At 33.0% G+C, this 234800-nt stretch overlaps 23 protein-coding genes across 28 annotated transcripts in view; 9 read left to right on the plus strand and 14 right to left on the minus strand.

Moving 5' to 3' along the window:
• Positions 1 to 377, minus strand: part of LOC130824777 (leucine-rich repeat receptor protein kinase EMS1-like) — a 1200-nt gene extending 823 nt beyond the window's left edge. The window contains exon 1 of the mRNA XM_057689796.1: positions 1 to 377. This exon is cut by the window's left edge and continues 823 nt beyond it. Coding sequence (XP_057545779.1) covers positions 1 to 377 — 377 coding nt within the window.
• A 1936-nt stretch (positions 378 to 2313) lies between these two features.
• On the minus strand, positions 2314 to 5757 carry LOC130825624 (B-box zinc finger protein 24-like). The gene is made up of 3 exons (XM_057690944.1): positions 5293 to 5757; positions 3610 to 3918; positions 2314 to 2811 (listed from the first exon to the last, which is right to left on the minus strand). Exons 1-3 carry the CDS (start codon positions 5473 to 5475, stop codon positions 2575 to 2577), a joined length of 729 nt encoding a protein of 242 aa, XP_057546927.1. The 5' UTR covers positions 5476 to 5757; the 3' UTR covers positions 2314 to 2574.
• A 4890-nt stretch (positions 5758 to 10647) lies between these two features.
• LOC130825625 (lysine--tRNA ligase-like) lies at positions 10648 to 19551 on the plus strand. The gene is made up of 17 exons (XM_057690945.1): positions 10648 to 10886; positions 10971 to 11049; positions 11633 to 11698; positions 11814 to 11979; positions 12072 to 12165; positions 12370 to 12455; positions 12928 to 13046; positions 13114 to 13176; positions 13949 to 14074; positions 15436 to 15718; positions 15792 to 15888; positions 16810 to 16966; positions 17334 to 17477; positions 17570 to 17638; positions 17723 to 17866; positions 18040 to 18094; positions 19284 to 19551. Exons 1-17 carry the CDS (start codon positions 10786 to 10788, stop codon positions 19292 to 19294), a joined length of 1860 nt encoding a protein of 619 aa, XP_057546928.1. The 5' UTR covers positions 10648 to 10785; the 3' UTR covers positions 19295 to 19551.
• Positions 19552 to 24960: 5409 nt separating this feature from the next.
• LOC130825626 (RHOMBOID-like protein 13) lies at positions 24961 to 26798 on the plus strand. The gene has a single exon (XM_057690946.1). It carries the CDS (start codon positions 25526 to 25528, stop codon positions 26339 to 26341), a length of 816 nt encoding a protein of 271 aa, XP_057546929.1. The 5' UTR covers positions 24961 to 25525; the 3' UTR covers positions 26342 to 26798.
• An 8279-nt stretch (positions 26799 to 35077) lies between these two features.
• On the minus strand, positions 35078 to 38815 carry LOC130825627 (uncharacterized). Its single transcript, XM_057690947.1, has 4 exons — positions 38556 to 38815; positions 38239 to 38475; positions 35478 to 35553; positions 35078 to 35362 (listed from the first exon to the last, which is right to left on the minus strand). The coding sequence occupies exons 1-4, from the start codon at positions 38637 to 38639 to the stop codon at positions 35319 to 35321; spliced, it is 441 nt and encodes a 146-aa protein (XP_057546930.1). The 5' UTR covers positions 38640 to 38815; the 3' UTR covers positions 35078 to 35318.
• A 4039-nt stretch (positions 38816 to 42854) lies between these two features.
• LOC130825628 (NADH dehydrogenase [ubiquinone] iron-sulfur protein 6, mitochondrial-like) lies at positions 42855 to 48464 on the plus strand. The gene is made up of 3 exons (XM_057690948.1): positions 42855 to 43172; positions 47989 to 48073; positions 48184 to 48464. Exons 1-3 carry the CDS (start codon positions 43056 to 43058, stop codon positions 48294 to 48296), a joined length of 315 nt encoding a protein of 104 aa, XP_057546931.1. The 5' UTR covers positions 42855 to 43055; the 3' UTR covers positions 48297 to 48464.
• A 2660-nt stretch (positions 48465 to 51124) lies between these two features.
• LOC130824778 (uncharacterized) lies at positions 51125 to 51913 on the plus strand. The gene has a single exon (XM_057689797.1). The coding sequence runs from the start codon at positions 51125 to 51127 to the stop codon at positions 51911 to 51913; it is 789 nt and encodes a 262-aa protein (XP_057545780.1).
• A 2098-nt stretch (positions 51914 to 54011) lies between these two features.
• On the minus strand, positions 54012 to 55721 carry LOC130825630 (FAS1 domain-containing protein SELMODRAFT_448915). Its single transcript, XM_057690950.1, has one exon. It carries the CDS (start codon positions 55231 to 55233, stop codon positions 54544 to 54546), a length of 690 nt encoding a protein of 229 aa, XP_057546933.1. The 5' UTR covers positions 55234 to 55721; the 3' UTR covers positions 54012 to 54543.
• A 130-nt stretch (positions 55722 to 55851) lies between these two features.
• On the minus strand, positions 55852 to 61623 carry LOC130825629 (cellulose synthase-like protein D3). The gene is made up of 4 exons (XM_057690949.1): positions 61132 to 61623; positions 59458 to 60356; positions 58372 to 59179; positions 55852 to 57790 (listed from the first exon to the last, which is right to left on the minus strand). The coding sequence occupies exons 2-4, from the start codon at positions 60330 to 60332 to the stop codon at positions 56051 to 56053; spliced, it is 3423 nt and encodes a 1140-aa protein (XP_057546932.1). The 5' UTR covers positions 60333 to 60356; positions 61132 to 61623; the 3' UTR covers positions 55852 to 56050.
• A 3963-nt stretch (positions 61624 to 65586) lies between these two features.
• Positions 65587 to 72998, minus strand: LOC130825631 (probable arabinosyltransferase ARAD1). The gene is made up of 9 exons (XM_057690951.1): positions 72339 to 72998; positions 71458 to 71631; positions 69056 to 69213; positions 68832 to 68979; positions 67920 to 68035; positions 67656 to 67794; positions 66177 to 66287; positions 65970 to 66038; positions 65587 to 65861 (listed from the first exon to the last, which is right to left on the minus strand). The coding sequence occupies exons 1-9, from the start codon at positions 72843 to 72845 to the stop codon at positions 65733 to 65735; spliced, it is 1551 nt and encodes a 516-aa protein (XP_057546934.1). The 5' UTR covers positions 72846 to 72998; the 3' UTR covers positions 65587 to 65732.
• A 5776-nt stretch (positions 72999 to 78774) lies between these two features.
• LOC130825635 (TOM1-like protein 1) lies at positions 78775 to 84921 on the minus strand. The gene is made up of 4 exons (XM_057690956.1): positions 84772 to 84921; positions 83604 to 84221; positions 81063 to 81299; positions 78775 to 79507 (listed from the first exon to the last, which is right to left on the minus strand). The coding sequence occupies exons 2-4, from the start codon at positions 84120 to 84122 to the stop codon at positions 79085 to 79087; spliced, it is 1179 nt and encodes a 392-aa protein (XP_057546939.1). The 5' UTR covers positions 84123 to 84221; positions 84772 to 84921; the 3' UTR covers positions 78775 to 79084.
• Positions 84922 to 90887: 5966 nt separating this feature from the next.
• On the plus strand, positions 90888 to 92969 carry LOC130825634 (probable pectate lyase 5). Its single transcript, XM_057690955.1, has 4 exons — positions 90888 to 91030; positions 91135 to 91875; positions 92091 to 92229; positions 92760 to 92969. Exons 1-4 carry the CDS (start codon positions 90927 to 90929, stop codon positions 92967 to 92969), a joined length of 1194 nt encoding a protein of 397 aa, XP_057546938.1. The 5' UTR covers positions 90888 to 90926.
• A 621-nt stretch (positions 92970 to 93590) lies between these two features.
• On the minus strand, positions 93591 to 103923 carry LOC130825632 (D-xylose-proton symporter-like 2). 3 transcript variants are annotated; one of them, XM_057690953.1, is made up of 15 exons: positions 103753 to 103909; positions 103458 to 103551; positions 100783 to 100912; positions 99103 to 99181; positions 98776 to 98835; positions 98625 to 98691; positions 98421 to 98545; positions 98056 to 98157; positions 97541 to 97909; positions 97412 to 97459; positions 97259 to 97321; positions 96854 to 96934; positions 96600 to 96698; positions 94226 to 94363; positions 93591 to 94057 (listed from the first exon to the last, which is right to left on the minus strand). In XM_057690953.1, the coding sequence occupies exons 2-15, from the start codon at positions 103504 to 103506 to the stop codon at positions 93926 to 93928; spliced, it is 1542 nt and encodes a 513-aa protein (XP_057546936.1). In that variant the 5' UTR covers positions 103507 to 103551; positions 103753 to 103909; the 3' UTR covers positions 93591 to 93925. The 3 variants fall into 3 exon arrangements, with proteins under 3 accessions (XP_057546936.1, XP_057546935.1, XP_057546937.1); XM_057690952.1 differs by having other exon boundaries at positions 103458 to 103558; positions 103753 to 103907; XM_057690954.1 differs by lacking the exon at positions 100783 to 100912 and having other exon boundaries at positions 103458 to 103558; positions 103753 to 103923.
• Positions 103924 to 105240: 1317 nt separating this feature from the next.
• On the minus strand, positions 105241 to 113695 carry LOC130825636 (ER lumen protein-retaining receptor B-like). Of its 2 annotated transcripts, none has more exons than XM_057690959.1 (6): positions 109881 to 110020; positions 108830 to 109095; positions 108247 to 108362; positions 106956 to 107029; positions 106800 to 106863; positions 105241 to 105918 (listed from the first exon to the last, which is right to left on the minus strand). In XM_057690959.1, the coding sequence occupies exons 2-6, from the start codon at positions 108998 to 109000 to the stop codon at positions 105882 to 105884; spliced, it is 462 nt and encodes a 153-aa protein (XP_057546942.1). In that variant the 5' UTR covers positions 109001 to 109095; positions 109881 to 110020; the 3' UTR covers positions 105241 to 105881. The 2 variants fall into 2 exon arrangements, with proteins under 2 accessions (XP_057546942.1, XP_057546941.1); XM_057690958.1 differs by lacking the exon at positions 109881 to 110020 and adding an exon at positions 113427 to 113695 and having other exon boundaries at positions 105450 to 105918.
• A 1149-nt stretch (positions 113696 to 114844) lies between these two features.
• On the minus strand, positions 114845 to 128926 carry LOC130825637 (uncharacterized). Of its 2 annotated transcripts, none has more exons than XM_057690961.1 (4): positions 128029 to 128912; positions 121312 to 121469; positions 116425 to 116789; positions 114845 to 115611 (listed from the first exon to the last, which is right to left on the minus strand). In XM_057690961.1, exons 1-3 carry the CDS (start codon positions 128778 to 128780, stop codon positions 116437 to 116439), a joined length of 1263 nt encoding a protein of 420 aa, XP_057546944.1. In that variant the 5' UTR covers positions 128781 to 128912; the 3' UTR covers positions 114845 to 115611; positions 116425 to 116436. The 2 variants fall into 2 exon arrangements, with proteins under 2 accessions (XP_057546944.1, XP_057546943.1); XM_057690960.1 differs by having other exon boundaries at positions 114847 to 115611; positions 121312 to 121619; positions 128029 to 128926.
• Positions 128927 to 129872: 946 nt separating this feature from the next.
• LOC130825638 (altered inheritance rate of mitochondria protein 25) lies at positions 129873 to 141189 on the plus strand. The gene is made up of 12 exons (XM_057690962.1): positions 129873 to 130035; positions 130189 to 130641; positions 134983 to 135069; positions 135415 to 135456; positions 135565 to 135609; positions 137077 to 137142; positions 137237 to 137293; positions 137632 to 137693; positions 137779 to 137899; positions 138937 to 139014; positions 139123 to 139235; positions 140607 to 141189. The coding sequence occupies exons 2-12, from the start codon at positions 130216 to 130218 to the stop codon at positions 140638 to 140640; spliced, it is 1131 nt and encodes a 376-aa protein (XP_057546945.1). The 5' UTR covers positions 129873 to 130035; positions 130189 to 130215; the 3' UTR covers positions 140641 to 141189.
• A 1186-nt stretch (positions 141190 to 142375) lies between these two features.
• LOC130825639 (uncharacterized) lies at positions 142376 to 150004 on the minus strand. Its single transcript, XM_057690963.1, has 3 exons — positions 149197 to 150004; positions 145234 to 146228; positions 142376 to 144009 (listed from the first exon to the last, which is right to left on the minus strand). The coding sequence occupies exons 1-3, from the start codon at positions 149394 to 149396 to the stop codon at positions 142811 to 142813; spliced, it is 2394 nt and encodes a 797-aa protein (XP_057546946.1). The 5' UTR covers positions 149397 to 150004; the 3' UTR covers positions 142376 to 142810.
• A 5888-nt stretch (positions 150005 to 155892) lies between these two features.
• On the plus strand, positions 155893 to 157979 carry LOC130825640 (uncharacterized). The gene is made up of 2 exons (XM_057690964.1): positions 155893 to 155963; positions 156768 to 157979. The coding sequence occupies exon 2, from the start codon at positions 156771 to 156773 to the stop codon at positions 157977 to 157979; it is 1209 nt and encodes a 402-aa protein (XP_057546947.1). The 5' UTR covers positions 155893 to 155963; positions 156768 to 156770.
• Positions 157980 to 164079: 6100 nt separating this feature from the next.
• On the plus strand, positions 164080 to 167905 carry LOC130825643 (transmembrane emp24 domain-containing protein p24delta3-like). The gene is made up of 4 exons (XM_057690967.1): positions 164080 to 164550; positions 165972 to 166175; positions 166274 to 166350; positions 167355 to 167905. The coding sequence occupies exons 1-4, from the start codon at positions 164359 to 164361 to the stop codon at positions 167497 to 167499; spliced, it is 618 nt and encodes a 205-aa protein (XP_057546950.1). The 5' UTR covers positions 164080 to 164358; the 3' UTR covers positions 167500 to 167905.
• A 997-nt stretch (positions 167906 to 168902) lies between these two features.
• LOC130825641 (uncharacterized) lies at positions 168903 to 196629 on the minus strand. Of its 2 annotated transcripts, none has more exons than XM_057690966.1 (20): positions 196077 to 196629; positions 192827 to 192885; positions 192631 to 192762; positions 188531 to 188671; positions 188260 to 188316; positions 187585 to 187679; positions 184544 to 184676; positions 182547 to 182723; positions 181963 to 182153; positions 181750 to 181816; positions 181131 to 181264; positions 180522 to 180588; positions 179075 to 179137; positions 178709 to 178950; positions 178486 to 178615; positions 176269 to 176361; positions 175411 to 175608; positions 172992 to 175195; positions 172829 to 172918; positions 168903 to 169150 (listed from the first exon to the last, which is right to left on the minus strand). In XM_057690966.1, the coding sequence occupies exons 1-18, from the start codon at positions 196405 to 196407 to the stop codon at positions 174908 to 174910; spliced, it is 2598 nt and encodes an 865-aa protein (XP_057546949.1). In that variant the 5' UTR covers positions 196408 to 196629; the 3' UTR covers positions 168903 to 169150; positions 172829 to 172918; positions 172992 to 174907. The 2 variants fall into 2 exon arrangements, with proteins under 2 accessions (XP_057546949.1, XP_057546948.1); XM_057690965.1 differs by lacking the exon at positions 168903 to 169150 and adding an exon at positions 169172 to 170460 and having other exon boundaries at positions 196077 to 196628.
• Positions 196630 to 200509: 3880 nt separating this feature from the next.
• On the minus strand, positions 200510 to 202817 carry LOC130825644 (pentatricopeptide repeat-containing protein At5g66520-like). Its single transcript, XM_057690968.1, has 2 exons — positions 201275 to 202817; positions 200510 to 201050 (listed from the first exon to the last, which is right to left on the minus strand). Exons 1-2 carry the CDS (start codon positions 202761 to 202763, stop codon positions 200917 to 200919), a joined length of 1623 nt encoding a protein of 540 aa, XP_057546951.1. The 5' UTR covers positions 202764 to 202817; the 3' UTR covers positions 200510 to 200916.
• Positions 202818 to 205441: 2624 nt separating this feature from the next.
• LOC130825645 (uncharacterized) lies at positions 205442 to 211250 on the plus strand. The gene is made up of 7 exons (XM_057690969.1): positions 205442 to 205873; positions 209589 to 209666; positions 209796 to 209871; positions 210019 to 210092; positions 210207 to 210277; positions 210837 to 210880; positions 211087 to 211250. The coding sequence occupies exons 1-6, from the start codon at positions 205835 to 205837 to the stop codon at positions 210877 to 210879; spliced, it is 381 nt and encodes a 126-aa protein (XP_057546952.1). The 5' UTR covers positions 205442 to 205834; the 3' UTR covers position 210880; positions 211087 to 211250.
• A 15540-nt stretch (positions 211251 to 226790) lies between these two features.
• On the minus strand, positions 226791 to 227534 carry LOC130825646 (putative gamma-glutamylcyclotransferase At3g02910). Its single transcript, XM_057690970.1, has one exon. The coding sequence runs from the start codon at positions 227497 to 227499 to the stop codon at positions 226846 to 226848; it is 654 nt and encodes a 217-aa protein (XP_057546953.1). The 5' UTR covers positions 227500 to 227534; the 3' UTR covers positions 226791 to 226845.
• Between the last annotated feature and the right edge of the window lie 7266 nt (positions 227535 to 234800).

The raw sequence follows: 234800 nt of genomic DNA on the forward strand, positions 1-234800 counted from the left end.
AGTGTAGTTAATTTGCTAAACTTAGTCATGCTGTCAGGGATTGGGCCTCGGAACTTGTTTTTGCTTAAGTTTAGGAGGGTGAGTTCTGTTAAGTTACCGATGTTACTAGTTAGAAATCCATCGTACCCTGCCCCGTCTAGCTCAAGGGTAGTGATTCGGCTGCTTGAGTTATCCTCGGGGATGGTGCATAAGATTCCCAGAAAATGGGATCCTGTGCTTTCACATGGATCAACCGAAAAATCCCATGTGCTTATGAATGAATTGGAGGGTATCGAGTTTGGATCGATTCCTTCTTTTAAGGCACGAAGGACATCGATTTCTGAGCTTAGTGTAACCGAATGAACCAATGTTTGTCGATAAATGACAAGAATGGCCATTGTTATGAAGTAGAAAGACATTTTTCGGGTGTAGGAATGTTTATGTATATATATAAATATGCTTGTATTAGTTGATAGATATTTAACTGTTAGATGTCAAGTATATATAGACAATGAGGAAGTAGCATGAGAATTTTCATATCAAGAACATGTATATATAATTATCAAGTAATAAAATTAAAGTTGTTTTGTTAATGGATCTTGGTAAGATTGGGAAGATGGTGTATCATTTGTTTTGGGAGACTAACCTAAACTTCTTTCTTAAAGAATTTGTTAAAAATAATTTTTCTTTGCTTAGCAATAATTAGGTCAATAGTTTAGTATGGTGTGCTCTTTGGTCCTTAAAAAACAAATGCATTCATTCACCATTTTATATATGTTTAAAGATTAAACATGCATTATATGTTAAAAGATGGATTTTCCACGTAAATATTTGAACTAACATACTCCATATAAAACAACTTGTACTCTCTTTTTCAATAGGAATATATGATACAATGAGGGGCTATAAAAAAGTGAAAGTCAAATTTAAATTTCTTTAAAAAAAGTGATATACTTTTTCCGTTCTAATTTACTTGCAATATTTGCTTTTTAACGCAGTTCAATGCACTAATTTAATTCTTAATATCTCTAATTATGTATAATAAAAAATTATAAAAATTTAATATTAATAATCTTTGCAATGAAACGAATCAAACAAGATTTCACTCGACTATGTTTTAACTTATAGATTAAAAATTAATCGCAAATTAAGAGTGATGAATAAATACTGTCTTTTTACCTAATGTTGCAACTAATATAAAACGGAGAAAGTATATTTTAACTGAAATAAGATTTAATTATCATAAAGTCCTAATTTTTTATTGGGTTAAACTTAAATGTTTCAACATATGGACAATGAATTCACGTATATGACGTGTGTCATATTGGCGTTACATACATGCTCAAAGAAATGTGAGAAATTTATTTGGTAATTGACTTTTCAGTCAATGTCTAAATTCAGTATAATATTCAACTAAACTACTTATATGCGAAAAAAATACTCAAGTAAACTTTTATTATTGGCTTATTGACCTTTTTTTTCTAACAAAAAGCCAACAATCCATGCTAATTTTACAAAACATCCTCCTGAACATTTGAGTTATCAAGTTAGCTTAAAAATCAACAAAAATAATCATTACTTTTAACTGATTAAACAAGCTAACTAAAAAATCAAAAGTATCTTAAATTCTTTTTGGATTCATTTTAGTATTTATAGAGATAATAGAGGTGTATGCTTTTTTCAACTTAAATTCAAACTAATTCAATATTAATAAGAATAGTTTCGTACTATTTTTTATTTCTTGTTATTACTTTTGCATATTCTACAAGTTATAAAGTTCAGTTCAAGAAAAATAAATTTATTAGCGCTTTAAAAATGCCTTCTATTTTTGTTTTTGAAATTTGATTTTTTTTTTCTTTTTCAATTAATTATGGTGTTTTTATCCATGAAACAAATATACGAGGGTGGTTTTATAGTTTTCTTGTAAATTCCCAAAGCTAACAAAGAAAATGAGCTAAAAGAAAATGTGTTGATTTGATCAGTTTATAACCCAACAAATAGATGTAAAATATAAAGCTTTAACATGTTGGTATTTCGAATTGAACTCGATCAACCATTATGAACATTATTCAAACGAGTGAATCATATTGAATTAAACTGAACTTTTTTTTTTTTTTTAATTACAAGATAGGTTGAGAGAAGTTGAGGCCTACGTGAAATTTGATAAAAAAAAAAAAAGAATATCCTAAATCTAGCCCAGGGCCTATAAGGGGCATGAGGGCATGTACCCATGATCCATCCAAAAAACAAAAAAACCAACACTTTAATATTTAATAGTTAGAATCACATAATAGTACATTTGGTTATTAGAGGTCCATAATCAATATTTCATCCTGAGTCTCTCAGATCTTAGGTGTGGCCCTGATTTTGCATTTGTTGGAACAAGAAGTCTTTCATGCATATTTTAGATATTAGTGTTCAATAGGTCTGTCTAAGAACACAACAGAAATATCATTGAATCAGTACCTATATATCAGTTACTTCTTACACATACTTGTAAACACTTTACAAATCAAACATTCTGATGAGCATTATTCGATTTCGAGCTCGATCCCATTTTCGCAAACATTCAACTTTCATAGAGATGTATAGAGATCAACCTAGATCAGGGACGATTGAGTACTCGTCGTCATCATCAAGGGGAATCTCGACTCGTGGCTTTTTGTTGGGCATACTGGTTTTGGTCGGTCTGTATTGGATCGTATGGTTGCTTGGTAGTGACATCGGAAGTTGAGGAACTTCCGCTGCTGCCAAGGCTTCTTGAGCCATTTGCTCACCGAACAGATTTACATCGGACCACCAGTCGAACTCTCCTAGCTCAAGCTGCCCTTTCTGCACCACATTTAAGAGGAATGTTAGCATATCACACATTAAGTCCAATATGATGACTCGTATCGCATCAAAAACACACGTATAGATGCTATTCAGTGGCGAATCTTGGGTAAAGATTATTATCTAAACTAGAAAAACTAGGGGGTCAAGATTAGAATAAATACAATAAGAATATTCCATTACCCAACGCCATTAAGTGCCTCATGCAGAGTTTGAGGGTTCAAATGTATGGAATCTAACACTTGTTAGTCATAACAAAAAGGTTTGAATTTCCAACTTGGTCATGGTCATGGTCATCAACCCAGCATCTCGCACAAAGTCAAGTTCAGGGGGAGATGTAGAGGACAAATCATACCCATACCCAATCGAGGGAGAGGGCATTCTATTACCCCAATGCCCTTAAGCGCCTTTTGCTTAGGTTTGAGGATTCAAATGTATGCAACCTAATCCTTATTAGTGATAACAAAAAGATTGTTTTCAATCCACTCTTGGTAGCAAATATCATCTGCAACTTTACATCAATAAGAAGTGCACATGACCTAATACACCATCTTAATATAGTCTGTTATAAATTTTAGGAAACCAACCCATATCGGCTGACCTTAAGATCCACCATAGGATACATTCTTGACAATCAACACATATCTAGATGATAAAGTTTTGGGAGCACAAATAATGACAAAAATCTCCGTCAAAGAACCAACTCAACCAAAAACTAAAGCTGATGGTTAAGGACCCAGGACTCTAACAACTCTCAAACAATTGAACTTTCTTATAAGAAATCAAACATATCCCCACCTTATTAGAAGAATCGAATTCGGAGAACTCCAACAAGTCATCAACAGCCCAAGACGTAGGCGAGAAGTTGGGAGGCAGTTGAACGGTTTGTTTTAAGGAAAGTTGATGTGCATTCTGGTTTGATGGCTCTTTACAGATCTTTTCATTGTCGTTTCTGCATCGAGAAAGACAGCCTAAGGCTACACGTATTCCAGTTGCTAGGTACCTCTGATGGTTCGCGGCTAGAGTACTGACTGCGTGAATAGATTCGTCGCAATCCTGACAGAAAAGAGCTCTGTCTTCTACACAGAATATAAAAGCAGTTTTCTCCTGTTAAGGAGGTCTTCATAGTTAGTACATTATCCTTGTTTGTGATAAAAAAACATGGTGAAAAAATATGTAGGAGACATTGTGGATTAGGCTAAGTTAACCAACTATATGCAAAACTATCATGAACAAAAACTGATTTTGGGAATACTTAGCTAAAGACTGTTACTTGGATTCGGATATTGATGTCGGATACTAGTACGTGTCCAAGGGTCGAATATGTCTACATATTCAATTTTAGGCCTAAAATGAAATATCTGAATGTCATACCAATGTCTGAGCATTAAGGATCGGAGAGGATACGTGAAGCAAAATGAAGAGTCTGACTAACATAAGCTAAATCTCACACTAGACGAAGCCACTAATAGTGGTTAGAGTAAGTGACTACAACATTCCATCACTCTAATGTTATGAAGTGCCTCCCACTTAGAGTGGATTTTCGGAGGGTTGAATGTATGCAATATTACCATTATTATTAATAAAACTAGCATAGAAGTTGATAAAACTAGCATAGAAGTTGTTTCTGATTAACTATTGATAGCAAACGTGATGTGGAACTTCACATGAATAAAAGTGCATACAAGGCCGCCTTGAGATTTGAGAAGCCTGAGGCGAAGACTCTAGTTACTAGATATATTATTATAGGCTTCTAAATATTAAATATTAAAGCGTCGTTTTTAAATTTTTTTTGACGGCCCCTATTGCCCCTTATAGGACTTGCCCTAAGTGCTTATAGGACTTGCCCTAAGTGCATATGATTTAATGAATCAATTTAGTATGGTCCATTATAATCCGAAAAAAAATATATATCTTAAGTTTGGAACTCTTGAATATGAAGCTCAGATACTCCTAATAATAGGCATAAACAATGATACACCTAAAACATTTGAAGTCAAACACCAAAATTAAAAATTTATTTGGTACATGGCTTTTAAGCAAAAATTAAATGTTTTTTTCTCCAGTAAACAAATAATTAACAACAATTGATTTTTACCAAATATATATAACTACATAAAAGCCTGCAAATAGGTTATAAATAAAATAGTCTAACAGTCATTTGTCAAATAGACTCGTAATCTTAAACATTTCACTAGATCAAGAAACCCATGCTTAAAGTGATGCAATCTAATATGTTTAATGATACAAATCACATTGAAATGACTAAAACTGCATACATGCACTTGGGTTTTTTGGTTATGGTTTAATTTCGAGTAATGTGTTTTAGGCCGAATTAAAATTGAATTTTGTGTTTACGTTTATTTTTATCATTCTGTAGGATTAAAGTTGACTTTAATTATAAAATCGGCTAAATATCAAATGTTTATTTTTAAATGCAGTTACATAGACATAAAATTTAAAAGAAAAATAGAAAATAACCTGACAAATATCACAAGTAGGGAGTTTGGTAGAAAGACAATTAAGCTGAAGTCTCTGATGTTTGCTAGCTAACTTATTAGCTGCATGAACTTCTGTATCACACTTAGCACAAAGTGCAGCTTCATCTGCACAACATATCACAGTTGCTGGATTTCTCTCACAAACATCACACTGAATTTTCATCCTATTTTACTTTATTTTTTAAAAAATTAAGAGATACCCACTTGAGAATTTATCCAAATGAACAAAACCCAGAAATCCTTTTGTTCAAAAATATGAGAATATGCCTACAATTAAGATAAAAGACAAGTACAATGAAAGAAAATAAATGTTATTGGAGAGGAGAAGTGATATTAATCACCAAAAAGCTAGATATGTTATGAGGGAGAAATAGATGTGTATGGAGGAGGATATAGAGAAGAAAAATCAACAAACACTTTCTGAGTTGGCTTATAGGTATTTATTCGGATCATCGAATCGATTTTGAATTATGTGGTTTGGATCGATTTAAAATTTGATCTTGCGTTTATGTTGATTTTTATTTAATTTTAAATTCATTTTAAAGTCGCGATAAGTCGGTTTCAGTTACAAGATCGGGTAAATATCGAATCGTTGAGTCTGTTTGAACACTCCTATTAGTGTTGCTATAATTTCGACTAAGTTTTCTTTTTAATCCGTCTCTTTTATTTTAATATAATTTCCTTTTATAAAAGTATTTCCTTCACATTCTTTATTCTAATCCAAAATATTATCCCACAATTTATTTTTAATCTTTGTGCGAAAAACTGACAACAGAAGAATTTTCGATATTTGCTATTAGGCTTGTATACAATAAGGTCCAAAATAAGAAGAGAGTTAAATGTATACAAGTTCGATAAGATTTATTCTAAAATCAATTAATAATAGAAAAAGTAATAAAGCTGATATATTAATTAATTATTTTCTATTGAGGTGGTTTCCCATATCATATGTATGATAAGAATAAAGATTTGCACAATCAAATAAAGGGCAGAAAATAGATCAACGTAGCTAAGTAGGGTACTCTCATTGTGTCATGTGTGGTTTTTGAATGAAACGACAAATTTGTGGCCAATATTTGTTTGGAGGAATAAATTATTTGTTGAATGAGTTGTTTGCCTTTTTTTAAGTTGATAACAATGGGATCCCAAAGTGGGACAATTGGGTTTTAGTCATGCCATAAAATGTACAAAAACATAATATTTGATGAACATTTTTGTGTGTTAGTGTTGTTGGTATGGTCAAGATTGGTTACCTTTTAGCTTTTTTTTCAAAAATTAAGCAACTTGTATTTTTGGTTTCTCACCTAGCATTTATATGACATCATTGCTTAGCTCTACAAAAGGAGGGAGCAAATTGTATGTATGGATAAAAAGTTGTAATATCTATTTTTATTTCTATATGCTTCATCACACTCATTTTAGTCACGTTTAGATTGTAAAGTTTATATATTGAAAAAATTGTAATTTGACAAATTGATTAAATCAAAGGAATACTGGTTAGATCTTGTTCTCTTTGTCTGATTTAATTATGGGATGATCTTAATTTTTGTGTTCTGATTACTTATGATCTGATTTTGCCATAATAATGCTATTTGGGTTGACAAACACCCCAATGGCTTTTAGGAGTTTGACAATTTAGGTTTAAGGTGCCTAACTTGATAAATTTATAGTTGTGTTTATCGATAATATCCTACTATGTTCCAAGAGTAAAGAGGAGCACGAAAACCGCTTGTATATTGTATTGTCAATGTCAAGAGAGCATAACTTATACACAAAGTTGTCTAAGTGTAAAGTTTGACTTAAGTATGTGTTCTTCCAGGGGTATTTTGTGTCAAAGAGGGTATCTCCACAAACACTCTAAGATTGAATCTATTCGAGGTTGGTCCGCACCTGAGAATGTAACGGATCTAAGAAGTATCCTGCATTTGGCAAGTTATTATGCATGTTTTATTAAGAATTTTTCACACATAGCTCGACCTATGACCTCTCTGATAAAGAGGGAAAATAAATTTGAGTGGTTAGAGGAGTGTGAACAAACCTTTTGAATATTAAAGGAACATTTATGTATTTAATTACTGCGCATGTTCTTACTCTACCTGATCACACGTCAAATTACTCAATTTACGATGACGCTTTAATCATAGGTCTTGATTGTGTGCTTATGCAAAACTAAAAGGTAATTGCTTATGATTCTCTTTAATTGAAACCTCATGAAGTTAATTACCTCACTTTAGGGTCGGTCCTGAACCTTTCGAGACCCTAGGCAAATTGATAAATTGAGGCCCTTTAAAAACAAAGATACTAGAATATCTCTTGATTAGAATTTTGCTAACATGTATATATTATTTTCTACAAAAATAACTGTCTTAAGTGAGTTTTTTTCAAAAAAAATTATCATATTCCTTTGCAGATGACTACCAACTAACTGATTTATGAATTGACCGTAAGTTTGAAGATATGACCGACATCTAAAAAAAGAAAAGTACAAAAAATCTCGAGCCCTTGTTTGTTGGGGAGGGGAAGGAGGTTAAGAATATTTTTTACTATTCCATTTTTCACACACCAGTTAAACCTTCAAACTTACTTGTCAACTTACTTTTTTTTGTTAACTGTAGTCATGTGCAAAGGAATATGTCAATTACATATTTTTTTTTCTTTCAAAAAATATTTTTAAGGTAATATATTCAAAAATAGTATAAATTTGGTAGTTCTATTATCACTTATATCACAATTAACGACATAAATTGAAATGATTCGATTACATTTGATCCTCATTTACGTAAACTAGAAGTAAGAAAATGGTAACATATTTTAACATCTAACATTAAAAATCCTACTAAAACCATTAAGAAAAAAAATATCCAATAGATCTGACTACATTAAAATATAAGTCTTTTCATTATGTATCAAATAAAAAAAATATCAAAGTATATTCTATTTTAAAAGCTAGAAAGAAATATAGAAATAAAAACCCATAAAAGAATTGAAAAAAAAAAAAATCGAACCACTTAATAAAATATTTGACAAGAATTTATACCAAATATATAGTAGTACAAAAACAAGTAAGTTGGCATTAACAAGAATATTCAAAGTCATTAAATTGGCAAATAATAATAAAGAAACCAAATTATAAAATAAATCGAACAAACAATTATGAAATAGGAGAGGAGATCACTAATCAATATTCAAGATGAATTATGCTGCATTTTTCCTTCCCAATGCTTATTCATCAACGTGTTTTTAATCAAATCTTATGTCAACCTTTAAGATCGGATAGGAGGTCAAATTATTCTTTAGCTTCCTTGGTAACCTTTAAGGAACCAATATGATTGTTTGAGATATTTTTTGGTTCTATATACAAATCATTCAAGGAGACCTCGAGCGTAGATTAAATATTTTATTTATCAAGCTTTTATTTTTTAAAGAAATTTTAAATAGTCAGGCTCAAGACCTTAAGCTATCCAAGCAAAAGTCACATGCTAGTGAGAGTAAGGATGAAGGTTAATTCATAAAGATAGAAGTCTACTTTTTAAGGGGAGATGGTGTATATTTAAGGATGGTTGTCCTTCAAGGAACATATTTTGAATTAGACAAATAATTCCGGTATTTCGTACATCTTGAGAGTGATAAAATGTATCAAGATTTTAAACTCGTGTTTTGGTACGCTGGTGTAAAAAGAGATATATCCAAATATATAAACTGTCAAAAGGTGAAAAGTGAACATAAGCGATGAGCTGGATTGTTACAATTCTATGGAATTTTATGTGTTGAACTGGGATTATATATTAATTGGTTTTATAGTGAGCATGCCTCTAACTAAGGCGAGTAACGATATATACATAGGTTACTGTGGATGACATACACTTTTTGGCAAAGGTGCATTATGTGTGTTATGTTCTCAAATGAAGCGTTCTGGTAAAGGTGTTAGGGTCAAATTCTAATTGAGAGGAGGCTATTTCTATGAGGGAATAATACCCTCAACTTTTCCAGTTTAATAAGTTGTGAGGCCATAATTTCTTTAAGGAATATGATGCGAAAAGAATTTCGCGCATTTTACGTATACTTGTACTTTTGTTTTGTATTTGTCATCTTAATTTGATTATCTTGTTTTGTTGTGTTGAAAGTGTGCCATTGTTATGTTAGTTTTCATAGTTATGGGTAATGTTAGTTATGTTGGTTTATGAAGGGCGCTCTTGTGTGGTTTTTGTACAAGTTATGAAGACGTAACTTCTTTTTAGACAATAGTCTGTAACACTTTGTTTGTTTATGATTCGGGTTTTTACAATTTTAAATATATTATTAAACTATTTTAGACTTGATTAAATAATATTTTTATGTTTAAGTAATATTTTTTGGGTCAAGTTTTATATAATGTATTCCATGCCCTAATCCTAATCTTTGTTCTTTTTAATTATATTAATTTTATTTCTACTGTTTGAAATTACCCGAATTATTATTAAAATCAATCAAAACTAGCCCTTTGTCATTAGAAAAAAATATATATTACTAGACTCTCTATGAATTTGACTCAATTCTTACCACTTTGCTCGTTGTAGTTGTAGGTTTGAGATTTTGTTATTTGACTTACCACCTGAAAATTAAGCAACCTGATAGGGCGACCAACCATAATTTCAATAATGAAACATAAGTGGATCAAGTGGCATTATTGCATTGGGTTTAATAAGCTGTTACTTTGAGCAAAAATTTCATAAGTTATAATAAATATCACAATAATGATAAATCTGTGTTTAGTACATGACTTTTTTAATAGGTTTTTGGCTGAGTTAAGTTTTTTGGTTGATCAAATATCAAAATATGTGTTTAGTTAATAAATTTCAAGTTCATTTATGGTTTTGGGTTTTTTATACTTGTTTTCAAATAAATTATATTTTAAAATTTACCAAGCATTCTTTTTTTTGTTTGATTTTTTTTTTTGAATTTAATAAGCATTTCTATTTGTATGAAAATGAACTTAAATAAACAATTTAGGAGTGCTTGGTTTATGGCTTTTTCTTAGCTCATTGGTTGATTTTTGGCTTGTTGTTAGTCGGACAATAAAAAATAGCATTTGATAAATAATTTTTAAGCCGGGTGAAAAATTATTTTTTAAGTCAAAATAAAAAGCAACTCTTATTAGTTTTTTTGGTTGACTTTTGATTTATTGACACACTTTTTCTCTAATAAACAATCAATAATTAATACCTAAATTAACCAAATATTTCTATAAACAAATTACTTTTTCAATTAATAACCAACAAAAACGGCCAACACTTTCATTTCGTTAAACAAACTAACAACCAATATCCAATTGTCAAAAACCCCTCATTGTTAACTCGTCAAACTAACGTTCGCGAAGAGATACCAAAACCCCAAAACTTCTCCGTTTTATCTCACTCCTCCAATTCTCCCAAACGCCGCCCTCCGTCATCTTCTTCAACCACTCTCTCGACTCTCGTGATCTTCTCCATCAAGAATGGAGAATCCTGCTGATGATGCTGCGAAATCCATCGCTAACATGTCTATGGATTCTTCTAACCTTAGCGTGCTTCCAGAATCTGAAACTCTCAGTAAAAAGTACGCTTTTGATCCCATTTCTTACTTTTTGTTCTGTCATTTTTCAAATGCGTTGTTTCATTGTTTTTGTTTTCTTAAATGTAGTGCGTTAAAGAAGCAGTTGAAGAATAAGCAAAGAGAAGAAGAACGGCGTAAAAAGGAGGAAGAGAAAGCCAAAAAACAGGTATTTTGTTAATTTTTTAGTTGGAAATTTCAAGATTATTACTGGTAATGTTATTATCTTTAACTAATTTAGTATGCAAATTAGGTTTTCTAATGAATTTTGATGTAATATATATGCTTTGGAACTTAGTCGAATAATTCAAAAGCTCAAAAGTTTATCGCAAGTAGCGTCTTTGATGTTATTATGATTGCGTACATGCGACGCAATCCCTAACCTTGCTTAGTGTGAGCAACCTTATGTATGTTTGGATGTAAGAAATAGTAGGAAATGAAGGGGCTGAAAATGAAGGGGTGGCTTCTCTTAATTTGGACACCCAAATGCGTGGGAGGTGAAGTGGAGGAAATAAGATAGGATTGCAGAACACCTTCATATTTTGTATAAAATAAATCCTTCCAACAATTGAAAGATTTGGAAGGAAAATAAGATAATCCTTCCTTCCCTTTTTCTTTCTAAAATGTTGTCCAAGCACAATCTTAGTTTTTTTTTTTTAATTTAAGTGAACTGGTTTATTTAAGTAAACAATTAGCTAGAAGAACAATGCTCAATTGCTCATGGTGTGATTTTTTATGTTGTTTATATGTAGGCTGCAATGCCGAGCTCGCATGGCCAGAAGTCTCAAGCTGCGGATGATGAGGATATGGACCCGACTGTATGTAAATTAAATCATTTCCGCTATTTTTAAAAATTAGGTTATGGTTGAAGATATAAGATTGCTTTATTGCTTTGGTTGAATTATTTTTTTTTCTGTCTGTGTGTGTTTGCAGCAATATTTTGAGAATAGGATGAAATCCCTGGCGGTGCAGAAGGCTGCTGGAATTAATCCTTACCCGCATAAGTTCTTCGTTACATTGAGTATAACAGAGTATATCGAAAAGTATGGTGTTTTAAACAATGGCGATCATCTTGAGGATGTGCAAGTATCGTTAGCTGGTTGGGAAAAAGCTATTTTAAAGGTTTTTAGGGTCCCTTTGAAGGTTTGGTGATAGACATGTTGTTAACGTATGTTCCTTTTGTCTTTTAAGGGAGGGTTATGAGCAAGCGTGCATCATCTTCGAAGCTTTTCTTTTATGATTTGCATGGCGGTGGTGCTAAAGTTCAAGTGATGGCAGATGCTAGGTAATTGATCTTCATTAATATTCGGTAGTTAACTCTTGCGCTCATTTGTAATGAGTCATGGGTCATATTGATTTATGAGGCCTTGTACTGTTTTTTTAATTGTAGTAAATATAAGTGTAACCTTGCTTGATGACAGCCAACCTGTATAAAGACAGAGCATGCTCTTTTTAATTTTGTTTTACAATGGTGATGTTTACTGTGCAGGACTTCTGAGCTAGATGAAGCTGAGTTTTCCAAGTTCCATGATTCTGTTAAACGTGGTGACATTATTGGTGTAACTGGATTCCCAGGTTTGTGTTTTGGGACATTTGATTCTAGTAGAATTTCCCGGACAATTTGAATTTGAAAAGTGTTGTTTCTTAATCAAGTGATTGTGTGAGGGTGGATGACGGTGATGGTGAGGGATATTTGAATATAGCTGGACACTATTGAATACTAGAAATCTGAGCTGGTTTGTCTCTTTTGTATGGCATTGTTTTAAACTTGTTATTGCATTTTTAATGAGTTTCTCAGTAATACGGATTAAGTGTTTAATCTTGAGGTTTTTCGAAACTATTTGGTCAAGGAACTATGTATCTTTAAGTTTCACATTCTCGACTTCTGTAAAGGAAACATTTAAAGTCGACTATGAGTTATCTAGAGATATTGATGTGGTCTGCTGTTCTGCAAAAGTTCACTGTTTATTTAGAGTTGCTGTGTTGCATCGAAGAATCCTCAATCTTGCAAACCGTTCTTCATATATTGATGTTTATTCTTATCTAGGTAAAACTAAGAGAGGGGAACTAAGTATTTTTCCCAAGTTGTTTGTGGTATTATCACATTGCCTCCATATGATGCCAAAACAGAAGGCTGCTCCTGCTTCAGTGAATGCCAATGTGAAGGTGAATGAATTTTCTTTGCAGACCTTTTTCTGGTGTTAAGCTGTATTGATTTGCTATTCTTTGTCAGACCACTGAGGTGTGGGTCCCGGGAAGCACAAGGAATCCTGAGTTGTACATTTTGAAGGATCAGGTATCAGATTATTATGAAATGGAATTCTTGATGTTCTCTATTTTTACTTCATCCTATGATAATAAATTTATCCTCATTATGGGTTCATTTCTCTTTAGTAGCTATCTGCATGTTCCTTGTCTTACATTCCTTTTGCGTGGACAAATTAATTGGCAATTATGATACAAAATCTTGGATGTGGTTTGGAATCATGGTTCCCGTTACGGTAGCAAAATCACTTTTGTGGTAAATGTAAATGATTTTTGCAGTTACTGCGATTTAATATTACAATCATTGTAATCTTAAAAATTTTACGGTACGGCTGCGGTAACTTCAAAAACCTTTACGGTATGGTCACAATTCTGTGATTCGACAGTTTGCACTACGGCGACAACCATTTTACTTTTAGAAAGTCAATATTCATAGCTGGGGTGACCTTCTATGTTAAGTGGGATTCAGGATGTCCTGCTAGTTGTGGGTTGTACCCCATGGGTATTATGATCTGCTCTTCTCATCTCTTTATTTTTTTTATTTTTGATAACCTGGGTATCTGGCCAGCTTTTGCGCACCAACTACTCCTAAGGGATTGTTGCGGGAAAACCTGTGGTATTCCTAAGCGGACTCAAATCTATGACCTCTAGGATATAATCCCATTGCTCTACAAGGTCGGCTACCCCCGGTTATAGTTTCTATCATCATGTTGTTGTCATGTCTGGGCTTACTGTTATGACATTGTTCTATACGTTTTACTTTTTGTTGCTTGAGCCATTGTTGGTTTCCTTTCTTTTTTTAGGAAACCCGCTATCGCCAGCGCTACTTGGATTTGATGTTGAATGGTGAGGTCAGAGAAATATTCAAGACCCGATCAAAAGTTATCTCATATATAAGGAGGTTTCTTGACAATCTGGGTTTCTTAGAGGTATCTTTCCCTTATCAGCTGAAAATTTGTGCTGTTCTTTTGTGTAAGAAGTAGAAACTTCTGTAACTTATGTTATGTTCTGGTCTAGTATGAAATTGGTCAAAATGTCCTCTTCTCCTTGTTCATAGTGAATGAATAATATGATGGGAGTAATGATAGCTTTCAGTTCTTTGACCCTCATTGTGTCACATGTTATAATGAGATCATCGACTACATCTTATATGATATCCCAACTGGTCATTCCCAGTATTTACATTAAAACGCAGGATGCTGGTATTATTACATGCCTGTTGCTTAATTAAAACTGGCATCAAAATATCTATCAACAAGGTTTGGTCACTTTCTCTAAGAAATGTAACAACACTCTCTAGTAATTTGTTATTTTGCTTGTTTGTGCCTGCAATTGTTTTCGTAATAGTGGTCTGGGTAAAATTCAATTACTTGGTTTTGGATTTGTTGTTCACTCTTCACAATAGAGTGAGTGCAAAACTTCCCCTGCTCACAAGCTTTTGTTGTGCCAATGTCCTACTAACTTGATTTTTGGCACTAAAAATGGGGTTGGTGAAAAGGTAATGTAGGAATATTGGATGCCTAAGAACTGGTTAATATTCTAGAGAGAGACTGTATGGAATATGCACACTGCATGGAATGTGTAGCTTTACAGATACCTTTTTTTGTCCTCCTTAATAAGTTTTGGCCTTTCAGGGGTGTAGGATGTTATAGGATCTAGAATGAATATGAGAACAAGGATGGATTATTCTTATCAAAGGCAGGACAACTAGTTCTTTCTATTGTAGACTGGCCAATGGCAGTTAGGAAATGTAGGGAATAGGATGCTGTAAATAATGTGGTAAAGGATGGTAAATAGGTTTTAGTGAAGAAATGGGTTGCCTTTTGCTAAATAGAAAATCATGGTTCTTCCATATAGCCCATTGGCGAGTGAAGTATTAATAAGTCTCTCAAGTGAGTCAAGTTTTTCTTTTTCTTATGACACGGAGTATCTCTATAATCTATCCGTTTGTTTGGAAATCACGTTTTTCATGATTTATAGTAGTGATCCTAACTTAGGTGGATTGATACCTGTTAACTAGTGAATTATGATTACTATTATTACACTTTTAACTCTTCTCTTCCAACACACACACACACAACCACCTTGCCAAAGCTTTAAACCCAACAATGTGGGGTCGGTTAGTCATCCCTAGAAAATTGATTCAAAAATACTAGTGAATCTGAGATTTGATAAAAAAAAATCGTTAGTTTTTTTTCCATAGAAAATTTTGAATCTAGATGATTCGTCCTTTTTTTTGAGGATCCATCTCTCCATGATTTATAATCTATCCTTTTTTATAATTTTCCAGGTTGAGACACCAATGATGAACATGATTCCTGGAGGTGCAGCGGCGCGTCCATTCGTTACCCATCACAATGACCTAAACATGAAGCTGTACATGCGTATTGCACCTGAACTTTATCTGAAGGAGCTAGTTGTTGGTGGATTAGATCGTGTCTATGAAATCGGAAAGCAATTTAGGAATGAGGGTATTGACCTTACACATAACCCTGAGTTCACCACTTGTGAGTTTTATATGGCTTTTGCAGATTACAATGACATAATGGAGCTGACTGAGAAGATGTTAAGTGGTAAGCATCTCTTAGTGAGACTTTCGACTAGAATTGTTTTATTTTATTGTCCTAACAACCTATGTTCCAATAGGGATGGTAAAGGAATTGATTGGTGGCTATGTCATCAAGTATCATGCAAATGGCTTAGATAAGGAGCCAATTGAAATTGATTTTACTCCACCTTTCAGGTTTTTGCTCTGTTTGTGTATTTTTTATTACTTGTACAGTTAGTGTGTTTATGTATTGAGGACCCTTGATATGGCATACTGAAATAATTTGCCAAGATCGATACGATGCTAAGAACTTAGATGAACGATGCAAACAACAAAGAATAAATAAAACGTTTGATAATGTAAACTTGCAAAAAGACACAAAGATTTAAGGAGGTTCACCCAAAGATGATTACGTCCTCCGTCGTGTGTAGTTTCTGTTTATATTATATTAATGGAGTATAAAATACTCTTACAAATGAAGTATTACAATTGTGTAAGAGATAAAAAAGATTATGTGTTTGGCTTAGGGATTGTGTTTTTGTTGTATCTTGATATGTGAATGAGAGCTCTCTATTTATAGGAGAGATTACACTAAGTAACATTAAGTACATTAAAGCTATGAATAAATGATAATGAAACAGCCCCAAGTACTTGAAGAGTCAAAAACAACATCCTAGCAGTATCAGAGACTTCGCTCTACCAAATCAGGGGCTTGCTCGATCGAGCGGTTTGGTCGAGCGGGCTACAGGAAGTTTTTGGTTGCATTCTGTCTGCTCGCTCGACCCATCCTGGAGCTCGCTCGGTCGAGCGGCACTTCAAAGGGCTTCTGACAGTATTGCTCGACTTGCATAGTAGAGCATCTTGAATTAAACCTTTGCACTTCTTCATTAAGTCCCATAAGTCCCATGAATAACTCGCACTTCATTATCTCATTAATCCGTACTTTTAATCACCATCATAAATCATAATCATCAAGACTCAACTTAATACACCCACGTTAACACACTCATGGGATTCCATCCCAAGAGTCACACATGAATGCACACATCAATTGTGCACTCAAGTCACACCATTCATAACACATACAGTGATATTTATTGATTCCTGAAATTGCAGGAGAATTGACATGCTAGAAGAATTAGAGAAAATAGCTAACCTTTCTATACCAAAAGACTTGGCTAGCGAAGAAGCTAACAAGTATTTGATAGATGCTTGTGCTAAATATGATGTGAAATGCCCCGCTCCACAGACAACAACCCGCTTGTTGGACAAAGTGAGTTTCTGTTTTTTTATAATTTTACTTCATAGTAGAGCACTCGCTTTGCATACATCTCACCTCCAAACCCTATCTGCACGAGCCACTTGGCATTGGGGTAGATGCATGTTGTTAGTCCATTATATATGTCTTTGGGTTTTTCATTTTGCGAGAAAATACCTTTCGTCAAGTTGTAATTTCAAAGGTGTATCAATCTACATGTTTTTAGGGATTTCTTCTGTCTTTTCTTTCTTTGATTCTATGTGGGTTAAAGGTGTGAACATTGATTCCCCTTGTGTACCCTCACTCGTCCGCCTCAACTCTCCAGTCTAGCCTGATTTCCTCATACTTGTTAAAACTTGTTCTGCTTTTGAACTGTTTGCAGCTGGTGGGGCACTTTTTGGAGGAAACTTGTGTTAATCCTTGCTTCATTATAAACCATCCAGAAATAATGAGTCCTTTAGCCAAGTGGCACAGATCAAAGCCTGGCTTGACTGAGCGTTTTGAGTTATTTGTGAACAAGCATGAGGTACGCTGCTAATCTAAACTTTTTAAAAGGTTTCTACTGATAGCTATTTTTACTCATCGATTCATCTAAATTTATTGTGATTAACTCATCAGGTATGCAATGCGTACACTGAATTAAATGATCCTGTGGTACAGCGTCAGCGATTTGCGGAACAGCTAAAGGTGCTGATAGCTTGTACTTTCACTGAATGTTTTCAGCATCTGAATTGCTGAGGCTACAGTTTAAAAATATCTTTTATTTTTCAGGATCGACAATCAGGTGATGATGAAGCAATGGCTTTGGATGAGACATTTTGTACTGCTCTTGAGTATGGGCTGCCCCCAACAGGTGGTTGGGGATTAGGTATTGATCGGTTTGCAATGTTGCTAACCGATTCCCAAAATATAAAGGTTCGATTCTTGTTCTTTCTTAGTATGTGCGTATTGATTTTTGCATTTGAGCATGAAAGTGCTGGATTGAAAATTATCATTAATTGTGAACTTTTTATATATCGAGGATGTTGTCGATAGGTTTGGTGGTAATGTTTTGAGGCTTGATTTCATGTGTGCTTATGTTTTAACAGGAAGTCTTACTCTTCCCTGCCATGAAGCCGCAGGATGATACCTCTTCTGCTAAAGGTACTGAATATTCATACCATGAACAATTTGTACCCATTTTTACTATATACTTTGTAGTTTGTGGATTCTAGTCAATCATCATTTCTCTGAGAGATAGTGGGGAAATAATATTTTATACTTTTAGTTTACTAGAGTTTTGACATGAGACCCTTGTCAAATTTTGGTATAGAAATACACAATTTCACCAGTTCATTTTAATTGTCATGCTTGTAATTTGCTGAGGAGTGGTTTTGTGCTTTGTGATTGACATGCATTGTTAAATAAAATAGGGTTTTACTTAGGAATCACCAATCTATAGCTTGATGTAAATTTTTTTACTTGAATTTTCTTGTCCATGTCTCTAATTAGTAGTATGGGTTTTTCCATCGTTTCTACCATTTACAGCTTAAATAGGGTATTTCGTGAAGTAGTAGTCTGTTCTTTGTAGATATGTGCATAGATTTCAAAACTATGTAAGAGGGTATATTATCATAGATTGACTGGATGCTGTTATCTTGTATGTGAACCGGTTAGTCACAATAGCATGTGTAAATTGACTTGAAGATAGAGATTTGTTATTAATAAGTGGAAGTGTGTAGTCAGTCGGGATAGTAATTAGAAAATCTCCGTTCCAAAATTAAGAAAATCACTAGTATTTAGTCTCGTTTGTCGGCATTGATCTCATGTGGGTCTCGAGTCTCGACAATTGAGATAGATATGATTCTGACCTAAAATTGTGTTAAAATCCAGTTTCGTCTCTGTAGTTTTCTAACATTTCTGACATTTGCTCTCTTGATCCCGTAAAGTTTGCTTACCATTCAAAACACAAAAACAGATGAAACATGCCTCTATTCGTATAACCATATACCATGGCATTGTATTTTTCAAACGATGTAACCATATATTATTACTCAATTGTGCAATTACGACTGTTTAGTATTTAGAAACAGCCGAGGGAGTACATAATATTTTAAAATCATGTTCAGGTTTTGGATTGTATTTGTGTTTTGTACCGTTTTACTTATCAGACATTTGCGTGCACAACCTGTGGCGCTCAATCCAAAGTCTCGATAACATAAACAGCTTAATACAATGCTTATCTATGAAAAAGGATCTGATTGTGGCAGTTGAATCTTTTCACTAGCTGACTGCTTCTATTCCAAAAATGAAAACTGCTAATTATTTTTTTCTTGTATCTGGACATTTGCAGCTGCAGCATAAGAATTCTGGTGTCGTACGAGACTACGAGTAAATGGCGAAATGCTTTGTGATTAATTCAGACAGCTTGATTCTTCCCTAAATTATAGTCAATACAAGTCCAATTTTGTTACTTTCTGGAATAGTGAATCAGTTTGTTGTAACAGAATCCACTATGGAGTATTAACTGCATATTTTTTGCGATTTACATAAAATATTATGTTTACCTTTGTCCTGGAAAGTGGAAATGTTAGCAATTTATGCATAGATTCATTAGAACTGCAGGTGCTTCATATTGATTGACGCTGGACCATTTTACAGGGGTCTTGTTTTGTAATTGGCTTTTCCACTAACTTTTTAATTGACTCTTGGATTGTCGTCTTTTGTTTCTAGTTGGTTAATAGCCAAAAAAGTTGTTTGGTTTGGCTTGTTGACCCAAGTAATTCATTTTGAGTATCCGTTTCCCTCCTTTTCCTGCTAGGGTTAGAAATCTTGTATTTTCTATATCCATACGATTGAGTCTTTGGGTTTTTGAAATAGTGCCAAAAGAAGTGTTTTGAATCATTGCTATTTGACTCGGACTTGTACTAATAAAATCTAAGTATTCTGAATTGTTTGTTGACACGAACAAAGTCAAAGGATGGCTACATATCAACAAAATTTTGAAGAAAACTCTAAAGATCCCCTGGATCGAGCTAAAGCGCTCGACCTAGTTGAGGTGCATAAAGTGCCAATTTTGAAGTTTGGTAGCATTTTGCATTTAGAATTTAACTCACTAAATGTGCTAGGTGATTCAACTTGGTTGAGCGAACCACAGTTAGCCAAATTTCCAATTTTTGCAATGCAAGTTGGGGCTCAAAGTGTGTTAGGAAGCTCCATTTGGTAAAGCAACGTGTAGTGAAGTCAAGAGAAAATTTGAAAAGCTTAAGCTAAAAAAAAAAATAATAATTAAAAAATAAATTAAGTTTTTAAAAAATTTCGAAAGTAAGCGTGAAAATCCCAAACCAGTGGTTTGGAGTTGTTCGCAGTTAGTAACTGCGAACAACTATTTTGTCCTGTTTAGTTGTTCGCAGTTACTAACTGCGAACAGACCTGCTGCACAAATACGCAAATCAGTTACTTTTTTTTTATTTTTCCCATTTCTCAAAACCCTACCTTACACACACGACATTTTCTCCCTCTAAAATCATTGATTCAATCCATCAATTCTTGCATTCCCCTTTCAATTTAGCACTTCAAAATTAGTATGGGATACTCTAGCTTGCTCAAAGGTAAACTTGTTTGTGTTTTTTTGTTGTATATGTAGTTTTTTAGGGTTATAATCAAATTTGCTTATTTTTTCAAATGTAGGTTACTAGTTATTAAATCAAGACTATTCTTAATTATCCATAAGTATTGAAGGTAATTTTTAATTGTTTTTATAGCTTTATGTTGTTTTTTGAAGTAATGTTGAATTAGTTAAATTCAATGTTGATAAAATTATTAGAAATGTTGAAGTTGATGTTGGTATTAGAAATATTATTTATGAACTTATGAATTGATTTATTATTTCAATTTTCTATGTATGAACTTAGTTACATTATGGATTTTAATAATTTTTAGACCAAAAAAGATTACAATCAAATGAATATAATGTACTTGGATGGGCATGAAGTTGATGATGATATTGATTTTCTTTGTATTAATGTAGAAAATGACATCATTTCGCATGACTATAGTATGTTTTTGGAATGGTTGCATTCGAGAAAGTAGTGGCAAAGTTCATTATGTTGGGGTAAGATGTAAGTTGTTTGCTTGCAATTCGAACATGGGTTTGAATCACTTTAAACGTTTTATATGTTCTAAGATTGGATTGGACCTACTAGAAGTACTGTAAATATAAGCTTTAAATATACATGAGTGGAGAATTGCTTGCCTTTCTTGTTGAGGATGATGAGGCTATAGATGCTATGTGGGAGCATTCAAAGTTCACCCAAATTCCCTCTTTGGAGTTATACGTAGAAGAAGTACCATTAGGGAATGTAGTTGCTTCTAATCCTACTCCTATGCTATGCCTATATCAGGAAACTCCTAATCCTTTCGTACCTTCCACATCTTGTACTTTTTCACAACCCCCTACGAATCAAGTTCCAATTGATTCAATTGTTAACTTACGAGAAACTGCTGAGATGGGACCTTGGGATGATGGAAATGAGAGTAATGAGCTCATTGACGATCCTTCTGAGGACGACGTGGATGTCGATGAGGATGCGTTAGCAAATGACATGACCCTAGGCAACATTCCTATAATCATTCCTCCAACACTTTATGCCCTCTGTCCACCTTTAGACGAGTATGAAGAGGACAACTCATGGAGTACTTGGGCTTGTGATACCACATACACCGAAGACGGAGAGTTTGAGAAGGGTATGATGTTTGATAGCAAGGAAGCGTTGTTGTAAGCTATCAGAGTGTATCATATTCGCAGAAATGTGGAGTACAGAACGAAGACCTCAAACCAAACTATCCTTACCTTGAAGTGCAAGCGGGGTTGTTCATGGAGACTTAGGGCTACGTTTGATTCTTATTTATCTTCATGGCGTATTGTTACCTATAAGGGTAAGCATGGTTCTTGTGTATTGGGTAGTGACACTATTTCGGTTGGACTCATTCACCTGACATCTTCTGTCATTAACAATGTCATTAGAAATTGTGTTGCTAAAGACTCATCCATTAAGGTATCTGTCGTACGGCAAATGGTTAGAGATCGTTTTGGTGTGGATGTGAATTATAAACGAGCGTGGTGTGCAAAGCAACAAGCCTTGTTGTCCATTTACGGAACCTGGGAAGGTTCTTAGTCACCCCTTCCACGCTTTTTAGAAGCTTTGCAACATTCCAACCCAGGGTTAGTAGAGGATATGTTATATTATACAAAATTACATAATATTAATATTAACTAAAGTTACTGCGAACACAGTAGTAGAGGAGATGTATCCAGCAGCTCCAAGACCCCTAGATTCTAGTGTCTTGACTATGCAGCATGAGCACAGGAGTACTCCTCTTTGGGATGCCCAGATTAGGTTTACGATAGTTGTGATTTGTATTTTACTAATGCTAACATACAAGTTACTTATTTATATGTCAATATTCATAGGTGTCCAATGCAGAAACGCTAGGCATTAGGCATCCAGATTCCGTTCAATGGGTGATCGATGATAGGATCATCCCGTACTTAGAGCAAACAAGGTTATACGACTTTCACCTCGTTGCATACGGCAGAGTTAACTGTGCCATTATCACAGCACTGGTCGAGAGATGGCGTCAGGAGATGCATACATTTTATCTCCCTCTAGGTGAGGCTACCATCACATTGCTTGATGTAGCCTTACTAACGCGACATCCCATTGAGGGACGTTCCGTGTGTACAGCCGGACGTCACCTATCAGGCTGGCGTGACATGGTGCATCGCATATTGGGGGAGCGCCCTCCACAGGAATTGATCAGGGGGAGCGGTTTGCGCTGCACGTGGTTAGTTCAGACCTTCTTGGATCTCCCCGAAGATGCTGATGAAGGCACCATTTCGAGGTACGCCAAGGCGTACCTCTTATACTTGATAGGAGCTGTGTTGTTTGCCGATAAAACAAACAACCAAATACAGCTCCTTTATTTAACTTTACTTGACGACCCGTGGGAGCGCATCGCCGAGTATAGGAAGGGCTTCGTAGCCCTTGGATACCTGTATAGGAGGCTATGTGGTGCTGCCCAAAAGAACGTCAAGGAGATTGTGGGGCCAATAGTCATATTACAGGTAATAAAATTAACATTTAACTCTAATCCAGTGTAGTCAATTACATACTAATTACATTTCTAATGTTCAGCTGTGGGCGTGGGAGCATATTCTTATCGGCCAACCTTACAGAACCGTTGCTCGTGGTGATACTGCTCCTCCAGCACAACCCCCACGAGATGTTGCGTACAGTTCAAGGTGGAATTTTGCACAACGGACGCGCAAGCACACCGGCACCGGTCTCGGATTCTACTGAGATCAGTTAGACCTGCTACGACCCAACCAGGTAAATATTTCAGTACTCATTAACATTAGTACAATTTAATTAACATATCACTTACATTTTCATGACATGTATTTTAGTTTTTGTGAGACCCATACCTTGCGGAAGCCTACGCAGCTGTACCCGAACACTCGGGGATTCATTCAGGTGCGTGGAGGGCTTCAGTGCCACTCATATGCTTTCACATTGTCGAAATACATCTATCAGAGCGTGTACTGCGCCAATATGGGTTGGTACAGGGCATTACACCGCCTTGTGATACCGAACCCCAGCTGCACCAGATTTTGCGCAAAAATCAGGGTGTGGCAAACTGGATGGACATCAACTAGCGTCACATCGCTCGTTGGGATGGTAGACTGGAGCTGCTGGCACAAGGTGCGCCGATCGATGTTCATGGCGCACCTACTACACTAGACTACATGCCGTGGTTCATCTCCATGACGCGCCGATGGATGACACCACGTGCCATCTTCGCAGCAGCACATTACGCACCTGCTGCGCCTACGATGACCCAATTTGTAAGTCTTCATTTGCATTTATATGATTAAGTTATCGATTAAATAATATAATGTTACATTAACTAAATATTAATTGCAGGCACAAGGTGTGGCAGCAGTGATGCGGTACAGCCACGAGGAGCCGATGAGGGAGATTGTGCATGGCATGCTTGTCGGCTCGCAGTTCCAGCACTTCATACCGAAAGTCGCTGCAGAGTCCTTACCGACTACCGCCCATACGCACGTCTCATCTCTTGCTTATGACTGTCATTTGGAGGAGATGAACCATTCATACCCCGTTGACGTTGCGGGGACCTCGCAGGCTGGGCCATCATAGCCATCATAGTACCAGTCCCCTCCACTGCCAAAGCGACACCCGAACGCCTCTTACTATCGTAGGAGGCGTAGGAGACCAACTCAGTTGGATAGGGTAGATGAGGGTCGTGAGCGTTAACGTTTAACTTTTGTGTATTTGGATCGACTATATATATATATATATATATATATATATATATATATATATATATATTTGTTGAGTTGTATATTTCAAACATTTGTATAGATTTTGTTGTATATATATGTTTAATTACTTTATCATAGCCTTCAAGCTTTGACTTACGAATGATCGGAATTCTAGCGATGAATCATGTTGCCTGAAATATACATTGACTTGTAATTACTTATTCTACTGTCTCTAATGCAAATACAAAAAATAACAACTCAAAAATTAAGGAAAAAAAAAAATATATTAAACAGCAGTTAATAACTGCGAACTGCTCCAAACCACAGGTTTGAGATTTTCATGCTTACTTTTGAAATTTTCATGAACCTTAGTTTATTTTGTTATTTTTTTTTCACTTATACTTTTCAAATTTTCAAGTCAAGGCTCCTTTTCAAGTCAAGGCTCCTTTTCTCTAGCTACGCTGGACTTTTAATCTTGAGTCTTAAGAGTTTTAGGAGAGCCGTGAATGCACGAAAAGGTGGTTGATTTAGGTTTATTTTCACCTGAGAATCAATCCTTGTCTTAGTTGAAGCATGTATCGCTCTCTCCATGTAAGGTCTTGGTTTGGATTCCTACTACCCTTGCCAACCTTATATTCAGAAATGAAGAAGCGACAATCAGTGCTTAATTGCTCGTGTTTTTGGTGCCCATATATGAAAAATGCGACACAAACCTCTTTCAAACGCAACACTACATATCCGACTATATCACTAACCGTTTAGACACGAGGGTGCCCACCTCAAACCCCCAAAACAACCTACCCATCTTGGCTAAAGATTAGAAGTGTAGAACATACAAAATAGAATAGTCATCTCATCACTAAATATTCTATAATTGTTAGGTAGGCAAAGGCCACTCTCGACTGCTTACACCACAATCAAACTTCTAGAATAGCGTCGGTTGTGTATTCTCTCTGTTTATCTCAAGAACATAACCATAGGGAGTAAATAATTCTTTGTAACAGCCAATTTAATACAAACCCCAGAATTTTACTCTAAATCTGTGAAAAATTCACCCAGATTTTGGTCGGATTGATCAATTTGTGGATCTTGGAATTTCTACTGTAATTCGTCCATTTAGGTACTTTTCTCTGGTACCCATTTCACTATTCTCGATTGTTATCAATCTTCACTTACAAATTCAATTTCTTGGTAGTTGATTCTTGTATAGTTTTCAATTTAAGATCTTGGATTACCCCTAATTTGAAATGGGTAAACCATTGTTTTATGAAATATTGGAAAAACCTGCTACTAGTTGTATTATAGCAATTTGTAGTGCAATTTGGTTTTATATTCAGAAAAAGAATATTGGGTATTCACAAGTTGGATTAAGCTACGAAACTGCTATTGAAGGGCATCATTGGAGGATAATAACATCAGCTTTTTCACACATTAGTGTGATCCATCTTGTTTTTAATATGAGTGCTCTTTGGAGTCTTGGTATTGTAGAACAATTAGGAGAAACGGGTCTAGGAGTTCAATTTTATCTTCATTATACTCTTGTATTGGTTGTTTTATCTGGAATATTGGTATTAGGGTCTTATCATGTTCTTATTCATAAGCTTAAGTTAGAGCATTTTCAAAGAGTGACGGCTGTTGGATACTCTTGTGTTGTTTTTGGGTGGATGACGATTTTGTCGGTGAAGCAACCGAGCTCGAAGTTGAATCTTTTTGGGTTTCTATCTTTGCCTATTAGTTTTGCGCCTTTCGAATCATTAGTTTTTACGTCGATAATTGTTCCACAAGCTAGTTTTCTTGGGCATTTGTCAGGGATTATTGTTGGGTATGCTATTGGTTGGGGTTTGATTCATGGGATGAACAATTATTGGGCTTTGACATTGTTGGGATGGATTGCTCTTGTTTTCGTTGTGAGTTTGAAGCGATCAGGTGCATATGACTTTGAGTTCCTCGAGATTGAATCTGTTACCGATCCTTCGTTGCCTATGGTTCGGTTTCTTGCACCTGCTAATGGTAGAACATTGCAAATGAGTTCAGTGCCAACAGGAGGCGTTGAATTGGTTTGAATTTTGTGATCGGAAAGAGTGGATTAGCTTTGTTTGGCTGACTCTATATGGACATTAGATGGTTTCATGTTGTGATTATCCAGGAGCCAGGACTTTTGTTCTGTATTTAACGCTTAGGAGTGTACAACGGACTGTACAACATTTCAACTCAGCTTCTATCAGCCCAGAAATGAACCTTTTTGACCTTCTAGTGCAGTATATATATGTTTTGTTGCGTCATTCAAGGTCAGTTTTAAATTGGAATTGCTTTTTCATTGTATATTTATGGCTAAAAGATTGAATTGTTCCGATTATTGGTTTACATCTGACCTTATGCTAGCCAATAGTGGCAGATGAATCTTGTAGATTGTTCCATTTATTGCAAAAAATCTTATAGTATTTTTCCATATGTTCCTTAAATTGCCTATTTTGTTCCATGTACTATTAATATCTTATGATTCTATTTTATCAGCATTTACGTTTATTTGTGCCATTATGCCAACTTTTATGCTGTTTGGATGGGGGCAATTGGGGGAAAGGAAGGGAAGGAAAATGGAGGGGTGGCCTTTATTTGGATAGCATTAGGGGAGGGGAGAGAGTTATGTTAAAGGAAGGGTAATGGAGAGAAGATTTCCTTCCCATTTTCTATTAGTCGGATCCTTTATTGAAGATTTGGAAAGAAAACACAATATTATATCTCCCCCTTTCGTTCCCCTCCCCTTCCCTTCTCCACTCTTCCTTTCCCTCTTAAAACGCTATCAAAATATACTTTGTCTACATGATGTAGAACCACTCAACTTGCTTATGTTATTTATGCATTAATATATTTCACAATAGTTGTGTGTCGTATGTCATGTCATCCATATGAAACTAAATCTAGGCGGGAGTTGGAGTTGGACTTTGTTTTGTGCCTGATTGGGTTTCTATGATCACATCAGTAAACTTTACATTTTGTTTGGATTGATAGAATTGGAGGGAAAGGAAAGAGAGATGTTTGGATAGATATAATTTTCTTTGTATGGATACCAATATTGAAGGGGAGGGATTTAGAACGAAGGGATTTGTATGGATTAAGTCTCTTAATTTTGTCGAATCTTCAAATGTGGAAAGATTTGGAAGGAAAGGGCTATTTTTCTTCCTCTCCTAAACAAATAAGGGAGACATCCCATATTATTTGGCTCCCCTCTCTTTCCCTTCCTTCTCTTTTAATTCCCTTGCTTTCCTTTCCTTACTATTTTGGAATCCAAACAAGGTGTTAATAATTACTAGTTTTACTGTTGCGATAATTTGGTAATGGGGTGATGCATTTGTTTTGCTTCCAAATATCGGCCCAGACCACAGGATATCCTTTGTAATACTCCTTTACGTAACGGGTAGTATTAGTTTCATAGATAAAAAATCTTACAACTCTTTTGATACGATATGTTGCGGCCTAGTTTTGCACTAAGCATTATAGTTGTTGAAAAGATCATTTTGTTTTATCTGATCATTTTTTCTTGTTGGCTCAAGTTGTGATTACATTAAGTACAGTGATACTTCTTATTCTTAAACACTTTTGAGTGTGATAAATAGGAATCACGGTTTACTTTGTTTCCTAAAGAATGATTGTGTGAATGTCACTGTCCTTATTCTATGCAGTTTCTTTCTTCTTATTTGTACATTTTTGGCGGAGTCCCCATAGTGCAAAAATGTTGTAGTAGTCACGATTGTGGTACGTAACAACAGTCTAACAGGAGTGATGGGATTGTCGTACCTTCAAATATCGGCCAAAACCTTGATAGCGTGGGTAATATTGGTTTGGTAAATTTGAAAAAATTTCCAACGCTGCCGATATGATACAACGCGTATCTTAGGATTAACATTGTAAATTTTCCCGGTTGTTGTTCATGGACGCATAGACAATATAACAGTGAACTGATTGTGCTGTGAATTAGGATGTGCTAGGATTACATGGCTTCCTTCATATAGCTCAGCTAGCTGCTTCATTTTGACTATTATTGCCTGCACTATTATCCCTTCCATTGTAGAGATGCTCAATGGGATGGGCCCATTAAACCCCCTTATCCAGCCCGACCTGTGACAGGGCATTGTCCGACCTATTACCATTTTTGTTTGACACGATGTGGCTCGACCTGTTAAGAAATAGAAATCTAAGTTAATCACGGTGAGGCAGGCCATTTTTGTTCGACATGACATGGCCCGACCTTTTAAGAAATAGAAAATCTAAGTTAATCACGGTTATTTGTAAATTATCATAAAAAGACAAAAGAAAACCTAATAAAATAATCAAAATAAAAAAAAACAAAATCATTAAAGTCATAGATGGATAAATACTTGCTACTTACATGTAATTTACCAAATTGATATATTACGATTATTTATCTATTACACCTTGTTAAGAAATTGCTTCAACTCAACCCATGTTATTGCGGTAGGGAGTAATAAACAACATAAAATTATAAAAACAAATATATAAAAAAAAAAAAAAAAAAAAAAAAACACTAAACTCTCTGTATCTTTGGTTAACTACATTTCCTAGAAAATTGTGTTTTAATTGGATTAATTGGGTTTAGTTAAAGTTAAAGGTTATCAAGTAAGTCAAAGGCCTTATAGCATGTTATTTTATTGAAATTAGAAAAGTGGTTTTAATAATGTTGAGTTTGATAAGTTGAAAGTTATTCACAAAAATTATATATATTGAGACTGTAATTTTTAAAACGATTAAATTTAAAAATTGTAGTTTGCATATTATACTTTACAAAATAAAGTATTGGTGAAATATTGGATGATGTATGGCATTATAAAATTACTATTTAGTTTTGATTATTTTACAAAATTTTAAGATTATTTTTGAAAATTTGAATTGAATTTGCCATCAGTGAATTAGAAATAATAGTGATATATTTTTTTACATATATTAGAATTGAAAATAACAAAATATATTACCACTTTTAGGATAAAATAGGATTATAATATTAGAACGGAAAATATATATTTGGAAAAATTACTATGAATAATACAATTTTTTGTTAATTTTTCTACAATAATATCAACTATTGATTAATTATAAATTATACCATTATCAACTTAGGGGGTATTTTCCTATAATGATATCAACTTTAGTTTATTAATTAATTTACAATTTTTTTTGTCTTATAATCACTTATAGTTTGATTTTTAACATGTTAGGGATTTTCTAGGAAAACACTCTTTTTAAGTTGGTATTATTCATGGTTAATCAATAGTTGATATTAAGTAGGAAAATAAACAAAAAATTACATTATTCATGATAATTTTTCTTAGTAGTCACGATTGTGATAATGACACACTAATGTGGTAATAGACTAACAGGAGTGATGTAGTTGTCATACTTTCAAATATCAGTCAAAACCTTGATAGCATGGGTAATATTGATTTGGTAATATATGATACGACGCGGTCTCTTAGGATTAACATTGTAAATCATAACTCTAGTGGATCATTTGTTAATGAACTAGTTTGTGGATCATTTCAAGTTATGTACAAATTCTTAAATGAAATAGTTTTGTGGTAAAATTATCTCTGTTGAACTGGCCCATATGTATTTAGTCTATTGAAGTAATCACTTATAATTTTAAAGAGATCGATTAGAAAAATGAGCTAATTATTTCATGGTGAGACGATCTCATACTAGACAAGCTGATATAACTTGGCAATTATGAGCCGGTGAATACTTGAGAAGAGAAGCCCAAGTACTAGTCATTTAGTTGTATGATCTTTCGTAGGATTATTTTGATCATCATTTGTTTTAAATGAGATTATGTTAATGTTGTGAATGGGCTATGATATTTGGTGAAGAACAATAAACAAATTAATGCAAAGAAAACAACCCAAAACAAAGCAAGCAACAACAATGGCAAAACACAAGAATATATGAGGTATATAATGATACCTCTCCTCAAAATAAGTATCTTATCATTAATATAAACTCATTTACACTAATGACTCACCTTACAAAGCTTTAAGAACAATCTCCCAAAGTAAAGATTGAACCTTTACTTCAATCTCTCACAAATATGCAAATACAAAGAGGGAGAACTCTTATGGTGTGAACCCTAGTTTACTCTCTTGTATATACCTCTCTCTATCCCTAATGATGTTCTAAGACTCCTTATTTAGCCCTAAAACATATTAGAATAACTTAGGACAAAAGGGCTTAAAGCCTACAAAAAACCGGAACAAAACAGAAACTGATGCGCAAAGAGACCTGCTGCTCGCTCAGGTCGAGCTTCCTCGCTCGCTTGGTCGAGCCACTGACCAGTAGCTGCTGTCTGTCTGCTCTTGCTTGGCTCGATCGAGCCACTCATGCTCGATGGGTCGAGCAGCCTTCAAGAGGTCCCAAACCTCGTGCCTTACCTTCACTAAGACACCTCAAATCATCACCATCAATCAATTCATCGAGTGAACCAAACCTTACCACTCCATATCCCATGCCACATCCTACACCACTATCAAGTGTGCAAGACATGGTATGATCTATGAGGTGTTCAATATCGTCATCAATATTGTGGGAATCAGCTCTTAATTCAACAGTTTATCATCTCCTCTCTAGCTCTGTCTTGAAGTGCCGAATGAACGATTCCATTATTATATACTTATAGTCGATGTTATATCATTACTATTCGGAATGCCATTACAACTTTTACTACAATTTCGTTCATCCTTGCCGTTTAACTGCAGTTTTTTCTCTCGGAAATGGATGATTTTCCGGGTTATCGTTTATGGACGCATTGGCAATATAACAGTGAACTGATTATTGCCTGCATTATTATGTACACCATGTATGCCTTCCATTGTAGAGATGCTCAATGGGATGGGCCCATTAAAACCCCGTGATCTAGCCCGACCCGTTACCATTTTTGTTTGACGCGACATGGCCCGACCTGTTCAACTCAACCCATGTGATTGCTGTAGGGACTAGGGAGTAACAAACAAAAAAATAAAGGAAAAAAAAAAAAAAAAAAAAACACTTCCTATCGTTGGTCAACTACATTTCCTAGAAATTTAAGAAATTCCATAAAGGAAATGTAGCTTAACAATTTTTAGAAAATTGTGTTTTAATTAGACTAATTAGGTTTAGTTAAAGTCAAAGGTTATTAACTAAGTTAAGTTAGTGATTGTAAGTTTGTAACACTGTTAGAGTTTGATACATTAAAGGTTGTAGTTAGCAATAATTAAACTTTGTGATTGTTATTTTTAAAATAACTAAACTTAAAAATTATAGTTTGCAAATTATACTACTTAACAAAATAAAATATTGGTGAAATATTGGCTGATGTTTGGAAATATAAAATTACTATTCAGTTTTGATGATTTCAGTAAATTATAAGATTATTCTAAAAAGTTGAATTGAACTTGCATTCAGTGAATCGGAAATCATAGTGATATATTTTTTACATGTATTAGAATTGAAAATAACAAAATATATTACCACTTTTAGGATAATAGGATTATAATATTAGAATGGAAAATATATATTTTTACAATTTTTACTTATTGTTTTATTTTCACACTATTTAGGTGTTTGATTCTTAGCTTTTTACTTGGCTTTTTGGTTAACTTTTGACTTTGGGTTTGTTGGTTAGTCAAATAGCTAATAAAAAGTGTTTGGTAAATGGCTTTAAAGCAGCTGAAAATCTAGCATTTAAGCCAAAATGAAAAAAACTGCTCTAGTAGCTTTTTTGGTTGACTTTTGGCTTGTTCGCCTACTTTTTTCTCATAAATAGCCAACAACTAATACTCAAATTTACCAAATATATCCACAAACACCTAGCTTTTTAGCTATTTAAAAACCAACAAAAATAGCCAACATTTCCAGCTGGTTAAACAAAAAGCCAACATCTAATTGCCAAACACCTTATTATATTTTGAGACTTTTGAGACTTTTTGGTTAGTGGAGAGGATGTAATTTTGAAATACTTGCTTTTCCTTCGTTCCATATTAGTTGTAACATTGAAAATTACGACACTATTTATTCATCGCTCTAAATTTATGATTAATTTTTAATCTATAAGTTAAAACATAGTTAAATAAGATTTTGTTTGATTCGTCTTATTGCAAAGATTATTAATATCAAATTTTTATAATTTTTTCACTATACGTGATTATAGATATTAAGGATTGAATTAGTGTATTACACAGGGTGAAAAAACAAATGTTCTAAGTATTTTGGAACGGAAAAAGTATATTATTATTATTATTTATCGTTCAAACTTATTTAATAGAAATATATTACATAATGTGTAAGAAAAATATAATTAAGTGAAATATTATTTGAATTGTTTGATTGAACGGAAAAATATATATTACAGGCAATAGAAATATATTGCAGTCTTTAGTTACTTTAAGGCAAATTAAAATAAAAATCCGATTCTTAAAGTTCGCCACCTTTTTCATTTTATCGCCACCCCTTCTAATAAAATTACGAATTTGACCCTAAAATTTTAAAAATTACAACTTTGCCACTGAACTTAAATTTTCTTATTTATACTAATAATAATAATAATAATAATAACAATAATAATAATAATAATAATAATAATAATAATAATAACAATAATAATAATAATAATAATAATAATAATAATTAATAAAAATAATTTAAAAAATTAATTAAATATAATAATTAAAACAAAAATAAAAATTTAATAATAATAATAACAATCACAATAATAATAATAATAATAATAATAATAATATAATAATAATAATAATAATATAATAATAATAATAATAATAATAATAATAATAACAAAAATAATAATAATAATAATAATAATAATAACAATAATAATATAAATAAAATTAATAAAAATATTTAAAAAAAAAATAATACCAGTCGCACAAAAAGTGCAACTATACCTACGTTGAGTCGCACTTTTAGTGCGACTGGTATTAATATTTTATTTTTTTTTTAATTTCGAATTATAAAATTTCTTTTGTTTAATTAATTTATTTTTTAAGTTATTGTTATTTAAATAATAATAATAATAATAATAATAATAATAATAATAATAATAATAATAGTTACTCTCTCTCTTCCTTCTCTCTCTAGAAAAATTATCTCCTGGTTTCACAAGAAACCAGCCATGGCAAGAGGTTGCCATCTTCTTGTTCATCGAAAGGCTCAGCATCATCAGTAGAATCCCAAATTGCACCGACAGCTCCAATCAAGCGAGTAAGAACATTGTTATTTAAATAAATGTTGTAATAAATTATTTTATTTTATAATAACAACAACAATAATAATAATAATAATAATAATAATAGAAATAATAATATAAATAAAATTAATTAAAATTTAAAAAAAAATTATCAGTTGCACAAAAAGTGCGACTGTACCTAGGTCGAGTTGCACTTTTTTTTTTTAATTTTTAATTATGAAATTTTTTGGTTTAATTAATTAGTTTTTTAAGTTATTGTTATTTAAATAAATGTTGTAATAAATTATTTTATTTTAATATAATATTATATTATGATAATGTTATTATAATAATTAGTTTTGAATTTAAATAATTTATTTGAATGTTTAATTATTTTTTAATATAATAATAATATAGTAATTAAAATTTAATTGTTAATTAATTTTTAATTTTTTTATTAATAATTTTTTTATTAATTTAGTTGATAATAGTGCTATTAAGTCCAATGACAAATTCGTAATTTTTTAAACTCTAGGGGCAAATTCGTAATTTCATTAGGAGGGGTGACGATAAAATGAAAAGGGTGGCGAACTTTAATAATGCCCAATTTTTTTATAGTAAAATTTGTGCAAAAAAAAATCGTACTATTTCCATGTTATTATGTAGTCCTCATCTTGAAACAAGGGGATTTGAGAATCACGTGTACGTAATCTTATCCTTGTTAACGATAGTATTAATAAAATTTGTTTTCGATTGGTTAGTGATAACAAACATAATGTGCAAGATACACATGATCAAATGAGACATTTTACTATGCGTGAGTTCATTAATTTAATTATTAAAAAAGATACTCATTCCGTCTCAATATTAGTATGTTGCACTTTCATTAAAGTCCTTAAATATGAAATATTGACAAAAGTACAAAATAATAAAAAAGTAAATTCATGTGAGATCTTTATACGTAGATAAAAAAAAATAAAATACAAAATAATCATATTAGGTCATTTTGTATTAATAAAATATTAAGCTTGACAATTATTTAGAGTATGATTAATTGATTATGGGAAATATGGATTTAAATTTGTTTATGTTTACTTATTTCGTACCGATTTGAAATTTATTTATGTGTCGACATCGCAATAAATTACCATGTTCATTTAGCTTCACAATACACCCATGGGGTTATTATTTTATGAATCATAGATGAACATTATGGTTAATATTATTTTAGTAATATCATTTTTTTCATCTATGACTCATTAAATAATATTAACCATGATTTTCAATGAATCTTCTATGGTAATTGTTACATTTCTAATTAAGTATGAAAATTGCTCCATTTTTATGTCAGCTATGACTCATTTTTTTTTTCCTAATTTTCATCCACACCCTTTATTTTTCAATCCATCTACATATTTTTCTTAATTTCTCATAAAATAAACCTTTTTACCCCTTTTCTCGTAAAACACAATTATGTACTTGTAGCTAAACCCATGAGACCGAGGGATTAGTTTTCGTTGAGTTGAACCATTTTCAGTGAAAAGACCTCTACTATTTTTAAAAGGGTAAGCAATGCTTTCATAGCAAACGGCTTCCATTTCGATAACAAGTTACAAGTCTAAAGGAGCATCTATACAGAAGTTGGGGGTTCTAAATATAATATCTTGAGTCAAGCCAATTCGGTTTTTTACACATCCCATTAAGCTTGTTTACATGATCAAGACCGTCATTACGTGTATCGTTGCCCATAATACAAATCTTATTGAACAGCATAGAGGTAGAAGTATAACCGCACATGTACATAGTAAAGGAGTCGTTTACTGAGATGGAGTTCCCCAGCTCCCAACTTCTAAGCCATTGCCTACCAACCACAAAGCGGAACAATTGGCGAAATCAAAGCGAATAATTATTGTAGGTTATATATTAAATCAAAGTTTATTTAAGTTTTGACTAGTTAGCAGCAAAGACATACGTACCATCTGGATCAAAGAAAAATACTTGCTTCGTCTTTCCGTCAGGTTGAGTCTTTTCACATGTCTCAATTCCCTTCTCCTGTATTTCAATAACAGAATACCCGAGCTAAAACCGAAAATGGAAAATGCTAAATTCTCATTTTTAGAAGATGCAAAGTAAAAACTATGTAACCCCCAACTATAATACTACTTTACAAAATGGATCAGAAAAAATATATGTATACTGGATAAAACTAGGAGTACGAAGCATAAACCCGCAAAAAATTGCACTTGTTTTTGAGAACGTGGAAACAAAAACATGGCACATCAAGATCATGTCCAAAATTGAACTACAAATACCCCCCACATACTACATGCGACCTCGTTTCCCACTCTATGCTGATTGACTGTCCACACGAATTAGCATACTAAGATGATAATAAACATAACAGATAGCACTATCTCTACTACTTGAGCCTTCACATGAGTGTGTGCCTTAACATTCTTCCCTTTAAGATAAAGTGTCACTCTTCCTATACACCACCCTTCATGGTGGTTATCTTCTTACTACATCTGTTATTGTCACCTTCCTTGAGGGCTTACTCATCTTCACCTTCCACGCCTTCAAAGATTTCTATACAATGCAACACATACTTGGATTGTTACTCCTGTGCATTCTTATATGAGCATTAAGCTCCTTCTAGTCACTTTCAGACTCCAAGTAACCTCTCCTCTAATCTCCTCAATGAGATCGGATTCACGTCACCCAAACTTCTCACGGTGCTACTAAGCATCTTTGATTTCACCACGACAATCTTTAACCAATGCAAGGTGGAGGTTTCATTCTCCTTTGATCCTTCAGCAATAAATGTAACCTGCTTCATTTCTTCAATTAATGAGTTCTTCTTTACCCACATTTTCTTCTCCTTCTTCATCAATGAGGTTGTCTTACTCACCTCATTTATCCTCCTCAACTTAGTTGTGATTTTCAATTTTCCATTGAGAATCACTAATACTTAAGCGATGGAGTTGGTCGATTTCATCTTCTCCAAAAGGTTATAACAGTAAAGTGCACTTGTTTAGTTTTGTGAAAGATATTACATATAGTCGTTTTTGTAGCAATGGCAACACACATTATCAACATATACAACCCTTGTTATCCTATTAACAAAGCTCGTAGCAGTGCTTACCAATGTGCAGACCCTAATTCTACATGATGATCATGCCTCTTTCAAAGCATTACTAGGGCGAGAGGGGCATGCACCATGAGCCCCAACATAAAACTTAGGAATTTTATTGTTGTAAATTTTGGATCAAGAAATGCTAATAAAATTTATTTTTGTTGAATAGTAAGGCATTTAATATAATTTTAAGTGCTAATTATATGAAATTAGACACATCTAAAACTCATATGTTTGGGGATAATAACAAAGAACGATTTACAAATGTCAAACTTTTGCATACCCTAAAAGGTTCTAATATTTTATTTTATTTATTTGTTATCAAGAGTTCCGCCATAGGTGAAAGCCACTTAACGATATCAAGGTAATAAAATATTACTCCCTCATATTCATTTTACTTTTCCCATTTACTTTTTGTCACTATTCACTAGTTTCTTTAATTTGTATGTTATTCTTAATCTATAAGTTAAAATATGGTCAAGTAGGTTCTCCTTTTGTTCATCTCAATGCAAGGATTACTAATACCAACTTTTCATAATTTTTAATGAAGCATAATTAGATATATTAAGAGTCAAAATGTTACCTTAACAAGTGAGAAAAAGCAAATGGGACAAGTAAAATGAATAGGAGGGAGTATATAATTATTCATGTTTCATATTAAGTTTGCTGTAAGGCCACCAAAATCTCATAATCGAGTTTGCGATTAACACTGGTGTATTTTATGTCTTCTTCAATACGAGATGGCTTTTCTAAATCGTCATTACCACTAATTCGTGTGATGTCTTCTAACCACTCATCCTAAAGAACAAATTTATTGTTGTTCTTTATTGATATGCTTCTTACTTCATGATGCTATTGTCTTCCTTACTCAATCTTAATTTCTTTAACTTGCTCTAGCACGGAAGTCAAAGAAACACACAAACAACATCAAAAGTACACAAAAAATGGGTAACTTTCTTTATCCTCTACATTAGTCCACAACAATCAAAATCTTGTATCAACCATGAAAAAAACAGTTGCAAAGCTCACGAGCTCTCAAGTGTTTGCCTTCATAAGCTCTTGACAATGGTGACTCTCAACTAGCACTAAATGCTCTCATTTCAGGCAAACTGTCTACAATAGAGTTTTCTCCCTCTTAGACTCCTTTTGAAGTCAACTCTACTTTCTTTCTTATAATTGTCCTTAGTATAGGTCTACAAAACATCTCACAAACTCTCTAGTGTAATTGAGCTAAGAAAAAATCCATCACTGGGTTTACAATCATGCTTGTCCTACACTTATCATATTATTTTCTTCACAATATTAATTTCCATCCATTACAATGTGAAAAGATTATAATATATGGTAATGAAAAATTAAGAAGAAAAATACATGTTCGACGATGAGAGCTTAACTACCATGGGAATGCATAGCATATCTCATAAAAATTAGCACTTAAATAGGATTGCGAATACTGATGAAGGTAAATTTTGTAGCCTTGAAAAACTTGAATACAAGAATAGTACAAATGCATCAATAGTAAACTTATTAACATTAAAAATTAACATCAATTTCAGGAATCAAAGGTTTATCGACCTTAAAAGAACCAAGATATGGTGAATTACCTTGAGAAATTGAACAAATTCATCGAAATTAGAGACAGAGAAAGAGACATGGTGGCCTCTAGGAAGGTGACTGGGGTCTTTGATAGGAGAAGCAGCACTAAAAGGACCTTCAGGGAGGTTGGTAGACGGATTCCTCTGAATCAGATGAAGAGAGAAATAAGGAGGAAGACTGCTCCTAAGCCATATTACCTCAAATTGGTCGAATTTAGGACTCTCTATCTGCTCAAACCCTAGTATCTGCCATCGCAACAAAGCTTACATAAACAGTAAACACCATGTATTTCCATTAAAACTAAAGAGAGAGAAAGAGAGAGAACCTCTTGGTAAAAGGACGCCAGGCGTTTGATGTCGGCAGACTCTCTGGCGATATGGTTCAAGCACACTCCTTTGGCGGCAGCCATTTTTTCCGGCTGTTTGAAGCTTTTACAACTGCTGCCGCTTTCTGGGCAGGTATGATGATGGGTTTAGCAATTTCAATTTACAACAAGAGATGACACGTGTAACTTAGAAAGTATGATACTCATGAAGATTCTTATTTTCTTGGCTTTGCTATTTTTTTTTCTATTGAAAATCTCATAAAACTAAATACCCGGTGTTTGTTTGCATTGAAAAATTATCTTACTCCAATTTATTACTCCAACTAGTCTCTTGAGAGACTGTCTTTTTGAAAAATGTATCACAAATTCAGCCCACTAAAGATTAATCTCAACTTATCGTATTTTTAATGTCTACTTACTTTATCCTTAATGCTTACTTTCTGTATCCTTAATGCCTACTTTCAATACCTTAAATGTCTACTTACATATTCTTAATACCTACTTATAATATTTTAAAAATACATAATAGGCCGGCTCAATTGAAAATGGTCTTTCAAAGATACCGTGTCTCACAAAAACTCATGTTTAGAATAGTTACAAATTTTCACTTGTGTTGAGAATCGAGTTTTATGTCAGTTGGAGAGCAAATACTACTTTACAGAAAAACTCATGAGTTTGATTAATAAATCCTAATCAATAATCGTAATTTGTAAATCACCACAAAAGACAAAACAAATAATCATAAAATAAACAAAATCAAAAAAGTGAAATTAAAATCACAAAACTCTTATCCAATCAAATCCCACCACATAAGGGAAATTTGTTAACTTTACAAATTAACGTTATTTACTAAGACTTCTTCGAATTCGATTGTTATATAGCTCTTACTCTACCTTCAACCTACCCTATATGAGTTAATTTCGATTTTATATTAAATATTTTGACAATTTAATTTAATTTTCATGATTTTGAATCATATCACGTTATACTTAGCTTCAATTAATCTCTTTAGATTTCGGACAATTCTAATCTAACTCGTATTTTTTCTAGAATCACAGAATAGGCAGAAAAAAATAATAATAATTAAATAAAATTTAATTCCATACCTTTATTTGAATAATAATATTTATTGTGCGACAGCGGAAGCAAGAATCAATGAACAATAATGAAATAATAAAAAGATTCGAACATTAACAATAAGAAGATGATACAAGAAATTTAACGTGGTTCACTATCAATGTGATAGCTACGTCCACCAGCACCGAGATCAAATAATTTCATTATAATCGTAAAGAATTTACAAGATGAATTACAATCACACTCACAATAATAATAAGGGCTCTCATGTGATCTCTCTCAATTTGTGAATCATCCAACCCTAGCACTAATAGGAGGAGATATATATACTAAAACCTAACTAAAAGATACTTGGTGAAACAATCCAAACCAACGTAAACAGTATAATAATACTGTCCACAACACAGCGAAAGACTCATAATGGTCTGGACTGAATCTGACCTGTGATTCGGTGATCATAGCAACTAATATCAGAGTTATTTAAAACTTTTTACATAAATAAGTAAATATTATTTACAAAATATTATGAAATTATTAAAATTTAATTTACGAATAAATAATTTACAAAATGTATTTCAAAAGAAGTCATCGCCTCGCCCGTAACACATAATACATGTAGACATCCTCTGCACCGCAGAGCTAACCTGAAAATGGATCTATCCCCCATAAGGAATAGGCCCCATCAAAGATTGTCAACAACTAAATTGTTGAGTGATCCGACAAACTATTACATTTATATATAAGTCATTAACAAACACCTCCAATCAAATTCTTTGCTCAATTGATAACTATCTATAAACATTATTTTATCCAAATCCAAACTTTTTTAAAAGACCATTTGGTATCGACATAAATACGGCTAAAAACCTTTAGTTCATAGCGAATCAAAATACGGCTATAAATTTACAAGTTAATAGCTAAATCAAAATACGGCTATTACTTTACAAGTCAATAGCGAAACAATACGGCAAATGAAACATATGATTTCATTGCGAAACAAACCAAACTTTTTATACCAAACGTATTTATTCAAAATTCATATTAAAACAATAATGTACCAACAGTTTAAAACGTGGGAATATATTGGACCGTCAGGAAGTGGGCTTGATCTAAATCCTGAGAACACGGGTGATCGTCATCACCGAAAATACGGTTCTTGCAAGAACGAAACAGGATCGGAGGCTCGAGACCGATCCGAATAACCATTACCTATTATCAAGCTATAGGATTTCAAAATAATTCGGATATAAATATCCGTTGCCAATTCCCAAAAACGGACATTTTTCAATGTCGAATATTTTATAATAAAACAAAACAAGAATTAACTTGATTTTCTTTGAAATCAACAATCATTACTTAAAATATTAATCAATTCATCATCAATCATCAACATATAAAAACTTGAGTTACTATCAATGGAGTTTAACTAATTTTACACCAATCTTAAATTCCAATATCCAACTTATATCCTATCCAAATAATATCAACTAATCAAATACTCAATTGATACTTAAGTTCCCAAATTGATACTTGAACCAACACCCATAATAATCAAATAATAACCATAACTCAACAATACCAATCAATAAAGAAAGAATAATGACCCTAAATTGATGCCAAATATCCAATAAATAACCTTAAACATTTGATTAAAAGAATACCCAATTTATTTCATAGCTTCTAATCCCACTTTATAAATCCTGTATTAGTATCATTTCAGGATACCTCTTAGTATTTTGGTCATAACTTTCTCATACGAACTTGTATAGAGGCGATTCAAGTGGCTACACGACCATGAAGACACTAAAACCCAGAAACAATCATAACTGCCCCAAAAATGGCAAAACAGAAAGCTTATTCTCGATTTTCATGACAGCCTGTTTGTATTTTGGGCATAACTCTCATACGAACTCATTTTTGAGGCGATTCAAGTGCCCACATGATCATAACTTAGAGCTCTACAAATCTCATGAAGGAATCAGAACCCATAAACGACTCTAACTATCTCAAAAACAGCCAAACAGATTCGGATAGAAACTTGCTCTAATATTCAGAACTTTACTCTCAACTTTGAACATGAATCAACAACCATTTAAGAACTTAAAACTACTTTAAAACATTCAATTAATACTTACATATAATAGTTTATGGGGTTACCTTTGATCAAGATTAATTCCACACAAAATTTCAGAAAATCAAAACCAAGATCCACTTTAGCTTGTAAGTTCTTCAATGGTTTGATGAACTTCAAATTAGCGTCCTCTTGATGCTACTTTAATTACCCATAAAAAGCCTAACATAAAACAATCAAATATCAATTTGAGGCCTTATTAGCCATGAAATTAATATACAAGTATGAAATCAAGAACACATAAAGAAATCTTACTTCTAACCTAAAAGAGATGGAGATGGTGATACTAATAGATGTGTTCTCCTTCTTCTACAATAGCTACAATCATCAAAACACTTCAATTAGCTCCCATACTTCATACTAATTTTGTAGAGATCTCAATTGAATTTTTAAGAACCCTCAATTGAAATTAGGGGTTTCTAATATAAACACATACTACCTAAATTATGGGGGGTTTATGAACCTAGGATGGAAAAGTAAACTAAAATTTTTCAGATTGATTTCTTTTTTGCTTTGGAAGAGGATGAGATTTTTTAGAAATTTTACTCTAAGTTGATAATGAAGAAGAAAAGTGAATGGAGTTTATAGGTTTGTACAGGTTTATAAATAAGAAGGAGTTAGCTTTGATGAATCATAAGTTAGGTGGAAAAATTATAGGTGACTCAACTTCATACTCATACTCATTAAAGTATGAGGTGGATAATATGTCTATATTTTTCGTCGTATAATTTATTTTGTTCCCAAAAATAATAAAATTGATATCTAAAATTTAAAAGTAAAATTGTACTTTTAAAATGACAAACTCATATTACTTATTAAAATAGTAATTTTAACAAAGACGTTTTTAAAACTATTTCACTTGGGCTCTAAGAAACTCAAATAACCGTCAAAAAACTCACGAGCAAATAAGCAAAACGCATAACCGTCAAAAGCGACGAGCCGTCTCCAGTGAGCAACGACTCGTTGCAACAAGCGACGAGTCGTATCCAAAATGTCACGACTCGTGGCAAAGTTTCTGACCCGGAAATGCGACTTCAGTGAGAAAGCCACGAATCGTCGCTTTCTCTATTTTAGATGTGACGAATCGTCGCCTAGCTTCTGACCCACATCTTCACTCGTTCTTCTTAACTTCATCTTCAATCACGTTTAAGACTCAGATTCGAGTCACCAATCATCAACAATGTTTATTTCAACTAAAATAAGTCTCAATTTTGCTAACCCATGTTTTTAAAGCATATATTTTGGGAAAATAGTTCAAACTTTCTCTCAATCGTGCAATCGATCAAGTGAAAATGACGATGAGCTTGCTGAGAACGTTGGCAAAATCAACCACTTTGCTTTCGAATGGTAGAAGTTTCTGCGTCGTTAGCACTGAAGTCGTCACCTCCCATACTGATAAATGGATGCAGGTTTATTCCTATGTTTTTTTTTAATTTTAATTTCATTCACTTGATATCCTTCAGATTTTTATTCGCCAATAATCTTTCTACTAAGATCTGAATTTGTTGATATGTATTTAATCTTTTATGTTCCAGCTAATTTTATAGAATGATTACTTTTTTCCTATGAAATTTAGGTTTAGGGTTATAGAATTTGACCTGGTTCATTGGATTAGATCTTCTGTTATTCAATTTTGACTTGATTATTTTATTTTGTTCTTGATTGATGATGTTGGAACTTGGAAGCTTGGTTGCTATGTTAGGTTGGAACTTGGAAAATGTTTGTTTTGGCCACAATTCTATCATATCAGGGATATGGATTATGTTTTTATTTTTTATTTTTTATTTTTTATTTTTTTATTTTTTTATTTTTTTTATTTTTATCAATGGAATTCTTATAAGAATAAAATTCAAGTTTTTTTCTTTGTTTATTATTAAACTCATTGTTGTTGGTATTATTTTGAAAGTTAAATTTTGAGGGGACAAGGGGATGAGCAACAAGGGGAGGGACAATGTTCTAATTTTTCCTATAGTAGCCTAGCACTTGACTTTATCCACATATTTGATCGCACGTGATTGGTCTGTGATTTAGTTGGTGCTCTAAAATGGTGGCGGATATGAAATGGGATAAGCCCTTGTCTAAAATGATTGCTTATTTCCATTTATTGGTGTTAAGATAAAATCCTGTTAGATCATTGGTCTGTGATGTAATTAAGTTGTTGGTGTACATAAATCAAGTGTAAAATTACTATCAACTTCTCCTTGTGTTTGGCAAATAGCTAGGGTAGGGAATTGTGAGACTTAGGGGTGAGGCTAAAGTGGAATTTATTGTGGAAACTTAATATATCTATTCTTATGTGCTTGTTTGGTAATTAATGAGAATAGATTGAGAATTGATAAAATAGTATGATAAATTTATGAGTGAACACTTGCCAAACATATTTCTCTAAACTTTCATCAATGGAAAATTTATCTTTTCATACAAAATCTAAGTCTCACCAAAACCACCTTCTCCCGAGACATTTTTGGTAGGAGTTCCCCATTCCTAGTCTCATTTCCCATTCTTCCCAAAATTCTCAATCCCACTGAACAAACAAATCAATTTTTCAATCCTCATCCAAAAGTCCTATTCTCCACTCAAACTCCCTTCAAGCAAACACCCCTTCTGAGCACAAAGGAAATATGACTTTTTTGCGCTTGATTTCATGTAAAATCACTTAAGAGAACAATGGCCCTTCCTAATTTTTTGGTAAAACTATTGACTATGACAATATGGGAATGACAAGTTTTATGAAGTATTCATATGGTGCTATGAGTTGTATATTACACTTTGGAATTGGAACACTAAGTGATAACCTCATTTAGCTCAACAAAGTCTTGGTAAAGCTTCTAAGTTCTAAATGGTATTTTATAGGTTTCGGGCTAAATAGCTAGCCAATGATCAATTTACCATACAACTCAGAATGGATAATTTGACTATGCGTTTCCCAAAATGCCTCAAATAAGATCTCTTTAGCACAAGCTTCTATTTTAGCAAGAATACTATGTTAGATATTATTTTTATTGGTTTTGCTTGTTCTCTATAGGATTCTCTAAATCTTTTAAACGTGCTTGTTCTAGGGTTGGGGTTTGTGGCTTTTATGCCACCACACAACATTATTAGTAGTATTCCAACAAATAAACGGATTTACGGGAATATTTGATGAGGAAACTCTCCATCACATTAATGGTGTTCGAAAGATCAAAATTCGGCTCTTTGAACATTTAGATTACTTGCGGAGCTCTTTCCTTCATACCTTCTTCAATTCACTTTTGAGCTTCACTTGTTTTCTCACTCACTTAACACACCAAAGGAACAATATTTCTCCAAATTGAATCCTCTATCATCTATCACATTTATTTCTGAAATATTAGGCATTTATACAATGAGACTTCTAGCTTCACCCTAGGTCTAATAAGATAAAATTCCTAGCCTAATAAAACTAGAATTACAACACCTTTTATCGGGTACAATCCTAGTCACGCACATGTTTATGCTTGGGGCGTCCTAGTACATATTTAGAGTATGTCTAATGATAACATATAGCAACTGAAACTATGTGTTTGTGGTACTGTTTGCAAAACTACTTTTGTGGTACTATTTGCAAAACTACTTTTGCAGTACTGGTTAAATAGTTTGTCCTTAATCCTTTGTTATGCACCCACCCATATGAATTCAGACACCCCTTTTCAGATTTAATTCGACCTTGAATTTCTTGAGACACAAGTTACACAACCAAACATCTTCAAGATTGGATCAAATATCTATTGCATGGTTCATCCTTAAAACCTTTGTACGCTGTAGGCTTGCATACATTTCTTAATCACCAGATTTTGAGCTTTTCTTGTCTAGTAGCTTTAGGACTTTAAGGACTCTCGCTCATTAGGTAACCAAGAAAAAACTCTGGTGGATCAAACACTATTGATTATCGAATCACTCCATCGTGTAGACTTCAACTTAATACTTTCTCTGTTCCAATTTACTTGCAACATGACTTTTTATACATTATTTAAGACATAATTTGATACTAAATATCTTTATTTCCGCTCGACAAAAAATTATGAATCTTATTTAAAAACTAGACTTTGAGGCGAATCAAATAAGATCCCACATGACTGTAATATTTCTTATGCATAAATAAATATTACGTAAACAAAAGTGTTGATGAATATTATAACTATGCAAATGTTGCAAGTAATTTGGAACGGAGAACGTATATGTGTCATGATGAGGGCCTTAGGTGACGTATGTAGATGCGTCAACAGTGGAAAAGCATTCATCATGGACATCTTTAACCACAAGCTGAACCATGTCTGAAACTCTGATTAATAACCTCTTCAATGATGCTCTTGAACAAGAGCTTCAAATCTCATCTCGCTCTTCCTCCAAAACAATCACTTGAGGTTTGTAGCACATGTTCTTCAGTAACTACTTAGTCTGCTCAGATGTTGCCTTGAAATCCTTAAGAGGAACTCATTTTCCCTTGTAATTATAAAACAGGCCAATTTTCTCCGTAAGCATCAATTGAGCTTGGACCAAGTCAATATGCGTGCCTTTCCTTCTTGAATTTCTTTTAACCATATCCTCAAATATATTCCTAGCAAAGCCTTAACTATATCATACTGCATTTTTTTTTGTTTTTTTTTTTTTTGCATTGGGATCACTACTAGCACTTCTCAAGCTTTCAAGATCTTTGAAGAAAAGTAGACTTGCTCAGCAAGATTTTACCTTTATCCATTGTTTTGGCTTGAGTTATATTTACCCACCTTGAGGACAAGGTTTTTTTTTTTTTTTGGCAGGTGGTATGTAACAAATAGCTTTTGCAGGGGTATTATAGGAATTACATATCAAATGTAATTAGTTATAGTTTAGGAATAAGTACAGGATAGTAGTATTAATAGAGGTGAAGGGTAAAAGAATCATCATTCAGAAATTTGTATTAGAAAGTGGACGAGTTCTTGACTCATATTTTGGAGCCACAAGCCTCTTGAAAGCTTGTAATATCGAACTAAGTTTACGATACTATCAATATACAAAATCACATTGAGATTTTACTACATTCACATAAGAATTAGGCCTTTTTCTACAATTTGCTAACGGATCTGCCTAATTTGTTCTTTTAACATTCATGGGTATCGAAATTCATCTCAGTACTCCACTCTGTTCATGGAACAAAAGTACTCAATTAGACGTTTTGCCATTCGTAATACCCTTTAGGATCATTTTGGTTGTTCATAAAACTTTCCAACCATATTCACTATATGTTTTTGGTTATAAAAGCTCTGATATTTGATTGTATCCAAACGTCCTTGGCCAATACCAAGCTACAAACAAAACAAAATCAACAAACAGCATGATCTTCGCCGAGTCTAGGCTGACATCGAATTTGTTTTTTAATCTTGAGTCGAGCACACAGCAATCAAGAGTAAAGAACCGGTTTAAAGCTCAAACAGTACAAACCAAAAAACATTTCATGTATCAGCACCAAAGCATAAACGCGATATGCAATGTTGTTTTTAGTATCTAGAAGTTATGAAAAGAAATATACATATCATCTCAGGATTATGATTACGCTATCCTGTCTACATTATTTTAGATGTGATTTTATTCTATTTGCATGCGAGTCAACTTAAACAAATGATTACTACTCACTACTAGAAGCCAAAAGCTGTGTAAAAGAGATTTTAAGCGTCTTGGCTGTTCTTGGTGGAATTATATCTCATTGATCAATCTTTACGTTTTCCATTTCGACTGCATCTTAATATTTTTTCTACTTCTATGAAGTGACATCACAAATAATCTGGGTTAAGTTACAAGGAAATTTGTAGCTGTAAATTTATTACCAATTATAATGAGCTTAATTGATTTATATAATGTATTGTTTTGTTCTTTATTGTTTCTTAAAGAAGCTAGTGTGGATCAGTGCTTTCTGAAGCTGCTTACTTTTCAGTGTTATGGTGATCACCATTAGGTAATGGTACCTGAATTTCCATAAAAATGTAATCCCTGGGAGAATCCCTGTTAATATCTTGAGAATTTAGAACCTCGTGAAATTAAACCCTCTATATTAGGTCTAAATGTTGGGAAGCCTTATTCTGTTTTCTACTTATTGTTGAATGTTTTCCTCGGATTTTATGCTAGTTTTTTTTCTTAGACACTTAAATTTTATTTTGTTGTGCATTTGGGATCTGAGATGTAAAATGTGTAGAACTGGACGTTTACCTTTTTCGTTTGCTATCTCTGTAGAATAAAAACAAGAAGTCTCCAATGGAGTTGATTAATGAAGTACCTCCTATTAAAGTGGAAGGGAGAATTGCTGCTTGTGAAGGAGGTTAGATTGAATTTTCGAAACTCATTTTTTTGATATCTTATCGAGTCAAAACGCTTCTAAGACCCTGAAACCAATTGACCTATTACGTTGTGTATTTCTCCTGGTGGCAGCTAAGAATCCTTTGGGGCATCCAATTGAGTTCATATGTCTCGACCTAGACACCCCGGCAATCTGCAAATATTGTGGCCTGCGCTACGTTCAAGATCATGGTGGTCATCATTAGGAGCCGATTTACCCGTTTTGAAGTTTGCGTTTGTACGGTTGCAACCTTTTTCTCCTGTAAGCATCGTGTTCTCCTTGGTATTGTAAGGCACATCACGCTAACAATCTGATTCAATGAACATAATTGATCTACTGGAAGATAATAAAACACCTATTTCATATGTCTTAACGCTAGATTGGCAAATATGTTTCAACAAACTTGCAATTAGCCTTAAATGTTACGATGTTGGAAATTTAGCCCAAGTATCATAAATCGTGCATGTAAATCCAAAATGTAATTTTTAATCTTTGCTACAAACTTGTTTTCAAAAAGAAATAGCAAAATTATTCTAAAAACTGAAGTTTTTTGGTTGAGGGAAGGGAAAGAGCTTCGTGAGAATTGAACTCAAGAGCATTTCTAGAAAGTGGTACTTGCCCTTTAATCGAGTCAAGATCCGATTCTAAAAAAATCACAAGTTTATGTTGCTGATAAGTAGATGTAGATAAATTCTCTTCATATTTTTTTCTTGTCCACTCTCGGTAGAGCAGTTCATTTGGGTCATTGGGTTGATTTCAGGTCGGTTTAAAATTGAGTCTTGTGTCCACATTGATTATACATATTTTTACATTCATTTTGAAGTCGGGTTCGATTATAAGGTCGGATAAATATCGGATCGTTTGGTCTGTTTTGAACACCTTTAACTCGGTGTATCTACCATGATACACTCCACCTCTATTTGACCTCATGATCTTAATTTTTTTACCACATTGTTTCTCTACTTTCACTTTAAACACCTTAAAAGCTTCAAGTGCATGGCTCTTGTTGTTAAGTAGGTAGAGATACTTAGAGTATATAACATATCTTGGGGCCTCAACCATTAGCTTAAGCTTTTGGTTGAGTTGGTTCCTTGATATGGTATCAGAGCCAACATGACAAGAGGTCACGGGTTCGAATCTCAACCACCCCTCAGTTAAAGTGGAATATTCAGCGCATATGCGCATCCACACTTCTAGTCCATTACCAATGGGCTCTCGTGTAAGGGGCGTGTTAGAGTATATAACATATCTTGGGGCCTCAATCATTAGCTTAAGCTTTTAGTTGAGTTGATTCCTTGACAGATACATGTATAGTGAGCAATTAAAGAGATGGAAGTACTTAATAAGTTATGCATCAATGTTTGCATTATAAATGTCTATATATATGCTATCCAATAATTTTGAGCACCTATTGGCACTTTTTTTGGTGTTGTTAGTCTGCTTACCCGTAATGCAACCGATACAAGTCTCAACGTTAGAAAAATCCAGAGTATCAAGTACCCTGTCACTTGCTAAACTTTTAATTCTCTCGATAGAAATATGTCCCAGTCTTCGATGCCAAAATGTAGAGAACTCTTCATTCACAACACATTCGTTAGTAGTTAGTACCAAAATTTTCATGTATGTGCATAGAAGTATGTTTATTACAGCCTCCTATTCCTCTTAGGAGTCCCATTTAATTTTTCACGAATTTTAAGGAGAGTCAAAATGGGACCCTAAGGGTAGGAAAAAGAATGGTATTATTGATTTTTAATGTAAGAATTAAGGAATTAATGACTCCCACCAATTTCAAGTAATTTGTAGCCCAATTTAAAAGCTGATTTTTTGGCACCAAAAGTCTGAACTTTTTTTTCAGTTCAAGACCAAAATTACATCGATCGTCTATTTAACTCTGAAAGTACATAAATAAGTCCTACAAGTACAATAATTTTTGGAAATTACATAAATTTGTCCCACTACTAAAGAAAATTAAATACATCAGTTACGGTATCTCAGATAGCCTTCTCAATTCGTCGACAGCTTCGGTGTAGTTGCAGTCGTTACTAATCATGTGAGTGCGGATTTTTTTGCGATCATTGACTTCAAATTTTTCAAATTACCAAAAATGACGCATTAATAATTTCATAAATAGCCACTGAATTGTAAACAACTAAATTTTCAATTTAAAAAAATTCATCACATTACCCAAATTCATTTTAAAACCCAAATTACAATGTCTAAAAACAAGGAAATCAGAAATTGCCGCCAATGAAAGAAAACCAAAATCATGTCTGACGCCAATTAAAACCCAAAATTATCAAAACACACATCAACATGAAAATGGGAATGCCTAAAACTTCCATCAATTACAATTAGGCGCCAAAAAATGAATTACATGTAAAACAGAAGCAATAAATACTCCAAATACAATTCATTAATTACACACCCATCTAAAAAAATGGTTCATTTAAAAAATCTAAGTACTTAACAAAGAACCCAAATCATGCAGAAGCTGTTGTTTGCATTAAATAAGAAAGACAAACCAGTGCTAGACACAATCAATGCACTTGCCACTGAGTTTCAAATGTGTAAGAAAATAATCACGTTTGTTGAATGAAGTCGGGAATAATAACACAGTGATTAACCTCAACAGCAAGAGAGTGGGCAGACAAACACCAAACAAAATCCAATTCGATGAAGAAAAGTTTAAGGCCATCAAATATGAACTCAAGTTACTCAACATTAGCAAAGCAAATGGAGGTGTCATAAACAACGGTGTGTAGTTGAAAGAAGAACAAAGTCATAAGAAAGCACACAAACGCAATCAAACCCACTTTGAATGAAAACAACAAGCTACACAGGTTAAGTTTTGCATTATCTAAATGTGAATATGATGAACAAAATGATTCATTCAAGTTTAAGCCATATACTAACGTTGTTCACATAGATGAAAAACATTTCTATCTAACTCAGGAGACACAAACTTATTATCTAGCTCCGGGTGAAGTAGAACCACATAGAGAGTGTCAGTCTAAGAGGTTCATTCCCAAAATCATGTTCATATGTGATCTTGCAAAGTCAATATTTACAACTAATAGTGATGTCTTTTTTTATGGTAAGATAGGAATATGGCCATTTATTACACAGGAACCAGCAAAAAGAAGCTCCAAGAACAGGAAGAGGGGGGAGTTGGAAACAAAGCCAATACAGTCAATTACGAAAGAGCACATTAGAGCAATGCTTATAACTAATGTGTTACCAACCATAAGAGCAAAATGGCATCAAGGTTTGTCAAAGCACATTTATATTCAACAAGATAATGCCAAGCTACATATAGCACATAATGACAGAGAATTTTTCGAGGACGCAATGAAAGATGGGTTTTACATACAATTAGTGCAGCAACCACCAAATTCCCCTGACATGAATGTACTAGATCTAGGTTTTTTTAGATCAATTCAAGCTTTGCAATATCAAAAAGCTGCTTACAATGTAACACAATTAGTTAGGGCTATGAATAATGCATTTCAGAATCTAAGTCCACAATGTTTAAGATTTGTATTCATCACTTTACAAGCATGCATGATAGAGGTCATGAAAAGACAAGGGGGATTTGACTATCACATTCCTCACATGAACAAAACAAAGGTAGCAAGGGAAGACACTTTACCAGATTACCTAAATATTGAAAAACAATTGGTTGTTGATTCACTTCAACATTTATTCACAAAGCTAAGTTCAGAAAAAATGAATCAGTTAGTGGAATTGATTGGTTATGCAGGGGGGATTGAACAAGGGACTATGCAAGTCAATAGCAATGTTGACATGGGAATGTACAATTAACAGAACACAACAACAATCAATTTGAACCACAACATCATTATTTTTGAGAGCATCAAAGCAAAACCAACAACACAAAAACCAACATATGAACAACAAAACAGCAACCAACACAACAGTCCATGAAAAAGTTAAGCAACAACAGCACAAAAACCAGCAGTCCATGAAGAACAGTAATCAACACATCAACATGTTTCAAGTGTAAATACTTTTGATTTTGGACATATTTTTGGGATCTTAAACATGGGATGTTTCAGATGTAAACAACAAATTAAAAAATTTATGTTGTTTTCAATGAAACATTTGTATTCATATATTCATAAATGAAAAAATTGGTTGTTCCAGTACTCTCAGGTACACTTGTTTATTTTTTTTTGAAATCATTGAGTGAAAATCGAACATCTTTGCGCTTAAAACATTGGAAAACAATCAAACCGCGTTTGTTCGATTTATGGTGGTTAAAAATTGCTCTCACTTAAAGATCACAGAGCAATGGAAAAAAATGCATCAAAAAATGTTTAAATAAAAAATCATCAACAGTCAATATCAACATGCACCAACACGAACAGAAACTCACTTAAGAAAAGACCAAGCTTATCTAGCCAATCTTCTTCTTCACAATTAGTATTCGAAAAAACAGCATCAATGGAAGAATATTCACGATCAGGATACATATCAAGCTCAGGTGTGTAAATGGGTTCACCTTCAGAGTCAAGTTCTCTTCCCCACTTAGGATCAGTCTCAATAGAAGTTGAGTCATCATAGTAATCAAAAGACTCTTCCTCAAACGAATTCAGACCAGATCTAGGATTTTCATCATCGAACCCCTTCAACTCAATCTTAGTAGGCGATTTGTAAGAGGATTTGGGGATTCTCAGATAAATAGAAGTAAGCGAGTTAGGGTTTTTCATGGGTGAGTTAAATGGCGAGTTAGGGTTCTTTAGGGGTGAGGTCAAAGGCGACTGAGGGTTCTTCACTGGAAATTTCAAAGGCGAACTGGAATTTTCCATGAGAAGAGATAGAAAAACACGAAAGTACAAAAGAAGAGGAAGAAGACACAACCCAAATCTAGGGTTATTAGAGGATTACAGAGAGGGAGGCAGAGGAAGATGATGAAGAAAGAACCCAGATTTAGGGTTCAAGACAGAACACAAAAACATGGAGTGAGATAAGGATGGGTAGGGTTTAGGGTTAAAAAGAGAGGGAATGATTAATGGGTGGGTAGATTAATTAGGTTTAAGATGTTTTGATTAATGAAAATGGTGATCAATTAGTATGGGTAATGAGGGGTATAATTGAAAATAACATAAACCTACTAAGGGCATAAAGGTTAAAAAAACCATACTAAAAATGAAAATGGGACAATTAACGTGACTTGACCATAAAAGGAAATGAGACACATAAGAGGAATAGGTGGGAGTATTATTATCCAAATTAAGTAGAAAGAGATATACCCAATTAAATCAAATCTAGAGTCTCAGAAGTTAAAGGAATAACCATTTGATACAAGTCTTGAAACTAAAATTAAATTTCTAGAAAGGTAAGGACTTTATATGTTTTAGTAAAATTTAAAATTAAACTGCACGTCTCAATGACCTCCATATGTGAAGGCATCTTGTTTTTTTGAATAGATGCTAAGTTTACTTCCCATTGATTTTCACACGTCTTACAGATCTTGCAATGAATTGATAATATGAATTATTAAACTAAAATTAATCTGCCATGTCCTTTTTTTTTCTTTTTTTTTTTTTAAATAAAGTTTCCCTCTAAATTCTCATCATATTCAAATTTGATCTTTGATAAAAGCTTGTCGTAGTCATACCTCAAACTCTTTCAAGATCAATTTTGCTTATGAATTTCTATTGAATTTAATCTTAACGATTACTTTTCTGTCTTTCAAAAATGACATGTTTCTAATGTTAATTTTAGTAATAAACAGAATGGGGCAAATGAAATAGTATTTTGAATTTGATTTTATTATTTATTGATTTGTTCCTTTATTATTGAACATGTTTTTGTATTATTTTTATCTATTGTATGTAGCATTTAAGTAATAATATAAAATTAATAATTACAAAACAACGCTACTAAGTGAAACTTGTTTTTATCTCTATCCTTCTCTTAAACCTTATTTTTCTTTGTCAATATTAGTTTACCAACTTTTGGCCAAGAATTTGTCCATCAACAATACTCCATAATGTAAGAGATGTACTTGAAAGTTTAAGAGATAAACTAGCTTATTAAAGTTTTGAGAGCCCGCGTTAGCAAGAGGTCTTAAGTTTGAAGTATCACGTTATAACAATATTAATCTAAATGATAGCTACTTCTCCGTTGCCCTTCAAATTCACCCGACTAAATGGGGTTCGAGTTTTTTTATATGGCCCAAGACCCGCCTCTCACGAAACATGTCAATTCCCGTAAACTTAAAAATTGTTATATGAAGAATGCCACTCATTGGTGCATATAGCAATTCATTTGCTTGCTTAATATGATAAATTATGCAAAAAATATAGCACAACTATGAAATCAATGAAAAATCGAAACTCAAATCAACAGTATTAGGGATAAGTGAATCATACTCCGATCCTACGATTCTACATGCTATAACAGCATATGTTTCAACTTTAAAATTACTATAAATAGAACCACACTATTGACAACAAAACCCAGTATAACAAATACCATAATAAACTCTGGCCAAAATCCAAATGAGACGATCCAGCGTTGTGAGGGGGTAAAATCGAGCCATCGGGTTGAGGAGTAGCAGCAGGAGCCAAGTCGAAAGCAGGTAGTGACGCAGGCGCAGATGTCGGAGACAACGGAGTAGTAGGCAGTGAAGGTGTTTTGTTAACATCCTGCAACACCCCATCTATCCCATGACACCTGATTGATGACCCAGCAACACAAATATCAGGGCTAATAACCTTAACACCATTTAGATAAAACCTTTTTCGTCCATTGTTAAGGACCTTAAGCATGAATTCGGGCTTTGATGAAGGAATTATCGAGCCAGATGGGAATCGTTGTAAATAGTCAAACCTTAAAGGAGCCGAAATAGAGTGTCTAAGCAAGAAGTCGATAACTTCATTTTCAGGTATCACAGCTTTTGCTAGTAACCGATTGTTGGGCATCAAGAAGGTGATGTTGCTCGGGATTTTGTCTGTCGGAACCATGTTAAGGAGCATGACAAATGTGAAGTAGTTAGCTCTTTGCATTTCTTCGATAGCAGTAGTAAGGGTTTGATTTGTTATAGGGGTATGGACAGCAATGGCGGAAGGTATCAGCGCCATTGTAAGTAGCGATAGAGCAGTAAAAGCGGCCATGGTTGGCTATGATCAGTGTTTGTTTATCTTAGAACAAGAAGTTTCTTGTGCAGGAGAAGTGTTTAGAATGGAAATCTAGATCTATACTGAAAAAAGAATCAAATGAAATAGTTTAAAGCATGCAATAGGGCTGGTTCAACAACCAAAAGTTCACAATAAACGTATGTCAAGTATTTAGCAACTTAAAATATCTGTGCTACTCTAGTGAAAGACTGCTTCACGATGAGACGACCTTAAAACAACAAGTCCATATCCTAAAAATTGTATTTTCTCCTATTCACTTTAAATGTCCCATTTGGTTTTGACACATTTACCAATGCACGTTTTCAATCTTAAATATCTCTAAATGTACTTGAGTAAAAATTATAAAAAGTTAACATTAATAAACTTTACAATAAGATGAATCAAGATTCCATTTGAGTATGTTTTAACTTATAAATAAAAATAAAACACGTAATAAGAGTGATTGATGATTTGTGTTGGAAAATCAAATGGGACATTTGAAGTGAATAGGAGAGAGTATAAGTTAATCTATTCAACCCACGTATGAAGAACGTCATCTCACGGTGAAACCGTCAAACCGATCGGTAATAGGATGCGCAACAGAAGTAGACCATATTCACGCAGTAGGCAACAAAACCATATTCGAAAAATGTTCTACTAAATGGTACAAAAATGAAAGAATATTGGGAAAATTCCCATTCTAGTTCACAGATAATCTTTGTAACATTGCTCAATACTGATAAATGATTTTTTTCTGGAGCAATTTACAAAATATTTGCAAGAAACAGATTACATCTAACCCAAAATTTACCTTCTAAGGAAAAGTGAACGAGCCTCCGATTTGATCAGTATCTGATGGAGGTTTAATAGCCACCCAGAGTAGAGATATTGTGATTGCGAGAAGTCCCGACCATACGAAAACAATTGTCGGTGTTCTTCCTCTTCTTCCCATCAAACCTTTAGCAAAGGGGTATAAATGGGCTAAGACCCAGAAACTGAAAAATACGCCACCGATCAGCTTACTCCATTGGGGTATAGTACTGTATATTGTGCGGCTAAAACCAACCGCAATTGCTATCAAGTTTACCATCATTATAAGAATAGGCGGAATCATCAACGATGTCCATTTGACGATGTAAAGGTCAGCGAACTCGTCATCATTGTCATCACCGGCAGATTTAGAAGTCAAAGTAAACGAGATTTCGATACCAGCAACGACTTTCAGTAAACCTTGGAGCACTGCAGCAAGGTGTGCACTTGTCCCTCCGATTAGCCAAAACTGTTCGTTCCGCCACCACTCTTCCAATTCGATGCCCGACCATTTAATCTCGAGGACAGCTAGTAAACAAAGTGTCACGGTAATGACCAATAAATAGGTGAGGAAAGTGACGTTGAGTGTTTGTACTATAAACTGGCCCGAGAAAAGAGAGAGTGCAGGTAAGAAGCAGTATACAATTAGAAAGATGGATGTGAAGGGATAAATTCCGACATTAAGGTACGCGATTCTCTGAAGAATCTTCATTTTTGGGCTGGCAAGTAGGGCGTTATTGCGAGAGAAGAAAATCTCGACCGATCCTGTGGCCCAACGAAGAACCTGATGGAGCCGGTCAGTGAGATTGATAGGGGCGGTCCCACGGAAAGCATCACGCTTCGTGACACAGTAAACGGATTTCCAACCTCTGTTGTGCATCCTATAACCAGTGACCACATCCTCTGTCACAGAACCATAAATCCAACCCACACGCTCGCCCCATTCGGTTTTATCCTCGTACCAGCAAGAGATGGCATTGATTGCTTCAGCGACTGTCGATGCATCAAGCAACTCTCGACCAATTGTGAGTGCACCAGGTGGCCTTCCATTCTTGACAGCAGGGTGATCAGCTAATGGACGTCCTTGAAACTCTGCTACCGGGATTGAATCAATGAGGAACCTAGAGTTGCCGAATTTCTTGGGAAATGTAGAAAGAGGCATTTCATCGTCGTCAGAGTCACCCATTCTCAGAGCTCGGTTTTCCTCCGCGAGCCTCTTACGACGAGGGAAGCAGCAGTCCCAGACACTAGGAGCACGGTCTTTTGCACGAGGTGGATCAAAGCCATAAAGTGCCATCCTTCGGAAAAGGCAACCAGTTCCAACATATACTGGGCCCTGAAGCCCATCAAGGGCCCGCATGTTAACATCAAAGAAAACGGTATTATTATTGGCATACCGATCAGAGGGGTCAATACCCTCAAACCTTTGAGGGAACTGAACATAACAAATGCGATCCCCACCACGGTCCATCATGAAACACATGCCTTCTCTCATTGCTTGGGAGTTGTAAATGTAATGGTCACAGTCCAGATTAAGAATGAAGGGACCATTGGACATGATTGCAGATGCTCTCACCAAAGCATTCATGGCTCCAGCCTTCTTATTGTGATCATAGCCAGGGCGCTTCTCACGAGATACATATACCAGCATTGGAAGCCGGATGTCGACTTCTGTAAGGTCAAGAAGCTTGGACTCATCCGGAGCACCAAAAAGTGGTTCTTCACTAGGAGGCTTGAGCATAACCTACATCATTTATTGAAATCAAAAATCAGCGAAACTGATCCTTGGTCAATAGTTAATCACTTCAAGGGGTTAGCAATCAGAACCAGTCAGACCCCCAACTTTACAAAATTCAGTGCTTGGTTTTAGTTGTGGTAGTTTCATAAACTAGCCAATCATGCAGAATAACAAAAAGGATCATAGTCCATCAAACTAGCAACAGTTTAATCCTTATATTTAATATGAAATAATAGAATATTATGCAGAGCCATAAATGATGCTTACCCTCAAAATCCATGTAGCAAATCTCTTACGTAAAGTTTGAAACGTATATGTACATCTTACACGGCGTTTTATTTTGGTATTAAATGGTGATAATGAAAATGAGTTTTAGTTTTAATAATTATAATATGTGTTATGTCATTCACATGGTAATAGAGCTCTCACACTCAAACATGTGTTTTTCTTCAAAATTTTCCACCATCACTAAATACCACATTTTCAAATGGTAATGGATATGTCAGATGAATGGATATTGTGATGAAAATGGCCTAATTAATCACTTGTGGCAAAGGATCTGTCCGTAAAGAAGTTATCAAATTTACCTGTATGATTCCCGCGTGATCTCCCCTAGAGTGTTCGGAAGAAGGATGATTCCACGTACCGGGCCAATGAGTTCCATCAGCCATCCAAGTAGCTTTTGGAATTTTGATAACCTCAAAAGGTTCATCAGTTGGATTTTGTCTCTGAAGTTTTAAGGCCTTAATTTCCTCCCTAGCATGGTACGCATCAGATCGTCGTCGAATTGACTCGGGCAAACCATTAATTCGAACCTTGAATTCATCATATTCTCGCTTTAGTCGCCTGCGGTCCTTCACAAAATCTGGACGTACCTTGTTTTTATATGGATCCTTCTTCAGGTTAAAGTAAGATTCGGGATTCCTTGGCTCGATATTATGTTTACGACAGAAAGGAACCCACATATGGGCAAAGCTAGCAGCTTCAGCCATGGCCTCAAAAGTAAGAAGGGCACCACCATCATCAGAAACATAGCAAGAAAGCTTTTCGACTGGGTAGTCAGCTGCTAGAATCGACAGAATAGTGTTGGCAGTTACGAGAGGGGGCTCTTTCTCTGGATCGGCAGTAGACACAAAAATATCGATTCCAGGAAGATCAGATCTTCCAGTAGGATTGTTGGGACTAGGTGTCTCAAACTTCTCTTTCAGGACATTGAGATCTGTCGCACGATTAATAGGGCAGAGTTTCGGTAGCTGATCAAGAAGCCATGAAAAGGCAAACCAAATCTCACAAACCACAGACATGCCCCACAGCCATATTGCATCTTCGTTTTTATGTTTCACTCTCCAAGCAAGAAATAGGCCCAAAACTGCCATTCGTACGAATATGAGCAACCTGCAATAAGTTAACAGCAAGACAAATAAATACTCCTGAAAGAACTGTCTGAAATACAACAACTCCGCCTGTAAACGATACTACCAGTCCCAAGCCTGGATAAAAGAGGAGGTGAGCGGTAGTTTAGTAATGTCAAGGAACCAACTCAACCAAAAGCTTAAGCTGATGGTTGAAGTCCCATTATATGTTATATACTCTAACAAGTAAGCTTAGTCACATTCAATGATCACGAACCATATATTACAAAAGATAGACGAACAGAAAGATTAGATTTATACCGATAAGGACTGAGAACAGCTGCAGGAATCTTCAGTTTCCGAGTAAGTGGCCTCCATGGTTTGTTCATCAGTTCTTGAGGGTCATGTATATCCCCATCATTGCTATTAACATCATTTGGAGCCCCCTCCTTCGGCCAGATCGCATTTCCGTACCCATAAGTCCCCTTTGTTTCATACAACCAGCGATTATGGTCGAATTCTGCAGTTTGGCTTCTCATTAACACCGACTTTGTCGATTTCATCAATGACAATCTCCTCTCCATTTTCGACATTCCATCTGGAGGAGACGGAAGTGGGAGTGGCCCACCAGTTGCTTCATCCAAGTCGGGACTCTTGTAAGGCTCCTTACAACCAGGGCAAACTGAATCTCCGGATTTGATTGCATCGATATAACAATCTCGACAAATCTTGAAATCGCATTCGCAAGGAAGAATATCCTTACCCCTCCCATCACTCACCACATTCCCATCACATCCATGGACTGCACAAGATGATCCTTTGGCCCCCGCCATCTGAGGATGACTAGCTTCAGAATCAATCACCTTATCCAAGAGATGGGCCCTTGTTACACTATTGAATCCTCCTGTGAAAAGAGAGCTGGAAACATATTGTTCCTCAACCCTCTGCGATATAGTGGGATCGGGCATTGGCTGGTTGTCAGGCGTGGCGGGTATCTGCACAGTATAGTCTGCATATTCGGAGCTTGAAAGTTCACTATCAAGATCATCCCTCGAATAATTCACATAACGACCAGATGAAGTACGACGAGCAAAAGTCACAGTCGGGGGAAGGGGAGGTCTAAGTTGTTGCAGCTCGGATGCATCAGTGCTCGATGATAGATTCGATCGACTTTGCTTGAATGACTTGGATGCCATTTTTTAAGATACCTATCTTTGATCCTATAAAATCAACAAATCAATCAACTTACACTTCTACATTTTTACAATTTGATTAACAAATTTAACAACCCATCATCAAAAATACATTTGAATCACACTAAAAAGGGTTAAAAAAGTACTTGATCTCAACTTCCATAAGGTCACCCCATATTCAAATCAAGTCAAAAAGCATCAACACTTGAAAAAAGAGAAAAGGATCACTAGACTTTATAGCAAGAATCAAGTCTCTCACTAGGTAAAAGTTAACACTATTTGCATAGATAGTGTAACATAATTGAATCGTTAATTTGCTTTTTCTAATTGTGTTCAAAATAATTCAAAAATAGCCTAAAACCGACCCCAATTCGCTATTTTCAATTTCCCATGGATCATGTATGATGTAACATTGCAAAACCAAGAAAAAAAGGGGAATTTCCAGCACTAAAATGTAGCATAAAACCTAGAAAAAGTCAAGTTTAACAAGTACTTTTCCTACTTAGGGAATCAAGTATATGCTTATACTCAGAAACTTTAAAAACAAATCTGAAGTAAACCCACAAACAGTTCCAAACTTTTTTTGAGCAAACTATTAATTCATTCATCAAAACCAAAAAGAATCAAATCAAAGTAACTTTTTTTCAAATCTTAAAACCCAAAATCAAATGAAAAATGAATCTACCCAAAACTTAAAGGTACAAGTAAACAGATTAGAGGAAGCATAAACTATAAATAAAATCAAAACTCAAAACCAGAAGAGCAAAAGAAGCAGGAGAATTAAGAAAATGCAAAAACTTACCAATATAAACAACAAGAACAGATCTCTTGGTGGAATCTTAGTATAAAATCCTGAATCTCAACATACTACTCAAATAATGGATTTTGAAGAAATACAATGATATTGAGATGGGTTTTTAGCATTGGGTAGTAATTTGTGAACAAAAAACTTGAAATCTTATTATATAGAACAAAAATGGAAAATTTAGCAAATTAAAAATTCAATCTTTTACTTTTACTACTACTAACTAATGTTATTAGAAAGAAAAAAGGAAAAAAATGTACAAGTAGAAGTAGAAATTATGGAAAAATATGATTAATTTGAGTTAAAAAAGGATTACACGGAAAGGGAAAATGGTTCAAACAGCACAGCAGAGTGTGAACTGGAAGTATAGAAAAGCCGGTTGAATACACGCATTAGCACGACATCGTTTTATGTAGCGCGTCAATTTTTTGTATGGAAATTTTCAATTGTTTGAATATTAGGTGTGGTGTGGTATACTTTTTGCCTAATTTTAAACAACTATTGTTGTCATGAGAAATCATTGCAGTTATATATATTTTTATTTTTAGTTATTCTTTGTATTTTTTTTTTCTATTTGTAAGTTGTAGGTTTTTTTTTAAAGATTTTTCTTGAGTTGAGGAATTTTTTGACTGTACTATTCTTTATGGGTATAAGCTGTCGTCTTTTTTTCTTCCCCAGATCCTGACTATAATTTTTTATGAACGGGATACACTGAATATGATGATAATCTGTAGTAAAAAAAGACAAACGTCTTTTCTTCTTGAACTTAATTACTCCTAATCAAGACTTGAGTCCTATTAAAGAATACAACGGCTGAGTAAGGTATATTCAATAACATGGTTTTTGATATAGAAATTTGAATTTAATTTAATTTAGATGGCTTTGTTTTTATATTTAATTTAATTTAGTTTAAAATCATATCTTAACGTATAAAGATACTATAAAAAAATAAAAAAATAATAAAAAAAAGCATCACACATAATCAATTTGATTTTGGTAATGACATCTAAGCAATTACCGCCCTATAATTAATATGGTGATGTCACGTTGGAAAACTTTACTCCCTCTGTTTTTACTTATTCTTTTCAAATAAATTTTTTAGTGTCAAATTTTAAATATGAAATCTTATTGATTTATATGAAAAAACATATTCATGTGAGATTCTAATAAATTCGTCTCAATATATATTTTCTAAATATCAAATTTTAAGAAAACATATAATTAAACTTATTTTACTTTTAAGTTTGCATTCCGACGTGCGAGAAAAATGAATGAAAAGAACAAATGGAAACAAAAAAGGTAGATGTTTAATACTTCATGTATAGACTATAGAGTGATAGATATAGACATAAACTTTATTTGTCACTTTCAATTTACATCATGTTTTATTTAGGATTTTTACGTGATTTTTCTCATTTCCTTACATAAAACATATCATGACCTTTTAATTTCAATCACACATTTAAATTATTTTCTCATTCCATTCACATAATTAAAAATTTTTTTATTCAATACGCATTCATTGTACTAAAAAATAAGAACTTCTCAAAGCTATCCTAATGCTAAGTATTTTGCACACCAAGTGATTAAAATTCAAAAAAAGCATGATGATTATTCCAATGTTGAGCAAAAAATACTCATGGAATGATATGTTGGGAAAACTCATCCCATGGGTGAAATTTTCACCCAACCCATTAAAAAGACTTTTCAATGAAATTTATATCTTATTTTTCGATTCATATAAATTAAATAAAAAATAATACCAAAATTCAAATTTTTTTTCTCCTTTACGAATAGACACTCATCTTGCATATATTTATCATGAATGGGATAGGAATGTTTTTCTAACCATAAGATAGTTCAAAAAAATTTATGAGATGAAAATTTTGGTGGGTATTATACCCCCACCATTAGGATCCGACGGGTCTCAAAAATTAAGACCCAAACCCTTATAAAAGGGGCGGGACTGGGGCGGGTCCTACAGGGTCCTGGACCCATGACCATCCCTACCCACCATTAGGGATGCACTCATACCCCTTAAAACTTAATTCCAACCCCAAATGATAGTAGTAATCTTTTTGTTCCATTAAAATTATATCATTTAACTTAGTTATATTAAAGTCTTTAAAATTAAATAATGTTTTTCAATGAAACAAAGAGAGTATTGTTTAACTCAAAACTATCTATTTTTTAAAGTCAAAAAACGCTAATCTACTTATAAACACATGTGCTTCGAGCCGAGCCATGCATGTTGGGCTAGGTCTTATAAATATGCAAGTGTGTAGACTAATAGAAAGAGCAAAGTATTAAAAATCATTCTATACTAGATTGGATTGTGGTTTTCCGAAAAAACTCTCATTCTTCAAAATTTTTTAATCAATTATTATTATATTCTCATATTTAACTAGCAATATTTGATCAATAAACCTCTCACATAATTTAATCAAACGTTGCAAGTTTTGAGAGTAGAACAAAATATATTATAACAAACTATCATACATCACATTGAATTCAATGTTCTTACTTGTAAAGTTGTAATAGATCTAGAGAGTTCATATAAGCAAACAAGTGAACACTTTGTACTTTGAGGATCATAGAAATTATTGAGGAGTAAGTTAGTCAAGTCACTAGATGAAATTTTGTTACAAAAAACCATTAGTTTGAGTGACTTATTATTATTATTATTATTATTATTATTATTATATTTAGTGTATCTTGCTCATAGGATGCGGTCAAAAAGTCTCTCGACTCAAGAAGGATCCTCAGAAAGAAGAAATCCTGCAATTACTCGCAAGCCTGCATCTTACAACACAAGTTTAGCCCTTAACAATAATTAACAAGGTGATTTAACAGTCTAACAAAAGCAGTTTGTTCTAAATGATATATTTTAAAAGTTAAAACAACAAGATATTTTTACTAATTAATTTACTGAACAATAGCATTATATGGTATAACCGCCCAATCATATATTTGTACTTTAATACTAAAATTGCTGAAAAATATTTCACCAAACAACCCTCAAGCTTAAAGAAGAAACTCCATCATATAATATGAAGTGCATTTTAGAGATCTTAGAAAATATAAATAAATTGATTAATTAAAGCAATAAGCAAAGTATAATTAATGAATAATGGGCATGGCCGATCTCAATCACGATCAAGAAGCAAATAATACATACAATGGTCATGCTTACTTTCATGTGCCACCGTCTTATTCCAGCTGCCTGTAATCAACTCATAATAATATTAATATTAATATTAATTAATTATAAGTCCTTTTAAAAACATATTTGCTTTGTTTTGAAATTCTTATTACATTTCACTTATTAATGCTTTATCTTTCAAACTTATTTTATATATTTTACGATTAGTGTAAAAAGAAATATAGTAAAATGAAATTTTATTTAAACTTTAAATCGTATAATCGCATATTTTTATAATATTAAATTTTTTAGAATTTTAAGTTATCTATAACTTAAATAAAAATAATCAAAATTACGCAATAAATTGCATAAAAATAAGATGTAACTAGTATAATAAAATGAGTATTTTTTAGTCAAATTTCAATAATAGAAGGCAAAAAGTTAAAAGGAAGAATAAGGAATAAAAAATGCAAGATCTAAGGCGTGAAGTATGGGAATTATGTCTGCTCGTCTTTGTCAACTTGGGACCATTATATCCTCAACCTTTTTCTTTTTTGATTAGTTATATCCTCAACCTCATTCTTTATCATTGTTTTTTATTTATTGTTTAATATTAGTAATAATTTCTGATTTAAATGCATTGTAACTATTATTTATATCAATAATATTCCTTTTATTTTTTATCAATTCAAAAATATTATTTTTACCTTTTGTGTATAAGAAAAAACATAACAAACTAAAATCTTATTTTACTCATATTGATGCATATTTTAGTAATATTACAATTTATATTTTTTATTTATGTGCAATAAAAAAATATTGAAAGTCAAAATAGTCTAGAATAACACAAAGTATCAAGTACATGGAAAGAGAATATTGTATTTGGCAAAATATTATTAGTTTTATAATCGACATATTTGACCAATCAGCTGTTTAAAAAGATATTCAGTAAAATAAAATACTACTTATCAATAACCCAACAAGCTAATAGCAAGGTAAAATTTACTAGAGCAGCTGTTTCCATTTTTATCTTCAACTTTTCAACTAGCAAAAAAATTCATTCACTAAACATTTTGACCAACCAACACGGCAAAAATCAAAAGCTAAAAAAACACTAATCAAAAAGCCGACACAATAGGCATTTACCAAACACGAATAACCACAAGAACTTTGACCAATTCATATATATTCCTTAATCGACTGCAAAAAACCTTCGGTATAACTTGCAACACATTCTTCATGGACCTTTGTTGGACTGGAACACTTGTGGATTACTGGATTTGGTAGCAACTGCAGAAACTAAGAAAAGATGGAAAAAATGTTCATATATAAAGTGTTTCATAAACTATTCTTTGACAAAAATGACGAATTACAGGCTTAAAACAGAAGTAATAGCGATGAACTAATGAACTAGAAGAAAAAATAACACCGAGGGTTAATAGAAATTGACGTTCTATCATGACAAGGAACCAGGAATGCTCGAATTTGAACGCCTGCACTCACACGTGCATATGCTTCTTGATCCCTCAACTATGCGTTGTGATCTTCGTATATGTAGTTTGATATTTACCAGCTTACCAGCAATCTGTGGCATGTTTCTAAAGTCAGCAGAGTTTCTAATGTCTAATAGACGATTTTGTAAGCGTGCTAGAGTTCAAAGTACAACACAAAGGGAACAGTCAGATTTGCATACCATTCTCCATGTTAAGTCCTCGGGACCCAAAGGCTGAGCTGGACTTGAATAAAGGAAATGCCTCGAGTACTGAAAATTTTGAACAATCACATTCATAAGAAAATCTGTAACACAATTTAGCTTCCAGAATGATAACAAATTGAACCGGAAGATCTTTACATCGAAACATGAAAAGATTTGGAAAACCATAAGAAAAAATTCACAAACCTTGGCCAAGAATTTTTGTTTATCTTTAATTTCTGAAGGACTAAAACCTTTAAGGTGTGATAAAAGCCAACTGGGTCTCGAGGCATCAGTTGATGAGACGAAAACAGCCATCTGCATGAACAGCAACAATGAAAATCTTAACACATTTGACAACTACAAGTGGCAGACTGACATAAACAACTTGGTAAAACATCAACGCCGAAAATCGTAATCCCAACAATACGCGGCCAGTTACATAAGCTAAAACAATAATCAACATAAGAGATCGTTAATAACAAAGATAATATGTGGCCATAGATAATACCAATTTACAAATAAGAAATCATTTAATCTTGCGATCCCTTTTGTTTTGTAGATAAAAACTATGGTGCTTATCTTGTAGTCTTTTAGCAACTTGTTTGTTGTAAAAATCTTGTTAGATAATTTAGTTAACTAATTCAATCCCATATGCCCTAATCATTTCCAAGCCTCAATAGGACTTTTGATTCATTTATTTCAAAGCTTCTTATACCTCAACTTTGTTGACCCGTTTCGGAACTCTTATCTATTAATCCTATATTATTTTCTAGAAAATCTACAACTCATTTCTACAAACTACTTTGCTTTGATCAAAGTAAATCTATCCATAAATAATCCATTTAAAAAAATAAGACTAAAGAAAAGAAACTTCAAAGTTTAGAAACGACAAGTAACTGGACAGCCGAGAAACAAAAGAATTAATGAGTTTTGTGGGTATCTAACCTAGTAAAAACCAACCAGCTCTCAGCTAATTTGGACAACGACTTAACTACACCCCCCCCCCCCCCCAATCCATCAAACTTCAGTCTACTATCGGCTTATTCCAATCATCACCCATTGAGGCTACTTTGATCTTACAGCACGGATTCAAAGGGAAAGAAAGGAAAATAAACAATCTTAGATCTTTCAAATAAACTTTGAATTTGCCACTTCTCTTTTATATCTCCCCCTTATCTCTCGAGGCTTGGTATATGAAAGCCGTACAAAGTTGTATCATTAGGCAGGCTATAGCAATTAAGCTATACAACAAAGCCTTGGATTAAAATAAAGGGTATGTAGGATGTAGCTATAACCGTTCATATTTCAATACAAAAGGAGGAAGACACTAGACACTGAGGTTAGTAGGAATAAAATAGAGATTACGAGGCGGAGGTATGTTGAAAGTTTTTGATAAAGCAGAAATGGTAATTGGCAGTTTAAGATGTTTAAAACCACTTAAGACGTGCTTCGAGAAAAAGAAAACATTAGAAGAGTCAAAGTTGAATATGAGCTCTTCCATTCTATATCTAGAATGCTGCTCTCTGCAAAATGCCTCATGTAATAAAAAACATTTTAACCTAAGCATATACATAAAACATATATCTATATAAAACATTTTAAGCTGAACAACCTGGTGCATATCGCGACATGAAACACTAATATATCTAGAAAATATCTTACAAGGCATCGTCGTGTTCATACCTTCTTGTAGTCAATGATTCCTTCAAATGGAAGCTCCAGTTCATCACTGACTATAACAGGGATGCAGCCACTGACTATAGCATCGAACAATCTAGCAGATGATGGAGTGTCACCAGCAGGGTTAAGGCAAAAGATAGACCTGACAGGGTGAAAAAAGACTATTCAGCTGCATCCAAAATGTTTCAATTGTTCACAGAAACAGAAGACAACAGGAAAATCAACAAAGCTTTGATGAATTATCTAGGTAAAGTTCATGTATCTCACTTGCGCATTCCATTTTGGGCTGCAACCTTGCCAGCCTCTCCCGCTGTTCCTTCCTCAATAGACACGCCTTCAGCACCAGACAACTCAGCAACAAGTTTTGATCGAATCTTTCCTCCCTGAGGAGAAGCGCAGCAGCTTAGCATACTGTGCAAGACATATCCAAGTTCCAGAAAAAAATTTTTTTCCTCGTTTAACTTAATTCCAACTCCCTATTGTTGGGATTAAGTTTTAGGCATTGTTGGATCGTTCTAAAACTTATTTCCAGCAATCCTCGTCAGGATTTTTACGTAATCAGATATTCACAAGAAACTTAAATACCAACTTTTCCATGATCCCAATTAAAATATACAAAAAGGTATTATAACAAAAAATATTGCTGGTATTTACGTATTGTGATTGTATTATAAATGTTTTTGAGCTTACTGTGGTTGACATATAGGCTGAGACAACCATGAAACAATCTGGATTGACCACAAAGGCCATTTTGCAACTGTTACCCTGCCGATCCGAGAATTTGCACTACGCATGATATTGATTAACAATACTAAAGTCTAATCTATGTACTACATCAATGTCATGAAAAATGCATAGTTACAAATTTTACAATATTTAAGTTCGTTTGACATGCATAAAAAATTGAATCTTGCCCAAATATTATAGGGAATATTCAACTTCACAAAGATCCTCTTTGAAAATCAACTAGATATTAAAGCGGGAACCAATGTAAGAAAAAGTATGAAAAATAGGAAATGAAAAAAAGTTCATACAACTTGATAAGAAAGTAAACATTCATTATTAAAACCCCAAAATGGAATAAGGATATGTCCATTTATTTAAACTCCCATAAAACAGCACAGACTAATTTGTTATGATTCCAAATGAAATAATGCTTTACTGTGGAAAGCTTCTTACAGCATTTCTTTTAAGCCTCCCACGAAAAAATAGCAAAGTGCTTCTCATGGACTCGTGTTCCCGTAGACAGTGAGCATCGCAAAAATCCAAATTTGGAACATATGGAAGAATCAGATCTTTCTCAAGATAAACCTGCCCAGGCTTATACCTGAACTCAAAACATAATCCACATCAGCTACAATAACAACTTAAGTGGGACTACAATCACAAGAACGACCACGTACCAGTTTCCTGTGGAGTCCATGTCAGGTAATAGCCAAATTGCAGTTTTTAGAAACCTACGAACTGTTTTAAATGACCAAGGATGGTGAACAGGAAGTATGTGGTCTCTTCCCCCAGAACGCTTCCATGCTGGCTGATCAGTCACCCACTTTAAAACTTCCTGCATCTCAGTACAACACACAATTATTTGACCAGCAGTGCAAGTGCATCAATAAATGTGAAGTTGGTGAGAAATGCAAGTGCATTATGAATCAAAAAAGTCCAAGCAAGATGGATGATCAAATTTAAGGGGGTTTGTTGGAATTGGAGATGATTTTTTAGTTATGGATGGATGAACAAATCACAGAAAGCAATTATTGGTGATCAAAATCATCACCAACGGTGATACTCTAGCTGATCGTCTAGAAAATTAACATGTGTTCCTAACCTTTAGGTACACTATAAAGGACAATTCCAGCACATACATTGGTTAGTCATACTAAGATGGGTGTGTTTGGGGTTTTGCACGTATCTCATATATCTTAAAGGATAAAACCTGGACGGAGGAAAAGGTTGTATTCTAAAAATACATGACAAGAACATCAACATGCCATAATCCAAATGTCAAGAGGCTCCCCCGCCTACAAACTTTGAGGGGTAGGATGTGAGCAACTATACCTATCATTGTTTTTACATAAAATATTTACCACTAACTCTCCTGAGAGACGGCTCGCATGATGCCCAACTCACAAAATTGATTACATAAAAAAAAAAGCTAATTAATTATATTTTAAACATCACTATGGCAGGGATTTAGGGTATACCAAGTAGGGGTTTGATATATATGAAATAGATATTTGGGGTATATTAAGTAGGAATTTTGATGTATACCAATAGGTATTTGGGGTTGTCAAGTAAGGGTTTGAGGTATATCAACTAGGGGTTTGAGGTATACTTAGCAAGGATTTGGGTCTACCAAGTAGGTATTTGGGGTTGTCAAATAGGTGTTTGAGGTATACCAAGTAGGTATTTGGGATATACCAATTAGATATTTAGAGTATACCCGGTAAGTGTTTTAGGTATGTCAAGTAAGGATTTGAGATATACCAAGTAGGTATTTGGGTATACCAAGCAGGTATTTGGAGTTGTCAAGTAGGTGTTTGAGGGTATATTAAGTATGGGTTTGTGTATGTAAAGTAGGTAATGAGGTAAGTCAAGTCGTTATTTGAGTTATGTCAAATAGGTGTTTTGAAGTATACCAAGTAGGTGTTGAGTTTTACAAGAATCATGTGATTAAAAACACCTACTTGATAACTTTAATATGCTAAAGACACCTACTTGACATACTGTGAACCCCTACTTCACGTATCCTAAATGTCGACTTGATGTCTTAAACCCTACCGAGTAAACGTACAATTACACTACATTTTCTGTTTTTTTTAATATAATGGGCTGGCCCAATTATAGACGATTTCTTTGAGACACCGTCTCTCACAACAATTTGTGAATATTTATATATATGTAAAAATAAAATATCGATTTTGAGTCTACAATAAAAAAATGTTGACTCACAATCAAAAATTAAGTAAAACTTAGTGGATCTGTAATAAAAATGATGGCATGGAATAGAAAAGGTCACAAAATTAAGAAAACGTGTCAAAACGATCGGGTTTATAATTCGATCGAGTTTAACCTAATTTTTTCCAATATTTTTAGGTAGTTATTTTCAGGTCACAAATTGAAATTTTCGGATTATGACCAATTGATTTCTAATCGGATTTTAGGTCAAAATTTGACATGTATATGCGCAACCTCAACTAATAATAGAGCTTTTTTACGTAACAAAGATGTTTGAATGACCATTGATAGCAAATATCTACGATTTCATATAAATAAAAATAAATGACAAAATTATGGAATTATGTGTACAAATAATTTCATGCAAGTGAAGCATTAATAAGAACCAAAATTAGACTAAGTGTACACTTTAGGCTTGAAAGTTTAAATTAAAGGCACACTAAAACAAATATAGGAAATCAAGAGCCTAACATCGAATCGTTCACTAAGATCTCAATCACCTCCAGATAAACATGAATTAGAAGTTTATTTGGAGGAGTGAAAACGGCTCCAAATTAAGAACTCGAATCCCATCGATACAATGATTGATTAAAAAACCTTACATACCAAGTGGTTTTCACTTTTCACTCTCTAATCAACTGTACCAGAGATCAGTAATTTGTCCGTAACATGTATTCAACAATTTTAAAGCAGCAAGCAAAGAAAGAAATGCATATATATATACACACACACACAACAAAAAACTACACCTCATAAGCTAGACAACAATATAAGGCTTTAGACTAGCTCAAGCAAAGAAAGAAATGCATAGAACAAGCAGAAATAAGTATCAGAGAAGCACTCACACCCTGTAAAGTGCCTTGCACTGTTGTTTTTCCATCAAGAAGTAGCTGATGGTAGTGAAGAATGGGATATAAAATAAATCAGCCTCGTCTTGCTTGTGAACCCGTATGACATTCTTTAACAGTCTTTCTGATTGTGGAGCAATGAGATCAGCCCAAATCCAATAGTCAATAGAATGCTGCAAAATGTCAGCTAGCTCAGTTATGAAGTCTATGATGGAATATCGTCTACACCACTACTTTCTGTAGCTCCCTACACATTTAAATTTTCAACATAACATTGCATGAAAAAAGATGTAACATCCCATTTGGTTGTTTGTATTAAATGGTGGGAATGGTGATGAAATTTCAGGCTAATTAAGCTAGAAAAAACAACTAGACAAAGGTTGACCATTTTTGTTCTACTCCAATCAAATTATTTTTTTTCCCAAAATTCATTCCCATTCATTACCAATTCACCACTTGAAAAGGTGATATCGGTAATGGGAAAAATAATAAACGAAAACATAAGTCCCGAGATTAAGAGTACCATTACCATGGGAATGACATCACATTTTGTCCAAAACTAAACTAAAATTTATTCCTATCGCCTATCATTCAGTACCAATAACCAAACACCCTGTACAGGTTTAGCGGTTTATAGTTGACTGGTCTTAATATTCATTTGCAAATCAATAAATCTTAACTATTAATCAAAAGTTCCTCAAATCCCTACTCTAATTGCTCAAAATTTCAGACCAACAATTTCCAATGCCAAACACATCAATGCTTAAACATATAGCAACAAGAGCAACCTAAGGAAACAGTAAACTTAAATCAAAAAAGACATTAAATGAAAGCCAAAAAAATATCAGACAATATACACACAAATAAAGCAAGAAATCACCTGTTCAATAAGGCGATGGACAGGGCTACCATTAGAGGTCAAATTAGAGGTATCCTTATAAGTATTACGAAACAACCACAACAAATCAAAAGTGAATTTCGACGGCATTTCATACACATAAACCCTAATCGGCAACGAAACAGCAGGATAAAATGAATCCTCCTCATAAACTCGCTCATCCTCTTTTTCCCAAATTGAATCATCCAGCTTTCTGATTGCTTCACCGTCGGTGCCATACACAGTATCATCTTTGGAATGAATTTTAGGGAGCTTGTTGATGAGGAAATCCTCTAGAGATGCAACAAACGAAAACTCGAAATTAGGGTTAGGATTTGGAATTGATAAGGAAGTATTGGGAGTAAGAAAAGAAGGTAAAGAAGAAGAAGAGAAAAAAAAGATGATGAACAAAAAAGTGATTAGTGAGAGAATGAAGATGATGATAACTGGGGAAGTGTAAAGTGATCTCTCCCGTGAAGATGAAGAAGAGTGCAGGTATTTTCCTGCCATTGTTGAGGTTAGAAGAGAGAAAGTGACCACAGTGAAGAGTGAGACTGGGAGTTCGAGGCTTTGAGATCAAGGAGGGGAATGAACTGCAAAAACTGTAGAAAAAGGAAAGCGGTATCAAGGAGGAAAACAAAAAGAGTTGCACAAAACAAAATGTGTCTCGATGAGACGGTTTCTAATCATACAATTTAATAATAAATTGTAAAATTTCACCCTTATTTTTATAGTGATTTGTCATATACAATAATCTTAATCAAAATTAAATTATCGGTAGTATATTACAATTAGATAAGCTCATTTAAATTTTCTTAAAATATTATATTTTTGAATTTAAAAACTACATAAGATTTCTAATTAAAATTTCTTAGAAAATATATATACATTTTTATGTTGAAGTATTTGCTAATTAATAAAGTATTTTTATTATAATTTTCTAAAATATTTCATCAAGAGATAAAAGATACATGATAATCGAAATTTATTTTGAGAATGACAAAGAATCATTATGATAACGTTGTTGAATAATTATCCATATTTGTTTTAAAAAGTTTGAGAACTTTATATAATACTTATATTAACAACCGAGTTTTTTTCATTAAAAAAACTATATTAACATGTAATTGCATCTTTATTTAACATTTGTATTTATATATACTTTTATTTTAACAACTTTGTGCATTGCACGAACGTCTATACTAGTTCATGAATAAAGCGTGTCTTACTACCATAATCGTCTCTAACTCCCATATAAGAATTTGTGAAACAAGAACTAGTGTTACTCGCTTACTCTATCCCATTCAATTACCATGAAAGAAATAATAGATTGTTTTTTAGAAAAATATAGATATTTGATAATAAATAAAAAGAAAAATAGAGTTATGTGGATAAAATTTAAAATAATTAAAATATATAGATAAGATTTAAAGAAAGTGGTAAGTCATTATTCAAAAATAGTTTTGATGTAAAATAAACCAAAGCAACAAAAGATATTAGAGTATATGATATATGCATAATTGGTCAGGTAACTCGTTGGTTGTAAGTATTGGTTGGTTTAAGCTAAGCAAATTGTTATGGAGATGTTTAGTAACAATTAGATGTAGGTGGTTGGTTAATTAATAAAGAGAGCTTAGGTTAAAAGTCTAACAAAAAATACTCATGGTGGGGTGTATGACAAATACTTATTAATTTTTGACTTTTGACTTGTTTAGTCGGCTGAGGGTTTTGCTTGTTTTCTTTAGCTATTAAGCTAGCTAGATATTCATTGTTGGTTGTTGTAACACTCTCAGAATAGGTTGGACTTTTGAAAACACCTTTAATGAAAAAAATGAGCCAAAACCTAGTCATGGGAGTGTTACCGCCACATCTATTTCTAATAAAATAAATGTAAGGCTTAACGACTAAGAAATAACTGAATAACTTTAAATCCAACAAAGGGTCTTACAACATAAGAAAAGACTGAAACGTAATTTGTGTCCATATAAAATTTAAACAACTAAAGATAAAATTTAAACTGAAATACGACTTCAATAAAAGCTATGTTTCTAGGTGACCCTCACTCCACGATTCCCACGCAACCAATAACCTGCAACATAAGAATGCAAGAAAAACAAGGGAAAAACTTCCAAAATCAGGAAATCAAGTAATTCCAACTCCATCCCGTAAAACGATTAAGTATGAAAATAGTTAAGAAAATAAAACATAATTTGAGTTGAAAATAATTTAAAAAAAATATATACATATAGCTGAGTTTAAAAGAAAAACAATTTGAGAAAACAATATATATAATATCACATAAACCAATATATTAATTTTATATTTAATAATGACAAACACATAATCAATTTTTTATTTGAGGGAACGAGAACGCCAGTAGGCCGAGGATTTACCCCCTATACCTACTTCATCAAGAGGTCGTTACCCCAAATAATTCAAGGCCAGCAGAGTAGTCTCAGGGAACCCTAGTGTGCACACCCCTTCTATTTGGATTACAACAAATAGAAGGAAGACCAAACATCGTATTAAGTATCAGAAATAATAATACCTGTCGGCAACTATACTAACCAAACAGGACAACCTGTTCATCACCCTTATACTTGGATCACAATAAATATAAGAGCTTCATTTCTCTCGTGTTACACTTTACGTGATTTAATATATTTTAATAATTAGTCGCGTGCACGCAAACATATAATCAAACATACATTATACATTTTATTTTATGATCATAGGTTTTCCCAAAAAAATATATCTCAAGAATATTCAATTGCAATATTAATATCATAATATTTTTCTCCCAAATTTAATCGCATTTAAAAACATCATTAAAATAATAATATAACTTTCATCAAAATAATAATATTATAAGTATTTCCCTTTCAAATTAAACCGTATCTAATTTTCTTATCAAAATAATAATATAAATTTTATCAAAATAGTAATTATAAATTCAAGTTTAACAAAAATAATAGTAGATATAATTTCAGAATATATAAAACATAATATCATAAAAAATAATGTCATATAAAATCATGCATTCTATTTAAACACGTTAATTATCACTTAGCACATAATACTAACGAGATAGTCCAAATTAGATGGACATAGAGAATTACCTTGTCACGCGATCCTAGACAACGTACGCTCCTAATAATCTCTGTCTACGAATCCGCTGTCTACACGAGAAAATAATATATCTCAATATAACATCCCGATCAACCCATCGAAAATAAATAAATTCAAAGACTCTTTTTTTTTTAATAAAAATTTATTCAAAAAGGTAGTTTCAAAATTTAGTTATAAATATTAAGAGTATTATAAATGACTTTTAAAAGAAAAGGATAAAAGTTAACATAATAAAATTAAAAGAAAAGAAAATAAATAATATTTTATAATAAGTATAATAAGGTTGAAGGAATAAATAAATAAAAAAGAAATAAAATGGGTAAAAACCCACTGTATCACGCAGAAAAAAAGAAGAGGGAGGGAAGAGGAGAGAGAAGGAGAAAAGGAGAAGGAAGAAGGAGAAGGTGCCGGCCGGCGGTGGCTCCGGTGGCCACCGTTGCACGCCTGTGGTATCCCGGTGACCGCCATATCGCCGGAAAACTAAGATCAGAAATATTTTATTTTATTTTTTATCAAATACAAAATGTGTAATTTGGATTGAAATTGGTAGAACAATATTATAAAGAGATGAGATTACATATCTTTAATATCAAAATCTTGTCTTTTCTTGATTAAATTTTAAGTAATTGGAGGATGGAAGAAGTAGTTTGTAGGAGAAAAAATGTAAGTAATAATGTTAATGAATTAAGGGTAATTGGTTTAATTTATAATAGGTAAATGAGGTTAGTTATAAAATTAAGAGGGAGAAGTGAGAACTTATTTGTTAATGGGGAATTATTTTTTTTTATTATTATTTTTAAATTTCTAAAATTTATTTATTATTATTATTTATTTATTTAAAAAAAAAACGGAAGTTACAGTTGTTTATTAGAAAAAAATGACCTAATAAGCCAAAAGTTATAATAAAAATAAGTAAATTGCCTTATCATTTTAGCTACAAAACAAAATACCAAATACTTTTTTCTAAAAAAATTTTTTGACCAACCTAAAAGCGTAACCAAAAATCGTTAAAGTCAGAAGTCAACCAAAACGTTAACCTGAAGCCATTTAGCAGACACTCCAAATAGCTATTTAATTTTGGCTTAATACACGAATAAAATCTAACATATTTTTGGTATTTAATAAGTCAAAAGTCAACCAAAAGTCACAACAAACTGCTCACATCAACTAATATAAGAACATGTTCTCTTCAACTTATGTTTTGAACTTATTACTTATTCTTATTGAAATCAGATCAGATCAGATCAAATCAAATCAGATTTATTCAGATCAGATCAGACCAGACCAAACCAGACCAGATCAGATTAGATTATTATTATTATTATTATTATTATTATTATTTGAAAAATTCAAATTTCATTTCACAAAAAACAAAGACAATACAATACAAGAAGAGGGGTTACTACTCCCGCCTTGTATATTGCATCAGTATGAAAGGGGCACCTATCTTCTAAAAAGGGTTGCGCCCCTCACTCTTCATATGCAAAGGGGGAGAGAAGCCCTCCAGGAAAGATAAATACAAGATAACTCAAGCTAGTAAATTAAGCTCCTAGCCAACTAAGGGAGGAGACCTCGTGGGGGTAGAGAGTTGAGATCCTCTGCTTGATTTCATGTTTGACTAGGTGTAGTACATGATGAACTGGTCGAACACAGTGATGTCATACTCCTTCATTACGGACTTTCCATATATGATAGCATAGGCTACATATGCATGAGATAAGAGCTTTCCTCTGGAGCCTAGTAGCCTTCCATCTTTTCTTTGCAATATCATTCAAAGATCTTGTCTGGATGTGGGTGCCTAGCCAGGTGTTAAGGCCATCAATACATTTAGAGCTAAATGTACACTTGAAGAATATATGCTCTACCGTTTTCGGTGAGGTCTCCACAAATGGAGCAAAGGTCATCACTTGCGGACCCTATTTGGAGGAGTCTGTGCTTGGTCTTAAGTTTGTCCTATATAGCAAGCTAGAGGACAAATCGGGCTTTGGGTGTAGAAGTCTTGTTCTAGACGAAGGAGCTCAATGGACCCTATTGTTATTATTATTATTATTATTATTATTATTATTATTATTATTATTATTGATGTGTTATAATGATAATAATAATAGTATAGTAATTACTTAATTAACCAAATTATTTAATTAATTATTTAATTAAATAATAATAATAATAATAATAATAATAATAAAAATAATAAAATTATTAATTAGTTTAATTTAATTAATAATTAACTAACATTAATATTAATTAATCACTTAATTACTTAACTAAAAAATAGTTATATATACATAAATAATAATTATAATAATAATAATATTACTTAATTAATTAAATAATAATAAAAAGGAACAAATAAATTATAATTCTAATAATAATAAAAATAATAATACAATTAATTAATTAATTAATTAAAATATAATAATATATAATTAATTAGTTTTTTAATTAAACAACAACAACAATTATTATTATTATTATTATAGTAATAATAATATATAATTAATTCAGATCAAATAAAACCAGACCAGAACAGATCAGACCGGACTAGACCAGTTCAGATCAGATCAGATTAGAAACATTCAGATCATATCTGACTGAATCAGACCAGATCAAACTAGATTAGATCAGACCTTAGTAAATTCAGATCAAAAGAAGAGAACATACAAGTCTAAAATAAACTTAATTTTCACTGCATTCATTTGCACCATTCCTTAATATTTCATTCATAAGTTCACACTTTTTATTACTCTCACTTCCACTCAACTTAAATTTAGGCTTAGTGTTGTATACTAAGTCCATACAAAAACTAACTTCATCATCTATGCTTACAACGATTTTTCTCTTCTATAACAATAACTTTTCTTTTCTTTTTTTTCTATAAATATTCTTTTGTATTCCTGAAATAGCCACTTTATATTCATGTCAAAGTTCCATATTTCTTTGTCATTTGCTAAATTAAATTAAAAAAAATTACCTACAATAATCAACCTTTTCATAATTTTCCTATAATAATATCACATATTGATTAACCATGAATAATCTCAACTTTATGAGATATTTTGCTAGAGTAAACTCGGACAACCGGATAACCTGCTATAATAGGTAATTTACCAAAAAAGTAAACTAAAAATCAATACAAAGTTTGAGAATAATTTTGAAAATTTCCAAAAAAAATTCTACAAATATTTTAACATTTTTTTAAAATTTTTTTAGCAAATGACAAAGAAATATGGTAATCAATAGGTGGAATTATTGTAGAAAAATTATAAAAAGATTGGATTATTCTAGATAATTTTTTCTTAAAAAAATGACAATTAAGATTAAAAGACTGATCAACGCTTCAGATTACATAGTTGTAGTAGCTGGCTCCAAAAGCCAACCACAATAAAACCCCCATCCAAGATTGCTGGAACCCAATCTACTTGCCGAGGAGGAGGAGCGGCCAGAAAAAAAAAAAAAAAAAAAAAAAAAAAAAAAAAAAAAAAACTAAAAAAAAACTTGTCAATTGCCATAGATTATATCATCATATTTATAAACTTGTTCCTATTGTCTCAAACACTGTCCATACATCAATCACCAATAAAGAACACTAGACAACATCAATCACATACATGTAAACCTCAAAGGGAGATGAGGTCGTCTTTTGCGGACTGCGGTTTAGTTGGCTCAATGCCAACCTCCGAAGTGGTGCCGGATTTCTTGCCAAAGATCATCTCGTCAAGATCATCCATCATATTATCGTGTTGTCCTCCATGAGAATTGCCTCGGGATCCTGCTGGTTTCCTTACAAGTGCATCTTCTTTCCCAGCACGTGGTGATTCCTCGGGCTCAACAGCAATGGGAATCATGGCTGGCTCAGGAGCTGGTGGGACAGAAGGGGGCTTCTTCATATCATCATATTTGTCGAGAACTTTCTGTATCTCGTCATTTACATTTAAGGCCTCAAAAAGAAGGGCCTCGTTATCACCAGCAGTCTCAACAATTCTCTGAACAGTGGACTGGGATTGACGACATTGATGTACCAGAGTAGTAGTAAGATCATCCTGCCAAAAGAAAGAAATATATCTGTAATGTAGAAAATCACCATAGAAATGAACTGAAGGACAAATTTGTGAGTTGTCACATAATCACAGAAGCAATAGAAAGAGACGCATAAACTATCTTTGGATTAAACAGGCAGCTCATTATGCTCAACTTTTATGCATATAAAGAAGAATTCCATTCCGAACTCAGATTAATGTAAAGAAATGGAATGCAATCATATGTGTCAGCGTTACGTTAGAAAGTATGAGCAGTTACTGCATCATTTCCTTTCACAAATTTGAAGAGCTTTAGCTAGTCTGAGAGGGGACTATAAATGGGCCATATAGAGCAAACATCTGTTAAAATACTGCTTTTCAATTTAATTAAGCGCATGGAAGTTTGTTACAAATGCATAGCCAGAGAATGGATAAATGGTGATTCAACTCCCAAACCTAAAGCATTGTTACCCATAATGGAATTCAGTTCGGTACTGGGGACATGAATAGAAACGGGAAGCGCAACCTATAGTGCCTAGGCAACAATTTGCTACGGGATACATTAAGTATAGAAAACAATCAAGGAAACATTATTTTGATTGGGTTGTACTTTGGTCACTCCACTGTGCTGAACTTCTTGATTGCAAACGTTAGGTCATACTTTGGGGTCATTGTTTCTATTGGATATGTTTAATTGTGAAGATTACTATGTAGTTAATGTGAACGGTATTTGGATATTATAATGCACTCAGTTATCAGAGTATGAGTATAATCCTCAAATGCTAATCAGGAAGCTCAAACCTGTAGGACAGCACAGTGTTGCTGAATTCTGAGTCTAACAATTCAATCAAGCACTGTTAAATAATCTTGGGGAGCTCGACCAACTACACGTAATTATTAATAGCTACCTAATCTTTACTGCTGAATAATGTGCATGACAATTTGAAAATGGCATAATACCCAGCAAGGATGCAAATAAATTTATTAATTTAATAAACTGAAATGAGTAACAATCATTTAGCATAATGACATGAAGTGGCCTATAACATTATATACACTCTATGCACATAGCATTTGTCAAGCCAACCATGCTTCTAATCCATGAGATAGAGCGACACATGCACCAAGTACTCTTATCCAGATAAACACTGTCTCAAATAAACCTGTAGGACAGAATAGTGTTGCTTAATACTGAGTCTTAACTATTTGAGCAAGTTCTGGTAAATAATCTTGGGGAGCTCCACCAATTACACAAATAGCCACCTATTCTCTACTGCTGAGTAATTTGCATGACATGGAAAAATACCCAGCAAGGTTGCAAGCGAATATGTGAATTTAATAAATTAAAATGAGCAAGTAAACAATCATATAGCATGAGTAAATCACATGAAGTGGCTTACACTATAAACTATACAAATAGCATTTCAAAGCCAGTCATGCTTCTAAAACATGAACCAGAGTCACACATGTACTAAAGTACTCTTAGTTAGAATAAACACCATCTCAAATAAACATCTAATATGCAAAAATCATGACCTTTTCAAGGACAATAACAGCAGAAATAAAAATGTTTTTATACCTGCAGCACATCTTGTTGTGGGGAAGATGACAGAACAGTTGAAAGAAGTTCAATAGTATTGCGTGCCACATTAAATGCTTCTTTAGTACCTTCAGCAGAAAACCTTTGTACAGGAATGTCACGCTGTTCAAGACTCGCATTCAATTCTGCTTCAGATACAGAGCGTGGAGGGGTAAATATGGGTGCCAAACTCTCATCATCACGTCCAGGAAACCTAATGCCTCTTGACCTCAAGCTCTTTTCAAGGAAAGAATGACATGTTAGAAAGCACAAGAGGAAGGAACCAACTAATATTATTTGATCATTTAATTATCTCGTTTTTGGGTATGTTTTAGCTACATTCTGCAGGCAGAATGCAAAAAATATGTGTACTCTCCTTGTCAAGCTAACGGCTGGAATGAGATTCTTTTACTAAAAAAAAAAGAGATCAGGAAAAACAATCATTAACAATGAAATGAAGAACTCTACCAAGGACCAATCAATAAAGTAATAGGATTGTGCAAAAATTTAGAAATACAGAGAGCATAGATTCTAACTGTATGACAGCCAGAACATAGAGCATTGGAAAAAAAATTACAAATTACAAAGATGTAGATGAGTAATTTCCGAAAACGATAAGTTCATAAGTTTAAATTGTAATGTTTGAGTCTGACATACAAGAGAACAGCAAGACATAATAAAGCAAAACATAACTCTTGACTCTTGCGACTCAATTTTCACAGCCCGAAGAAAGGAAATATAAAAGATACAACATCTAATACCAAAAGTTGCCAGCTTTCCATTGATTAATACAAAAAACAAATGGACCTGGTCATAATTAATCTTTTCAATAGTTTATATTTCTGAATTGAACTTTCATTGACTTCATTTTTAAGAATGAAACAAAAAACCTTTCAATAATTAGCTTAAAACTCCATATCTACGAAGAAATTCATTTTCAAAAAAATTATGATTACGGAATATTTGAAACATATGAGTGTATGTGAAAGAAATCAATAAAAGATGTACGTAAGAAAAATTAATATAATAATTGGGACTAAATTGTTGGATCTGATTGTTAGATTGTGGAAGATTGTAGAATCAAGTTATAATTCTACCTCTCAAAATTTTATTCCAATTAAAATCTAAGATTCTACCAACATTATTCTAACAAGTACTACGCTCCGAATCGTTTGCTTTTTTTGAAACGTAGAATCGTGAGATTATGTTAACCCAAATGAAATTTGATGCGATGCGAGAAACGGAACGAAACAAAGAAATATTAATATAGAGATTCTGAAACGTTAGGAAATGTAGGTACAATTTAGAGCTTATATTATATTTTGTTACAACTTAACATAAAAAAATAAAAAAAATATATAAAGAAATTTTTTTAAAAAAAAAAGAAAAGAAAGAAAGACTTTGCTAGTAGAAATGAAAATGGGCTAAAAACAAATTGGCCCATTTAAAATCACCTCTATTAATGATCATAACACGTCTTGTATGAGACTGTCTCATCCATATAATTAATTCATTTTTTTGATTGATCCCTTTAAGATCGTATGTGATCTAAGTGATCACTTTACGACTCTACTAAGGTTGTAAGTCATCACTTTAAGGTTATAAGTGACCGCTTTGAGATTGTAAATGTACATTCAGCACAATAGAGATGGTTTCACCGTGAGCCTATCTCATTTGAGAATTTGTCCTAATAATAAGCCCACTATTGTAAAGTCTATGGATCACTCATAAAAGAAAAAGGAACCAAAAAAGAGAAGGCAACCCTAAAAAATCAGATGAAGGAAGAGAAAAGGAGCAGCAACCCCTAAAAATTCCAATGGAGGAAGAGATGAGCAAAAGCAAGAGAAAAGGAGCGGCAACCCTAAAAAATCTGACATTGAACATTGATACTAACTTCTAAAACGTTGCTGAAAACCAGATCACCCCACCGGCGATTCAAGTCGCATTTCCAAACGGCTCTGGTATGGATTTTTCCAGTATAAGTAGCAATTTTTGGGGCTATTTTGCTACATTAAAAACCTTTGGAGTCAATTTGCACATTGGTATAAACCTTTTGGGGCTAAATTGCTATATTTACCCTAGCCTTCTAATGTAATAAGCCGTTCATCCTGACACTTTACCGCCCAGCCCGACCCTAACCCATTCCAACCCTATTAACATCCGACTACGGGCCAACTTGTTAGTGACATGCAGTGCCATCTGACCAACCCCTCTCCTCCCAGGCCCTAGAACAAGCCTATCAAAAAGGTTGCTACTACATATTTTTTAAGGAAGAATTTTATACTTGATTATGAACAGTAGGTAGCATATTGATGTCAATTACAATCACCTGGGAATTTCTTGAATCCTTTTCCAGTCATGTTTTCGTCTTGGTCAAGAACTCACTAACTAAACACTGGTAAACTGTAAGACATTCAATTTCAGTAATTGTTCACTACAAAGTCTAGAATTATGATCCATACGTTGAAACGACTCTCAATTATCAGAAAGCAGAATACAGACACATAAAATTTCAAAATCTGCATATAAACATTGATATACCTTGTATGTTTCTTCGAAAACAGGCAAGTATCTAAGCTCGTTTGAGGATTCACCCCATGATTCAATCAACATAAGTGCCTTATTCCTGTTCATAACAACAGTTTGCGGGTCATCAATCAACTTGACCATCTCATCGAGAACCCTCTCAGATGCAACGTCAGAAAACGCCTTCTCACAGTTCTTCACAATCGTTTCAAGCAACAGCAAAGCCAAGTACTGCACCCTGGGAATCTTCAACATAATCCGCTTCTTAATCCCCCGAATCAACTCAACACTATTTATCCTCTCATGATTAACCATGTCACATATCTCTAAATTGGTAGCCCAATCCGGTTCATCAAGGGTCTCAGCAGTCGCCTCCTCAACAATTTTATCTGTCTGATTCGGCCCCTGGAAGAACTCCTTCATTTTGAAACTCATCGAACTCACACCCTCGCTCATTTTCTTGCCAACTTCCGACCCACTTATCCTTAATCGCTCACCCAAGGAAGTCACCTTATCCATCAAGTTATCACTCATCTTTAAACCCCTTAATTCAACACCAACTCGCAAAACTAGCCAAAACAATAAACCACCACTTGTTTTCCAAGCAGCAGCTAGCAAAACCGCAAATCACGCCTATATTGCGCAAAACAATTACAAACACATAGAAACTCAGGATGTATTTCAATTGAATTCAACGCAAAACAATTCTGAATCAACAAAAATTCTAAGAGAAATAAATTGAAACTATGAACAAAGATTAATGAACGAGGGTTTTCAATTCCGTCCAAACCAAAACTGTTTTTTTTTTTTTTTTTGAAGTGAACTAAAACTAAATTATTTAAATTACAAAATGCTACCAAATTCTAATATTATACTTTAAATGATACAAAAACCTAACAAAGTTGAAAAAACTAGAAATCAAAAATCAAATATTTAACCAAAAAGCATATGATCGAAATAATGAGATTAGGTACAAACTACAAACAGCCAAAGAAAAAATCAACCAACACGCAAAAGATTAATGGAATAAAAAAGACTAGATGATTAGGTGCTTGAACACCGACAAAAATTAGTAAAATTGAAAAAGATTAAGGAGGTGAAATTGAAGACTAGAAATTGACTAACAGATCAAATTAAGTTTAAGTAAAAATACATCGTTAATTTGCAGAAAATAGTACAGTACCTTGAAATTGATGGTGAAGAGAGAAGAACAGGAGGTCCGCGATTTCGGAGGAGAAAATATTCCGCGAATTTGAAGGAGACGATGACTTGGGATGAAATGGAAGGTTCCTCCGACGACTTACTTTAGATATTAGACTTCGAATTATTTTTCACTCAACCAAAAGAATATTATAATTTATAAGCATGGATCCATGGTGCCAAAAACTTGAATTTTTGGAATAATTATGTGCATTAATTTTTATTATGAGAAATAATATAACTTTTTCTTGTTATTTTATAATAATATCAATTTTTGATTAATCATGAATAATAATTTCTTCGTTCTGAAATATTCGTTACATTACATTTTTTACACTAATTATTGTTCAAATTTATTTTACATATGTCGGCTAATGTGTTCTCCCTTCGTTCCTTTTTATTTGTCCACTTTAAGTTTTTCCACTTTAAGTTTTTCCACTTTACAAGATAGAAAATTAAATATAATTTTTAAAGTATATATTCAAGACAAAATATATTCTGTGAAATCTTGTTAGATTTGTCTTGATGCAAAGAATTTTAAAATATAATTTTTACAATTTTTTATTATACGTACTATGAGATATCGAGGCTTAAAATTTGCGTTGAAATACGTAAAAAAAGTAAAGTGGACAAACAAAAGAAACAGAGGGAATAAAAAAAATATAGTCAATTGGAATCTTGTTGAATCGTCTAATCGCATACTTTAATAATATTAACTTTTTATAATTTTTGAATGAATACAGTTCAATATATAAATGATCAAAATAATACATTAAATTGCGTAAAAAATCAAATATAGCAAGTATAGTGGAACAGAGAAAGTACAAACTAAAAAAGGTGTTTTACTAGAATATCCCTAATATGTTAAAAATCAAACTATAGGAGATTGTATGACAAAAAATTAGTAAATTAGTTAATAAACTAAAGTTTCTATTATTCTAGAAAAAATCTCCTGTTGATGTTATTCATATTTAATTAAAAATTGGTATTATTATAGAAAAATTAACTAAAATTATTATTCAGGAAATGTGTGGGAGTTTGTTTCTAAAACTCACTCACTAAACCTAACACACTGCTCTTGAAGATTGCCTCTAATAAGCCTACAACTATTCCCACACAATAAACATCTAAAGAATTTTGCATCTACCATGATTATAGCCATAAATCTACATAACTATAAAAAAATAAAATAAAAATATTAATTAATTGAACAATAATAAATAACTAAGAGACTATACAAATAAAACATATAATGCCCATAATTAAATATTAAATATTAATTAACTATAACAATAATAATAAACTAATTAATTAAAAAATAAATAACAATGACAAATAATTATTTAACATATGACTTATTACAACATGCGATTAACAATTTTATATAATAGTTAAACAAATAATCAGTTATGATGTTGGATGTTAGTGATTTTTAGATAGAAAAGGAAATTGAGTTATTTGAAGGCGAGAGGGGCAAATCGGAAAGATTTATGTAAAAAAGGTGAGGACAAACAAGAAACAAGAAACAAGAACATTGATTTTAATAAATTTAATTTTTTTATGGAGTATAATGTGTTGGAGTATATAATATATTATAAGTCTCAACTATCAGTTTAAACTTTTTGTTGAGTTGATTCTTTCACATAATAATAATGAAAATATAACTTTTGAAGTATTTACTTTAACTGGATTCAATTTCTAAAGAAATTGTACCCATGTGTCAAATTGGAAAGAAAAACCCTTTGACTTTTGTGGCAAAGGTTGGAGGTTACTTGGGAGAAAATGGTGGTGTTTATTTGAATGATGGGGTCATTTGATTCTAGGAGAGTTGTGTTAATTGTGGTCAAATTCCATGAAAATTTGAAATGAATAAGCAAAACAATATAAAAAAGTCAATATACAAGTAAGTTTTCATTTTATTTTTCAGACTAAGCAGTTTTTTCCCAGAGCAGAGATTTGGCTTGTTCGTTATTACTAACAGTAAACAGAGAAGCTTGATCAAAAAAAAATTAAGGCCTTAGTTCGCTATTACTTACAACGAACAAAGATTTTGACCTTTTTTTTACCTAACATCTTTGTTCGCTGTTAGTAATAGCGAACAACTAATTGAAGCTATTTTTTTTCTTTTTTTTATATTTAAAATTACATATCAATATAATATATACTTATAAGTTATAATACGCATACATACTTATAACACACACACACACATATAACAAATCAATATAATATACATATATACTTATATACATATATAACTATTGTATACAAATTTAAATATATAAATATACCTATATACTTATATACATATATAACAAATGTATACAAATGTAAATAAATAAAACATTAGGTATATAATAAACATAATAAATATTAAATACATATACATATATAACAAAATATGTACAAATGTCAATATTCTTCAAATGTTCAAAATACAATCGTATGTACACCTATACATAAAACTAGTGCTCATCACCCTCGTCCACCCTTTCTAACTGTAAGAGGCGGTTGTATGACGATCAGGGAGAGGAGGTGATTGATATTGAGATGACCCTACTCCTTTATGATGACCCCGCTCCCTCATGGGGGTACGTCACATCAATCTCCTCCAAATGAACGTCAGGATGCCGTGTGAGTACAACTACATCTAAGAGAGTGATAGTAGCCTCACCCAATGAAAGGTGGAAGGTGTGCGTCTCTTGACGCCAGCGCTCGACAAGAGCCGTGATCATCGCACGATCCACTCTCCCATAAGCGACGAGGTGGAAGTCATACAACCTCACTCGCTGTATGTAAGGAATGATCCGTGCGTCAATCTCCCATAGAACAGAGTCAGGATGCCTAGTGTATATAGTGTCTGTGTCGGAGACCTAAGAGCAAAGATAGTATATACTATAATCACCCGAAATCATTACAACTAAGGTAATTCATTCAATAAATATGAGCTAAACCAACCTAGACATCCCATAGTACACTACTCCTGTGACTTGCCTTCATAGTGAGCACATTATGATCGTGAGGGCCTGGAGTTGCTGGATCCATCTCAACTACTGTAGAGGAATATTTGTGATTTAGTTTTATAGTTAAGTAGAGGAAGCTTTATGTTTCTATGAACTGTTAGGGAATCAAAATTTAATGTTTTGAAGGTTCCATCTCTACGTTTGCATTTGTAGGTGTTGATTGTGTTTTTAAGTTAATGGAAAGTATGTTGATCGAAAGTGTGAAAGAGTGAAAGATCATTGTGAAACAAAAGAGGTAGTTTATATTGTTGATCAAGGAGATCAGTGTGTTGATTGTGTTTTTAAGTTAATATTCTCTATGATGTTGGAGTTCTTTGTGATGCTTGAACCTAAATCTACATGTGCAACAACCGTTTAGTTTTGATAGTTTCCATGTTTGTAACTATTTACCATGACTTTGTTCGATGTCTCTAGCTATTCACCATAAATTAAACGTGTATAAACCAAGTATATTTAATTACATTGCAGCTTATAACAACAACATTCATCGACTTATGAAACATGTATATACCAACAACATTCACAGCAATTCAAAATCAATTATGAAATAACTATAAAACAAGTGACTTTAGTTTGCAGCTTAATTAGACAACTATCAACAAAAATTACAAAAATAAATAGTGAAATCAACATTCAAGTACCTTAATTAGCTAAGGATGACCTTAAATTGAAAGAGGATCTGAAGGATTGAAGTGATTTGTAAGTGTGGAACCTACATTTGTAAGAAGATAAGAACATTACAAAAACCCTAAAATTAAAAAAATAACGCATAAATTGAAGAAAAATTTTACCTTAAATCAATCCAAAAACAATGACAGAACACTATAAATGTATTAAGTTGGGAGAGAATTTGAAGAATTGAAAGAATTAAGCTTTTTAATGGTGGAATTTGGAAGGAAAGTGTCGTTTAATTTTTAGGGTTTTGAAAATTAGGGGAAATGAGGGAAAAAAGAATGCAGCAGCTGATTTTAGGGCCGTAAATGTTCGCTATTACTAACAGTGAACAAAGAAGTTTGGTCAAAAACAGTCAAAATCTTTATTCGTTGTTACTTACAGCGAACAAAGACCTTGACTTTTTTTGACCAAGCTTATTTGTTCGCTATTACTAACAGCGAACAAGTCGAATCTCTGCTCTGGACAAAAACTACTTAGTTTGGAAAATAAAGTTGAAAGTTGCTTATTTATTAACTATTTTATACTTTTTTCTTATTCATTTCAAAATTTTAAATTCCATTGATGTAGTAGAGACATGAGTAAGAAAGAATGATTTAAGCCAAGTTGGGCTCAAAGGAATTTTTTTATCATCTTCAAAGGAATGCCATATGAACATGGGTGTGCTAAGAAAATTTGTGAAGCAATTAGAAATGGTCAAAGAGTTTTAGTCAAAAAGTGCTTTGCTTATACTTCTTCTGTTATGAAATATTTGCTATATTATAATTATTGATATTATTTATCATTTAAGTTTATTTTATTTATTTTGGTTAATGTGTAAGAAAAGTCAAGTGAATCTGTTTGAATCATTTAATCAAAAATTTTCATAATATTAACTTTTTTATAAATTTTAAACGTGTGTATTTAAATGCATAAATGATAAAAAAAAATACATTAGATTACGTAAAAAGTCAAATATAGAAAGTATAGTGGAACAGAAGAAGTATAAGGCATAAGAGATCAATACACTTTTTCATTTAGTCTGTCCCTTGAACATTACAATATTTTAATTTAGATTGTGTGCCCACTACTTTTTTAAAGTCTCTTATTCAACTTTTTTTTTTTTAATTTTCTCTTACTTTTAATCATAGTTTGACATTTAATGATTTCTATCAATTTTTAATACTTTTGTCAATTGCAAATGGTGTAATCACTTAGGTAGGGAGGGAGGATAATATATGGATCATCCTCCAACATTCAACTATGTTAAGTGTGAAATGTACTTTGTATGGATCTTTAGTTCTAACTAGAGAATGTATTTTATATGATGTTCACCAACCATGAAGTGTATTTTATATGAAAAAAATTATTAATTAAAATGGGTTATTAGCTGAGCCTTTAGTTTTAGTTTCAGTTTAATTTTCAATATTTCAATTCAACCAATAGCAATAATTAAGATTAAAAGCACAAAAAAAAGCAATAGAACAATTGATTGGCAAAAGAAACCAATTAATGTGAAAAGTAAGAAAGCTATCTGCATATGATTGAAAGATCAACAAAAATAAGCTTATTATCAAAACAAAAATAAGCTTATTATCAAAATCAAAATAACATTCGGAAAATTTTAATTTCTAAAATAAGCATCTTCAGGCCAAAGCTGAGGTCGGGTATGTTCGCTGTTACTAACAGCGAACAAAGAATGTGGTTAAAAAAAGTCAAAATTATTTTTTTCACTGTTACTAACAGAGAACAAAAGGGAAATAATGTCATAACGTTGGAAATGACAAAAGAAATTAAAACAAAGTATGTTCGCTGTTAGTTCTTTGTTCGCTGTTAATAATAATGAATATACCTGACCTTAGGCTCGGATACAAAAACGCTTATTTTGAAAATTAAAATTTCCAAAGGGTATTTTGAAATTTTTTAATTAGCTTATTCTTTTTAATTATTCTATATAATTGTGTTTTTTTGTATGTAAAATAGATTCAGCTGAATTTATTGAACCCATACTAAATTGTCTATGAAATGTAACCACATGAATGTCACATGACTTGTAATGTAATTGACGCAAAATATTTTTTCGACACTTTATAGTATTATTCATTCACACTTTTTACTTAAATTTAATTTTTAATCATAACTTAAAATATAATCAAGTAAGATTTTATTTAATTCATCAAATTTTTATAATTTTTATATATACGCAATTGAATATATGCATTGATAAATGTGCAAAATTAAATAAAACACATAGTCTGAATAAAAGAAAGTATGATCCATCTTTATAAAAATAGTAGTGTTATAGAGTAAATAATATATTTGAGGTAGTATATATAATTTACATTCACCTACTATATAAACCCCTATATAAAGCTCATGAAATTCTTTTATGCCTCCCTAATTAAGTTTTTTTTTAATAATCATTTTGTTATCAGTAGTGGTAAAAAACAACTTAACAAGGGCAATGCATTTCTTGTTTCTTTTGTTGTTGACTGTGCTATCTTTTCCCATGTTTATTCACACATCACTTGTTCTTAATCCTCAATTAGTAGTTCAAGAAGTGCAAGAGTATGATATTAAATATATCCCATCATTTAATTTTTGTGCTTTTGAAATTATAAATTATATTACTAGCAATATTTAGACTAATTGTTTTTTTAATTGATTTTTAGGGCTATTAATGTATCATCTAGGAGGAATTGGGTAGTCCCCTCATGTATGACAGGAAATCCAATCGACGATTGTTGGAGATGTGACGAGAGTTGGGAGAAAAATCGCCAACGATTAGCAGATTGTGCTATCGGCTTTGGTAAAAATGCTATAGGTGGTAAAACGGGTAAAATTTATGTGGTACAAGATTCTAGTGATGATGCTATAAACCCTAAAATAGGTACATTAAGGTATGGGGTCATACAACAAGAACCATTATGGATAGTTTTTTCTAAAGATATGGAAATTAAGCTTAAAAAAGAGTTGATAATCAATTCATTCAAAACCCTAGATGGAAGAGGAGCTAATGTACATATTGCTAATGGGCCATGCATACTCATACATTATGTAAATAACATTATCATACATAACATCCACATACATAATTGTAAGAAAGGAAAAAATGGTTATGTGAGGTACACCCCTACACATTATGGTTGGAGAAACAGATCGGATGGGGATGGAATCTCTATCATCTCGTCTAGCCATATATGGATTGATCATTGCTCGCTATCGAGATGCCATGATGGCTTGATCGATGCCATACGTGGCTCGACTGCCATAACCATATCAAACAACTATATGATGCATCATAACAAGGTCATGCTTTTGGGGCATAATGATAAATATATACAAGACAAGAACATGCAAGTTACCATTGCATTTAATCATTTTGGAGAGGGACTTGTTCAAAGAATGCCAAGGTAAATATCTCATACATTTGTTTGTATAATGATTTTATCGCCTTTTAGCTTATTGCTAGCAAATCAACCAATATTTTTAGCCAATCGAATCAGCCTATAATTTCATCTAACAACCATTTGCAAAATAAACTCATGATTAATTTTAGTTGTTGGAATCTATTTATGATTCTTTTTAAAAATCTATTTACATGTTAAATATAATATTTGATGTGTAGGTGTAGACATGGGTATTTTCATGTGGTAAATAATGACTTCACCCAATGGAAAATGTATGCCATTGGAGGAAGTGCGGGACCAACTATAAACAGCCAAGGCAACAGATTTTTGGCTCCGGATAATCGCTTGACTAAAGAGGTGATCTTCATTCATCCTAAACTTATGCTCTAGTACCCACACAAGAGAAGAATTGACTGTATACATAGATATAGAGGTTTTATCCTAAAACCAATGAGCTACTCTTGTGAGAGACCGTCTCTTGGAGAGACGAGGCCAAAACAAGAAAGCCCATATACTAATAATTTATATTAAGTTAGGCTACTTAACCCGTATATAGCACGTGCCTCAAAATGAAACGGTCTCATGTAAGAATTTGTCAGACTGCCAGTCTCCTGTTGAGAGACGACTCTCAGGCCCAACCCATTAAAGCTTAATTAAATTAAAAAATGATAATAAACTGATCAATTAGAGATGGTCTCTCAAAGAAACCATCTCTCACAGGAATTTGTGTTTGTGAAAACCAATGGGTGATAAAACGAGAATCCCATCAAATTTATATGTTAGTCACTCTCTCTTAACTTCTTCGATGTAGAACCACCTGTAATTTATTTTCCAACAACTAACAGAACAAATGAGAGCAAATGACTTGGAATATGACTTTGTAACAGGTAACTAAAAGGGAGAGTGCACTTGAAACAGAATGGAAGAAATGGAATTGGAGATCACAAGAAGATCTTTTTCTGAATGGGGCACATTTTGTAGAGTCTGGGACCGGAAGTGTCTCCGTCTCACCTTACGCAACCGCGATGAGCTTAGTCGTGCGACCGGCTTCTCTTGTAGCTTCTATCACAAAGAATGCTGGTGTCCTCAAATGCTAGCTAGAGAGCATACAAAACCAATATTTGATCAACTAATTATTTTATCTGAATATTTATTCTCTAGGCATTTGTTTTGAATACCTTAAAACTTAGTGTGCAATTTAGCAAGACAAGATTGATTCATATGATCATATCAAGTCCAAATTAATGCTATTCTGCTATATAATAACATAAGTTCTTGTGAGATATTCTCTTTGAAAGATCATCTCTGATTTCATCTCTAATTGAATCGATCCATGAAGAAAAATATAAAATAAAAATAGACATTAAGCTTTAATGAACTAAACCTGAAAAACATCTCTCAAAAAGATAATCTCTCAGTTCCTCTTATAGAAGCTTACCGAAAGGTCCTACAAGTGGGAAGTTGGGTGTGGCTAAAACATCAACCCTACCATCAAAAATCTTTGCATAACAAAAGTTATGAGAAGCTAGCACACAAATACTCCCCACATCTCGGTCTATGTGTCCCGTTTTCTTGACACTATTCATCAATTATTTTTCATCAATTACTTTTTATTTTTGTTTTTCACTTAATCTATACTTCTCCGTCGCTTTGATTTAGCTTCAAATAGAAAGTGCGAGGTTTTTAAAGATAGATATTTGGTAATATACTAGTATAAATAAAAAAAGAAAATTTTAATTGCTATATATTAGCTGCAGGTTTGTTAATTTTGGGGAAGTATCCAAACAAACAATCTAATGTCATTTTCGATTTTACATTCCCGTTCAGTGCATTGTTTGACGAATTAATCCTCCTCTTACGTTTTACGCGTAAACGAGATCATGCTGTAGAAGGTGAGCGAGGATGGCTTTGGTACTTCTATGTGGGCTTTCCTGAACAAGTTTCAAGAATCTTGAGCTGCCCGATCAAGTTGTGTGAGCTTCATCTCAACTATATTGCTATCCAACACTTATGGACCCTATAAGAATGGTTAAGTTGGTTGTTGAGTGAGAATTTACAGTATCTTGGCCTCAATTTCTTCAAGAGTCAGCCCTTTGGTCTCGGGTACTATAAAGTATATGAATATAAGAGACAGGAAGGTTATTACACCGAACATTAAGAACACATCTCCCGCTCCAAGGAGATCCTGCAATGAATAAACCAGGTGAATAGTAAAATATGATCTAGAATTCGAAAATACGATATTGAAAAATATGATTTAGAATTCGAAGATAGGAACATGAATTGAATACAAGGATTGTTTTCATTTTGCAAATGACCAGAAACTGAAGCAAAGAGTGGATGAGGGAGATACCTGTAATGGAGAAAAAGCAAAAGTAACAAGGGCATTTGCCCCAAAATTCACTAACATAGCTAAACTTGATCCTCTTCCTCTCACTCGCAAAGGGAGAATTTCTGAAATCATCAGCCAACTAATCGGACCAAATGATAACTGCAAAGTACAATAACAGTGTGAGCTAAATTTTAGTTGACGAGAAGTTTACATGAAGATGTTGGATGTGACAGCAATATCTATCAGAAACGCCATGTAACCTAAGGGAGTTCATTGGTGTTCACGAATTCATTCTATCAAATACGCCATGTAACCTAAGGAGTCTTCAAGATTTCTTTTAAGTTAATTGGATAAACAAGAGTCAAGAATATTCTAGTTCGAGACGAAAACATCAAGGATTGATTGAGGATGTATTTTGATGAGCTATTTAATGGAGAACAAGAAAATGTTGTATGGGACACAACAACTCTATTAGATGAAAACAGAGAATTTATGTGAACAACACATAGATTAAAAGTGGATGGAGCTTTGAAGAAAATGAAGCTAAAGAAAGAGGTTGGGTAAGATGATACACGTATTGATGTATGTAGATGCCTAGGGACAATTAAAGTGACTTGGCTAACTGATCTATTCAACAAAATTTGAAGGACGAACAAGATGTCCAATGACTGGGGAAGTACGCTAATGCCTATTTATAAGACAAAAGAAGATGTCTAAGCTTGCTTCAACAATCGAGGAATAAAACTCACGAGCTATACCATGAAGTTATAAAAAAGAATGATAAAAATACGTATGAGGAGAAGTACCACTAAATCAAAGAACTAATTCGGATTTATCCAGGAAGATCTATAATGGTAATTAATCTTATGAAACGAAAAATGAAGTACTATAGGGTTAGAAAAAGAAACTTGCACATGATTTTTATTGTCTTAGAAAAAGCATACGATAGGGTACCAAAAGTACTTTGGTCGCAATGACAAAGAAAGGTAATTCCAAGAAATACATTAACATAGTGCTAGATATGTATGGAAAAGTAAAGACGAATGTTAGGACATGCGGAGGGGCAACATAACATTTTCCAATCACAATTGCCCTTCATCAAGGCTCGACCGTAGGCTTTTTTTTTTTTGCATGGGTTCTAGATGAGATAACTTGAACGATACAAGAAGACGTGCCTTAGTGCATGTTGTTCACTGATGAAATTATTTTGATAGATAATACAAGGGAGGGAAAAATACTAAGTTAGAACGATGGAGACAAGAGTTGGAGTCACAAGGTTTAAAATTAAGTCAGAGTAAGACAAAGTACATGGAGTATAACTTTAGCAAAAACGAGATAATGAGAGACAATATAAAACTAGAAGAGAAAGAGATCGCTCCAATTAGATACTTCAAATACCTTGAATTCATATTTCATAGTTGTGGAGAAATCTGACCAGATGTGAAGCATAAAACTAAGTGTGGGATGTAAGCGACAAAATTGGAGAGCGGCTACTTGAATATTATGTGATTTAGATGTGCCCTTAAAGTTAAAGAACATATTTTATCGAACAGTTATTAGATTAGTGCTACTATATGGATTGAAATGTTGTGTTTTTAAAATAATCATAGTAAAAAGATTGGAGTTGCGGTAATGTGAATGCTTCAATGGATGAGTGGACATACCTTGATGGATAAAATTCAAATGAAGATATAAGATAGGGTTTAGGAGTTGCAAATATTGAGGAAAAGTAGAAAAAGAATCGTTTAGATGGTTTGGACATGTGAAAAGACGAGGTGTTAGTAAATCGGAAAGAAATATAAAAAGTTAGAGCTCTATAAACTTATAAAGAGGGTAAGAAAGACCGAAGATGACTTGGGGGACAGAAAAGGAAAAGGATATGAAAGATCTAAACGTACAAATTGAGATGGTAACAAATCGGAATGAATGGAGAACATGAATTCATGTGGACGACCATCGATCCCAATAGATTGGGATTAACACTCTGACATTGTTGTTAGTGTTGGATGGACAAGAGATAAGGCAACTGACTATACAAATTAAAAGAAACATATGCTTCCTGAACTTTAATGGCTCCAAACAGATTAGAAGGTAGGTATGCTTGAATTCTAATTTTGCTCTTCACAACTCACATATATGAGGGGACTCTAATAGATACGAGATAAAAGGTCTAGAATCTTGGTATTTTCGTGAACCTTGGAAAAGATCATGGCCTCATGAAATTTGGTTCCATCAGATAGGATTAGAGGATTATTACTCTACATAAACTTTACTTCGAACTTCCAAGTAATTTCCTTAAAGATCCTACAACTCTATATAATGACAAATCATGTAAAAGGGATTCTTATTTTTACATATACCATTTTGAACTTCAAATCATGATAACTGGCCTAACCTGATAACAACCAACATACAGGAGTAAACCAACAACAGCTAAAGCCGGTGCATCACCTAGGAAAGTGTAATAAGCTCCAAGAAACGATAAGGACAATACCTGCAATATGGATACTTTATATAGCCTTTGGAAATAATAGCAAAAAACGTTTAGCAATCATATACAATGGTACCATCCAGTAGGTTCATACATGTAATAAGCATACAAGCAACGTATGCATGCAATAACATTAAAAGAAGAGGGGAAAGGATTACCATCCCAGATACACCGCCAAGTAATAAAGGTCTTCTTCCAAGCTGATCAACAATCGAAACAGCAATTCCAGTCATAATCAGCTGCAATTAGAAGATCTCAAACTATCAGCCAAGAGTTTTCACATGAAGTGCACCAAAAAAAAAAACCATTAGAAGTTATGCAAGCCATCTTTCTCATTAAATACAACTCCTGTAACAAGATTAGTTGGTTATAACACTTAATGACATAGAAAAATCGTATTTATGAGCAATAAGACATGCTCGGGAACAGTTCCTAGAGATGAGGCTTAATCTCACAGGAATAACATAAATGTTCATGGAACAAGGAACATTAACATCCATTTGAAGACATAATTTTGAAAGGAAGACAAGCTTCCGTATCAAAACTGACATATATCTATCTACCTTAAAAAAGCCAAGAAGAATTGAGACCCTCGTTGCATCAGATGCTGCAGAAAAACCTGCACTCTGTAGCATAGTTAATTATCAATAAAACAGCTCCCCGAATAGAAAAATAGGTCCTCAAGCTACTGAAAATATACATCTCAAACGGTTTACCTGCAAGATTGAGGCAGCATAATACAACACACTTGGTTGACCTGTAATCTAATTGTTAAGATAAAATATGTCACCACATTTGAAACTACGCTAGCTTCATGTACAACAATCACGAGAAAGGAATCCTACTTGCTGAAATAAAACTAAACCGCAACCGATATACAAAGCTTTCAAGTATTTGCCTCTAAACATTTCAATTGTAGACACATCATTCAATTCACCAGTAAGAGAGAGTTCAGCTATGATCTCATCAACTTGCTGGGCAGCCGTATCACGGAAAGATTGGCCTCTAAGGCGGCACATGCAAAAAATGGAATTCTCCCTTAATTCTTGCTCGTCTCCCTTTTTTTGTATAGCACACAAAAGTAGCCATCTAGGGGAATCTGGAAGCCACCACATCCCAATTGCCATAAGAACTGATATGGGTGAACTCAAGCCATACATATAGCGCCAACCAGCGATAACATCCACTAAGAGGCTTCCAATAGCATAACCAATCTGCAAATAATAAGCAACGTTGCAAGACTAAAGTAGAGACTTTTGTAAGGTTGAGAAAAAATTAGAGATCAAGTGTCTAGATGGAAAATGATGCATGATGTTCTTAAAATGAATCAATTGCAAAAGAATTGAAGCTGAACACTTACAACCATGCCGATAATTATGAAAAACTCTTTCAGAGAGATTAATCGTCCTCTTACATCAGAAGGAGCAGTCTCAGAAATGTACATTGGTGCAGCATGCATCGCCTATGAGAATCACATTAGATTACAGAAGTGAAGACACCTCCATGTATTTCAAAGAAAGAACAATCTAAGCAGCGTACTTATGAAAAGCTAATAATCCTTATTCAGGAAAAAGACCACTCCCCCAAAACAACAAAATAAACTATAAGAGAGCGAGGCTAAGCAGAGAAAGAGACAAGTACTAATTAAATTCATGTGATTGAACATGGAAAACATCACACTCTTGAATGCAAGCTAACACAGAAAATGAGTAATGCGATAAATACCAGTCCAATCCCAATGCCATATATAAAGCGTCCAATCATCATGATCACGAAGTTGGATCCTGTTGCTGTAATTAGAGCCCCGACAAGATAGATTATGCTAGCTGCAATCAACTCTTTCCTCCTCCCTATAAAGTATACTCTAAACATCACATAAATTATAGAAAGAAGACCTAAGCATAACATGGCTTATGCAAAAGTACAAACCAAGGAAATCAGCAACATTAAAGGCCAAGACAGATCCGATTAGAGCTCCATACAATGAGCCACTGCTCTGCAAATGACCAATCATATACAGTTGGTGACTATAAGGCCAACTTAAGAATTATGAATTATGAATTAAGAGTTGAGAACTCACTATAAGGCCAACTTCAACAGGAGTCAAGTCATACCATGTTGTTCCACTAAGAGTTGGTGACTGCACCAGAAAAAAATGAGGTTTAATTGCAGAAAGTAAATTCCTAATTTATCTTCTGCATAGCTTAAAAAGGGAGCAGGAGCAACAGAAATCCAATAGAGAAAGCAAATACATATTTTCAGAGAAAAGCAAAAGGCTGTCTATATAATGCAGAATTACACAATATGCCCAAGGTATATTCCTTGAACTTGAAATCGCTAGCAATCAGTTATGTGCATATGAACAAAACAGATAAAAACCCTTTCATAAAAACCTCACAAGTCATACCTGAAGTGAAACTGAGGCAGATGAAGTAGCGCCAATATCATAACCAAAAAGTAGTCCTCCAAGAGCTGGAAATAAAAAACTGCAAAAAAGAAAAAAAGAAATCCATATTACTACATAAGCATTGTATATGTGAATGAAGTTATTTATGATCATCAGCACACCAAAAATTTTCAATTGTTTAGCATGCTAACTACTCAAAGTAATATATTGACTTAGAAATCCATATATTTAGCTAACAAAGAAACTAAAAAATCTCAAGTTTGGATCACAACACAACCCATGTAGAGTGTAGACATGAAAAGAGGAAACATCATATATTCAATTGTACTGCTCACTAAGACATAACACCTTCTGTATGTATAAAAAATTCAAAGATGAGTCAGCTCAAATAATTTCAAGTACTAAACTAACATTTGTAACAAAATCTTAATTTCCTACAATGAAAGTGTCATAGTTTAGAGGTTGTTCAATATCAAGTCTAGTTATGCATTCATTATTTAAGAGCAATGTATCTGCTGCGGAATAAGTTATCATCCTCTAGATCATACCAAGCTCCTCTATATGCTAAGTAAAATTTGGCATGAAGCGTTTCCAATAATGGTACTATGGAGGCATTCCAATGGGTAATTTGTGTAGCAAGAATCAACCCATCACCTGTTAAGGTTTTCCGGATTGAATAAAAAGTTACATGGGAAGCTAGGTTTTTAATAAAAATATAAACATTTAAATGATATTGCAAAATGATCAAAGGATGAAAGGACTATATGTTCACAACCTAAAAAAATGATGGTGTGCCAATAGCAGTGCACTAGCTTCCCTTTGGAGTATTTAAAGGGCAAGAAATGATGCAGTTTGAAAAATGTAAGTGTGTCCATTTCAAATCCTCTAAAATGCAGATCAGTGTATGTGAAATCATGATAGCCAACTATTAGAGCTGTATTGGACAAGAAGACACTAAAGATGGGCAAATAAACATGTCCCTCCTGATTTTGAGTCATGAATATGGATCACTAACTCAAAAAAACCATAATGATCCTTGTCACATCATTCTCATTAATATAGCAGGCAGCAGCTTTAAATTATTTGACCACATCAAGACTTACCTTGCGATGGAGAAGGGAATTCTATTTCAATGGGCAAGTATACATATATTGCTAAAAGGTTCTTTTATAATTTATACTATTCAATATTGTTGTCTTATTTGATTTTCAATATCATTCATCAATTACTCTTAATATGTATTTGATTTTGTTAGTATATAAAATATGAGCCCATATTTTATATGGTTTAAGTCCACTAAAAAGACCCACTAGGTTAACACAAATTCTTAAATGAGATGATAATGTAGTAAGACCATCTTTATAGGCTGAGTCAATGTACACTTACTATCTTAAAGTGATCACTTTTTATAGTCTTAGAGTCATCAATTATAACCTTAGAGTGATCACTTACAATATCAAAGTAATCAATTAAAAAAATAAGCTAATTATATAATTTTGTTTCATGGTGAGATGATCTCATACAAGACTTACTGATAGGTTAAACCTAAAGTCTCGCTATACATGCACCTTTTTAGGGGTAAGTAAAAGGAGACTAATATTTTTCCTTTCTAAGGCAATATTAAATTTTAAATCTCTAAACTACACTTCTGAACCATATAACTGATATGTGGATACTTACTTCGTCGTCGGAGGCACCGCCGGGGGGCCACCCCGAGGTTCTTGGTGTTTTGCAGAAACTCCATGGTTTACACCAACCATCGTATAACCACCATAACCTCCCCAAAAGGTACCCTTTTCTTTGACTTTTCCTATTTATAAGTTAAAATGTAGAAAGTAGAATCTTATTTGATTTATCTCAATGCAAATTTTATAAACTTTTTATAACTTTTCTATGTACACAATTTAAGATATTTAGGATTAAATATGTGCATTAACAAATATGCAAAAAATAAATAAGACAATAATAGTGAATAGAAGATACTATTCTCTCATGCAAATTTTGGAGGGTTTGATGTCAATTGCTACTCACACACACTTTCAATGGATCATTTCAACATCAAGACCAAACCTTTGAATTGGCACAAATATTGAACATCAACAAGACAACTCAAGGAGAATTAAAATAAAATAAATGAACTTTGTAAAATATATTTTGATTTTTGAGAAGTGCACGACAATAAAATTATTATGAATAAGACATTACAAAAATATACGTTTACAGAAATCCAACATCTTACATAACAGAATTTTGTGTCATATATTCGCATACAATTAAGGTCCAAGGGAACTTTGAACAGTGTGATAAGTCATAGTTATAAGACCACAGAGGTCACACTTTAAAAAGCACCAAATTTTCGTTTTATGTTTTTTCAACCAACTCATAATTAAAAAAAAAAGGAAATTCCACGTGATAACCCTAAGGTATTGTATTTTCCACATGGTAGCCAAAGTTTTTTTAAAATCCACGCGTTAATCCCGAGGTTTATCCAATTAAACCTCCATGACCTTTTTATCGAAAAAACATTTGGAAACTGTCTATCTGTAACAATTGCCATGTTTTTGAGATTCAAACATCGAAAATCATCATCACGTTTTCCCTAATTTCCTAACTCTAATTTCTCAATTCCTCTAATTTCCCAACCCCTAATTCTCCAATTTCTCAATGTGTGACAACAAATTTCCCAAACTCCTCTAAATTAAAGTTACTCACCTTTATTGCTTGCTAAACCAAACGAAATTCTTGGGTAAACCAAACAAAATTGACCAGAAACTTTAAAAATTCATCCACCAAAAATTAAATGCTTGAAATTTGTTGTCAAACTTTGAAAAATTGGGGAAATAGGGGTTTAAAAATTAAAGAAATTGGGGAACTTGGGTTAGAAAATTAGGGGAAATGTGATATTTGGCATGGTTTTCAATGTATGAGTCTCAGAAACATGGTAACCCCTACTAATAGACGGTTTCTAAACGTTTTTGGGTAAAAAAGTCATAGAGATTTAATTCGGTAAACCTTAGGGCTACCGCATGGATTTTAAAAAAACTTTGGTTACCACGTGAAAATCCAATACCTCAAGATTATCACGTGGATTTTTCCAAAAAAATATTAAAATCCCACTCATATAATGGCAATTAGTTGGAGGAATTAGGATTTCCTAGTTTATTTTAGTTAAAAGTATTTGACAAATAAAACGTCTGTCGCTTTTCACTTTCTTTCTTTTAGTGTTTACTACTCTATATCTCACCTCAATTCTTTTTTTAATGAAATAATACATCAATGTAAATGTAGAGGAAAAATATATGAATTTTTATATAACTTTTATGTTTTGTTATATGTTAAAGAAGTCAAATAAGAGGGTGAAGCAAATGTTGCAACATGTTTCAAAAAGTTTTAAACAAGTCCATGATACAATTGACGTGTAAAGCACAAAATTCTAGCCGAGATCCTTAGTTTAATTCGAAGTTTTTAAGTATAAAAGTTAGACCCGGTCTTAGGAAGTTAAAAATCGGAATTTCTTCATTGCATTTTCTTTGTCTTAGAAAATCAATAAGCTTGTATCATAAAAGCCTTTGGGCCTTTGGGCATGTGAAAGAGAATCAGTAGGATCATTCAGAAATCTGAGACAATTTGCATTGCCCCTTGGTCTTGTGTTTCCTCTTTCATGATTGGAAGTGACTTAAAGTTATCCATGGTTAAAACTAAAAATTTATAACCCTAAGCAAAATTTGAAGTGCTCTTGGAAACTTGGATCTTTAATTCCCTCATGAATCATTTTTGCATTGAACTTAAACCCAAGAAGCTAAACTATTATCGTTTATCTTATCTTTTATTTACTTTCTTAAACAATTATGCAAAGACACTACAAAAAGAACCCACCCATATCTATGGCTTACCACCCCTCCACGCCACTTCCAATCCTCTCAAATTCATACTTAAAACTCATTTCACAAAAGAAAACCCTCTCAAAACTGTGCCCTTCTTCCCCTTTCCCACGCCATTTCCATCCTATCAGAATACTTGAACCCCTTACAAACCCTTAAACACATCAAGGTGTGGCCCCATCATAGTTTGTTTACGAAAAAACATTGTATGATTTGATGTCATAGATTTTTCCACTCAGTCACTCGCCATTGAAAATTGGCATATATAATTTTTAAAAACTAAAATTTCATTTTCTGAAACAAAAATACCACCATCAATTAAAAATCAAAAAGAGCATTTGCAGACAAACAAACAAAATTTTATAAATTTTGCACAACACTTTCGAAACTCGACAATTCATCAGTGTTACCTAATTGGCCATAATTCACAATCAATCAAAATGAGTTTACACAAAAAAAAAAATCAATACTCACGGTAAAACGCAAGAAAGAATAGAGTAATTCTCAGTAGGATGAGTTCCATCTAAAAGCGGCTGCTCTGTTGTTGATGTCTCAACATCAAATTCACCTGAAGCCTTGAAAAACAAACAAAAATTCAAAAATCAGAATGAAAAAACACAAAAAAGGAAGAAATCATTAAATTCGGATACACTGCGAAGAAATACTTCATGTTCATAGCTCTGAACAAATTCATTACAGACTTAAGCAGGATGAGAGAAAATTGAAGTAACTGACTACATTATAAGTATGAAAAGAAAGAATTACATACATTTCCGAGAGAAGATAGTATAGGTCGATTGTGATCCATGGTGGAAGACGTCATTGTTGAAGATTAGAAAAGTCGATCGAGAGAGAGAATTTGATGATATTGGAGGGAAATAGAAATGGAAATGATTATTCTAGACTAATAGTATTAGGAGTTTAGGACTTTCTAGAGTCGAGTAGTAAATTCTTCTACGATAGCTTTGGGTTGGGTTTGCGTCCAATTTTAATTTGAAATTACTAATCAATAATCATAGTTTATAAGTCATTATAAAAAGACAAAAAATATATATATATATATATAGAAAATAAAATAAAATTTCAAAATTTCTTCCCTCAAATCATGTATATAAGGGTGATTTATTAGTTACAAATAATCATGATTTAGCTAGACAAATTTATTTCAAATAAATTCAAATTCTTGGTTAATTGAAATAAGATGGTCTCAAGGTATATTTATTTGGTTGTCCAATGTACATTTATTAAATAAAAGTGAATATTATAATTTTAAAATGATCACTTATTATAATCTTAAAATGATTATTTGTAACTTTTAAGTGATCGCTTATAAGTTTACTTTATAGAGGATCATTAACGATCTTTGAGTGATCAATTAGAGAAATTTACTTATTATATGAATTTGTTTCATGATGAGATACTATCATAAAAGACAAGTTGGTCTGATGGATCACGGGTCTCAAATGAGTTTTAATTTAATTATTTATATTTAAACTTTTTTGCATTTTAAATGTTTTATTAGTCCTAAAGCGAGCTATATGTTGTACATAAGTCTAAATTAGTTTAAATAATTATGCAAACAAGTTTAGAACAACTTTAAATTAAATTTGAATTGTGTAATAAGTCATATTTAGAGTAGATTTGGCAAGTCTGACGGGTCAGAATCTAATTGAGTGCGAGTCTTAGTTTGGATATGCGTTTGAGGACCCTTGAAAAGGATTCAATAGCTACTTTGATCGCATATTGGAAAATTTGAAACAAATAAGTAATTTCAACAAAAAAAATAAATAAATAAAAGTTTTGAGTAAACTTAATTCCAAAAATAAGAGTCTTCATGTCCGAGCCTAAAGTCAGGTATGTTCGAAGTTACTAACAGCGAACAAAAAAATTGGTCAAAAAAAGTCAAAGTTGTTTGTTCGCAGTTATTAACTGCGAATAAAAAGGAGACAATGTCATAACGTTAGATGAGACAAAATAAAAGACGTCATGTTTGTTCGGAGTAAGTACTCTGAACAAATATGATTTCCATTTTTTTTGCATCTAACATTATGTCATTATCTCTTTTTAGTTCGCAGTTTATAACTGCAAACAAATAATTTTGACCAATTTTTTTTTCGCCGTTAGTAACTGCGAACATACATGACCTTAAGCTCCAACATAAAAACATTTATTTTTAAAATAAAGTTTATCCGAAACACATTTTTATTATTTTTTTTGTTAAAAATACTTGTTTCAAAATTTCCCCCGACTGTCTATATTTTAAACACTGTTTCCAATTTTGAGCCTATATGAAAAGAACAATACTTCTATTATTATTATATATGAAAATTTGAAAAAATAGTTTTTTTTTTTGATTCCTAAAATAAGTTTTTGAGAAATTTTAATTCTCAAAATAAGTGTCTCTGTTCTCTGAACCTAAGATCAAGACTTGTTCTTTGTTAGTAACAGCAAACAAGAGAAGAACATATTAAAAGTCAAAAACAATTACCGCGAATTTGTTCACTGTAACAGCAAACAAAAGAATAATAGTGTCATAACATTTGAAAGGAAAAAAATAAATTACTTGTTGGTTTGCTGTTGAATTGTTGATAGCAGCGAACTAACAAAGGTTGAAGAGAAAGCCTTCAACCACTAACCTATAATTCTCCAAAAACGTATTTATATATTCTCTTACAAAATCTATGATAAACAACAAATTCAATACAAAAATTAGCTGTATTATGTTTAGAAGAAGCTCAAAAGTATTATGCTCCCCTCTTACAACATTTTGACAAGAAATTATAAGATGTAATTGTTTGGTTAGAAAAAGGGTGTTCAAAATTCTAATGCCTACTGTTAACAGTTTTCTTCACTTTCCAATCGTGTATAAGTCTGACTGGGAATGAACTCACGGATACGTCAAGCAGGAAGTTTGAGCTTTTCATGGTTTTTCCAACTGCGGAAACACAAAGATTGATAGTTAGAACTTAGGAGAAATTATGGGCGAGTCAAACAGCGACCTTCTCAAAGTTGATGCATTTTGCTCCTAAAAACTAATACACTAATTCTTTATTGATTCTGTGTCACCATGAGACGACTTCAATTGATTCAGCCCAAACTTTAAAAAAATTGCTTCTTGTACAAGTGTGAATTCAGATTTCTTTGTTTTTTTTTATGTTTTTATTTTACTAATGGGCCTTTTGAATGGACCTGTCTTTTACGGTGAGACGGTTTGATACAAGAGGGGTTGTAAGTAATTATTAGCCTTGTCTTGCTATTTGTCTTGCCTATGGCATGTACTGGGCCTATTGTTGCAGGTCATTCTCGAGCCGAGAGTCTGCAACGTCTTTATTGTTTTTGATAAGGGTATGGTCTGCTGTCATTTTGTTAATAATAGCTTTTACGAGCGGGGTATTCTAAATATGATGGTGATGAATGATTACAAGTATGACTAAAAAGGATATCTTAAGGACTTCAGAAGGAAAAGCAACTTGGAGATAGGCAAAAAGTCCAAGTAATGGTGCAAATTTCTAGGAAGGCTAACGCAATCATGTCATGAACGATCTAACAATTCCCGTCTTAGTATGAAGATTTCTTTATTTACTCGATTTCCCGTATCTCAAGTTCTACGGGAAGGAAGTAGAAGCAAACGACTACCGGCCAAAATTTGTCTACAAGATAAGAAAAGCGGTGATAAAGGAAGTGGGTGCACTAATCATTGAACCAAAAAAAATCTGGGTTGGCAAAAGATAGGTAGTCGTTATTCGTATGTTAGAAGTAAAATGATCTCGCCAGGTTCGAATTTCAGGAACAAAGAGGATGCAGAGACAAACTTACCTGAGTATGTAGTAATAAAAGAAGTCGGCATAAAGTGCTGTCTGAACCAGACCAGATGTCCAAACTGCAAATGATTACATATAAAGTACAACATGAATAACAACAATTTAAAAAAACAATAAAAAATTAAATGAGTGTGAACTCTACAAAACGTACGGATCCAGCGAGCCCGGTGATCTTGCAAAAAGTATCGATATATCCAGTTCAAGACGTAGAGAGCCCGATATGCGCTGCAACAAAGAGGAAGAAACACATTGATCAAGTAGTGCATTATAATTCATCCATGTATGTTATCTCATTCAATTTTAACCAATAAATAGCATATACGAGATGCACATTCTACACATAAGATAACCTCCAAGTTTGATTAGATAGGGTAATCCCAACTCCCCTAATCCGACATAACAGTGAACCTTACGCACTCAGCCAAACAATGTACAGAGTAATTTACATCGTCACAAACGTTACGAGGGGAGAACATAAAGAGAAAATTTCTAAGCAACACGAGCAGTAGAAGAGCGAAAGCCACGGCGAGAATATGGGCTGGGCTGGTGGGGGATTAAGTGTGGTCTAAATGATTTCATTTTTTGAACCTATCAATAGGTCAATAGGCTGTTTGGCTGAGGACCCAAGAAAAACTGAGGAAAAAAAGAGACCCCTACCAATTTCTCATGTTTGGTACTTTGGTTAGAAAAACGAAATGAAAACCAACTATTTGGTATGAATTTCATTTTGTTCCTATAAAATGAGCATTCATCACTTAACTACACAAAAAAAAAATGAAAAAGAAAAAACACAAGCACTACAAACAATGAAGGCAAAAGCCATTGCGGTCCTTTATCTCTCCTCTTATGACCATCTTATCAATTATAAGTCATCAACATCAAAAAATGCAAAAACATGGAAGAAGAATGGAAATATGAATCATTGCCACAACTGTCCACTCATTAGAGAGGTTCAAAATCGACATCGAATCTCCAGATTGAGTTTTATGATCAATTTTGAACACAAAACTGATTTGGGCTGTCGGGAATAGTCTACTTCATGTCAGGTGTAATAAGAGGAGTGGAGGCAAATTGGATTATCCTTAGGTTTTGAGTCTCTTAATACTCTCTCCATCCCAATGAGAATGCACCCAAAATTTTTTGGGTGAAATTTAGTGGAAAGGGGAATTGAGATGGAGAATAAGACAAAAAACAAGTGGATGATAGAAATGAGTGGTTAAGATGGAGAGAGATAATAAGTTTGTGAATGAGATTGAAAGAAAGAGAGTAGGACCACTACCAAATAAGGAAAGGGTGTAAAATAAGTGAGACAATATATAAAGTGGTGCAAATTGAGAGGGACATAGGGAGTACGCATTATGATAACTGTTATTGACCATGGATGCACGAAGCTTACACCAAAATAGACACATAATATGCATAGAAAAAATAAGGATAAATACCCGAGCAAGAAAACATAGTTCCCAGTCAAGTTATCAATGTTTCTAGATTGCTGCAACAATACCAGTTGTGGCAAGATGGCAACTGCTTCCAGGTACAATGAAAAGGTCCACAAAACCTATCATACACACTCAGGGTTTAACAAAAATGAGCAAAATGTAGCAACAAGTTATAATAGCACTTATTCTAATCAAGTAAACATGGAAATATAAGAAAGCAAAAGTCCATATGAAGATATGGGTAGTTTCAAATACACTACGAGGATAAAATTTCCCATCTTCTTAACTACTTTTAAAAACATGATTCTAGTATCATGGAACCACCTCTACACTCGTGCACTCATATCCAACATGGGTACATGTCGGACTCTGCTAAAATATGAAGAAATATAATATATTCAGTCTAAAATAAAGTCTCCAAGTGTCGTACCCATGTCCGAGTGTTAAGAATCCAACATTGGGTATTAGAGATACCAGCCTTTTTGGGTCAAATTTCAACTAGAATTTATTGTAAATTTTTGCTCTAGGAAGTACAGAGTCACCATAATATCAAAGCAAATGAAAGGATGGAGAAAGTAAGACTTACATCTATCAAAGTGAACTCATAGTGAAATAAAAGGGCCAAAGCAAAGCATGGAAGCATCAAAAAGTAATGTCGAAAAGTATCTTCATTCTTGCTATATGTCTGTTTCACTACTTTATGATACCTCATGTACCAAACAATGGCAAGCGAGGACCCAATAAAGACTATCTTCATTATGGTGTTATACAATGAGATATATCTGGTGAAGAGATCCAAATACCGAGTCAAGAAGATGATAACGTAGAGTTCCTGAGTTTTCAGAGATATCCCTGGATCAAAACATGACAAATTGTTCAACACAAATAATTTATAATAACCATCCAAATAGTAGAGGTAAGATTACTTATAAGAGAAAATAACAACAGGAACCATTTCTACTCTATAATGACCTCAAACTCAAAATCAAAAACAACAATATCCCTATTCCTTTACATAAGCTCGACTGATAAAGTATACTCCCTCCATTTTTTGATTTTGCCCCATATAAGATATACTATTTAAGTCCCCATTAATATTTTTAGGCATAACCCCACCAATAATACCCCCTTAAAACCTAAAATTTATTTCTCTTTCTAACATTAAAATCTATAATTATGCCGCAAAATAACATGACCCCACCATTAATACCCACTTGTCTTGCCATCGCTTGAGGAGCAATCTCAGAGGACTATAGCATATGGGGCTTTAACCATTAATTTAAATTTTTAGTTGAGTGGTTCCTTAACATGTACCAAAAGTGAACGTGCATATTATTTTGATTCAAATCTCATTTAGCCCTCATTTCGAGTAGAATATTTAGCACGAGGTTGAAGATAGTCCGTGTTGCATCCACATTATTAGCACTATGGACTCGTGTGTGGGGGTGATAGAGTATATAATATTAACATGGGGCTCAAACTATTAGCTTTAAGGTTTGATTGAGTTGGTTCCTTACAATCTGATGATGATAGGAACACTGTTTCTAGTTAACTTAATTTCATTATCAGTTTATCAATTTATGCTAACTAAAAGTTCCCAGCTATACTGTCCAGTGAGCAATCTATAGAAATCTTACTATGAAATAATTCAATAACATTTCACCCTTATAGGAAGGCATTTTTCACATCAAATTGGTGTAGTGGCCAGTCTTTGTTTGCCGCAATAGAGAAAAAAAACTCAGATTGTGTCAATCTTTGCCACTGGAGAGAAAGTTTCAGAGTAATCTACCCCATAAGTCTGAGTGTACCCTTGTGCTACCAATTTGGCTTTGTACCGCTCAATAATGCCATCAGCCAAATATTTGATGGTATATACCCATTTGCATCCAACTGTCTTCTTTCCCTTTGGTATCTCACATTTATCCCATGTTTCATTTTTTCAAGAGCTGAGATTTCTTCTTCCATTGCCTTTTTCCAATTTGGATCTTAAAGAGCTTCTTCAACCGTACGAGGCACATCATTGGAATAGAGAAAGGTATTGAAGGCAAAAACTGTTTGTGAAAGATTCTCATTACTCTTTCTATTTACTGGGTATCTCGACCTTTGTGCTTCATATTCCAGATCATATCTCCTTGGAGGAATACCCCTCGTACTCTTTGGGGGTAACTCATATCTGCGAGGTGACTCAACACTAAGAATTTCATTAGCTATATCAATCAAAGGCTCATGAATTACCTCTTGTTCGGATTGCTCCCCAGATGCTTCAAACAGGACAGGAGTAGTCTGAGGAGGAAGATGTACTATATCTTCGGTGATGACAGTTGTGGCATTACCTACTTGCTCTGTAGGGTCATGATCAATTATAGGATCTGGATTGATAGCAATAGGATGTGTTAGCCAGCTTAAGTCGTCACCACTCACAGTCTCCCCCTGAGGACTAAGCTGGGGGTAGTAGTATGAACTCTCAAAGAAGTCACAGTCCATGGTGGTATAGAGTTTGTTGTGGATTAGATCAAAACATCGATAGCCTTTCTGATTCACCATATACCCAATAAAAACACACTTAACAGCACGAGGTTCGAGTTTGTTTCGAGCTTGTTTGGGAAGGTGAACATACACAGCACAACCAAATACTCGAGGGGGTAAGGAATGAGAAGATGGAATAGTAGTATGGGTTTGAAGTGTTTCCAAGGGAGTTTTGAAGAGGAGGGCTTTTGTGGGAAGGCGGTTAGTCAGGTAAGTGGCAATGACAACCGCTTCTGGCCAAAAATGAGCTGGGACATGAGATACAAACATAAGTGCTCGGGTTATCTCAAGGAGTATGCGTTTTGTTTGCTCAGCAACCTAGTTCTATTGTGGAGTGTTTAGGCAAGTTGTCTGATGAATTAAGCCATGAGCTGAGATGAAGTGTTTTATGTCCAAGTTTATGTATTCCCCCCATTGTCTGACCTAAGAATTTGAGGTTGGGCTTGGAATTGAGTTATGAGCATGTTATAGAATTTCACAAAAACATTAAAGACCTTAGGTTTATGTTTCAAGAAGTACACCCAATTCATGCGAGTACAATCATCCACAAACAAAACAAAGTACGAAAGCCCATGTGTATTAGAATCAGGAGCTGGACCCCAAACATCAAAATGAATCAAAGCAAAAGGTTTTATACTGTGGGTCAGACTCGGAAAATAAGTATGCTTATGACTCTTTGCTAGGACACATGCCTCACAATCCAGGGGTGCATTACAATTATTAAGACATAGAAAAAGACGTTTCAAATACCCCAGAGAAGGATGACCTAGACGCCTATACCACATCCACATTTGATAATCAAGTAACCCATGAGCAAATAAAAAGGCTCCTCCGTGAAGAATGCTTTCCTACACTGGAAAATTGAAGAGGAGGTGTACATGAAGGCTCCTTCGGGTTTCTCTGATGACTATAATATAGGAGAAGGCTGCAAGTTGAACAAAGCTCTCTATGGTCTAAAGCAATCTCCAAGAGCCTGGTTTGAGAAATTCACCGCAACAATGACAAATTATGGCTACAAGTAAAGCAACTCTGATCATACTTTATTCCTCAAGAGACAAAATGATCGTATTACTTGTTTGATCATCTACGTGGATGATATAATTATTACAGGGGATGATAAGGAAGAGATCTGTACTCTAAAGGAACAACTGTCTCGTGAATTCGAAATGAAAGACTTGGGACGACTCAAGTATTTCCTTGGAATTGAAGTACTGAAGTCGAAAGGAGGTATTTTCATTAGTCAAAGAAAATACATTTATGATTTGTTAGCAGAAACAAGCATGGTTGATCGTAAACCTACAGAGACACCCATTGTTGTGAACCATGGTCTCCAAATAATCAAAGGAGAAAAACTAGCTGATAGAGGACAATATCAAAGAATGGTTGGCAAACTCATATACCTCTCTCAAACACGCCTAGATATTGCATATGCAATTGGAGTAGTGAGTAGGTTTATGCATCAACCACAAATACATCATATGACAGTTGTCATGAGGATTTTGAGGTATCTGAAAGGTACAAGTAGCAAGGGAATTCTATTCAAGAAAAATGATCACTTAGATCTCCTTGCCTACACATATGCAGATTAGGCAGGAGATAGAGATGACAGGAGGTCCACTTCGGGCTACTTTACACTGGTTGGGGGAAACTTGGTTCCATGGAAAAGTAAGAAGCAGAAAGTTGTGGCCTTATCGAGTGCAGAGGTAGAATTTAGGGGTATTGCCAAAGGAATTACAGAGATTATATGGTAAGAAAGCTCCTGAGCGAATTACACTTCCGCAGAAGAAGACATGCAAGTTGTTCTGTGATAACAAAGCCGCAATCAGCATATCAGAGAACCCAGTTCAACATGATCGAACTAGGCATGCAGAGATCGATAGGCATTTCATAAAGGAGAAACTCGAGAAGCAGATAATAAGTCTTCCCTTTGTGAGATCAAAAGACCAACTAGTAGATATCCTTACAAAGGCAGTTAATTCAGAAGCATTCGAGCAAACTTTATGCAAGTTAGGTATTGGTGACCCGAAGACCTAACTTGAGGGGTGTAGGAAAGTAGAAAACTGTATAGTTATTTTTAGAATGTTTGTTAGTTCCCTTTTACTTGTATAAACTATCCATTTGAAATCTCAATACAAACAGTATTCATAACCTAAATTCCGCATTCTTAATTTCTTCAATCCTAATTCGCATTCACAAATCAATGATAACCCCACTTGTATGAACATGATCAAACAAAATTCAACATAACTTTTGAAATTTGAACTATTCCCAATGTCCCATCAAATTTGCCGAAATTCTATCAATCTTTCTTCAATTCTCCTTCAGCACATTTAATTTAATTTTTCGTATCATCCCCACGTTTTTCCGGCATTCTCATAAAATAACTAGTTTGTTGCTCTTTTTCACCTATTTATACTTGGATAAAAACATTGCATTTATAAATTATATGAAATCCCTGATAAATAAATTCCCAATATTCACATAATACAATAAAAAACTGAAAACCCAACATGCAGAATAATCCTCAATGAAACAAAACCCACAAAACTCACAATATTCTCATCAAACTATAACATCAAAAAGGGAAAAGTAACAACTTTGTAAAGCAGATTAAGAAAACAAAAAGATGTAAAGGAAAAAAATTAATGGGAAAATACCAGAACAAGATTTGGTGGCATGGATCTTTAAAAGGAGAAAAATGATGCTGAGTAGGTGCGTCATATCCCCCGCTAATCTGAAAAGGTTCATATTTTCGAATTGTTCTTACTTTCAAACCACAAATTCACCTGTAAAAATGGAAATGGAAAGTAGTTGTTTGAGAAAGAAATTGGGAAAATGGGTTATTGGAGAACAGAACAAAGGGGGAAGAGCAGGCCGTAGGCGTGGACTTTGTGCGTGAGTCGAAGGGCTCGTTGTAAAAGATTCGCTTTTGTTTTGTTTCGTGCGCATGACTTGCTTAATGTCGTAATCGCAATCTATTATTCCGTACGAGTAAAGATTATTTGCTTGAAAATAATTTGATGGAGGAAACTAAGGACAATAAACGTTTAAAAACATATTAAAAGAAAGTTGGTGAAAAAAAAATTAAATATCATAATTATAATTGTTTTTTATTAGACAATATTATAATGTGACTTTTATTTAAAGTTTTTTTCAATAAATTAAAAATTTCAACTTTTCTAGCACTTTATCATAGTTTCTTATATTACGGTCCACTCCTCAACATAGGATGAGAGAAAACAAACCAAATGGAAGAACTATTGACAACTATTAGTTCTTTTTTAAAATCACCAAAATATTGTCACTGACTCCATGTTTAGAGAATCGTTGACATTGTTTGTGATTTTATGTATTTGTTTTTGTTAGTTCTTGTTCAAATACGGATGCTTTTTTTAATTTGAAATATAAGTTCTATCATAATTTGAAATAAAAGTTTAAATTTCAACAATATCAATTAAGTTTTATTGGAAACTCGCTTAAGAATATTAAAGAGAAATTTCATGCAAACACGATGCTATTTATGGAGATTAAGTTAGTTTATTACTCCTAGTTTATATTCAATCAAGAAAACCAAGCATGAATCGACAAACTCATTGCACTAGTACCTAAAATACAATAAAATTTTGTTGGCTTTATAAAGCAAGAAATAAATGTTACTTTGTCTCTTTCAATTCATTATAGACTTTAATTATAGAATCTCGTACGCTGAATATGATAATGATACACATAAAGGTGATATATAAAATTCACTAAAACTGAATTCATTAACAAGAAATAAAAACTAAATACTCTAATGTTGTTGAATGTAAAGCCTCATACTATCTATATTTAAGATTAGAATCATATATAAAGAGTAAGGATGAATGCTTTATTACAACTAGTATTACAACTTTATGTATATTTGCTTTTGAACATTATTTAGTAAAATATGAAATTCAATCTTTAGTCCAAATCTCTCCATGATCCAACTCATATACTTCTATATTACACTAATGATATTCAAATCCCCCATCAAAACCCAAAAAACCAAAAATATATACAACACGAATAAATTGCACAAATTTTAATGCAATGGTAAAAGTGGATTAATTTTTGTGTCCTATTCTAGTTAATCACATTGGTGAAATTTTTTTTAGTGGAATAAAAAGTGAAAATTAATATCTAAAATTAAAAATATAGCAAAATTAAAGAAACATACAATACTAAAACTATGGCAAATTCAACGTGACGATTATTTATTAGTCATCTTTAGTACTACGGTAACAAATTCAATTCACTTCTTTTCAGCTTCTCCATTGACAAAATAAGATGCAACCATATTCTTCCATTTCACTAAGAAGAATTTACACAAAAATAAAATTAAATAACCAAAAACTATAATACATCCAGATAGAGTGCTTATTCTAGCATCTCTCTTTTGGTCTATAATTTTTGATTTGAGAACCAAAAACTATTATCAAAAATCGAATTCATAACCATCAATTAATAGACACATCAACTCAAGGACGGAGCAAATATTAACAAATTCTTTCAAAATTTTGTGCAATTTTAATAATTATGATATTTTCTAACAACTTTGTACCTTAACACTTAATATATACTACGGAATTAAACAATAAGGCCCTCAATTTTTTGGCCCCTGTACGATTGAACATGCTTGAATCCTCCCCTGCATCAACTCGTATTCTGCTCATATTAGTTACATTACGACTACATTCACTTTCTTGAAAATCGAGTCTTATTTTAGTTGGAGCATATATCACTTTCTTCGTGAGGAACTTGAGTTTGATTCTTGCTACCCTTCTACCCTAAGTCCTCTCCTTCCTTCATCTTATCATGTACCTAGAAAAAAAGGAAAAAAAAAAGACTAAATTCACTTCTTAATATGTAAACCAACAATGAAATACACATCTTAATCAAAAAGAAAAAATAAAGTTGCATAAATCGGTAAATCACACAGCCATAAATATAGCTAACTCACAACAATATGCAAACTAGCTGCTTTTAAAATTTGTAAATCAAAGTGATACTACTTGCATGGTAAAGGTGTACAAAAACCATATTTTAGGCAAGGATTTCGCATGATTTAAATTGATATTAACGACACAAAAACCATATCACCTATTCACGCATCACCGTAACGTTACCGCAATAGCAACCAAAACAAGAAACTAATGTCACTTCATAGACATCATATTTCAGTTCTTAATCTCTTACGATTTATGAACCCATAGAACTAGGCAAAAGCTATTGATTAATAAGCATCATAATTCATAACACTTCCTGGAAACAATAGTTCTTGTAGTAATCATTGCTTCCAACTACACCTCTTAATCCATTAAAAATAAATCGCACATCTCACATACATAATAGCTTGTACAAATAAACACAAAACTCAAAATTCCATAACACCTCAAATCATCTAGTTAACCAAAAATAAATATTCACAAATTACGTGGTATATATTAAACACCTTAGCTAAAGCACCCGAAATCTTGCGCAATAGACTCTCATCGCGTTCTAGCATAAAGCTTTTGATTCCCAAACTTCATCTCATTCTAGCATAAAGCTAAACAATCCCCCGACAACATCCAAGGTAAAAATTAAACAAATTCAACGAATAAAAAAAAGTTAAACAGGAGAGCATAGCATTACCAACAATCACTTTTACACTTGTAATTTTTCACATTTGCTTTCAATAGTAACCTTCTTTCGGGTATCAACATCCACCTCGTCCAGGTCAAAAGCTGTTGCAAGATATCCATAGAGTATTCTCCTCCTTCCCCCTAATTTCTGATCCACCAACACAAGATTCGGATCACTCTCCTCATCCTTGCCAGCAGCTGTAGATTGCACATTGACCCAATCTGTACGGCCATGGCTCTCGTTCTTGAAGTGGTCAGCCAATCGCATGGCATTCTTCAGGCCACGCTGGTCACCAGCAAACATCATAAGTGTAATGCCAAGATGACCATCTTTAGCGTACAATGACTTTGCCTTGGCCCCAGAAAAACCAAGATCTGCAAGGTAAATAAAGAGCATAGGTAGATAATGGTGTCACAACATTAACAAAAACCAAACATAAGACTTTTAAAGATTAATCATATCCTTTTCACGTTCCTTCCCAATTTTGAAGACAAAAACTGTGCAGACTAACACACTTATCATTTAGTATCAAATGGCAAAGTCATTAGCACATCAAATAAATATTGAAAGCTCAAAACCGTAACTGATACAGTGACCATAGTCTCAGCAATATAAACATTCTAAAAGTTGCTAATGTCGAACTAACAGAAACCCTGCAACGCTGAACAGAACAAAATAGTCCAGTAAAATTCAACGTTGCTAAGAAAGCTCTGACGTTTCAACTTTGGCGGATAGGACAAGAAGAAACTAGAACAAACGAAGAATTCTATGAATTGTTTAAGCAGAACCACAAACGAACAATTGATCTACAAGCTCTAATAAAGGAGTCATTCAGTCAAACGAAAGCTGAATTACAAGAATTTAAAATGCAAGTAATAAAAAAGTTTCAAGATTCAAGAACTTGGAAGATTTCTTCCAAGAAGCAGATAGAAAACAAAAGGGCTGCTCAAAATTTTAAAATAGAGTGGCCAGTGGGAAAGAGTAAAATCTCAGGTTGATGCATTTAACATGGAAGGAGAGTCAAAATTTTGTCTCGATGAAAACGACAAAGGTGAAAATTTAGGGTTTCGAGACAAGAGAAAAATTCTGAAAATATTTGGCGGAAGCGAACGAGGATTGACTGAAAAATTCACAAAGGGCAAGTAATTTGGGCTTGAAAAGAAGAAAAAGAAAGATAAGCAAGAAAAAGAGGAAGGGGACAAAAAAAGAAGAGGAGAAGAATAGCACCTGAAAAGTGGTTGATGTTAGCGAAGCGGCAGCAAAGGAATGGTGGCGATACTCCTGTCAGATGCTGCTTCGTAGAGGACAAAGAAGAGGAGACCGTGTTGTGTGTTGTGGATCTGGTGGTGGTCCTGAAAGATATGACAAAATGGGAGGTTGCTGGAGAATGATGCTTTGGCAGCCATGGAGGTCTCTAGTGGGTTGTGAAAGAAGACCACCGGAAAATAGTCTCAAAAAATTGGAAGGTTTGGAAATTTTCTGTAGCTACCCAGAAATGATGAGAATCAAAATGAAGGTGAAGTTGAGCTTAAAGGTTCTTCGATGGCGAAAAATGAGGACAGAGCACTGGAGATTGGAACAGAATAAAATTGGAGGTCAGTGAGCCAAACTTGAGTGGAGTATTGCATTGTACAATGGATCATGGAAAAAAGAAACAAAGGGGCCACACACGCAAGAGTCTGACTTCATTGCCAATATCATTTTTAGGATGATGTAAAATTCTGACATATTTTTTTTACCCACCCAGTATATTTCTTTTCCAAACTAAGTTTAGACATGAACATTACCTATGCTCAATCCAAATTTTTTTAGCCTTAATTCTTCCCAAACCATCTTCTATGGTGAATTTCTTTCCACCTTAATGTTGAACCCCAATTTTTTCACCATTCGGCACAATTTTTTCTAGCTTCTAGCCAATTTCACCATGCAATCTTTCCAACCTATTCTTGACACCCCAAAATTTTCAAGCCTCATTTCAACCATATATATTTTTTCCCTTACTCATTCCATTCCTTATAGCCCAATTTCTTTACAAACCTAAACGTTTTACACAAAACTCATTTTGATTTCGGCCTGAGCCATTTTATATCCACCTTGAGGGGAAGGTAGAACTTTTTACATAGTTGGTAGTGTGATATATTATTAAAGGGGTATATTAGGGATTTTAATATTAGTGTGATATATTAATAAAAAGGGCCCATCGAATTGTGACCCACTATTTGGATCAACAGCCACGATTGAATTTGATGGTCAAGCCTTAGATCCTAGTAACATGGGTCCATAAAAATTTTCTTTAGAATCTCGGTGGATACCTCAGTCGCATAATAATTCTGATAGCAGCTCTCTATTTCAAGCACTTGCACTAAATTTTATCCTTAACACCTTGATCAATATCTTCACACTGCATCTAGTCAAAATTCACTACAATTAAGACATTTGGATGAACAACACAATCTACAAATCTCTAGAAAAGCTTGACATTAAAGATATCAAGATTTATAACCACTTTCATATGGGATTTAAAAATAAGGAGACAACAGACTTACAAAATGGTACAATATAAAACATAACATTCACATGACCATACAAGTACTTCCAATCAAAACCCTGAACAATTTAATAATCCACCAATAAATCGATATGCAATTCATGTTCTCTTGAACTCGCCTACTTGCACAACCCAAATCATGCTAATAAAGAGAAGTCATAACAAATTAAAAGAGAAAACTTGCATAATCCCAAAAGATTGAAGGATAAATACAAAGGGGTAAACAAATAAAACTACGGAGAAAGAAAGAGTCCAATAATTGTAAATGTCCACTCATAAGTAGAACTAGTTGCCTTTTAGCAAGAGATCATAACTTCAAGTTGCTATTTTGAAAAATCTAAATGATTGATCAACCTTCAAACGCAAAAAAGACAGGACATGAAGAGAATGATGTCAACACCTATAAAGGGTCACATTCCACAATCAAGCACATCAAATATCAGCTCTTGTCAAGTAGCAATATTATTAATGTATGTTCACCAAGAACCAAGCACATACCAAGGGAAATGGGTATGCAATCACAGCTTGTATAAGAAAGAAAAATGACCCTCAAATCCTACAATGGTCTTAAGACACCACTATTTGGTATAAATAAGTCACTAGTCACTATTGCAGGATAACATCTTCATTCTGATAATAAGACATTGTATGCCTACAATCTGACATAATATCATCGCAGAGAAACCGAGAATTAGAAACTATCCACCACCCCGCTTTCGCAAAACTTTATCCCAAATCAAAAATCTATTTGCGTTGCACAACTTCATCACATGTTTGAGTGTTGACGAAAACATTATGTTTGATATTTTAGGTAATCTAGCATACAATTTATCTAAATTATAAAAAAAAATGTATTGCTTTATAGATAGTGTTTCACATTTTCATTTTTATACCTAGTTTTGTATCGTATTTGGCTCCATGTAACATTATAATATCTAAAAACACAGCTCCATAAAAAACCCTAGACAAAAAAAAAACTTCCGAGTTAAGTTAGAAAGCAAAAGTTGGTGCAGTCAGGGGTGCTCCAGTGCAGAAGTTAAAACCATATCTTTTCACATCAAAGTTCTTGTACCAAGCTTCCTTGTATGACAAAATATTGATGGCAAGGATGGAGGAAGAGGCTCAATGTTCAACACTTCAACTTAGGGGCATAATTCCTCTCTCTAGTTTAACATTTCAAATGCTACAAACAAATTTTATGAGGTCTAGAGACCTCAGCATAAATAACTTCAATCTCATGAGATACATTTTGAGGGCTATGGATATTAAAAAGGTGTAAATTTTTAAAAAACTATCACAGGCTCCAAAAATTATGAAGGTTTAACTCTTCAAAAAGTTTGTCCCATAAAGTTTTAACAACACAAAAAAGGAATCACAAGTCCATACAAGAAAACTTGTAAGCAGTATAGTGGGGAAAGCATTTTATTAGTCATTTACACCAAGATATTTGATTTTACTTAATTTGAACAAGTAACATACCAGGAGAGAGATCCCTCATCAAGAGGTATATTGCTAGAAAATAAAAATCGAAACATAACTAGAAGCCTTAGTCAAAGTTGGAAAAACATGTAACAGATAGTTGATGATTCTTAAAAGAGCTCTTAGAACAGGGTAAGTATACACCTCTAAACTTCAAATTACACGTCCACATTTTTCAAGAAGCTTAAGCTTGTAAAAAACTAAACCTCATTCACTCAGAAGTCTAAGAACAGAAAGTGATGCTAAGATAATAAAAACACAATAGTTTCATCTGAAGACGGTAAAATTAACTACAAAGAAGGATTTCTCTAAATCAAATTAAGCTCCAATCACCCATTGCTTTCACAAAAGAAACTTATATATCCATCAAAGTCAAGCTTAAGATACATACATATAATATTATAGATATATATTTTATACATGGCTAACGCTTGCTAGTCACTTAAAACAAAAAACAAGAAAAGAAGATCAAGAAAGCTTTACCAGATAGCTTGAAAAGAAACTAGATATTTTATTACCAAAAAAGCATCAGTAAGGTATAATAATATGGTAAACAAAACATAGCCTCATGTACCATGTATAAAGCACAAAAATTCTAACAATCACAATTATTATTAAGAAAATCGTCCATGAAAAAGGCAGATGGTGTCACCAATTTTCAAGTTAGAAGCTTAAGCAATCAAAAGAATCAATATGTGGTCTCTAGAAAATCATTGACGTTGACATTCTTAGGAGTCTTTGTCAAGAAATCTATAACTATGTTGCAGAGCAATAACATAGAGAAATAAAAGAGAATATGTTAGCATAAGGGCAGGCGTATAATCCAAATTATTCATAATCCATACAGTAAGCAGAGGTTTTGTTTATACCTCTAATTTTCCTATTCATGTCTTTATTCCCCAAACCCTGCATGCGTCCATCTGGACCCTTTCCAGTATTGGTGTTATGAATAATCACCATGGGCGGCCACATGATTAGATCATCCTGGTTTGCAGCCACTTCTTCAGCGGGTAAAAGTTGATAGTCCCTAGAGATATCAGGAGGCCTCATGTGATTCCATCCCATAACAGCACAGACAGCTTTGTGCAAACCCAGGTGATCCACACGCAAATAAGCATTATCTGAGTTGTAAGCATGCATAATAAGAGCATGAACATCCGGAAAATCTTTTGAAGACCTGTAATTTCCAATACCAAGAGAGTCGGCCAATGCAAAACTCAATCTTTTCTTACAAATAGTTGTATCACACTCAGCTTTAGAAAAAGAACATTCACAACAAACAGCCCAACCAGCAGGACCAATAATATTTTCAGCTAGTTGATGGGCTACATTCAGGTAAGCGTAGATACAGAGTCCAAGAAATACTATTGCTATATAAATATAAGATACTATGAGCTACATCAAACTCTTTTTAAATGCCTCTTTCTATTCTTAATTGGTCTCCCCGCATGACAGATCCACTTCCTTCCCATTTGTCGGTCGGATTTGGAAAGCCAAATTTCCTAAAAAGGTAAAAGCCTTTGCAGAGTTAGTTGTCAATGGGAAATTAATTACCATGGAGAACCTTCAGGTTAGAAGACCCCAAAAAGCCTTATGTCCTCTCACAGATGTATCTTATGCTTTGAAAGTGGAGAAGATAGTGATCACCTCTTCTCGTACTGTAGAATGGCAAGATAATTATGGGACATGATCTTTATAATACGGAGGGAAGATTGGGTTGCCTCCAGAAGGATTAGGGATTTTCTCATGTTTTAACCATTATGGTTTGGGTAGTAGTGAACTCAAGAAGTTACAGGTAATATGTTCATTTGCAATTTTATGGCCCACATATTATTAAAAAGGAAGAAATTTAAATTTACCAATAGAGGTAACATAGAAGAAGGTAAAAATTTTGGCTTCGTAGTGGATAGGCACATGGTCTTCTGAACATTGTTCTTAATGATATATGTAGAAGCAAATTGAGTGTGTATTGTAGATATTTATAGTTTATATCTGAGATCTCATCCCATGATTGTATCTATAGTTTATATCTGAGATCTCATCCCATGATTGTATCTCTTGGCTTCTTCATTTACAATTTTTTTTCTTAATCAATTAAAAATATATAAGATTACATATTTTCCAATCACTATCACCTATAAGAATTTAACAATGATTTAGCTAAAAACTAATTTAGGAGATAAAAGAAGCAATCATTAGATTTAAATATTGCTCGGATGTAAAAACACCGCTATGGGACGTTTTGATTTGCATAGCCATGATGAATCCAACCAAAAACAAGATAGCATATATCTGAATCATCCAAAAAACTCTACATCTAGTATCATCATTAACGGATATAATGCATGTAAATACAACCATTAAGTTTACTATGCAAGCAATAGCATCTCTCTCTCTTCCACACAAACATTTCATAGTGGAAATACGCTTGATAAGATTGGGTACCCTCAATATAACAGTCTTGAATACAGAGACAGTAAAAAAAACAAAAAAAAAAAGAGATGACAGGACATATGAAAAAAAAAGCAGAAGTCAATCGAAATCTGCATAAAAGACCTTATTCACAGAAAAACACATTGAAAATCCTTCCATGAAACATACAACTTAAAAGGATTTTACCCTAAGGCCTCATAACACGGGAGAAAATGAAGCAAAGTTGGAAAAAAAATTGCTACAAGGTTCCCGATCTTAAAGTACTTTTGGAACCTATATGAGGACAATCATAAGAGTCACGAGAACATATCACGTATTTATGTGGAGAGAATAACATTAATCCTTGAGTTTCTAATTACAAATACACAATAAAAAAAAACCTAGTTATGTCTGTAGGTATTCGACTTACACCAACAATTTGAGATTAACTAGCTTAAACTGGTAAGTATTCAACTAGCTAAATTGGCAAGAATTAAACAAATGAATAGAACTAACATAAGACATATTCTTGTAAATAAAATAGATAAGTAATAACTAAGAACTATGATGATCGAGTTGGCATGAACCGACTACAGCTTATTGACTCGTCAAATGTCAACTTTAGATTTAGCCAAGCCCACATATAATAGAGAATGGCCAAATAATTCATCTTTATTCCTTTTCCATTAATCCTTCCATATGAACACATATAATTATTAAATACAACTTGTTACCTTGATATGGGTGTAGAATTCATGTGCAAATGGAGTGTTTGATGCCACAAGAACTATGTCAAAGTCTTAATCCTAACAATATGAGAACGATTACAAGAACAAAAAGTACCAACACGAGAGATTGTCATATGCTACTGAGTTCTCCATATAGTTCTTCTTTGTCTCATTATTCAACCTCTTCCTCTTCTAAGCTCCTCGAAGTGCTAACCTTCCACTAGCCTACAACCAAATCAAGTGTTTATAAAGTGTACGAAGATGTGATCAAATTGAAAGAATTTGATTAATTTAATCTTATCCTCAATAAAAAAGTCAACCCTCTCAAGTTCTCATCCTGAAGAAAAAAAGGCATGTTGAAGGACTGAAGCATAAAACGAAATCATGGACGTCATTGTGATAAAGCGATTGTTATGTAATGTAACAACCTCATTTTTATTCCATGCGCTACAGTGTTAAATTTTCTGAGGGTGGCGGTGCAAAAATCTACCCCTCACAATCGTCTCAAAATTCTTGATCAAAAGGCTCTTATATTGTATGCTTAGGTGTGACAAACCGAAAATACAAAGATAATAAAGGTGTATGATTATGGATGTATACGTTTATGTGTTTGAGGAGTTTATGGTGGATATCAAAGGGTTGAAAAGAAAAGCAAGAGGAAAATGGGGTGTGAATTGATGAATTTTGAAGGATAATTCTTTTAACAACTTTATTATCTAATTGATACATGTACACTTGTGGAAAAAAGGCTCCTAGGAATACATACACATGCACCAAAACACATGTAAAGCATGGAAACTACCTTGTTCCAATACTAATCCAAGTACTAAAAAAAGAGAAATAAAAAAAAAGCTTAAACTTTGTATTTCATTCAATTATATTTTACAAGTGTAAGCACATATGTATTAATAAAAATATATAATGTATCTAACCCCTGGTATTAGGAGTAATACAAGCCATTGGATTGAAAGTTGCATAGCTTCCTCTTTGAAATGTCATACATCTAGGGGATTTTTTTATAGAGAAAAATTTATTAATGGGAAACTATCAGGATAGGGATGAGAAACCCCAAAAGCGATCAATAAATAATCTACATTATAATCCACAAATTAATCCTACAAAGATCATTTAGAATAGCGTGCTCAAAAAGACCATTTGCTTTTGCCCATAGAGAGGCTAAGAACTTATGGGTCCCTTTTTCCCTCCCATTTTGAAGTACCAAGCATACTGTAAAAACAAGGCGTCGCAATGTAAAGGTTTTTAAAACAAGCAAACCGATATTCCCACGTTGTAAAGGTGTGAAAAACCCGCGTGTTGAGTCGTATCAAGGAATATCTTATGATTCGACCGATATTTAGATGTTATGACAGTCGCATCACAATTTTGTTACCTTGATCGTAACCATTACCCATTTTTACACTATGATATCACTTCTTTTATCTTCGATAAATACCACCCTACCTAACTTTTCAAACTTCATGTAGCCAACTTTCAAGGAGGAAAATTCAGATTTGGAAATTCTGAATTTTTAGATGGAAAACTCCCTATTTCACGCCACTCTGAACACCCAAATCATAATTGTAACTTCTCCAACTTTCTATGATGTCTAACTGCTACTTTTGAGCTTGTTTGGGCTTCTTCGTCTAATAGCTAACTAACTTACTTACATAACAAATAATAATAACTAATAAAGCTTACAACTACCATAGCTTGAGTTTTAGCTAGATACCATAGCTTACAACTAATTATTAAAGCATTAACTTCAAAAAAATGAGGCAGCGTATGGGGAAAATCGAAGCAAATTAAGGCACCTCACCAGTCACCACACACTTTTCCCAAATTTTTGCTCTTTAATGAGTAATATGATGAACTTCTCTCTAAGATAATGGCATTAAGATTTTGTGCTTTATGGTGTGCAATTTCCATAACACAATTAAAAAATAAGCTAAGAACTTAAAAATGAATCACACCAAAATACTGAATGAATTAGTCTTGATCGGATGAACCTACATCATTTTAGTAAAAGATTTCATCATTTTCACCTCCAATTTGTAAATCTATGGTTTAGTTTGCTTCCCTACTAAAGTAAATTGTTGTACCCAAGTGCAATTCTCCACAATTAACCTATACCCATCGGCCATCCATGTCAGCACGGATGAGAAATTGCGTATGCGTAAACTAGCATTTTTTAGAAAAGCTTTTAATGTATTTTTATGTGTGAGTGTGTAACCAAGCCCAACCCGTTTAGAAAAGAGCAAGCAAGGACAACATTTCATGTTTTAGAAAAAACCTCGTATAAAATTAGAGGTCAACACACAAATTTTAAGGGTGGGCAACCATATACAAGCCACCAATGAGTACCTCTGCAAATTTGAAGCGTTCTTTCAAATTGACCCTTAAATGCACACACTTTTTTCTGCACCACATAAGAATCAAACACTCTATTTACACTACATTGCCATGAAAACCAGGCTCTGGCTATAAGTGCCACATGCTCACAGCCAACCGCACATAAATGAGCAGTTTCACACTAAATAGCCATAACCCAAGTCACCACTCTCACTAACAAATACACTCGATTTCATATATGATCTCGTTTCTCCTCATCCACCAAACACAGTAAGAACAACGATGTCAAAGACTTATTCTTAAAAAAATTAGGATCAATTACATTAAATGAACAAATAAATCAATCTCGCTACTTCCGCATGAAATCTCCTTCGGCTTTCACTTCAACTATCTACCATCTGAACCTGTAAATTAATATCTAATATTCTTAATAAACTTTTCTATCTTGGGTCATCTTTGAATTTCCTTGTTATCTTTTTTATCCCTCAAATTCAACTTTCGATCTCTCTTACAAGATAGCCAACACTTCAATGATGTACATGCCCAAACCGTCTCAAATAATCCTCTCTCAAGTCTCATCTTATCGTCAGTATAAGCGAAAACTTAACCTTTTCTTATGCTTTCATTTTGAAATTTATCCTTCAAAGCATGTCCACTAATCCATTTAGGCATTCGCATTTCAACTACACTGTCTTCCTAAAATGATCCTTCCTAAAATCCCAAAAATTAAACGTAAGATACAACTTATCCTCAAACTTGAAAGACTGCACAAGTCAATCACATAGATGACATAATATCCCAGTTTTCTCTCCTTATTTTTTCTAATCACACTCCATCATACATCAAAACCTAGTGAAAGATTAAACAAAAGATGATAGTATTAACAAAATCAAAGATTATCTGGTGAGTAACCCCCATCATAGATAGGACCTTTGTTACTTAGACTCGTGATAATCGTCAACGGTGAGTACGGATATCAGTGTTGGATTATGTTTAAGCTTTAGTTTTTCCAGTTTCTTTTTTTTGGACTCACCTTCTTTACTTCTAACCTACTCCAGCACTCCCGCTCTTTAACCATCACTTTTTCCACTTCTACAAGACTTTCTACCTACCCTTTACCCTTCTTTTTCAAATTCTCTTTTTAAATTCTACTGTAATGCTTTAGTGGTAGGCCCATCACTAATAATATGGTTTGTTTGCTAATTTTATTTTATTTCATTAAAACCACAAAGTAAATAAATGCGAGTAATTTTTGCCTATTTGAGATTTTTTTATTTTATATGAGAGAATATTTTATTTGAGAATAATTTTTTTCTCGCATCCCTATATCTATATCCAATACTAGGAAGGTGTCTCGGAATCCTAAGTATTTAAAAAAGACATATCGATACTAGGATCTGCACCCGTATTTGATACTCGTTCCCGAGTCTAGAACTCTTGGTAACATAGGATGGGGCATACAATAATCAATCAAACGGTTAGCAATATGAGAGAAACCAAAGGTTAAAAGCAACAAGATTAAGAGTAAACATGCATGCATTAAAACATATACCGTGGAAGAAGCATACACTAACCTTATAGTATGATCAAACAATCGATCCTAATCAAACAAACAACGAAAGTCATCTAACTGCGCACAAAGAATCATTCTTCTTATGAGCAAGTCAACACTAACTCCCCAAATATAGGTGACTAATGATTGTAGTAAATTAAATGAATACCATAGCAAATATGTTAAAGGATTAAAGCTCGTCATTCAACCTAATATCCAGTATCCACCACTACCAACAGCACTAACAAGAGAGTGTAAATTTCCATATCTACAATTAAGAATTCTAAAAAGATATACTCCTGTAACAAAACAAAACCCTTGAATTAAAAATAAATGATTCGTAAATTCGGATAATTAAAAACTGTGGTCAGCTCATAGTAGTTAAGAAAACCACTCTGCAAGTCCAGGCACACATATAAACTCACACCATTCGGTTAGAGAGCAATAGAATTACAGAACTATCATTTCAATACCCATCTAACAGAAACTTCAAAGAAAATTGGCAAAACAAAAGCAAAAAAGTAAGAGGTGTAATGTCATCAAACCTGCCACATGCAAGACACTTCAGAGGTCCATGCTTGCCATTCTCTAGGTAATTCTTTCTCTTATCAGGATTCTCAATGACTAATTTGACAAAATAAAGAAATGCCTTCATCACAGAAGGATCAACACCAGCACCAACACAAGTACCCGAGCCCAAATTTGCACTGGCATTGCCATACTGTAATAGCTTCTGTTTACGGCGAGCAAACTCGTCCCCATCTACACCCCTGTTCTCCCCATAACCAAACTTCCTCTTTAAAGATATGAAATTAGGCCCAAATGGAGCATCCCTATTGCGAAAACCATCACTTCCCATCATTCCAACACGGTCCATGGGAAGAGGAGGAAAATCCTTATAATCAGGGGGTAAAGCGAAATAAGAACGAATAGTACCATCAGCAAGATGAATAGTGCGACTATGAAGCATATGGAACCCATAATTTTGAGAAGAAATAGGTGATTCAGAGTAAGGTGAATTTGAGTTCGGGAGTAAAGATGGAATTGGATTAAGATTGGGTTTAGGATCAGATGAATTTCTTGTAGTTAAATCAGTTGTTGAAGGTTTATTTTTAGGGTCCCCTGTTCCTAATGGTGGTTTTATGGTGGTTGTAGGTGCGGCGGAAGAAGAGGATTCCCAACGCGATTTGCGTACGGATGAAGACGAGGATTCCCAACGCGATTTGCGTGCGGATGAAGAGGGTGGAGGAGGAGGTCGAATGTTGTTGGAAGATGATTTGGCGTTGTCACCCGCCATGATTGGAGGCTTGGAGCTTTCAAATTCGCACGAACAACACCCTCTTCCGATTAGGGTTTCAACTTTCAATTAGTTTTGGGTTGTCACCCGCCATATTCAGATTCCGGTTGGCTGATTTCTTATCAAACCCCCTTTGGGGTGTGTTCAAGTTTCAACATAGACACTTATCGATATTTACCGAGTTGGAAACGGAATTAGACTAGACTCAACTTTAAAATGAATATAAAAATATGTAGTAAAATTCAATGTGGATAGAACCTCGATTTTAAATGGATTGATCCAAAATCCATCCAATAACCCGAATAAACATCATTGTTTTTATGTTGATTTTTTCTTTTAACTTGATGGTTAGTCGGTCAAAATGGACAGTATCTGGTATATGGTATTTTTATTTTAAGTCAAAATGTAAAACCTTACTTTAATTACTTTTTAAAAGTTGTCGTTGAGATGTTGGCCACTTTTCTTTTACTAGATAGAAAAAAATAGATAGATTAGCCAATAGTCAATATTTCTTTTGGCGTTGACCATATTAGTATTTTTACGAGTCCGTGAGAATAATACAATAGTGTTTTTAAATGAGGGATTATCAGAGAAAGGGTTTTCACCACCGATTATTGCTCTGAAGTGAATCGGTGATGGATTGGACAAGGAGGGGGTTGTTGAAAGGGGTAGGGATAACAAGGCCGGACAAGGAAGACATAGGTGTTAGGTTGACAAATGATAGTTTGATCTGTTTTGTTTTCCTTTATTCATCAAATAAATATATAAAATATAATTATTAGTTCAATTGTTTTTTAGTGATTGAATCGGTTTTTGTTTGTAGAAATTAATTTTTATTGATTAAAATTTAAAACTAATAATTACTGATTGTAACTCATTGGTATTATTTTTTACTGATCGAAATTAATTTTCACTGATTAGTATCGATTTTTAGTTATAAATTATAAATGAGTTGTACGAATTGCAACTAATTTTATTAGTTTTAAATTTAATTGACTTTTAAGGATTAAAATATTTTTATAGATTAAAACTTATGTTTTCGGTTACTTTTTAAGTGGATTAAAGAGGAGGCACAATTGTTTATTTTTTTCTTTGAAAAAAAAGACATAGTAGTACTAGTGTACATAATGTAACAAAAAGGGTTTGGTTTGTTCCAATTTTTCATTCCATTTGTCCTGCTGCGCGACGATCATCATTCATCAGTCAATCGCCTAGAGAAAGAAGACCACATTTGCAGTCTCGAATTTGTTCAAAGGTTGGTTGATTTCCCTTTTCTTCTATATTTAATTTATATCTCAATATCAAGATTTTCAATCTTTTTGCAGTTAATTATGATTAGACTTGAGTATCATATATTCGAATTTCAATTGGTATCACTTCAATTTCAATTTCTTTGTTCATCTTGCAGGAAATTAATTGTCGAAATTAATGTAAAATGAGGTGGATTAAGAACTTGCAGCAATTTGTTAGGAGTAGTGTGTCGTCCGATTATGTAGTAAAGAGTAATACTAATACAATTAGCATTCTAAAATTCAGTAGAAGTTCGGTTATGGGGTTGCCTCACTTCCATGGAGGAGGGCTTGAATTTAGTGGAAAACCTTATATGCCCAAACATGTTGTTACAATGCCACAATGTCGTGGGTTTAGGCACAAAGTCCAAAATAACCCGATTTTGGACCGCGATTATCTTGCCCAACTTTGGGTGTTGGATAAAGAAATGACAAAGGCATTAGAGAGAAGGAAGATGGCACACCATAGGTATAGGACTTATCAGAAAGAAAGGGGTGGACGGCATGTGTTTAAGCAGCCTCCTCTTAGTCAATCAATTACTGGAAATTTGGCACCGACGTCTCCTGAGGAGGTAAATTTTACAATTGAGGTTGATGTGATCTATGTTGTTTTGTATGAGCTCTTGCTTCTTGATTCAAAGCATATGATTTTTATTCTTTTATGCCACTTAGGGCTGAACAAAGTTTGGTCTAAACTGCAAATCCAACCGGACCAAACTGTGGTTTATGTATTGGTCTTGTTTGCGGTCTAAGTGGTCTGGTTCGATTTATCTTTTCTTTTTTTGGAAAAAGAGTTTTCGATCAAAGTCTCAGTTTTTTATTTTTTAGATTGGACCAAACCGAAAACCGTTTTAGAGTAGAATATGGAATAAAATATTCGGCATGCCCAACTTTTAATATAATTTCAATACTAGATTTATTATTCATAGTATTATACATAGCACTTGTATATACAGTTCAATCACCAAGCCCGAATTGAGACCCAACAATGTAAATTTGAATTATTTAATATTGAGTAAGATACATTTTAATGCTTAGTGTAACTTAAAATTATTAAATATTGAGATATGACAAAGAGAATGATCGTTAAGTTTGTGTTAGGTTTTACAAAATTTATGTTTCCGTCCATTTAAATTGATTTTTGTATGCTTTGGTGGAGTTAATTGCTACTATGGGTATCGGTGGGTTTGCCAACATGACTTAGCCAACTTTCTCCAAGAAAGAAAAGGGTAAATTGAGTCTATGCTAAATTTTGCAAAGTCATTGAGCGATATGATCCAAATACAAACCAAATTATGAATTTAAAAGAAAAGAATATGGCCGACAACATGTTTTTAGTACAACCCTAAACCGATTACTAACCGAGTAGTCAAGCTCATTCTTAATTGAACCAGATTTAACTTTCAATATCTGATCTGACAAGTTTGTTAAATGATCATGACCCAAAATGCTTAACCATAACCGACCAAATTCGAAAAATAATCGAATACACAACTCTAGGGACATAGCTACTAATTGAAAAACTTATACTCACCAAGAAAAAAGCCCATATATGAAACAAAATGTGAAGCATAATGTAAAAATGTGGTAACGGTTGCGATCGGGGTAATGTAACAATGATGCTATAACCGGAGTAATGTGGTTATCATAACGCCTAAATATTGGTCGAATTATAAGATATCCCTTGATACGGCTCAAAACACGATTTATTTACACCTTTGCAACGTGGGAAATATCGATTCATTTGTTTTGAAAAACCTTACAACGCAGGTGATGCAACCGGCCTTGTTAAAACACTAAGAGGGGAAGGGAACAAACCATCTAGGTTGGACCTTAACCCAAACCCTAAATGCCAAAGAACAAAACAAAGAGAGACAAATAGGTAGTAGAACAACCTAAAGTTCCCATAAGGACTCTTACCAAACTCTACATTTTCATGAGATCCTCTTCTTTACAGTATGTTTAATCTTGTACTGAATTTTCTATACAATATAAGTAGGAGGCAAGGTTTATCCTCCTAAATAGCTAATTTCCTACTTCTCCCTAACCAATCAAGCACGAGTGCACACACAAGCCCAAGCAACACATTTCTTGATAGCACAATACTTCTTCTTGATTCGATGTAAAGACCGTAAGGAATTAGTATCATGAAGCTTGATGTCATCTAATGGAACAATACAATCGTCATTCTACAACTAAGTTGACTGGTAAGACACAAAGAAGAGTCAAATAGTTAATGAAACTTCTAGAAATAGTGTTGATGTTGGGTGACTCGAATTGAGTCTAAACATGGGAGAAGATGAATCAAGATGGCGGGTTCCAGAAGGCTAAAGACGAGTTGGCGTTCTGTGGCATAATACCTCATATAACCTGGTGAATCATGGAATAAAAACTCCCTCAACACGTAACGCCTATTATGTAACATGTTTGAGAGTTGCTGCAACATTAAAGTTCAAGTTCGTTCTAAAATAGTGCATGAGTTTTCATGGTCAAGACGCCGCATTAACCGTTACATAATGTATAACGACCGTTATCTTACTGTTATAACGATATTTCACCGTTGCAACGTTATTTGTCTCCCCGTTGAAATTTTATTAATACCCATTAACTTTAATTATTGTAGATCACTTAAATTATAGTTATTTATAATTTTAATCGCTAAACAAAATAACTGACGAATAAGCTAATTAACTTCCAAAAAAACTATGAAGTTAATTAGTATCCACTAAAAATACCTCATATAATGCAATTAATAGTTATGGGCGTATTATTGCATAATAATAGTAGTTCAACAACATAAATGCAATTATAAGTTCAAAACACCCCTTATGTGAATTTTTTTTCCAAAAATTAACACTGCATCGGCCGCTATTCGCGTTGTTACTTCATTATAGTCGTAATCTGCGACACCTCGACCGTTTCCGCAAACGCATCATCGATCACAATTTTTTTTCCATGCGCTGAAGCCCCATCCAATCCACGAGACTTATCATCATGGAATTCATAGTGCAAAAATGCGGTAATGAACGCGATTGTGGTAATGGACACAATGATGCAATGACACAGTGATGTGGTTGTTGAACTACAACTATCGGCTTAAACCATGAAATCGCTCGAAGTAGTCTAAAACGTGATTTTCTTACACCTTTACGATGTAGATGACACCAACATTGTAAATTTGAAAATCTAATACTATATGACGTCATTTTTGGACTACGTGGGGAATAGACCTCAGACCCTCCTTGACATTAGCATCAGAAAAATTGTAGTAACTAACATGCCTTTGTTGGATGAACTCAAGATTCAGATGTTCCTCTTCTGCATAGATACTAGAATGTGCAAAAGGCTTAAGGAAAATTTCCTGAATCTCCTTTGGATCAGTAACAATACCACTATCAATGTGCACAATGTTTATTCTATTCCTATTGTATATAGATTTCAAGTTCTGAAAGAATTTTTTTTTATTTTTCATCCCCAAAGTCAATCCACCTAACTTTAGCCTTTTCATAGAGGATGGAAGCATAAGTTTCTTTAGCCTTTCTTTGGGTAGAGCCTAGGTTCTTCTCCAACTCGGCCAGATTAAGATACCCAAGATCCTGATGCAAACTCTCTTGAACCTTCATGAAGGCATCTTCACCTTTAATAACGGCTTGTTGAAAGGCAAGGAAAAGATTTATGAAGACATTTAAGCTCTTGTTTCGCAAAAGCTAACCTTCTGAGTAACCCAATAAGACTTGCATCCACTGACATCCTTCCTCTAAGCCTGAGAGACAACCTGATTAAATTCCTTCTTATCACATTAAAATTTGAAAAATCTAAAAGGTTTTGTACGTTGAGTAGGACTACAAAATTGAATAAGAGTTGAAGATTGATCAGATCTAGAAATACTCACAACAACACTACTGATGGTACCCCATTGAAGATTGCCTAAAACTGTTTATTTGAGAAAATTCTATTCTCCGAGTTCCCACTCTACTTTTTAGACCAAGTAAAGGAATATCTTCCAAACAATCCACCATACATTGCTTGAGGGGAAGTTCATCATGATTTGCTTCACTATTTATCACCAAGTACAATCCAAGAACCTTTACAATCTCTAGCAATGGCTCTCAAATCCTTCCAAAGCAACTCCCTTCGGTCATTAAATCTACATAAAAAAGTGCACAAGAATTCAACTCCAGACTCTAGAGGAATGCATGATCCAAGAAAAAGAGTCATTTGTTCATCCTTGATGAATTGTCCCAAAAGACTAGCCAACTTCATTAAGCTCTTCTCCCCCAAAAATTTCACTTCCAACAAGAAACCTTTCTAGAAGTTTTTATTGTTGACAAGCTTGTTTAGGTTTGTGTACATATCATGCATTGTGTGTATCTAAGTAAATGGTTGATAGCTTTTCTCATCATCAATATGTGTTGATTTTGGAGGCTATTTAAATTTTAAATAGGCATCATCATTGTCAGCTATGTATCCTATATATTTAATTATCTCTGGATCAAGGATTGAGATCATTTACACATCATCATTTTGTAATCATATAGCATTTGCATATGTAACCACCTTATCTATAAATGGCTCAAGCTCAGAATTTTTTTGAGCCCTAGAAGGCTTCTTAAATTTGATTTTTAACAGATTTCAATGGTGGGAAGGAACTTTGTGAGCTCTAAGGGTTATTCACCTATCTTTTGAATGTTAAAGATGACACCAGTTGGTGTCTATGCATGGCAATTGTTACTCATAGTACCTATATGCATGAGTTTTCTTTAATTGTATTGTTCTACCATTTTTGAACAGTATTATGCTTGCATGTCCTTTTCTGTGTGTTTGGACTTGTATCTTTTACCATTTATCAAACATGTCATTAACTTTTTTTTATTTAAACTAACTATATATAATGCTTAATATTAAATTTACAGCTTCAAGTTGCTCCTCTTCTTGCTAGATCAAACTTGTTAATCACCCGAAATATAGAATGGTTAAACCTGGTGTTTGACTTTGAGCAGGTAATTTAATAAATTTTTACTAGTCTTTTGTATGTGATAAGGAGAAATATAGATGTTGAATGCCTAAAACATTTAGTTGAGCAATAATAACACAAGGCCCTTTGTGTTTGGGTCACTTAGGATATAGATAGATTTAGTTGTACAAGTTCAATTGTGTATTGAAATACATATTCCACCTCTCCCACTTTTATAGGCTACATTTGACTTTGTGGTCAAAATGCTTAAGCTTCAACAATTTTATTAATTGATTACCTAGAAATAAAATGCTTGACGTATGCATTATGAAAGTGCCTATAACAAGTACTATTATTATCTTCTGATTGTGTTACTGTATATCTTCAACAGGAAAACCGATATGCAATAGTGGATGTATGCTACCCTCATTCAGTAAGTTCATGTGTGATTTTCGAAATTATGTTGATTCTTGATTCAGTTCGGAGGAAGAAGATAGTCATTGTAGAACTCTAACTGAAATATACTTTGTGTTTCATCTAGCCTGTAGGTTTTATCCGTGAACAAAGTAATGTGCTCTTAAGACAGGTGACAAACTCATCTTTATCTAAATATTATGAATAATATGACAGAGTTTTTGTCTTTGATTTATTAGTATATTCTAATATGTGAGGGATCCTTTGCATACAACTTCTCAACTTTATCTTTTCAAGATGCCTTGATTGTTGAAAATCAAATATCACCATATTTGTTTTTGTAATGGACTTTTTTCATCTATAAAAGGAACCAAATTTTTTTTACTTTAATTCTTAAAAGCGCTCTTGGGTTGGGGTAGTTCTAGACGCATGTCGTACTCACACATGAGGAAAATGGCGTATTCCTATAGGCAAGGCGTACCCACACAATATTTACTTTGGAGATTTTTGAAATTTTATGCTAAGAACATATGCTCTTAAGTCATAAGCTTAGATTGTTTCTACAAATGATGGCAAATAGAACCCTTGTCATTTTGTTAGGCGTTAGCAGACAATCGAGATTACTAATGGGCAATGTTAAAATAACGACATTAGCAAGAAGTCATGCCAATTTTCAACATAAACATATATTTATGTTTTTTTTTTCGGAAATTATTGGAATGGAAATGGGGTTTTACGTTAAATAATGGCCGCTCTAACATATTAGCCATTACTTCCTCCAAATCTAATCAAATGTTCCATTGCACACTTGCTGATGCACTATTTCAGCTCTAAATATCTCTAATTGTGCTTGGTCAAAAATTATAGAAAGTTGATATTAATAAATTTACATTGAGACGAATTAAATAAGATCCCACTTGAACATGATTTAACTTTTAGATTGGAATTAAAATAAAAACAAAGGCTCTAAGAGGTCTATAATAATATTTTTTTTTGAATGTGTATATTAGGATCTAACAGAGTTAATGGTCTATTATAAGCTTTGATTCAAATACATGTTCTGATAAACTTGAATAACTATGATGATTGGGTATTTTTTAAGTTAACAATTCACATTACAATGACCGCTAAATAAGTCTTGACAATGCGAGGTACTGTTAGTCCGTTACCCTATGTTTTAATGAGGATACGTGTAAACTTTTTAACGTTAGGCAATAAGGTTGGCCTTTCGATTGTTTGTTTTCAACATTGTGAATCAGGGGAGAGAATTTGGGTGGAAGATTAGTCTGTCTGTATCATTTATCTTACATTGAATGATGTGCAGTTTTGGAGCTAATGATATTGCCTTTACCACAACATTCCATTACCTCAATGCCATTAGGTATTTAAGTGGCTCCCACCTAGGCTCTCATTTGAGCGATATTCGTGGTTCAGACGTACACCATCTTACCCTTGTTAGTGATAACAAAAATCGTTATTGATTAACTCTTTGTAGCAAACATTATATGTAACCTCACATAAATTACATGTTTAAATAAGACTATTTAACATACTCCTTTATAGTTCAAGTCCAAATAAGTATGAATTGCCCTCCTTTATAAACCAACAATAAATTGATTGTGGTTTTGCAATTTTGCAGTTTCTTCGTTTGAGGCGTCCCTTCGTTGCACGCATAACTGATGCTTTGGGTAATGAGCTATTCACGGTAGAATACTAACTAATCATCTAATTTGGTTGCATGTGTAAATTTTACAATTAAATTTTGTTAAATTGTGGGACTTGTTTAATGAAAAATCTAGATTCGTCGCCCCTTCTGGTGGATTACTAGCTCAATTTATGCCGAAATTAATGGGAAGGTATGCAATATCCTCTTTAGAACTACCTTCATCTGAAGTTCTTAATCTGCATGAAGTATTATGCATACAAATATATCATTACACTTTTAAGGACCATCATGCATTTATGAAGATATCTTTTTGTAAAGTTTTCAATATTGTGCTTATTTCAGTCTTTTGTTTCCCCACAAATACATAGTGTTGAAACTTTTAATAATATTCACCATTATATATTTGAAAAGCCCATGTTTAGGCCCCTTTCTAATGCGGAGTCTCCTTTCCCTTAAAACCATCATGCAAACACTAGTGATTTTTACAAATTTATTAAGATGACAACTATGAGATAAATGTGTAAACAGGAGATTGGTGTGGTGCATCAACGCTGGCATCTTTGGAGGAGGATCTATGATCTATATTTGGGGTAACTTGCCTTGCCTTCCCGTTCTTACTTTTGTAGCTTTGATTGTTATCCATAAGTATGACTTTTGTACGACTTTACAATGTAGGAATAGGCAATTTGCTGTGGTTGAAAATCCTGGTTTATGGAACTGGACATTTACTTTGAAGGACATTGATGGAAATGTGCTTGCTCAAATAGATCGTGATTGGAGAGGGTTTGGTTTGGAGGTTTGTACTATTATCTGGTACCTTTCCTCTTGCTGATGGGCCACATCTGATTGAAGGGGCATTTTCAAGGAATTGAGTCAAAGATACCATAATATATGAAAACTTTACAGTTCTAGTATTCCAAATATTAATTTAGTCTTTCTTTTGAATCCTCAAAATTGTCCTCAATGGTAATTGGCCTTGCTATTTATGAATGTGGTCTATTCGAGGAATGTATGGAGTAATTCATGTATGCCTAAGTCGTTGAATCAAAAGACTTAATGATTAGGCATCACTGTTCATCCAATAAACTTGTATGTAACTTCTGATATTTGGCATCAAAAATAAGTAGCAACAACAATATGAGAACTTGAGGTTTAGACCTAGACATTTTTTTATCGAAGATTCCTCAAAAAAGCAGGGAATTTTAGTTTACTTGTTTTTCGAATCTTATGCTCTTTGTGCTAAGTTTTGATCACTAAGCAGAGTCGTGACTTTGTCTAGATTTGAATGACAATATTGCTCAATGCATAAGATACCTCTCCTCACCCAAACTCCCAGCAAACATAATATGTGAGTCGTTATACATATGTCATCTAGCTTTGTAGTTCTTTGTAGGCTAGTTTTAACAGGGGTGTAGTGACTTCTTGGTCCAATCACCTGAATCTGTGGTGGCGCAGGTGCATGTAGTTCTTAGTGACTTATCAATGTCTTAGCTTTGATAAAGGCAAAGTGCCATCACCAACTCACCATTCACCAAGTCTCTAATGTGGTCCAATGTGAAATTTGAAAGCATAAAGTATTGATCTGCTGTCTGATGTTTTATCTTGATTCATTCTTTCTGGTCCTTCGTTGCTCCTCCCTTGCATGCATATTTCTGTTCATCTACTGTTAGATTTTAGAATATCTCCTTTTGATGCAATCCATCTGATACATGTATTGGCATTTAACCTCTTGATCCTTCAGACTTATGAATAGACATGAGTTATTTGCTTGTTCAATAACAGTGTTCAATTTGCTTTTCTGGTGATGACCCTTTTCATTCTTATGTAATGTAGATATTCACAGATGCTGGACAATATATTATTAGATTTGGGAGTTCTGATCCCGTAGTGAAAACTGGTCCTGTTAGAGAGGTAATATATATTGCACGAGAAAGAAAAAGAGACATCTTATACTTGTACACATCTGTTCCCGATTTTTCTTACTACAATTTTCCCTTCTTTACCCTGCCTGCTTTGCAGGTTGAGGACTTAGATATTGTACGCCCTTTGACCCTTTCAGAGAGAGCAGTTGCCGTGGCTCTTGCTGTGTCACTGGATAATGACTTTTTCTCTAGACATAGTAACAGCAGCTGGTAAGCTGATTTATTTTCTTAATGGTCAATTTGTCATTACATATCTGTTCCTGAACATATATGACTTTTTCTCTAGACATAGTAATCTCAAGTTGCATTTATTAATAACAAGCAGTTGGAGTTGGAATGTTGTCACTTTCCTTGTGGCAAAATGATTATTTCTTGAAAATGCTCCGTTTTCCCCCTCCCATCCCACCTTGAAATTTTTTATCCAACTTGAAATTGACCCGAAGCCGACCCCAAAAATTTTGACTCATAAACTGAAATAACCCAGCCCAAAAAAACCAAAAAAAACTGGTCAAATTCAACCATAACTCGAACCTTGCCATTTTGACCCGTTTTCCCAATTTTGTCAAGTTGCTTAGTTCTATATCATCATTTTTCACTGATATCTACATATTTTTGAGTCAATTTTTGTATTTTATGTCGATATTTCCTTGTTAGAGCGTTAAAAGCTATATGTTGATCCCTTTTTATTCGAATAAAATCATTAAAAAAATAAAAACTTCAATAATTTTTTGATTTCAATTATAAGAAAACATTTTTTAGAGCCCTTAACGAATTGGGTCAATCTAAACCCCATCAAATCAGAAATGGCCTAACTAGAATGTGACTTGACTCAATCGGGCGCGAAACCCATCGGATGTGTAGGAATTGGAACAGTTGCAAACCTAGGACTAGAGGTTTTTAAAATAGACTCGATATTTACCCGACAATGTAACCGAACTCGATTTGACCCGACTTCAAAAATGGATGTACAATTATGTAAAAAATCAACATGGACATAAGACCGGATGTTTAACCGACCCGAAACATCTAATCCGAAATTAATCCGATGACCCGAATGAACACCTCGATCTAAGACAAACCAATTTTCTTGTGGCCATCATGGTTGAAATAAATATCATTTCCCTCCTTAAAACTACATGTAAACATGCATAGAAAGTGGATGAAGGAGCTGAACATGATTGAGGATTTGCGTTTTAAACCTATTGATCTATGCTATTCGCCTTGTTATTATATGTGGTTATCACATGTTCGGTTTTGAAAGGATGATAATATCAAATTCATCAAATGACAAACCTTGAATAGCCTCTAAAAAGCATAATATGACAAAATTGTAAATCATTGCTTTATTATTCTAAGGAAAAAGTTTCATACATCCGACCGGCAAACTCCACTCAGCCAAGAACCACTAAGGGGCATTGGGGACTAGGGTAATTGAATGTTGTATTGCTTTGATGTAATTTGGTTTACATCTTTGCTCACTCATCGCTTAAATCACATTATGCGAAGCATGGTGTCTTATAGCAAGCTGCGTTGTTTTTCCCCCATGGATATGATTTCCTTACCATTCTTCTTTGACTACAGGTTTCTCGGAATTCCACTTATCTTCACTGAGTAGAAAAAGTGTGGTTCCCTAATCATCTCGTGTACTGAAAAATTTAGAATCAAGTGCAAATCCAGGATTTTATTTTTATGGATACCGTATAACCAGCTTCTGGAAATGGATACACGAAGGGGGGTAAAATCTAACTGCGGTTGAGGTAAGGCTGTTAAAACGAGTAAACCGAAACAGCAGGGAGAAAATATTATCTGTTGTTCAAGGCTGTTATGTAGAAAGGCAGATTGGAACTTTTACCTGCCATGTTATTGTGCAGAAATAAGAGAAGAGAAAGGCTCTACTATTTATACTAATCGACTCCAACTAACACAAGACTCTAATTTCTAATGAACGGTGATGAGGTCTTGTCTTAGTTGGACAGTAACTATCACTTTTTCAGTAAGTTTTGAGTTCGATTCGTACAAAGTTTTTCCCTCAATCTACTGTGTAACCAAAAAAAGGGGGGGACAACATAAATTTGTCAAATTGTGAGTACATTTGAGGTGACAAACAGTATGACTACATCTACTGAATTGTTTAGATTTGATAGTAACGATTACGAATTCTCAATCGTTTGATCACATTTTGAATCTTTTTTCTATTAGGGTTTGTATTTGCTTCTCCACAAACACATTTTGAACTTTAATTCTCAATCTATCATTCATTTGTATATAATTCGTGGTGACAAACAGTTGGTGGAGCTTCAATTTGACACGAGTTTGATGGTCATATAATTCAAATTAAAAATATAGCAATAAAATTATTAAAAATCAACTTTAAATTTCAAAAAAAGTTAAGAAAATCATTTTCAATTATGGGACATACATGTAATATAACTTGCAAGTTTATAGGGGTAGAGCTATTAATTGAGCTATAGAATGTAATTGAGTATTATACATAATAATTAACATATTTAAGATCAATAAAAAAAATTATTTTTATTGTTTAATTATTAGATACTTTATAAACTATCATGTAAATAATAAATAATTGTGTATAATATGATAACATGCTCATGCAACCATCACAATTCATATCTAAAAATTACATATATACTAATCTTTATTACAAACAATATAGAGATTACTACAATAATTAAACTCTAAAAATCAAAATTAATTGTTAAAAGAATATATTCTTAAAGCTATGACTTTCACATCTAAATTAAACATACAAACACATAATTAAGATTATTATCAAATACAGTTAAAATACATACTCGTAAACAACCCCAATTCAAAATTATGCTAAGTGCTAACTCTTAGGACATAGTAATAACAAATGGAGTACTATAAATCTGTAATCATGTCTTTAACACGTACTCCTTCTGTCTCTGTCAATTAGAATAATTTTAATTGTATTATGTTTCGTGATTTTACACCTTTTTTACAGGCGCTTATGGCTTAATGGATAGAGAATCTGCATGTTAAGCATAAGGTATAGAGTTCGATCTCTACTGGGCGCAGGTATCAGCTGGAAGTTGCTTGACTGCACGCATCCTCTTTTACTTCCTCTTTGAACATAATATGTATGATTTTGTCCGCATCTTTCAGGAAAAAAAATACCCCCATCCAGACCCTACCTTGTGCGGGATACTGAGAGTGTCCTTTACATCCACAAACTTATTCACTTTCTATCTTAACCATTCAAATCTATCATTCACTTATTTTATCTTATTTTCCATTCAAATTCCCCTATCACCAATTTTCACCCATAAAGCACATGATATTAATTGAAAAGGACAAAGAGAGTAAAGACAGAATAATTTGTCATCTGATTAAAAAAAAAAAAGTGGGTATGTATGCTTCAAAACATGAAATCTATTACATAAAAATGTACATTTATGTCAAACTAAAGGAGCTACATCCTTAAATACTGATTACAAAGTATAAGTATAAGTACCTACTGAACAAAGATGCCCAATTGTTTTCTTCTCTATCAGACTATCACTAATATCAGTCATGCATCTGAAGCATACATACATTGATACATATAACAGTAAGTTATGATCAATTCCATCCCATTTTTCTGATCTTTTAGGCTCCAGATGCTGGTGATGTATATTGATGCTATTGTCTATCATAAAAGAATTAGCAAGATATCGACGATTAAATGGTATAGATATTATTCATCTCCGCATTACAATTTACAGGATACCTAATGCGAGATTACTCTCCTTATTGCTGTTCATTTAGACGCCATGCTTTGCAGGTGTGGATGGTGGCCTACCGACAGCCTCCAGTAATCTACTAAAGACGAGCTTGACAGGAATACAGGCTACTGTTGGGGGCCGCATATCCACGGATTTCATCATACCATCGATTGAAAACGAGCTTTTATCCTTCTGTTTCGTCTTTACAGGAAACTTCTGATTGAAGCCGATGGAAGACAGAGTTTTTGTCTTTTGGTTGAAAGATTGGTTCACTTTCCGAGAAGGCTTCTTTCTACCTGCATGTGGCGGATGGGTCCTCTTTTTCATCAGAATGCCTTTGCGAACTGAATTTGATGCAAATGACTTTTTGGATTGTACTTTCGCAGACTGATGAATATACTGATTCTCAGCATCTTCATCACCATCCATTTGAGATGATGGTTGAGGACGCGGCACTCGAAAATTGGCTGTCCTCTTGGCAGTCCTCCAAGCTGGGGGAGCTTTGCTTCTATCGCTGTCATATCTTACATTACCAAAGGCATCACTAGTCGATACCAAAATATCTGTTGACCCTTCTTCAAGGGTTTCTATTTGGATAGGGTGGCCTATAATTGCCTTCCCGTTTAACCTGCTCATCAGAGACACCCAAGGTACATGCTCGCCGCGTTGATGGTTCGCTTGGACCTTCAAGTCTACATCTATCAGCAAATCATGCCCATTTCGGCCACCAAATAGGGGATTGAAGTATGCACCTCTCTCTTCCCAGTATCCTCTGAACGGCCTCCTCCAAGTCAAATCTTCCAAATCAATCATATTTGATCCAACAAAGTTTTGTCTTCTGGCTGCGGCTAGCAATGGCAAGTAACCTCTATTACTGAATCCCTGTGATTGAGGGTCAAAGTCGTCCTCCATTAAATCATCATTGGAGTAACCGTTGTCAAGATAGTAATTGAAGCTATGACTTGGCGCCCTCTGTGGCATTGACCTACCCCTTGTTTCATGATGAATTCCATTAGTGAATCTGTCAAGTGGTCTCTTGTTGGTATTGCGAACATTTCTTTTCCCTTTCAACTGCCATTTAGAGACTTCCGCCATAGGACTAGGACCGTGAAAATAAAACTGAGGCCTATCATCAAGCGACATGTCATCAGAATCATCACTGCTAGTACTTCCATGGCCCACTTGCATTTGCAATCTATCAAGTTTTCTTGGTTGCGGTCTGATGCACGTTTCAGCATCTGAAAAAAGCAGCAAAAGTAAGTTGAATCATAATAAACCTAAAACGGCACAAAGTTGGGGGAATAATTCCACAATAAAAATGCCACAGCCTTAATCCCAAACTTTTGAGGTTGGGAATGATAACAATCAAAATTAAGTGTCCCCATGGTCTCGCATGCTTGATTTCACCCTGCAGCAATTTATCTAAAAAACAAAAGTATTCATAAATGTCAAAAGAAATGCACAAAACTAAAACAAAGCAAGAAAATATTAAAGTACTTAGATATCACTGGCATATTGTAAAGACTTGAGATCTAAATAAGCCAAGCAAAAAACTAGTGCAAAAAATCCTGTTGACAGTATCTCATTAAACTGGCAGAATTCAAGCCACAAAAACCAGTGCATACAAAGAAAAAGACTAACTTAGAGAATATTTCCTACCAAGAGCTATTTTCTTCCCCAAACATACACGCAAAGACCACCTTTAGATCCCCCAAACCTCCCCCCTCCCCACCCCCCACACACACACAGAGAAAAACAAAATTATTATTAAAAGCTGACAACGCATGTTTTCCAAAACAATTATGTGATAAGTTGCGTTTATAAAAGCTATCTGATAAGCATGTTCTCACAAAGTTTTCAGATCAAAAGCCATTAAGTGAGGTCAGGTCAACTAGTTGTGCTTCACATCATCCGTTTAAGCCCAAAAGAAGAATTTTCCAGAGGAACAAACAAATAGTTTGAAACATGTTCCAAAATATTGAATATCATTTCAATACTGTTGAAATGATACTGAACTGCTGAGCCAGCAAACCACTGATTACCTAATATAAATAACATCTTGAGCACTAACAGGCAGCGAATGAATTTGCAAGCTGTGGTTAGTCTTAGGTACGATGGTGCAAAAATCTCTATGGTAATAACATCTTAAGTCACATAGTCTCTACAGTCAAATCTTTAGGCGTACCATGGTGCAAAAATGTGGTTTACCTCGCAATGGTCATGGTGACCTCAAAAAGGTCTAAAACGCAATTTTTTAGCACTTTTACAATGCGATTAGTATTGGCTGGGTAGATTTGAAAACCATTACAACTAAGCAAATTTAATATGATATAACTACCATACTTTAGTATATAGATCATACATGTGCAGTAAGTAACACTATCAAATTGAGGTGTCAATATGGAAAAAATGTAACAAGCACATTGCAGGAGTTCTCTTGTAAAGGTCAAGTGTTTAAATACCTGAAAGCATTGCCCCTGGCTCTACTTGTGCTTCTAGAGAATGGGTCTCTGATGAATCAGATTCAGTTTCTTCTGATGATCCAGAAGTAGTCTCTTCAGCAAAAGTACTGTGCTGAGAACAATTAGTGCGCACCTCAAGCCGAGATACTGGCATTTGCATTTGGCCACCTTGCTTGGTGACAAACGTCTCATGCAACTCAGATGGAAAATACAGAGAGTGGTTAACACCATCTATTGGAAGCCCTTTTCTATGAGAAACAGGATGCAAAGAACTATCACATAATTCTGCATTATTTTGCCTGATTTTGACAAAGGAATGAAGCCTATCATGTCTTTTAGGACGAGACTCCTCCACAAATTCTTCCAGTGGTCGCTTCCGTTTGCCAAGGAAATTTCTAGAATCAGAATCACTGGAATTTCCATAGCAAGGATCAGCTCTTGAAGCACCATATGCATGACCATCAACAATAAGTCTATTGGAATCTTCAGGAGCAGCAGAAGCGGGAAAGATTCTATTGGTAGGTACTGCCTTAACCCCAAAAGCAGGTAATTGCTGTATTTGACGGCTTAAATCAGTGCCACGCTCATTTAAACTCTGTTGAGCTCCACCTTCCAAATTAAGTACGTGCAGGGGAATGCTTTTTCGCTCGATCAAATTCGATACAGTAACTGGCGTGTCCAGTTGACTTAACTCATGGCTTCCATATTTCCCGTTACCATTTTCTAAAACCCCAGATGTTTTAACTAAGTCCTTTCTCTCAATGTCTGATGGAATTTCTTGGGCAGCGGTAGTTCTAACATACTTCCCATATTTCCTTTCAAAAAATTGTTTTTCAAGTTCAAGAGCATGAAGAATTGCGTCTTCTCGCCGTGCATACTTTTCACGTTTTTTAGCTGGAAGACCTAGAGAAGCTTCAGCTCTCTCAATGCAATCATCAAACTCACCACATCGAAATGCCTTTACCCTCTTTGATTTTTCAAGGTTGTACCAATCCCTGAGAATACATCCATAAAAGTTCAATGGAAAAACCAAGACGAAGAAATGCAGTACTCTGATTCTTGTTCAACATAGCTGTTCATTCACGAGAACACGCAGAATACAAAGAGAGATCATATTTGTTCAAAAAACAGAATATCATCATTTGGATTCCTGATAAGATGCAAGCCTATGAATATAAAACAGTAGAAATATAAAATAAACAGCTAAAACACTAACTACTTATTCACAAATCTATCTGCCAGCTCAGAACAATATCAGTTTTCACCACACATCCACTAAGCCCACAATAGTGAAGTAAAAAACCAAATAGCAGCAATACTACTCCAGGTAAAGATAAGAAAACATAAAGAATACACAAATTCTCAAATGAGACGGTCTCGTGTTGACATCTCTATTGAGTTGGCCCAATTTACATTTGTCTTAAAGAATAACCAAAAATTGTAAGACAAGAAGAAGAATGCCAACACTTAATCTCGCCATACACGGTCAACTAAATGAACCAAAATAAACCAACGAGAGAGGATATCGGCAACAAAAATTATACCTTCATGAGTTGATCCTATCTAAATACCAATCTACAATTAATACCATAAATAAAATAATCAATTCCACTGATCATTTACATATACTCTCCTCCGCCATTCATTCCTATATGTCGTCATAAGCCCAAGCAGATCTCACTTTTTCATGTTATTCTTAACTCTTACAGCTCATTTTCGTCCTACCTCTTCCTCCTCTAAACTCCTCTAAGTTACAATCTTACACTTCTATAATTGTTGTATTTTTCAATTTCCTTTTGACGTAAGCAAACCAATATAGACGAAGTTCTCTCATTTTATATTCAATATCTGCAACTCCAATACACGAATACCCTCTCTTATGTATTTATTTAAATTTTATCCTTAAGAATATGTACTTTCAATAGCCTTAACATACAAATGTCAACAACCCTACTTTCCTACAATGATCTCTTCCAAAAATTGAGAGAATAGCTCTTAAGGAGCATACAACACTATTCTTTTAATCAAACATGCCAAGAAGTGATCATAAGAATTAATTCAATTCGACAATACTTGGTCCCACTAATGCTACACTTAAATGTTAATCAAGTTAAAAGCAATCCTGCATTAATGACAAGAAGACATCCACTTTTTGTTGGTCATATGAATTCAAAACATTTAAGTGAAATAGGGCTACATAGAAATAGGAGAGTCGAGTATAAATCAAAGCTATAAAAGAATTGAACAAGAACTGTGAGTGTTTGCCCACCCGAGAGCACAACATCAGAGAGCACCAGTGACATATAACTAGTAACAAGTATAATGTGAGTGATGATCTAAAACCAACAATGACGACCAATCTGCTATCCTTTGATGACCAAAGCAGTGATACTAAACATCTGACAAACTGAATTTCTAGCTGCAAGGTCAGAAGACAAGATCATTATTTCCTCCCAGACAAGACTATATGAACATGGATCCTATAGAACTGCTTCTATTGTCTTCCTACTAATCCAATGTTCAATCACTAGTATGTAGGCCAGAATGAGCTATTTCAGACTCAGTCTCCTACAATCCCAAGTTCAATATAGACAATGAACTTACAAGAATTTTCAACTCTGGCCACTCAACTCCTGTAGGAATCCCAGGCAAACCTAAATATTATGGCTTGTCAGATAGAGCCTAGAGATGATTTGACACTCAAGTTCTTGCTTAAAAATCCGTGACCCATTTCATGCTTCCTACGAATTTCTTAACTAGACATCATAGGCAACTGCCAAACCTACATATTTTGTGAATGCAACTATGACTAAATGCAATCTATTATCAACAGTCCCACACTATAAGTTATCGCTATTACAACTAAAAAGCCGCCACTCATCTGCTAGCTCTTCTGAACTTCAAATATCTTATAATCAACAAATGCCCCAACTCCATCCATATAGCCAACCCTCCCCCCTCTCTCTCTCTCTCATCAAAGTATCACACCAATCAGCAATCATCAAAGGTAAGGAAATTGTGCTTCTAACACAAATATGTCCCAACTTCCTGAAAAAATACTACACATCGAAAACAGAAAAACGTTTTAGACTTTCAAAAAAAGTAAGGGAAAAAATTCAATGTCAATTATTAATATAATTGAATGTACCACCACAATGACAATAATTACTAGGGATTGAGCTTTTTTCTTTTAAAATAACATTTTCATTCATCTTTCAAAAAAATTCAATACCGATGAGTAAATGTAACCACATACATTCAATGAAAACCATACAATCACAAACGACATGACAATATGAAATATTGTTCTGTTGCCTTCTTTTAGCGGGTGTGCTTGTAGGAACGCAACTCAAACTAAAAATAGGTTCACCTGTTTTGGTAGGGATGTGGTTCCTAAACACCAACCAATAATAGATTTACCCTTTTCCAGGTGTTATTGTCCAAAAGGAATGAACCAATCACCGCTATTCAGTGCAACTACCTCAATCTATTATAACATACACTAATGGTCCAATGTTAAATTATGAGAATAATAACAAAAAGTTAGTGTAATTTAGGTGATAAAACAAATTATTCTACTTCAATCATCCCAATTTCTTCACAAAATTTTCACAAAATTTATGTCAATGAATTGCAGTTTAGAGGTGGTATTAGTTGGTGATGAAAAATTGTGAAAAAAAAAATTAAATAATCAGTTTCATTACCATGGGAATTGCTAAGGTACATTTTATGAAATTTACACTACAAATCATTGTCGTAACAGCATTTAGTACCAAACGGGCTGTAACTACATTATCTCAGTTCATAACCAACATTGAAAAAATCAAGCCAAAACGTACCACACAACCAAAGAAACCACATATTTCATTCATTCATTCCAACATTCAACAAAAATTCACATAAAATAACAAAAAACAGAAAAAGAATTACCACAACAGCAAAAATAAAAATAAAAAAACTTACACACTAGCATCTTCTCTACCCAAAAGCTTAACAGGGGTACCAGATCGAGGAGACATGAGATGAGATGCAGAGAGCTCATCCGGACCCAATATTTTACCGGGCCACCACGACCCGTTTCGTCGACGCACCCAAACAATTGAACCCGCACCGCTTTCTCTTACCCCTCCATTCTCTGAACTTACCATTTCTCTCTCAATCATACAGACAATTGTAAAAAAGAAAACACGGAATACTAATTGAACTTTACAGCTAACAAAAAAATCAAAATAAATGATGGCGGATTTCTGTATTTTGTTACGAAGGTTTAATTGAAAAAACAAACAAACTAGGTGATCAAAGGATGATCAACCGGCAGCGAAAAAGAGAGAGAAGCGGAAAGTAAGGAGAGGAATAGGAGAAAACGCCATTGATGTTGAAGAAAGATAATAATTAGGGTTTCCATTCAAAATGGGGAAAAATCATTCCAAATAAATGGAAAATGATTTCTTTATGTATTTGGTTTCTAGGGTTTGTTGATGAAAGAAATCGATTTCAAATTGGAGATTATGTGATCGGAAAACTTTGGGGAAATTAGGTTTTATAACGATTTTCGGTTTCTCTCTCTTCTGTGTGTTGGTATTGTTGTGTTTCTCTCTCCTGTTGAAGGTTTTGTTGGTGATGAATGAAGGTGAGAATGGAAGAAAGACTTTCTCACTCGGTTCTGAGTTTAACTCAGCTGAACTCGGCCGTTTTTACACGTGCGCTTCTTGAGTTAACTTCGAATCTTTTTCCAAAAAAATGCCATGAGAATGAGAGATGTTAACATAAGCATAGAAAAGCTTGATATACTTTCAATAAAATGTAATGTTGGATTAGTGGTTTATCATTGTGATATCATATGAGATAGGTTGGTAAGTGCTCCTCATACATGATATGACACTATACGATAAATTTGAGGTATGGTTTGATTCGACATGGGATCTAAAGCTTAGGTATTTTGTCGTGTCGCAGACAAAAAGAGAAGAAGCACAGTCCGTAACTTCATAGCAAGAGCTTGGCGCGCGTACCTAGCTTGTAGGCTAGCCCATCAGCACGACTTGTAGTACAAATTTCTAATTGACAATAAAAAAAGTAGGAGTGAAAGTTATTCGGATAAAAAACACAAATCAAATCAATCCAAATTGAATAAGAAATATAGTTTGGAGTTTTCATGATTTGGCTTGGACTTAGATCAAAAATTTCTAAACCGCAATATTTCGGTAGAGTCTATTAAAATCCAAATGGGAATTTTGAATCGAATTTTAAATGAAAACTCACTTTTACTTTAGTAGGCGATACTAAAAAATCTTTAAAAATCAGCTACTCTAGACACCTCAAAACAAAAGTCCATAATACATATATTTTGAATTAGTTGAATTATTTAAGCCATGTATGAAATGCGTCACACAAAGTGATCGTCTCATGCCATAATTTGTAAACAAAAATAAGCTTTTACTCAAAAATTCAAGTTACATTGTCATCCCTACTTTTGCTACTATGGCTCTTTATTTTTATTTACTATTTTATTTTCTAATACAATTTGTAGCTTAGATTTGTTTTGAAGATGCACTTTTGGTTTGGATTGGACTGAAAACGTTCAATTACTAGTGAAAAAACATCAAGTACAGCGGTTTTTTGAACGCTATATGCTGCGGTTTTGATCTCAAGGATTTGTGATCGCAGTAGATGGGCTACTTTCAAATGCTGCAGTTCAAAACCGCAGCACAAAAATATATTATATACTGCGGTTTCATGGGAACCGCAACATATAGTGTTGTTTTTTTAGATTCAAAAAACCACATTATATGTTGCGGTTCCCATAGAACCGCAGCATATAGGTAGTTTTTTTTTTGGTTTTTTTCGTTTTATTAATAATCCAATGCATAATATTCATTTCTAATATACACAATTACAATCACCAAATAATCACCATGAGTTCATCACTAATATACACTCTATATATATATATATATATATATATATATATATATATATATATATATATATATATATATATATATATATATATATATATATATATATATATATATATATATATATATATATATATATATATATATATATTTAATGGCAAAAGTATATATATTAAAATCTAACAATAATTTAATTATATATATATATATATATATATACACACAAAAGTCAAAAATCTAAACTAATTACACTACTAAACACATAAATTAGATAGATGCACGCCCACCTTGTTTTTTAATTCACGCATTTCCTCTTTTGTCAAAGCGCGTGTTTTCCTTAGAGTGTCGTATAAAACCTAAATATTAATATGAAATAATTAAAAAAAGTTTATATAATACATATACATTAGATTTTACATAATATTAAATATATAATATTATAATTTAAGAACGTAACATATACATACCGCATCAATATTTTCAACTCCAACGTTCTTCACGGCTTGTAAGAGATCGTCCATAAATTTGAGAGTGTAATAGTCGCAATCAATACCATTATCTTGTCGAAAGCACTAAGAATAGATGTTAGTGCCAAAAAAGCTTTAAAACGGAACTTAGCACGTAATTTTAAGCATATGACTATTGTTTTCAATTCTAGCCATTTCAACACAACATCATTTAACACTAGCAACTACATCTACAAATAAAATCACATTTAAAATCACATTCATAAATAAAATTACATTCATAAATAAAACAACATCATTTAACACTAAAAATTTAAAAAACAATAAAAATTAGTATCAAAAGAATTACCTTGTGTATCTAGATGAAGAATAGTTACAATGTAACCTACAATGACATAAGAAAAACAAAATTAGTAATTAAAATCATTTTTTCGAAAAATAAAGTAAAAATAAAAATCAAAAACACCAAAACCACCATGAAATGGACATTATTTTAATAGTTTCGTGGGTTTGGAAGCAAATTTCGATGAATGATAGTAGGAAGAAGCTAATTTCAACAATTTCATGGATGGGTTTTTAAGAAATTTTGTGGGTATAAAACAGTAGCACACGAAGAAGAAGACATCAATGGAAAATGTTTGTGGGTTTCGTGGGTTTTTGAAGGAAGCAACTTGGTTTCGTGGTTTCAAATGTTGAAGAAGAAGAAGGAAGCACTAGTGTATACCGATATGCTACTGATATGAAACAGTCGTGTGGGTTTTTTGAAGAAGACAATGAAGCAGTCATGGGAAAGAAGCTAAGTTATGTTATGAGAGGCGTGTTTTTTTTTTTAAAAATAAGCTATATGCCGCAGTTCAGTAAAAACCGCAACACTTGAACCATTATATGCTGTTGTTTTTGATTAACCGTAGCATTTAGCCCTTAATTTTTTTTGCTTCATTTTTTCAATCTATTTTATGCTGCGTCTTACAAAAACCGCAGTATATGTCACGCAACACTTGACGTTTTTTCCACTAGTGAATAAAAACCGAAATTTGGTGTGATTTGGTTTTAAGTATATATCACAACTCGAACTTTCACCCTAACAAAAGTATGAAGGAAACATGCTTAATTGCAATTAATTCAAGATTAGAAAACTAGGTATTGCATCAGTTGGAGCATGTACCTCTTTTCTAAAACTAAAGGGATTTAAGTTTGATTTTCAGTGCCCTTCTCCACTAACCTTCCCCTTCCTTTGGGCCACCTTAAACAAAAAATTAACCACTCATTAATTAAGATTAATAGCTTATTTATGTAATTAACAACTTTAAATATAAAATATATAACTCTAAGCATGAAAGCACATAATACTATAACTTGGAGACTACTTGCTTTCATAGAACCCAAATCAAGTTACAACTTGGAATCTTCAAGAAGTGGAAGATGACTAAGTTGAAGAAATCACTAAACTAAAGTGTTTTGTTGCTCAAACATAGTAGAGAAGATGCTTGATACAAATCTAAAGAAGGATTCATAAACTAAGGTGAAAGTTAGTAGATGAAAATTTGGAAATCAAAATACAAATGTTATTTGAACTTAGAATAAAAGAGAAAATTAAAACTATGAAAGGGAGAAGATGAACTATGAGGAGAGTGGTATGTTGTAGATGAATGGGCACTTTTTTTCAAGACCAAAAGCTTTCTTAAGTAGAGCTTATAAGTCTTAAATTTCTCTATCTACCTTGCATATTAATCTAGTTGAATTTCCTAAGGAAGACAAGATACATGGTGATGCTGAGCAATAAGTTGAGACTATGTTTTGAATACATAAGCACAAGATTAGTTTAAAAATTCTATGATCGCTAGGCAAAAGTTAAGTTGTGGGCCTCTTTTATACATGTATGTTTTAGAGCGGAAACAATTTGATTTTGAAATTTATAGTAAATTTTTAAAATAATATATACCTTTCCTTTCCATCGTAGGAGATTATTGATGAAACAGTTATAAAAATGTCTTTGTTAAAAATTACTATTTTAATAAGTACAATGAGTTTATCATTTTAAAAGTAAAATTTTACTACGATTTTTAGATATTAGTTTTATTATTTGTGGGGACAAAATAAATTATACGACAAAAAATATGGGTATATTATCCATCTCATACTTTAATGAGTATGAATATGAAGTTGAGTCACCCATAATTTTGCCATGTAACTTATGATTAATCAAGCTAACTCCTAATTTATAAACCTGTACACTCCATTCTCCTTTCTCCTACATTATCAATTAGAGTAAAATTTCAGAAAATTCATCCTCTTCCAAAGCATAAACTCAATCTGAAAAATTGATGTTTACTTTCTTATTGTAGAAAAAGGAGAACACATCTAGTACTATCACCGTCTCCATCTCTTTTGGTTAGAAGTAAGATTTCTTTATGTGTTCTTGATTTCATACTTGTATATTAATTTCACGGCTAATAGGGCCTCAAATTGATATTTGATTGTTTTATGTTAGGCTTTTTATGGGTAATTAAAGTAGCATCAAGAGGAGGCTAATTTGAAATTCATCAAATCATTGAAGAACTACAAGCTAAAGTAGATCTTGGTTTTGATTTTCTGAAATTTTGTGTGGAATTAATCTTGCTCAAAGGTAACCCACAAACTATTATATTTAAGTATTAATTGAATGTTTTAAAGTAGTTTAGTAATTGTAGATTCAATTTGGGTCTTTGATTCAAATTTAAGTATCAAATTAAATTTAAGATGAGTATATGAATTCAATTAGTAATTGGATTGTTTTTAGTATTGATTAGTATTGGTTGATTGGGTTATTTGGTCTCTAGTATAAAATTTAGTATTTTAGATATTGATAGAAACTGAGCGTTCTGTTTTGGCCATTTTCGGGTCAGTTGTGATTGTTTCTGGGTTTTGGTGTCTTCATAAGATTTGTAGAGCTCCAAGTCGTGGTCGTGTGGATACTTGAATCGCCCCAAAATGAGTTCGTATGAGAGAGTTATGTCCAAAATACTAACAGGCTGTCATGAAAATCGACAATTAGCTTTCTGTTTTGCCATTTTCGGGGCCGTTCTGATTGTTTTTGGGTTTTAGTGTCTTCATAAGAATTGTAGAGCTTCGAGCAGAGTCGAGTAGCCACTTGAATTGCCCCCAAATGAGTTCGTATGAGAGAGTTATAACCAAAATACTAGCAGACTATCATGAAAATCGAGAATAACCAATCATGAGATTAATTGTTCAAATTGGGATTTTAATTGGGTATTTATTTAATCAAGTATTTAAGATTATTTTATGTTTTTTTATTGGGTAATGATGGATAGTATGATTTTGTTGAGTATTATTGATGGTGATGAAAAAGGGAGCTTGAATTGTTACCTTTTGACGTTATAAGTTGATGTACACAAGGTGTTGTTCAAATGCATCAATGAAGTTCTTTGGTTTTCTAATTTGATTTTTGGTGTTCGAAATTTTGGATTTTGACTTTGTTTGACTTTGCTTCTAGTCCTTGATCAAAATTATGTTTTGTATGTTCACAGCTTTATAAATATGAGCTTTTAAACTATGAAAATGAGTTATGGTTATTGATTTCAAAGAAAATCAAGTGATTTATTAATTCGTTTTATATTGAAATATTAGACATTGAAAAATGTCCGTTTTTGGGAATGGCAGCGGATATTTATATCCGGATTATTGTGAAATCCTATAGTTTGATAACAGGTAATGGTTATTCGGATCGGTCTCGACCCCCCGATCCCGTTTCGTTCTTGCAAGAACCGTATTTTCAGTGATGATGATCACCCGTGTTCTCAGGATTTTTAGATCAAGCCTACTTCCTGACGGTCCATATATTCCCACATTTTTAAGTGTTGTTATATCGTTGTATTAATATGAGATTTGAATAAATACGTTTGGTATATAAAGTTTTGTTTGCTTCGCAAATGAAATCATATGTTTCATTTGTCGTATTGTTTCGCTATTGACTTGTAAAGTAATAGCCGCATTTTGATTTTCGCTATTTGTAACATCCGTCATTTTTTAAAAATAATAATAATAAATAAATAAATTTCAGAAATTTAAAAAAAAAATATATATATATAACTCCCCATTAACAAATAACTTCCCACTTCTCCCTCTAAATCTTATAACTAACCTCACTTACCTATTATAAATTAAACCAATTACCCTTAATTTCATTCACATTATTACTCACACTTTCTTTTTCTCCTACAAACTGTTCCTCCATCTCTCATTTGCTTAAAAATTCAAGTCAAGAAAACGCAAGATTTCGATATTAAAGACAGCGGATTCGTAGGCAGAGATTATTAGGAGCGTACATTGTCTAGGATCGCGTGACAAGGTAATTCTCAATGTCCATCTAATTAGGACTATCCCGTTAATATTATGTGCTAAGTGATAATTAATGTGTTTAAATAGAATGCATGACTTTATATGACATTATTTTGTATGATATTATGTTTTATATATTCTCAATTATATTTACTTAAGGTAGCGGTTTTGTTTAGGGAAAGTAATTCCCACTTTACCGTCCACGTAGGATTATTTTGAAAATTTTTTTTTTTTTATTTTTAATATAACCGCTACTTGAGGTAGCGGTTTTGTTTAGGGAATTGAAGAAAATTGCCAGATGAAATGGCGGTTTGGTAATTTTTTTATTTAAAAAAAAAAAAAAAAAAAAAAAATTGGGTAAACCGCCACTTGAAGTGGCGGTTTTATACCTGTACAAAACGGCAGTATCTGTTTTTTTTTCTTCACTCATTTCATTTGCTTCCTTCCCTTCGCTGCTGCCGGTTATCTAAAAAAAAAAGTCTTCAATTCTCATTTACTTCATATTCACAATTCCTCTCATTTAACTAAATTAATCAACTACATTCTCATCTTCTCCTTCTTTACTTGTTCATATTCATCATCATTTAAGGTAATAACATAACCCTAATTTATTTCAATTTGCAAATTGAATATTTTGTTCATTATTGTTTTCAATTGAAGTTATAAATACATTGATTGTTTAATAAATTCTCTTGTTTTCATGATATAAGCTTACATTTTACACATTTGTAGTTGAATTTTAGGATTTGGTTTGTATGCATATAAAGTGTTTGATGATATGCTTCAATGAAAGTTTATTACTTTGTATTTGCAGAATATGGATCATTATCCCGTTATAGTGTATTGGGGTGGGGAAATAAGTTATACTGGATCCGATGTTGGGTATAATGGAGGAATAAATACAGTGATGTTTATCCATCGTCAAAATACGACTTTTGAGGTGTTTGTTAGCAAAGTCTATGATGTAATTGGTTGCGATCGCAACTCTTTTATGTTAAAATTGGAGATGAAATATCCGGTGACTGGGAAAAATGTGTTAGTCCCGATTAAGAATGATGAAAGCATAAGTGCTCTTGCTTATGCGGCATCACAAGCCCCTGGAACGGCAATGGAGGTTTATGTTGAATTGGTTGCAAGTTTAGATAATGCGAGGGAAGTCATGACTAGCATGGAACTTCCAGAATCAGGTCCTAGTGTACGCCATGATACATTCACAGAAATGTTAAGTAACCCAAATTACGTTAATGAGCACTTGGATGAGAATAGCTCTCCAACTCATTCACGTGGCATTGGTGGTGGTGTAATGAACACCTTTTCCACGAGTCACTTGGGTAGCCTTAATGCGAACGAGGTTGACTCTTTAGATCAGGAGGATGAGCATATTGATTCTGATTCAGAAGAGGATGATGAAAGAAGAGAAGCTCTAGATGCAGCGATTAGAGATGGTGCTCCATCTCAAGATTGGCTTAGAATTGATGAGGTTGATCAAAGATTGATTGATGCATGGATGACCTGGAACGATGACAACTCCATGAATGAAAATGGAGACTTTAGGATAGGGCAAGAGTTTAGCTCCTTAGACCACCTTAAGAAGAATGTTAAAGCATGGGCGATTTCTAATAATAGAAACTTCCGTGTAATTGAGTCGGAGCCTTCAAAGTACGTTATCCAATGCACTAATGCGGAGGATGTAGGTTGTGAATGGAGGATGCGAGCTGTTATGACCGCAACGGGATCATTTAAGATTGTGCGATATAAGGGTCATAATCAAGATTGCTCAGTACATTACAGTGACGACCATCCCCTCCTTACTTCTGAATTTGTTGCTGATCTTATCGTGGATATGATTAGAGTTGATCCAGCGTTTAAGGTGAAGTCAATCGTTAATTTTGTAAAAAATAAATACGGATTTGTAATAACATATAAGAGAGCTTGGTTGGCCAAAAATAAGGCTATAACAAAAGTGTTTGGGGATTGGGATAAGTCCTTTGAGGAGCTTCCACGGTACGTGCAGGCATTAATGTAATCTAATCCAGGAACAGTGGTGCAATGGGAAGTCCAACCAACAATGGATCCTACTAAAGTGATGTTTCAGCGAATGTTCTGGGCTTTCGGACCATCCATTAAGGGTTTTCCCCACTGTCGTCCCCTTATTTCTATAGATGGTACACATTTGTACGGAAAGTACAGAGGCACACTTATGATTGGTATGTCCATAGATGCAAATTCTCAGTTGTTCCCACTTGCCTTTGCCGTTGTGGAGGGAGAGAGCAACGACACATGGAGTTGGTTCTTGGATTGTATAAGGCATTATGTCACTAAGAGGGACGGCTTATGTGTTATATCTGATCGTCACAAGGGAATTTTGCATGCAATGAACAGAGTTGGAAAAGGTTGGGAAGAACCATATGCATTCCATCGGTTTTGTAAACGTCATCTAGCTTCAAACGTGCATAAGAAGTTTAAAAACATAGCGGTTAAGAACTTATTTGGAAAAGCTTCTGAACAAACAAAGATTCGAAAGTATAATTTTTACATGAATCGCCTTAAAGAGCTTAATGAGGACGCGTACAAGTACTTAGTGGACGGTTCTATTCCCGAGCGCCAATGGACTTTGATTCATGACGGTGGGCATCGATATGGAGTGAGAACTACAAACATGTCTGAAGCGTTCAACGGCGTTATGAAAGGGGCCAGGTCACTCCCAATCACTTCATTAGTTAGGATGACATTCTACCGGGTAAACGAATACTTTGCCACAAGGAGGGATTTAGGGAGAAGCAGATTAGATAGTGGACATGTGTATGCGAAGAAACCAAGTGATACGATTGATAAGAATGCTGAAAAAGCACGCTTTCATGATGTTAGGATATATGACACAGTGCGTGGGATATTCGAGGTCACCACTGGTTGTGGCAATAGGATAGCAGGAAAAGGTGGAAAATCCTACATGGTTGACCTCACAGCAACATCATGCACATGTCAGAAACCAACCATCTTCAAGTTACCGTGCTCACATGTTCTTGCAGTATGTCGAGCTCGTAACATATCGTACGATGCTTTTGTGGACCCTTCATTTCGCACTACAAAATACGTATCGACATATAAGAAGTCTTTCATGCCCGTTCCAGACATGTTTACTTGCGATCCTTGGAATGGTCCTACAGTTGTTCCAGATCCCTTAACGAAGCGTGCAAAGGGTCGTCCGCGATCAACTCGTATACGGAACGAAATGGATGCACCGTTGAAGCGTCCTCGTAACTCGTGTACCTTTTGTGGATGTAGTGGTCATAATAAGAAAACATGCCCTCGAAGGTCAACAAAGTATGTTTTTTTTTTAAATTTTGTAACAACATGTTCAATCTGATAATATTTAAATGATTTTAATAACACTTATGTATGTAACTCGTGTACCTTTTTAAATTATGTATGTTTCAGCGGAGGTTGACGAGTTCACACCATCTCATCGACCGGTGTGCAAAACAAAAGGGGTCGGGGGTTGTAGTTTAACAAGCTTTGTATATTCTTATACGACTTGAACTTCTTGTATGAGTTTCCATAATTGTAATATATCTTTGCATTAGTTTCATAATTATTTTTTTCAAAACAATCCGGTTCGTAATTGATTATTATGGAATAGATGGTATTGAACTAGTTTAATGCATGTTGCGTTCACTATTTTAAAATGAAAGAAAAAAAAAACTTAAGGCAAAGAAAAAAAAAAAAAAAAGTCACAAGCAAACCGCCACATGAAGTGGCGGTTTACCTGGACCAAACCGCCACTTCAGATGGCGTTTTTGTGGTTAAGGCAAACCGCCACTTGAGATGGCGGTTTTGTCTGGAAAAAAATAAAAAAAATTTAATTTTCCACGTGGACGGTATTGTGGGAAATACTTTCCCAAATAATGCAAAGTGGGAATTATTTTTTTATTTTGCAATATTTTGGGAATAGACTCTTATTTTTGTCAAACTTGAATTTATAATTATTATTTCGATAAAATTTATATTATTATTTTGATAACGAAATTAGATACGGTTTAATTTGGGAGAGAAATATTTATAATATTAATTCTTATTTTAGTTGGATATTCCTGAGATATATATTTATTGTGAAAAATTTATGATCATAAAATAAAATGTATAATGTATGTTTGATTGTATGTTTGTGTGCTCGTAACTAATTATTAAAATCTATTAAATCACGTAAAGTGTAACACGAGGGAAATTAAGCTCTTATATTTGTTGTGATCCAAGTATAAGGGTGATGAACAAGTTGCCCTATTTGGTTAGTATAGCTGCCGACAGCTATTATTATTTCTGATACTTGATACGATGTTTGGTCTTCCTTCTATTTGTTGTGATCCAAGTAGAAGGGGTGTGCACACTAAGGTTCCCTGAGACTACTCTGCTGGCCTTGAATTATTTGGGGTGACGACCTCTTGATGAAGTAGGTATAGGGGTAAAGCCTCGGCCTACTGGCGTTCTCATTCCCTCAAATTAAAAAATTTGATTATGTGTTTGTCATTATTAAATATCAAATTAATAAATTGGTTTATGTGATATTATATATATTGTTTTCTCAAATTGTTTTTCTTTTAAACTCAGCTATTAATTATTTTCTAAAATTATTTTCAATTTGATTATATTTTATTTTTTCAAATCATTTTCAAACTTAATCGTTTTACGGGATGGAGTTGGAATTACTCAATTTCCTAATTTTGGGAGTTTTTCCCTTGTTTTTCTTGCATCCTTATGTTGCAGGTTATTGATTGCGTGGGAATCGTGGAGTGAGGATCACCTAGAAACATAGCTTTTGTTAGAGTCGTATTTCAGTTTAAATTTTACCTTAAGTTGTTTAAATTTTATATGGACATAGATTGCGTTTTAGTTTTCTCTTATGTTGTAAGACCCTTTGTTGGATTTAAAGTTATTAAGTTATTTCTTAGTCGTTAAGCCTTACATTTATTTTATTAGAAATAGATGTGGCGGTAACACTCCCATGAGTAAGTTTTGGCTCATGTTTTTCATTAAAGGTGTTTTCAAAAGTCTGACCTATTCCGAGGGTGTTACACTATTAACTTGTAAAATTATAGCCGTACTTAGATTCACTATGAACCAAAGGTTCTTAGTCATATTTATGTCGATACCAAATGGTCTTTTAAAAGAGTTTGGGTTTTGATAAATTAATCTTTTATAAAGAGTTACCAATTGAGCAAATAAAGAATTAATTGAAGATGTCTGTTAACGACTTGTATATAAAATATAGTAGTTTGTTGGATTACTCAACAATTCAATTGTTGACAGTCTTTGATGGGGCCTATCCCTTACGGGAGATAGATCTATTTTCAGGTTAGCTCCGTGGTGGAAAGGATGCCTACATGTATTATGTGTTTCGGATGAGGCGAGGACTTCTTTTGGAAATACATTTTGTAAATTAGATATTAGTATAATTAAATTGTAATAATTTTATAATGTTTTGTAAATAATCACTTAGTTATGTAAAAAGTTTTAATTACTCTGATATTGGTTTACTGCGGCTATCGAGCTATAGGTTGGATTCAGCCCAGACTTCTATAAGTCTTCCGCTATGCTTTGTAGACAATATTATTATATTGTTTACGCTGGTTTGGGCTGTTTCAATTGAGGTGAATCAAAGGACAATTCAATGGAAGAGGTGTGTAAATTTAATTTGGTTATCAGCGGATAAATAATAATGATGCGGATCTCTTGGACTTAATTGCAGGTATTTGTATACAAATGTGTGCAACCCAACCTTGACCATTATAAGAAGGAATCACACCCCATATGAGTCATATGAAGCCTTTGGAAGTGCCTTGCATCAATAACAAAAAGAAAAAAAAAGAAATATCAACAAAGTAACTCATCAAATGCACAAGAGTCCACATAGAACGAGCATAACCTTCATAATATTTGGAATTTAACTGTTATGATCGTTGAAGATCAAAGTTAGGTTTGTTAGCTTCGATTGAACTAGTCACATGCTCAAAAAGAATAAGAAAACGAAAGAGTTATGACACATTCTTCGTCAAGCCGTCAGTACGCTTCCCAACCACTCAAGGGCGCCAAACCAGATTTTTTGCATCGCCAATTTCAATAACTTTTACATAGATTGCCCAAATTTAGGTTAAGTGACTTCCTTTTCTTTCTTCACTTTGGATTTTTCTTTTTTTGGGTAGAGCAACTATTACCCATCTTTAGCACCCTTTTAGGCCCTACTTTGGAATTAAACCTTCCCAAGGTCTTTTGGATTAATTATTGTAAGACTTTAGAATGATACTTAATGGTCCACAATTTTTGTAAGAATTTTAAGGAGCTTTTGAAAGAGAGGACGTTGAGTTTCTTCTAGAAAGAGAATTTCATCTTTCAAATACTAACCATAGCTAGTAGCTCTTGGTGTTCCCATAAAAATGATTGAGGAGATCTCACTAAATGAGCTTATAGCTTAGAGGCTAAAAGTGCGTTTGGATGGAAGGAAATAAAAGAAAAGGAAGTGGATGAATTTAGAGGGAGGAAGAATTCCTTATTTGAATAGCAAATTGGGAGAGAAGAAATTTATAGGGGAGGGAATTGAAAGGATTTGATAGATACTTTTTGTTAAGGTTTCAATCTCTTTAAAGTTAAAAATATTGAAAAGGAAAATTTTTATTTTCCTTCATTTCCCTTCCATTTCCTATTATATAAATAAGAGCTATTTTCCTTTTATTTTTCTTCTTTTTTTTTCTTTCCTTCTTTCTTCTTCCATCTCTCTCTTTTTTCTTCAAAATTATTATCCAAAAATAGTGTAAGAGTCATTAGACTCTACTTAATCTTAGAAGGTTGAGTACAACCACCATGGTTATGCTATCAATCATAAGTCATCGAGTTGAGTTGAGTTCCACTTTGATCATCATATTATTCCACCTAATGCCCCAACTACTACCGATCATTAGCCTATCAACATGTGAAGTGGATTGTTCAAAAATCCTACCTCCCTTAGTATTATCATCATTATTGTTGTTGTTAGTCTTTGTAGACCAACCTTGATCTCCAACCAAAAATCCTTATTCACCCCAAGCAATAACCTAATTATTTAGTTTATTTAATTTTTACTGATTTAATTAATTTTTACCAATTAAAACTAATTTTTATTGATTGAGACTGATTATTACTGATTGAAATTAATTTTTACTGATTGTAATTAATTTTTATTAATTGAGACAGACTATTAGTGATCGAAACTAATTTTTACTGATTGTAATTGATTTTTACTAATTGAGACTGACTATTACTGATCGAAACTATTTTTTACTGATTGTAATTGATTTTTAGTTATTCCATATATTATAACTAAGTTGTACTGATTAAAGTTAATTTTACTGATTGTAACTGATTTTTATTGATTGTAATTGATTGAAATTGAAATCTACTGGTTAAAACTGATTATATTTTGTAAGGTGAACTAAACAAGACCTAAGATAGTGATGATTTTTGATTAGTTTAAGAGTTTTATAAATTTGTTTTGAGCATGAGACTAGAGAACCAAACGATCAACACAGTACCATTTGCAATTTGTAAAGTTCAGCTTAAAATGGTCAATAATAAATCAATTTTTGCTTGGTTTGCTAAAAATAAACCCACACATTATTTATTTATAAATAAATTCACCTATTATTTATGTTTGCTAAAAATAAATCAACCTAATGTTTATAACCTTCTCAAAGCATTTTTTTTTAAGTCAAGAATTAGAAATTAACAATAGTTGAGTTAAATTTCAGCAATTACACTGAATAGGTTTATTTATGAGAAAAATTACAGTTGAGTTAAATAAATAATATATGAGTTTATTTTTAACAGATCGAATAAAAGTAATTTATTTTTGAGCTAATATGTGAGAGTTTGTTTCTCGGTGAGACGATCTCAAAACAAAGAGCTCATATGCTAATAATTATATTAGTTAGGCTTTATTTAACCCATCTACAAAGAGCGTTTTACAGTAAGAACATCTCAAAAAAAATTATAATTTTATTTAATTTTATTTTTAAAAAAATTGAGCGCGTGAAAATGGAATAGGCCTAAGTCGCCAACGTTTACAACTCAAATCCTTGTTGGCGTCCCACAATTGGCGAAAGGTACGATATATACGTGTATATACTTGTGAAAACAAACAAGGACAGATTTCAAACGTACGCGCGATCTTCCATTCGTGAAATCTGCCATTGTTAACTACTGCGCGTGAGCAAATTGTTATGTATGCTATATTTTCTCCTAAATTAGAGTAAAAAAGTCGTACCACACCCGGAATCTTTAACCTTGCAGAAGAATTTGAATTTTGATTTCAACTTCGGTTTCGATTTCAATTTCAATTTCAATTTCGATTTATTGTCGTAGTTTGATTATTAAGCTTGATGATGAATCGTTGCTGTGTGGTGGTTTTATTAATAAGCTTGATGATGATTTTGTCCGAGGGAGTATGGCTGAATCTGCCGACTACAGGGACTAAGTGTGTTTCTGAGGAGATCCAGAATAATGTCGTTGTTGTCGCTGATTACGTTGTTATTGATGAACAAGGTCACGCGTCTCCTACTGTTTCTGCTAAGGTTTTTTTTCACATCTCATTGATTTTATTTAATGATATAGATTTTCTGATTTGAATATTTACTTAGTTTAGTATGGATTGATAAATATTAGTTCCTACTGTCCTACATATGTTCGTCTTTGATTTCAACTATCAAGGTTTCAGCATTGAGAAATTCTAGTTTCGTAGCAACTGCTTTAATGGTCATATGTACTGCTTCCACTGCTTATTGCTTAATGCCTACTGCCTACTGCCTACTGCCTACTGCCTACTGCTTACTGCTTACTACTTAATTGATAGGATCTTATTTTAAAAATAAGATTAATCACTGTTCCTGAAAACGATGCTATTTTAGAGTTCGAACAATGTGTTTCAAACTCCAATATTGCCAAGATCAAGATCGAATGTATAAAGTGTTGTGACAAACAAATTAGCTACCAATGATATTGATGTTTGTAGGAGAAAAATAATTCAATAAAACGACAAAGATTTATTGAGGTTCACCCAATTTAGGATACGTCCTTCGGTGTGTAGTATCTCTCTTATATTATCAAAGGAGTTTAAAGAACTCTCAAATATGGAGAACTCAAATATGAAGAACTACAATAGAGAAGAGATTAGGCTAGTGTTTTGCTTGGCTTATTTTGTGGATGTTTTACAATGGCATTTGAGACCTCTATTTATAAGGGATATCATACTAAGCAACACTTAATACATTAAAGCTATGAATAAATGATAATAAAACAGCCTCAAGCACTTGAAAAGTAAAAATAACATCCTAGGAGCATTTGAAGATCCGCTCGACCAAAGCAGAGGCTTGCTCGGTCGAGCGGGCTACAACAAGCTAATGGAAGTATTCTATTTGTTCGCTCGACCCACCCAGGAGCTCGCTCGGTCGAGCGGCCTGGTCGAGTGACCTTCAGGAGACATTCTGACAGCCTTGCTCGACTAAGCATAGTAGAGCATCTTTTTCACTTCTTCATTAAGACTCATAACTCCCATGATTAAGTCCTACTTCATCACCTTCGTAACTCATGAATCAATTCATACTTTAATCACCATCATAAATCACAAACATTAAGTTACCAACTTAATTCACCCACATTAACACTCATAGTATTTCATCCCTAAGAGTCACTCATGAATGCACACATCAAATGTGCACTCAAGTCACATCATTCATAACAGTTTCTGTTTTAAGATTAAGATCGACCCTAATTTTTTGGGATTAAGGTTATGGCATTGTTGTTGTTGACTGTGTGACACAATTAAGTTAGCACAAATCAGAGTTGTGGTCTTTACACGTTTCCATTTTAAAAATCTGTACATATTTGAACAAACAGCTTGGTGAATAAAATCGAAGACTGATAGCACACTAAGGAGAACTCTGCTACTCAGTTCTTATAACTCCTACTATTTGTTTACTCATTTTAATTATTTCAGGTGACATCTCCTTATGGTAACACTCTCTACCACAATGAAAATGTGACTCATGGTCAGTTTGCATTCACAACTACTGAAATTGGTAATTATGTCGCCTGTTTCTGGGTGGACAATAACCATCAATCTGCAACACTCAATCTTGATTGGAAAATTGGTATTGCTGCCAAAGACTGGGATTCAGTTGCAAAAAAAGAGCATATTGAGGTAAAAAATTGTCAGTTGGCGAATTTGTAGTGTATATCTATTTCATATCTAGTATTAATTATCTTCCATTGGTTTAACATTGTTCATGAGTTATGTAGGGTGTTGAACTTGAACTTAGAAAACTTGAAGCAGCAGTGGAAGCAATCCACGAGAATTTACTTTATTTGAAGAAAAGGTACTTCATGAGACAGCTGTACAATGTACATACATTACACATTGACATGTCATAGCCTGCTTCCTGTATTCTTTTTGATGAATCGGTTTTCTCCCAACTTTTTAATGTGGTTATACTTTTATGTCTATGGTTTTGTGGGTTTAGTGGTGTTTGTAGAATTTTGAATCACATATGACATATGACTAGCACGTTTTTGAACTAATAAAACGATCTAAAATTTGTTTCTTTGAAAATGAAGAATAATGGGGCATATCTTCATGGGGCTGGGAACACCCCCTCCGGAGCCTCTGGTCTTGTTATTAGTTATAGAATTGTGTTGTCCATAAGTTCAAACATATTTGTAAAAGGTGGTTGAGTATTCTTTTTTTTAACGTAGAGTTTGGATGTTCAAACGTTGCCCATTTAAGATTTTCTGTTTGAGATCAACCTCTGAATGATTTCAAATCTGCTAACAACTACAGTGTGGAAGTTCAAACCTTTGTCCATTTAACAATGAACATGGAGATGAAATGACTACGTGGGTTTATTTTATTTTTTTATATTTGCATCATGATAGATGACTGGATGACTACATTTTTCTTGTTAAGTAGTTGAGCTTGTAAGTTGTAGTTACTATTCAGTGTCTATATGTTTAGGATTTCTTCCATTTCAAAATAATTTTAGTACTCCATCCTATTCGCATCAAACATCTCATTTCTTTTTTTTGCACTTCACCATTATTTTTACTATATATTTTATTCTTAATCCATAAGTTAAAATATAGTTTGATGGAATCTTGTTTGATTCATCTCAACGTAAATTTCATTAATATCAACCGTTTATAATTTTTAACTATGTGCATTGGAAAACGTGATGTGAATAGGAGGGAGTAGCTTTGTCCATCTATTTCCTAACCCTTGGTTTGTTTAAATTTTCTCGAAACTTTGAGGACAATGTTATGAGAAACTTGAGCATCAATCTTGCCATAATAAAACTTAACACTTTTTTGTGAATGATCTTCACAGGGAGGCAGACATGAGGGAAGTGAGTGAAACAACCAATGCTAAAGTTGCTTGGTTAAGCATTATGTCCCTTGGTGTAGGGATTGCTGCTTCACTTTTCCAGGTGTGGTATCTGAAGCGCTACTTTCAGAAAAAGAAACTTATATAATTGCCATTGTATCACACCATGAATCTCGAGTAGTCATGTATTGATGAAAAATTGACAAACCGAACAGTGAAGGTCCTTATCTCTTGCTTACTTGAATGGAGGACAAGACATGATAGTTTTAGACCAAACATGGATTATAGCCTATATTCCCGCCTTTAATTTAATGTTATAATTCCATTTTAAAAAAAATTGTAACCAGCTCTAGACCGTCTTATAACCGTTTTTTTGTTTTGGGTTGTTAGTCAGTTTTGGTGCTTATGTATCTAAACGTTTATAGGTGTTACTTGCCTTTCGTGATTTATTATGTGTTTGGATATATCAATGATGAATGGGGGATAATGAAAGGAAGGGAATGGGAAGAGATGTAGAAGTGGGCTTATTTTGTCACTTCAAATACTTGGTGGAACAATTTGTGTTTTTTTGGTTGAGGAATACTTATAGAAGAATTTTTTTTTTTTTTTTTTTTGAGGAATAATTGGGGAAGTGCTTTTTCTAAGGGAAAGGTTAAATGATTCTCCGATTTCCTTCTCCACTGCTTCAATCTAGAGGCAGAGGTATGTTTGGCGAAATTTGAACACATCTCGATCTCCAAAACTAGTTAAATTAAACTTGCTCTAACCCAAATTGTTATATTAATAAAATATGCTTTGATGTGAGATTATTAAACCGAGATTTTTTATGCATAATAATGACTATAAAATAGAACAATATTTGATTGATGTATAGTAGAGTAGTAGTTAATACCTGATCATAAATAATTTTAACTTTGTTTTAGTCACAAATTCTCCCTAAAATTTTGTGAACTTTAATCTCTTATCATGGTCATCGAATAGCAAGGTAAAAGTAGGCTATTGTGTAGGATTTTAAATTTTTTGGATAGCAGGTCAAAGTGGGCTATTGTCTAGGATCTTAAATTTTTAAGATCAAAAAATATTTTTAAATATATAAGGTTGATATTAACTTGAATTAAATTTAAATATAGTTTATATTTTTTTGCTAAATAATATGAATTATTAAAATTTTTTTATAATAATTATAATATAAACACTATAAAACAAAAAAAAGTAAGTTCTCAAAAAAAAAAAAAATGTATTATATAATTTATTACGTCTTAAGTTTTAGAGGCACTTTTATATCTTTTGCTCTAAGACCCAAAACGAAACAGAGCGGTCCTATCTCTTAACTTATTTTTATTTTAATGTTGATATGAAAACTTTGGCTTCTTCTCACATAAATCTCGGCTTCTATCTAGCTCCAAATGACGATCATAGAAGTGCAAATTTCCTAAACTAGCCCCTTGTTTTCCTTTATCTTCTTATGCTTCAATGAAACTTGAGCAATTGAATATTTTGCACTCATGATTGGTTTAGGTTACCTTCGTTCAAAAGCGACAACTTCTTGAATTTCTTGTTGAAAAGGATTCCATTCTCACAAGTTTGATTCAAGGGATACATAAAAGCCAAAACAGACTTAACAAGATTATAAAAAATGCCTGTAAATATTTTGGCAATGCTAAAGATGTAATGCAATGTTTAGTTTAACTAGTTTTTCAATAGCAAACATCTAAACATATTCAGTGTCTAAAAGCTTCTCCTATTTTTCGTCGTATGATCTCGACTCCAAGGCGGGGAGACAATCTTGGTAATGTCACCTGCAAAGGAAACAAGAGTAAAAAATCAATGAGATCAAGAATCATGAAGTACTAGATATGTCATCTTTATAAGATTTACACCAATAGTATTAAATGACATTTAGATAGTAGCAACTACACAATTCCTTCTCATGCCGTTCGACTTTCTTTATGCGGAAATGAAGGGTAATGAAGGGGAGGGAAAACGAGAGGGTGTCATTTCCTTAATTTGCACAAAACAAATCATTATGAATTCAAGGTAAGGGAAGGCGAAGGAAGAGGAATGAATAATAAGGGAAGCTTCCATGGGTTGTTTAGAGCAAAATAAAGGGAGACAAAGAGAATGAGGTCCTTCCAAATCTTTCCACTTTGAAGAGACTTGGTTATAAGGGAATCAATTAGTTTAAATCCCTTACTTCCAAATCATACCCTTCATAATGGATATTTAAACAAAGAAAAATGCATGGATGAGAATAGAAGATAATGGGTGGATACCATGTTCCTAAAAGAGAATGTAACAATTCAATGAGACGAAAGAAAATAGCAAAGCAAATCCAACAAAAAGCAGAGTAAAGAATTTATCTTGATAGCACCAATACCCGATGTCAATTAGATAGCTCAACAGGTATCTAAAGAACACCATTATTGGAGTTGCCTACTTTATGTACACATTTTCTTAACTAGGTAATATGTAACCCTGAAATCCTTGGAAATCAAAAAAATACTTGAAATCTATGGTTTGATATGTAGAAAATGTAAATTTCTTGTAATACAACAAAATTGACCAAAATCCTATTCGCTCCGACCTACTAGGGCTAAACCATACTTGATTGAATGGACTTAGGATGTGTTCTTGTGGATTCATTATTGCTAGGTTGAACTAATTACAACTAAACTAAATTAATTTTCTTAGAATCAAAGTGATATTATTTAAACTTGTTGAGTAGTAAAATTGTGAGAATGAGGCAAAACCAATCAAAAAACCAAAGCAAAGAACAAAGTTTTCAAAAGTAGTATAATTATGAGTGAATATAGCGGGCAAGACATAATGGAATTGAATTGCGACCTGAAATAAGTTTGGTTAGCATAAAGAAAAAACAATGTCATGAAGTATCTAACTTAAACTGAGACATCAACAACATTTGCCGAACAAAAGCCTAAACATATATTCACACTGGAATTATTATAATAATTTTGCTGCTTTCTTTTCTAAATCATATGATGCTGATAGATACAATACTTGAAAGTGATCATCTCGAGCCAAGTACAACCGCCATAGCTTCTGTAAACAGTACAAGTCACCCTTTTGGATGATGCCATTTATGAGCCTTCTGTAAACAGTACAAAAACATGTTCCACTTGATTACTTTAAATATCTCGTCCACCATACTAAGTTATGAAGAGAGGCTACTATACTAATCCAGCAAATGTTTGAAGCTGAATTCTACTTGCACTCAGTGTCACTTAGAATCTTCATTTCAGCTCAACCACCTATGACACTTGACAACTCATGCCTCACACTTAGAAGAATTTGCACTCTACTATCAAGAAGTTGAATCTTCTCAAATTATCCTTGTTACCCTAAATCTCAATTTCACCTCAAGTACAACACAATGGATCTACAACACTCTGACATGGGTAAAATTTCATTTAGGACCAAAATCATGGAAACATTATGAGAAATTTCAAGTAAGACTTTTGAACGTTTACCTGAGTCCAACTACCATAGCTTATACCTGACATGACCACATGATTGTAGACATATTTTAATAAGTGTAGACCTAAAATAACAATGCCAAAGCCTTAACGTCAACATACGAAATCGACTACTAGAACCAAAACGAATCGATGTGAGAGATTGTTAGTCACAAAGAATATACTTTACTCGGCCCTATCTAATAAAATAAAATTTCTTTGCACAATTCTAATTAAGCATAAAAATCAAAGCTTAAAAAATTCAAGGAAAAGTTGCCACAAACATCTAATGGGTGCCTCTAAAAGTTAAAATTCAATTATTCTTTGACCCTTCCTTCATCCACAACTATCCACAATTTATAAAGATCTTAATTTAACCAAGATGTTTCCTCCTCTCAACCTAACTCAAACTAATCCTCGTTATTCTTAATCTTTCCTACAAGCATATTGCATGTACATAGACTCTCCCAACAATAATTCACTGAGTTTGCTTTCACAAGGCACAAGATGACATTATGAATGTCATGAGACAATAATATGATGTTTTAAAAAAACGAAATAAAGGGGAACAAAAGAACCAAAGAAATATGGAAAGTAAGAGTACTGATTTTCACTTATATTAACTCTAGACTATGACCAAAAAGAAATATTGCTCTCCTTGCTTTCTTCCTTCACTACCAACACTTTAACTTTTGATGTTCATGTTTGTTGTAACTATGCTACAAGGTAACATTCCAAAGCATGCATGATTCTTCAATTTAATTCTAATAATAGTTTTTGACATTAAGTTTTCATGGTGAAGATGGTGAAAAATGGGATGAGAACACAATCAAGATGTTTTGATTGTCAGAAAGAAGTCAAATTTCATGTTGACAAAGATGGAGAATGAGTTTTGATTGAGAACACCATGAAAACAATGAAGGAGGAAGGTGCAACTCAAGAGCTATCCAAATTTAGGACACCAACATTTCCTTCATCACACTTAGGTTGTTCTCAAAGATTCTAAGAATAACAAATGTTCATGAAAAAGCCGAATGAAGATGCTCATAAAAATGAGCAAAGAATCGTACAAACTAGCAACTATTCCCAATGCTTATTATTTGATATGCGCATATTCAAAGTCATGAAGTTTTAAAGTTAGTTGTCCAAAGAGGAAAGTCCATAAGTGATTCTAGAAACCTTGTCAAGATTCTAGAAACCTTGTCAAAGTCGTGTGTATTTCTTTACAAGGACAATTAAGACATAAGAAAGTAATTGGGATGAGAATGACAAATTTGAGACATCAAGTGAAAATATAACCTTACCTCTTTCTTCAATACAATGCTCATTCATTATTTAGCACTTGGGTAAAACATAAGTAAGTTCCAAACATTGATATCGTTAATTCAAGCCGCAAAGTTTAAAATGGTTGTGAAGAAGTTTTAACAAATTCCAACACTCAAGAGTCACTATAGATATCATCCATATGCACATGTTGGTTGGGAATTTTAAATTCATAAGGGAGTCAAGTTGTATTCAATCTAAAGTGAATAAAACTATAGAACAGGTACCTTTTCGTATAGTGTGGAAGAACTAACGGGAAAATTTATTTACCTCCATTATACCATTGCTTTCTGCCTTGATTCAGGCTTGGAATTCTTAGTCTAACACAATACACAATGTCCATGAATATCAGCAATTCAATGACAGTTATTACAAACTTTTTAAAATTTGTCATCACAAATATTTACCAAGTCAAGATTGATAAAAGGGCAACACAAACCTAGCACATTTTGGACTCTCAACTTACACTCAACACCCTAAGAATTGTTTCCATTATAATAACAATATGAACATCTATTAAAGTATCTTAAAAAAATCATTTTTAGACTAGTGTAAATTCAAGTTCTTATTCCACATTCATTGTCAATTCTTCAAAGTTAGATTTCAACGTACGAAATAAAATGCAAAACTGTGAATAAAGGGTATCAAGAAATTAAGGCATATCACAATTCACAAACATACCTCAACACCATCAGTTCGTAAAATAGCCAAAACAGGAATCTCGTACTGGTAAGCTTTCTCCCAATCCGGATTTGTCGTAATATCCCTTATCTACATATTATTTGATTTTTCAATTTTTTTTTTTAAATTGAAGACAGGAGAAATGTAAAGAGGAACACCTGACCTGAAGTTCGACGTCGTGGAGAGGATCAGATTCAGTAGGCGAGGAGAGAGAAAAAGCAGCAGAAAGTTTCTCTTTGAGACCATCACACAAACAGCAACCAGGCTTCGAATAGAGGATGAGCTTTCTGGAATTTGATTTTCCAGAAGATGAACAACACAAGAATTTGGTTGAAGGTAAGGTTGTTAAAGCTCTCCTTTTGGTTATGGAAGCTATCGACCATGGAAGTTCAGCCAATCTCACAGCCATCATTTGATCCTTCTCTTATTTCTCCTTAACTCCATCTTTATGGTTATAAAGGGGTGCTCATGCTCAATATCAGTTTCACTCAAATTGAAAAATATTTAGTAAAAATGTATTATGACTTAAATAAGACCCAATTATGTATTTTGGTCATTTTAGTACAAAAAGTATTTGAGTGTATTTGGTAATTATTTTTTGTTAGTTTTGTCAGATTTTTTTGAATTTTAGATTTTAATTGATTAAATAATTAAAATAATTCTTTGTGACTAAGACTTTGAGATTGTTATGAATAGTTCTTATGTCAGCTGAAACACTAGTTTGTAAGCAAAAATTTTAAAGCTAATACGAATTCATTATTTTCATAAATTATATTTATTGGACTGGTTTAATATACACATACTGTTTTAAAATAATCACTTATAACTTTAAAGTGATCACTTATAGTTTTAGGTTGTCACTTTTTATAGTTCTAGAGTGATCACTTATTATCTTAAAATGATTACTTATAATCTTTAGTGATCCAATTAGAGAAATAAACTAATTACATAAATTTGTCTCGTAGAGAGACGATCTCATACATTTGTTACTAGTAATAAAGTTATTAGTTTCAATTAACCCATAATACTTCCTTTGTCCCTCAGTTTATACCTTAAAACTCTAATATCAACATTTTGAATCCTAGAGAACAAACTCAACAAACAGAGAGAATAGCAAATATCATGTACAAGTTTATATGTATAAAAATATCATGTACAAGTTTACTAGTAATAAAGTTATTACTTATTAATCAGGGTTGATTAATCAACAAAGCCTCCAAAAAACCATTACCCCATTTGCTTCATTGACCAAAGATGCTGCAGTGTAGCCAAACATAAGGGGGGTTTTACTATTGCATTTGATGATTGTAAAATGAAGCTTCCAATGCGATGGCTATTCCAATTTCTTATACTACCCCCGTTTTTTTACTAATAGCTACACTTCACTCAAAAATCTCTCACATAAAAAGGGTGAAGTGAAGCTATTAATAAAAAAAAACATAGGTAGTATATCCCTAGCCAATCATTGTGTAGGCAAGGGTACAATGAAGCTTGCTACGAAAAATCAATCGGAAACCTCTTTATTATCACTGGCAAGAGTATAAGAATAAGGCTGCGTACACCTGACCCCCAAACCCCATCCTGGGGAGCAACTTAGCCACATTGGGTGATGAAATTTTGTTGTTACCATATTAACAAGCTAACAAACTTCTCCCCATCATTCATTCTTAACCTAACCTCTAATAACTTCATTTTTACAATTATATGATTCACAGCTCATTTCTCCAAGCTTCTAGCATCATCACAACTCTAATTCAATTCATCAAGCAAGCCCATTCACCGAGCTTCTTCATCATCATTTCGAGTATACTCGGTGCCTGAGCTTCCATAACATAATGATCATGACCATTCACGAGTTCAGAGTTCCGACAATGTGTATGAATTGTTCGGAGTGATGGAAGCTGTTAATTAAGCAACTCATATTTGATGCTTAAGAATTTTCATTCAAAGAATGATGGAGAATAACCCTTTGTACAGAATATACATGAGTTATGTACAACTAATGATGCAATACCCACTGTTTCTGTAGCTTCCTGAAAGAAAGCAAGCCACAAGAATATTATGTACAAAAATAAAAATTTAAAGTCTTACTTCAACCACATCTCCATCTCTGAGCTCAATATTGGGTTGTACGAGTTGACCATTTACCAAAACCAAGTTGCCATCAAGCCCTCGTCTTCTCGCAGCATCTGCAGCCGTACTTCCTGCTCGTAATCTTACTATATCACCATCGGGCCAAGAAACAACTGCTACTTCCCCAAACATTATGGAATCATCATAGGATTTGCTTGACAAAGAGCCTTGTTTCACACCGACTTCAGAGATTATCTGCCCCTCCCATTGGAGCATTGTCCTCAGTAGATGCACCTAGAAATAAAACCAGCTTATGAGCTCTGATCTTCGAAGTTCAAAGATTAGTGCCTAAATAAAAAACTCTTGGCCCTTTTTAGTCACCATTGATTGATGCATATAACATAAAAACTCCAGCTTTAAAAAGTTATGGAGCCTTAAAAGACACGACAATGTGGTTGACGATATAACTATACAAGCGTTGAGTGTTGAAATAATAATGATCAACATACCTTATTATTGATATTAGCTTCAGTGGAAGCTGAAGCGCCAGAAATGGGATTGTTACAGTTCCTCAAAAAAGATGTGATAGTATCTACATTTTTACCCTCAAAAACAGCAGACATGACAGCCCAATACTTAGAATCCTCTTCATCTGTTAGGTCAATAACCTGAATATAAGTTGGCAGCAGACGATCAAATTGATCTAGCTGCAAGAATATGCAAAATTTTACAAGTCAGTAAAACACCAATATCTGGTTCAGATGCACATGTAGAAAACATAGTTGTTGACAGGGAAGTGGACATGCCCGACATGGTATTAACAAGTTAGCAATTCAGCTTGAATTCTGGCTTTTGTTTTATCAACAATATCTTTCCATAACAACCGCCTCCCTCAACAAAATATATATACATAAAAAACAGCTCATCTAATTGGCACATCCAATTATCCTTAGATACTTTCTCCCAAACAATAGTCAACAACACTAATGCATCATCCAAACAATAGTCAACAATCATAATCATTTATATATTACTACTTCCGTTCATTTGAGTTTGCACCATATGATTCAAATATATGAGCTTTTCGAGTCATATGATGCAAATTCAAAGGGATATAGAAGTATTTCTTAACCATACAAGTTTTCTTAAGGTTTAAAATTTTGACCTTAACCTAGCACATTTAATACACTAATTAGGTCGGGTGGACCCATTTACTAATTGAGGTGAATTCATGTTGACAGGTCGGATCAGTTTTTGCCATGCCTAGTTCCACTAAACCAGAAAAGACGAGTCATATTGAAACTTTGTTGCATCTATTTGTTCCAACCTAATATTTTACTCGTCAAAATGTAATACATGTCACATACCTTGTGATAAAGTCCATCTCGGCAAAGCGTGTACCTCTCTAGACATGTACACCAATCTCCATGCCCTGGTTCAAACCACCCCTCATCAAAAACCTGCACCATAAGGTTGTTTAAGGGAAACAAATAAGACCACCAAGAGACCAAGAGCATTGCTAAATTATATACAAGGTATATGAGAAAGCTAATTCCACAAAAGAAAAATTAGTAAATTTTCATGGTATAACAACACATCAACATGTTTTGGTTATCACATGTAGATAAGGATAGTACATTTGTTCAAAAACAACAAGCCGTTTTATTTTTCAGCATGAACGGATCTTTGATTTGTTACGTGTATTGATTTATATTATGAGATGATTATTGCTACACATCTTAAATGCACTTTTTTAGGTTTTACAATAATACTAAGACTGAAGATAATATACATTTTCCAAGTTATTAAGGTTGACCAGAAAAGGTCAAATGTGTTCGATTATCAAGAAACATAGGGGGGAAATGGAGGTAACTATTATTAACTATTCACAGGATATAATAACAGAAGGACATCCACATATATCATTAAGCGACCATCGCAAGATTGGCAATTTGAATCTCATATATAACTCTTCCAGATCAGACAGTACGCTACACCTCAAATCATAAGTCCACTTCTCATAGAAAATGATTTAAACCTAGGATAAGCGAGGCAATGGTTTAGATAAATTAGAACTAAAATGTTCTCCAAAGCTCCATCTTATCCAATAATACATTAAAATGAATCCGACTCACGTTAAATCTCCCCTTAAAACAACAGCAACACCAAAGCCTTAATCGCAATCATGTGTACCAAATATCTCCTTAAGAAGCACCAGATAAATAATGAGAGAAAGTTGAAAAGATAAGAAGCGACAGTGTCGGGTATCTCAAATTTTAGACTTTACGAAAGAGCAAAAACAATATCATTGACAAATAAATGTAAGTACTCGAAAAGTAAATACAATACACTCTATATGCATATAAGTATTAAAGTACATCCTACAACCTTACACTTGTCTATGTCGAAGCCACTTTACGGGAATAATGGTAATTTAATGATGTTATTTAAAGAGATGTGTCTTGGTATATATTGTTTGATGACAAAGTTCTTTTAGTAGATGAGACACGAGTGGGGGTAAATGCTGAAATAGAATGATGGAAACAAGAGTTGGAGTCACTAGGGTTTGAATTTAGTAGAAGTAATACGAAGTTCATGACGTGCTATTTTAGCAGAAATGACATAAGTAGAGGCATTATACAATTCGAAGATAAAGACATTGCATCGAGTGAATTACTTCAAATACCTTGGGTCAATCTCCTAGAGTGGACAGAATATGCACCAATAAGTGACCCATTGGATAAATCATAAGGGTAAGTTTTATTGGACATTCATTAGACCAACGCTATTATATGGATCAGAATATTGGCTTTCAGGAAGGATCATTGTAGGAAGACAAGGCAAGCCAAAAACGCGGATGCTTATATAGATCGGCGGACATACTATAATTTGAATGATAGAATTCAAAATATAGTCATAAGAAAAGGTATAGGTGTCGCAAATATTGAGGATAAGATGAGAGAAATTCATTTAAGGTGGTTTTGGAATATGTAACGATGGAATGTTAAACTAATATAGAAAATAAAAGGTTGAAATTTGGGAGATTTAAAAAGAGGGTGAGGAAGATCGAAGATGATCAGAAGGCACGAGTGGAGAAAAATACGAAGGATCTAGATTTACAATTCAAATGATAGAAAATTAAAAATGAATTAATAAGAAAATTCATGTGGACGACCACTGAGACTGATTTGTTGGTTCTTGTAGTTGACATTAGCTTTTGGGATTAAAGGTGTAGCATTGTTGTTGTTGTAAAGCTACCACAAGCATACAACAACCAGAAACAATATAAAGAAAGACAAGCAAACAAGAAAAATGGCTCCATATGGTGGCAAGTACATTCTAGACACTAAATGAAATGATGAAAAGTGTTGTTGGTTATTGTAGAAACTTCAATAATAGGAAATATAAACACCAGATACAATTATAAATCTCACTTTAATAGCAAGATGACAAGAAAACTGGAGATAATGGGAAACAAAACCTGGAAGCTATAAGTAATGTGTGCACATACAGTCACACACACAGATAACTATAGATAATGTGTAATTTTGTTAGAAGCAGGGCATCAGGATTCAGGAGGGCACCTTTTTGTATAATCTAGCATATGCTTCCCATCTCTTTATTTGGAATGACGTTCTTCTCTCAGCAACTGCTTCGGATGCTGCTAATCCAAAGCTGACAGCAACAAGTAATTCTCTGCCACCCTTATCGACACTGGAATAGGTGTTTCATGAGCAAGTATGAAATTTTCTCTGCCAGAGAAATGCAAAGGTGACTTTCCCACTGAATATAAAAGCATTAATTTACCTTATGATAACAGCAGCAAGCAAGTTACTTCGTTCTACTCGAAGTGCTGGGTGTCCTGCTTTCAAGGAGCTGTATTTCCAAAATATGTCTTCTATAGAACTTTGTTCCTCCAAGCCTTGTGAAAAAGTGGAAAATTCTTTTACGTAAGAATCACCTAAACTTATACCAGAAAGTGAGTTGTTATTGGTCTCTTTATAGAGCCAATGTGCCGCAACTCCATGTTCTGCATACTCATGCATCCTCTAAAAACAGAATTCACAAAAATCTCATTTAGAAGCCAAACATACATGGAACAAAAAATGGAGAAAAGGAGCGTAAGGGCCAGGAAAGATCGTTCTCAATTAAAAGGAACGAAGAAATTGGTACCCGAGTTCTGATTTGGACTTCCAAAGGGGCATTATCAGGGCCTTGTACAGCAGTATGCAAAGACTGAAAGGAATAATAATTGTTTAAACATACAAAATTAAACTTTTGCGGATTCTAAAGAAACCAACAAATATATTGACCGAAATAAATATTTGTGGAGCTAAGGGAGAGTAACTTGCACACTTCCATGAAGGCCAATGCGAACAAATTCCTACTGAACATTGTTTTTAATGCAGGCATAACTCAAATGTGCAATTGTAATTACAGCTACAAAACCCATCAATAAAATATACTAATGAAGAAACGACTTGGGACATGTGTCACACTCTCATTAAAAATCTTCCCACCTATTTTCTATCATTGACATGGAAATTTTTGATACTTGACTTCATATTTAACGAAACAATTAAAACATTAAAAATATTTAACATTTGTTGATTGGCTATAAATACATGTGATATATTAATACATTATATTTCCTTATGTAAACCTATAATTTATTTTATCCCAAATCATAAAGAAAATTAAAACTTGATTCATTAAACTGTTATCAAAACTGACGTGATCCAACCAAACAAAGACAAAAACAAAATATTATATTTGTATTTTCATATATACAATCATAACTATTAAACTCAAAAATTATATTATAGTAGTATGTTATATTCAATTTATATATTTATAATTCATTTAAAATTTTTTAATAATTAATCATATATCATAAAAATCTACAAATTAAATTAAAATATAATATACTGATGAGAAGTATATAATCTTCAATGATGGAATCATAAAAGAAAGAATGATTTTTTTAATAATAAATAGAGTATTCTATTGCATGTTAAAATTGCAATAATTAAAATTTAATACTAAAAACTATTGACAGACATTTTTTGACTTATTTGGATTTTATGATTTCATCAATATAGCTTAACGATAATCAATTTGATAAATTTTCAATGATTGATGGTTCTTTTTTGTCTATTTTTTACATATATGTTTTAATATAATTGTATAACAAATTATTTCTTCACTTTGATAATTATATTTAATAATTAAGTTTATATGCTATATGAATTAATATTATAAAATAATATTAATATAATCATATCAATAAATATCTGTAATATATGTGCTTTACACAGAAATCTATCTAGTTTTAGAAATCGGAATAACGTGTTTAGGAAAAAATTGACAAAGGGTTGGACTCTTATTTGTTTCTCATCCGGATGACAAAAATAGAGACCAGGCAGTCTTAAGTGATGGATAAAATTCTTTATTAAAGTTCCACACACTCACAAGTCTCCATAAGTGTATCAGATCCACAACACAAATAAGCATAAAGGTCCATTAAGCACATGGTCTACAAACATAAGATGACATCTTCAAAGCAAGGGGAAAAACAATGAAATAGAGGAACGTCAAGTTAGACACAAATCGATCTAACCTGATAACCACTAGGCTTAGGGTTAACAATGTAATCATCAAATTCTCCATCAATAGGTGACCAAAGCCTGCATGAGGCAGCTAAATTTTATCAGACATCATCACACAATATAATCTTCATAAGTTGGAAGATAAAAAAAATCACAGATGTCGTCACCGCGGATGTGGTACCTCGTGATGTTGCAACTCATTTCGCGGACATTACAATGTGAATTGTTTAAAATATCTATTTCATCATAGTAGTTCAGATTTTCTTGAACATATATTCCACTTAGAGCTTAAAACGACCTTTTAAAAGCTAAATTATAGCTAAGGCAAAGATTAAAATAGCTGATATGCTAGAATAACAGCACATAATGGTTGTTAATCCATAATTTTAAAACATATTATGTAATGGGGTTTCGTGGAACGGTATGCTCAAAATCCGTTATAAAGCGGCAAATATTCAACGGAATGACCTCATTTTTATTCCTTGGGCTTGAAAACACACAAAAGTAAAATATAATGTACTTAAGACGACAAAGTTGTCAAAAGTACACAGCTAAAATCAATGAAAGTGAATGCATAATTCATAGAAATAACTAATCAAGAAAGTCAACAGTATGCATACTTATGGACTATGTCAAGGACACTGTAGCAACATCTGACAGCAGGTCCATGTAGAGTTCCATTCTTATCTCCAACAACTACCCTTAGTGCCCGTGCATCGTAGACCTCATTGATGTCAATATCTTTTCGTTTCATCTGCAAGCAAAAGGAGAGAAACCTTCAATACAATTAAAAGATATCAATGGTGGACTACTGCGATGGATCGGGTTGGACAAATGAATAAGAACACATGAAAATAATGAAAAAAATGGGCATAGCAAGAAAATGGGCACAAAGTAACCACAAGCTTTCCATGTTTCTCCAAGATGAGTTGAAACTTGAGACTCGGTACATATATGTTCTAATGATATTTAATTTGCTTCCCCCCAAGTATTTATAGGTTCTATTCAGTCACATTTAGTTTTTCTTTTTCTGAATAAATAAAAATAATTCGTCATAATATATTCCCTTCTAGAGGATTTTGTAATTATAACTTATACAGCCTAACATTTTTGCATCATGTACTCTTTTATTTTCATGCTATTCTAGCATATACTAGCACATTCTATTCCATTAATGTGATCCAAGAATCCATTCCTAAGATCCATTTACGGTATCCAGAACAGAGCAGTTAACTGAACCTTGCTGTACACGCTATACAAGCTTTTCAAGCGGCTCGATAGAGTAACTTCCATCCCTGGTACATAACTGCAAATATAGAACATATACTTGAGGTTCCATCAAATTTCCATCACAATGTAACCACAAATAACCTTTCAAATAATGAATACAGACAATCACTTGTACTTTCTAAAAATACTAAGAAAAGAGCCAAAGAAAAGAGGTAAACTTACGAGGTTGATATCAGAAGTTCACGCTCAAGCGCCTCTTCACAAAGTACTAAAGATGCCAGAGCAATTCCAGCATCCCTCACAACCTTTGGTTTTGTTGAGATCTTGGAATAGGTTGTAAAATTACTGAGGAAATTCATTCGTTTTCCTCGGTCTAACAAGAGTTCGAAAGGTAGGACTGCTTCAAGAAGATCCTGCAGATGATAGAGCATTCAGAAAATAAACTCTCCTGCATAAGACAGTATACAAACCGAAACTTCATGGAGGCATATTAAATAGGAAAGGAGTAAAAGTCCTAGGCAAAAGTCAAGCCCACTTATGTCAACTGTTGCAGTAAGATGCTCACTAACAGAGAAGGAGACATGGGGTATCAAATCTTAGTAACTTTCAAGTCTTTATATAATTAAACAGGTTCAATACTCTGAGACCAAATGGTGTTGCTGAGCACTGATCTTCAAGACTGATACATCAAATTTTGCCCTTCATGGTCCAACCACATAGATAGACATGCTAGATAATAACAGACCCTTACTCGAGCTAAATTTGTTCAACAGCATTTAAAAGCAGAGATTCCACCGAAGCTCTACCTTCATATGTATATCATCTTCGTCGTCGACCACAGAACCGTTAAAGCTACTTGCAGCAGCTGCATTTGAGGTTGGAAGAAAATTGTCTATTGTGGAAGCTTTTCGGAGATTCCCTGCCCTTCTGCAAGGACTCCACATGGATGCCAACTCAGCTCTCATTTGAAGAAACAGCTGAGGCTGCGAAAATATAATTTAAGTATGTGAGGTAGTTTCTGTCAAGATTCCATTGAGATAAGCAACAAATAAAAGGAGTGAAATATGAAAAATTCACATACGATAATTAAGATAAAATACACAGTCAAGAAAATGACTCATATTATTTAAGTTAAAAAAAATACTCTTTGTGTCCCTTTGAGTTTGCTGCAATTTTTAGAAATAGCTCTCACATGGGGAGAGTAAAGGGGGCAAACTTAATAGGGCGGACAAAGTTCTACCTCATTTTTGCAATATTATATGTTTCTTCACGAAACTAAATATTCTGAGTGCTAAGAATAAATAAAAATATGTAGGCATAGTGAGAAATAAAAGGAAAGAGTATTTTCTAATTCAACAACCACAAGAACAAAGACAAAGTCCAAATCCGAAAATATGAAGTAGGCAATAATAAACTAAAACAAATCAACGTGGAGAATAGTTAGTAACAAACAATGTGTCCCACACTCCCACTCGTTTGATCCTATCTAATGAAAAAACGTTTATGAACTAAATTTTAATTCCACTCATTACTCATTAAATTTGTCATTTTGTGAATTAAATCCCACCAAATTTATTTCTTAGAGAAATTGAACAAATTTTAGGGTCCCATGCAAGTACGTTAGGAGTAGTCTTCTATTGTTAGTAGTGTAGTATGATAGCTTCTCATACTCGATCATAACTTATTAGGCATTTTTGTATTCTATATTTTACTAAGCAACTATTTTTGTTAGGGTTTAGGCATGCATATATAAGTGACCTTCATAAACAAATCATTCCTTTTTTGTCACACTCAAAACACATGCCATTCCTCTTGTAATAACCACACTTTGAAATCCCATCACCCATACAAAACACCCAAAAACAAAAACTTACATACATCCCATCCTTTCACTTCGCATTTAAATTGTATCCTTAACTACCCTTCATCCTATCCCTTCTCGTCCGAGTATACCATTTTTTTTTCTTTCCTAACTTTTCTTTTCTTGCTTGTCTTTTCCTTATTACTAATCTTTAATGTATCTTTTCATAATTCTACATGCATACATACACTAGTTTGACATAGAATGCTTTTTATTATTTTTAAAATTTTACTTATTATTTATTTTATATTATTGTTACTAGGATTTTTTCAATAACTTTGAGTTAAAGATATAATCTTTGTTTGGGCTTATCTTAAATTTGAAATTAACATTTAAAATTGAGGTAACTAATTACATTTTTTATATTTTAAATATTTAGTATCTATTTTTAATAAAACTTTAGTAGAAAAAATTAGTTCAAAAACAGTGTCCATGCTTGTGACCATGTCCAAATTTCGAATGGTGTCTTTGTGTTCCTTAATCTCAAGCATCGCCAAGTCAGACACTCAACATGTGTCAGATACTGACACCCGGATCTGTAACAGAAACATTGGTAGTTGGGCCAAAGACTATTTATGTTAATAGTGATTAACGAACCCCTATGCTTCAATTAAGGTTTATAGTGGGTCTGAATGGTATTTTTGTTGTTTTTTACTCAGCTAAAGGCCATAACAAAGGTTTATAAAACCCTATAACCTCTCCTTACTGCCTACTTACTAGATATTCCTATTGGAAATTGATAAAATTAGAATGTGCATCTCAGTAATAGTCCTATGCATGGAAGATAGTGAAAAAGGATGAGATAGAAAAACTCGAAATTAACATCGCCTAGACCTTAAATCTGAATGATAAAAGAGGAGGATGTTCAGGTAACATGATGGATATACAGATAAGTAAAAGAATGCACATCCTGCAAGAATAATGAATATAAACAGTGCAAACCTGCAAAACAGCAAAGCAAAGATCTTCTAGTTCAGCCTTTAAAGCCCAGAGACCCAATCTCGAAGCAAGAGAACACCAAACAACTAACGTTTCTTCAGCAACAGCTTCAGCTTTAGAAAGTGGCAAAGCATAACTGCAAATTAATAAGAAAAATCACACAGCCGTACATGTACTGTAAATAATAACAATCTTTTTTTTCTAAGGCACCACTCACGTAATTAGTTTAATTATGAAAATGAGTGGCATACACTTCTATTTGCAAAATATTACTAAAATATTTATCTCTTATGTGATAAAATCTAAAGCATTATACTAATAATGGTATTTCTCTGTTTCACTGATTTTTTATACATGTACGAGATAATTATAGCAACACCAATACTCTATAATTATACATCCTCAGTTACAAGCAAAGTGGACAAACGTTGAAAAAAAGATGGCTAAGGAACCACCCTCTGGTGGAAAAAAGCAATAAGAGCTTACAACCAGGCCTTAAAACGAAGAAATTAAAGATCGGCAGCTATTTTTTATAGAAGATTGCATGTCTTGTTTAGCTTGATACACATCCATACTCTATAATTAATCATCTAAGTTTGGCAATTTGTTTATTATCCTGTACTGCTGTAGATATTGATTTATCAAGAATACCAATTTACTTGTTCCATGTCATTTCAACACTGCCACATCTTATAAGCAATAACAACCACAAGATCAGCAGCTATTATGTTCATGATCTATGGCTCAATAAAGTACTTCTTATTAATTTGAAGTTGCAAATTATGTTGTCCACCTCGGATGTGGACTGGAGGGATGTTTATTTGCTTTTAAGGGTGTATTTAGTGTATTATGATGAAAAAAGATAGGCCAAGTTACTTTTCAAACAAAGTTCCAAGCAAAATGGGGTCCTAGAACAACTCTTGATCAAAAAGCCAAATTCATTAAGCAATTCAAATGATCACACTAAGTTTACACGTGAATTTGGCGCATCTTAGACTAAGTTGGGTACACGACTAATTCACAAAGACATAGACTTTTTATTTAAAAGTCAAACTCTTCAGTAGCGTGTACTCTTTATAAAAGATTGCATGCCTTATTTAGCTTGATACACGTCCATACTCCATATTCATTGACCCTTCACTTACTTGTAACATTTATCCTAAATATATCATTATTGAGCTTTGAAATTGATAAAAAGCATTACAAACTACAAAGACATCCATCCCTTTGATCTCCTTTGATTATAACTTCTACAAGACTTCAAATAACTATAACTAACTCTAAATACATAATCATCTATTCCAAAAATGAGCCTTGTAACAGCACATTATCTTCATTCGATGATGAACAATCATCATTTGCAAATCCTACCTTCAATGACCGTGAGTAGCCATCCACTGACTTGTATTGTAACCCTCACTATTAATGATCATTTCAATCCTCTGCTTTTACTGTTGTAACAGCTGCCTTGAAGGAGATTTAATGATGATTCCTTCAATGCATAAAACACCCAATGAATGCTAGAAAATTATTAAGAGCTTGTCGTCACCAACTTCAATTTATGTAATTACAGATCTTTTCAAAGCTCCTTTTAGACGTATAAAAGGTTTCTCATTTGAAGAGTTCAAGTTTCTTAAATTTACTTCTTCATTCACTTTTGTTGTAATTCCTCACATGCATGAACTTGGACTCATCCTTTCTTTCTTGCACTTGTACAAGTTCTTGTTATGATTGTGCCTCTGGTTGCCTCCTCTAATCATTGGATGCAGCGGCATTTAATATTTCCTAAGGACCATAGGACAATTTGGACATTGCCTTAGGTTCCCTTGGATTTGTCACTTGGGCATTAATCTCACCATGAACGTTGCTCGCTTGTTATTTGTACATACGTCTTTCCCTTAGCTCATATAGGTTTATTTAGAAGTTTTTGGAACAATGCCTCTTTTAATTGATCATTCCAAAGACAAATACTTATGGACATATGTGATTCTACATCAACATCTTTGTTATTACAAAGGATAAGGTATCATACATCTAAAACCCCCTACCCCGCTAGGAATGAGGCCAGAGCCACCTAAAAATATTAGAGTAATAGAATATTTAACAAGATTGCATCGTATCGTATTGTATCATATCGACCGTATTGTAACGGTTTTCACATTTACTGAACCGATATTAACCATATCATAAAGGTAAGTTTTAGGCCATTTCAAGAGATAATTCAAGGTTTAGGCCGAAATTTGGCGATATGATAACTGCATCACACAGTCACCGTATTACCGTGTTCATTACCGCAACCGTGGCCGTTACCGTATTTTTGAACCATGGTATGTATTACGTAATAAGAAGTATCCAGTAGTGCATCAGACTTGTCAATAGTATCAAGTTTCCCGTTCTGACTTCTTATCCGTCACAGCATTGCCTTATCTTAAAGTACTAGCAAACACAGTAGCATCAGAAATTATTTTCCTAAAAGTGGAACCTCTAGAACTAGCCCTGAACCAACTCAGTATCGAGACAAAACATAAATTTTTTGAGGTGGGGTTTTGTGATGTTTATTTCCACTCACATTCTAGCACAGGACACCCTTGATTGGTTGCTAATGCATTCATCGGCATAGAGAGGAACCCCAATCACACTTAACAGAAGTTTTAACATATGTAATTATTTAAGTAGCAGACTTTCTAAAAATGCTTAAATAGTTTGGCCATTCTCCCACCAAACCAACAATTCAAAACAGTTAAACTATCCCAGTTCACAACAAAAAAAAGGTCATTTTGGAAGCAAAGAACTGAGGAAAGTTTTTTCTGAACAATGGGGAAGAAATGTAACAAATTATTTAGATCTGTATATTTTCCTTGTGTGGCCAGTTTCATATGTTTCTTCAGTGGAAGAGGCCTTCCTAGAAGGTTTGGTCCTTCAGGTTGAGCTTAAGGTGTAACATGTTTTGGGCTAATATAACATTCACTTCAAAAACTGATTGTTTAAACAAAGAGCTAAAGAAAAGACTTTATAAAATATGTAACTACAGTAAGAGATAATACATGGTCCTCATGTTGTGAAGGCGATCTGCAAGTTTTATGAGTACCACCCGTGGATCATCAACCATACCCAAGAGCATCACTCGCACATTATTTGCCTAAAAAAAATCGAAGAAAAGAGTTATTAATCAACTTTGGTCACTCATCATGTGCCTGATGATCCTTGAGGCAATATGACTAGCTAGAGTATGTAAAATAGTAAGTACTAAATACACAATTACGGCACACACACACACCCGCCTGCATACACGCTACACACACATACATAAATATACACGCGCACACGAACACACGCATACTTACTTTCTATTGAATTCATTTTTAGTTCTTTGCCCTCAGAATAGACCATGACTGATCAAATATAGCAAGAAGTACAAGCACAATAATGGATGATAAAATATTTTCATGCTCCCTTGATCTCTTTGATTTTTCCCGAATTACTAAATGGCTTGTTTCTCTTTCTTTCTCTCTCTCTCACTCTAAGAAGAACCACTCATGGGGAAAATGAAAGAGCAAAATTAATGTAATCAGTGACAAAGTGTGGTGAGAAGTCTAAGGGATAAGCTTTGGTGAGTCAGCATTCAACAATTTGAAGAAGGATAGCATAAAGAAAGATTGGGAATACCTAAAGAAAAGAGTATAGCATTATAAATATAACTAATGCTCAAATAATTTTACCTCTTCATGAGTAAGATTGCTCTGGTTTCCATTTATTCTGCGATGTCTTCTCAACAACTACAACAAAGATATAAAGTGGGTGTTCGTTAGGGTTAAATTATACCTTTAGCATCAGCAAGTATAAGATACGCAAGTCGTCATAATTCAAAATATGATGATTAGAAACTCCTAAAACAGCATGATAAAGACAATATAATTCATTAGATAAAGCTTTCAGTCAAAAGCATCCTTTGTCCACTACCAAAGAATACAAGCAATTATTCTACTATACCTGATTGATATAACTCAACCGGGAAACAGCAGCTACCATCTGAGCTACATCATTACCGAAATTTTCCCTTATACAGGCTAAAGTTTCATTTGTATCATCAATGACATCATGGAGAATCCCAGCCACCACTGTGTCAACAGCCTACAGATAAATTAGGGAAAAATTTAGGCAAACAAAAGTATAAGAGCAATATATATGTGGATATACATTGAATCGTGTGTGACCAAGGTTCATGGGTCCTATCAAGGAACTACTTTTGTCATTTAATTGACAATGACAAACACCAGGGTGCAAGATCATGTTTCATGGTTTGCATGGATGGGTGCAAAATTAGAACAAAGGAGACAAGAGTTGGGGTTACGAGAGATTAATTTAAATAGTAGTAAGTGAGAATACATGAAGTGTCATTTAGCGCAAATGACATAAGAAGGCAGATAAAGAAACCACGCCAAGGAAATGCTTCATATACCTTGAGTCAATTTTTCCAAGTGATGGGCATATTTAATAGGATGTGACCTATAGGATTAAATGTGAGTAGCAAAAGTAGAGAGCAGAAATTGGGATATGTGACTGAGGTGTGCTCCTAAATTTTTAAGGGCAAGCTTTATGAAAGGGCATTAGACTAGCATTACTATATAGATTAGATTATTGGGCTTAGAGGAAGGATCAGTGTCACATGATTCGCAGTTTACTTCAATTCATTGTACGAATTCGTGTTTGCAATTTGCTAGTTGCCAAATATATGTTTCTCTAGGTTGAGTTAGATTCGACTTTTGGTTTATCATTTGTGCATGTATTTCATTTGGTTTGCTAGATTTTGTTTTCAAACTAGTACTAGATAATTCAATAAAGACCCACAATAATTGTTATTTTTAATATTGTATTTAAATGAGCAACCCAATACATATAAATACCGAGTACAATCTACAAAATATACTAAGAACAAGTCAAAAGAGTATTCAAGTCCCAAAACTACATGCCAAGTTAAGTCTCAAAGCTTTTGCTGGTTACTACCTACGAAAATTTAAAAAGTGTAAAAAGTATTTCAACTCCCAAGGCTACAAGCCTACAACAGTCTTTGACTACGTATTACAATTTAGAAAATTAAGAAAAAGAAAAAAAAAAGAATAAAATTGCTTTATCTTCATTTGTACACCACGTTTCTTTATTTCAAAAACAAAAAAAGAAAGCACTTCCATCTTCCTGGAGCTTTGAGAAAATCCCTCCCACTTTCAAATTGGTAATTTTAGTGATATTCTACGAAGAATACAAAATCAGAGATGGATGTGACTTTTTAGGAAATGAAGCAAAGGAAAGTGGTTGGGTCAGATCGTGTACCTAATGAGGTATAGAGATGCCTAGGGACGATTGGGGTAACTTGGCTAAGTGCTCTATTCAAAAGAATCAGAAGACAAACAAGATACCCAATGACTGAAGAAGAAATATTGCAGTTCCTATCTACAAGAACAAAGAAGTTGTCCAAGATTGCTCTAACTATCGAGGAATAAAACTCATGGGTCATACAGTGAAGTTATGAGAAAGAGTGATAGAGATACATATGAGAAGATGTACTTCCATATCAGAGAACCAATTTGGATTTATGCTAGGGTGATCTACCATGGAAGCAATTCATCTTAAAAGACAAACGATGGAGTACTAAAGTGCTAGAAAAATAGACTTGCACATAGTTTTATTGACTTGGAAAAAGCATATGACAAGGTACCAAGAGAGATACTTTGGTAAAAATGCATTTCCAAAAAAATACATTAATAAAGTGTAAGATATGTATCGAAAAGTAGAGAAGAATGTTAGGACATGCGGAGGAGCTTCAGAGGATTTTCCGATCACAACTAGTCTTCATTAACGCTCGACCCTAAGCCCTTATCTTTTAACAGCGGTCCTAAATGAGATAACTCGATCGATACAAGGTGGCGTGCCTTGGTGCATGTTGTTTGTTGATGACATTGTTTTGGTAGATTAGACCAGAGGGGGTTAATGCTAAGAATGATGGAGACAAGAGTTGGAGTCACGAGGTTTCAAATTAAATTGGTGCAAGACATAGTACATGGAGTGTAATTGTAGTACAAATGAGATAACAAGAGGCACTATAAAGCTAAAAGAGAAAGAAATTGCTTTAAGTGGATGCCTCAAATACTTTGGGTTCAAATTTCAGAGTAGTGAGGACATGACATCCAACAAGATGTGACCTACATAATTAAGTTTGGATGTAAAAAATGGGGAGTGGCTACTAAAATATTATGTGATATCGAGGTGTGCCATTAAAATTAAAAGGATAAGTTTTATCGAACAATCATTAGAACGACGCTACTATATGGATCCGAATGTTGGACTTTTAAAAAGGATTATAGTAGAAAGATGAGAGGAAAGGAAATGCAAATATTTTGATGGATGAGTGGGCATACCTTGAGAGATATAATTCGAAGTGAAGATATAAGAAAGGGTTTAGGAGTTGAAAATATTGAGAAAAAGAATAAACCAAAATCATTTAAGATGGTTTGGGCATGTGCAAAGACGAGGTATTAGTGAACTGGTAAGGAGGATAGAAAGTTGGAGCTCGAGAGAATTAAAAGATGGCGAGGATGACAGACGATGAGTTGGAGGACAGGAGTGGAAAAGGATATTAATGACCTAGACTTGAAAATTGAGATGTTACAAAATCGGAATGAATTGATAAGAAGAATCCATATGGACGACCATTGGAGCAAATATATTCGTTCATGGAACTAATCTCAACTTTTTGGGATTAAGGCTCGGGCATTGTTGTGGCATTGTTGTTGTTAAATCACAAAACTACGGGATTGGACTCACGAACGAATTGTAGTTGGAAATGACTAGGAATCATGTGACACTAGTAGGAAAGGATCATTGTAAAAAGATGAGGGTTGCCAAAATGTTGATGTTGTGATGGATTAGTGGACATATTTTACAGGATAGAATTTGAACAAATACATAGGAAAAGGTACATGCCTCACAAATTAAGGGTTAGATGGGAGAGAATATTTAAGGTGGTTTGTGCATGTACAATAAGGATAGAGTATAGGTGAACGGGTAAGAAAGATAGAAATTGGAAATTATTAAATTTGAAAGAGAATGAGGAAAACGAAGACTAAAGATGATATGGAAAAAGGATATAAAGAATCCAAATACGGTTACAATTATAGAATAAAAATGAGGTTGTTAAGTTACATATAATGGATGCTTTATAACAGAGTTAAAGCTTAACGCATCGCAAAACCCCATCACGTAACCTGTGATTTAAAATCATGGAGTAGCAACCTTTAAGTTGTTATTTTAATATATAGCATTTATTATCTTTTTTTAAAGTGTATTCTGTCTTAAAAGGTCTATTATAAGCTTCAATTTAGATATGTGTATTAGAAAACTTGAAATACTATGATAAAATGGACAATTTTAAAGTTAACAATTCACATAGCAAGGTCCGTGAAACGAATCGCAACACCGCGAGGTGTCGCGTCTACGACATTGTGATTGTTACCGCAATCGCGACTTGACATCCACATCATTTTTCTATGGTTATAATAGTGAAGCTCTACCAAGCTTGTACCATGAGTAGCCAAGTTGTGGCGCAGGGCATTGAGGGAGTTCCAATATTGATTTCATGTGTCATAATTCAAGATCCTTTATAAGGTTAAGATTCAGATTATTATGGGTGTAGTCATAGTCTCACAGACGTAAAAATTCATAACTTTACCATTTGTTTTTGTTTGATTCAAAGTTTACCTAACAAACTCATGGTAGTGAGTTATCTTAAGTAAACTCGTGAAGCTACACAATTATCCCCCATAGATGGAGACACTCTTTTGTTATATTTTAGCCTTTTACTTTCGTACACTTAACTTCTCTAGACCAAGTAAATCCATGTTGATAAGTGTTGGATAATCCATGAAAAACTATGGCAAAATGTTCCACACACACAATTTACTAAATCCGAGGACCACAAGCTAGTTTGAAATGCAGATGCAGACAAAACAACTTTTCAAACACACAAGTTGTAGAAGGAAAGATATAGTCTACCAAACATAATATTAAAAAGAGCACAAATGGGATGAAATAAATACCCTTTGTCCGTTTGACGGCACTAAAATAGCCAAGATTCTTCCAGTATGCAGACAATGTGATAAGTATGGCTCTCCACTTTTACGTAACTGTCCATGATGTGCTTTCCTTGCAAAAGATATAGCTTTTTGCACCTGAATAAATTTGTAATTACTGCAAGATTATATATCAATATCTTTGCAAGAAAAATACACTAACCTTTGGATTAGTAAATATGGGATAGCCTGTTACATCCACTCCTTCCACTATGAGAGGACCTGAGTCAGATAGGAGTTTAGAGTACTATAAAATTATGTCTTAGAGAAAAACATCAATCAAAATAAAAATTTAAAATTTGTATTCATTTAAAAAATTATTTATGAATTATTTCCATCAACTTCAAACGATTTGGTTCTTACATCCGTAAGAAAGTTTTTTGCCATTTACATCGATGTAGCCAACTCGACACATTTAAGTAGTTTATCTGCTAAACTAACTTTATTGATCAAACTTAAGCTTTGACCGGAGCTTACTTAAAAAAGAAAAATATAAAAAAAAAAAAAAACCAATAAGAACCTACCCCTCCCCCCACCGTTCCCGATATTGCCTACGCCCTTTAGACGGTGGATTGGATAATATTGTGATTTGTAAAGCAATAAGAGTCTACTTGAGTTCCAAAGGGATTGGATGATGGATTTAACTCGATCGAATTAAATTAAATATTGATTAAGGAATTGACATTGTATGCATATATGTGGTGTACTTAGAACCAAATTGTATGTGCCCATAGTGTATGTGTTTAGTTGGAGATTTAAAGCACACCTGAACCTAATCTAAAATTACCAAGTTTGGATTGAGACTAACCCAATTAAAAAATGAGTGGACTCGACCTAATTAGTTTATTAAATGGGTTAGGTAAAGGTCAAAAAAATTTTAACCTGAAAAAAGTTTGTATAACCCATTTAATTACTCAGGATATTTACTGGAGGAGTTAACCCGTATAACCAAAACTTATTTGATAATTGCTCATTTAACCTAGTAATATATAATGTACACAAATCATAAACTTATAATCTAAAAATGAACCCAAAAATAAGATGTGGCCCATGCTGAGAGATTTGAAAAATCATGAAATGAGAAACAAAAATTCTAGAAGCCTAAAATATTCGAGATTATATCTTACCATTTTCATTTTATTGGTCCTCTAGTTCTCTTGTTCTCTCTTTAGCATTGCGACAAAATTTCTAATTTCTTGAATCTCGGTCTTCAATCTCTCAATGCTCTCTGGCCTTTTAATTCTCCATGAAAAACTCAATTTCTCAATGGACACTAAGTGGGTTAATAGGATTCATATTGGGCTATCGTCAAGGTTTTGACTTGCAACCCAATTATATAAACAGAAGCGGTTAGCCCGAGTAGTTTACATAAAAGTCTAACATGTTTAAAAATCTTATGTGTACAGTCTATACAAGAGCTATCCTTGAGTGTGAAGACTCACTAATAAACAGAAGATGGTGCATATGAAGACTCCTAACTACAAAATGTAGTACGGGTCCAAGAAGTAAGTCTTGCTTAATTACTGTTGTAGCACCTAGACCTTTAAACGGTCAATAGTGAATACCTATGGGGGTTGTAAACTAGCTTCACAAATCACCATAAGTTTTTTCAGGCGCACTTTATCCTCATTCGTGCACACCATAAGAACTTCTTACGAGGTTGTCGATCCTAACACTACTCCACACCAAGTACTCTCAATTGTGGAGTTTTCTACAAATATGCTTACTAGAAAAAAAGATGCACCTTTTTTAAATGGGTAGTACTATGAATCCATTTAAAGCTCCTTTATTTTCATTCCTGATCTCAACTTGGAGTATTACAAGTGTAGTGTTCATCCAAAAGTTGTAGCGTCTGTAGAAGTCCACTTAGTCAAGTAGTTGTGTGCATAAGGCCGCCTAGTGCTTAGTAGTTGTGCGTATTTCTAGTAGCCTAGGCATGTATAGGACTCCTAGTGAGCAATGACTTGAGCATGATCTCCTAAGCCAACCGAACTCTTTTAGTTTTTTTTACTAGATGCCTAAGCCAACTGAACTCTTTTAGTTTTTTTTATCTAGATTCCTAAGCCAATTTACTAGTCTTTTTATCTTTTATCTTTGATTCCTATGAATAAAAAGTGCTCATTAATAGATTGGTAGAGTTGTACATCGAGTAAATGAAATTTTTGTGCACGATATACATCTACTATTAAAATTAACATTATCAAAAGTGATTTGGAAGATACTTTGGAACTGATTTAAGAGTGTTCCGAGAGAGGAGCATTTGTACCTATTCCAAAGGTCAAGTAAATATGTTAGGCTAGGTTATTGTTCCATAAATGATCGATAGGCAAGTCAAATCAGTGGTCTACTCCTAAGTCCTCTAATTTCCCTGCTTATCAACACCCCCAAGAGCCCCATAAAAAACTCAAATCAGCCTAACATCGGCAAAATCAGTTTCAAACACATCCCAAACCCCTTCTCCAAACTCCCAAGCCTTGAACCTATAAATGCTATTCAATTTCGTTCATTTAGGAGTGAGCGGAAAATGGTTGTTGGCTATTTGGCTGTTTTAGATGACTTACTTGATCATCTGGAAGTGTTGTTTTTTTGTTGGCTTTAAAAGTTTGTTGTTTAAAGAGATGTTTGGTAAAATTATATATTAGTTGTTGGTAATTTATTAGAGAAAAAGTGATTCAACACGCCAAAAGCCAACCAAATTAGCCTTTTCATTATGGCTTAAAGGTCGGCTAGCACAAAAGTCATTTACCTTACAGTTTTTGCCTTCCAAAAGCCAATGAAAAAGTCAGACATAAGTCATAAACCAAACACCCCTTAAGATTTTAGGGGTTTTAGGTATAGGTAGGGGCGTAGCGTGAAAATGCGTTAACAGTCGCTATCATAGCAATGAACCAACGTGAGTAATACAATTATCGGAACGTCTAAATATCGGTGGAATTATAAGATAACCGTTGATATGACCTAAAAACAGGGTCTTTTAGACCTTTACAGCTCGAAAATAAAAGTTTGTTTATTTTGAAAACCTTTACAACACGGCCGATGCAATGCAACGAGGCCTTATTTTTATACTATGGGTATGAGTCTCAAGTAATGGAAAGGTAATCAGCTCCCTCGGACATTCCCCTTGGTAAGCGTTTGTTTTAAATTCTTTGTCATTCCCATTTTCCCTTTTTTTCAGGTTAGAACTACCCAAATCCCCTCAATCCTAAATCCCTTCTCCAACCAAAGGATTTCAAAATCCCAAACTTCTAACGAAGATTACCATCCACCAACAGCCCCCAACAGTGGCCAGCACTCATTCCACCAAGAACCTTACTAGTACAATCCTGATTCATACAGCCACCATACATTCACCAATGCTAAGAAGCAACATGAACAAAAAAAATAGCTTCCAAATAAAGGAAAATGAAACATACTAGGTTGGTCATGGGATTTAGGCCACAGGAAATCCACTTTAGTGGAAAGACAAGCCCCAGAAACGATGGCGACGGCGGTAACAGCTACCTGCGTAATAGTTGACGTTACAGCGGCATGCGTGGAAGAACCCACAGCAGCCGCTGCGGCGAAAAGTGGGCCCAACGACGAGGAAACTGCCAAATTAGGGCCAAATTTGTGAGGGTATAATGGCCGAAAATGGCGAAAATTCCAGCGAATTTTGTGAAATAATTGTAAAGTGGTTGAAGTTCTTTGGCCAATCATTGAAAAATTTGTTGTAGTAGTTGAATTTGAGGGGTGGCATGTGATCATTTGATTTCTAATTGTTCTCCTGTGTTCGTAAAAATTGAAGAAAATTATGGATTTGTTCCTCAGTTTTTGCAGGAATTGTGAAATGGGTATGAAGGTAAGGTGATTCCAAAATCATATGTTATGGGGACAGGAAATTGAGATACACGAGTGGTTGGAAGTTTTGACAGAATGGAAGAACGCCAATCTGAATTTTGCTCAAAAGTAATGAGAGTTAGTTATTATTCACTCTATCCTATGGATTTTTTTTTTTTTGCTATTTTATAATCATTATAATATATAATAATTTATAGGAAAAATTACCGTGATTAATACAATTTTTTGTTAATTTTCCTACAATAATACCAACTATTGATTAACTATGAATAATACCGACTATTGATTAACCATGAATAATACTAATATAAAAAATCAAACTATAGGTGATTATAAGACAAAAAAAAATTGGTAAATTAGTCAATAAACTAAAGTTGATATTATTCTAGGAAAATACCCCTAAGTTGGTTATATTCATGGTTAATTAATGGTTAATATTATTGTAAGAAAATTAACAAAAGGTTATATTATTCACGGTAATTTTTCTTAATTTATAATGGATGTTTTTTTTATTTTTATTCATGTGTTTAACTTAATTTTTATATTATTGACACGTTCTTCGCACTTATTTATAGAATATTTTCTTTCTCTTTTACTTTGAGTTTCTCACAAAGTTACTTGTAACAGAAATAAAATTTTAAAATCTTTTTTTTCCTCTTGTCTTTGAATTGCTCACAAGTTGTACTTGGGGCAAAGATAAGGGACAAAGGAAGTAGTTTATTTTGAATAACTTAAATGTGTAGATGAAAATATAAGATGATAAATAAAGAAATAAAATAGATTATGGCTAAAAATAAAAAAAAAGACAAATTTAGTGTGATGAATTAAAAAAGAAAGAGGAATAAATTTGGTGGGATGGAATAAGTATTAGAGAATCCCTTGCTATAGTCTACATGAAGGGGAGAATGAATAAATTTTTTTTGTAGGTGGTAGACAAGGGCCGGTTCTAGGCCCAATTAAGATGTCCGACCGTGTAAGGCCTCCATAAAATAGGGGTCTCATATATTAACAAATTTTGTATAGTTCTTTAGTCAAGCGTAACTCGGTTAGTTGACGTGTCTTTTAATGATATTGTTGATAAGAGATTCTAAACCTATCAACGTCATATTTTGATTCTTTTTTTACCATTAATGATTGATGAAGGGCCTCAATTCTTTGAACATCAAAAGGTAAATATAATCCCCATACTATACTCTTTGCTTCACCCCTGGTGGTAGAACTGAACCCATATCATATGAATCAATCATTAAGCTATCCATGATTCTCATTTTCTAGTTATTATATTCTTTATGTGTCATAAAGTTTGCAACAAGTACGATATGAACGATTTTTAAAGGTGAAGTAAAATGAAAATGTTTTACGAGAAAGTGAGAACAATATGTAAATTGGATGAAAAGATAAAGCTAAATGTTTGATAATAATTAAAGGATAAGTGTGGGGTTAGATCAAAAATAAAAACATAGCTTCTTCTATGGGACAAACTACAATGGTAATATGTTGAAAATCGGGATGAAGAGAGTAGTATTTCCCAAGATATCATTCATTTAAGATTTACTCCATCATAATATCTGACAGCTTACAGCCACTAAAAATGTTAATAATTTTATCTAAAGAATGATAACGCCAACATTCTAAACTAATTAAATTTCGTCAAAGCCCTCCTTTTTTCGACCTCATTCCTCTCCATTTCATTCACTAAAAATTTCATTTTTGATCCTCTCTCACTCTACTTAAGATATGTAATCTTCTATTTTAATTTAAATTTTTATAGTTAACGTATGATTCAAATTAATAAACTTTTGGTGTTTTATGCATAATTTTGGATATAATTGATGTCAGTATTGAGTTGATGTATGCCTCTATGGTTGCTTTTGGCGTTAAATGTAATTGTAAAACTATTATCTCATCACTTAGTCGTAACGACAATAGATTTGTGATAGGGTAGAGGTTTTATGCACGTTGTGCCTATGATGTAGATGAGAAACATAAGTTAAGGAAGATTGAAATCTATAGAGGAAGAATGTCAAATAAAAAAAAAAAAAAAAAAAAAGTTGAACCTTACAAACTAGAAGAAGACGAGAATTCAGATTGACAAGCTAAAGAAGAGTACATGCTATGGGAGCTGAGGATAAAGTGATGTTAAAAGTGATTTTATGCATGTCTATCCATCTTTATATGTTGCGTGAATATCTGTTTCTTTTTTAATATTAAACTATATTTTTTATATAGATATATCATGTTGACTTAATTTGTTTTTATTCTTTGTTGTCTTCATTCTAGCAATAAACATGAAAGGAAAGTCTATTAGGGACCTATGGACAAATTTATGGTAGGTTTAAGTAATATATGAATGTCGTATTGCATATGAGTTTAACCCGAAGGGAGAGAAGTTTTCCATCACTTAAACTAATCAAATGCGAATTTTTACTTCACCTTCTCTTCCTCCATTTCCATAAAGTACGTATGTAAACAACCATATTTCTTGATATCTTTCTTTTCCCTGTTTATAGCTAAAAACTCAAAGGGAAAGAAGAAACACCGACATTTTTAGTGATTTAAGAACGATGATAATGACAATTTTTTTTTATATCATCGCTAAAAGTCCACATTTTTATGGAGAATGGCTGACGATGTTTGTGGTTCTTGGCTTTGTTTTTTCCTTTACAGCCATTAAACCCATTGATTGCTGATCGGTTAAGGTAACACAAATTATCCCAACAATTCTAAGAATTTTCTAATATTCATCGAGCATTTATTTTTTTCTTCAAATTTACATTAATTTAATTTCTCAGTTAAATGATCAGTGAATATATGTGTGCGAATTCGGTTCTTTGGCCTCTTTATGTGGGAATTCTTTTTGTTTTTGTCTTATGATTTTTATTGATTTTATAGGTGATGCCCTTTTCTAATACAAGAGAAAAAAAGTTACACCGCTAAGAATTTATAGTCATGAATTTTTAAAATGTCCATATTTTAATTTTAGCTTTGGATCCACACAATATGGCTAGATTAATTGTGTTGTTTGATTTATAGATCAGAATTTGTAAATAAATGAAACATTAACGCTATAATTAACAAATGATTTTTTCAAATAAATTTAATAATATCAAATAACTTCGAGATAAGTATAGTCTCAAAAGCAATTGAGCAAACAAATATTCATGCCAAGGAATCTCTAACACTTGGAAGTTGGAACCAAAAGTTGCACTCATAAATTCCACTTGGAACATATTAGCACTTTTTCATACTTCTAGTAGACAATCGGATCAATAAGAAGTGTACAAATTCGAGAAGTTAGAATAAGGTCAGTCGAACACTCATCTCTTTAAGAATAGTGAACCAATACTGATAAGATTTTCATTCAAATGATCTGAGCCTCGATCAAGGCAGCTTCGAGCCTAAATTCCCCTTGTCCTTTATCATGATTATTACACGAAAAGTCACAAGAATTCATGATTTTCTCATAAAGAAAAGATGTATGATAAAAAAAGTATAGAGGTTCACTAAAACATTCCTAATATAATCACTTTTAGTTCACATTGCAAAACCAACTCTATAAGGGAAAAGTAAGGAGGCAGAGTACACTTTTTTTGTTTAGATTGAAAGAGAATTATTGTTTTCTTCCAAATTTTTCCACTTTAGAAGAAATTATATTATTTGTAATATTTATCTATGTTTTCCCTTTAAACCCCTTTCCTCTTTTTAATTATCCAAATAAGAAATCTTTCATTTTTTCAAATCCCACTCTTTCCTTCCCCTTTATTTCTCTCTATCCAAACACACCGTAAAAGTTGAGCTTATAAAACATTCCATGATAGTTTTGTTTAAAATTGTAACCATTTCATGGAGGTCATAAATTTGAGATGTATACAGTATCAACACTCAAAATAATACTATTTTTGGATAGCAAATTAAGAGAAAAAAAGAAAAGGAGATTCTAGACAAAAATGGAAAAACATAATATAACTATAAATTAGAAATATATTTTCTATATTTTGCTTCTATTTCTTTTTGTTGTGTTACATTTAATTTCCATATATATAGCAAATCACATTGAAAACTTTAATAATCCAACCTTTAAATTAGAATTAAATTGAAAAACTTAAATTTATTTTTGAAAATATATCGAATTTTTATTTTCAAATTGAAATGATCTCAATAAATGAATTTGTTTAAAAGAAAATAAATATTTTTCCTCTAAATAGGAAAAATTGTATTCTTACCTAAATTTGTCCATATTTTTCTCCAAAAATCTCTCCCTTCTTTTTTATTATCCAAATAAGAGCTTCATAATCCTCTCAAATCCCTCCTCTTTTTCCCATTTCCCTACATTCAAACAGAGTGTAAATGTTAAAAATAAGTCGGTTGAACTTGTTCACATCACATTTGAACTTGTTCACATCACATTTGAACTTGTCAATTGCTACCAGCCTCATCATTTCCCGCACAAATCTTCATGTCATTATGTAGTCTATTCAATAACCCAAGTACATCATCCATCACAAGTTCATGTGAACCTCTAACTGAAATTTCATGAAGAACACCATCAAACACAGTGTAAACACAGTGTAACTGAAATTTATATGCATTTAATTTATCTTTTTCGTATAGCTACGTCTTATTATCTTTCTCGAGTCAGGGGACTCCTTTAACCGCGTTCTCCTTTATGGTATGAGTTGCCGCCGTCCTTCCCTCCCCAAACTCTGTCCATAATTTTTCTATGAGTGGTCTATGAGTGGAATACACTGGGTAGGATGATGATGACCAGCATCAACTTCACTCATACTAGAGCCTGGCAGATCCTTCATTATTCCCTTTTCTTGCATCAACTTTCTTACTTTCTTCACATCATCAAATCTACCAGCTTTAGCATATATATCACAAAGATTTATATAAAAAGCATGATTCAAAGGATCCAAATTAATCAATCTCAAAGCCACCTTCTCCCCTAACTCCACATTCTTGTGCGTTTGGCAACCACCAAGCAATGCACCCCAAACATAGGCATCTGGTTCCATTGCCATGTCGTCAATAAGCTTTTCAGCCTCACGAAAACGTGCAGCCCGACTAAGTATGTCAACCATACAAGCATAGTGATAAACACAGGGCTCAATGGAGAAAATACGTGTCATCATGTCAAAACACTGTCGGCCTTCCTCTACTAAGCCAGCATGAGCGCACGCCGACAAAATTCCAACAAAAGTCACATTGTTGGGCTTCAATTTATGAGCCTTCATCTCATGCAGAAGATTTAAAGCTTCTTTTCCATACCCATGAAGAGCGTAGACCGAGATCATAGCTGTCCATGCCATAACATCCTTCTTTGGCATTCCTCTAAAGGTTTCAATTGCTTTGTCAACACATCCACATTTACCATACATGTCAATCAACGCGGTTGCGGTGACCATATCGATTTCTAACCCGCTCCTCTTGATATACTCACATACCCAATTTCCATAATGAATTGCACCAAGAGACGCACAAGCCGAAAGAACACTAGCAAATGTAATTTTATCAGGTCTAACTGCACCATCGTTCATCATTACCATTTCTAGAAACAACTCCAAAGCAACCTTTGGCTTACCACCTTGAACCAAACCAGTTATCATAGAGTTCCAAGTATAAATACTCCGATTCGACATACTCCTAAACATACTCAAAGCTAAATCAACCTCCCCATTTCTCAAACTCCCAACAATCATAGAATTCCAAGAAACAACATCCCTCTTAGACATTTCATCAAACACCTTATGTGCACAACCCAAAAACCCACATTCACACAACAAATTAATCATACAATTCTGAATATACACATCATAACAAAGCCCAAATTTCACAACATGAGAATAAACAGCCATACCCATAAGAACATCAAGCCTTCCACTACAGTATTTTAAGATAAATGGAAAAGTAAGCTTATCAGGGTTAATACCATTTCTTAGCATATTAATGTAGATTGTTAAAGAATTCATGGACTGCCCAGAATATGATTTGGTAGCATAAGCTCTAATCAAAGCATTATAAACATAAAGATTTGATCTTTCTAGATGTATGAAAAGTTTGGTAGCATAAGGAAGGGAACCTGAATCTGAAATGGCGCAATAAAATAGTAGGCGGGTAGTAAGGAAATAACGATCAGTTTCAGAGAATTGAGGTGATGTTAGTATTTGGGCATGAATCATTTTAAGCTTTCTCATGCTCTTACATTGATTAAGTAGATATAATACTGAAGTTTTCAATAACTTATAATTGGATTCTACCATTTTCTACTACCAACCCCAATATTACTTCAACAACATGTAAACTAGTGTAATGTTTATGCGCATACACCAAATATACTTCCTCCCTTCAATATTAATCGTTTAAGCTTATTTTATAGAAAAATTTAGTTAGAATAATCTAAGTTTTTACTAATTTTTCTATAATAATTTTAATTTTTGATTAATTATGAATAATCCGAATTTTATGGTCACTTACCCAAGAGCATTATTACCCAAATAATGACCAATTTTTGCAAGTTAATTGCCACACAAAAAAAAAAATCAAATCAAAAATCAAAAAAAATTAAAAGTTAAAAATTAAAAATAAAATTAATCAATTCCTCTTTTTAATTTTTAAAATTTTTTTGATTTTTTTAATTTAATTTTGTATTTATTCTTTTTATTTTTTTAAGCAAAATAACTTATTGTATAGGCAAAAAATTACCTTGGTGCATTTTTAGCAAGCACCACTTATAGTTGGTATTATTCATGGTTAATCAAAAGTTGGGATTATTGTAGGAAAATCAGTAAAAGATTGGGTTATTCTTGGTAATTTTTCCTATTTTATATGTTACGACTAATGTGTAAGAATAAAATATTAAAAAAATGTTGTTTGAATTGTCTAATCACATACTTCATAATATTAATTATTTAGAATTTTTAGACGTGTATAGCTCAACATATAAATGATTAAAATAACATATTGAATTGTGTAAAAGTCAAATGTAACAAGTATAATAGAACAGATAAGTATCAAATTACTAACTTAACTTCTCGTGCAAATGAACGAATACAAAATGTGATTAATTTAATTACTATTAATTTTGTAGTATATGTGACTCTCATAATTTTATCTAGTTTTGGTTTTGTGGAGTATGTTGTGCTTGGAATGAAGGTTGATGCATCTCGCTTGACCCACTCAAGCAGAATGACTCTCAATTTACAATTCTTTATTCATTATTTGTAGTAGAATAATTATAAGAGAGCAATTGTTCTAACAATTTTCTTCTTTTTATTTGATCTGCACCTTTTTAAAAAGACCTAAATATTAATTTATAGTTGGTATACTAATTAGAAATAATTATGAGTGGATGAAATTAAAAAGCTAATAAATTTAGGGGTGAAAATTAAAATAAAATTGTGACTTGTGAGACCATTACCAAGTATAAAGCAAGTAGAACAACTCAAAAATAGCATTGAATATTGATCAGGATGTATATTTATAACCGATAGTATTTTTGAATATATTATAAAGAACACTTTGCGTGATAATAATGAAAACAAATGAAGTATTTGTTGAATTTTATAATTATGATTTTTGATGTAAATAACCAATGTAAATGTGACACGTGTCATAGAGAAAAATATTTGTGTAAAAATTAATTATTAAAAGTACAAATAATATACTTATTATGGAAAATTTCGTATCTTTCCATTCATGAGTATGATTTTCATTGGTGTAGATTCATAATCGTTGTCTTTATAAGCCCATATATTTTTAATAGGAAAAATATTGAAGCTTTTCCCCATTTATTTTACTATCTTAATTTGTGAGTAACTGTATTTGGGTATAACTAAAAAAAGAAGGAACTATATTCAATAAATAAACAAAGTATTCTTACATTTAAAAAAAAAAACTATTTTTTTATGAGAAATGATCACTGCATGGTGGTGGGAGTTAAATACTAAAATGAGATTGAAATCAAGCAATTTAATAAATAAACAAAGTATTCTTACAAGAAGATGGGGGAATGTATTACCTCCATAATAGGAGAAATCATCTTCTTTTTCCTTCATTATTTTTATTTCATTCTCATTTTACGTTTTACACTACTATTTAAACTACTTCAAATGCATCTATATTTTCTTTCATTTCATTAGTTTGACTTTATTTTCCCTTTTAAAGTTGAGTATAGGGCATGTAGTAGTACTAGCTTAATAATTCATAGGAAAAATTACCGTGAATAATACAACTTTTTGTTAATTTCCCTACAATAATACCAACTATTGATTAACCAATAATACAAATTTAAAGGGGTGTTTTCCTAGAAAATCCCTAACATGTTAAAAATCAAACTATAGGTGATTATAAGACCAAAAAAGTTGATATATTAGTTAATAAACTAAAGTTGGTATTATTCTAGGAAAATACCCTCTAAGTTGGTATTATTCATGGTTAATCAATAATTGATATTATTGTAGAAAAATTAACAAAAAGGTTGAATTATTCACGATAATTTTTTCTAATTAATAAAATTATTATTTAATTAGTAATAAATTAAACTAAGCGGGCAGACAGGTATACCTGCGGGTAATTTTTTGGTGTTTCTACCCTCCCATTTATCTTGGTGGGCGGGTATTACCAGTCCAAATTTTAAATTATAGGGAAGGGTTTTAGGATTTTGTTTTATCTTTTGTTTTATTTTTTATTTTATTATTAATGTTTTTGCCTTTTTAAGTGATTTACATTTTTTTTAAAGATTGATTTACATATTACTTAATCATACAATTTTAAGCTGAAAATGACCCAAATTCAACCACAATAAATCATCACCATAATTAAATCGACATGTCAACTAAAAATAGTTTCAGAATTTGAAATAAATTTTAAGCTGAAAATGAAGAATTTGAAATTGTGTGTTTGAAATTTGTATTAATTTTAGCCTTTTCAAAACAAAAAAAAAACAAAAAAAAAAAAAGAAAAAATGTGGAACATTAGTTGCCACGCCTTTGAAAGTTGGAGCATCGTGCACCGCACGTGCATAAGCTAGCAGATAATGAAGAAGAAGAGCCCCGCACCTGCAACTCCAAAAACGCAAACGCAAACACAAGCACAAACGAATCAATCCGTATTCATCACATAGATTTTCCATGACAAACCCTAAATTTCTTTCCATGGAAATTAACTTATTTGATTGATTTTCATTCACAATTTAATTTGTTGGTTTTGGGAAGATTTTCAAATTGCAGTAGAAGAAGAATTTCGATTGTAGTAAAATCTCAAATGAAGTATGTAAAGGCAGTAAGAGCTATATTGTTTGATTTAGAAGGTTTTATCATTTCTGCTTCATCAAATGGAAGACAATGATCACGCTTCCACTACGTCTTACAAGGTATTGTTTCAATGCTACACTTTTTTACCCATCACTGACTGTTGATTTGATAGGAAATTTCTTCTGGGATTATATTGTTGAATCTGTAATTTGTGCTTTAATTGCATGAAATTCTATTTTTTTTCCTGAAATTTATAGCTTTAAAATGCGTAATTTAGTGTTACTTTTGTTGGATTAAGTATCGGATTTGCCCTAACTTTGAATTTCTAGCTAATAGTTGCTAATTGTGTAAATTCGAAGCAGTGAACAATAATGAAACAATAAAGAAATTCAATGCAAATAACAAGAAATAACATAAGAGATTTAACGTGGTTCACTATCAATGTGATAGCTACATCCATCGGCACCGAAAACAAACAATCTGTTTATGAACTCAAAGATTTACAAAGATGAATCAAGAATTGCAATGGCTCACTTTCTCACTTGTATTTTCTCTCCCTTAGAACCCTAGCCCTAATATTGAGAAGTATTTATATGTAATCTCATAAAAGAGAGGTTAGAGTCTAAATTAAACACAAGTAACCGTCAAAAGCAAAAAAGAAAACCAAAAACCCGCAAGAAAACTTCACATCTCGCGACCCGCCCAGAATGTACGAGCCTAAAGTACCAAAACAGAAACTGCCGACGACTCGTCGCTAATTCCTAAGCCATAGGCGACGAGCCACCTCTATCTTCTGGAAAAAAGTTGTGGTTCTTGCATTTCAGTCAATGCCTTTTGACCCATCTTCTTGATACTACATCTTCAATCATGACTCGATTTTTGAGTCACCATTATCAACATGAGTTTTGTGGATTGAAAATTGCATAGATTTAACCAACATTGACAAAGAAATATGAGAGTGGCTTATGGCATTACATATTCCATAAAACAAGTTACTATAGGGGTTTGGCAGGAGCGATTTGGGGAAGGAAGTGGGAATTTAGAAAGAGAATGTCTCTAAGGGAAGTGGGAATTGAGAGGTAAGACTTTATCCCTGAAGTCTCAACTAAAAGTCTAACATAACAAACAATGGATGAGACTTTTTAGCCCCCAAGTCTCATCTCAAGTCACAACTAAAAATCACAAAATTCTTCTTCCAAATTCCAAAATACCCTCCTACAACATATAGATATAAGAAGCTAGTTACTCACATTTCGGAACATGTGTCGCAGTTAATTACTTGGCTATTTTGTGAAAACATAAACGACTTTAGCTCAAAATGTGGTGTTTGGCTATCCTACCCTTATTCAGTTGTAGTTGTTGAAGTTTTGACATGCTTATGTGATGTGAAATGAAGAGGCAAAACAATAGATCCCTTGAGTTGAATTGACTGAACTTAAGTTATTGCAAGTGAATTTTTCTGAGTAGTGAAAGTGTCACAGTGAGAATGATGGAAACCATATTAGAACTATTATTAGATTGAACGTTAATTGAATTCACTAGAAGTAAACTATTGAAACTTAATAGTTGCTAGGATTTTTATGTTCATGGGGTTGGGGATTATTGAGATCTTTTAACTGATTTTCAACACACTAATTATGCCAAGGCATTAATCCCGAAAAATTCGGGTGTAAAAGGAGATGATTTAAATACATTTTTACTACTCATACTAACAAAGTACTTCTTCAAACCGAGAGAGCCTATTTTTCAAGAATTACACTGTTAATCATGTTTGGTGTAGAGTAATGTTAGGATGAGTGATTTTCTACATAGTTCTCAAGGTGTACTCGAGTGAGGACAAAGTGCGCCACAAAAAGTTTGTGTTAATTGGTGGGGCTAGTACACAGTTGGGAATGTTGTCGATTGGGAAAAGCTCAAGGTGTTACAAATGATACTCTTCTCCGTCCTTGTCTAAGTGTCATGATCATGTTTTGACTGCATTTGTTTTTTTTCTTTTTGACATTATTCATCAATCACTCTTAATTTTTATTTTACTTTAATCTATAAGCTAAAATATAGTCAAGTGCGATTTTATTTGATTTTTCTAAATGGAAAGATTATTAACATTAACTTTCACAATATTTAATTATATTATTACATTAGAGATATTAAGGCTTGAATGATTGCATTAACACGTGTGACAAATAAAATAGGACACTTAGTGGATTTAGTATGAAATAGTGGCACATGATTCACTACCTTCACTCACAAATCATGAAATAGTGGCACATGATTCACTACCTTCTTCTACAAATCGTGATTGGGTTCAGTTGGACCAAACCAAGGTTTGTTCGCAGTTTTGAATCGGTAAAATTACTAATGTGAAAGTGTTCGGGGTTTTCTTGAAGCTCCACTCGCCATTTGAAGTCACTGCTGAAGTTCCATGAAGATGAAAATATTTTTTGACTTCGGAATGAAAAAAATGGTTTATGGATAAAGATAAAGGGGTTTTGTCCTTTTTCATTTTCTTTTTCTTAACTTATTAATTTGTAATAGTTATTAGAAGACAATTTTAGCCTTGGGCGTTAAAATACCTTGTAGACTTTTTAAATTGTGGTAGATAAGTAAAAGCTTGAGACTTAAATTGGTTTGGAGCTTTGGGACTTAAATATTCTTTAAACTTTTTCTTTACATAGATTGTAGGCTGTAAATATTTGAAATTGGTTACTTTTTCAAATACAATACAAATAATAACTATAGTGGGTCTTTATAGAATTATCTAGTACCAAAATCAAGCAAACCAAATTAATAACATACACGAATAAACTACTCAACATAGTGAACAACAATCGGTAACTACTATCGATTCTATTCGTATGAATCAAAACGAACCGCGAAGCATGTGACACTGGACAATGAGATAAGCGTTGAGATCATGTCTTATCTAATGTGTTAGCTCACTTAGGTGATGTTTTGGAGCTTAAAAGGGCTTGTCTTGTAGGTGCAACAGGCACGTTTAATTCGTAAGTGGCAATGAATATAATACCCTAGTTAAAATTAGAAAGGAAAGAGATTTAAAAGGATTGATAATGTTATTCATATCAGCAAGGTGATCTTCTTTTCAAGGAATATCATTTTCTAAAAACTTTATTGAAAACTGTGCTTGGTGCGGAATACTGTTAGGATGAGTGACTTATAGAGAAGTTCTTAAGGTATGCACAAGTGGGTACAAACTAGAAACCGGAAAAGATTTGTGTTGGTTTGTAGTACAACCCCCATGGGTATTGTCTCTAACCCGCATGAGGTCGGGATGTTACATAAGGTCGGCTACAAAAACTAATAAATCAGTACTAGACTACTAGTGGTCGTTAAAAAGTAAAAAGATTAAGTGGGAGAAATACTTGTACAAAAATTTACATTGCCCCTCCAACACTAACATTTTAACAAAATACCCTTTACGATTGTATAAACTTTCATACATTTTATATATGTGGAGCCCCCCTTTCTGCCCTTGTAATCTTTATCGACTGAACTCAAGTATATGAACTTATTCGGACTAAACATAATTCAGTTGAACTCAATATAACCAATATTAATCTGAGTGAGCAGGTCATAAGTTTATGGGAAATATTTGGTGAAAATAATATGTTTGACTAAGAACTAAGTTAAGTTATTGAGTACAAAATGCTACTGAAGGATTTTTTGTTGTCGTAACCATGCTCAAAAGATAGACCAAGTCTAGATATTGTCTTATTTCTTCACTCTTATTTGTTTGAAGATTTACATTTAGCTCTGTCAAATGTCTTGTTGTCGCTGTTGTCATATGTGATTTAAAGGGGATTTACTATGTCGTAGGATTATTACAAAATTCTAGGAGTTGATTATGATGCAACGGAAGAGGATATACGATTAAGTTATCGAAAACTTGCTCTGGTGAGTGACATATCATCTTCCCCTTTTAAAGAATTAAGCTGATAGTATATTATAGTGCTCATAATTGTGCAGTTTCATTCAACATTGGTCTATGTTAAATCCTCACAGCACTGAACTTCGATTTTATAGAAATGGCATCCTGATAAACACAAGGGTGAGAATGCTGTTACTTCCAAATTTCAAGAAATAAATGAAGCTTATAGAGGTATTCTTTTCGCAAATTGCTTGAGTTTGTTTCACCCTCAGATTTTTATAAAAATGGCATCCTAATAAACACAAGCTTATAGGGGTATGGTTCACATTCATATTGTTGGTTTCATGTATTGCCTTGTTGTTCTTTTGTTTTGATTAGTATTGAGTGATCCTGCAACACGGCTTGAATATGATCTAAGCGGAAATTATGAGATAGATAAGTACACTTTGCGGGTAAGAAACAAAAATCAGTATCCTTCTTTCTGGGATAAGACCTTTTTTGGTTTTATTTGTCCGTGGAAACAGATTGTATAATGGCTAAACTAATTGATATCTTTTTCTTTACAGGAGTATCTTGCTAGGTTTAAAGGAATGATACTCACCTGCAATGGTCTTGGCATGAATCAAACCTCTCTTTGGTATGACTTGCTGATGCTATTTAAAAGTGCATATAGTTTTAGGATCACTTGTGCTTTTTAATAGTCAACCAGATTAGCATTTGAGCTGTTTCTGCTGTAGATTTTTGGTCAGCAATTTGCTATGCAACTACATTACCATCGCTTTATGCTATTAGCTTACAGTTTATACTTGTCAGTTATAAATCATAGCTTTGTTGTTAAGCTAGAGAATAGGAAGTATTGTTTAGCAGTTGGGCGCGGTGTTGCTGGATTGTTCCATCATTATTAGAAAATTCACTTCTATACTCTTGCTGTCAAATGAAGTTGAGCGGTAAAACTAAGACTTCGGAGGTTTACTTTCTCAGCATGATGAAATATAATTATATCAGTCAGACAGTCAAGTCTAAAATGTAGCATTAATTGTTCTACTTAAGGATAAACCATTGAGTTCTTTTGGATTATCTAATGGAACGAGAGTAAAATTTCAGTCTCTTTCTATGCTGTTCAGGTCTTCGTACAACTTGCATGCTTGAGGTTAACAAAAACCCATGTTTCATCGTCCCATTTGTATTTATTGTAGGACACAACAACTCAAGGAAGCAAGTGATTGTGAAGACGAGTAAGGTTTGTGCGCACCCTTCCGATTTTCTTTGTTTCACAAACTACCATCTTAACAAGACAACGAGGAGTGTGGTCTCCTATGACTAGTCTGAGACTCGAGAAAGGGAGAGGAAATGAAAGGATCAAATCATTGTTGTACTTTTATAGTTAACACTTAGAATCTCATATTTCGGGCTATATGATTCTGTATGGCATTTGAACTTGGACAGCTTTGGTTGTAATGCTTGCTGATGTAAATGCTTTTTGGAGAAGAGGAGGGCGAGGAATCCATTTTTCATAGACGTGCCAACAATTTATTGCTATTAGTTATGGCCAAGTGCTTAGCCATTTTTTTAAATAAAGGTACTCTCGTGGGTAACACCCGATTTTCTCATTTTGTATTCTCGAATATTATTCATCTTGTAAAATGCTCACCCGAAAACCGGTTAGGAACATCTTGTTTCTACGGTGATGATGCAAGGTCTATCTTGACCATAGGCTCAACACAGCTTGTATCACTAGCATGAAGGTCTATTATTACCGAGTTCTGCCATTTGGGCGGAAGAATGCAGGAGCCACGTACCAAAGCTAATCTTGCAAAGGTTTCGGAATATATTTTCGGCTAGGTTGCACTAAAACAGACACGGACACGAACACGACACGGGTACGGGAAAACGCCAACTTAAAAATGGCGGACACAGGGACACGAAAATGGTAATATAATAAATATATCAAATTAAAGATAAGTTTACAATCTTTCATTTGATATATGTAAATAAACACTTTAAAAACATAAAACACACATAAAATGCAAATAAGTACCAAATAAACAACATGAGTATTTAAAAATAGTCATACAAACCAAATCAAAGAAAACCAAATAAATAGGTAAATTTAAGATTTAAAAATCAAGATTAACAAATAACACATTAACAATTTAACATTAACAAATAACAATTAACAAATATTCAAAGAGGATATACAAAAAAATCATGAACAACGTTTCAACTTTTCAAAATTCAAATTACAAACACATGAACAATTTAACATTAACAAATAACAATTAACAAATATTCAAAGAGGATATACAAAAAAATCAAAAACAACATTTCAACTTTTCAAAATTCAAATTACAAACACTAAGATTAAGAATTTAAGATTAACAAATAACACATTAACAATTTAACCTTAACAAATAGCAATTAACAAATATTCAAAGAGGATATACAAAAAAATCAAGAACAACATTTCAACTTTTATTTTTATTTTTTTTTTCAAAAAAACGTGTCCTTGACTGCTTGTCGTGTCCCTTGTCGTGTCCATACCGTGTCCGCGTGTCCGAAAAAATATTAAAATATTGGACACTTCATTTGGCGTGTCGGACACGGATTTTCGCGTGTCCGTCGCGTGTCCGTGTCCGACACGGGACACGCCAATCTAGAGAAGTGTCCGTGTATTCTAGCTTACCGGCCATCAATCATTTATCGATCATTTATTAGAGAAAAGATAAAAGATAGACTTACAGACGAAAAATCAATTAAAAAATCAATCAAAGTAACTTTTTCATCTTCGCTTAAAATCTCACTTTTTCAGCTAATTAAAATGTAATTTACTATTTTTTAAATAGTTTTTTGGCGTTTTACAAAATAGTAAACATCTTCGGTAGTGTTAGATTTTCACTAAAGATTTAACTTTTAGTTGACTTAAAATTGATTTTTCTAAATACTTGTTTTGCTCTTTGACTAGTCATTTACCCAACACATCCTTATTATACAATTCAGTTAATCAAAATTCTATCAAAAAAATAAATCTAGCAAATTAAAAAACGAATGTAAGTATATGCTTCTATGAACTAGAGTTAGAATTACACAAATTTTTGTATGAGATGATCTCACTGTGAGATACATTTTATACATGGTTTAAATTGTAACAGAAGTGACAATCTCGATGCATAATTAACATTTAATAATAATGTTTAATACAAAATATTGCGGAAGTCTAAAAGTGCCGAACTGTTAAATACTTTAAATCATAAAAATTGAAATTGTTTAAAACAAAAGTAAACATTACATCTGATAAGAAGTATTATTTGCTCAAAATGAAAAAAATTACATCATCATCAAGTCACCAATAAAGATAACAAAAAGCAGCTAAGATCTCAATAAATTGTAATTGTCATCTATGATACAGATTATAGTTGATTAAATCGGTCAGCTCTTAACGTCGAGCATAACTTCCTATCCAGCTCAAAATACGGAAATTATACGCTACATTTACAAAATAATAATTTAAGTACGAACTTATAATTAATTGACACCACCTTATACTTTTACTTATACAATTCAGTAATCTTAACACTTAAGTAAGTTCATTTGGTTAATACTCATAACCATATCATGCATTATAGCATCAACACTAATCAAGTTTATCACTGATCAACAAGCAAATCAATATGACACCTAATATATATATGGGTTTGGTTAGGTGAGGACCGTAGTCCTAAACCTTAACTGTGGTGGGAGTCGTCACCCCTCCAATACAATTTATGCTCGAGCTCTACAGATTAGGTAGCTACCCCCCTGTCTTAAAATGCATTTTATGTGCCGGCTAACACGGGCGTCGGGATTTTACATGCCGGTCCATGGTTCGATATTACCTTACTATCAGGGTCATTCAATCAATATTCATTCACACAAGTACATCACATTTTTATTACTAAAATTTGACTTTGACTTTGATCAACTTAGGTGATAGCCTCTTTTATTTAATAAAATTCTTAATCATAATGTAAAATTAACCTTTATGTCTTTATAAATTCATTATTAAATTTGTTCACATTAAATTTTATTTATAACTTTATATTTAATAGCTCGCTAAATTCACACTAATAACTTAATATTCTATTAATAGTCTCCAATAATATTTTCCACAAGTAGCTACTAAAATCTATTTCGCTTTAAATAAGTTCCCAAAATCAAGATTTTCAGCTTTACAATAAATAAAATTTTATTCTCTTCAAAAAAAATCAAATATTCTAATTAAAATTCAAGTTAAAATTGCATCACTTGGATAAGTTCCAAAATTCTACAAGTTCACCAAAAATCAATATTTCAAGTTTAGAAAAATAAGTAAACTTTTACAAAAATCACCATTCTAGTTATAAAACAAATAAAACTTATAATTTCACAAAAATCAATATTTCTAGTTTTAAAACAAGTCAAACTTATAATTTTCACAAAAGTCAATAGTTCTAATTATAAAACAAGTAAAACTTGTAATCTCACAAAATCAATATTTCACACATATTTTGAGCGGCAAGTATACTAAAAATACTTTTACATCATTTTACATAAATTTTGGTCAAATAGTTAGCAAATAAAATATTTTGTACTAAATATGTTTAAAAGTTACTTTTATTATAAAATCTCATATATTCAAGAAAAACACTTCAATATTTAATAACGTATAAAAATTTCTCAAAAATATATTTTAAAATTGTTATTTTATTATTATCACAAAAATAGTTGTAATAATTTAAAATAGTAAATCAAACTCTCTTCTTTTATATGATATTGGTCGAATGACCTATGAGTGTTTTGGACCCTTTTCACATAAAAAGAACGACTTAATTTAATTTATCCTACTAAATCCTAAATTTAAATAATTAACATAACCACTTAAAATAATAAAAATTTTACGCAATAACTTAGAAATTTACTATAACTTTAAGGATAAACTTAAATCTCAAAATAAAGTATAATAATAATATTCTTAATATAACCATACTTAATAAAAAAATAAGTTCATAAAATAATTTACTACCTTATAAATTAATTTGAAGGCTAACATAAACATATTAATAAAGTTCTAACATAAAAAATCTTAAATATAATAACATTCCTAATGTAACACATAACTCATAAACATACTAGTACTAGTTTATAACATAAATCATATTTAATATCACTAGAATATAATTTTGCACCTAACTTCCTAAACTTGTTCAAAGATTATTAAATTAACATCTAAAAATACTTTTAGCATACACATACTTAATATAATCTTGATCATAATTTCATTAAACTAACTTCCTACTAAAACATATCAGCATATTTCATACTCTGCATATTATAAAGTAAATATAATGTAAAATTCCACAAAAAGAGTAGGGTAAAAAGTTATACCATACTAACACCAAGGATTAGTACAAAGTACTAATTAGGAAAATAACAATAAATAAGACCCTGCAAGATAGATAATAATGCTCCAAAGATAATTAATCCAAACTCCCAAAATAATGATCATCTTCTAAGCTTCCAAAATAATTAAATCCAAACTCCAAAAATAATGATACATTGAGTATCCAAAGTAATAACCCAATAATGCTCCAAAATGATGATAATTTAAGCTAAATAAAGAGTGTTCTTAGCTCCATTTTCTTGAATTTCTTCAACTAATAATAAAGGTATTAAGGTAGTAAGGTTTTAATGAAGTGAAAATATAAGAAAGAATGTTATAAAGATTTGATGATGGTAGTGTAAGTGATCTCATGGCTAAGGGGGATATTTATAATGGGTTTGGGCAACTTTGTAGTTCATTAGATTTTGTATGAAAAAAAGTGTTAGGAGTAGAGGTGTTTATTCGGGTTAGCATCGGTTTGATGTCGGTTAAAGTTTGTGTCGTCAATCAATCTCGGATTGTCATCCATTAATAATTGATTTGGGTTTTACGGGTATAGATCAGGTTCAAGTATTTTTCAAGTAGAATTCGGCTACGAATTACTAATTACTATCGATCGAGTCAGTATCAAATTAAGTTGTTAGTCATTTTTTAATTGATGATAAGATTTCTTTTACTTAAAGCAAAATAGTTAAAATGCAAATCATTAGTGATCATTATTACTTTGTTACTTTAACTTGTTTGACCGGAAATTAAAATTATAAAGTTCTATCAATTTTCATCTAATTTGATTAAAAATAGTTAAATAAATATTGACCATTGATTAATAACTCTAAATATATGAAACCAAGTATTTATAAAATTTAATTTATCAAAATATCTATCACTTTATTAGAATAATTAATAAGATGATTAAATATGAGTCGATCATACTTCTATGTTAAAAATTTATTTAGGGTTTACAACAATTCGATCTAAACTTCGTTCGGGTTAAGTCGATTTTAGCCGGATCGAGTTTGGGTTCGAGCATGATTCGGGTTGGATATGACTCGAGTCGGTCATTATTAGGTTCGGGTACTCTCGGTTAACGGTTATGTGTCGGTTACAAAAATCGGTAACAACTCGGGTTCATTTTTTCCGTTTCGGTTGTCAATCGGTTCGGATACAATTTCGGGTCGGGTAATGTCGGTTCAATAAAGCTAAAAAGGAACACATTTTCAGGACGGTTTGCTTTCGAATTCGATACAGGAGTGTGTAAGTGAATGAATAAGAGTTGGAGTGTGTAAGTGAATGTGTAAGAGTTTGGAATGTAGAAGAAGGTTAACTTGTGTAAGAAAATGGTGATAGCTTGTGTAAGTGATGAACATCATGGGTTACTATAGAAAGGATTTTGGTTCATCAAATTTTTGTTCTAGTATGTACAAGTGAATATACTTTAAAATAATGAGTAAATTTGATCATGAATATATGAAGTTTACTTAGAAAATTTTGCTTAAACTATACTTAAAGTTAATAATAAATATACGACTCATTTTTATGTATAAAATAATTAAATCAAAGTTATAAGGTTAAAATAATAAGTAGTAATGTTAGTTTAAGGAAGAAAGTTAAACGTAACGTTTTACAAAACCGTGAATATAATAATAAAATTTTACGTTTTGTACTATAAAATAATAAAATAACATTTTAGTGCTTATGAAAAGATTTTAAACAAATTAATATTTTAAAGTTTAATATTTGAAAGAAATTACAAAATCTGAAAAGGTTTAGGAATTAAAAATGATTTTTGAAATGGATAAACAAAGGATTAGAAATTTGAATTGAAAATTCAAAATAATTAATTAAAAGATTAAAATTAAAAATTTTAAGTCTGTTACATAAATAGTCTAATAATACAAATTATTAGGACATAGACTTCTTATTATGATTGTCTCACAGAGAAACGGTCCCAGCTCGAAGAATTATGTCTTATGAACCCAAGAGGAGTCCACAATGGCCATTAAAAGTGGTTGTCTATTGGGATGTTGAGAAGGTCATTATTCTGAAAGGTTATTGGTCGATTTTTGTTTTTTTCTACCAATTGACCAAATCTTCTCAGGAATTAAATTAATTTATGTTGGAAAACTGTTTTTATTATATAGAGAGATTCCTATTTCCTACACTACTTATCAATCAGATTCCCATAAATCATAATAATTAATAAACCATTATATAATATTTTTATTTTAAATAATCTCTCCACTACTTGTCTTAGTTTATATCCATAAATTTTTATATGTCTTTACAACTTTTTAAATCTTATTATATTATAATTATTTTAATCTCATAGGAACAGAACAGAATATATAATTAAAAATGCACTTCAATTAAACTACTCTTTCACGTTGCTCTCTTTAAAGGAGTATCTACTAGACTAGGTAATACCCGCCCATGTCCGTTTCTTTATTTTACTCATTTTATTTTATCACAAAAACTTAGATGAGACGGTCTCAATCTCTTTATAAGATCGTCAATATGGGCTGGTCTAATTCACGCATGTAACAATATTTAAATTTTCTAGACATTTATTAATTTTGACTTTAAAGGTATTAATTTTAAAAATTGATACATTTAAGGTCAAATTGATACCTTTAAGATCAAAATTAAAAATGCCCAAGTTATTATACGCGCGAATTGAGCAGGCCCAAATTGATGGTTATTATGAGGCCGTCTCATCCAAGACCAGCTATTATTTATATAGGTCCATATAACAATATTCTATTATTTTTCTCTTAGTCTATCCTATAATTCAAAAAATAATATTAAAAAGGAAAAATTATCGTGAATTATACAACTTTTTTGTTAATTTCCCTACAATAATACCAACTATTGATTAACCTTGAATAATACCAACTTAAAGGGATGTTTTCCTAGAAAATCCCTAATATGTTAAAAATCAAACTATAGGTTATTATAAGACAAAAAATGGTTAATTAATAATTGGTATTATTTTAGGGAATAACAAAATGCTGTATTATTTCACAGTAACTTTTTTTATTAAAAAATAATCCATATATGATAACATACTGAAAAATTAGAAAAAAGATTTGCCAACATATAAGCTAGATGGACTATTCCTACTATTACAAATTGATTTTAGGATGTAACCCCATTGCATTTATATGCACTCAACTCTCTTTTTATGTGATTCTTGTTTATTAGTCACATAAACTTACATTTGTTAAGAAATTAGTCTATAACTAGTGTAATATCCGTACAATGCACGAGATTTTTAAACTTTTTATATATAGTAATTAAACTATTTTGATAATTTTTTAGCATAATTAATATTATACAAATAAAAAGGTTAATAATCATATTAAAAAATGTGTTTAATAAATACATAATACAAAAAAGCATGATAATGAGGAATGCATATGAATAAATTGATTTGAAAGATGATAAAGTACCAAATGTACTCTTCCTTATAAAAGCAAATTTTGTTTAATATAATATTTAATAACCATATGTAATTTAGATTGCTAGGAAAGTTTTATATATTTTTAGAAACGATTTGTTAGGAGGTCAGATGACAAATTAACAATACTTTATACATTTCAACTCAAATTCTTCAACTGGTATATATGGGGAAAGGTGGTTGTTAAATTAGAAAATGTATAATACTATGATATAATAGATGATTTTTTTCTCACCCAATATAATTAAAATGAAAAAAATAAAAATATATATTTAATGGGAGTTTCTAGAGAAATGATAAAAAATTGAAGGAGTTATGTAGAATTAATGTAGTTGGTGGGTGGTGCCGTGATAGACGAGGAATCTATGTTGCGTAGAAATTAAAGTAATTATGTTTTAGGGATTTTAGAAGCCAAACTTATTTGACTGGATCTTATTTGAGATACTTCTTGTTTAATTGTTTTTTAATTCGAGAATGGCGTCATAAAAATAAAATCATTATTACAACTTACAAGAATGAAAAAAAAAGGTAAAGTAATAACTAATTTATTATTCACTATTAATTGTACTTTTGATAACGCAGGGTATTTTAGAGTCGGTTTTTTAGTTAGGTTATCATATGTTGAGTTGCTTTTGATTTTAATTGGTTTGGATAGACACAATGGTTATGGATAGAATAGTTTAATGGCAAATTTCACTTGAACTCAGAATTATAGGCTTTTTCATGTGATAAATAAATATTTTTTTAATCCACATGATAACCTTAAACTTCCTACTTTTCTACATGATAAACAAAAGGGAAGTGTTTGTGTTAATTTTACGTTATTTTTCCACAACATAATGACTTTTTTTCAAATTATAAATGTTGCAATCACCCTAGTTGGCCACATATTCGTAATCCAATTGAAATGAGTACTTAATTTTACAAAAAATTATCATTTTCTCTACTACAAAGAAAAGTTAGAAGCTCAGGGTCGCCACGTAGATTTATTGTCTACAACGTGAAAAAACCAAAAATTCAGGAACACCACATGAAATTTTAATTTTTTTATTATATATAACCATCGATTTTCATTGGATTTTAGGTTAAAAATTGACACGTCTAAATATATTACATATATGACATCACAAATTGCAATTGATAAAGAATTCTCAATGCCTGCTTACATCATCTTTAATGCGTGATTACAACATTCTTAATGTCTATATATAAAATTTTTAATGTCTACTTACATCATCCTTAAATGCCTACTTATCCTTTCCTTAATGCCTATTTACTTTATCATAAAGGCCTACATGAGGTATCATAAAACCCACCGAGTAAGCGTACAGTAAATAGAGATAGTCTCTCAAATAGATGGTCTCTTACAGAAATTTGTGCTTCACTAATTCTTAATAGAGAATGAACTATGATAATTAATATTCAAGCTAAGTGTAGAGATAATTATTCTAATTTTTTTAGTTGCATTATTGTTATTATTTTTTTAAAATAAGATTTTTTTCATTACTCGAAATCAAATAGGATACATGGAAATAAAGATCCTAAGATTCTAGCTTTAACTCCCGATGACCGATGTTGCATAAGTGTGAACACTAAGCCCATCTTTTAGGAAGAGTTTTAAGGTGTCACTCTTCATTTGCATGGGGTACATTATTATTATTATTATTATTATTTATTTATATATTTGGCAAATAAAAAACTTTTTCATTCACTAGAAAAACCAAAATACGTTAAGGCAAGGAAAACTCAACCTTTCTTATTTGCATCAGTGTGGAACGAGGTCCACCTTTTATGAAGAGTTTCCTTGTCCCACTCTTCATGTGCATAGAAGAAAGGAAAGGCCTAAAAACAACAAACATATTAGTGTCAGCTATAGACCAAAGCTATACAGCGAATCTATAAGATTTATAAAAAAACCAGCAAAAAACGTAGCTTGCAGACTGTATCATCCACGAATACACAGGCAGCAACAGAAGATTAGCTGCACCAGACCAGGATAGCCCATCAGCATGAAACATCAATTGCAAGAGATCAGCAACACATACAGAAACACAACAAATTTACACAAACTTGCACAGACTAGCATGAAGAAACAGCAAAACACAGCAGCAAGAAGCAAGTGAAGAACAAACAACACTGAAGCAGTGAACAATAAACAACAGCAAGAAGGAAGTAAAGAACAGACAGCACTGAAGCAGTGAAGAAAAGACAGCAGCAAGAAGCAGCAGTCAGCATCAATCAACCAGCATCAATGAACAAACAGTAGCCTCAAAGCACACATACAGCAAGACAGCAACAATGAGTTCAAAAGACCTGAGAAACAGCAGTCTGCACGCGAAGAAACAACACCACAGAACTGACAAAATCTATAGCAACAGACCTAGAATAGCTGCTTGATGGACAGAAAACAATCCAGCAGCAGCTAGATCAAGCAACCAAACTTGGGTGATCAAGTGTTTTAAAGCGAAGAGCAGTCTTCTTTTGAATTTGCAACAAAATGTGATCTGGTTTAGGCACTAAGTGTCCCAAACAGCAGTATTCCTACTCCTCCAAATTACGTAAACCGTGCATGTATAGACATCACATACGGCCTGTTGTTGCTTCTTCTTCAGTTTGTGTTTACGAAAATTCATTGTTGCAATGTTCTTGAAACGAACTCCCACCCAAGCTTCTATACCTTCAAGGCACTTTCGACTAAAAGGGCACTCAAAAAATAGGTGACTAGTCATTTCTGTAGCTGTTGCACACAACGGGCAAAGATCATCAGATATGACAACAAGAGCGCGAAGCTTGTCCTTGGTTTTCAACTTACCCAAGGCCATAAGCCAAATGCAAAAATGATGTCGTGGTAGAGACATTCTATTCCAGACCACGAACCTCCATCGGACTTTAGGGCATAATTTAAAAGCCTCTAGATAAACTGACTTAATAGAGTAAATATCTTGAAAAACCCAATGCTTTAAAGTGTCCTTGAGAAAACAGAGTTTCTTTATTACCCAATTAATTGTGATTGGGGCATTGAACAATTCCCACTTGCCTCCTTTAGTGTAGATACCATGAACCCACCTAACCCACATAGAATCCTTCATCGTGTAGATGTGCCAAGCGATCTTGCCTACATCCCTTTGATTCCAAAAGAGAGATTCCGAATACCAAAACGTCTAACCTTCTTAGGCTTACAACCTCCTTCCAATTCACCATCCCTGGTTTGTGAGAGTCTGCAGTCCCAACCCATAAAATAGATCGGCAAAGAATTTATACAGCTGATGACTTTCCTTGGCAAGATAAACATTTGGCACCATTAGGAAAATATTCCCATTAGTACCGAATTAATGAGTTGAAGCCTTGCCGCATACGACAGATGTTTGGCCTGCCAACTTTTGATTCTGTTGGTCATCTTGTCAGCTAACTGCTCACAATCAGCAATAGACAGACGCTTGGATGATAGAGGAACACCCAAGTATCGAAAGGGGAGGATACCAAAGGGAAAATGCATAAGATCTCCAATAGTTGATCGAATATGAGAAGCAACCCCAGCTGTGTATATGGCAGACTTTGAAGTATTGGCCAGCAACCCGGAGGCTTGGGAAAAATTTTGAATGCACAGATATAGAGTTCTAAACGAAGAGACATCCCCTTTACAAAATAGCATCAAGTCATCGGCGAAGCAAAGATGAGATAATTTGATTCTCTTACATCTAGGATGGAGCTTATAGCTATCTTTAACACTTCTCAATATTCGCGACAAGTACTCCATACCAATTACAAACAGTAAAGGGGATAAAGGGTCACCTTGGCGCAAACCTCTCCTAGCTTAAAGAGTAGGGGTAGGGCAACCATTGAGCAAGAGAGAGTAGCTAGTGGACGAAATACATGTCATAACAATGTAGATAAAATGATCGGGAAAATTAAGAGCAACCAATATTTCCTTAAGAAACATCCAATCCATCGTATCATAAGCCTTCTGCAAATCAATTTTAACCAGGCAACTTGGGGCGCAATGTTATCTAGTATACTGTTTAACTAGATCCTAACATAGCAAAATATTATGCATAATACTCCTACTAGAGATAAAAGCCCCTTGGGCTTGATCAATAAGACTCCCAAGGACCGGTTGTAGCCGCGAGCAAATCAAATTGAAGATGCACTTGTATAAAACATGACAACAAGAGATGGGTCGAAAATCACCTGGATGCGTAGGACAATGCACCTTAGGGACCAAAGTAATGGTGGTAGTATTCCAACTTCTAGGCATCTTCCCAGTCTTAAAGAAGAGAGATATAGCCTGAACAACATCCTCGGTCACTATCTCCCATGAAGCTTTATAAAATCTACTATTGAAACCATCAAGGCCTGAGGCCTTATCATCAGGGATACTCCAAATTGCTGTGTTAATCTCCTCCTTACTAAAGGAAAGTTTCTATAAGTCTCTTTGAAGTTCAGACAGGACATGGCCATTTCGAGCTACATCAAGCTTAATTCTAGCCCTATTTTCAACTTGTGTGCAAAAAAGATTGTTATAGAAGAGATAAAACTCTTTTTGTATCAAAATTGAATCAGTAATCGCTACCCCATTAAGATGTAAATGAGATATTCTATTGGAACGATGCCTCTACTTGATGCTTTGATGGAAGAATCTAGTGTTATCATCTCCAAGTTGAACCCACTGCAATTTAGCCTTTTGCCTCATAGCAGCTTCAAGATCCTTCTTCAATTGATGCAAAAGAAAAGCAACTTGATGTTCCTCATTAGCTAACTCCTCATTATGCGGATGCTCGTGAAGTTGAAGTTGCACATTCAACAAATAGTCTTGAGCTTTTTGTACCTCAAGTTGATGATGCTCTTTTCCATACCACACTCTCAAAAGTCTCTTCAGAATAAGGAGTTTCTGGTTGATTTGATAACTAAGATGACCCTCAATTTTAGTGTTCCAAACACCCCTAACATTATCAAGGAAGTCATTGTTAGATGTCTAGTAATTGAAGAAACGAAAGGGCTTTTTCCCCTTTGGAGAACAAAAAAGGTAACCACCATTGGAGAGTGCTCAAATAAGCCCTCAAGAAAGATCTGTAGATGAAGGAATGGCCTCCTCCTATCGATCATTACCAAGAACTCTATCAATTTTACTTATTACACGTCTCTGGCCTACCAATTTATTTGTCCATGTAAAGAACCGACCAGTATAATAGATATCATGAAGCCCACACCATTCCAAGCAGTCTCGAAAAGGTTTAATCTCATGTAAACGAATAGGCTGATCATAACGCTCATTAAAATTTTCCACACAATTAAAATCTCCTAAAACGACCCAAGGAGTTTGAATAGAATTACTAATCTCTTGCAAGCTAGTAAACAACTTCTTTCTTTCATGAACCATAGAGGAACCATAAACAAAAGTACAATGAAAACTAGTACCCGTCATCGGAGTTTCCGTAACGTGAATAAACTGACTATCACAGTGAAGAATATCAATTTGAATGTCCTCACTTTCCCAACCAATAATTATCCTCCCCACTTCCTACCAAGAAATATTACTAGTAATACACCAACCAGGAAAACCCCTAAGATAAAGAGCACCAAGACTTGACCTCTTTATCTTAGTTTCAAGAAGACCAATAAGGCTAATATTATGTGTAGACAAGTATTGTGCAACTTCAAGTTGTTTATTAACCTTATTAAGTCCCCTAACATTCCAAGCACCAAAATTAATCATTATCATGAATGGGGACAGTCCCCAGCGCCTTTATTCCAATTTGTGCCTCCAAGTTACCAACATTTTCATGCTCTAAGGACTGAGACAAAGCTGCAAAGAAATTCTTAGTATGAACAGCCGCCATAGTATCCTTGAGTTCAACATCAATTTGTCCCAAAATAAAGGTAGCCGGATCAACAAGGGAAGTTTCTAAGGCCACACTTGTCTCTGTCTGACCCCCTACCTCCTTATCAGACTTCTCCACAACGTGAGGTGCCTTAGGTTGTTGTGGTATCACTCTTTTCTGAAATGGCTTCTTCAAAATTCTAAAACCATTCTCCTCTACATCAAGAGGTTGCCTAGGTTTACCTATACGACAGTCAACACTAACATGTCCAAATTGAAAACACTGAGTACGCCACACCGGTACCCAATCATAGTGAACTGGTTGTATGATAAGTTCATCATGTTCATTCGAGTAAAAAAGCTCCTCGGGGAAACCCTCAGAGACATTCATATCCACTAAAACACAAGCATTGCTTTTGTACTGCATCATTATGAAAGAGGAGCCCACCTTCTAGAAAGTTTAGTTCCAATTCAATCTTCATGTGCAAAAAGTAGAAAGCACCATCCCAAAAAAATAGATACAACACAAAACAAGAAGCTAATAAAAGAGGTCTCTAAACCAAACGTCGGTTTGAGCCTTTACAGGATAAAGAGTAGCAATTCTAACATTAACTTCTTGTGTAATGCATTTCATGATCTTATCTACTATGCTGACCTGCCGGTGCCAAATTGCTTCATTCCTAGTTCGCCAGATTTAATAACATAAGCAGCTAATACTCAGAAACAAAACTTTCCTCTTAAGGCCATGCAATTTTCATTGCTTCTTAATAATAATAATAATAATAATAATAATAATTATTATTATTATTATTATGATTATTATTATTATTATTATTATTATTATTATTATTATTATTATTATTATTATTATTATTGTTATTATACAATTTAGTCATATTTGAGGGAATACAAATAATTGTACCATGATTGTATTTTGCACTACATGAATTGATAATGCAACATACTATTGCCCATGGAAAATTACAAGCAACACCGCTGGCTTTCGTACGCCAGCAAAGACTTTGATTAGCAACTTCACTTATATTTAGACTACTCTATTATTCCTCGGGTCTACTCGATTTCACTTGTATTTGTAGACTTGTGTCATCTGTTTCCCAATGAAGTCTCAGAAGGGATATTCATGTGAATCGAGAAAAGTAAAATGTTTAAATCGTTAATATATTATTTAATTGAATAATAATTTTAATTGGAGAAAAAATAGACATCATAAATATTTAAAAAAATTGAATGGAAAAAATATGAATATCGCAACTAAAAAAATATTTTTATAAAGTTAGTGGAAAAGATATCGTGACCATAAAAAATATATAAATGATAAAATAATATTGGTGAAAGATATGTAGGGAGCATAAACAATTAAAGATTTTTTACGAAAATAACAAATTGCACGTCTCAAAATGATAAATGAAAACTTTTTTAGGAACGAAGGGAGTCCTATATTAATTTTGCCCCACTCGATTTTTTTTTATTTTAGTTTATTACAAGTAGATATGGTAAAAAATAGTCTGATTTACTAATTCGATCTGAATCTAACTCAAAATAATTGAATTTGGGTTAAGACTGTTGATCCAATTAAGTAAATAAGTTAGGTTAACATTAAAATTTCAAATTTGAAACTACAATTTATAACTCATTTAATTAAACAAGTTAATCCATTTAATACTTTTCCACTCCCTATAAAATTTAATTAATATTTTTGAGACATATTTAAAAGATAAAATATACCCGTGTGAGATTTCTTTAGATTCGTCATAATGTATACTTTTTCTTATGTTGTTTTTAATAATGACCTTGCAGATTAATTGGGGTGAAATCAGATTAACTTAATCTGTTACGGATCAAAGTTTTGATTTTAAACCCAATCAACTAAATTGGTTAAATTTAGATTAATAAATTTCTAATATAAAAAAAAATTTATACATTAAAAAAAAGCACTTCTTCCGTTTTTTACTTGCATCCAAATATATTTTTAAGTAGTCTATATTCTAATGTGTTTCTCAGCTTGCTTATATTTAGAATTATACTAAACTAAAAATCATAAAAATTTGATATTATGAAAGTATATAAAGAGATGAATAAAATAAAATTTTATATAACTATCTTTTTTTTCTGTTTAATAGCCGCAATTAAAATAGTATAATGTAAAAAATAATTTGAATGCAACTTAAAAAGGAGGAATATTAAACAAGTGGCAATATTTTAATATGTAACCATAGAAGTAGTATATGGACCCCAAGACTTTTCTAAACCAGTATAATTAAACATATTTTCATACATTAATAATTGTATGAGTTGAACTCAATACATAAAAAGTTAAATTTAAGCTCGAGTTTACCTACTTCATAATCATATAACTAGCAATTGATATTAAACTATGTAATATATAAAACATAAAATAACAATCAAGTTGATTCCATAGTATTTCGACACATCGTATACTAAGAATTCATCCCAAAAAATGCATAATTAAATAATTACCATATATTTATTCATCTAATTAACATTAAAAAGTAATTAAACAGAATGAACAGGGGAAGAAGAAAGAAAAACAGAAATATGATCAAGAAAAGATAGATTTGGAGGACGATCAGCACGTTTAACATAACCTGTAGCTTCTTTACTTGAATAACAAACAAAACCATTTTCACCATTCCTTTTCCACATCTCATTAGCATACGATGAACCCGCATAATACGCTTCTACAGCATCAAACCCTAAATCGCCAGGTAAATCCGCGATTTCAATCGGTAATCTCTCGTAATGACCTCGTGTTGTTCCCTCTAATTCGTCTAATCGGGTTAGGGCTTTACCAGATACAAGGTAAACCTCGCCCCATACCCGATTACCTTCGCCCGGGATGTTGAGTAAAAATGGTACCCGGTATGGTCCGCAAACTAGCGGGTATTTTTTGGTTGTACGGTAAGATCCGATGTAGAATGCGTCGCCTGTGTTTATTAGGTCTTCCATTAGACGGTGGTTTGAGAAGCCCTTTTTTAATGTGCCGTATGTGAAGATTAGTCTATTTCCTGAATTTTTCTCGGCGCCCATTGGATTTTTGAGGATTTGGGGGTTTTTGGTTGGTGATGAAGATTTGACTTGAAGATGATGATTTGATTTGGAGAATGTTTTAGGGTAGAGTGGAATTGAGGGAATGTGTATTGTGTTCATTGTTGATGAAATTGGAAATACGGTAGTTTATATAGGCGGGTTTCTTGCTGAAGAATTAATTAAATTAAATTATGATGTTATCACAATTTTTTATTCACATATTTTTAAATTTATAATGTTATGGTACACTATTTTTATTGGATTGACACATGTATATTTAGTTTATCAGAGTGACTACTTATAATTTTAAAGTGATTAAATAGGTTAATTATATGGCTCATCTCATGATGAGACAGTTTCATACTCCCTTCTATTTACCACAAGTGTCCCATTTGTTTTTCGGACACTATTCATCTCTTACTCTTAATTTGTATTTTATTATTAACTTATATGTAAAAATATAGTCAAATGAGATTTTTTTTGATTCGTCTCAATGCAAGGATTATTCATATTACCTTTTCATAATTTTTAATTATGCACAATTAGAGATATTAAAAATTGAATAACTTTATTGGATTCAGTGCATAAAACAAATAAGACACTTGTGATAAATAGGAGGGAGCATGATACAAATTGTTTTTTATTTTAAGGTCTGTTTGGAGAATAATTGTTGATCGAAAGTATAGGCTGATTTGACTAACTAAAATTAGTAAATTACTTGTTGTTATTGAAAAATATTACGTTAAAATTATTAGTTTATTTTATCATTTAGCAACTAAAAAAGACCAAAGGCAAAAAATCAATAAGAAGCCAACAAAATAGCTAATTACCAAACATCCCATAACTTACATTAATGATTGTTTATATAGGCGGGCGGGTTTCTTGCTTAAATTGAATTAAATTAATCAAATTATGATGTTATAACAATTTTTTATTCCCAACTTTTGAATAAGATGGTGTGACTATTTTTAGTGCGCTTATCAATACCATTTTACCATTTTAAAGTCATTATATAGGTTTATTATATGGGTTTTATGATGAGACGATCTCATATTCATAAGTTGTTTTTTATTTAGGGTCTATTTGGCAAATGATTGTTATTCGAAGATATAGAATGATTTGATCAGCTAGAATTAATGGTTGTTAAGAATTTGGTAAAAAAAAATATTTAAAATTAATTTGGTAAAAATTAATAGTTGGTTGTTGTTGTTGCTAGTGTTGACTATTTATTTAAGAAAAAGTTTATCAAAAGGCTAAAAGCTAATAAAAAAGCTATTATGAATAACTTTTTAATTTTGACTTAAAAATCCGTTTTGTAGCCATCTTTAAGGTCATTTATTAAATTTTTTTATCTATTTGACCGACCAAAAAGACGAAAGACAAAAATCAATAAAAAGCGAACAAAAAAAAACTAATTGTCAAACATCCTATAATTAAGATTAGTCATTGTTTATGGTCATTAGCAACATATATTCAACTAACATTATTTTAATATTTTTATAATATTTGTAGTTTATATGTTTTCAAATGACTTTATTTTTATACTTCTAGTTTTTAATACTTGTAATTTTCAAATTAGGTTTATTATAATCTTTTTTAAATGCTTATGGTCCTAATATTTTATCATTCAATAAAATAATATGTAATTATCTACTTTAGATTTTCATTTTAGAGATATGTCTTTCCTAATCATCTTTACTCCCTCCTTAAGGGAAATAGGTATGGATTGTCCGCATCTTTCAGAAAAAAAGAGCCTCATTCGAACACTGCCTTATGCGTGATATTAGGAGTATCCTTTACCTTTTTACCTATCATTCCCAATGACCATTAACACTCTTAATGAAAACATTTATTGAAAACAAAGAGAGTAGAATATTTAATTTTAAAAATCTTAGATAATCTGATTTCAAAAATTTTCACCTTTTATTTGTTCTACAATATTATAAAAAACATTTTTACATCATCTTTTGTTTTAAAGGACTTTAATACATCATCTTTTCTTTTAGAGGACTTTAGCATTACCTTTCCTTTAAGAATCCTAACCGTTTCAAGCCACAAAAGACTTTCTTAGAAAATAAAAAAAAAAAGGTTGAATTTTTCATGTTAAATAAAAGATCATGGTGAGATTGTCTTTCTTTGGATAATATAATCTCAAATAAGATTTTTTTAAAGTGCTTCTCATACAAGTATATAATATTTTCTCCGTCTTATTAAATTTACAGTATTTTTTATTTTGATTTGTCCTACTTAATTTGCATCATTTTTACTTTTGAATGATGGGCCATCACTTTCTTTTAATCTCATGCACATATTTTAACTCTCTTTTAATTTCATCCACACAATTTATTCTCTCTCTTTATTTATTATCATATTCTTAAAAACTACCCTTTTTTCTCTTTGATGCAAATCAAAAGAGACATAGGGAATACTTTTTATTAAATAATGAGATTTTTATATAAAAAAGAATAATTTACGAATTACATCCTTAAAGTTTAGCATTTTTGCGAATAATAGCTTTAATGTTTATTTTTGCAAATTACAGCCATAAAAGTATCAAAGTTTACAAGTTCAGGCCAAAAACATCGATTTTCAACCACTTAACCTAAAATTCCGACTACTAAAATGGTCGGAATTTCGTGTTTTTTCTTAAACCTATAATCTTTGATATTTTAGTGACTGTAATTCGTAAAAAATAAAAATTAAGACTATAATTTACAAAATGCTAAATTTTAATAGTGTAATTTACAAATTATTCCATAAAAAAAGGAAAATTCCAAAAGAATAGTGGTATCATGGTATGATTGATATGTTGGACGGTCCTTAATCCTTAATAAGTATTGGCATTCGCACTTTGGACAGATGCCGTTAAATTTATGTGAACCAATGACAGTTGTGTGGTTGTTATGATATTTGGTTTTGTACGGGAGGAAAATTTGATAAGTACGGGATAGGTACTCGCTACCTTTCATGTTATTGTTAGCCAGTTGACTGTACTCTGTACAAATCGGCTGTTTTTTGGTTTTTTGTGTTTAAAAATTTCTAATTAATAATGGTAATTTGTGAATCACTATAAAAAAAATTAAGAATAATATTAAAATAAAATGTACAACATTCAAAGGAACACTCCTTTATCTTTTTTTTACTTTCTCTCTCTTAGTCAGATGTACCTCACCACATATTTTTTTTTTCCTATCACCAATTTTAATAATTGTAATTTGTTTAATTAATGAAAAATAAATATTGTTTACCCAATTAATTTGTATAATTAATTAATTAGAAGATTACTAGTCGTAAAGTTTCAGCCCACACAAAAGGATTCATAATTCGTAAGAAATTGAAGTGTGTAAAATATAGGCAAAATTAAGTTCATTTTATAGAAAAAAATAGAGTTGTTGATGAAATTATTTTGAAATTCTACTTTACCGTTTTTTATGATTGTTTTAAATAATAACGTTGTATTAGGGGTGAGCATGGGTCGGGTCCAGCTAGACTCAGATCCAGACCCTAAATTTTTTATTAGACCCAGACTCGTACCAAGATCCGTAGGGTTTGGAAATTTCAGATCCGAAGCCAGACTCTAAGGGTCTGGCGAGTCTAGGGTTTGGATTTGGGTCCTAAATAATTTTTTTTTCCTGAAAAATTTTTAAAATTATACTATGAAGTACAATTTCGACCATTCGTATAAAATTATTAAAACATGTTCGATTAAGGAGGATCTTTAAATACTCTATACTAATTGAGCGAATAAATATATGAAGTTTTTCAATATTCAAGTTCTTATAATGAAATATTTATCAAATCTTTAACTTTTAAAGTATAAATACAACGATTACATTTTAAATTATATGAACTGGAAAAGTTTAAAATCATGTAATGTTCAGAAATATAATAAAATTTCAAATCAAATAACAAAATATACATGATAGATAATATATAATTTTAAAAAAAGATGTAAATGGGTCAATGGGTCAGATCTGAATCTCAAACGTGTAGACCCGCACCCGAACCCTAAGGTCATGGACCCATATCACACTTTTAAAGGAGAGTATACAAACGAGAGTAAAAAGGAATGAGGCAAATTTTTGTGAAAAAACATATTAGATGGATAATATTAATTAATGAAGTAAAAAGGAAATGATGGTATGTCGTATAAATATTATTTATTTATTTACTTTGAACAATAATATTTGTAATTTATGTAATAATAAATTTATATGTAATAATATTTGTATTGAATGGGCCAACCCATGTGCTTCTCTCATGATACCAAGAGTCGTATTGTGTTATTGCCCACTTATTTTGTACCTTTTCTCTTTTTTTTGTAATGATTGCATTTTTTCTTTAAATCACATCCACAAATTTATTATTTTTCTCCAACTTAATCACTTATTTCTATCATTTACTTATTTTTTGTCTTATTTTCCAACTCAATTTCACTTTTCACTAAATTTCACCTAAAATTATTTGGGTGTATTCTCATAGGGACGGAACAAATATTTCCCAATTTATTATCAATTTGAAACACTTTTTAGCTATCTGAGTAATTGCAAACACCTTATAATTAACCTTACTCATACTAATTTTATTTTTTAAAAATGTTTATGGTCACTATATATATTTTTTAAACTTTATTTTATCATATTTATAATATTTATAGATTATATGTTTCTCGCTAAATTTATTGTTATTTTTATTAAATTTTTACGTTTTTCTGTATTTTATTAAGTTATAAAAATCAATTTTACATTATCCTTTTTCTTTTAAAAACCAATCGAGACTTATTTTAAAAATGCGGAGTTAGAATTTTTTTTCATGTTAAATAAATGATAAATTTTTAAATACAAGAATTTGTGAATTTTTAAAAACATTTTTATCAATATATAATATAATATGCTGAGAGAATGAATGGCAGAAAAATCCAAATTCAAGATTTTTTAAAAAGTGATATATACTCTAATTAAGATCGGATCTAAAGCATTATAAAAAAATATAATTTCTTTGAATAATTGAATATATTTAAAAGAAATCCTATGCGATAAGAAGTGGTCTATGATTGATATGTTGGATGGTTCTTATAAAGTATTGGGTTTCGCACTTTGGACGGATGTCGTTTAATGTATATGAACCAATGAGAGGCCAACAGTTGTACGGTTGTAATGATATTTATATTTTGTTTAGGAAGAAATTTGATAAGTACGGGGTGTGTACTACTACTAAGTACTACTCCATCCGTTTCTTCCTATTTGTTGTTTCAACTAGTCTTTTGAGACATCGAATCTTTAAGTGACGTATCTGAAACCCAATTCATTAAAGATTAATATCTATATCTCGTATTCTTAATGCATACTTACTTTATTCTTAATGCCTACATATCGTGTCCTGAATGTTTACTTTCAATGTCTTAAATATCTACTTATATCGTTCTTAATGTCTACTTACAATATTTCTAAAAATATATAATAAGTCGATCCAATTATACAAGAATTTGTGTTGTTTTCATTAAAAACTTTTCCATATTACTTCTATTATACTTTCATGGTTTCAAATTACTTGTAATATTTGTATAATATTCTAGTCATCAATACTTTTATTTACGTAATATTGTATTTATGCATAACAAATAATATAGTAATGTGAAAGTGTATATATATATATATATATATATATATATATATATATATATATATATATATATATATATATATATATATATATATATATATATATATATATATATATATATATTGCAAGTAAATTGAAAAGAAGAAAATAAATTCAAGACATAATTACCTTTGTTTTTTTTAGTATTTTAATAATATTTATGATCCCTAAATATTTTTCACTAACTTCATTTTAACATTTATATATTTCTTATGGTCCCCATATGTTTTCCACTAATTTTATTTAAATTTAAAGTGTTGTGGTCTCTAATTTTTTATTTTAATATTTTTTATTAATGCTTATATTCCTTACTTTTCCTTCATAAATTTATTATTCAGTAAATATAATATTTACCATCTAAAAGTATCTATTTTTCTTAAAATTCATGAGCCTCGTTATGGGAACAATTTTAAGGAACAGAGGAAGTATCTACTAGGTTAGCCACTTGATTGCACAGACAATGTCTTTTTGTTTTTGAGTTACTTTTGTGTGATAGCGTCTCTTAGTTACTATTTAGACTATATCCCGTATATGAGGGATGTCTGATAGTGAAACCGTCTAATATAAAAATTTGCTTTTTGCTTTTTGCTTTTTGCTTTTTTTCTTTCTTTTTGCTAGCGTTTTAGCTTTTCAAAAGTAACACTCGATTGGCCAATTGGATTATCTTTGTAACCACATGTGGCAATTCTTTCTAAAAACTCCAAGTATTACTTTGGCCCTTATGACCATTAGAGAAGCCAATTTAGACACTTCACTCACATGAATGATTTCCTCACAATTATGTCCCATCAGCGGGAGAGCAAATAATTTGACTCTATTTATTTTTTATAAATTTTAAAATTAGAATCCTTTTAATTAAAAAGATAGATTTTTTTAACTAAAATAAAAATTCAACATATTTTTAATTTTAAGTACTAGACTTAAGTAAAAGCTCATCATAATTTCTAATTTTATTGATATTGATTTTATAAAAATAACTTAAATTAAGTTGTTAAAAATTAAACTTTCATATCTAACGTTAAAACGTTAGAGAAAAAATAATAATAGATTGATGACTAATAATAAAATGGGTAAAAGTTTGAAGGGTTAAAAAATTAAGAAATTTTTTATTGTTTTTATAAATTAAGTTATTGATAATAGATGTTTGATAAATGTGTGAAATTAAATGAAATAAAAGAAAATATTTTAAAGTTAAAGAGTTGCTTAGAAATAAAAAAGGAGAGAAAAAAATTGTAATTATGATATGTGAAGTAAATCTCCTATCAGCTATTCTACCACAATAGTATGTTATTTTAATATAATTTTTTTAATATGCAAGACACTTTAGATTTGGGGTCCTATACAGTTGGACACCCTACACAGCTCCAGAACCGCACATGTGTCCCACTTAGTTTGCTTAATTATTTATAGACAATTAGTGAATAAATTAAGAAATGTAGATAAAAAAGTACTTTCTATCTTATTTAAAGTTATTTCTATCTGTCATTTTGAGTCGAACTATTTTTTGTTTAGTAATCGATGCTAAATAGTGAAAATGGCAATGAAAGTTAGCGTAATTTTTGTATGAACATCTCTAGAAAAATTTAGTGGCCACGCATATTCTTCTTCAACAATATCATTTTCTTCACAAATTATTTCTAATTCATTACCATTTGAACATGTGGTATTAGATGGTAATGAAAAATTATGAACAAAAACTTTTTATAATCAAACATTCATTACTATTAGAATGACATAATACATATCATAAAACACTACAA

Source organism: Amaranthus tricolor, chromosome 10 (genome assembly GCF_026212465.1).
Source record: "Amaranthus tricolor cultivar Red isolate AtriRed21 chromosome 10, ASM2621246v1, whole genome shotgun sequence".
Classification (NCBI taxonomy): Eukaryota; Viridiplantae; Streptophyta; class Magnoliopsida; order Caryophyllales; family Amaranthaceae; genus Amaranthus; species Amaranthus tricolor.

Excerpts from the sequence above, each read along its gene's own strand:
- LOC130824778 (XM_057689797.1), top strand. The coding sequence starts at position 51,125 with ATGTTCATATGTGATCTTGCAAAGTCAATATTTACAACTAATAGTGAT.
- LOC130825625 (XM_057690945.1), top strand. The coding sequence starts at position 10,786 with ATGGAGAATCCTGCTGATGATGCTGCGAAATCCATCGCTAACATGTCT. Across the intron at positions 11,699-11,813 it reads ATGAGGATATGGACCCGACT|CAATATTTTGAGAATAGGAT; the intron begins GTATGTAAATTA and ends GTGTGTTTGCAG. Across the intron at positions 17,478-17,569 it reads TATTTGTGAACAAGCATGAG|GTATGCAATGCGTACACTGA; the intron begins GTACGCTGCTAA and ends TTAACTCATCAG.
- LOC130825643 (XM_057690967.1), top strand. The coding sequence starts at position 164,359 with ATGATGAATCGTTGCTGTGTGGTGGTTTTATTAATAAGCTTGATGATG. Across the intron at positions 164,551-165,971 it reads CTCCTACTGTTTCTGCTAAG|GTGACATCTCCTTATGGTAA; the intron begins GTTTTTTTTCAC and ends TAATTATTTCAG. Across the intron at positions 166,351-167,354 it reads TTACTTTATTTGAAGAAAAG|GGAGGCAGACATGAGGGAAG; the intron begins GTACTTCATGAG and ends TGATCTTCACAG.
- LOC130825645 (XM_057690969.1), top strand. The coding sequence starts at position 205,835 with ATGGAAGACAATGATCACGCTTCCACTACGTCTTACAAG. Across the intron at positions 205,874-209,588 it reads CTTCCACTACGTCTTACAAG|GATTATTACAAAATTCTAGG; the intron begins GTATTGTTTCAA and ends ACTATGTCGTAG. Across the intron at positions 210,278-210,836 it reads ATGAATCAAACCTCTCTTTG|GACACAACAACTCAAGGAAG; the intron begins GTATGACTTGCT and ends TATTTATTGTAG.
- LOC130825641 (XM_057690966.1), bottom strand. The coding sequence starts at position 196,407 with ATGATCACATGCCACCCCTCAAATTCAACTACTACAACAAATTTTTCA. Across the intron at positions 181,817-181,962 it reads GAACTTCTGATATCAACCTC|TTATGTACCAGGGATGGAAG; the intron begins GTAAGTTTACCT and ends CTATATTTGCAG. Across the intron at positions 181,265-181,749 it reads TGTATAGCGTGTACAGCAAG|ATGAAACGAAAAGATATTGA; the intron begins GTTCAGTTAACT and ends TTTTGCTTGCAG.
- LOC130825634 (XM_057690955.1), top strand. The coding sequence starts at position 90,927 with ATGCATTTCTTGTTTCTTTTGTTGTTGACTGTGCTATCTTTTCCCATG. Across the intron at positions 91,031-91,134 it reads GTAGTTCAAGAAGTGCAAGA|GGCTATTAATGTATCATCTA; the intron begins GTATGATATTAA and ends ATTGATTTTTAG. Across the intron at positions 91,876-92,090 it reads CTTGTTCAAAGAATGCCAAG|GTGTAGACATGGGTATTTTC; the intron begins GTAAATATCTCA and ends TTTGATGTGTAG.
- LOC130825630 (XM_057690950.1), bottom strand. The coding sequence starts at position 55,233 with ATGGCCGCTTTTACTGCTCTATCGCTACTTACAATGGCGCTGATACCT.
- LOC130825629 (XM_057690949.1), bottom strand. The coding sequence starts at position 60,332 with ATGGCATCCAAGTCATTCAAGCAAAGTCGATCGAATCTATCATCGAGC. Across the intron at positions 59,180-59,457 it reads GCTGTTCTCAGTCCTTATCG|GTTGCTCATATTCGTACGAA; the intron begins GTATAAATCTAA and ends AACTTATTGCAG. Across the intron at positions 57,791-58,371 it reads ATCACGCGGGAATCATACAG|GTTATGCTCAAGCCTCCTAG; the intron begins GTAAATTTGATA and ends TAAATGATGTAG.
- LOC130825624 (XM_057690944.1), bottom strand. The coding sequence starts at position 5,475 with ATGAAAATTCAGTGTGATGTTTGTGAGAGAAATCCAGCAACTGTGATA. Across the intron at positions 3,919-5,292 it reads CTACTTGTGATATTTGTCAG|GAGAAAACTGCTTTTATATT; the intron begins GTTATTTTCTAT and ends CCTCCTTAACAG. Across the intron at positions 2,812-3,609 it reads AATTCGATTCTTCTAATAAG|AAAGGGCAGCTTGAGCTAGG; the intron begins GTGGGGATATGT and ends AATGTGGTGCAG.
- LOC130825639 (XM_057690963.1), bottom strand. The coding sequence starts at position 149,396 with ATGATTGAGAGAGAAATGGTAAGTTCAGAGAATGGAGGGGTAAGAGAA. Across the intron at positions 146,229-149,196 it reads GGTAGAGAAGATGCTAGTGT|GGATTGGTACAACCTTGAAA; the intron begins GTAAGTTTTTTT and ends ATGTATTCTCAG. Across the intron at positions 144,010-145,233 it reads GCCAGGGGCAATGCTTTCAG|ATGCTGAAACGTGCATCAGA; the intron begins GTATTTAAACAC and ends TGCTTTTTTCAG.
- LOC130825638 (XM_057690962.1), top strand. The coding sequence starts at position 130,216 with ATGAGGTGGATTAAGAACTTGCAGCAATTTGTTAGGAGTAGTGTGTCG. Across the intron at positions 135,457-135,564 it reads ATGTATGCTACCCTCATTCA|CCTGTAGGTTTTATCCGTGA; the intron begins GTAAGTTCATGT and ends TGTTTCATCTAG. Across the intron at positions 135,610-137,076 it reads GTAATGTGCTCTTAAGACAG|TTTCTTCGTTTGAGGCGTCC; the intron begins GTGACAAACTCA and ends GCAATTTTGCAG.
- LOC130825626 (XM_057690946.1), top strand. The coding sequence starts at position 25,526 with ATGGGTAAACCATTGTTTTATGAAATATTGGAAAAACCTGCTACTAGT.
- LOC130825635 (XM_057690956.1), bottom strand. The coding sequence starts at position 84,122 with ATGAGTGATAACTTGATGGATAAGGTGACTTCCTTGGGTGAGCGATTA. Across the intron at positions 81,300-83,603 it reads TTTTCGAAGAAACATACAAG|AGCTTGAGGTCAAGAGGCAT; the intron begins GTATATCAATGT and ends TTCCTTGAAAAG. Across the intron at positions 79,508-81,062 it reads CACAACAAGATGTGCTGCAG|GATGATCTTACTACTACTCT; the intron begins GTATAAAAACAT and ends TTCTTTTGGCAG.
- LOC130825631 (XM_057690951.1), bottom strand. The coding sequence starts at position 72,845 with ATGGCAGGAAAATACCTGCACTCTTCTTCATCTTCACGGGAGAGATCA. Across the intron at positions 71,632-72,338 it reads TCCATCGCCTTATTGAACAG|CATTCTATTGACTATTGGAT; the intron begins GTGATTTCTTGC and ends GACATTTTGCAG. Across the intron at positions 68,036-68,831 it reads GGAGGCTTAAAAGAAATGCT|GGAGGAAAGATTCGATCAAA; the intron begins GTAAGAAGCTTT and ends GCTTCTCCTCAG.
- LOC130825640 (XM_057690964.1), top strand. The coding sequence starts at position 156,771 with ATGGATCATTATCCCGTTATAGTGTATTGGGGTGGGGAAATAAGTTAT.
- LOC130825644 (XM_057690968.1), bottom strand. The coding sequence starts at position 202,763 with ATGGTAGAATCCAATTATAAGTTATTGAAAACTTCAGTATTATATCTA. Across the intron at positions 201,051-201,274 it reads AGGCTCTAGTATGAGTGAAG|TTGATGGTGTTCTTCATGAA; the intron begins TTGATGCTGGTC and ends TTTACACTGTGT.
- LOC130825637 (XM_057690960.1), bottom strand. The coding sequence starts at position 128,780 with ATGGCGGGTGACAACGCCAAATCATCTTCCAACAACATTCGACCTCCT. Across the intron at positions 121,620-128,028 it reads AAGTGTCTTGCATGTGGCAG|GTCTTCAAAAGATTTTCCGG; the intron begins GTTTGATGACAT and ends TGGAAATTACAG. Across the intron at positions 116,790-121,311 it reads CATGAATAGGAAAATTAGAG|ATCTTGGTTTTTCTGGGGCC; the intron begins GTATAAACAAAA and ends TTTACCTTGCAG.
- LOC130825636 (XM_057690958.1), bottom strand. The coding sequence starts at position 113,517 with ATGAACCTTTTCAGATTAGCGGGGGATATGACGCACCTACTCAGCATC. Across the intron at positions 109,096-113,426 it reads TGCCACCAAATCTTGTTCTG|GGATATCTCTGAAAACTCAG; the intron begins GTATTTTCCCAT and ends GTTTTGATCCAG. Across the intron at positions 105,919-106,799 it reads TTTTATTACTACATACTCAG|TTGGAAAAACCATGAAAAGC; the intron begins GTAAGTTTGTCT and ends GTGTTTCCGCAG.
- LOC130825627 (XM_057690947.1), bottom strand. The coding sequence starts at position 38,639 with ATGGCTGCCGCCAAAGGAGTGTGCTTGAACCATATCGCCAGAGAGTCT. Across the intron at positions 38,476-38,555 it reads TGGCGTCCTTTTACCAAGAG|ATACTAGGGTTTGAGCAGAT; the intron begins GTTCTCTCTCTT and ends TTGCGATGGCAG. Across the intron at positions 35,363-35,477 it reads ATTTTTCTTTGATCCAGATG|GCAATGGCTTAGAAGTTGGG; the intron begins GTACGTATGTCT and ends TGTGGTTGGTAG.
- LOC130825646 (XM_057690970.1), bottom strand. The coding sequence starts at position 227,499 with ATGAACACAATACACATTCCCTCAATTCCACTCTACCCTAAAACATTC.
- LOC130825632 (XM_057690953.1), bottom strand. The coding sequence starts at position 103,506 with ATGGAACTCATCCTACTGAGAATTACTCTATTCTTTCTTGCGTTTTAC. Across the intron at positions 98,836-99,102 it reads CTGCCTCAGTTTCACTTCAG|TCACCAACTCTTAGTGGAAC; the intron begins GTATGACTTGTG and ends TTTCTGGTGCAG. Across the intron at positions 98,546-98,624 it reads TAATGTTGCTGATTTCCTTG|GGAGGAGGAAAGAGTTGATT; the intron begins GTTTGTACTTTT and ends TATACTTTATAG.
- LOC130825628 (XM_057690948.1), top strand. The coding sequence starts at position 43,056 with ATGACGATGAGCTTGCTGAGAACGTTGGCAAAATCAACCACTTTGCTT. Across the intron at positions 43,173-47,988 it reads ATACTGATAAATGGATGCAG|AATAAAAACAAGAAGTCTCC; the intron begins GTTTATTCCTAT and ends CTATCTCTGTAG. Across the intron at positions 48,074-48,183 it reads AATTGCTGCTTGTGAAGGAG|CTAAGAATCCTTTGGGGCAT; the intron begins GTTAGATTGAAT and ends TCCTGGTGGCAG.